The 271205-nt window shown below is 39.6% G+C and overlaps 6 protein-coding genes and 2 pseudogenes across 6 annotated transcripts; 2 read left to right on the top strand and 6 right to left on the bottom strand.

The window, feature by feature from the left end:
• Window positions 1-56565: 56565 nt before the first annotated feature.
• Window positions 56566-57507, bottom strand: LOC132352203 (olfactory receptor 10K1-like). Its single transcript, XM_059902483.1, has one exon. It carries the CDS (start codon window positions 57505-57507, stop codon window positions 56566-56568), a length of 942 nt encoding a protein of 313 aa, XP_059758466.1.
• Window positions 57508-78415: 20908 nt separating this feature from the next.
• On the bottom strand, window positions 78416-81273 carry LOC132352196 (T-cell surface glycoprotein CD1e, membrane-associated-like). The gene is made up of 6 exons (XM_059902470.1): window positions 81198-81273; window positions 80618-80899; window positions 79765-80043; window positions 79245-79523; window positions 78751-78844; window positions 78416-78620 (listed from the first exon to the last, which is right to left on the bottom strand). Exons 1-6 carry the CDS (start codon window positions 81271-81273, stop codon window positions 78488-78490), a joined length of 1143 nt encoding a protein of 380 aa, XP_059758453.1. The 3' UTR covers window positions 78416-78487.
• Window positions 81274-100074: 18801 nt separating this feature from the next.
• LOC132365867 (T-cell surface glycoprotein CD1b-1-like) lies at window positions 100075-103988 on the bottom strand. The gene is given in 7 exon segments (XM_059922809.1): window positions 100075-100197; window positions 101265-101339; window positions 101684-101832; window positions 102050-102145; window positions 102148-102327; window positions 103404-103673; window positions 103928-103988. Coding segments are annotated over 7 exon segments (954 nt in total).
• A 13315-nt stretch (window positions 103989-117303) lies between these two features.
• On the bottom strand, window positions 117304-239663 carry LOC132352193 (T-cell surface glycoprotein CD1b-2-like). The gene is made up of 5 exons (XM_059902460.1): window positions 239629-239663; window positions 233082-233295; window positions 118769-119035; window positions 117811-118089; window positions 117304-117590 (listed from the first exon to the last, which is right to left on the bottom strand). The coding sequence occupies exons 2-5, from the start codon at window positions 233287-233289 to the stop codon at window positions 117304-117306; spliced, it is 1041 nt and encodes a 346-aa protein (XP_059758443.1). The 5' UTR covers window positions 233290-233295; window positions 239629-239663.
• On the bottom strand, window positions 138878-139467 carry LOC132352182 (large ribosomal subunit protein eL19-like; annotated as a pseudogene).
• LOC132347264 (deoxycytidylate deaminase-like) lies at window positions 169669-170331 on the top strand (annotated as a pseudogene).
• CD1D (CD1d molecule) lies at window positions 183233-188422 on the bottom strand. The gene is made up of 5 exons (XM_059902449.1): window positions 187825-188422; window positions 187250-187528; window positions 186455-186733; window positions 185402-185498; window positions 183233-185300 (listed from the first exon to the last, which is right to left on the bottom strand). The coding sequence occupies exons 1-5, from the start codon at window positions 188405-188407 to the stop codon at window positions 185279-185281; spliced, it is 1260 nt and encodes a 419-aa protein (XP_059758432.1). The 5' UTR covers window positions 188408-188422; the 3' UTR covers window positions 183233-185278.
• Window positions 239664-248687: 9024 nt separating the features above from the next.
• On the top strand, window positions 248688-249253 carry SMIM42 (small integral membrane protein 42). Its single transcript, XM_059922680.1, is given in 2 exon segments — window positions 248688-248739; window positions 249024-249253. Coding segments are annotated over 2 exon segments (282 nt in total).
• The last annotated feature ends 21952 nt before the right edge of the window (window positions 249254-271205 follow it).

The following is a 271205-nucleotide window of genomic DNA, read 5'->3' as shown; positions in this document are numbered from 1 at the left end:
GAAATGAAAAAGGAGGGCTTCCCTGGTGGCACAGTGGTTGAGAATCTGCCTGCCAATGCAGAGGACACGGGTTCGAGCCCTGGTCTGGGAAGATCCCACATGCCACGGAGCAACTGGGCCCATGAGCCACAATTACTGAGCCTGCGCGTCTGGAGCCTGTGCTCCGCAACAAGAGAGGCCGCGATGGTGAGAGGCCCACGCACCGCGATGAAGAGTGGTCCCCACTTGCGGCAACTAGAGAAAGCCCTCGCACAGAAATGAAGACTCAACACAGTCATAAATAAATAAATAAATAAATAAAAGAACGTGAATTTCTTTAAAAAAAAAAAAGTAAACTGGGCTATTCATTTCAAAAAAAAAAGAAAGAAATGAAAAAGGAGAAGTAACAACTGAAACTGCAGAAATACAAAGGGTCATGAGAAATTACTACAAGCAACTATATGCCAATAAAATGGACAACCTGGAAGAAATGGAAAAATTCTTAGAAAAGCACAGCCTTCTGAGACTGAACTAGGAAGAAATAGAAAATATAAATAGACCAATCACAATCACCAGTATTGAAACTGTGATTAAAAATCTTCTGACATACAAAAGTCCAGGACCAGATGGATTCACAGGCGAATTCTATCAAACATGTAGAGAAGAGCTAACATCTATCCTCTCAAACTCTTCCAAAATATAGCAAAGGGAGGAACACTCTCAAACTCATTCTACGAGTCCACCATCACCCTGATACCAAAACTAGACAAAGATGTTACAAAAAAAAAAAACAAAACTACAGGCCAGTATCACTGATGAATATAGATGCAAAAATCCTCAACAAAATTCTAGCAAACAGAATCCAGCAGCACATTAAAAGGATCATACACCATGATCAAGTGGGGTTTATCCCAGGCATGCGAGGATTCTTCAGTATATGCAAATCAATCAATGTGATACACCATTTTAACAAACTGAAGGATAAAAACCATATGATAGTCTCAAAATGCAGAAAAAGCTTTTGACAAAATTCAACACCCATTTATGATAAAAACCCTCCAGAAAGCAGGCATAGAGGGAGGCTACCTCAACATAATAAAGGCCATATATTATACACCCACAGCCAACGCTGTTCTCAATGTTGAAAAAATGAAACCATTTCCACTAAGATCAGGAATATGGCAAGGTGGCCCACTGTCACTCAACATAGTTTTACAAGTTTTATCCACAGCAATCAGAGACGGAAAAGAAATAAAAGTAATCCAAATTGCAAAAGAAGTAAAACTGTCACTGTTTGCAGATGACATGATACTATACATAAAGAATCTTAAAGATGCTACCAGAAAACATCTACAGCTAATCAATGAATTAGGTAACGTAGCTGGATACAAGAGTAATGCACAGAAATCTTTTTAATTCCTATACACTAATGAAGAAAAATCTGAAAGAAAAATTAAGGAAACTCTCCCATTTACCACTGCAACCAAAAGAATAAAATACTTAGGAATAAACCTACCTAAGGAGACAAAAGACGTATATGCAGAAAACTATAAGACACTGATGAAAGAAATTAAAGGTGATTCAAACAGATGGAGAGATATACCATGTTTTTGTATTGGAAGAATCAACATTTTGAAAACGACTATACTACCCAAAGCTATCTACAAATTCAGTGCAATCCTTGTCAAACTACCAATGGAATTTTTCACAGAACTAGAACAAAAAATTTCACAATTTGTATGGAAGCACTGAAGACCCTGAATAGGAAAAGCAATCTTGAGAAAGAAAAACGGAGCTGAAGGAATCAGGCTCCTGGACTTTAGACTATACTACAAAGCGACAGTAATCAAGACAGTATGTTACTAGCACAAAAGCAAAAATAGAGATCAATAGAACAGGATAGAAAGCCCAGAGAAAAACCCATGCACATATAGTCACCTTAATTTTGATACAGTAGGCAAGAATATACAATGGAGAAAAGATATCCTCTTCAATAAGTGGTGCTGGGAAAACTGGACAGCTACATGTAAAAGAATGAAATTAGAACACTCCCTAATACCATACACAAAAATAAACTCAAAATGGATTAAAGGCCTAAAAGTAAGGCCAGACACTATAAAATTCTTAGAGGAAAACATAGGCAGAACACTCTATGACATACATCACAGCAAGATCCTTTTGGACCACCTCCTAGAGAAATGGAAATAAAAACAAAAATAAACAAATGGGACCTAATGAAACTTAAAAGCTTTTGCACAGCAAAGGAAACCATAAACAAGATGAAAAGACAACCCTCCGAATGGGAGGATATATTTGCAAATGAAGCAACTGACAAAGGATTAATCTCCAATATATACATGCAGCTCAGGCAGCTCAGTATCAAAAAAAAAAAAAAAAAAAAAAAAACCCAATCCTAAAATGGGCAGAAGACCTAAATAAACATTTCCAAAGAAGATATACAGATTGGCAGCAAACACATGAAAGAATGCTCAACATCACTAATTATTAGAGAAATGCAAATCAACACTACAATGCATTGTCACCTCACACCAGTCAGAATAGCCATCATTAAAATATCTACAAACAATAAATGCTGGAGAGGGTGTGGAGAAAAAGGAACCCTCTTGCACTGTTGGTGCAAATGTAAATTGATACAGCCATTAGGGAGAACAGTATGGAGGTTCCTTATAAAACTAAAAAAGAACTACCATATCACCCAGCTATCCCACTACTGGGCATATACCCTGAAAAACCATAATTCAAAGAGAGTCATGTACCACAATGTTCACAGCAGGTCTATTTACAGTAGCCAGACATGGAAGCAACCTCTGTGTCAATCAACAGATGAATGGATAAAGAAGATGTGGCACATATATACAATTACTCAGCCATAAAAAGAAACAAATTTGAGTTATTTGTAGTGAGGTGGATGAACCTAGAGTCTGTCATACAGAGTGAAGTAAGTCAGAAAGAGAAAAATAAATACCATATGCTAACACATATATATGGAATCTAAAAAAAATAATAATAATTGTTATGAAGAACCTAAGGGCAGGACAGGAATAAAGACGCAGACATAGAGAATGGACTTGAAGACACGGGAAGGGGAAGGGGAAGGGGAAGCTGAGACGAAGTGAGAGAGTGGCACAGACATATATACACTACCAAATGTGAAATAGATAGCTAGTGAGAAGTAGCTGCATAACACAGGGAGATCAGCTCGGTGCTTTGTGACAACCTAGAGGGGTGGGATAGGGAGGGTGGTAGGGAAATGCAAGAAGGAGGGGATTTGGGGATATATGTATACGTATAGCTGATTCACTTTGTTATACAGCAACAACTAACATAACAATGTAAAGCAATTATATTCCAATAAAGATGTTAATAGATAAATAAATAAATAAATAAATAATAAAATAAAATTTTTTTAAAGTGCTGGAATAAAGCAAAAGGGAATAATAAACCTAAAGACTTGATAACAAATCAAATTATGTATACAGTTTTACAGAGTTCATCAAGGGACAACTCTGTAACAAACATGCACAAGAAAATGACAAAAATAAAAACATCCTCAAACAGAAGAAAACTCTTGCAAAATTAACCACCATTAATTAAATATAATTAAATGAAATAGAGAAAGACTTTAAAAGGATTAGAGAGAAAATGATAGACATGGAAGAATGACAAAGCAGATCCAACATGCACAGTGTTGGTGTCTCTATAAAACAAGCTCAACATTTAAAACTGTTAAAGAGAATTTCTCTGATGTAGAGATACGCATCTACATATTGAAATGATTTGCCATCCTTTCACACTAGTCATATCCATGACTATCCAAACTCTCATGAACTTTGACCAAAATTGTTACGTATAAGACATATCCTGGGCAATATATTATATTTAAATATAATGAAAAATTATATGTGACTCTGAGCAAAAATACTGATCACTAACACTAAGAAAGACCATGTAGATATAATGTTTCTTGGCAACAATATACAATGAATGATGAGCGTATGGAGACTTTCAAGAAATTCAGGGTAGGAAAGTTTGATCAAAGATTTTCATACACAGACATAGAAAAGACATAGAAAAATAGTTTTAAACTTGCCAACACTCCAAGAATATTAAAACCACTAGCTTCTCTTAAAGTCACTAGATGAAGAAATCCCTTCACCAAGAGAAGTCTGGTGGATCTTTTGGCGAAAGGACTCATGGTGGACATTGAATACATATACCTAAATGTAGATCCAAGTAGTATGTAAATGATATGTACCTGACCAAGAAAAGTAACACGTTTAAAAAATAAGACTAAAATGAAGAGAGAAATGGTGAAGTAGGAAAAGCTTACTTATTGCTGCATAAATAATAGATGAGACTCAATGACTATCACTTAAAACTGATAAATGTGAATGACTGAGAAAAAGAGACTGAATATTTTTTAAAAACCAGATATACTCTCAAAACAGCACTTGGTTCTATGCATTATATAAGATATATCTATAACACAGTGATTCAGAAAGGCTAAAAAAATGAAGAGAAGAGAAATTATACCTAGCACACAGAAACCAATAAAGCAAGGGTTATGATCTTGATATTTGAAAACTTAAAATTCAGGCCAAGAACATTATGTACACAACAAGAAAAACAACAGCAAAAGATATTTTTAATGCTAACAGCTAATATTCACAATGAAATTATAATAAATATAAATTTATGTCCCCCTAAGACACAGATGCAAACTATATAAGAAGGAAACTATAAGGGGAAACAGACAGACACACAAATAATGGGTAACTTTAATAAACCACTCTGGTCTAAACAGATCAAATAGAAAAATATATCTAAGGATTTAGGAAACCTAAACAGCAAATTCAGTAAGGTATCTCTTATAAGTATATATTGAACTTTATATTCTAATAAAAAAGCATGCACTTTCTTTTCAAGACACATGAAATTTTATGAATATTGACTATTAAGTCACAACAAAATGTCAAACAATGTCACATATTGGAAAGAATACAAGCATGTTTCTTAATCCCACATAATAAACTATTAATGGATAATCAAGTAAAAAGCCTCTTCCATCTGATAATTTAGAAATACTATTAAACAATTGTTGGGTTAAAGGGGAAATATGAAGTAAAATGAAATGTTTCACAAAATAATGCCATTATATTCTACCTATTGGAAAATATGGGCCAAGTTTAAAGCAGTGATTAGAGGAAAATTAGTACCTTAATTATATAAATACATTTTAAAATAAACATTTTTATAAAACATCAGAATTTTAGAAATAGAACAATAAATTAAAGGAAACAAAAATATAAAATTATACAAATAAAATTAAAATATAGAAACGCAGAAAAATGCTAGAATACATACAAATATGCACAAATACATTGGTTCTTTGAAAAAAAATTGACAAAATATACAAACTACTACTACTTAACTTGAAAAAAATAAAAGAGGAAGCACAAATATACAGGATACAAAACAATAAGGTAACAATCATTTTAAGAAAGAAATTTTCAAATGTCATAATAGAATCCTTTGTACAAATCTTTACAAGGAAATTTGAAAGTCTAAATATATAATTTTCTGGAAAGATAATTCCCATCAAAATAAAAATTTATTATAGGTCAACTTCTTTAGAAGAAATGAAGGATATTGTCATATGGCTACTCTTCATAAAAAACACCCTGCTATGCCTACACTGTTTCAAAAGAAATTAAATAAACCTTCAAAATGAGATGATCTCAATGCCACAAAAACTGTTCCTGAAATACGATAGTAGCTCAATAAATACTTCTTTAATAAAGAGAAAAACAGTTGTTTAAGTCTCCAACACACATAATGTTCAAAAAAATTCTTGTGGATATGTTAACCAAAAGATACAAAAAAGATTAGAAAAAAAGGTATTACTTGATGGAAAAATTGAAAAAGTAAGCTTAAAACTAAGGACAGATTATCAGAGAGCAGTAAATAACCAGCAATTTGTATAAAATAAAACATATATTGTCAACAAAAGCACAATCAGAAATACCAGAAAACAAACAATAAATTAAAATTACCAAAACCAGTTTCAAAATGTTAATATGAATTAAAAAAATGTATTACATACTGATGGAGAAAATAAACTTCTAGTGTAGAAAATGGATTTAGTATATAGATCCTAACAGAGAAATAAAATGCATCAAACATATAAAAATTAGTTTCACATCATTTAAAATATAATGCCAGTTAAAATTAAATTGAGAGATTGTTTACACTCATCAAATTAGCAGTAGTGATGTGGATTATATGACTAGCAACAAAAGTATTTGCTAATATGGTTAAAAATTGTTTATAATTTTATGGAAAGAAATTCAGCAAAATGTATCAAGGCCCTTGAATATATTTATTCATTTTTTCCAGTAATTTCACTTTTGAAATATATCTTACTATAATAGATTTATGCATGAAGATGTATTTAAAGTAAGGAGAATTTGGCAGTCGTAATAGGAGCTAGTAGTACTAAGCTTAGGAAAGCAGTATTATGTAGTGGGTGAGAGTACAGAATCTGAACACAGGTAAGTTGGATTTGGTTCCTAGTTTTTCCATTTGGTAACTGTGTGACTGTGAACAAGTTACTGTGTTAAATTTTCTTCATCTGAAAAATGGTAGCTTGAGGATTAAATGTATCTGTATATGTAAGTGCTTAAAATATCATGTATACATAAGATGATGTTACTAGTGGTGTGATTTTCTTTGACTATCTTTTTTTATTTTTATTTTTTGCTGGGCTCTTTCCTCTGTAAACAAATCAGCCATTCAAAGACAGTGATTTTGCAATTTTACACTTAACCCATCACTGAGCTTATAGAATCAAGTTAATGATCAACAGCAGCAGTTTTAATATACATACAGTATAGATGAGAGAAACAAAGAATCCATTGGGGAAAGTACACAATTTATGAGTGACCCTTCTTTAAAGTGAATCTTCTGTTTCCGGCTGTGTGTATACATGTGCACCGGCATCTTAGGTGAGAATTAAAACATATTTCTTACTCTGTCTTGCAGGTAAAACTATGAACATAGAATACACAACACAATGGGCTGACAACTTTATTGGAAAACAAACTTTTTTTTTAACCTTTTCAGTCCCCTTGATTTCCATATCTGGTGTTTTTTTTTACAGGCCTGATTCTTCTCTAGAAGCAGAAGAGGAATCTGAAGAGAATCAGTGCATCTGAAAATGAAAAAATATATATACATATATCCATGACACTTTACTTTCAATATTGTTTGCCTTTCCTCTCTCATAGTAGGGCCCAAGGGGGGAAATTCGAAAAAAAATCATTCAAGGCAGGAATCTATATATTTTTGCCTCCCCTGCTTTTGACCTGAGAAGACCAACTGGAGGTGAATATCTTCAAGAGTTATTTGGGCAGCAAAGAAAACAGGGTCCTGAGAATGGGAAGCATGGCATTGCAGACACAGAGAACAGCTTGGACAGGGTGGCAGGAAATAGGAGAATAAACAGGAAAATTGAGTATCGAAACAATTCAGCTGGGAAGAAGTGGTGAATGCAGAGAAATTAACAATTTTATTGAGTACCATCTTACCCAAAACCTTATAATGATCCCTGCAAACTTTATATGTTCCAATTCCTCGGGAAAAAAGGGGGGAGGGACTATTGATAAGTTTGGTTCTCACTACACTCCAAATTCATCTCTTCCATGTCCCAGATTTTATCCCAATATTTTTAATCATATGGACATTGAGCATGCAGTGAGCCATGTCATATCACATCAATACTTTTTTTAGTGTGGGACAGATCCTCTGAACTCTCAGGAAAAAGCAAAACATTTGCTCTCAAGTTTCATTCCCATAGCACTTCTTTCAATTCAACAAATATTTATTCGATACACAGTAAGTCACAGCCACTCTATTAGATGTTTGGAATACATCAGTGAACAAAACAAAGATCCCTGTCCACATGAAACATACACTCTAGAACTTCTCACATTTTAGGTAATTCTAGATAATGACCTCTCTTGCTCAGGAAAAGTCAAGCTCTTAGAAGACTGACACCATGTTGTTGTTCATCTGACAAAAGTTTATGTGCCAGGCACCATGCATTTGCATGCATCCCTCTAACTCCATCAGTATCAGAGTTCCTAGAAAATAGCAAATATTCAACATATATGTGAGAGAAACAATGATTAAACAAATTAATACATGAATGAATCATCACAACTGATTCATATATATTTGTCATGTAGCTGGTAAAGGTATTAAATGAGCAAAGAAGCTAGAATAAGATTTATGTTGTAAAGAAAGCACTAGATATGAAGTAAAAAGGAACAAATACCATTTGTATTTCAGCATTTTCTTTGAGTAAACAAGTAAAGCTTCCTAAATCTAAGTTTTTCTTCTGAGATTTGGAATATTATGAGAATTAATGAACAGAGAAAGTAAAAGTGTAGCCCAGAATTATACATAAGAAGCCCTAATTAAATATTTCTTTCTTTCCTTCCTTCTGAAGATTGATACTATAGATACCTGCTATAAACATTCTGCAGTATCTCTAATGTTTTCCTTTTTCTCAACCTCAGCATTATCTTGTCTCCTTATCTAGGTACTTCCCCAATTACCACCACCCAATTCTTATCTATCATGTATAAATAGACCATAGTTCTAAAAATATCTCCACAATTTCTGAATTGAACATAAGATAAAAGGCGTAACTAGTTATTATCTATGATATGGCATAAATATACTGTAATATTTTATATAATTTAATGAGTCATATTCTTTAAGCTATCTATGAAATAAGGAAGCCCAAGCCATCAATGTGAAGGTTTCACATTCCCCAAAATGTGAGTCCTAGGCTACAGTGGAATGCTGTTGTCCTGTCTTTTATCATAGCCTTTAAGAAAATGTTCGAATAATTTTCTGCAAACAGCCATTTCAATATTCCCTTACAGATCTTCCTCCCATTCTCTCAAAATTATTTAAGCCAGTAGCAAGACTCACCACCACACTCCCAAAAACAGTGCTCATTGTGCCCTATCTGCATGGCCAAACCCAGCTAAATCTCTAATGAGTGTTATTAATAGGCATTTTTCTGATTATCAACATGAGTGTAAATGCCCTGCTTGGTAATTTCACACCTCAGCACCCTAGGGAGCCATTACTACATCACTCCTGAAACAGGTTCTGCCTTTCCTCAGTTGGGAACTATGATCCAAAGGGAAAATGGACCTCGAGGATCTCTTGCCAAAAAATGAGCCATGCAGTAGTCCAGGGGAGTTTGTTAGTTTCTTATCTTAGACTCCTTAGTGAGGTGGCTCATTAGAAATCTGGAGGCTGCTGGACATATCAGCAGAAAAGACCTGGTAACTCCTACCAATGGGCTTCCTTTGTAATAGTTCTTGCTTTTCATCCTTTGGTTGGAGGCCAGAATTTCCTAAGCTTTTCCATTCTGCACTCTAGCCTCTATTTCAAAGTCCAGGATTATGTTATTGACTTGTATGAGCTGTTTGTACATTCTGGAAATTAACCCCTTGTCGGTTATCATAGCCCCTTCCAACCACCTTCTTTTCTTGATAAAAGCAATTTCCCTTTCCTTGTTCTCTGGATTTGCCTATGGCCCACCATACTTTTCATATCCCAAATTGCAATTCCTCTGGCTATTCCTGAATAAACTTAATTTCACTAGTGAAATAACTGGCTATTATATTGTTAAAGTTGATAGTTCTATGTGTGTTATAAAATCTTTCATGCTGCATGGTGAAGAGGCTAGGAAAAATAAAAGATTTAACTAACTTAAAAAAAAGTAGAAAATATTTCAGTAAATCATCTGCAAATTAGTGAGTCGACCTATAAAGAAACACTATAATATGAGCCCTATGATATCAAATCTCCATTCTCAACAGATTCTATACAAGAAGTCTACAAACATAAGGAGCATGAAATAGGTTTCAGGAAGATCTGAGACCCAAATAAGACTTGGAGAATGCACACTAATGATGTTTCAGGCAGAAGAAAAAATGAGAAACTCCAGAGATGTGAAATCCTATGAAAAGTGTGAGAAAAACACAGCTTTCAGAAAGCAGAGCAACAAATACAGTCACAAAATCTAGTAAATTGCCTGAATGTGGAGGGGATGAGGGATTTCTATCCTTTCATCATAAATTCAGGATAAACAGACACCAGAAAATATGTTGTGAACAGTGGCTGTAGGAAAATGTCTAAGAAATAATCCATATTCTTAAGCATCTACATAGAAGGAAAATTCCATATTTGGACACCTCTGCAAAAAGCTTCCACTAGAAATCAGGATAATGTAAAAACAGCTTTGGCAAGAAGAGGTTTAAACTGAGCAGTTATCGATCAATTCATTCAGAAAAAGACAAGGAAGCAATGTCCACTGTGTTTCTACCACAAGTGAGAATGAATTCTGTACCTGAAAAATTCTCTAGAGAACAAAGCTGTGAATGTGGGAACAGGTTGAAAAAGATTCGAACAAGGAAACAACCCAAGATCCATCTTCTCATTCAGTGAACAGCAGAGCAAGGCTGTGACTGTGGATAACGGGAGAGTCACAACACAACAGGAAATTCAGACGCAACTGGAAACTCTGAAGAAATGGAAACTCTGGACTTGAAAGCAGCTTCAAACAGAGAAAGAAACAAAGGCACAGAAACAGTGACAGGTGATTAACAAGCTGAAGTTTTTGATAAGCATTGATTTCCCGATGAATACTTGCTCCAAAGCAAGGTCAGTGTAGAGGACTTAGTCAAGAGACTCAAGAAAGTTTCAGAAACGAACTCTTCAGAATTACTTTGCCAATGATTACAGATCCATATTTGCTGTAGAAAGACCCTATATCCAAAAACCAGACTGCAGACTATATTTTACCTTTTCTTTTCTGGTTCACCCCGTCCTCTTACATATGCCTCCAGAATAGCCCTGGTTTCCCCCTCCAGCTTCTCTGAGGTTGGCAGTAGCTATTAATCACTACCCCCCACATCTGAGTCCTAGGAGTTTTATCTATTATTCAGTTAATTATGTGATCCACCTATAAGCTCAGTAGACTAGATCAGCGTAGTTATTTCAATCTCTTTTATCCATTTGTATTAAGCACTGAAATATGACTTAACATCTCCAGGGTCTTTCTATCCTTCTTCAAGGCTAAAATGTTTGCCTTGATCTGCATCCCTCCCACAGAAAACTTCAGTTCTTTATGTCACAGTTTTATACAATAGTTATAAAATTCTATGCAATTTGAACATAAAACACCAAATTTTCCTACCACTCACTGTGCACAAAGATATGTTCCTCCTTGAATTTTATGGAAAAATAGATTCCCTTATAAGAAAAAAAAGAGACTTTTTAAATGTTGAGAGCATAAAGATTCAAGACTGTTCTAAAAACTCCAAGTAAAAATTGATATTCCTGAAAGATGCACTAAAAATTATTCTATCGTTGTGTGTATTTCCCTGAAACCTCTAGAGTAATGTAGACTGAATTTTGAGAAGGCTGTTCCTCCCTAGAAAAGAGGCAAATAATGATTTTCATGTTTTATCCTAATATTTAGGTAAATATAGGTTTTTACTAATATGGTATTTTTATAAAATTTACACTCAGTAATTAATAAATTGTCATCATTAAAATATAATAAATAGAAAAAAGCAGTGATGTCATGGCTTATATAGCGTGAAACTATAACTAGATAAATCATAAGTAAGCACCACTTATAGTGTCATAATAATACTGTTTCAAATGAACCTAAAACTCAGTTTGTGATACTTGGACAATGAACTAGCTAGGAGCCAGTGTTCTTCTTTTTTCCAGCAAAAATGACTGCATTCAAATTCTATTTCTTGTGGGATCAGTATGGGGTTTCCATATAAAATGCAGGATGCCCAGTTAATTTTAAATTCGGGAAAACAAAAATGACAGATTTACTATAAGAATGCCCTAAATATTGCATGGGACATACTTAGACTAAAAAATTATATTTGTTGTTTATCTGGAATTCAAATATAACTGGGTATCCTCTGTTCATATTTGTTAAATCTTATAACTCTAGACCACTGGTTTTCTACCAATGCAGGAAAGGGTAGAAAACTCAAATTCCCATGGGCCCATATATTGGGAAGCTGGCTTTCCTATAATTAGTTGTCACATAAACTCAGACAATCAAATAGCCTGTTTATTCTACTATTAGTAAGGATTCTGTCATTAATTTCCATTACAGTGTGAGTATATAGGTCTCAACTATGGAATCAATTAAGCACTCCATGACTATGACTCCAGTATTTAATTCTGATATGACTGTATCTACCTATTATGTTAGAGAACTTAGTAAAGTACAAATAATACCTATCAATATTTACTTTAAATGTCAATGGACTAAAAGATCCAATCAAAAGACAAGAGTGACTGATTGGATTAAAAAACAAGACCCATCTGTATGCTACTTACAAGTGATTCACTTCAGAACTAAAGACACTCAGAGACTGAAAGGGAGGGGATGGAAAATGATATTTCACGAAAATGGAAACAACAGGAAAGCGGGGGTAGCAACACTCCTATCAGACAAAACAGACCTCATACTCCTTGAAAAAGTTTAGGGCCAAATTAACCCTCAAACAGAAAAGAAAAGAAAGAGCATCTTAACTCCTGATCCGCAACCATGTATACCCTTTCTTAAAACATGTGTCTTTACGTAATTTATTACATGCATCACATTATGATGAACATACTCTTTCACTGAAACAGCACAGTCCTGATTCATACGCACAGCTATCACTCTTAGAAACATCTTTTATACTTGTGTCTACATAGTGTATTATATGCACTGTAGTGTGGTGAACACATGCATTCACTACAATAACACTACTCATGCAACAGAAAATAAGCACTTTTAGAAACACCTCTTATGCATGTGTCTTTTTTTAATTGTGATGGGAGGGAGACGCAAGAGGGAGGAGATATGGGGATATATGTATATGTAGAGCTGATTCACCTTGTTATAAAGCAGAAACTAACACACCATTGTAAAGTAATTATACTCCAATAAAGATGTTAAAAAAATTAAAAAATAAAAACCAAAAAAATAAAAAACCAAAACACATACCATGACATCTAACCTTGTGACAAATTTTTAAATGTACAGTACAGTTTTGTTAGCTATAAGCCCAATGTTGTACAGAAGATCCTTAGAAATATTTGATATTGCATAACTGAAATTTTGTACTCATTGAACAGAATCTCCCCGTTTCCCCCACCCTCCAGTCCCTGACAACCACCATCCTACTTTCTGTTTCTATGAGTTTGACTGCGTTAGATACCTCATATCAGTGGAATCATGCAGTATTTGTCCTTCTTTCACTGGCTTATTTCACTTAGCACTATGCCCTCCAAGTTCATCAGTGTTTTTGCATTCTAGATGGTCTATTTATTGTTGAAAGTGGGGTAATGAAGTCTACCATTATGGGTTGCTGTGTGATTCTGCCTTCATATGTTAATAATTGCTTGATATATTTAGGTGCTTCAATGTTGGGTACATAAATATCTACAACTGTTATATTCTTTTGATGATTTTTCCATTTTATCATTATATAAAGACATTCTTTATCTCTCCTTCCTGTTTTTCTGACTAAAAGTCTATTTTGCCTGAAATAAGAATAGCCACCCCTGCTCTTTCTTTCAAGGATTTTGTTTATTTAACCTCAACTGTCATACTTATTGGCATAAAGTTATTCATATTATTCCCTTATCCTCTTTATAAAATCTCCATGAATAATAGAAATGCCTGCTCTTTCATTCCAGATATTAGTAATTTTCATATTCTCTCTTTTTTCAGTCTGGCTGGAGGTTTATCTGCTTCATTTATCTTTTGAACTATCTTTTGATTTAATTGATTTCTATAATTCTTCACATTTGCATCCATTCATTTTCACTCTTTTCTCTAAAATTTCCTTCCTTCAACTTCACTGTATTTAATATAATCTTCTTTTTTTCTAGTTTCTTAAGGTAGCAATTTAAATCATTGAATTTAGATGTTCTTCCTTTCTAATTTAAGTATTTAAAGCTATAAATTTTCCTTTATACACTGTTAGGCTGCATCCTACAAATTTATATATGTAGCCTTTTCATTTTGTTTAATTCAAAATATTGTCCAATCTTTATTTTAACTTTTCTTTGAACCATGGATTATTCAGAAGTATTGCTTATTGCCAAATATATGGAGAGTTTCCAGAAATTTTTCATTATTTTTTTCTTGTTCAATTGCATTGTGATCACAGAATATTATTTATATGATTTTCAATCATTTTAAATATATGAAAATTTGTTTAATGGTCCAGAATTTGGTTTTTCTTGGTGAATGTTCCTTGTGCTTTTGAAAAGAATATGCTTTCTGCTGTTGTTAGATGGAATGTTCATGTCAACAAGGTCCAGTTGGTTGATAATGTGGTCAAATCTCTCAGACCTCATGAGTTTCTTCTTATTTCCTCCCTGTAATCCCTTTGCATCTTGTGAAAACATTTGGCACCCAGCCACACAAGTAACAGCTGAATTATCTGAGCTTAACCCAATATCTTTTCACTACAGATAAGTATATGGCTTCCTCACCTCCACAAAAGTACCACACGCTTATAGCTCCTAGGTATCTACTCTCAGAAAAGTGAAGGGCTTTTGATTTTTGTTTGTTTGTTGTGGTAATATAAACATAGCGTATGAGATGGCCTTACTTTTTAAATAAGTAAGTGAAGAGTATCAGAGAGTTATATTTTCTAAAACAAAAGCAAGGTGAGGACAAAGATTTTTTCTTTTATTGCAGATGTTCACCTTTAAATGGAAGGTGGAAAATCTCCCCTCCAAAATTCCATATTAAACATCCCCCCATAATGTTTTCAAAGTAGACACATCCTATATCTATGTCCACATTTCTGGCATAAATCACTTCAGACACTTAGTAATTTCAGGCAGATTAATTAAGAGAGGTAGTGATTATGTTTTCAGCTTGAAGTTGATAAGAAACTTCTCATGAACTGAAATTCATTTGGAAGAATGCTCATTTTAATTGAAAGGTTAATTCAGACACTAAAAGTCCTTCCCCTGGGACCCACTTACTGGAGGGGTTGATCATTTTTAAATTGTGGATACAGACTCTTTCTTAGAGAAAAACTAAAATTTTGTCATGTTTGACAAATGTAGACATTTACAATAATATCAATTACTGTAACCAATTCTCTTTTAATGTATATTTCCTTAATTTCTAGCTGAAATATTGATACTTAAAATATCTTTAATTTTTTTCCATTCTCCCCAGACACACTTAGTACTAACAGGCTATTTATTAAATGTTATCACTTTCGAGTGAAACTGTTCTTGCTTTCCTTAAGAATAGGGCTCATAATGTATATCATAGGCAATGCTTAAATTGAAGTAATTGCAAAATTACTTTTACCACATTCATAAACTACAATTCCCCTCTTTCTTTAATGAGAACAAAACCCCAAGTTATCTTTAACTTTCTCTTGCTTCTATTGATACTTTGAAGCCTGTTCTCGCAGGGCCCCTTAAGGCAATTTTTTTCAATAGTGCTCATCCCATAAAGATAGTCCTGAGGCACACTTTACTGTGGGCCCAAGTACAGGCTCCGAGCATCCCCTGAATTCCATCACAGAGACTGCTGGGACTATGTTGCTACTATTGACAAAACTTCTGGCAAGTTTCAAGAAAGTGTGAAGGTGAAGTCCATAGAAAGTAACTCTTCTTTGTTACTGGCTTGTTTTTGTTGTTGGTGGTGGTTTTTTGTCTGTTTATTTTTTGTTTTCCAGTGATGTGTTGTTTAACTTCTCATTTAGGTTAGATAGTGCAGCCAGGATTAATCTTCTCTCCTTGCTTTAGTTCAGTCCTTTCTCAATGTACACAGTAATCACTGAAAATGTCTCTTTATTGACCCCTTAAATCCATTCTCTGCATCAGACCCAGTTAACTTTCCAAAATGAAGACATCATATTTCATCCTTACCAAAAACTCTTCTGTGTCGATAAAAATAAAATAAAACATCCCCAGTGTAAGAAATGGGTGAACTGGGTCATCAGCTTTGTTTACAGCTTGGCAGGGGGGAAATCCCCTGGCAATGCTGAAAATCAGAACTTGTGTCCTTTCAGATCTCTGTTTGACACAGTTTTATGCTTTCATGTTAGTTGTTGGGGAGTAAAAACATGATATTTCAACTTTAGACAAAGTTGTATCTCTATTGTTTGCTGCTTTTTTTTTTTTTTTCTTTTTGATTCTGACCTAATGTCTGCACACCTGGTATCTCAGGTCATCCTTGTGCAGACGTCTTGTGTAAATAAAGACTTGGCCATGATGCTTTTATGAAACTGTGAAATGAAATTATAATCACTCACTTTATGAGTGTTCTGTTTCACAAATTCATCACTCCTCTTCTGCACCATCCCTGAAACTTTCACTTTTTAATGATTTCATCACCTTGCTGATTTACTTGCTAGTACAGTAGTAAATTCTAACACATCCTTGATACCATTTTTTCTAAGAATTTTTAACATATTTTTAAACACACAACATTTCATTTCTTATGAGATCACATTTAAATAATGCAGCATGACATGCAAAGACCTGTATGTCCCACTCCTTATTTCCAGTCTTTTATATGACCACGCCCACTTCTTCATGATCTATGTCTGTTCTTCTCAATCTTCCTGAGGTGAAAGACCAATTTTTTCCCAAATTTATTATGCACCAAAGATTTTGTAAAATATAATGAAAATGAGTGATTTCAAACACAAAACGAAAAGGGAATACAAGGCATTTTCTTGTATTATTATTAGATTAACATACATGGAATCACTCTGTTGAACTGGTATAAAAGTTTCTAAACATTTACTTTCAGTTTTTATATTTATCTTGTTATGGACAAGTAGCAAATGTTCCCTAGTCTCCTTCTGTTCTTTGGCATTGCTTTGTGCTTCAGATATTTCCAAATACGTAGAATCCCTACAACATTTAAAACTGAAATATTGTCTATCTCCATGCTTTCACTCTCTCAGGTTGGAGTCCCCCAAGAGTTGGCCTGGAATATGCCCACCTTTCAAGTCTCAGTTTAAGTGGGACATCTGAAGTCTTTCTTGTATTCCTCAGGCAGAACTGGCCACTCCTTCTCTTATGCCCTCAGCCTAATCCACAACATAAAACACTTGCTTCTGACCAGCAATCACAGCACTGTACTCCAGCTATTCCTTCATATGACTATCTCCACCACTGGAAAGAAGTTCTCACACTTTTTGTTATTGTTCTCAAATAAGTGTCTTTAGCATGGATTCATCTCAGATCTAGGACTAAACCCAATGGACTGTTTGACCTTCCATTCTGAATCTTAACAGGCATTTCAAATTAAACATCTAAAACTGAATACTCCCTTTGCCCTCCAAATCTGTTCCTTCCATAGTCTCAGAGTGACCTACAAGACCACAAATTACCTGGAGGCTCATTCCTCTGAGACCTTGTTTCTGACGATTTCCACTGGCAGAGATTTGCAAGGGGAAGAAGACAGTGGAGAGATGGCTTCATATCAGTTTCTTGCCTGGTTCCTTGGACTGAATTTGAATACGAACTTGTTGATATATATTTTTATTGCCCGGTGAGACTTTTGTGTGTGGATGGGAAAACTCACTAAAATTTTTACTGGCTTAGAGCCTTTTAAGTAATAACATGAATACATTCAAACATTAAACCCTCACGATCCTTCTATATATGTAGGCATTAAATACACAACTAATTATACAGCCTAGAGTATATGAAATTGGTAAAAATCAGTGAAACACTGGGAAGGCAAATCCTAGAGGAAAACTTAATGGGAATTTATATAAATTATATGTGTGTGTATTTGTGTATTTCTCCTTCAATAAAATGGTAGCATTTTAATTTTTTCTTTTTTTTTAATAAATTTGTTTATTTATTTATTTATTTATTTATTTATTTATTTTTGGCTGCGTTGGGACTTCATTGCTGCGTGCAGGCTTTCTCTAGTTGCAGAGAGCGGGTGCTACTCTTCATTGCGGTGAGCAGGCTTCTCATTGCAGTGGCTTCTCTTGTTGCGGAGTACGGGCTCTAGGCCTGTGGGCTTCAGTAGTTGTGGCACATGGGTTCAGTAGGTGTGGCTTGCAGGCTCTAGAGCACAGGCTCAGTAGTTGTGGCACATGGGCATAGTTGCTCCGTGGCATAAGCATTTTAAATTTTTATTTATATTTCCTTCTATAATAAAAACAGAGGTAGAAAATGACTAAGAATAAAAATATGAATAAGGGTAAGGATTAAAATAATGAAGATCCAGCTGGGAATATTTAAGAATAAAATTCTGATTATTTTACCACAGAATTTTCAGGTCCGTATCTTCCATATCTTTTAAATTTTTTAAACATCATGTTTTTTCCAGAAATTACCACATTTTTAACCTGTGACGAGCTGGCATTACCTGAGCTATTATACTATCATTGTGATGTAATTACTTAGTAGGTAAGCATTAGTAAAATTTATATACTACGGCATTTATTAGAGTTATTACGCAAAAGACCTTAGTATTTAATACAACTAGGAGAGACATCTCAAATATACGACTCAGGATATGAACATTTATTTTAGGTAGTTAGTTCTGCTCTTTAAAATATTTCACCAGAGGGAGGCAGCAGAGAGCAGCCATTGTGGCCTGGGTGACCCTGAGGAGGACCCTTCTCCCTCCTCTCTGTTGCGCCTTCTAGGGCTGCTGCTGTCAGCTAGCACCCGAGTGCAGCGCTGAGTGTTGCGATGCGGTACCAGGTCTCAAGATTCTGCGCTCCAACAAAATTTTTTTTTTTTAATATTTATTTACTTATTTATTTGTTTTTTTTTCAACATCTTTATTGGAGTATAATTGCTTTAAAACGTTGTGTTATTTTCTGCTGTGTAACAAAGTGAATCAGCTATATGTATACATATATCCACATATCTCCTCCCTCTTTCATCTCCCTCCCATCTTCCCTATCCCACCCCTCCAGTTGGACAAAAAGCAACGAGTTGATATTCCTGTGCTATGCGGCTGCTTCTCACAAGCTATATAGGTTACATTTGATGGTCTATAAATGTCCATGCCACTCTCTCACTTCGTCCCAGCTTACCCTTCCCCCTCCCGGTGTCCTCAAGTCCATTCTCTACATCTGTGCCTTATGCTCCTGTCCTGCCCCTAGGTTCTTCAGAACCTTTTTTTTTTTTTTTTTAGATTCCATATACACGTGTTAGCATACAGTATTTGGTTTTCTCCTTCTGACTTACTTCACTCTGTATGACAGACTCTAGGTCCATCCACCTCACTACAAATAACTCAATTTCATTTCTTTATATGGCTGAGTAATATTCCATTGTATACATGTGCCACATCTTCTTTATCCATTCATCTCTTGATAGACACTTAGGTTGCTTCCACATGCTGGTTATTGTAAATAGCACTGCAATGAACATTGTGGTACATGACTCTTTTTGAATTATCGTGTTCTCAGGGTATATGCCCAGTAGTGGGATTGCTGTGTCACATGGTAGTTCTATTTTCAGTTTTATAAGGAACCTCCATACTGTTCTCCATAATGGCTGTATCAATTTACATTCCCACCAACAGTGTATGAGGGTTCCCTTTTCTCCACACCCTCTCCAGCATTTACTGTTTGTAGATTTTTTTTTTTAAGTATTTGTTTATCTATTTATTTATGGCTGTGTTGGGTCTTCGTTTCTGTGCGAGGGCTTTCTCTAGTTGTGGCAAGCGGGAGCCACTCTTCATCGCGGTGCACGGGCCTCTCACTATCACGGCCTCTCTTGTTGCGGAGCACAGGCTCCAGACGCGCAGGCTCAGTAATTGTGGCTCACGGGCCCAGCTGCTCCGCGGCACGTGGGATCTTCCCAGACCAGGGCTCGAAACCGTGTCCTCTGCATTGGCAGGCAGATTCTCAATGACTGCGCCACCAGGGAAGCCCTGTAGATTTTTTTGATGATGGCCATTCTGACCGGTGTGAGATGATATCTCATTGTAGTTTTAATTTGCATTTCTCTAATGATTAATGATGTTGAGCATTCTTTCATGTGTTTGTTGGTAATCTGTATGTCTTCTTTGGAGAAATGTCTATTTAGGTCTTCTGCCCATTTTTGGATTGGGTTGTTTCTTTTTTTGATATTGAGCTGCATGAGCTGCTTGTAAATTTTGGGGATTAATCTTTTGTCAGTTGTTTCATTTGCAAATATTTTCTCCCATTCTGAGTGTTGTCTTTTCATCTTTTTTATGGTTTCCTTTGCTGTGCAAAAGCTTTGAAGTTTCATTAGGTCCCATTTGTTTATTTTTGTTTTTATTTCCATTTCTCTAGGAAGTGGGTCAAAAAGGATCTTGCTGTGATTTATGTCATAGAGTATTCTGCCTATGTTTTCCTCTAAGAGTTTGATAGTGTCTGGCCTTATATTTTAGGTCTTTAATCCATTTTGAGTTTATTTTTGTGTATGGTGTTAGGGAGTGTTCTAATTTCATTCTTTTACATGCAGCTGTGCAGTTTTCCCAGCACCACTTATTGAAGAGGCTGTCTTTTCTCTATTGTATATTCTTGCCTCCTCTATCAAAGATAAGGTGCCCATATGTGTGTGGGTTTATCTCTGGGCTTTCTATCCTGTTCCATTGATCTCTATTTCTGTTTTTGTGCCAGTACCATACTCTCTTGATTACTGTAGCTTTATAGTATAGTCTGAAGACAGGGAGCCTGATTCCTCCAGCTCTGCTTTTCTTTCACAAGATTGCTTTGGCTATTCGGGGCCTTCTGTTTCCATACAGGTTGTGAAATTTTTTGTTCTAGTTCTGTGAAAGATGCCTTGGCAGTTTCATAGGGATTGAACTGAATCTGTGGATTGCTTTTGGTCGTATAGTCATTTTCACAATGTTGATTCTTCCAATCGAAGAACATGGTATATCTCTCTATCTGTTTGTATCATCTTTAATTTCTTTCATCAGTGTCTTATATTTTTCTGCATACAGGTTTTGTCTCCTTAGGTAGGTTTACTCCTAGTATTTTATTCTTTTTGTTGCAATGGTAAATGGGAGTGTTTCCTTAATTTCTCTTTCAGATTTTTCATCATTAGTGTATAGGAATGCAAGAGACTTCTGTGCATTAATTTTGTATCCTGCTACTTTACCAAATTCATTGATTAGCTCTAGTAGTTTTCTGGTAGCATCTTTAGGATTCTCTATATATAGTGTCATGTCATCTGCAAACAGTGACAGTATTACTTATTCTTTTCCGATTTTATTCATTTTATTTATTTTTCTTCTCTGATTGCTGTGCCTAAAACATCCAAAACTATGTTGAATAATAGTGGTGAGAGTGGACAACCATGTCATGTTCCTGATCTTAGAGGAAGTTGTTTCAGTTTTTCACCTTTGAGAACGATATTGGCTGTGTGTTTGCCATATATGGCCTTTATTATGTTGAGGCAGGTTCCCTCTATAACTACATTCTGGAGGGTTTTTACCATAAATGGGTGTTGAATTTTGTCAAAAGCTTTTTCTGCATCTATTGAGATGATCAAATGGTTTTTATCCTTCAGTTTGTTAGTATGGTGTATCACATTGATTGATTTGTGTATATTGAAGAATCCTTGCATTCCTGGAATAAACCCCACTTGATCATGGTGTATGATTCTTTTAATGTGCTCTTGGATTTTGTTTGCTAGTATTTTGTTGAAGATTTTTGCATCTTTGTTCATCAGTAATATTGGCCTGTAGTTTTCTTTTCTTATGATAACTTTTTATGGTTTTGGTATCAGGGTGATGGGGACCTTGTAGAATGAGTTTGGGAATGTTCCTCCCTCTGCTATATTTTGGAAGAGTTTGAGAAGGATAGGTGTTAGCTCTTCTCTAAATGTTTGATAGAATTTGGCTGTGAAGCCATCTGGTCCTGGGCTTTTGTTTTTTGGAAGATTTTTAATCACAGTCTCAATTTCAGTGCTTGGGATTAGTCTGTTTATATTCTCTATATCTTCCTGGTTCAGTCTCGAAAGGTTGTGCTTTTCTAAGAATTTGTCCATTTCTTCCAGGTTGTCCATTTTATTCCCATATAGTTGTTTGTGGTAATCGTTCATGATACATTGTATTTCTGCAGTGTCAGTTGTTACTTCTCCTTTTTCATTTCTAATTCTATTGTTTTGAGTCTTCTCCCTTTTTATCTTGATGAGTCTGGTTATCAATTTTATTTATCCTCTCAAAGAAACAGCTTTTAGTTTTATTGATCTTTGCTATCATTTCTTTTTCTTTTATTTCTGATCTGATATTTATGATTTCTTTCCTTCTGGTAAGTTTGGGGGTTTTTGCTCTTCTTTCTCTAATTGCTTTAGGTGTAAGGTTAGGTTGTTGATTTGATATGTTTCTTGTTTCTTGAGGTAAGACTGTACTGTCATAGACTTCCCACCTAGAACTGCCTTTGCTGCATCCCGTAGGTTTTGGGTCATCGTGTTTTCATTGTCAATTGTTTCTATGGAATTTTTGAATTCCTCTTTCATTTCTTCAGTGATCTCTTGGTTATTTAGTAGTGTATTGTTTACCCACCTTGTGTTTGTATTTTTTACAGTTTTTTTTCCTGTAATTGATATCTAGTCTCATAGCATTGTGGTAGAAAAGATACTTCATATGATTTCAATTTTCCTAAATTTACCAAGGCTTGATTTGTGACCAAGATATGATCTATCCTGGAGAATGTTCCATGAGCACTTGAGAAGCAAGTGTATTTTGTTGTTTTTTGGATGGAATGTTCTATAAATATCAATTAATCCATCTTGTTTAATGTATCATTTAAAGCTTGTGTTTCCATATGTATTGTCATTTTGGATGATCTGTCCATTGGTGACAATGGGGTGTTAAAGTACCCTACTATGATTGTGTTACTGTCGATTTCCCTTATATGGCTGTTAGCATGTGCCTTATGTATTGAGATGCTCCTATGTTGGGTGCATAAATATATACAATTGTTATATCTTCCTCTTGGATCGATCCCTGGGTCATTATGTAGTGTCTTTCTTTGTCTCTTGTAACAGTCTTTATTTTAAAGTCTATTTTGTCTGGTATGAGAATTGCTACTCCAGTTTTCTTTTGAATTCCATTTGCATGGAATATATCTTTCCATCCCCTCACTTTCAGTCAGTATGAGTCCCTAGGTCAGAAGTGGGTCTCTTGTAGACAGCATATATACAGGTCTTGCTTTTGTATCCATTCAGGCAGTCTATGCCTTTTGGTTGAAGCATTTAATCCATTTACATTTAAGGTAATTATCAATATGTATGTTCCTTTTACGATTTTCTTAATTGTTTTGGGTTTGTTTGTGTAGGTCTTTTCCTTCTCTTGTGTTTCCTGCCTAGAGAATTTCCTTTAGCGTTTGTTATAAAGCTGGATTTGTAGTGCTGAATTCTCCTAGCTTTTTCTTGTCTGTAAAGCTTTTGATTTCTCTGTTGAATCTGAATGAGATCCTTGTTGGGTAGAGTAATCTTGGTTGTAGGTTTTTTCCTTTCTTCCCTTTAAATATGTTCTGTCACTCCCTTCTGGCTTGCAGAGTTTCTGCTGAAAGATCAGCTGTTAACCTTATAGGGATTCCCTTGTATGTTATTTGTTGCTTTTCCCTTGCTGTTTTTAATATTTTTTCTTTGTATTTAATTTCTGATAGTTTGATTAATATGTGTCTCGGCATGTTTCTCCTTGGATTGTCCTGTATGGGACTCTCTGCACTTCCTGGACTTAATTGACTATTTCCTTTCCCATGTTAGGGAAATTTTCAACTACAATCTCTTCAAATATTTTCTCATTCCCTTTCTTTTGCTCTTCTTCTTCTGGGAGCCCTGTAATTTGAATATTGGTGCATTTAATGTTGTCCCAGAAATCTCTGAGACTGTCTTCAATTCTTCCTATTCTTTTTTCTTTATTCTGTTCTGCAATAGTTATTTCCACTATTTTATCCTTCAGGTCACTTATCTGTTTTTCTACCTCAATTATTCTGCTATTGATTCCTTCTAGAGTATATTTAATTTCATTTATTGTGTTGTTCATCATTGTTTATTTGCTCTTTAGTTCTTCTAGGCCCTTGTCAAACGCTTCTTGTATTTTCTTCATTTTATTTCTAAGATTTTGAATCATCTTTACTATCATTACTCTCAATTCTTTTTCAGGTAGACTACCTATTTCCTCTTCACTTTTTGCTCTGGTGGGTTTTTACCTTGCTTCTTCATCTGCTGTGTGTCTCTCTACTTTCTCATTTTGCTTAACTCTCTGCATTTGAGGTCTCCTTTTCACAGGCTGCAGGTTCGTAGTTCCCTTGTTTTTGGTGTCTGCCCCCAGTGGGTTAAGTTGGTTCAGTGGGTTGTGTAGGCTTCCTGGTGGAGGGGACTGGTGCCTGTGTTCTTGTAGATGAGGCTGGATCTTGTCTTTCTGGTGGGAAGGACCACCTCTAGTGGTGTGTTTTATGGTGTCTGTGAACTTCTTATGATTTTAGGCGGCCTCTCTGCTAATGTGTGGGGTTGTGTTCCTGTCTTGCTAGTTGTTTGGCATGGAGTTTCCAGCACTGTAGCATGCTGGTCGTTGAGTCGATCTGGGTCTTAGCATTGAGATGGAGATCTCTGGGAGAGCTTTCGCCATTTGATATTACATCAGGCCGGGAGCTCTCTGGTATACCAATGTCCTGAACTCAGCTCTCCCACCTAAGAGGCTCAGGCCTGACACCGAGCTGGAACACCAAGACCCTGTCAGCCACGTGGGTCAGGGTGGCTGACCTGTGTGGCTGACAGAAGAAAAGGGAGGAAAAAAAAGAAAGGAAGAAAATAATAAAATAAAATAGGGCTTCCCTGGTGGCGCAGTGGTTGAGAATCTGCCTGCCAATGCAGGGGACACGGGTTCGAGCCCTGGTCTGGAAAGATCCCACGTGCCGTGGAGCGACTAGGTCCGTGAGCCACAATTGCTGAGACCACGCATCTGGAGCCTGTGCTCCGCAACAAGAGAGGCCGCGATAGTGAGAGGCCCGCGCACCACTATGAAGAGTGGCCCCCACTTGCCGCAACTAGAGAAAGCCCTCGCACAGAAAGGAAGACCCAACACAGCCATAAATAAATAAATAAATAAATTTTTTTAAAAAATAAAAAATAAAAAGTTATTAAAATAAAAAATAAATAAATATTATTAAAAATTAAAAAATCAAACCAATAAACAAATCCACCAATGACAACAAGCACTAAAAACTATACTAAAAAAAGACAAACAAACAAATGGAAAGACAGAACCATAAGACAAATGGTAAAAGCAAAACTATACAGACAAAATCACGCAAAGACGCGTAAACATACACACTCACAAAAAGAGAAAAAGGGAAATATATATATTAAAAACAATAGAAGAGAGCAACCAAATCAATAAAAAAAAATCTACCAATGATAATAAGCTCTAAATACTAGACTAAGGTAACCATAAAACCAGAAACAAATTAGATGCAGAAAGCAAACCCCAAGTTTACAGTTGCTCCCATAGTCCACCACTTCAATTTTGGGATGATTTGTTTTCTATTCAGGTATTCCACAGATTCAGGGTACATCAAGTTGATTGTGGAGATCTAATCCACTGCTCCTGAAGCTGCTGGGAGAAATTTTCCTTTCTCTTCTTTGTTCACACAGCTCCTGGGGTTCAGCTTTGGATTTGGCCCCATGTCTGCATGTGGGTCACCTGAAGGCATCTGCTCCCCGCCCAGACAGGGCAGGGTTAAAGTATCAGCTTATTAGTGGGCTCTGGCTCACTCAGGCCAGGGGGAGGGAGTGGTATGGATTGTGGAGTGAGCCTGTGGCAGCAGAGGCCAGCATGATGTTGCAACAGCCTGAGGCATGCCATGTTTTCTCCTGGGGAATTTGTCCCTGGATCACGGGACCCTGGCAGTGGTGGCTGCACAGCCTCCCAGGAGGGGAGGTGTGGATAGTGACCTGTGCTTGCACATAGGCTTCTTGGTGGCTGCAGCAGCAGCAGCCTTAGCGTCTCATGCCCGTCTCTGGTGTCTGCACTGATAGCCATGCCTCGCGCCCGTCTCTGGAGTTCGTTTACATGGTGCTCTGAACCCTCCCTCCTCACGCACCTTAAAACAATGGTCTCCTGCCTCTTTGGCAGCTCCAGACTTTTTCCCGGACTCCCTCCTGGCTAGCTGTGGAACACTAGGCCCCTCAGGCTGTGTTCATGCAGCCAACCCCAGTCCTCTCCCTGTGGTCTGAACTCCGAAGCTCGAGCCTCAGCTCCCAGCCCCCACCCACTCTGGTGGGTGAGCAGACAAGCCTCTCAGTCTGGTGAGTGCTGGTCAGCACTGATCCTCTGTGCAGTAATCTCTCCGCTTTGCCCTCTTCACCCCTGTTGCTGTGCTCTCTTCTGTGGTTCCAAAGCTTCCCCCCTGCCCACCCCCCATCTCCACCAGTGAAGGGGCTTCCTATTGTGTGGGAACTTTTCCTCCTTCACAGCTCCCTCCCAGAGGTGCAGGTCCTGTCCCTATTCTTTTGTCTCTGTTTTTTCTTTTTTCTTTTGCCCTACCCAGGGGTGTTTCTTGCCTTTTGGGAAGTCTGAGGTCTTCTGCCAGCGTTCAGTAGGTGTTCTGTAGGAGTTGTTCCACATGTAGATGTATTTTTGATGTATTTGTGGGGAGGAAGGTGATCTCCATGTCTTACTCATCCACCATCTTGAAGGTCACCCCCCGACCCTCCATGAAAATCTTGCCATGATTGGATTAGACCCCCATATAAATATTCTAACCTTTGACCTGTTCACTTTTACATCCCTGAAAATGAATCACCATTGGAACAAAAGCTAAGAGAATTAAGTCAAGAAACACAAGAATAGAACCAACATTTCTGGGAAAACAAGAATTTGATTTTTCATAAGGAAAAAGAAGAATTTATTCACTCAAGACTAAATGCCAAAGGCCTGGAACTGAGAGCTGAATCAGGTCAAAAAGCAACATGAATGCAGAAGAAATGGCTGAGTTATACAAGGAATTTTTAAGTAAAAATTTTCAGAAGCACATGTATTATAACTGTGACTGGTACAAGCGTTATTTTGCCATCACCTTCTTCATGGAAAAGTGGTCCTGGAGAGGATTTGGAACAAGCTTAGACTGAAACAAAAGAAGACCAGCAATTAGGAGCCCACCTTAACCTACCCATCCAGCATCTGGGCTTCCATAGAAGCAGCTGCTTATAGGAACTCATTTTACAGAGAGCTCTAAAACTTATGAGTGCAGAGCAGGCTGGGAGGACGCAGGTCCTTGTGCACTAGGCCCACGTGGCTCCCTCCTGACTGTGGATTCCAAGCTGGCTGTTGGTCAGGAAAGTGATATTAAAGCCAAGCACTGTGTGCCTGTTGTTGTTTTTTTTTTGTGTGTGTGTGTGTGTGTGTGTGTGCCTGTTTTTTGTTTTTGAATTATACCAGTTTGAAAGAGACAGAATAAAAATATTAAAATTTCACTTGAAAAGTTTGACTCCACTGATGGGAATGATTTGGAAGCTGGCTGCAGTGTTACCGAGGCCTCACCTGACCAGTGGGCCATAGTTATTGGAGGTCCCTAGGTCTAGGCCCTGAGGAAAAGCAGCTGTCCTGGGAGGTGTATGCACACAGACCTGGAAGTAGTTGCGGCTCCTCCATCAGACCCCAGGGGATGGCAGAGGCGCTTACAGGAAACTTTTCTCCATTTACCCCAGTGAGGCAGAGAGTGTTTCCAAAGTTTTCTGGAACAGCTTGCTGTGGATCATGTCCCTCTGTTTCAATTCTTGTAAAATCAGCATTGTTTCAAATAGGATTATGTAGTTGTAAAATGATGAAGCTCTCTTTGTACTGTGTCCTGGAGCCATGAGGGGGGAGAAGGGAAACCTGCCTCAGCAGCGGGAACGTGGCCTTCAGAGCCAGGTCACAAGCCTGTCCTCTGAGGACAGACATCTGGCTTTTACAGAAAGCCACTTGGCAAACAGTTTTTATTCCAAAATGAGGTGTGACAGGAGAGTCAAAAGGCTGGATTTCTTCTGTGGCTTATAAGCTGCTGCCACCGAAGATGATTTCCAACGAGAAATTCCAGAGACCAGAGGAAGCACATCAACCACATCCCCCCTCCCCCCGCCCCATCCCCACCCCAGGCTTTTAAGGGCTGTGCGGATGGACGAGGATGACTCTGAAGAGGAAAGCCGGACACCGAATGCCGCTGAGTGCCGTGGCTCCTGGCGAACACTGCGCGGTCCGTCAGTTCCGTGGGCTGTTAACCCAAGTGTCCACAGTGGTCCTCAGGGAGTGGAGTACTGCACCAAACACCATGGGACACGAGGCTTCACAGAAATAACCCCATCTCACGCATCATGCCACAGCCTCCTGCTAAACACAACCTGTCACCAGCCCATGTGACACTGTGTGCATCTGCTAAGAAACAACAGCAGAGGTAGGAGACCGGGCGGGGCCCTGGTTCCATGTGAGTGAGCCCGGAGGCATGAACTGTATCCTAGCTTTTAATTCTTTTCCCCATCCCATCAAACGCACTGGCTGACTTTAAGGTCATTTAAAGGTCTTCTTCCGGCAACTTCCAGTGCTATTGTTTCTAATTCCTTTCACTTATCAGTTCTTAGAGATTTTGAGGGCGACTTTCCATAGTAACCAATTAAAACTGTTAAAGATACCTCTTGTTATGTGTTACCATCTCTGTGAAGGCAGACGGAGAGTATGGAAAGTGGGCATGTATTTGTCACCCGTGGGACTAGTGAATGACCACGCAGACGCAGATGTGTCCTGAGTCACCCTCTGAGATGTTGAGATCCTGTTGTCCCAGAGCAGATAGCCTGGTGCTCTAGACAGCTTGTTTACGGGATCATTGAGCAAATGGATTCTGCCCTTCAGCTGGTGGTGTGGTGACCCACTACCAGTACTTATCTTGTACAGGAACTTTTACCAGCTGTAGCTCTTCCTGCATGTCTCATAATTTACCTCCTTGGGGCTCCTAGGGGTAGGTCTTTTAAGCTTTCAAGGAACAGAACCTTAGTCAAGTGAAATCAGGTCACGGGTTAGGGGCAAGTAACCGGTAGGAGCCAGAGATCTCCAGAAACAGACTACCTGGGTCCCTGCATTGAGCAAAGCCCTACAGCCAGGGACCGTTATATCCCTGGGCTACACCCGAAGGGCGACAGGGTGGCTTAGTGCTGGGCAAACACTCGAGGTTCTTATCCCCACCTGAGCCCCTCAGGTCTGAGGCCAGGAGATGCTGCCATCACAGTTCCAAGGATGCTTTAAGAGTGACTTTAAGATGAGCCAAAAGCAAACATATGTTCTATATTCAGACAAAAGAAAGCATAAGTGGTTCTTAGACTTTGTGTAAAATAAAAATTGCGAAAGGAAAGTTTCCTTGGAAAATGGCCAGAAGGAGCAGCACCCACAGTGGCAGCGTCCTGGGCTGGGAGGTGAGGAGGGAATTGCGGGTGTCTCATCGCCCCCGGCGACAGGAGGACAGCAGAGGACGGTGCGCGACGCAAAGCACCCCCAAGTCCCAATGTCCAGGGTCCCTAGTGGCTCTCCTCTGATTGTTTGCACTTGACATAAATTACGTGGTCATTAGATATTGAGGACTGGAGAAATGTTTCAGCAACTCAGGATTTAAGTATAGTTAAAATACAGTATGTTGTCTTTTTTAAATTTATTTATTTATTTATTTATTTTTGGCCGTGTTGGGTCTTCGTTTCTGCGCGAGGGCTTTCTCCAGTTGCGGCAAGCGGGGGCCACTCTTCATCGCGGTGCGCGGGCTTCCCACTATCGCGGCCTCTCCTGTTGCGGGGCACAGGCTCCAGACGCACAGGCTCAGCAGTTGTGGCTCACGGGCCCAGCCGCTGCGCGGCACGTGGGATCTTCCCGGCCTGGGGCACGAACCCGTGTCCCCTGCATTGGCAGGCGGATTCCCAACCACTGCGCCACCAGGGAAGCCTCATGTTGTCTTTTTGTAATAATTTAATTCAATGACAAAATGGTTACTTGACTCACGGTGTAAACCGTGTTGCTAGGTTCTTAAATGCTGAGTGAATTAATGAGAAATGACAGTGCTGTTTTCCTCTTTCTTGGATTCTTAAACATTCAAGATTAAATGATTGTGGTAAATGTTACTTTAGGTCACAAATAAATGCAAATAAATTTTTTTATTGAAGTATAGTTGATTTACGAAATTGTGTTAGTTTCAAGTGTACAGCGAAGTGCTTCAGTTATACATATATATTTATATATCTTTTTTAAAATTATTTTCCATTATAGTTTATTACAAGATATTGAATATAGCTCCCTGTGCTATATGGTAAATCTTTGTTGTTTATCAAATAAATTTTAATTAAACTTATTTTGACCCTAAATTTGTATGCTCATTTTTAAAAAAATTAGGTAGTTTTAAGATGATTCTCTGTCACGTCCATATTTAAATAATGTATTTTTGTAGACTTTTAAATAATTACAGAATAAAGGTTATCTCAGTGATGTATTTTATACTGCTTTTCCTAGAAAACATCTCTAATAAAATTTAATGCTTCCGTTTTCTGAATTAAAAAGTAAAATAAAATTGACTCTCTTTCCAAAAAACAAAATAATAAAATAAAATATTTGACCAATTCATCATGTTGGAAGACACTTTTGAACTTTATTTGTGGTTGGTTATTTTGTTTTATCATCTATAATGATGAACTGCAGGATCCCTTTTCTACCTGTTTATTGTATAGATGATTACTGCTGGTAAACAATTATTCCTGTATTTGATTCAATGTGTACTTTGTCTGTGATTCCTTGGCTTATTATCCCCTCTGTTTAGTCCTATCTGCTTACACAAATAGCCATGCATACAAATGAAACTATAATTAATAGAAATTATTAATTATAGTTAATCATTTTCTTAACACAAAATGAAAGCAACTACCTCTCCTAAAGGAATTTCTCTTTTTTCTTTAAATGTAGAATATGGGTTCTGGGACACACATGATACTTTAGAGGTAGGCAAAGGTGCTGCTACTAGTGTTTTTGGGACACTTTTAATAATGACAGATATTGAGAATAATTTTTAGGTCTTTTAAGATGTTGAGTTCTAATTGAGTTTATGTAAATCCTTTACAACTAATATGATTTTATTTGCTGCTATGACTTAACTATTTAATTTGACCAGTCAAATGAAACTGAAGGAAAAGTTGTTAAGAGATTTTTTATTAAATTCCAAGAGAAGTGAAAAAGCCTGAGCTGATGCTATTGTACATAAGAGGCTTTAGGAGATTAGACACAAGCAAAACATTTCCTGGAACTAGGTATCAAATGAGACATAGAACTGAAAAATAGGCCATATCTCATGCCCCTGTATGGAACATCCCTCCAAAAGGCACCTGAGCATTGTTTGAATGCTTTGGGAGAAACAGGTGAGAATATATCACCTTCTCACCATGGGTACCAGCAGCAGTGGAAGTTATAATGCTGCTCCAAGCAACCTTGTGAGCAGAAGATAGTTGGCAAGTGGAAACATGAACTGGAGAGAAAAAACAAGTCAGAAGCCAGTTGATAACTGGTGCTGAAAATCTGGTTTGTGAGCATAGGTGAGACATACTCTTAGTAAGGCTAAGTTTGTACCCAATAAGCAAATCAGGGTGACTGTAATTTGCGTATAGATACAACTGTGCCCGATTTTACAGTCATTCGATGGTGAGACCAGGTATCACTTGTGTTTTAGAACTCATATTCTTTTACCTAAGAAATGCTATACTTTAATTCAAAACTCTCCAGTGACTTTCAATGCCTGTGCAACGGCCTATAAGGCTCCTTTATGGTGCGACTCCAACTCAGTGGCCTCATCTCCTACTATGTTCCCCATCACTTACTCCAATCCAGTTATGCTGAAGTTCTTATAGATATTAGAACACATCCAGTATAATGCTACTTTATTTGTAGTTTCTTTGCTTGGAATGTTCTTCCCCCAGATACTGCATTATGTGTTTCTTGTTCTTGTTTTAGGTCTCTTCTGGGATTGTTTCTGAGTTTCCAGGACAGAAAAAAAAAATCCCAAATTTTTAGACAAAATACTGACTGCTTACAGAAGAAGAGAATGACACTGGCTTCAAATACCTCTAGTGAAATGCTGTGGAGAGAGATTTCAGAATTTTGAGATAATGACATAATCCTAAAATGTTTTATTTAGGCAAATTTTCATTCTCCAATGAGGGCAAAATTAATCCACACTTGAACGTTCAGAAACTCAAAGAATGTGCGATTTAACACCGTTTATGAAACAAGTTATCTGAGTAAAACCAAAAATTAGCTTGCATAAAGAACTCAGGAAATGTTGCAAAACATTCTGGAATAAAATTATTTTAAAAATATATTGTTAACTCTAGATAATTGTTTAAAATGAGCTTGTAAAATTTAACACATTTGTTTAATATTTTAGGAAAAATATTAATAACAACCAAATAATTAAATTCCATTTTACATCACTAAAACCTGGGAAGGGAGATGAAAAGGAAGGAAAGAAATAAGATTTATTTCAAATCATATTTTATTGATCATAAGAGCACAAAATAAAATGGAGTCAGTTAGAAAAATTGTTTAAATTATGATGTTTATAAAAAACTAGATTGAATCAAGATGACAGAGAGTACAAACATTTAGCTCATATCTGTAAAACAATTAAAATGTTTAAAATCTGTGTTTAACTACCAAATGTAAAATAGATAACTAGTGGGAAGCAGCCGCATAGCACAGGGAGATCAGCTCGGTGCTTTGTGACCACCTAGAGGGGTGGGATGGGGAGGGTGGGAGGGAGGGAGATGCAAGAGGGAAGAGAAATGGGAACATATTGTATATGTATAACTGATTCACTTTGTTATAAAGCAGAAGCTAACACACCATTGTAAGGCAATTATACTTCAATAAAGATGTTTAAAAAAAAAATCTGTGTTTAAAAAAGATGAATAAATCATCATGCTGGAAAACAAGGAAGAGATCCAACTGCTGAAGAGAAATTTTAAACAAATCCTTCAAAAATAAAAGCAGATAAAATGGCTTCAAAATTCACAGCCCAAAACATATGCAGAAGGAAAATAACACTAGTATAAGAAGATGTTTGCAAATACTATAAACATAAATAAAAACATGCAAAATATTATGAAAATTAATCAGATAATTATTTATTACAACTGGTTTTACTGAGTTTCAGGCTGCAATACATTTTGTCATATGACAGTATTCCAAGAACTTCTCTCTTAGCAGAGCGATATGTTTGCCTGGGGAGATATTCCAGCCTGAAAACAGGCACTGTACCTGCAAGGGAAGCAGATCAGGGACTAAGGCAACTAGACCGCCAACAGCACCTCCTTTGTTCTTGCTACAAACTGAAGAATCAATTGCATCATTTGCACAGAAAAGCAGAGGGAGGCAGGGGTATATTTTCCTAGTTCTATGGAAAGTTCAGGCAGATTTATTTTCAACTTTATCTGAAAAACTTAAAAGTATAAGATCCTACATCTTTTAGCTAAAGAGTAATGCAGGAAGCATTTGCCTTACCACAAAGAAAAACATACTAGAAAGTTTGTGTTAAAACAGGTGGAAAATGTACAGAAACTTGTTATAGGAAAGTGGATATTGGAGCTTAGGGACCAGAGAAAAGAAAAGAGACAAAGCAGGAGATGCTGGTATGACCTGATGTGTGAGCCATACTGAACAATTGTCTAGTTTTTCAAGCAAGCAAAGGATTTTAAACATGAGAGTTTTGTGGTTAAAATGACCTTTAGGAAAATTTCCTAAATCCCAAGGAGATTCACTGGAGATTGTAACAGAGAGTGATGAGACCACGATGGCAGATGACCTAGTGACCTGGACAAAGGTAGTAGCAGTGAGAATGGAGAGATGTGGAAATAACAAAAGATAGCTTGGAGGTCATCAGGAGTAATCAAACAAACAAGTATGACCAGGAGGAGATAAAGCGGGGCCGTTCACGAAGGTAGACAGCACAAGCTTGGGAAGGATGGCATGGAGATGCACAGTTCAGATTGGGTCATGTTAGATTAAGGCTCCAGTTGGAGGTATTCAAGTGTTTCCCAGCACATGGGTTGTCGCAAGGGGGTGTTATGGATAACACAGAACCTGCCAAGCATGTGGTACTGTAGAAAGATGTGTTAGATGGCTATAAATCTGTCCCTTTTTTTCAAATTATATTTTTAAGTTAAATTTAATAAACAGTATTAACTGTGCCATAGAAAATGGTCAAGGCTCTTGAATTTGTTCATTTATTCATTCTCTCCTTCATTCATTAAATAAATATTTACTGAGGGACTTCCCTGGCAGTCCAGTGGTTAGGACTTTGCCTTCCAATGGAGGGGGTGCAGGTTCGATCCCTGGTTGGGGAGCTAGGATCCCACATCCCTCACAGCCTAAAAACCAAAACATAGAACAGAAGCAATATTGTAACAAATTCAATAAAGAATTTAAAATTTTTCTTTTAATAAATAAATATTTATTGAGAACTTACCTATATGCCTGGCATTTTACTAAGAGCTGAGAATATAATGGTAGAGCAAGAGAAGAGTAAGAAAGAAGGGATATAGTCCTTGTCCTGGTAGAGCTTAGCATGAATACAGATGAATAGAAAAGCACAGCTGTCATAAACACTGAATTTAGAAGTACACAGTGCTATGATGACTAATAATAAGAGGAATGGACAAATTCAGGGAGATCAAAAAAGTGTTCCCAGAAAGTGATGACAGACCTGTATTCTGAGGGAAGATTAGTAGTTAGCCTGGAAAAGAGACCTCATTACATGCAAAGACCCAGTAAATAGAGGGAATATAGCCCATCTGAGAAACTAAAAAGGCCACAATTTATGTATTTCATAACACACTATTTCTCAAATATCATTAAAATCTACTTCTCTGTTTTAAGTATATCTTTTCTTGAAAAATGGACAAAAGATATTTTTCGACATGATTATGAACTGAACCCCATAGAATACACTAGTAAATGGTGTACCATGTTTACAACAAGGTAGCGTATTCAGGAGGCTGATCATCTAATAATGATGCAGTCCACTCATAATAGTCTGCAGCATCTGCAAGTCTCAAACTCAGTAATGAACATGTCAGAGCTCATTGTTCTATCAATTCATTAAAGTGCCAGGTGCCTATGTGCCGGTCAGCCAGCACTCTCAGAATAACAGCCTTTTATGTAACATCTGGGTAACATAGAGACTTCCTCCCCTACCCCACCCACCCCCCCGCCATGTAGAGCAGACGTGAGCTAAAACTTGAATAATTCACTTATGTTACACCCACCACCATTCATGAGGCCTCCAATGCCTCAGTTGAAATTTTTTGCCTCTGTGAATTACACATTAATAAGTGGGGTAATAACAGCTGTGGTTCTAAGCTGGGCTGCCCCCATCTTTTTCCTATGCCCAGTACCTTCAGTGAAGTTCTACTAGGGCAGGGAAAGCCATGAAAGTCAGAAACTTCCCTGCTAAAGGTGGCTAATGTGATTTAGAGAGAAGTAGGGAAAATAGCCAAACCCAAGGGCATCACTGAAAATAATTGCAAACTCAAAGGCAACCAAATGGAAAAGTTTAACTTCCCAGTTATCCTGAGGGTTTAACACTGGATGGAGCAACATACCTGCAGAACAACCAGAAAATTTAGAGGGAGAGTTTAGTGGGCATGGATAATCTGCCACACATCCCTGCCTGTCTGGAAGAATGCACACAGGAGCGAGGCTGCATGCACGCTCACAAGAGACCAGAAACAACCAATCTCAGATTTCTGCAGGTCCCTGGATGAAGATGTGGCTTGTGCACATGCTGCAAGGAGAAATAAGAAAGTGGACGGGAATGTAAAAGTCAGGGCTGACTTGAAACTTCCTGAACTTTGAACACTCTCCCCAACTCAAACAAAGATCCACTGGCAAAGGATAGAAGCCTTATTGGCTCAAAGTGTTTGAGCATGACCTTATTAAGCTATGCTTACACAGGAGTGATCCCTAAGAAACCAGGCTTAAAAAGAAAAATAAGAATTACCAAAAAAATAATTAGCAGAGACACCTGTGACCGAATACTGTGGGAGAGTCAGACTGACAGATTAGCCCAACCAAGTGACTAAACAAACAAACAATACAAAGAAGCAAAGAACAACAACAATAACATGGGGATATCAGAATCAACATGTCATCTATAATATCCATTTTTCAACAACAAAAAAGAAGGTATAAAAAGAAAGATGGAAGTGTGACTATGCACAGGGAGAAAGGAACTCAATACAAACTGTCTTTGATGTTGTTCAAGTGTTAGACATAACCGACATAACCAAAAAACCTCAAAGCTGGAAAGCAATGAACATTAAATATTTTCAAGGAATAGAGCACATGTTCAAGAATCAAAAATTAAAGTATGTCAATCATGATGCATCAAATAGAGAGTTATCATTAAAGAAATAGAAAATATTTTTTAAAAAACTAAGTGGAAATTCTCACATTGAAAAGTACAATAAATTCCCAACAGGACACAAGATAAATATGCCAAAACCAATTATATTTCTATATCCTAACAACAGATAATTAAAAATGAAATTAGGAAAGCAATTTCATTCACAAAAGCCTCAAAAACAATAAAATACATATCAACAGATTTAATAAAGGAAATGCAAGACATGTACACTGAAAACTAAAGAAGATTGTTGAGAGAAATTAATGATCTAAATAAATGGAGAAACATTTTATTCATTCATGGTGGCATCAAAAAATAATGAGAAAAAGGAACAAAATTAACAAAAATGTAATACCTGTATTCATTTTACATCTACATATGTCATAAACAATTATCTTGTTTTTTCCTGCCAATAGAGTGTTTTTCTGTTTATACTGTTTTATTTTGTTTTTGCTGAATATCATTTTGGATAAGTGGCATTTAATGGAAAATTTTGTTTTACTATTATATTGATTTAGCATGTTGCTATTTCGTCCAGCTAAATTGCTGAATTATTTCCTTTTAAGTTAATTTCTCTATTTTTCTGTAGAGAAAATCATATCATGTGCAAATGATGACAATCTCATCTTTCTTTGTATGTTTTTTTGGTATTTACTCACTGAATGTACCACTTTAGTACCACTTTGAATAGCAATGACAATAGCAGACACCGTTGTCTTTTTCCTAATCGTAATGGTAAATCTTAAAATTTTTGGTACTATATATACTTACTACATGTTGGTTATGGCTAAACTAAACCATACAAAGGAAGATCTCTTTTACTCAAAACTCAATAATGTTAACGTTAACGTTAACATTAACGTTAACGTTCTTTCATCAATGTATGTGTAATTTTATTGAGAGTTTTATTCAGCAAGTAGTGAGATGATCAGATGGTTCTTTTTTCCCCCTTAATCTGTTAATATAGACAACCACATTAATGGATTTTCTAATGTTAAATTATTCTTACACTCCTGGTAAAAACTCTATATGGTATATGTAAGTTTTCTTCAATACTTAAGTGCAGTTGGAAAATAGCTATTGTGTGTTTGCTTTATTTGTTTGCTCTGTTTATCTTCAAGTATTTTTGTCGGGTTGCTGAGTTTTTGTGTTGTGATATTCTAGCCTCATAAAATGACTCCACTTGTTTTCCATTATTTTATATATCTTGAAACTGATCGTCATTAAGAGCCCTGAGGCCTTTTGGATTAGTCAGCAAATTTGCCAACAGTTTCCATTTTTATGGTAACTGGTATCCTTAAGATTTTTTCTTTTGGGTCTTATTTGACTCATTTATAATTTTTAATAAAAATTTCCACCTTATTTTGATTTCAAATGACCTGAAATGAAGTTGTATATAGTTTTCTCTTATTTTCACTTTTTACTACATCCATTAACAACCACTCTTTAAATCCCAGTGTTCTTTATTTGTGTATTATCTTGTTTATTGTGCCTTCTTGAGTTTACTTTTATGTTTTTTTTTTTTTTCAAAAAACCTGTCTATGTTTCATTTAGTCGTTTCTCTTACATTTGTTTTAATTTCTATTTTAACGATACAGCCTTTATATTTACTTCCTGTGTTACTCATTTTTTGATTTTACTTTCTTCCTGAGTGAATGTCTAGGTTACTTAGTTTCAATATTTCTTCTTCTCTACAAATACATTTTAAGCTATAAAATGCTTGTAATTCTACTTCGGTTTCATAATACCATTATGGACTATGGACAAGGATAGATAGTAAAGAGAATACATACTACCCTACAAAAAACATAATATATGGTCAAAAGATTCAAATGATATATGCCAAACATACTGCAAGTAACTGTACTACTTTGAAGAATTTTATAATCATTTACAAAATAAAATAAAGCAAAAACAATTGAGAGAAGAAAATAATTTCAGTATTACACAAGAAATTGCACTGTTATGTAGATGAAAATAACCGAACACCAGTTTTCAATTTTTGAGTTTACTGAAGCCACAAGTCACAGCAATGAACTGAGCAAAGCAGAAAGAAATTTCTGATAACAACGCCACAATAATTAGCAAAATCACTGAGATTTCTTCTAAATTTAAATCATGCAGAAGATACATTCCAAGGGAAAAATTATCTAACTTTCATTTAATTTTTTGGTACATATTATGGTATGAGTACTTCCTCTTTGCTTGACAAATTTCATTAGTGCCTAACCAGTTTTGACTAAAAGTGCTTACTCTTTGTGGCCAGGTCTCTTTTAAGAAGAAATTCCCCCTCCTTTGCTTTACCCTGGGGCTGACCCACAATCACAGTCACAGATCCCCTTTTGTTAACGTTCTTGCCAAAACTGAAAAATTATCTGGAAACGTATGACAAGAGATGTGGCTTTGGACAACATAATCTTCCTAAGTATGAAAATGATAGGGGTAAATCACCTAGAATTGATTTAAAATAGTATTTTTAAATACATCTGCATAAATGTAGGGAAGTGGTTCAATTTGCTACTATTGAAAACTCTGTAATCATCAGGGTGACCTTCTTGTATTTCCTCCAAAGAAGTCTGATTTACAACTTTAATGATATTAGAATAAGCAGTGCCAACTTAATAAAATGTTAACAGAAATAATATCAACTCCTGTTATATCTACAAGCATTCAATAGCTAACCAACCAACCATTGTGTTATAAAATCTCATCTTTCAATTTGAGCGTGTCACTCTTTCTTCAAAGATGCAGGGAAAAGGAGAGAAAGTGCCCAGGCAGTCCAATATGATCACACAGTTGGGCCATTTCTAAGCTTCATTCATCTACTCAGCAATTGTTTAATCTTCCAACTCTGCCCACACAGCCAACTCCTGCCTATGGTTAATTTCCAGGAGGTTTATCTATTCCAGCTCTTTTCCTTCCAAAACTAATTCTAAAGCTCAGTGACATTTTCTCTCTGAGGTCTCATTCTTTTTCAGAGAGATTTCCATTTAGATAACAATTCCATTCGTGTGAATTTATGAAGCCAATGTTGTCCCAGATAACCACAATAACAGGGTGCAAAAAGGTCTCTTTGGCTGTTCTAATCTACATTGCTTTTATCATTGCCCTTACCTCTTATTGGATTACCTTCAGCTTCCCCAAAGTCTTAAATAATTATCTCAGATTCCCCAAAGTCTTAAATAATTATCTCTAAGAGCACCTTTGTGATACTTCCATGAACTTACTGATGAGTCCATTTAGCTCCCACTTTTTGAAAACCTGTGTACAAGTTTCTTGGCCCTGTCTTCTGTGTCATGGGCCATTACAGTCATGGCTATTGACATGAACTGGGTCCACATGCTCCAAAGTAGTACTGTATGCTCTGAGGCCCTCAAAGTGCTAATTCCAAATGGAAATCCATGTCTTTCTCCCCAATTTTAGTTACATTTTTGTTATGTATCTTAAGGAGTTTTGAGTTATGCTAACCGCATCTTAGAGTAGTGCTGTCTAACAAAACTATTTGTATGATGGAAATATTCTATTCTGTGCTTTAATGGTACAGCATTTAGTTTACATTAGTTTAAATTTGGAAAGAGCATTCCTAGTGTTTAAACTGAAAATAATAACTTTCCATTTTTATCCACATCCCTATGGCTTTTTGTGTTTTAAATGTGTCCAGCTCAGACCTCCCCCTCGTCTGAATCCTGCAGACATTGTTCAGCCCAGGCTGGAACCCCTGATGCACTTGCATGCTGACTGCAGTGCTTCATTTAGGGAGTCTGAAGGCTCCATCATGACACCCTACCCTTCTCTATCCACACTACCCAGTCCATGATAGCTTATATTCTATGGTTAAAGATCACTATTTCCTAATTCTTTGCACTATTTTGAAGTACAGCAGAAGGTGAAGTGGCCATTGCATAGGCTGGTTTCTCATTAGCCTGAGTACCTTTTCTCTGATCATCTCCAGCCAGGATAGTTCCCACTTCTTAACAGGCTCATGAAGGCTTTCAATGAAAAATATTTGAATAGAAGATTTAATACTGAATTTCAGCTTTTATATATTTTATTCCTATTAATTCAACATCTCTTCCATCTATTTCTAATTAATATTTTTCTTTCACTGCTCTTACCTCAGGGAATTTATTTTTAGTTGTTCTTAGTTTATACCATAATGTATAGGCCCACTGAGTAAGTGCTATTTCATGTGGCACACACTTGTGTAGGCCTTCTTACCAGTTCATATACTTTATTAACTCTGGCTATTTTTTTTTATAGACTTTACTAGGAATTTTAAAATTTTTTTCAATAATTTTAGGTTTAAAGAAAAGGTGCAAGATAGTATAGAAAATTCTACCCAGTTTCCCCTAAAGTTAACACCTTATTAACACCTTACATAACAGTGATAAATTTGCCAAAATTAAGAAATTAACATTGGTACTTTATCATTAAAGTACAGATTTGTTCAGATTTCACCAGTTTTTTCACTATTTTTCCACTATTCTCCGCAAGCCACTCCACACTAATACTGTAAAGACTCCTCCTGCCAATGGCTCATGCCTCCAAAAAAAAAGCCTGAGTGGAAAAAAGTATTTTAAAATCAAGATTACTGAAAATCAAGAGGCTCAAAAGGCAAGGTGCTGCCTTTATTGGTGGAAAGTAGAGTGAAAAGGTAGGAATGAAAAGGTGAAAATTTAGCTCTGATTGCCCCAAATTCCTAACAACACTAAATACAACAAATATCCTAAAATTCTACCCCAAAAGCATAGAACACACACCTTGGATCCAAAGGTAAGATTTCTGCAGACCTGAGGACAACAGAGGACCTCCCACTGAAATACAAGGCAGCCCCTCAAGTGAGCTTGTATCTAACGGTTGCCTGCGGGCTGCTACTGTGTGCAATCCTATACAGTCTGAGAGGTGGTCACAGTACCTAAAGATGCTAAACTAGGCAGAGGAAACTGAAGGAAATGAGTAGCCCATGGTATTACTCTTTTTTTTTTAGTGCTGTGATTTTAGCAAAGTAATAAACATTAAAAATAAATCTAAAAAAGACAAGTATATTTTGACTTACTTATGTGTTTAAGCATTTGTTCATTCGTTCAATAGTTATTGAGTGCCTACTGCTTGCACCTATAGAAGCTCTTCACTATCTCTTCACCAATGAAATGTCATGACCCATCCCACCTTATCCAAAACTTGGAAGTGAGTTCAGGGACCCTTTTAGCTCGGGAAACTTGACTGGCTTAAATTTGTCTAGGATCCACAGATTTTTAAGAGTTGTAAAGAACCTCAAACTTGACCTGTAAGAAATATTTTTCCTGCAAAATTTTACCTGCCTCCTCAGTCATTTGGACACAGAGAGACTTAAACTTCTGAAAAAGACTGATTGGCAAACCCACTGAATTTTCGCCTTATTGGCCCTTCAATCCACACTGCATGTTTTGGGGTTTTCCATAGTAGCTGCACAAATTTACATTCCCACCAACAGTGAATGAGGATTTCTTTTTCTCTGCAGTCTTACCAACACTTGTTTATTTTTTGCCTTCTTTCATAATAGCCATTCTAACAGGGGTGAGGTGATATCTCATTGTGGTTTTAATTTGTGTTTCCTTAATGATTAGGGATGTTGAGCACTTTTTCATGTGCCTGTTGACCAGAAATGAAAATGTCTCTTAAAGTCCTCTGCCCATTTTTCAATCAGATTGTGGGTTTTTTTATTATGTTGTATGTGTTCTTTCTATATTCTATATAGTAACCACTTATCAGATATATGATTTACAAATATCTTCTCCCATTAAGTATGTTGCCTTTTTGTTTTGTTGATAGTTTCCTTCACTGTGCAAAAGTTTTTTAGTTTGACATAGTCCCATTTAGTTATTTTTGTTTTTATTGAGGTGATAGATTTTTTAAAATACTGCTAAGATTTATCACAAAATCTGACTCCCAATGCTTTCTTCTAAGAGTTTTATGGTTTCAGGTTTTACATTCAAGTCTTTAATCCTTTGTGAGTTCATATGTGGTATAAGATAGTGGTCCAGATTCATTCTTTGCATGTAGCTGTCCAGTTTTTCCCATACATTATTGAAGAGATTGTCTTTTCTCATTCTATATTCTTGATTCCTTTTCCATAGATTAATTGACCATATATTCATAGGTTTATTCATGGGCTCTCTATTCTGTTCCTTTGATCTATCTGTCTGTTCTTGTGCAGGTACCATATTATTTGATTATGATAACTTTGTAGTATAGTTTGAAGTCAAGGTGCATGATACCTTCAGTTTTGTTGTTCTTTCTCAAGTTTGCCTTTGCTATTCAGGGTTTTTTGTGGTTTCATACAGATTCTTTAGTTCCAGTATTATTTCTTCCAGTTCTGTGGAAAATGTTATTCGTATTTTAATAGGAATCGAATTGAATCTGCAGATTCTTTGGGTATTTTGAACATTTTAACAATATTAATTCTCCCAATTCATGAGCAAGGTATATATTTCCAATCATAGGCATACATTGTTTTATTGTGCTTTGCCTTTATTGTGCTTCACGGATATTGCATTATTTGCAAGTTTAAAATCTGTGGCATCCCGGCTTTGAGCAAGGCTATCACCATCATTTTTCTAACAGCAGTTGCCTACTTTGTGTCTCTGTGTCACATTTATTAATTCTCAACTGTTTCAAACCCACCACTAGCAAAAAGATTATGACTCAGTGAAGGTTCAGATAATAGTTACCATCTTTTAGGAATAAAGTGTATTAAATTAAGAGATGTGGGCTGCCCTGGTGGTGCAGTGGTTGAGAATCTGCCTGCCAATGCAGGGGACACGGGTTCGAGCCCTGGTCTGGGAAGATCCCACATGCCGCAGAGCAACTAGGCCCGTGAGCCACAACTACTGAGCCTGTGCGTCTGGAGCCTGTGCTCCGCAACAAGAGAGGTCGCGACAGTGAGAGGCCCGTGCACCGCGATGAAGAGTGGCCCCCAATTGCCGCAACTACAGGAAGCCCTCGCACGGAAACGAAGACCCAACACAGCCAAAATAATAAATTAATAAAAGTAGCCCTCCACCCCCTATTAAAAAAAAAAAAATTAAGAGATGTACATTTTTTACACATGATGCTATTGCACACTTAATAGACTACAGTATACTGAAAACATAACTATTATATGAACTGGGAAACCAAAAAAATTATCTCACTGGCTTTATTGCTCTATTTGCTTTATTGAGGTGGTCTGGAACTGAACCTGCAGTATCTCTGAGGTATGCCTATATTTCTGTCGTCTTTACTTCCTTTCATCAATGTCTTGTAGATTTCAGAGCAAAGATATTTCACCCTTTTGCTTAAATTTATTCCTAGGTATTTTATTCTTTTTGATGCAATTGTAAATGGGATGTTTTTTTAATTTCTTTTTCTGATAGTTTGTTATTAGTGTATAGAAATGAAACACTTTTCTTTATATTAATTTTGTCACCTGAAATTTTAATTAATTTATTTGTTAGTTTTAATAGTTTCTTGGTGAGTCTTTAAGCTTTCATATATGTGTGTATATATATAGTATAACACCATCTGCAATTAATTACAATTTTATTTCTTCCTTTCCAACTTGGATGCCTTGTATCTCTTTTTCTTGTCTGATTGTTAAGGCTAGAACTGCCAATGTTATGTTAAATAAAAAAAGTGAGAGTGAACTTCCACTGATGAAAGAAATGAAAGATTACATAAACAGATGGAGAGGTATACCATGTGCTTGGATTGGAAGAATCAATATTGCGAAAATGACTATACTACCCAATGCAATCTACAGATTCAGTGCAATCCATATCAAATCACCAATGGCATTATTTACAGAACTAGAACAAAAAATCTTAAAATTTGTATGGAGACACATAAGACCCCAAATAGCCAAAACAATCTTAAGGGAAAAAAATGGAGCTAGAGGAATCACACTCCCTGACTTCATACTATAGTACAAAGCTACAGTAATCAAGACAATATGGTATTGGCACAAAAACAGAAATATAGATAAATGGAACAGGATAGAAAGCCCAGAGATAAACCCACGCACCTATGGTCAACTAATCTATGACAAAGGAGGCAAGGATATACAATGGACAAAAGACAGTCTCTTCAATAAGTGGGGCTGGGAAAACTGGACAGCTACATGTAAAAGAATGAAATTAGGACACTCCCTAACACCATACACAAAAATAAATTCAGAATTGATTACAAACCTACATGTAAAACTGGACACTCTAAAACTCTTAGAGAAAAACATAGGAAGAACACTCTTTGACATAAATCACAGCAAGATCTTTTTTGACCCACCTCCTAGAGTAATGGAAATAAAAACTAAAATAAACAAATGGGACCTAATGAAACTTAAAATCTTTTGCACAGCCAAGGAAACTATAAACAAGACGAAAAGACAACCCTCAGAATGGGAGAAAATATTAGTAAATGAAGTAATGGACAAAGGATTAACCTCCAAAATATATAAACAGCTCCTGCAGCTCAATGTTAAAGAAAAACAAACAGCCCAATCAAAGAATGGGCAGAAGACGTTAATAGACATTTCTCCAAAGAAGACATACAGATGGCCAAGAGGCCCATGAAAAGCTGCTCAACATCACTAATTATTAGAGAAATACAAATCAAACCTACAATGAGGTATCACCTCACAGTGGTCAGAATGGCCATCATCAGAAAATCTACAAACTATAAATGGTAGAGAAGGTGTGGAGAAATGGGAACCCTCTTGCACTGTAGGTGGGAATGTAAATTGATACAGCCACTAAGGAGAACAGTATGGAGGTTCCTTAAAAACTAAAAATAGAACTACCATATGACTCAGCAATCCCACTATTGGGCATATACCCAGAGAAAACCATAATTCAAAAAAGGTCATGCACCCCAATGTTCATTGCGGCACTGTTTACAATAGCCAGGTCATGGAAGCAACCTAAGTGTCCATCAACAGATGAATGGATAAAGAAGAGGTGGTACATATATACAATGGAATATTACTCAGCCATAAAAAGGAAAGAAATTGTGTCATTTGTAGAGATGTGTATGGACCCAGAGACTGTCATACAGAGTGAAGTAAGGCTGAAAGACAAAAACAAATATCTTATATGTGGAATCTAGACATCTGTACAAATGAACCAGTTTGCAAGGCAGAAATAGAGACATAGATGTAGAGGACAAATGTATGGGAACCAAGGAGAGAAAGCGGGGTGGGGGGTTGGTGGTGGTGGGATGAATTGGAAGATTGGGATTGACATATATACACTAATATGTATAAAAGAGATAACAAATAAGAACCTGCTGTATTAAAATAAAATAAAATTCAAGAAAAAGAAATCAAAACCAGATTTTTTAAAAAGCCTCTTTGTTATAACTCAGAAATATTAAAGTCTATGCCAAGTAACGTTTCTAAGTAAACTAAAGGTATACATTCTCTAAGTTAAACAATAGATATTTTTAATAATCTTAATGGAATTGTCATACATCATCCTCATAGGCAGCACATTATAAAGAAAGGAATGTAGTTTTGACTTTAATCTAATGAAATTAATTTTATAAATTGATACATAAAAGACACACAAAGTTTTTTTAAAGGAATCATATCAATTTGTGCTAAATTTGACAGAGACAATAAAAATGGAAAGAGATATTAGGACCCCCAAACTTCTTGCACAGAGTAATGAGACTGAGAAAATTTTCATCTGCAAATATTGGCTATGTCTTATGGATAAGGAAGAATGATCAGAGAATGGGAAAAAGACTCCACAGGTTAGAACTAAGAGAGGTGGAGAATCATTTCCAGGACATAGGACCAGGTCCTAATCAGGGTCAACATGTGCCCAGCTGGATTTGAGAATTCCTATGGACCAATGACTGCTATGTGCTTCATCTCCCCCTTTTTCAAAAGGGAGTGTCTATTGCAATTATCCTAAGCCTATCTCTCCATTGCATTTTGGGTGTGCCAGGAGCAGATAACCTGCATCTTTAGTTCCTTTAGAACTTCAGATAGGAAGAAACTTCACTTAAAACAACTCATATGTATGTGGATCTGATTTAGATCACAAGATCCTGGACCTTGAGAGAGCTAGCCAGATGCTGTAATTGGATGATATTTTGAGTGGCCTTGGGAAGAAGGTGAGTATACTTTGCAAATGGTAAGGATGTAAATAATTTATGATCAAAGGGAACACTATAAAATTAAAGATAATAACAAATATTTTGAGCCTTTTCCCAATGAGATGTGTGGTCTATGTACCTTCCCCTTGAATATCGCAATTATAACTGCTTGTGGTCCCAATTATGGCCACTTGACCAATAAAATACATCATAATGGTGCTACACCATAAAAGACTACCAGCTCCCACTTCCTAAATTTTAGAATATCTACTCTTTGAACCCAGTTACCATGCTGTGAGGAACTCCATGAAGAGGGCCACATGGAGAAAAATGAGGCTCCCAATCTACCATTCTAGATCAGCTCTTAGCCACCAACCAGCACCATCTTGTCAGCCATGACTGACCCAACTTAGAAGTGGGTCCTTCTACCTAGTCAAGCTGCTCAGTTGACATTGTATGGAACAGAGACAAGGTATCCTCAAACCTTCCCCAAATTGGAAATTTATGAGCAAAATAAATGATAATTGTTGTTTTAAATCACTAAGTTTTGGGGGACATAAATATTTCATTTGTACTTTTAGGTGTTCCATTTAGCTAGATAGAGCAGTCATTTATTCAAATAGAGTTGAGAGACATTTATCAGTCATCTACATGCTGCATACTGTATCACTGAAATAGATAATAATGGGAGGGGTCAATACATGAGTATGACAAAGTACTTCCCCCCATATTCTGATAATCTGGTAGAGGAGATAAGAGAAGATAAGATATGAACATAACTGCCTAAACAATTCATAACACAGTAAGAAGCATAAGAGAGGCTTAAATTGCTATGGTTTTCTGAAGAAAGGAAAGAAATATCTCATGAAATAGGTGGAAATGAAAGGATACTTTGATAGGGATGGGGTTATAGATGGAGAAAAGTAGGTATTGGCCCCTTTGACTGGGAAATTCTTTAGTTTCTAAGTTAGCACAGGCCCCATCTCCATGAGGATCCCACCTTAGAAGCACTAAATGGAGGGGACTGATGTCCAATTCAGGTTTATCTTTTATTGTACTTTTATGTAACTATGGATGTAATTAATTCATAACTAGTATGTAAGAGTGGCCAAGATGGTCATTCTTCTATCATTGCAAAGTATTTTTCTGGAAAAAATGTATACCCCTAATTATTATAGCATATTATATTATAAGGGGTTAATATCCAACATATATAAACAACTCATACAACTCAACATGAAAAAAACAAGCAACCTGGTTAAAATGTGGCAGAAGAACTTAATAGACATTTTTCCAAGGAAGACATGCAGGTGGACAACAGGTACCTGAAAAGATGCTCAACATCACTAATCATCAGGGTTATGCAAATCAAAAACACAATGAAATATCACCTCACACCTGTCAGAATGGCTATCATCAAAAAGAACACAGCTAACAAATGTTGGTGAGGATGTGGAGAAAAGGGAACCCTTGTACACTGTTGGTGGGAATGTAACTTGGTGCAGCCACTACAGAAAACAGTATGGAGGTTTCTCAAAAAACTAAAAAAAGAACTACCATATGACCCAACAATTCCACTCCTGGGTGTATAACCAAAAGAAACAAAAACACTAATTCAAAAAGACATACATACATCAATGTTGGGAGACCTTCAAGATGACAGGAGAGTAAGAGGTGGAGATCGCCTTCCTCCCCACAAATACATCAGAAAAACATCTACATGTGGAACAACTCCTACAGAACACCTACTGAATGCTGGCAGAAGACCTGCAAAGGAAGACTTCCCAAAAGATGCCCTCAGGCGACCTACACACAGAGGCAGGACAAAATACAAACCTGACCCCAGGAGCTGTGCAAACAAAGAAGAGGAAGGGAAATTTCTCCCAGCAGCCTCAGGGACAGTGGATTAAACCTCCAAAATCAACTTGATGTACACTGCATCTCTGGCATAACTGAATAGACAATGAATCGTCCCAAAATTGAGGTGGTGGACTTTGGGAGCCACTGTAGACAAGGGGTTTGCTTTCTGCATCTAATCTGTTCCTGGTTTCATGTTTATCTTAGATTAGTGTTTAGTGTTTATTATCATTAGTAGATTTGTTTATGGATTTGGTTGCTCTCTTCCTTTCTTTATATATATAGATATATATTTTTTTTCCTTTTTCTCTTTTTGTGAGTGTGTATGTGTATGCTTCCTTGTGTGATTTTGTCTGTATAGCTTTGCTTTTACCATTTGTCCTAAGGTTCTATCTTTCAGATTTGGGTTTTTCTTTTTTTTTTAGTATATTATTTAGCACATGTTATCATTGGTGGATTTGTTTATTGGTTCCATTGCTCTGTTCTTTCATTCTTTCTTTTACTATGACTTTTTAATTTTTTTTATTTTTAATAATATTTCTTTTATGTTAATAACTTTATTTTATTTTATTATGTTGTTCTTTCTTTCTTTCTTCTCCCTTTTCTTCTGAGCTGTGTGGCTGACAGGGTCTAGGTGCTCTGGTGGTGTGTCAGGCCTGTACCTCTGAGGTGAGAGAGCTGAGTTCAGGACATCAGTCCACTGGAGAACTAGTGGATCCATATAATATCAAACAGTGAAAGCTCACCCAGAATTCTCCATCTCAATGCTAAGACCCAGCTCCACTCAATGACCAGCAAGCTATAACACTGGACACCCTGTGCCAAACAACTAGGAAGGCAGGAACATAACCCCCCTATTAACAGGGAGGCTGCCTAAAATCATAATAAACTCACATACATCCAAAAACACACCACCAGATGCTGTCCTACCCAATAAAAAGACAAGATCCAGCCTCATCCACCAGAACACAGGCACCAGTCCCCTCCACCAGGAAGCCTACACAACCCACAGAACCAACCTTAGGCATTGGGGGCAGACACCAAAAACAACGGGGACTACAAACATGCAGCCTGTGAAAAGGAGACCCCAAACACAGTAAGTTAAGAAAAATGAGAAGACAGAGAAAGACACAGCAGATGAAGGAGCAAGATTAAAAACCTACCAGGCCAAACAAATGAAGAGTAAATAGGCAATCTGCTTGAAAAATAATTCAGAATAATGATAGTAAAGATGATCCAAAATCTTGGTAATAGAATGGAGAAAATACAAGAAACGTTTAACGAGGACCTAGAAGAACTAAAGAGCAAACAAACAATGATGAACAACACAATAAATGAAATTAAAATTTCCCTAGAAGGAATCAATAGCAGAATAACTGAGGCAGAAAACGGATAAGTAACCTGGAATATAAAATAGTGGAAATAACTACCACAGAGCAGAATAAAGAAAAGGAATGAAAAGAATTGAGGACAGTCTCAGAGACCTCTGGAACAATATTAAATGCACCAACATTCAAACTATTGGGGTCTGAGAGGAAGAAGAGAAAAAGAAAGGGACTGAGAAAATATTTGAAGAGATTATAGTTGAAATCTTCCCTAATATGGGGTAGGAAATAGTCAATCAGTCCAGGAAACACCAAGAGTCCCATACACGATAAATCCAAGGAGAAACACACCAAGACACATATTGATCAAACTATCAAAAATTAAGTACTAAGAAAAAATATTGAAAGCAGCAAGGGAAAAACAATAAATAATATACAAGTGAATTCCCATAAGGTTAACAGCTGATCTTTCAACAGAAACTCTGCAAGCCAGAAGGGATTTGGAGGACATAGTTAAAATGATGAAAGGGAAAAACCTACAACCAAGATTACTCTACCCAAAAAGGATCTCATTCAGATTCAACAGAGAAATCAAAAGCTTTACAGACAAGCAAAAGCTAAGAGAATTCAGCACCACCAAACCAGCATTACAACAAACGCTAAAGGAACTTCTCTAGGCAGCAAACACAAGGGAAGGAAAAGACCTACAATAACAAACCCAAAACAATTTTTAAAAGTGGTAATAGGAACATACATATCGACAACTACCTTAAATGTAAATGGATTAAATGCTCCAACCAAAAGACACAGACTGGCTGAATAGACACAAAAACAAGACCCATATATATGCAGTATACAGGAGACCCACTTCACACCTAGGGACACATACAGACTGAAAGTGAGGGGATGGAAAAAGATACTCTTTGCAAATGGAAATCAAAAGAAAACTGGAGTAGAAATTCTCATATGATACAGAATAGTCTTTAAAACAAAGACTATTACAAGACAAAGAAGGACACTACATAATGATCAAGGGATCAATCCAAGAAGAAGATATAACAATTGTAAATATTTTTGCACCGAACATAGGAGCACCTCAAAACATAAGGCAAATGCTAAGAACCATAAAAGGGGAAATCAACAGTAACACAATCATAGTAGGGGACTTTAACACCACACTTTCACCAATGGACAGATCATCCAAAATGAAAAAGAATAAGGAAACACAAGCTTTAAATGATACATTAAACAAGATGGACTTAATTGATATTTAAAAGACATTCCATCCAAAAACAGCAGAATACACTTTCTTCTCAAGTGCTCATGGAACATTCTCCAGGATAGATCATATCTTGGGTCACAAATCAAGCCTTGGTAAATTTAAGAAAATTGAAATCGTAACAAGCATCTTTTCCAACCACAACGCTATGAGACTAGATATCAATTACAGGAAAAAATCTGTAAAAAATACAAACACATGGAGGCTAAACAATACACTACTAAATAACCAAGCGATCACTGAAGTAATCAAAGAGGAAATCAAAAAATTCCTAGAAAAAAATGACAGTGAAAACATGATGACCCAAAACCTATGGGATGCAGCGAAAGCAGTTATAAGAGGGAAGTTTAGAGCAATACAATCCTACCTCAAGAAACAAGGAACATATCACAGAAACAACCTAACCTTACACCTAAAGCAATTAGAGAAAGAAGAACAAAAAAACTGCAAAGTTAGTAGAGGGAAAGAAATCATAAAGATCAGATCAGAAATAAATGAAAAAGAAATGAAGGAAACAATAGCAAAGATCAATAAAACTAAAAGCTGGTTCTTTGAGAAGATAAACAAAATTGATAAACCATTAGCCAGACTCATCAAGAAAAAAAGGGAGAAGAATCAAAACAATAGAATTAGACATGAAACAGGGGAATTAACAACTGACACTGCAGAAATACAAAGGGTCATAAGAGATTACTAAAAGTAACTATATGGAATAAAATGGACAACCTGGAAGAAATGGACAAATTCTTAGAAAAGCACAACCTTATGAGACTGGACCAGGAAGATATAGAGAATATAAACAGACTAATCACAAGCACTGAAATTGAAACTGTGATGAAAGATATTCCAAAAAACAAAAGCCCAGGACCTGTCTTGCACTGTTGGTGCGAATATAAATTGATACAGCCACTATGGAGAACAGTATGGAGGTTCCTTAAAAAACTATAAATGGAATTAACATACGACCCAGCAATCCCACTACTAGACATATACCCTGAGAAAACCATAATTCAAAATAGTCATGTACCACAATGTTCATTGCAGTTCTATTTACAATAGCCAGGACATGGAAGCAACCTAAATGCCCGTCGACAGACAAATGGATAAAGAAGATGTGGTACATATATACAGTGGAATATTACTCAGCCATTAAAAGAAATGAGATTGAGTCATTTGTAGTGAAGTGGTGGACCTAGAGTCTGTCATACAGAGTGAAGTAAGTCAGAAAGAGAAAAACAAATACCATATGCTAACACCTATATATGGAATCTATATTAAAAAAAAAAAAGTAGTTCTGAAGAGCCTAGGGGCAGGACAGGAGTAAAGACACAGATGTAGAGAATGGAATTGAGGACACGGGGAGAGGGAAGTGTAAACTGGGACGAAGTGAGAGAGTGGCATGGACGTATATACACTACCAAATGTAAAATAGATAGCTAGGGGGAAGCAGCTGCATAGCACAGGGAGATCAGCTCGGTGCTTTGTGTCCACCTATAGGGGTGGGATAGGGTGCATGGAAGGGAGACTCAAGAGGGAGGAGATATGGGGATATATGTATATGTATAACTGATTCACTTTGTTATAAAGCAGAAACTAACACACGATTATAAAGCAATTACACTCCAATAAATTTGTTTAAAAAAAAGAATAATTGGAGACCAGGGTTAATTCCAGCTAACGCGCTTCCTGCTGTTTTCAAGTTCTCAAAGTGATTCAAAGGAGACAGAATGAGACTGTGGAAATGGAGAAGGGATATGACTGAATATATCATAATCCATCGGATTTATAGGACTTCGTGGCTGAGTTAATGTGTGGCGTAGAAACAGAAAAAAAGAGTGGTGAAATCACGTTCAGGTGCGTGGCTACCGGAGTGGATGAGCTGACATTCACCAAGACAGGACATGAACATGGCTGAGCAAGCTCGGCAGCCGAAGGTGGCAGAATAGACAAGGCTATTCACAGCACAGACATCACCTTAGTTCCAGGCACTATACCAGGAACAGTGTAGACAAGGTTATGCTTAATATAAAATCTGTGCCTTCAGGAAATTCATATTCATTGTACAAAGAGACAAAAAAAAACCAAAAACCTGTTATACTAAACTTCTTTGCTTGCCTTCAACTCATCTAGCTCTTTCTTGCTTCAGGGCTTTTGTACATGTTGCCCCTTAAGTGTGAAAGGATCTCCCCAAATAATCCCCTCTACCTGGTGACTCCTACTTACCCTTCAGTTTATAGGTTATACATCAATTTCCTAGGGAGGCCATCTCCACACTATTCAATCTGAATTAGATTTATTTTAGTATTTCCTCCCCTAACACCTACAAATACTTTTCCTTTAAAAAGCACAGTTCAACATGTGGTAAATTATTTTTCCCTGATTTTGCCTCTTTACTGAGACTGTCTCAAACTTGAACATAGTTCCAGAGGGCAAAGACCACACATAGTTGTTTATCGTTGATGTCAAGCTGCTAAAAGAGTATTTTGTATATATTAAGCAAAGAATAATTATTTTTGTTGAAATAATACATGGTATAATAAAAATAGATCCTGATGACCATAAGAACACAAGGCAGAGCCTACTATCATGAGCAGGTTGCAATAAGGAGGTAAGGAAGGCTTTACAGAGAAAGTGAGAGAGTAGCTCGGGCTATCTTGAAATATGCAGTTTAAACAGAGGGGAGGAGCTATTCCACAGAGAAGAAGGAGCCCATGAGGAAACACAGTACAATACAGAATGACACTTTGAGGACTAGCAAATGGTTGATTAGCTTCAGAGGGCACAACTATGAGAAATGGATAATAATACTTTTAGAAATAATAATCTCAGAGAAGTAGGCAGAGACTAGGTGATAAATTCTTGCTAAGAGAGGATTCTTGGCTTTATTCTATAGGGCAAGGGAAGTCACTGAATATATTTCCGCAGATTTTCTAGTCATTAGGGAAGACTAGCTCTCTACCTTATTATATTGTCTCAATCCTTTTGCTTAGATTACCTGAGATAATTCAGCAATTATACAGTGTTACTAGCTTCCTGGAAGAGAAGCAATAGATATGATGTGCATGGAGTGAACGTGGAGGCGAAGACAGGAGAGTATGGGAAGGAAATGCATACATATAGGAAGGAGACTCCATAATGAGGTTCCAACCTCAAACAAAGGAAGAACAAAACAATCCCAAGGCAAGCAAAGACATTTCAATATGTAGGTCGAGGTGGGTGGATCAGGGACCAAAAAGGGTCACCAAGGATAGCTGCAGAGTGAAGGGTACCAAGATTGCCTGTTTTCTTCATGAAAATAAAATATTGCTAGGAGGAGGGGTAAGGATAGACAATCAGCTTATCTTCTACTGTTCCATGGAACTAGACAGTGTTGTTCTAAAAAATAAAGCAGCCAGTTATTTTACCAGCAGAAAGGATTTATTTGAGAATAGCAGAGAACTGCAATTTAGGACAAGCATGCTATAGCAAAAACTATAGGCAAGTCTAACAAACAAATGAGTTAAACAATACTTTGTACAGAAAAGAGTGGAAGTTGGAAGGGGTAGTTTTGAATGAAATTACATTGAAGGAAAGTAAGAGTTTAGGACAGTGCAACACTTCCCTTTGGCTGTGCTTGTTGCCAGGCTATGAGAATTCTTCCTATTGGGGTCTGCAGTTACTGCCTTTCTATAGGGGTCTGTAAGTGATGTCAAGTTGTAGTGTGTGAAGACTCTCACTTCTGGCCTCCAACCCATTTTATTTTATTTATTTTTAGATTCCATATATATGTGTTAGCATACGGTATTTGTTTTTCTCTTTCTGACTTACTTCACTCTGTATGACAGATTCTAGGTCCATCCACCTCACTACAAATAACTCAATTTCGTTTCTTTTTATGGCTGAGTAATATTCCATTGTATATACGTGCCACATCTTCTTTATCCATTCATCTGTCTACGGACACTTAGGTTGCTTCCATGTCCTGGCTATTGTAAATAGAGCTGCAGTGAACATTGTGGTACATGACTCTTTTTGAATTATGGTTTTCTTGGGGTATATGCCCAGTGGTGGGATTGCTGGGTCGTATGGTAGTTCTATTTTTAGTTTTTTAAGGAATCTCCATACTGTTCTCGATATTGGCTGTATCAATTTACATTCCCGCCAACAGTGCAAGAGGGTTCCCTTTTCTCCACACCCTCTCCAGCATTTATTGTCCAACCCATTTTAAATGAGGTTTCTCTCCTACACTATTGGTGGGAATGTAAACTGTTACAGCCTCTATGGAGAACAGTATGAAGGTTTCTTAAAAAACAAAATATAGAGCTACCATGTGATCCTGCAATTCCACCCTGTGGCATATTTCCAGAGAAAACCAAAATTTGAAAAGATACATGCACCCCCATGTTCATAGCAGCTCTATTTATAATAACCAAGACATGGAAGCAACCTAATAGTCCATCAACAGATGAATGGATAGAGAAGATGTTTTACATATATACAATGTAACACTACTCATCCATAAAAAAGAATGAAATAATGCCATTCGCAGCAAAATAGGTGGACCTAGAGATTATCATACAAAGTGAAGTAAGTCAGAGAAATACAAATATCATATGATATCACTTATATGTGGAATCTAAGAAAAATGATACAAATGAACTTACAGAGCAGAAACAGACTCACAGACACAGAAAACAAAGTTATTGTTATCAAAGGGAAAGGGGAGGGATAAATTAGGAGGTTGGGATTAACATATACACACTATTGTATATAAAAAGATAACCAACAAGGACCTAGTGTATAGCACAGAGAACTATCAATATTTTGTAATAATCTATATGGGAAAAATCTGAAATTATATAATATATATTACTTAAATATATAAATATATATATAAAACATCGTACGGGAAAACCTGCACGAACGTTTTGACCAACACAATATATAATTGAATCCCTTTGCTGTACACCTGAAAATAACACAACACTGTAAATTAACTATACTTCAGTCAAAAAATGAGATTCCTTGGGAATTCCCTGGTGGTCCAGTGGTTAGGAAACTGCAATCTCACTGCCAAGGGCCTGGGTTCAATCCCTAGTCAGGGAACAAAAATCCCACAAGCCGTGAGACGAGGCCAAAAAAAATTTTTTAAATGAGGTTTCCTTTATTCTGTTTCAAAGAACTTGGATGTATCTTTGCTCTCCTCTGTTGACATATATGTTTTTGAATAATGAACTTTACAGCAGTGAAATTTAATGAAATTTTTGTTCCATAAATGAGTAATTCTTTCCTACATTTGCATAACCTTCTAAGAGATCACTGATGGTAGAAACTCAAAATATCTTAACTTCTCTGAGCCTCATTCTCCTAATACGTAAAAGATCTTTATGGTACAGTGTGAGTTCTACACTTAAATGAGAAACTGTGTGAAAGCACACGTGTTACCTGGCACTTAAAATGCATACAGTTAACTGAATAGTGAAAAAGTGGCTTTTTAGTTAATAGGACATGAAGTCTGGACCATTGTTCTTCGAAGGGCTGATTTGAATTCTTTACTTCTCAGACTGTAAATCATTGGATTGAACAATGGAGTGAGGATGGTATAAGACACAGATATTAGGGTGTCTTGACTTGAAGAGTAATTGGATTTGGGCCTTAAGTAGATGAAAGAGGCACAACCATAATGAACAGTTACCACAATGAGATGGGAGGCACAGGTAGAGAAAGCTTTGTATCTTCCAACAGAGGATGGGATTTTTAGAATGGCAGAGATGACGCGGATATAGGAGACCAGGATAAGTAACAGTGGAATAACCAAGACAAAAACACCAAGCATGAATATGACCAACTGACTGAGGCGAGAGTGATGAGATGCCAGCTTGAGGACAGGAGAGATATCACAGAAGTAGTGATGGAGATGGTTGGAGGAGTGGAATGGCAGGTGAAATATCAGGGAGGTGATGACCACTGAGACAGTGAAGCCACAGGCACAGGCAGCCGCCACAAGTCCCAAACACCCCCCATAACCCATGAGCACTGTGTAACGCAGAGGGTTACAGATGGCTACATAACGATCATAACCCATGGCTGCCAGCAGGAAGGAGTGAGAGCAGATGAGGAAGAGGAAGGTAAACATTTGGATGGCACAGCCCAGGAAGGAGATGGTCTTCTTCTGGGCCAGCAGGTCAACCAGCATCTTGGGTATAATGACGAAGGTGTAGCAAGTCTCAGAACAGGAGAGGACACCAAGGAAGAAGTACATAGGGGTATGAAGGGCTCTGTCCAGCACAATGGTAGAAATGATGATGGCATTGGTGCCCAGCATGAACAGGTAAACAAGCAGAAAGACAACGAAGAGCAGCTGTTGCAGCCCAGCCAGAGATGAGAAGCCAAGGAAGAAAAACTCTCTCACCGCGGTTTCATTGACCCACTCCATGGCTACTGTTATATAGGAGAGCCAGAGCCAGAGCCAGAGGCCAGGGTCCAGGGAGGGAGAAATAGACAGGGAACTCAGCACAAAGCCTACAGGTGGCAGACATTTCCAGATGTTTGGTGGAACTCATTCATTTCCTCCAAAAATATCTGCCAAAATAAGAATTAAAGCTAAATATGGAACAGAATAACTGACAACCAATTAGCAGACTTTTTTCCAATACCAAGGACATGTTATCTCTCTAGCCAAGGATTAAGGCATTATCTGATCATTTTCCCTTGTATCTTACTTATGGTTTATTTTGATTTTCTTGCTCACTACAAGCCTAAGGAAACCAGCTCTCCAAAAGTGAAAAATATGGTTAATTTCAGCTACCTAAGCATGATCAGAAAGTGGAATGAAAGAATGAGTAATGTTCAGATACAGCATGTGAACTTCAGTTTATCAACCATAAAATGGGGAGGGAGAGGAAGAATTAGATGATCGCTGAACAAAAGTGTGAAGGGATCTGTATTAATTGACAACTTAGTATATGCTAACATATGTGGTAAGAATATCATATACCTTATGTCAATATTCATTACAACAATTTTATGTCAACACCCAAAATAATAAGAAAAAAGAAAAAAGATTTTAGTGTTTTTTCTAACAGAATGACCAACGATAGACCAATTAGAAACGCTTCTGGAGGATCCACAAACTAGAGCACTGAGCCAAGGATAGAACAGAAGATAACATTAGTTTAAAAAAATATTCTTTTTCAGGAAGACAAGAGTCACTAAGTTGGTTTAAAAAAAGAGAGAGACTCATTAACGTTGTGACATTTTACAACACCCTTCACTTTCCCCATTATAGATGCCTCAGAGAAACTCAGAAAAATAGTTTTGCAAAAAATGACCAACACCTTGTCACTGAAAGTGAGAGAGAAGGGGAAAACTGGGCAGTTTTCGAAATTCCTACCACTGACATAAACCATAAGCTTTATATCTTTTATATATTATTATGTCAATAAAATTCCTTTTGAATATTCTGCTGCTAAATACAGTTTTCAAACTGCTAGAAAGGATTATTTGTAAAGTCATTTTTAGGCCTTATATAAGATAATTTTTCATGCGTGTGTTTCCCACTGACCAAGCCTAAGAAGTAAGAAAGTATTCTCTGGATACAAAATCATCTAGCATGTATTGGTTGTGTCCAGTGTTTGTTTATATACTTTTCACTATATTTGTATAACTTTTACATCACTTTGTGTTGAAGAATTATTTGAATCTGTTACCACAGTTTTTGTTTTTGTTTTTTTTGCATTTTTCTAGTCAATAGCAAACCTTAGTTCTCTAGAACTTACGTTAAATGATTGGAAATTTCTGAAACACTTTGTATCTATTCCTAGAATTTAGAGATAATTTTTGTTCTTTCTTAATCACTAGAAACTGGTCCTCAACTTAGTAGTTACAATTATTCATTTATTTGAAGTTAGTATCAGGATACTCACATACACTTGTTTTAAAGCTCTTTAACACAAATAATAGGAATTTTTCACTCTGTAACTATAAAGATATTTCTGTTATATATATAAATGTAAAGAATGTGTATACCATGTATATCCCCATTATATACATATGTATATGTATACTAGTTATATGTTTTCTATATCAAGAAAGGCAGACTAATGAGACAGTTTCACTATATAACACTTTCACCTGGACATATGAATTTCCATCTATTCCAAGACACTGAGGGAAATCTCAATTTATGGTCATTGCTTATCCTTGTCTTGTCAATTTTCCAAGATTTTTCTGGATATCCTTTCAACTAACCCATGTCTAATCCCCACTATATCCTCACTCCACTGACTATGAATTGTAGAGTAGACCACAGAAGTTCGAATTACCTGATCCTGAAAGAGTGCCTGGATCTACTCAATACCAAAAAAAAAAAAAACCAAAAAACTGTTTGGAGTTTTTATCACTCAGACCCATGAGGGCAACTTTTTTCAGTTAAGTGGATTTTTACATACTGTTAATATAACCCCACAGTCTAAATGAGTGGTATGATTGATATATTTGCCCTTTTCGTGGTGTATGGAGACTCACTGGCACATTATACCTCAGAAGGCAGGCCCCATCTGCTCAAGAAGACATCGAAGACCACCACAGTGTGTTATATCAGTACTATGAATAGAAAGATACAAGAGCAGAAGAATAAAAAGATCTTCCGGCCAAATACCCACAGGCTATAAGATTAAAGTAAAATATCCCTCAATTTGGACTGAGAAGATCTATATTTTAGGTCTAGCTTTGTGTGACTTTGGGCAAAGTACTTAACTTGGATATTCCGTCTCCTTATTTTAAAATTAAAGGGGACAGGTCAATAACTGTAAAAAAAAAAACAGTTAAGATGCATGGAAAGTATTTAAGAAGAGGCTCCTTGCATGATATCCTACAGAAAGGGATCTGACTTAGGCTAACAGCTGAGTACTGACTTTCAAGAACATTTTCAACTCATGGACTCCAAAATTCTCTAGTTAGATGACCCTGAAAGTCCCCTTATAATATTCTAGAGCCTGTGAATTGAATTCTGTTATGATCCTTAGAGATGACACTTCCCAACTTATTTTTCTAACTTCTTAGATACTCCACAGGGATTTTATGTAGTTTAGATTTAAATAGTGACTCAATATTTGAGGATACTGTGTACCTCAAAAGCAGGCAAATCTATATGTTTTTCAGGTGTAATACTTGTGAGATATTCAATTTATCTTAAGAAAAGCATCAATCTATTAGCTGGGAGAAATTATGTAGGCAGCCTCAGATAGTAAAGAAGTGGAATTTTTATATTCTTAAGTACACATGAATATCCTGATTTTGCCTTATTAAAATGGAGTTTAAATACTGCATCAGTTTTCATATATAGCTAAAATCATACATCCATGAGTAGACAGTAGAAAGAGAAGTAGAGATTTGATAAGTATTATTTCCTTTGATCCATAAATCAACCAATCTTTAAAAAGAAGAAGAAAAAGAAGAAAGAAAGAAGAAAGGAAACTCTAACTGGGAGCTAAAATGACCCAGTATAATCATGAAGAAAAATTCAGAGAACAACATGGAGCATGCCAAATCACTTTTAGTACCTGGAGTTAAAAGCAGCCCCTGGTTCTCCTTCTTAACCCTGCCACTTGCCAGATTTGTAATGAGGGAAAGTGTTAACAAGCACTAGCCTTCATTCAGGTCTAGACCCCACAAAGCCCCAAACTAGATCAATATTCCCACTGCTCAGCAAGTACCTACATTGCTCTCCTCCTTTCAATTCAGACAGAAGCAGGTATTCAGTATCTGGGAACCCACTAGGAATAAGCCAAAGACCAGAACCTGAGGAAATAGCAGCAGAAGAGAGTGAATCTGCCTTGAGACGGAAGCTCTCATCTGCATCAGCAGAGGTAGCCTCCCCTATCCATCAGGACTCTCAGCTTGTCCAGCCGAAGTCACGATCTTGAGAAGTTCTGGTTCATGCAGTTCTTAGTATCACATGGGAAGTGATTATTAGAAGCATATACTGTGATTATTGGACTCCTGAGGCTTGATCTACTGCCCTAAAGACTTTGTCTTGGGGTTAATTAGAAGTCAAGTTTATTTTGGAAAAATAATGTTTCCAGTTTCTCAAGGTACCCTTAGCTGAGGAACCTGGGGAGCAGGAGCTATGAACATAATTAGTCTGAATTGGAAGTTCAGTCCATTTGTGATGGATTCTGAAAGAGAAATCACCATGATTTAGTCTGTAATACAGCAGACCAAGTGGACATTTTTCATTGAATTTTACGTTCGGATATTGGTGTATTTATGCAGGGATTCTCACCTTTAGTGTTTATAAGAGCCAAAGTAGGGCTTATTTACAAATTCATCTTATGAGATTCTTGTTCATTAAAATTCTAGTCAGGAATATTGGGGTGATCTACAAAAATCTAACTTTTAAGAAGTATTTTATGTCTAGTTGAGCGTTATCATTAAGTTACTTGTTATCTTACAAATAGAGTTTAAAGCTTAAAATAAATGAGATGTGTGAATCAAAAACTAATTGTATTAACCTTCTGGAGGTTTCACTTAAATACCATAAAATGTTCCCAATTTAAATGTACAGTTTGGTGAGTTTTACAAATGCATACATAAAAGCCACAACCACCCAATAAAGTGATAGAATATTTTTACAAATCTAAAGAGTTTCCTTCTATCCTCTGTGGTCAGTCCCACTCAGTCTTAGCACAAGAAAACTAATTATCTTCCTTTCTGTTGATATGGTTTTACCTTTGCCAGAATTTAATATAAATGGAATCAAACCATATACTCAGTTTTGTGTTTTGTTTTTTTCCACTGCCATAATGTTTTGGAGACTCATTCATATTGTTAAATTTTTAGTTTACTTTTTACTGCTTAAGAGTATTCCATTTATTAATCATCACAATTTTTTTTTAATTTATTTATTTTTGGCCGTATTGGGTCTTCGTTGCTGCGTGCCAGCTTTCTCTAGTTGCTGTGAGTGGGAGCTACTCTTCGTGTGGTGCACGGGCTTCTCATTATGGTGTCTTCTCTTGTTGCAGAACACAGGCTCTAGGCACGTGGACTTCAGTAGTTGTGGCATACAGACTCAGTAGTTGTGGCGCATGGGCTTAGTTGCTCCACGGCATGTGGGATCTTCCCGGACCAGGGCTCGAACCCGTGTTCCCTGAATTGGAAGGTGATTTTTAACCACTGCACCACCAGGGAAGTCCCTAATCATCACAATTTATTCACCTGTCGAACTGTTGAAGGACATTTACATTACTTCCAGTTTGAGACTATTAGGAATAAAACTCTTATGAATATTAATTTCTAAGTCATTGCTTAGAAGTACATGTTCATTTATCTTTGATGAGTACCTATGAATGGAATGGCTGTTTACCTATTTATAAACTGCCAGACTCTTTTTCAACGAGGTTGTATCATAAATAATTTCCATGAGCAATGTATGCATGTACCAGTGCTTGCACATCCTAGCCAACTCTTGGTGTAGTCAGTCTTTTAAATTTCTTAAATGTATAGTGATATTTCATTGCACTTTTATCATGTGTTTTCTTGAATATTAATTATGTTGATCATTTTTCATGTGCTCTGGCTGTTTGTACATCTTGTTTTGTGAAGTATGTATTCACATGTTATACTATGTTTTAACTAACTTGTTTTTTTTTTTCTTTGTAAGCGTGATTTTTGCATTTTGAATACAAGTCCTTTATCAGATATACATTTCACAAATATGTACTCCTACTATGTAGTTTATTTTTCCATTTTATTAATCATGCCGTTTTTATAACAGTTTTAATAAAACATAATTTTCATACCATAAAATATACACTTTTAAAGTGTACAGTTCAGTGGTTTTTAGTATATTCACAGAGTTGTGTAACCATCATCAGTATCTAATTTAGGATAGCAGAAGTTTTTAATTTTGATATAGTTCAATTTATCATTATTATTCTTTTTATTATTCACATGGTCTTTCTCCTCTCTAATAAATATCTGTCTACTCCAAGCTGCAGATTATCTCCTATGTTTTATTATGAAATGTGTGGTTTTGATATTTCTAAAATTTTGTATATGAGAATAGGTAAGACTCAAAGTTTATATTTTTTAATATGTACATCCAGTATTTCCATCCACAGTATGTTGACATGACTATTCTTTCCTTATTGAAATACCTTCACAACTTTGTTGAAAATTTATTGACCTTATATTCATGGTACTATGTCCATATTGTACTTTCTGTTACATGGATTCATGTGTCTACACTTCTTTTCATTTTTAATATTTATTTTCTTTCTAATTTCACAAGCAATACATGTTCATTGCTGACAACTAGAAATACATGAAAGCATAAGTTAAAAATTAACAATCACCCATGTTCCCCATTACCCCAGAGGTAACTATTATTACCATTTGGATGCATTTCCTCCCAGTGTCCACATATTTCTTTAACTGCAGTATAATTGAACTACTATGTTAGTTCCAGGTGTACAACATAGCAAGTTGGTATTTCTATACATTACAAAATAATCACCATATTATATCTAGTTTCCATCTGTCACCATACAAAGATATTACAATATAAATGACTATATTCCTTATGCTGTACATTTCATCCCCATGACTCATTTATTTTGTCAATGGAAGTTTGTACCTCTTGACCTCTGTCACTTATTTCTGTCAATTCTTATGTCAATACCACTTGGTCAACATTGTGCTACAGTATGTCTTGAAATCTGGGTCATCTGTTTCTAAATTGTGCTCATCTATTTTAAATGTTTTCATCTATTTCTAAATCGTTTTGTTTATTCTCTGTGCTTTGCATTATCATATAAAATTTAGAATCAACTTGTCAATTTCTAGAGAAAAGCATGCTGGGATGTGTATTGTACTTGTGTTTAACAATAAATCAAATTGAGGATAATTGCCATGTTAACAATTTTGAGTCTCTCAATCTATGGTCATGTTACAACTTTACATTTATTTAGGTCTACTTTGTTTTTTCTCAGTAGTTTTTCTTTTTAATTTTTACTGTACCTAAATATTTCATGGTTTTGATGGCATTTTATATTGCTATTGTAATTAATATCAGTTTCCACATTTTTTGTTGGTATTGTAAAGAAATACAGTTTTATTTTGTACATCAACTTATTACCTTGTAGTCTTTGCATATCTTACAATCTTGCTAAATTCATTTACCAGGTTTTTTTTTTTTTAACTAAAAATGTTTTACTAGCTTTTTACGTTGATTGCTTTGCAGTTTGTATGTAAATAATCACATTTTCTGTGAATAGAGTTTTACTTATTTTCCAATATGGCTGCCTTTTATTTGTTTTCCTTGCCTTGTTGCATTGGCTAGTACTCTCAATGCAACATTGAATTGAAGTGAAAAAGGTAGATATCCTTGATTTGTTCTGAGTCCAGGAATCACTTAACATATATTTAATGGCCCAGGAAGTGTTCTCCCTTTGCAAATAGGCTTGAAGAAAAATGATATCTACTTTTGTTGGATGTGGAGTTTTATAAATATCAATTAAATAAAGTTTGGTGTTACTGTTTAGGTCTTTTATACTTTATCAGTCTTTATCAATTACAAAAAGAGAAGTTTGAAATCTTTATCTACAATTTTGGAATTGCCTGCTTTTGTTTTGGCCCTTCCTGGAATTTGAATCTTTGTTGTAAAATGCATATTCATTTTTAACCATTAGAACTTTTACTCAAATTTTTAATTATTAAAAATGGTCACCTTTACTACTGTTAATATTCTTGATGTTGAAATACACTTTGTCTGATGTTACAATAGTCACTCTGGCTTTCTAATGATTAGAAGTTTTGTGCATTTTTTCTAAACTCTTACTGTTATATGCAAATTTATATTTTAAATGAGTTTCTTGCAGAAAACATGTAATTGGAATCTTATTTTTTTATCAAAGTCTGGTCATCACTGTCTTTTAGTGGATGCATTTAGATAATTTATTCTTGATATGTTTCATTTCATTGATGGTTTTTAAGTGTATCATCTTGCTTTCTGATATCTTTCTTCCATCAGAACTTTGTTCCTGTTTTCCCTTTTTCTTGACTTCCATTGGGTTAACAGAATGTTTTTAGTATTCTGTTTCATTTTTTCTATTGTTTTTTTAGCAATATCTTTGTTTTTGTTTTTTTTCCTAAAATATGCATCTTCAACTTACCACAGTCAAACTTTAAAAATAATTGTAACACTTTATAATGTGACTTTTACAACACTGTACATTCATTTATCCCTTTTGAGTTTTGTGTTATTTTTTCATATATTGTACTTCTAAATATTATAAACCTCATATTACATTTTTATGTTGTATTTGATTTTATTCTTTACGTATTTGGTTAGCTTTAAAAACTGTTATACTAAAAAATGGGAAGGAAATCCAAAAAACAGGGGAAATATGTATACATATAGCTGATTCACTTCACTGTATAGCAGAAACTAACACAACATTGTAAAGCAGCTATACTCCAATAAAAAAAAATAACTTTTATATTTACTGAAATGTTTGCCATTCCCAGAACTCTGCATTACTTCAAGGAGATCCAAGTTTTCCTTGCCAATCACTTTATTTCAATTTTAAGAACGTCCTTTGAGATTTTCTTTGGTGAGTTCTGGTTACTAAACATTCCTCAGCTTTTGTTTTTCTTTTTGTGTTTTTTAATATACTCTTTTTTATTGAAGTATAGTTGGTTTACAATGTTGTTTTAGTTTCAGGTGTACAGCAAAGTGATTCAGTTATATATATTCTTTTATATTCTTTTTCAGATTCTTTTCCATATAGGTTATTACAAGATACTGAGTATAGTTCCCTGTGCTATACAGTAGGACCTTGATGGTTATCTCTTTTATATATGGTAGTACGTGTATGTTAATTACAAACTTCCAATTTACCCTTCCCCCCTTTCCCCTTGGACAGCCATAAATATGTTTTCTATGTCTGTGAGTCTACTTCTGTTTTGTAAATAAGCTCAATTGTATTATTTTTTAGAATACATATATAAGTAATATCACATATTTGTCTTTCTTTTTTTTTAATTTTATTGGAGTATCGTTTATTTACAATGCTGTGTTAGTTTCAGTTGTACAACAAAGTGATTCAATTATACATATACATATATTCATTCTTTTTCTGATTCTTTTCCCATATAGCTTATTACAGAATATTGAGTAGAGTTCCATGTACCATACAGTATGTCCTTGTTGATTATCAATTTTGCATAGAGTAGTGTGTATATGTTAACTCCAATTTATCCCTCTCCCACACTACGTTTCCCCTTTGGTAACCATAAAATTGTTTTTAAAATCTGTGAATCTGTTTCTGTTTTGTAAATAATGTCATTTATATCACTTATTTTCAGGTAGATTTCAAAAATGAGTAATATCATATGATATTGTCTTTCTCTGTCTGACTTACTTCACTTAGAATGCTAATCTCTAAATCCATCCATGTTGCTGCAAATGGCATTACTTCCTTCATTTTTCTGGCTGAGTAGTATTCCACTGTATATATATGCCACATCTTCTATATGCATTCAACTGTCGATAGATATTTAGGTTGCTTCCATGTCTTTGTCATTGTAAATAGTGCTGCTATAAACACTGGGGTGTGTGTATCTTTTTGAATTAGAGTTTTTGTCTTTTCTAGATATATGCCCAGGAGTGGGATTGCAGGAACATATGGTAACTCTATATTAAGTTTTTTAAGAAACCTCCATGTTGAATTGACCTGGGTGGGGGACCTTCAAGATGGTGGAGGAGTAAGACATACAGATCACCTTCCTCACAGCAAATACATCAAAAAAAAATATAAAAGTGGAACAACTCCTACAAAACACCTAGTGGATGCTGGCAGAAGACCTCAGAATTCCCAAAGGCAAGAAAATCCCCACACACGTGGCAGTTCAGTTGACAGGGTCTTGGTGCTCCAGCCTGGTGTCAGGCCTGAGCCACCAAGATGGGAGAGCTGAGTTCAGGACATTGGATGCCAGAGACCTCCCAGCCCCATGTTATATCAATTGGAGAGAGCTCTCTCAGAAATCATTATCTCAACACTAAGACCCAGCTCAACCCAACAGCCAGCAAGATCAAGTGCTGGCCGCCCCATGCCAAGCAACTATCAAGACAGGAACACAGGCCCACCCATTAGCAGAGAGGTTGTCTAAAATCATACTAAGTTCACAGACACCACAAAACACACCACCAGACGTGGCTGTGTCCACCAGAAAGACAAGATCCAGCCCCACCAACCAGAACACAGGTACCAGCCCCCTCCAACAGGAGGCCTACACAACCCACTGAAACAACCTCACCCACTAAGGGCAGACACCAAAAACAATGAGAACTATGAACCTGCAGCCTGAGAAAAGGAGACCTCAAACAAAGTAATTTAAACAAATGAGAAGATTGAGAAATACACAGCAGAAGAAGGAGCAATGTAAAAACCCACAAGACCAAACAAATGAAGAGGAAATAGGCAGTCTACCTAAAAAAGATTTCAGAGTAGTGATAGTAAAGATGGTTAAAATTCTTGGAAATAGAATGGAGAAAATACAAGAAATTTTTAACAAGGACCTAGAAGAACAAAAGAGCAAACAAACAATGATGAAGAACATAATAAATGAAAGTTATTTAGACTTCTCAAGTGTTCGTGGAATATTCCCCAGGATAGATCATATCTTGGCTGACAAATCAAGCCTAGGTAAATTTAAGAAAATTGAAATCGTACCAAGAGACTTTTCCGACCACAATGCTATGAGACTAGATTTCAATTACAGGAAATAATCTGTAAGAAATATAAACACATGGAGGCTAAACAATACACTACTTAATAAACAAGAGATCACTGAAGAAATCAAAGAGGAAATCAAAAATACCTGGAAACAAATGACAATGAAAACACGAAAACCCAAAACCTATGGAATGCAGCAAAAGCATTTCTAAGAGGGAAGTTTATAGCAATATCATCCTCAGTTAAGAAACAAGAAACATCTCAAATAAACAACGTAGCATTACATCTAAAGCAATTAGAGAAAGAAGTAAAAAAAAAAAAAAAAAAAAACCCCAAAGTTAACAGAAGGAAAGAAATCATAAAGATCAGATCAGAAATAAATGAAAAAGAAAAGAAGGAAACAATAGCAAAGATCTATAAAACTAAAAGCTGGTTCTTGAGAAGATAAACAAAAATTGATAAACCATTAGCCAGCCTCATCAATAAAAAAAGAGAGAAGACTCAAATCAATAGAATTAGAAATGAAAAAAGAAAAGTAACAACAGACACTGCAGAAATACAAAGGGTTGTAAGAGATTACTGCAAGCAACTATATGCCAGTAAAATGGACAACCTGGAAGATATGGACAAATTATTAGAAAAGAACAACCTTGGGCTTCCCTGGTGGCGCAGTGGTTGAGAGTCTGCCTGCCAATGCAGGGGACGCGGGTTCGAGCCCTGGTCTGGGAAGATCCCACATGCCGCAGAGCGGCTGGGCCCGTGAGCCACAATTACTGAGCCTGCGCGTCTGGAGCCTGTGATCCGCAACAAGAGAGGCCGCGACAGTGAGAGGCCCACGCACCGCGATGAAGAGTGGACCCCGCTTGCCACAACTAGAGAAAGCCCTCGCACAGAAATGAAGACCCAACACAGCCATAAATAAATAAATAAATAAATAAATAAATAAATAAATAAATAAATAAATAAAAATTAAAAAAAAAAAAGAACAACCTTCCAAGACTGAACCAGGAAGATATATAAACTATAGACAGACCAATCACAAGCACTGAAATTGAGACTGTGATTAAAAATCTTCCAAAAAAAAAAAAAAAAAAGCACAGGACCAGATGGCTTCACAGGTGAATTCTATCAAACATTTAGAGAAGAGCTAACATCTATCCTTCTCAAACTCTTCCAAAATATAGCAGAAGGAGGAACACTCCCAAACTCATTCTACGAGGCCACCATCACCCTGATACCAAAACCAGACAAAGATGTCACAAAGAAAGAAAACTACAGGCCAATAACACTGATGAACATAGATGCAAAAATCCTCAACAAAATACTACCAAACAGAATCCAACAGCACATTAAAAGGATCATACACCATGATCAAGTGGGGTTTATCCCAGGAATGCAAGGATTCTTCAATATACGCAAATCATTCAATGTGATAAACCATATTAACAAATTAAGGGAGATAAACCATATAATCATCTCAATAGTTGCAAAAAAAGCTTTCAAAAAAATTCAACACCCATTTATAATAGAAAACCCTCCAGAAATTAGGCATAGAGGGAAATTACCTCAACATAATAAAGGCCATATAGGACAGACCCACAGCCAACATCGTTCTCAATGGTGAAAAACTGAAATCAATTCCACGAAGATCAGGAAGAAGACAAGGTTGCCCACTCTCACCACTATTATTCAACATAGTTTTGGAAGTTTTAGCCACAGTAATCAGAGAAGAAAAAGAAATAAAAGTAATTCAAATTGAAAAAGAAGAAGTAAAGCTGTCACTGTTTGCAGATGACATGATACTATACATAGAGAATCCTAACGATGCTACCAGAAAACTGCTAGAGCTAATCAATGAATTTGGTAAAGTAGCAGGATACAAAATTAATGCACAGAAATCTCTTGCATTCCTGTACACTAATGATGAAAAATCTGTGAAGTGAAATTAAGAAAACACTCCTATTTACCATTGCAACTAAAAGAATAAAATATCTAGGAATAAACCTACCTAAGGAGATAAAAGACCTGTATGCAGAAAACTATAAGACACTGATGAAAGAAATTAAAGATGATACAAACTGATAGAGAGATATACCATGTTCTTGGATTGGAAGAATCAACATAGTGAAAATGACTCTACTACCCAAAGCAATCTACAGATTCAATGCAATCCCTATCAAACAACCAATGTCATTTTTCACAGAACTAGAACAAAAAATTTCACAATTTGTATGGAAACACAAAAGACCCCAAATAGCCAAAGCAATCTTGAGAAAGAAAAATGGAGCTGGAGGATTCAGGCTCCCTGTCTTCAGACTACACTACAAAGCTACAGTAATCAAGACAGTATGGTACTGGCACAAAAACAGAAATATAGATCAATGGAACAGGATAGAAAGCCCAGAGGTAAACCCACACACATATGGTTACCTTTTTTTTGATAAAAGAGGCAAGAATATACAATGGAGAAAAGACAGCCTCTGCAATAAGTGATGCTGGGAAAACTGGACAGCTACATGTAAAAGAATGAATTTAGAACACTCCCTAACACCATATACAAAAATAAACTTAAAATGGATTAAAGACCTAAATGTAAGGCCAGATACTATAAAACTCTTAGTGGAAATTAACTAACTAACTAACTAAGTGGTCCTTTTTGACCCACCTCCTAGAGAAATGGAAATAAAAACAAAATAAACAAATGGGACCTAATGAAACAAAAGCTTTTGCATGTCAAAGGAAAACATAAACAAGACGAAAAGACAACCCTCAGAATCGGAGAAAATATTTGCAAATGAAACAACTGACAAAGGATTAATCTCCAAAATTTACAAGCAGCTCATGCAGCTCAATATGAGAAAAACAAACAACCCAATCCAAAATTGGGCAGAAGACCTAAATAGACATTTCTCCAAAGAAGACATACAGATTGCCAACAAACACATGAAAGGATGCTCAACATCACTGATCATTAGAGAACTGTAAATCAAAAGTACAATGAGGTATCACCTCACACCAGTCAGAATGGCCATCATCAAAAAATCTACAAACAATAAATGCTGGAGAGGTTGTGGAGAAAAGGGAAACCTCTTGCACTGTTGGTGGGAATGTAAATTGATAGAGCCACTATGGAGAACAGTATGGAGGTTCCTTAAAAACCTAAAAGAGAACTACCATACAACACAGCAATCCTACTACTGGGCTTATACCCTGGGAAAACCATAATTCAAAAAGAGTCATGTACCAAAATGTTCATTGCAGCTCTATTTACAATAGCCGGGACATGGAAGCAACCTAAGTGTCCATCAAAAGATGAATGGATAAAGAAGATGTGGCACATATATACAATGGAATATTACTCAGCCATAAAAGGAAATGAAATCGAGTTATTTTTACTGATGTGGATGGACCTAGAGTCTGTCATACAGAGTGAAGTAAGTCAGAAATAGAAAAACAAATACGGTATGCTATCACATATATATGCAATCTAAAAAAAAAAAAAAAATGGTTCTGAAGATCGTAGGGTCAGGACAGGAATGAAGACACAGACGTAGAGAAGGCACTTGAGGACACAGGGAGTGGGAAGGTTAAGCTGGGACGACATGAGAGAGTGGCACTGACATATATACACTACCAAAGGTAAAATAGATAGCTAGTGGGAAGCAGCCACATAGCACAGGGAGATCAGCTTGGTGCTTTGTGACCACCTAGAGGGGTGGGATAGGGAGGGTGAGAGGGAGATGCAAGAGGGAGGAAATATGGGGATATATATATACGTATAGCTGATTCACTTCATTATAAAACAGAAACTAACAACGATTGTAAAGTAATTATACTCCAATAAAGATGTTAAAAAAAAATCTTACATTGCTAGAGTCAGAAGAAAGGGCAATAAATGATTACACAAACCTATACATGTGAAAATGGCATAGAACCATACACATGTTGTACAACATCAATTTCCTGGTTTTGATATTGTACTGTAGGTATGTCAGATGTAACCATTGGGGGAAATAGGATGACCTCTCTGTGCAATGTCTTGTGAATGCATAATTATTTCAAAATAAAAAGGTTTTTTCAAATAAGTAATAAATACTAATTCTTGTGGGATCATATAGGGTTGCCAGATAAATTACTGGATGCCCCATTAATTTTAAATTCAAATAAACACAAATAATGACTTAATATGAGTGCCTGAAATATCATGTAGGATGTACTAAAAAATTTATTTGTTGTTTATCTGGAATTCAAATATAGTTTTGCATCCTGTGTTCATATCTGGTAAATCTTATAACTCTCAATCAAAACTTGGTTTTCTACCTGAGCACAAAAGGTTTGAAAATTCAAGTCCCCATGAGCCTGTGTATTGGGAAGCTGGCTTTTCTATAATTAGTTGTCATCTAAACTCAGACAGTCAAACATTCAAATAGCTTGTGCATTCTACCATCAGTGAGGATGCTGTCATTCATTTCCATTATGATGTGAGTGTATAGGTCAATTAAGGAATCAATTAAATACTCCATGACTGTGACTCCAATATTAAATTGTGATATGATTGTATCCACATTATGTTAGAGAATTGAGGAGAATACAAATAATTAACTTATGAGAGCTCAACATAAATTTCTAGTCCAGTAATAATCATTACTCTCACCTCAAATTAAAATATCCCAGCAAATTAATTGTCTACTTCAGACTCCGTTTATACATCATGCAGCCCAGTTTTAATTCCCTCGTGCTATGTTTAAGGCCCACTGGTCTCACGTTCCCAGGGTTTGTTTGTTTGTTTGTGTGTGTGTGTGTGTGTGCGACAAAATAGATTTTAGGAAGAAATGACACTTCCATGCCTTTTTTAAGGCTGCCTCATGCCTCATCCTCACAATCACAGACCCCTTTTCTAAAACTTATTTTCAGCACTCAAAAAGTGCCTGGCAAATTCCTATTAGTTGTCATCTTGGACATTCAGCCTCCCCTAATTTTAAATACACACACACACACACACACACACACACACACAGAGTCATCTTACTTAGTGATAAAATATTAAACATGCATTGTAAAACAATGTGGCCACAATAAAATATAAATTAAAATCTAAACAAAAATAATGTTTTCTCCTTATGTACACACTCCCCACATGAACTCTTCTACTCATCTGGCCATTTTGTGATTAATAGCAGAACAAAATAACACATAAAATAAAATATTAAGCATGTCTGTGAATGGTAATAAAATATTTTGTAAGTACAATTGGCTCTCATTAAAAATTAGTCTGTAGTCAAGTTTCATGCATTTTTATCAAATAAGTCTTTATACTCAAAAACCATTTAGGACCAAATTAACTCAAAAAAGAAAAGAAAAGAAAAAGCATCCCAAATCCTGCTCCAAAACCATTGGTATCCTTTCTTTAAACATGTGTTTTCACATAGTTTATTACATACATCACAATATAATGAACACATCTTCCACTGAAATAGGACAGTTCTGATTCATATGCACAGCTATGACTATTAGAAACATCTTTCATTCTTGTGTCTCTACATAGTGTATTATATGCACTGCAGTGTGGTGAACACATGCATTCACTACAATAACACTACCCTGATGCAACAAACAATATGCACTTTTATAGACACCTTCTATGCATGTGTCTGTTTTTTAAATTTTTGATTAAAAAAACACATACCATGAGATCTAACCTTGTGACAAATTTTTAAGTGTACAGTACAGTATTGCTAACTATAAGCACAATGTTGTACAGCAGATCCCTAGAAATTTTTGATCTTGTATAACTGAAACTTTGTACTCATTGAACAGAAACTCCCCACTTCCCCCACCCTCTAGTCCCTGACAATGACCATCCTACTTTCTGTTCCTGTGAGTTACATTTCTTCCATAGGTCATTTCAGACACATAATTTCAGGCAGATTAATTAATAGAGATAGATATTATGCTTTCAGCTTAGGTTAATAGGAAGCATCTCATGAACTGAAAATTCATTTAGAAGAAAACTCCATGTAACTGAAAGGTTAATTCAGACACTAAAAGTCCATGCCCTGGGACCCATTTATTGGGGGGTGATCATTTTTAAATTGTGGATACAACCTCTTTCTTGGAGAAAAACTAAAATTTTGTCATATATTTGACAAAGGTAGACATTTACAATAATATTAATTACTTTAACCAGTTCTCTTTCAATGTTTTATATTCTTTAATTTCTAGCTGAAATACTTAAAATGTCTTTAGTTCTTCTCCCATTTTCCTCAGATACATTTATTACCAACAGGTTATTTATTAAATGTTATCACTTTTCTAGTGAAACCCTTCTTACTTTCCTTAAGAATAGGGGCCACCTTCTTTATCACAAGCAACGCTTAAACTGAAGTAATTGGAAATTTTTCTATTACCCTCTCTATTTTCTTAACCAGAAAAAATCCCTAATCATCTTTAACTTTCTCTTGCTTCTATTGATACTTTCAAGCCTGTTATCCTAGGGCCCCTAAAGACAATTTTTTTTCAATAGTGCTCATCCCATAAAGATAGTCCTGAGGCACACTTTACTGTGGGCCCAATAGAGGCTCTGAGCATCCCCTGAATTCCATCACAGAGACTGCTGGGACTATGTTGCAACTATTGACAAAATTTCTGGCAAGTTTCAAGGAAGTGTGAAGGTAAAGTCCATAGAAAGTAACTCTTCTTTGTCTTGATACAGACTGGCTTCTTTTTTTTTTTTTTTTTTTTTTTTTTTCTCCAGTAATGTTGTTTAACGTCTCATTTAGGTTAGATTATGCAGCCAGGAGCCAGGATTAATCTTCTCTCCTTGCTTTAGTTCAGTCCTTTCTCAATTTACAGAGGAATCACTGAAAATATCTCTTTATTGACCTCTTAAATCCATTCTCTACATCAGACCCAGTTACCTCTCTAAAATGACAACATCATAGTTCATTCCTGCCAAAACTCTTCTCTGTGTCAAAAAATAAATCATCCCCCAAGTAAGAAATGGGTGAACTGGGTCATCAGCTTTGTTTACAGCTTGGCAAGGGGGAAATCCCCTGGCAATGTTGAAAATCAGATCTTGTGTTCTTTCAGATCTCTGTTTGACACAGTTTTATGCTTTCACGTTAGTTGTTGGGGGGTGAAAACATGTTATTTCAACTTCAGACAAAGTTGTATCTCTATCGTTTGCTTCATTTATTTATTTTTTTTTTCTTCTGACCTAATGTCTGCACACCTGGCATCTCAGAATTTGAATTTGAACCTGTTGATGTATATTTTTCAGGTCCAATGAGGCTTTTGTGTGTCAATGGGAAAACTCACTAAAATTTTTGCTGGCTTAAAGTCATTTCAGTAATAAAACTTGAATATGTTCAAACATTAAACCCTCACAATCCTTCTATACATGCAGGCATTAAATATACAACTAATTATAAAGCCTAGAATATGTGAAATTTGTAAAAATCAATGAAACACTAGGAAGGCAAAACCTAGGTGAAAACTTAATGGGAGTTTATATGAATAAGGATATGGATTAAAGTAATGAAGATTCAGCTGAGTATATTTGAGAATGTAAGCAAATAAGGTAGGGGGTCCCCAGAGAAAGAGAACCAGACATGGCTTTCTTGACGTAAGAGAAGCCATTTTTGGCCTAAGCCATTTTGTGATCTAAGCCTGGCCACAATGCTTGTCCTTGAACAGGTCTCAGTAATAATGATCTTAAGGGAACAAAAGAACAAATTGTTACCAGGTAAGAGAAGCAACAATAGCAAAGTAACACATCAGTTGTAAAGATTCCCAGTTGTGTTTCTGTTTTGCAGAATTTAAACCCCCCTCAACCACCAGATCAACTGGAACCTAAGGGAAGATGATGTTGACCTTTTCTAACCCTCTTGACTTCAATCAACTAGAGCTTGGACTCTCAATTGCCCAAGTCCGTTTACGAATGTACATGTACTCTTAGCTTAAAACTTCCCCAATTTTGCTGTTCAGTGAGACGCTGCTTTAGGAAAGATCCCTGGTGTCCTCCTTACTTCCTGCAAGTAATGAATACTTCCTTTTCCCAATCGTTGGCTTGTTTGTGTCTTTTGGCTCAACACCCACCAAGAGGCAACCCAAGTTCTCAGGCGACAAGAATAAAATTCTAAGTATTGTACCATGGACTTTTTAAGTCTATATCTTCTATATATTTTTTAAAAAATTTTTAAACATCATGTCTTTCCAGAAATTATCATTTTTTTATCTTGTGAGAAGCTGGCATTACCTGAGCGATTATACTATCATTATGTTGTGTTTACTTAGTCCATTAGATTGTATATTATGGTATCCATTACATTATTACACAATGTATTTAATATAATTAGTAGAGACATCTAAAATATACATGTCTTAGGATATGAATATTTAATTTGCATAGTTAATTCTTCTTTCTAAAATATTTGGCTAATTCATGTTGGAACACACTTTTGAACTTTGTATTTGGCTATTATGTGTAACCATCTATGATGATTAACTGTAAGACCTCTTTTCCACCTGGTTATTATTAGATGATGATTTCTGGTAAACAATCTTTCCTATATTTGATTCAATGTGTACTTTTTCTGTGATTACTTGGCTTATCTCCTCTGTTTAGTCTTGCCTGCTTACACAAATAGCCACGCATACGAATGAAAGTATAATTAATAAAATGTGTGGTATGTACGTAACACTCCTACTTAATAAAAGCAATAAAAATTAAACATATACTATAACATTCACACATCTTTTGCTTTGTAACTAAATACTTTATTTCATATTTTGAGAATCATTGCTGTTCTTCAGTTGAAAAATATTGGTAGCCTAGATATTTCTTGACAGAAAATGGAAACAACTACCTCCCCTAAAGTAATTTATACGTTGACAACTACATTTAAAGGAATTTCTTTAAATGTAGAATCTGGGTTCTGTGGCACATATAACATTTTAGTGGTAAACAAATATGCTGCCAATAGTGTTTGGGTCACTTTTAATAGTGACAGAGATTGAGAATACTTTTTAGGTCTTTTAACATGTTGAGTTCAAATTGAGTTTATGTGACTTCTTTGCAACTTATATGATTTCATTTGCTGCTAGGTCCTAACTAGCTAATTTGGCCAAACAACTGAAACTGAAGGAAAAGTTGTTAAGAGGAGCTCCAGTAGCACAATCGGTTAGCGTGCGGTACTTATATAGACTTTATTTATTGTTCCGAAAGCCCTTAAAATTCTGCCTTCCTCTCTGGACTCTGGTGGCCTGCCCCTAGATAGGCTGTCTGAACATGGCATTCAGTAGATGATGAACTCTCGATAGGGAGAGTGCTGGCCCCATTACTTTGTTCATGTGTGAGAGTACAGCCTGGATAAGTGACCGTAGAACCCCATCTGTTCACTTGAAATATCCCAAACAGAATATTAAATTCCCGCTAATAAATCTATACAATCTGCTCAATTATCTCATTTAAGGGAAGATGTCACCTGGACGTCAGTATGAACACTGCACCTTAACAGCTTCCTGCTCTCCAACAGACTCAATCAAATGGATCTCAATTAAAGCCATTAGATAATTTTTAAATCCATATTAAAAAATTAAGGAGACAACAAAGTATAAGTAATAATGATAATCATAAATCAAAATAATAAAGAACAGTAAACATATAACTAGCTGGCATCTGATCAATCTATTCCTTCATTGCTTGGCTCTGCCCATGAAAATTATCCTCAATCCCCATGTTCTCTTCCTAACTTCCCAAAATATGAATTTATCCCCTGAATATGTATATCCACAAAGACACATATAGTAACACACAATCTCAAAGAATCAGGAATGTCAGTCCAACCCCATCCTCTCTTTGACAGGAGACACTCTAATGTGTTACTATTTTCTTTAAATATCTCTGAAGGTGCACGAATCTCCCAATGGCTATGAAGTCTGAAGCACGTATCTGTCTCCTTCACCTCTGATGAGAGACAAAGGGAGAGAGAACGAGTTTTAATAAGAACACAGCCAAATGATGCAAAGATGCCAAAGAGGAAAGGGATTAAGACATTTTATTTGACAATACATTTATTTCAGTCAGCATTTATTGAGAAATATCCCTTTCAAGCCAAACAAGCTACATAATTTGTGGGACCAGTATAAAATAAAAAGGCAGTATCTCTCCTTCAAAAATGAGTAGGATTTCAAGATGGCAACAACTGCACAGGTCACCTGCCCATGAAGCTGGCCCTGGTCCAGGTAAGGCTTTTGGTCATGGACACAAATACAAACACATAAATCTTGCTTTCAAGCAAATGAGAAAAAAGCACAAAAACATAAAAATTATTGTTTGGAGTAGGAAGAGATGAGTGTATTTAGGAAGAACAGTCCAATTTGGGGCATAGAGAAGAGCCATCAACTGGGCGATCCAGGGAAGCTCTTAAGAGAGAGGCATCTGAATTAGAGTTTGAAGGATCGATAGTGATGAAGGAGTGGCCGAAGCAGAAAGATATTGCTGGAAGATGGGGGGAAAACAAACAGATTTCCAAAGGGATGAGGATTTCTACCAGAACAAGCTGCTTTAACAAAATCATGCTTTGTTTATAGCTATGAGTCATGTTTAAACAAAATCAGAAAGGGATTTTATGTGGAAGGTAAAATTAATGATGCCAGAGTTGGGTTTTCATTTCTTTAAGAGTCTGTTTTTGGTCCACCATTCCTGTGCCAAGCAGAGCTGATGTCTTGAACCCCTGGGGTCTTGGGTATCGACTCCTGTGGAAAGGCAGGGTGGGAGACATGGGCAGAGAAGAGGTTCTGATTTGAGCTGTGGGGGAAAATGGGATCTTGATCTCAAATAAGGGAAATCAGAGAGAAAGGGGAAAGGGAAAAAGAAAATAGAGGAAAGACAAATGAGTTGATAAGAAGTTGAAGAGTCAAAACAAGAAAAGACTCACCTCTGTTCTTTAGATGATGAGTCAACTATAACCAACATGACCAGGGAAACTATTACCATCAAACAGATCAATATCAGAAGGTAGGAGTATCCAACTAGTTGGGGATAAAGTAAGGAAGTCAATCTATAAAGTACTCTCTATTCTACCACAGTTAATGCTTCTCATTTCACAATAGTGGCACCTCCCCAGAGCTTTCTTCTGTCTTTTCCAGGACTCTCATTTCAATTCTTCCTGAGTCTATGTCCCTGCTCTGCCCACTCCCTCTCTCTTTCACCAAATCAATAGGTCCATCTTTCTTTTCTCTTTAGTACCTCTAATCTAATTGCATTTTCTTGAAATTTAACTGCTGTCATGCTCCATCCTTCTTTACTTGGATTCCCCCACCTGTATCCTCTTGTGCATAGCATCCTAGCCACTTCCTAAGCTCCTCACTCATTAGCCCTTGGACTATGAGAAGACTATCACCTCCCAGCTGGGCCCCAGTTCTTTCTCACCCCAATGGATGATTAGGTCCTGTCCTCCTAGACTGCTGTGCTTTACTCGGCAACTCAGACCGGCCGCCTCCCCAGCCGCCACGTCCAGGGTTACTTGGAGATACCAAGTCCCGTCAGCATTGGGCAAGACATCTCCTTGCTGAGTGCCTGGCTGCTTCTGCTCACCCCTCATCCACATCACCCACACGGGTTTTGGATGAAAGCCAGAGACGTGACACATCAGCAACAGACGACCAGGCCCAGGACTGGGGCCTTTGGACACCCAAGCCTCTGGCTTCACTAGAAAGGAGAAGATAAGGAGAAATGAAATTTAGGAGGGTACCCTAGGCCACAACTCAGTGACTTAGGGTCCCTTTGCAGTTTGAGTAATCACTTCTTTCTCTTTTCTTGGGAGCAATTCTAAACCCATACTTTTCACCCTCTAGCTTATTATGTGATTCAAAAAGTTGATAAAGGGTAGAAAACTCAAATACAAGAGTTGAAACACTAGAAATAAGAGGGGAGAGAGAGTTGGGCTCACCTTGTCGTTGCAGTTCTGACTTCCCTGCTTCAAGGAGGCCTGCCAGAAACCGAGGGCAGGTGTCACTGAGAAGGCTCTGAATGATTTCTTTAATAAATTTGTAGTGGTTGAGCACCTTACAGACATTCTGAGCTCGACTCCCTGCTCCTGGAGACGGTTTCCAGGAATTTTCTTGGAAACTCAGGAAATCTGATCCTTGATATGCCCCATTTAAGAAGCTTTCTGAGGCCTTCCCAGGATGAATTAAACAGCCAAATGATACCTGGAGCTCAAAGGGGTCTGTGGGTGGACAAGAAAGAGAGAATCAATATGGAAAGAATTACAGGGAAGGAAAACTTGCTGGGGGATCACATGGAAGACTAGAGATGTGGCAGGAAAAAAGGAGGAAATTTGTGGGAATAAAATTTTGAGATAATAAAGGTATTTTGAAATACTGAAGGGGAAGAGCTAGATGGGAAGACTGTTAGAGAATCAGAAGATGGTCTGGAAGAGCAGACTGGGGAGTGGTTAGGTACAGGTTGAATCCTGTAAACACTCAGGCCAGGAAGAAAGGAGGGCAGAATCCTGGTTAGGAAAGGCTGACCAGGAGTGCTGGGCAGAAGATCAAGAAGAGACAACTATTCAAGGTCTAGAATATGAGGGTATATTCAGGAGTGTGAGAGCTGTGTATATGGGGGTAGAGGAGGGGGATAGAGTGGGGATGGTGGTGAAGGGTGCAGCAGAGAAGAGTGACCAAAAGGGGACAAGTACAAGATCAGGAAGTTTGGAAGACGGTCAGGGTACATAAGCCATCTACCCTCTGGAAGATGGTCGGAGCCATCAGGCAAACATTAGCTTGGAACAAAGAACTCACATTGAAACTGAAACTGACTGGCAAAGGCCTGCACTTCTCGAGGGAAACTATGGATGTACAACCGCAGGAATGCCTCGATATTCTTCAGCTCCTCCTTGCTGAAGTTACCCTGGGACCAAGGCTTCAGAAAGCGGATGGTGCCCAAGACACTGTCCCAGCCATGAGTCTGCAGCTCACCCAGCCAGCCTGAGCCCTGGGTGTGTGTCCAGCTGCGATTGGCAAAGGAGGAGATCTGGAGCACGTGGAAGGAGAGGGGCTCTTCTGCGGCCGAATGACGGGGTCCTAAGACCTGTGGAGCTGAGAGAGGGAATGAAAGGACAGGAGAAGAGAGCCCCATAAAGGGGCTCTTTATGGATATGGTTAAACAGGTTGCATATAGTCCCACACCCCCTCCCCCGGGCCAGCATCCTCACCCCAAAATCAGAGAGATTAACTGAGACTACGGCCAAGGATACTTTGCATGGAACTAGCCTGGCGGGCAGACTCCAAGGGCATTCTGTAGGAGCGTTACTCCCTCTTCCCCCAGGTCCTCCCCAGAACTTCTCCATCCTGCAGTGCACAACCACAGGTATCTTTCCACCTGGGATCAGCTTACCCACTTTGCTCGCCCCATGGCAGAGAAGTCCCTTGAAGAGCAGAGGCAGGAGGAGGAGCATTGAAGCTCTGTTAGGTGAAGGATGCCACCGCAGGCAAGCTGCCCTCAGAATTCAGAGACAGTTCCCCTCTCAACCCTCTTTCCCTCTCATCTGACTTCCTTTGGCACACCAACACACAAAACCTCTCCCTCTGCCCACTTCCTTGTCGGAGAAACCCTACAGCCTCCGGCAGTCACAGGCCTCCCACACAGTCTCTCATTTCCCCTCCATTTCTCACACTGTCCGGTCCAGATTTTCTTCCTGCTCTTGCCTGCATCGTCCTGACCCTCTCGGTTGCACCCAGTCCTGGCTCATGGCAAAGGCTGCAGTCTGTGGTCTGGCTGGAAATTTTAGTGTCTTTTAGTCTTAGAGAAATCAAGTCCACACTTGGGTTCTCAATGTCCTCTTCTGTGAGAAAAAGTGATGGAAGGTGATCAGTGATGCCCAGTGGCCTTTCCAGCAGTCTCCCCACCACTTATCCCTCTGTGGTCTCCTCCTCCTGTCTGCTCCCTGGCTCCCTTTCCCCCTCTTCTTGGTCTTCCCCGTCTTTCTCTACTGACCCATTGTTTTCCCTCTGGAATCCATTCTCACTCCTCTCACTTGTCCTGCTTGTTCTCCCTGTCCCCCTTCAGTCCCCCTCTGTCCCTTCATTCTGCTCTTCTCAAAATCATTATCAGAAGACAAGAGGCATTTTGAGTGTAGTGGTACAATCCACAGGCAAATGTCATAATCCATAATGGAAAAGAAACAACAATGACAGTACAGGTTATCAGATAATCTATAGAAAATGCCCTTTTGCTCAGTTTCCCCACTCAGACCAGTTGTCACTGTTGAAGGGTCTATTACCAGGTTTAACCTGGAAGTGGTGAGCTGGCAGGCAGGTGGATTTCCATTCATGTTGTGTGAATTGGTCTGGGGTCAGTATACAGGGGCCTTGGATCCTCGCCCCTACACCAAATGAGTTGAGTGTGTCTACAAGTCAGTGGGCAAGCTTCACTCTGTGCATGAGGGGTGGGCAGGCAGCCTTCCCCTCACAGTTCATGGCCTGGGAGCATTGGTGTCCTGTTGGTGGTCACTGACTAGAGAGGAGTTCCACTGGAGGTGGGAAAGTGAATCTAGGGGACTGGAGTGTGCATGGGAGAATTAATTACTGAGTTGAGTGTTTATTTGGGTTCCTTTCATTGATGTTTGCTGTGGCAGCCTCAAGGCAGTTGAAACACCATACCTTTGTTTGTGACATTAGTTAATGCTCACTGGGTGCCAAGAAATTTGCCAGACACTAAGGTTTCAGAGAGAAAATTTCTTTAGTGAAAACAAAACAAAACCCAACATAAAGCCTCTACTTTTATTATAGAGAAAGCTCACAGAATAGTGATCAGAATTGTTGAAAAAGATCCACACTCAGTCTCATCTTGCTATTGTTTCTGAATTCTAAAGAGAAAAAAAAAAAAAAAACCTCACAAAGTTTCAGATATATATACTGGCTACTTACATAGAAGAGAACGACACAGGCTTCAGATATTTCATATGCAATGCTGTAGGGAAATATTTCAGAACTCTGAGGTAATGAGATAATTCTAAATTTCTTCATTCAGGCAAATTTTCATTCTCCCATGAGGGCAAAATTAATCCATATTTGAACTCAAAAAGTCAAACAATATGCCACATAACTCCTTTATGAAACAAATTATCTGAGTAAAACCAGAAAATTGCCTCAATAAAGAACTCAAGAAATGATACAAGAATACTGGTATAAAATGATTTATAAAATATATAGTTAACTCTAAATAAGCATTTAAAATTAACTTGTAAAATTTAACACATTTGTTTAATATTTCAGAAAAAATTAATAATAGTTGAAGAATTAAATTCCATATTAATTCATCAAAACTTGGGAAGGGAGATGAAAAGAAAGGAGAGAAATAAGGATTACTGTATTTCAAATCATATTATATAGACCATAAGAGCACAATATAAAATGGAGTCAATTAGAAAAATCATTTCAATTATGATGTTTATGTTGGTTATAGCTAAACTAAGCCATATGAAGGAAGTTCTCTTTTATTCCAAAACTGGTAACATATTTTTTCATCAGTGTATGTTTAACTTTATTGAGGGTTTTATCAGACTTGTAGTAAGATGATATAGACAACCACATTAATCGATTTTCTAATGTTCAATTATTCTTACACTCCTGGTAAAAACTCTACATGTTGTATCTAAATTTACTTAAATTCCTAAGTGAAATTGGATAATAGCTATTGGGTGTTCGGTTCCATTGTTTGCTTTGTTTTTTTGTTTGCTTTATTTATCTTCAAGTATTCTTGTCAGGTTGCTGAGTTTTTGTGTTGTGATATTCTAGCCTCATGAAATAACTTCCGTTGTTTTCCATTATTTTATATATCTTGAAACATCATTAAGAGCCTGAAGCCTTTTGGATTAGTCACAAACTTGCCATCAGTTTCAATTTTTATGGTAACTGATATACTTAGGGTTTCTTTTTCTTTTGGGTCTTATTTGAATCATTTATAACTTTCAGTAAAATTTTTCATCTCATTTTGACTTCAAATGACCTGAAATGAAGTTGTACATAGTTTCCTCTTATTAATTTTTACTCTTTACTGCATCCATTAACACCCACTTTTTAAATCCCAGTGTTCTTTATTTGTGTATTATCTTTTTTATCATTCCTTCTAGAGTTTACTTTTATATTTTATTAATTTTTTTTCAAAAAAGCTGTCTATGTCTCATTTGGTAGTTTCTATTATAATATGTTTTAATTTCTATTTTAATGATACAGCCTTTATATTTACTTCCTTTCTTCCTCACTTTTTGATTCACTTTACTTGGTCATTGAGTGAATGTCTAGATCACTTATTTTCAACATTTCTTCTTCTCTATAAATACATTTAAAGCTATATATAGCTCTGTAAATCTACCTTGGTTTCATAATATCATTATGGTCTATAGACACAGATAGATACTGAAGAGAATACATACTATCCTACAAAAAAAACATAATACATCATCAAAAGATTCAAATGGCATATGCTAAACATAGTACAAGTAACTTACTAATTTGGAGAACTGTAAAATCATTCACAAAATAAAATAAAGCAAAAATGTTGGAGAAGAAAGTAATTTTACTATTTCACAAGAAATTGCACTGTCACATGGGGGAAATAACCACACACCAGTTTTCAATTTTGAGGTTACTGAAGCCACAAGTGACAACAATGACTGAGAAAAGCAGCAAGAAATTTCTGATAACAGCCCCACAACAATTTAAAAAATCATAACATTTCTTCTAAATTAAAATCCTGAAGATAAATTCCAAAGGAAAAAATATTTAACTAACTTTAATTTTTGGTACTTAATATGGTATAATTGTTTCCTCCTTTTTGTTTACTGTTTGTGGCCAGGTCTCTTTTAAGAAGAAATTCTCCATCCTCTGCTTCGCTCAGGGGCTGGCCCACAATCACACTCACAGATCTCCTTTTGTTTACCTTCTTGCCAAAACTGAAAAATTCACTGGAAACATATGACAAGATGTCGCTTTAGACAAAGAAATCTTCCTAAGCAAGGAAATGATGGGGAGAAATTGCCTAGAAATGATTTAAAATAGTATCCTTGAACACATTTGTATAAATGTAAGGAAGTATCCAATCTGCTGCTATTGAAAACTCTGTAATCATCTAGGGACCTTCCTGTATTTCCTCCAGTGAAGTCTGGTTTACAAGTTTAATGATATTAGAATAAGCAGTACCAATTTAATAAAATGTTAACAGAAGGTATAAAGTAACATCAACTTCTATTATATATAGCTTTAAATGTATTTATAGAGAAGAAGAAACTTCAAGCATTCAATACTCAACCATATAATAAAATCTCATCTTTCAATTTGAACGTGTTGCCCGTTTTTCAAAGGTGCAGGAAAAAGGAGAGAATATTCACAGACAGTCCAATATGATCACACGGGCCATTTCTAAGCTTCATTATCTACTCAGCAATTGTTTAATCTTCCAACTCTGCCCACACAGCCAACTCCTGCCTATGGTTAATTTCCAGGAGGTTTATATATTCCAGCTCTTTTCCTTCCAAATCTAATTCTAAAGCTCAGTGACATTTTCTCTCTGAGGTCTCATTCTTTTTCAGAGAGATTTCCATTTAGATAACAATTCCATTCGTGTGAATTTATGAAGCCAATGTTGTCCCAGATAACCACAATAACAGGGTACAAAAAGGTCTCTTTGGGGGCTTCCCTGGTGGCGCAGTGGTTGAGAATCTGCCTGCCAATGCAGGGGACACGGGTTCGAGCCCTGGTCTGGGAAGATCCCACATGCCGCGGAGCAACTGGGCCCGTGAGCCACAACTACTGAGCCTGAGCGTCTGGAGCCTGTGCTCCGCAACAAGAGAGGCCGCGATAGTGAGAGGCCCGCGCACTGCGATGAAGAGTGGCCCCCACTCGCCGCAACTGGAGAAAGCCCTCACACAGAAACGAAGACCCAACACAGCCAAAACTAAAAATAATAAATAAATAATAAATAATTTTTAAAAAAGGTCTCTTTGGATTAGAACACTAATCCACATTGCTCTGATCATTGCCCTTAACCTCTTATTGGATTACCTTCAGACTCCCCAAAGTCTTAAATAATTATTTCTAAGAGCACCTTTGTGATTCTTCCATGAACTTACCAATGAGTCCATCCAGCTCCCACCTTTTGAAAACCTGTGTGCAAGTTTCTCAGCTCTGTCTTCCATGTCCTCAGTCATTGTGTGTCATGCACCACTATATTTATGGGTATTGATATGAACTGGGTCCGTATGATCTAAAGTAGTACAGTATGCTCTGAAGCCCTCAAAGTGCTAATTCCAAATGGAAATCCATGTCTTTATCCCCCCTTTTGGTTACATTTTTGTTATGTAGCTTAAGGAGTTTTGAGTTATGCTAACCACATCTTAAAGTAGTGCTGCCTAACAAAACTACCTGTATGATAGAAATGTTCTATTCTGTGATGTTTGGTATAGTAATTAATTTAATTTAATTTAGTTTAATTTTGGAAAGAGCAGTTTTAGTGTTGAAACTGAAAACAGTAACTTTCTATTTTTATCCATATCCCTATGGCTTTCTGTGATTCAAATGTGTTCAGCCCACAAATCTGCCAAACCTTCCACTCATGTCTGAATCCTAGTTCAGCCCAGGCTGGAACCCCTGACACACCTGCATGCTGACCTCAGTGCTTCATTTAGGGAGTCTGGAGGATCCATCATCACAACAACCTACCCTTCTGCATCCACACTACTGAGTTCATGATATCTTATATTCTATGGCTAAAAATCAATGTTTCTTAATTCTTTGCACTGATTAGTGAAGTACAGCAGAAGATGGAGTGGTCATTGCATAAGGCTGGTTTCTCATTAGCCTGAGGATCTTTACGCTGATCATCTCCAGCCAGGATAGTTAACCCTTCTTAATAGGTTCATGGAGGCTTTCAATGAAAAATATTTGAATAGAAGATGTAATACTGAATTTCAGCTTTTACATTTTTCATTCCTATTAAATTGACATCTTGTCCATGCATTCCTAAATTAAATTTTTCTTTCACTGCTCTCACCCAGATGAATTTCTTTTTAGTTGTTCTTAGTTTATTTCATAGAGTGTAGACCCTCAGATTAAGCACTATTTCATGTGGCACACACTTGTGTAGGCCATCTTAACAGTTTACATACTTTATGAACTCTGGCTACTTTTTTGGGTTTTTTTGTTTGTTTTTAGACTTTACTAGGACTTTTTAAGATAACTTTTTATTTGGGAATAATTTTAGATTTAGGGAAAAGATGCAAGATAGTATAGAAAGTTCTACACAGTTTCTCCTAAAGTTAACATCTTACATAACTGTGGTAAATTTGCCAAAACTAAGAAATTAATATTGGTACATCATCATTAAAGTATGGATTTGTTCAGATTTCACCAATTTTTCCACTAATTCATGTTTTCTCTTCAAAGTTCCCATCCAGGATATCACACTGCATTTTTTTTTAAGTGCTTATCATTTTTTCTCTCAGCTCTCTAAATGAAGGCAACTTGTTGGACTATGTCAATGTTGACAATAGGATGATGTGAATTTTTCTGTTGGTAAAGCAGGAAAAGGGGCCAGCTTGGGACTTGAGATGGTTAAGGAGACTCTGTCCATGACTGCTACAGGGGCCAACTTAGTTCTTTTACCAGCTTGCTGGTCAGATCATATCACACTGCATTTAATTATCGTGTCTCTAAAGAGACACGATAAGGCCTTTAGTCTTCTCTAATCTGTGACAGCTTCTCCATCTTTCCTTGTTTTCATGACCTGAACAATTTTGAAGAGCACTGGCCACATATTTTGTAGACTTTTCCTCACTTTGGGTTTGTCTGATATTTTTCTCATGATTAGTTTGGGGTTGTGAGTTTGAGGCAAGAATACTACAGATGTGACACGCCCTTCTCATCACATCATGTTAGAGGCACATGATAGCAACATGATTTATGACTGGTAATGATAATCCAGATCATTATGCTAAGCTTGTGTCTGCCAGGTTTTTCCACTAAAGTTACTACTTTACTTCTCACACTCTATGCACCAGAAGTGAGACAATTAGTCCAGCCCACGTTCAAGGGCAGGGAATCAAACTCCACATCCTGGAAGGGGAGTTCCTACATAAATAGTCTGGAATTCTTCTGTAAGGAAGATTTGTCCCTTTCCCCCATTTTTAATTTATTCATTATTTATTATACTTGTGTGGGCTTATGTTTGTTTCATTTATACTCTTGATTTTACTAAGATTTTTAGGACCTGCTATTATCTCTTCTCCTAACCATTTCAGTGACCACTCCTAACTCTGCCATTCATTTCCTTAACTTTTCCTTGTAAATAAGCTCTCCAAATTAAGGCCCACTTTCAAACTCCAAAGTCATCTGTATCCCTGTTCCAATACTATATGGAAAATATTCTAACTTCTTATTTTCCCTTAGAATCACACAAAAAAAGAAGAATTGAAACAAGAGTATTATTAGGCCATCTTGCTTTATGTGGATATTGCTTGAACAAATTGCACAATTCTGTGAGCTGTGGCAGCCACAGCTGTGAAATGAGAACAACTATATTACCTTCCTCATGTGATTATTGTGAGAATTAAATGAGAAATGCATAAAAAAGCACACAAGAAACATTTAAACATTATTAACTCCTTGTATCATTAGAACCACTACCACCACCACCATCATCATCATTACTATTATTACCACAGATGACCTCTGTAACTTGAGGAAACAATAATGTCTCCCTCATAATGGCTCCTGAATGTGCTAATGTCATGGGTTAAAGTTTCCATCTGCCTCCCTGAATTACTAATAAATCTTTGAACTTTCAAGATCATGATCTTAACCAATTTTATTGACTTTTAAAATAACACTGGAATTTCAGTTTTGCAATGGTACATTCGATCCTTTAGGAAAAACTATCCTGCTGAGATCAGCTAGATAGATTTTGAAAAACATCATCCATTTGAAGATGTCTGAGAACTGTGAAGACAGTGAGGAATTAGAGGCCATGATCCAGAAAAGGAAGGAAGTCCTGAGAGGTGGAACCCAGCATTTGGGACCACATTCCCTTCACCCACAGGCATCCATTACCTCCAAAAGTGGTGCCTGAGAAACCAAGAGGCTGAGCAGAACCTTCCAGAGTCATGGGGCTAAGGAGACAAAAATTGGAATTGGGGGCCTACATGGAAACAGAAGCCCTGGTAGACACCACAAGCTTTCAGTTAAAACTCTAAAACTTGGCATTCTAAAGCCCTGTACCTTAATAGTAAAAGTAAATCAGAAATAGAAAAGATAGAGCAGCCCTCACAGGGACTGAAATTCACACTCAAATAATTGCAATTCCTGATTTGATTAGGTCAACTGACATTGCTAACCCCCAACCCTAACTTCAAGTTAAGCAATGGAAAGGGTAAATAAATCAAAATCAATATTAGCTGTGTTAAATAAATTTAAATTTAAATTCATTTAAAATTTGCTGTATAAAATAAATTAAAATATATGAGAACTGTAGCATATAAGTCGGGAGAAGGATAAATGGAATTAAAGTGCTCTAGGATCACTGCACTAGCATAAAGTGGTAAAATACTAATTTATATTAGAATTTAATAAGCTTAGGAAGCATGTAAAACTTTCTGGGATAAACAATAAAATAGTAAAAGATCATGAAACCAACAAGTTAATAAATGGGAAAATGAAATAATTAAAAATATTTAACCCAAAAAACAGGCAGAAACTCAGGAAGGGGAAAGAATATAAAAGAGACAGGAAAAGAAGGAAGTAATAGTAAGATGATAGATGGTATATTTAAACCCAAAATATCAGTAATTATGCTGAAGATATGTAAACTAAATAATTAAAAGACAAAAGTTGCTAAACCAAATAGAAAACGACTTAACTATATTATGCTCACAAGAGAAATAGCATACATGTAAGTAAACAGAAGATATAAAAGTGAAACAATGAAAAAGATATACTATGAAAACACTAGCCAAAAGGAAACTGGTATGTATATACTAAGTTATGACAAAGTAGCCTTAGAGGTAAGGAAGCATTATAAGGTATAAAGGAGGAAATGAATCACAAAGAAGCTATAACATTGCAAACATTTATGCATCTAGGAATATATTCTCAAAATTATAAAGTGAAACCTGATTTTTTTTAAATCTTTTTTTTTAAGTTTAAGAATGGTGGAGGACTTCCCTGCTGGTGCAGTGGTTAAGAATCCGCCTGCCAATGCAGGGGACAAGAGTTAGAGCCCTGGTCCAGGAAGATCCCACATGTTGCGGAGCAACTAAGCCCGTGCACCACAACTACTGAGCCTACGTTCTAGAGCCTGTGAGCCACAGCTACTGAGCCCACACACCTAGAGCCCATGCTCCACAACTAGAGAAGTCACCACAATGAGAAGCCCATGCACCACAATGAAGAGCAGCCCCCACTGGCCACAACTAGAGAAAGCCCGCACGCAGCAACGAAGACCGAACACAGCTAAAAAAATATATATATATATAAATAAATGAATAAATTTATTTAAAAAAAAAAGAATGGTGGAGATTTCTTTTAATATTCCTCTCTGAGTGATAGAAAAGGCAAATTTACAAGTATTCATAAGATTTGAACAACATAATAAATAAGACAATTGAAGATGGCAGAAGACTAAGACGTGGAGATCACCTTCTTCCCCACAAATACATCAGAAATACATCTACATGTGGAACAACTCCTACAGAACACCTACTGAACGCTGACAGAAGACCTCAGACCTCCCAAAAGGCAAGAAACTCCCCATGTAACTGGGTAGGGCAAAAGGAAAAAGAAAAAACAGAGACGAAAGAATAAGGATGGGACCTGCCCCTCTGGGAGGGAGCTGTGAAGGAGGAAAAGTTTCCACACACTAGGAAGCCCCTTCACTGGTGGAGACTGCGGGTGGTGGAGGGGGGAATCTTCAGAGCCACGGAGGAGAGCGCAGCAACAGGGGTGCAGAGGGCAAAGTGGAGAGATTCCCGCACAGAGGATCAGCACCGACCAGCACTCACCAGTCCGAGAAGCTTGTCTGCTCACCCGCTGGGGTGGGCGGGGTCTGGGAGCTGAGACTCGGGCTTTGGAGGTCAGACCCCAGGGAGAGGACTGGGGTTGGTTGCGTGAACACAGCCTGAAGGGGGCTAGTGTGCCACAGCTAGCCGGGAGGGAGTCCAGGAAAAAGTCTGGAGCTGCCAAAGAGGCAAGAGACTTTTTCTTGCCTCTTTGTTTCCTGGTGCGCGAGGAGAGGGGATTAAGAGCGCAGCTTAAAGGATTTCCAGAGACGGGTGCGAGCGGCGTCTATCAGCACGGACCCTAGACACAGGCATGAGATGCTGAGACTGCTGCTACAGCCACCAAGAAGCCTGTGTGCAAGCACAGATCACTATCCACACCTCCCCTCCGAGGAACCTGTGCATCCCGCCACTGCCAGGGTCCCATGATCCAGGGACAACTTCCCTGGGAGAACACATGGTACACCTCAGGCTGTTGCAATGTCACGCTGGCCTCTGCTGCCACAGGCTCACCCCGCATGCTGTACCCCTCCCACCCCCTGACCAGAGTGAGCCAGAGCCCCCAAATCAGCTGCTCCTCTAACCCCATCCAGTCTGGGTGGAAACAGAGGCCCTCAGGCTACCTACACAGAGAGGCGGGGCCAAATCCAAAGCTGAACCTCAGGAGATGTGCGAACAAAGAAGAGAAAGGGAAATTTCTCCCAGCAGCCTCAAGAACAGCAGATTAAATCTCCACAATCAACTTGATGTACCCTGCATCTGTGGAATACCTGAATAGACAACGAATCATCCCAAATTTGGGAGCAATGATATATATTTTTTTCCCCTTTTTCTCTTTTTGTGAGTGTGTATGTGTATGCTTCTGTGTGTGATTTTGTCTCTATAGCTTTGCTTCTACCATTTGTCTTGGGTTCTGTCTCTCCATTTTTTTTTTTTTTAATTTTTTATTTTTAGTATAGTTCTTAGCACTTGTTATCATTGGTGGATTTGTTTTTTGGTTTGGTTGCTCTCTTCTTTCTTTCTTTTTTTTTATTACTTTAAAAACATTTTTTAATAATTATTTTCTATTTTTTAATAACTTTTTATTTTATTTTATTTTACTTTATCTTCTCTTTCTTTCTTTCTTTCTTTCTTTTTTTTTCTCCCTTTTATTCAGAGCCATGTGGATGACAGGCTCTTGGTGCTCCAGCCAGACGTCAGGGCTGTGCCTCAGAGGTGGGAGAGCCAAGTTCAGGACATTGGTCGACAAGACACCTCCCAGCTCTACATAATATCAAACTGCAAAAATCTCCCAGAGATCTCCTTCTCAACGCCAAGACCCAGCTCCACTCAATCACCAGCAAGCTACAGTGCTGGACACCCTATGCCAAACAACTAACAAGACAGGAACACAACACCATCCATTAGCAGAGAGGCTGCCTAAAATCATAATAAGGCCACAGACACTCCAAAACACACCACTAGACGTGGACCTGCCCACCAGAAAGACAAGGTCCAGCCTCATCCACCAGAACACAGGCACTAGTCCCCTCCATCAGGAAGACTACACAACCCACTAACCAACCTTAGCCACTGGGGCAGACACCAAGAATAATGGAAATTACGAACTTGCAGCTGGTGAAAAGGAGACCACAACCACAGTAAGTTAAGCAAAATAAGAAGACAGAGAAACACACAGCAGATGAAGGAGCAAGGTAAAAACCCACCAGACCTAACAAATGAAGAGGAAATAGGCAGTCTACCTGAAAAACAATTCAGAATAACGATAGTAAAGATGATCCAAAATCTTGGAAATAGAATGGAGAAAATACAAAAAAAGTTTAACAAGGACTAAGAAGAGCTAAAGAACAAACAAACAGTGATGAAAAACACAATAAATGAAATTAAAAATTCTCTAGAAGGGATCAATAGCAGAATAACTGAGTTGGAAGAACGGATAAGTGACCTGGAAGATAAAATAGTGGAAATAACTACTGCAGAGAAGAATAAAGAAAAAAGAATTAAAAGAATTGAGGACAGGCTCAGAGACTTCTGGGACAAAATTAAAGAAACCAGGATTCGAATTATAGGGGTCCCAGAAGAAGAAGAGAAAAAGAAAGGGATTGAGAAAATATTTGAAGAGATTATAGTTGAAACTTCTCTAATATGGGAAACGAAATAGTTAATCAAGTCCAGGAAGCACAGAGAGTTCCATACAAGATAAATCCAAGGAGAAACATGCCAAGACACATATTAATCAAACTATCAAAAATTAAATACAAAGAAATATATTAAAAGCAGCAAGGGAAAAACAACAAATAACACACAAGGGAATCCCCATAAAGATAAGAGCTGATCTTTCAGCACAAACTCTGCAAGCCAGAAGGGAGTGTCAGGACATACATAAAGTGATGAAGGGGAAAAGCCTACAACCAAGATTACTCTACCCAGCAAGGATCTCATTCACATTTGATGGAGAAATTAAAACCTTTACAGACAAGCAAAAGCTAAGAGAATTCAGCACCACCAAAAGAGCTTTACAACAAATGCTAAAGGATCTTCTCTAGGTAGGAAACACAAGAGAAGGTAAAGATCTACAATAACAAACCCAAAACAATTAAGAAAATGGTAATAGGAACATACATATCGATAATTATCTTAAACGTGAATGGATTAAATGCTCCAACCAAAAGACATAGACTGGCTGAATGGATACAAAAACAAGACCCATATATATGCTGTCTACAAGAGACCCACTTCAGACCTAGGGACACATACAGACTGAAAGTGAGGGGATGGAAAAAGATATTCCATGCAAATGGAAATCAAAAGAAAACTGGAGTAGTAATTCTCATATCAGACAAAATAGAATTTAAAACAAAGACTATTACAAGACAAAGAAGGACACTACATAATGAACAAGGGATCAATCAAAGAAGAAGATATAACAATTGTAAATATTTATGCACCCAACATAGGAGCACCTCAATATATAAGGCAAATACTAACAGCCATAAAAGGGAAAATCGACACTAACACAATCATAGTAGGGAACCTTAACACCCCACTTTCACCAAGGGACAGATCATCCAAAATGAAAATAAATAAGGAAACACAAGGTTTAAATGATACATTAAACATGATGGACTTAATTGATATTTATAGGACATTCCATCCAACAACAAAAGAATACACTTTTATCTCAAGTGCTCATGGAGCATTCTCCATGATAGATCATATCTTGTGTCACAAATCAAGCCTTGGTACATTTAAGAAAATTGAAATCGTATCAAGTATCTTTTCCAACCACAACGCTATGAGACTAGATATAAATTACAGGAAAAAATATGTAAAAAATACAAACACATGGAGGCTAAACAATACACTACTTAATAAACAAGAGATCACTGAAGAAATCAAAGAGGAAATCAAAAACTACCTAGAAACATATGACAATGAAAACACGATGACCCAAAACCTATGGAATGCAGCAAAAGCAGTTCTAAGAGGGAAGTTTATAGCAATACAATCCTACCTTAAGAAACAGGAAACATCTCAAATAAACAATCTAACCTTGCACCTAAAGCAATTAGAAAAGAAGAACAAAATAAACCCCAAAGTTAGCAGAAGGAAGGAAATCATAAAGATCAGATCAGAAATAAATGAAAAAGAAATGAAGGAAACGATAGCAAAGATCAATAAAACTAAAAGCTGGTTCTTTGGGAAGATAAACAAAATTGTTAAACAATTAGCCAGACTCATCAAGAAAAACAGGGAGAAGACTCAAATCAATAGAATTAGAAATGAAAAAGGAGAAGTAACAACTGACACTGCAGAAATACAAAAGATCATGAGAGATTACTACAAGCAACTCTATGCCAATAAAATGGACAACATGGAAGAAATGGACAAATTCTTAGAAATGCACAACCTGCTGAGACTGAAACAGGAAGAAATAGAAAATATCAACAGACCAATCACAAGCACTGAAATTGAAACTGTGATTAAAAATCTTCCAACAAACAAAAGCCCAGGACCAGATGGGTTCACAGGTGAATTCTATGAAACATTTAGAGAAGAGCTAACACTTATCCTTCTCAAACTCTTCCAAAATATCGCAGAGGGAGGAACACTCCCCAACTCATTCTATGAGGACACCATCAGCCTGATACCAAAACCAGACAAAGATGTCACAAAGAAAGAAAACAACAGGCCAATATCACTGATGAACATAGATGCAAAAATCCGTAACAAAATACTAGCAAACAGAACCCAACAGCACATTAAAAGGATCATACAGCATGATCAAGTGGAGTTTATTCCAGGAATGCAAGGATTCTTCAATATACGCAAATCAATCAACGTGATACACCATATTAACAAACTGAAGGAGAAAAACCATATGTTCATCTCAATAGATGCAGAGAAATCTTTTGACAAAATTGAACACCCATTTATGATAAAAGCCCTGCAGAAAGTAGGCATAGAGGGAACTTTCCTCAACATAATAAAGGCCATATATGACAAACCCACAGCCAACATTGTCCTCAATGGTGAAAAACTGAAACCATTTCCACTAAGATCAGGAACAAGACAAGGTTGCCCACTCTCACCACTATTATTCAACATAGTTTTGGAAGTGTTAGCCACAGCAATCAGAGAAGAAAAAGAAATCCAAATTGGAAAAGAAAAAGTAAAGCTGTCACTGTTTGCAGATGACATGATACTATACATAGAGAATCCTAAAGATGCTACCAGAAAACTACTAGAGCTAATCAATGAATTTGGTAAAGTAGAAGGATACAAAATTAATGCACAGAAATCTCTTGCATTCCTATACACTAATGATGAAAAATCTGAAAGTGAAATTAAGAAAACACTCCCGTTTACCATTGCAACAAAAAGAATAAAATATCTAGGAATAAACCTACCTAGAGAGACAAAGACCTGTATGCAGAAAATTATAAGACACTGATGAAAGAAATTAAAGATGATACAAAGAGATGGAGAGATATACCATGTTCTTGCATTGGAAGAATCAACGTTGTGAAAATGACTATACAACCCAATGCAATCTACAGATTCAGTGCAATCCCTATCAAACTACCACTGGCATTTTTCACAGAACTAGAACAAAAAATTTCACAATTTGTATGGAAACACAAAAGACCCCAAAGAGCCAAAGCAATCTTGAAAAAGAAAAACGGAGCTGGAGGAATCAGTCTCCCTGACATTAGACTATACTACAAAGCTACGGTAATCAAGACAGTATGGTACTGGCCCAAAAACAGAAATACAGATCAATGGAACAGGATAGAAAGCTCAGAGATAAACCCACGTACATACGGTCATCTTATCTTTGATACAGGAGGCAAGACTATACAGTGAAGAAAAGACAGTCTCTTCAATAAGTGGTGCTGGGAAAACTGGACATCTACATGTAAAATAATGAAATTAGAACACTCCCTAACACCATACACAAAAATAAACTCAAAATGGATTAAAGACCTAAACATAAGGCCGGACACTCTCAAACTCTTAGAGGAAAACATAGGCAGAACACGCTATGACATAGTTCACAGCAAGATCCTTTTTGACCCAGCTCCTTGTGAAATGGAAATAAAAACAAAAATAAACAAATGGGACCTAATGAAACTTCAAAGCTTTTGCACAGCAAAGGAAACCATAAACAAGATGAAAAGACAACCCTCAGAATGAGAGAAAATATTTGCCAATGAAGCAACTGACAAAGGATTAATCTCCAAAATTTACATGCAGCTCAGTATCAAAAAACAAACGACCCTATCCAAAAATGGGCAGAAGACCTAAATAGACATTTCTCCAAAGAAGATATACAGATTGCCAACAAACACGTGAAAGAAATCTCAACATCATTAATCATTAGAGAAATGCAAATCAAAACTCCAATGAGATATCCTCTCACACTGGTCAGAATAGCCATGATCAAAAAATCTACAATAAATGCTGGAGGGGGTGTGGAGAAAAGCAAACCCTCTTGCACTGTTGGTGGGAATGTACTTTGATACAGCAACTATGGAGAACAGTATGGAGGTTCCTTAAAAAGCTAAAAATAGGACTACCGTACAACCCAGCAATCCCACTACTGGGCATATACCCTGAGAAAACCATAATTCAAAAAGAGTCACGTACCACAATGTTTATTGCAGCTCTGTTTACAGTAGCCAGGACATGGGAGCAACTTAAGTGCCCATCAACAGATGAATGGATAAATAAGATGTGGCATATATATACAATGGAATATTACTCAGCCATAAAAAGAAATGAAATTGAGTCATTTGTAGTGAGGTGGATGGACCTAGAGTCTGTCATACAGAGTGAAGTAAGTCAGAAAGAGAAAAACAAATACTATGTGCTAACACATATATATGGAATCTAAAAAAACAAAACCAAAAATGGTCATGAAGAACATAGGGGCAAGTCGGGAATAAAGACGCAGACCTACTAGAGAATGGACTTGAGGACACAGGGAGGGGGAAGTGTAAGCTGGGACAAAGTGAGAGAGTGGCATGGACATATATACATTACCCAATGTAAAATAGATAGCTAGTGGGAAGCAGCCGCATAGCACAGGGAGATCAGCTCAGTGCTTTGTGACCACCTAGAGGGGTGGTATAGGGAGGGTGAGAGGGAGATGCAAGAGGGAGGAAATATGGGGATATATATATATACACGTATAGCTGAGTCACTTCATTATAAAACAGAAACTAACACACCACTGTAAAGCAATTATACTCCAATAAAGATGTTAAAATAAATGAATAAATGAAAATTAATAAATAAGACAATTGACATACTCACATTTTTTTAATTTACCAACAGAAAAATATGTATAATTTTTAAGTACACATGAAACATTTATTCAGATGAATGCATAAAGAAATGCGGTATATCCATACAATGGAATATTATTCAGTCTTTACAGAGAAGGAAATCCTGCAATTTGCAACAACATGAATAAATCCTGGAAGACATTATGCTTAGTGAGAGAAGCTAATTACAGAAGGACAAATGTTGCATGATTCCACTTATATGAAGTATCTAAAATAGTCAAATCCATAGAAGCAGAGAATCAGATGGTAGTTGCCAGGGACAGAAGAAGGGAGAAATGGGAAATTGTCTTCTAATGGATATATAAATTTTCTGTTAGCAAGATGAATAAGTTTTAGGGATCTGCTGTATAATATAGTACCTATGGATAACAGTATGGTATTGTGCACTTTATGCTAAGAGGATAGATCTCATGTTAAGTGTTCTTACCAAACAAAAACACACACATAGCAACACAGGAACTATTTGGAGGTGAAGGATATATTTAGTACCCTGGTTGTGGTGGTGGTATCATGGATGCATGTCCAAACTCATCAAGATGTCTACTTTAAATTTGTGCAGTTTTTTGTACATCAGTTATACCTCAATAATGCTAAAAAGATGACATGTCCCTTAGAGGACAGTTGGAAATGTCTGAAGATATTGATATATTGGTTATTACAACTGGGGGAGGTGTTACTGGCATCTAGTGAGTAGAGGTCAGTGATGCTGCTAAAAATCCTACAATGCAGTGGACAACACTCCATAACAAAGATTTATCCAGCCCAAATTGTCAATACTGCAAAACTTGAGAAATTTTTAGATGAGGGGTTCTTAAAATTAAATGTGCATCCAAATAACTTAAAAGGCTTATTAAAACACAGCATTCTAGTTCCCATTCCAGGATTTCCTGATTCAATAGGTCTAGAGTGGGGCCTGAAAATGTCTTTGTGTAACAAGCTCACAGGTACTACTGCTGCTGCTGATTCATAGTCCACACTCCAAGAAACATATTAATCAGGGCCCTGGCCTGTAGCTGAGGGTGCAGTGAAGCATAGAAAAGCATGCCTACCCTATAAGATGAGTTGGAGTTTAATGCATCCTGGAGAAATAACCAGCTGTGCCAATGCAGAGGAGAAAAAACTATGTTTTCAGTCATTTCCTACCCTGTTCAAATCCTAAAGTCAATATTGTCCTAAAATGTCCAGGTGGCAGAATGGCTTCCAGTACCACTGGCTTCTCCAAAACTTCCGCTTACTCTGACTTCCCTTTCTAAGTCCAACAAAAAATATACTCAAATTCTCACCCTCTGATGTTTTAACTAAAATGAGTTTGGATTTTTTAAAACGGAGTTTCTATAAAACTATGGAATAAGCAAAAGAATGAATAAGTGTAAATGAAAGTCAAAGATATAATTGAATTGATAAAGCACAGATATCAAAGATTCTGAGAGCAAGAACAGCCCTCTTGACTCATTTGCTTGAATATTTAACAACCCACCTGCACTATTACCCCTCACCCATCCTGCCTTTCATTCATTCTCACTGAAATATGAGGAACAAGATCCTTTATGGATGAGTTTTTATTGGTAAAGTATAGTTACAGTATGGGCACAAGTGGTTTTCTCCAGAGGAGTTCAGGGCAGAAACAAGGAGAGCATGATATGTTTTTCTATGTGAGAATATTTTAGTAAGAGGAAAATCTAGAATATTGAAAGAGGAAAAAAGAAGGAAGGAGATGATTTTGGAAAAAAGACCACTAATGTGGCAGTTATATCAACTCACATTATTTTACTAAACAACTACATATGCAAGTAAGAGATCTTGCCTGGGATCCACCTAGAGCTAGCCCTTCTCTCAAGGAACTTATAAGTAGAAGGAAACGAAAAACAAAAAGAACTGCAATGTTGTGGGTACAGAATAAAGTGGACCTCAGCATAACACCAGTCGATGGAGGGTTACTTCCACTGCAGCACTATGGAAGGCTTCCTGGAGAAAGAAGCTGCTCAGCTGATGCTCACGGTTAGAAAATCATCCCAGCAGAGACAGAGAAATTATGTTAAAAATACTCAGCATCTCTGCAAATACAATTACCTCAACATAATTATAGTTAGCTCACTTTGACAAATGATATTTCAGTAGAAGGAGAAAAAAAAGTTTTAAAGTAAGAAGCCAAAATGATGTCACTGTTAAGTCATGTACATCATTTCATTTATTCCGAGGTACATTCTTTCTCACGTCTCACATCCAAGAAATCTGAGTGGATCCTACTACTGATATTGTCTCATAATAAACGTATGATTTTTATTTATTTTTCCGCTGGTATATAAATTATGATTTATCTTACAACCTATAGGAACTCTGATTTGATCAAATCTGATGATTATTTGATGGAAGATGATGAAATTGACTCCTGGGCTGACAGCTTGAGCTTCTGGGCTCCTGGATACTTATTCCAAATGGAAAAGGAGACATGGTGAGGGCTCACAAGATAGTCTGATATGACCTGTTAAGAACACAAGCAGTCAGACAGAGAAGGACAAATATCGTATGATATCACTTATGTGTGGAATCTAAATAAATGGTACAAGTAAACTTATTTACAAAACAGAAATAGAGTTACAGATGTAGACAACAATCTTATGGTTACTAGGGGGAAAGGGAGGGAGGGATAAATTGGGAGACTGAGATTGACATATACACATTATTATATATAAAATAAGGACTTACTATATACAACAGAGAATTCTACACAATATTCTGTAATGACCTACATGGGAAAAGGATCAAAAAAAGAGTGGAGATATATATATATATATATATATATATATATATATGACAGATTCACTTTGCTGTACAGCAGAAAGTAAAACAACATTGTAAATCAACTATACTCCAATAAAAATTTTAAAAATAAAATAAAATTTTAAAAAAGAACAGGAGCAACAAAACATCGTTCTACATAAGAGATATTTGCACACCCATGTCCGTAGCAGCATTATTCACAATAGCCAAAACGTGGAATCAATCCAAGTTCCCATTGGCAGATGAATGGATAAACAAAATGTGTTATACAGTCTTAAAAAGGAGAGAAATTCTAATACATACCACCACATGAATGAATTATAAGGACATTATGCTAAGTGGAATAACCAGTCACAAAAAGACAAATAGTGATGATTCCACTTATATGAGGTAACTAGACTAGTGAGATTCATATAGACAGAAAGTAGCATGGTGGTTGCCAGGACCTGGGGGAACAAGGAATGGGGAATGTGGTCTAACAAGTATACAGTTTTAGTTTTTCAAGATGAAAAGAGTTCTAGAGATTGGTTCACAAAATGTGAATGTACGTACTACTACTAAACTGTACGTTTAAAAATGGCTAACATGGTTAAGTTTTATGTCATGCATATATTACAATTTTTAAAAAATAGATTTACATAAAGATGTGAGTTGGGAAGAAAGGGGAAAGGTTCTGGTGGAAACATTGAGGCTAAAGGGATGTAATATAAAATTAACGGAAAGAGTGAGAGGATGGACAAAAAAGAAAGATTAAAAAGGAAAACTCACCAGTGCCTCAAAAACCATAATGCAAGACATAACAAAAGGACCAAGGAGGGCACTGATATTGCCAAAAATATCAAGCTGAGGGAGGGGAGGTGTTCTGACAATTGAGAGAAGACACAGGGATGTCATTTCAAACACATTCTCTAGTTCTCCTGGCTTTGTTACCCACCTGAGTGTCAGCACCACCATTACCTGCTTCTGATGCATGGGCATCTGTGATTCTCTCTCTCATATTCCCGGGCATGATCTATTCACAGCCACCCTTTGTCTCTCCCTCTTGCCCCATCCCACCCAGTCTATAGGTCGTTCATTCTTACCTCTTCTATACCTTAGATCATCTATTTTCATTCCTCTTGGAACTGTAGTCCCAAGGAATAAATCTCAATCTTCCCCTCTCCTTTCCTCCCTCCCTCCCTCAAGACATCTCCTTGCCGAGTGCCAGACTGCTCCCGCTCGCCCCTCATCCACGTCACCCACACGGGTTTTGGGTAGAATCCAGAGACATGGCACACCAGCAACAGACGGCCAGGCCCAGGACTGGGGTCACTGGACAGCCAGGCCTCAGGCTTCACTGGGGCAGGAAGGGGTAAGAAGTGTGTCAGGTTATGACTCTAATCTAGAGGATAGGAACTCAGAAACTCACAAGTTTGGACAGTGACCTCTTCCACTCCTTTGGAAACCAAATAATTTATTGATTAAGCCCCTCCCTTAGATACCTCCTACTCTTGAATTTAAAGAAAGTGGTGGGAAGTGAAATAGAAAAGTTCTGGGGAGAGAATAGGACTAACCTTGCCTCTGCAGTTCCACCTTCCCTGCATCGAGGACACCCAGGAGATATCGAGGGCAGGTTTCTGAGAGGAGCATCACTATGGTACCCCAGATCAATGGTACTGAGTAATGAGTGTGCAAAACCACTGCGCCTTGCTGCTGCCCACTGGTGCAGGCACACATGAATGATTCTTTATTTTCATGAAATTCAGTCCTCCTAAAGCTCCCCTCAAGAAGCTTCTTATGGACTTCCCAGAATGCAGCTCACAGCCTACTATGCCCTGGATCACAAAGGGGTCTAGATACAACAAAAACAGAGACAAAGTTATTAAAAAGCAAGCAAGAAAGAAAGGGATGAGGGGGCTTCCCTGGTGGCACAGTGGTTAAGAATCTGCCTGCCAATGCAGGGGACACGGGTTCGAGCCCTGGTCCGGGAAGATCCCACATGCCGCAGAGCAGCTGATCCAGTTCGCCAAAACTACTGAGCCTGCACTCTAGAGCCCGTGAGCCACAACTACTGAGCCCATGTGTCACAACTACTGAAACCTGCATGCCTAAAGCCCATGCTCCACAACAAGAGAAGCCACCACAGTGAGAAACCCAGGCACCAGCAGCGAAGAGTAGCGCCCACTCTCTGCAACTAGAGAAAGCCAGCGCTCAGCAACGAAGACCCAACACAGCCAAAAATAAAAATATATAAATACATAAATAAATAAATTTATATTTTAAAATATTGTTTAAAAAGAAAAGGATGAAGAAAGGACGTGGGGCTTTGGATTTGGGGGATGGGAGAAAGGTCTGAGATGTGAGATGACTCAAAAACCAATTGCAGTATTCAGAACCTTTTCAGAAAGAAGAGCATTGGGGAGAGGTATGCATGTCATAAATGGTGGAGATGGTCTGTTGTAAGGCTGTAGGGTGGGCATGAGGAGAGAAGGAGAGCAGCATGTGATGGAATCAGGAGTGCAGCATTCCAGGGTGAAGGGGAGAGTTACATTGAGAGAAGGGATCAGGCAGGAGATGCTTGAGGAGACGGATTGGAGGAGGAGGAAGTCACACTTCAGTTCACTCAGGCACAGAGTGGAGAAGTGAGGGCTTTGTCCTTGGGGTTAGAGAGAAGCCAGTTATGCACAAACAAACCAGGAGATGGTTACAAAGGGGGACCTTCATTTATCACACTGGAGTGCAAGAAACAGGAAGAATCTGGGATACTTAGTGGAGGTGTGGAGTCAGAGTTGGAGACTACTCTGGAGAAGTGTATGCATGCAGTTGGGTAAAGTGGGAGGACGGGACCAAGATCCAAGAGAGTAATAGCCTTAACCAGGAGAGAGAAAAACCTTTGAGAATCTCCCCGGAGCAGAGGACTGTACTCACATTCAATCTGGAATTTACTAGCATAGTCCTGCACTTCCTGAGTGAATCCAATGAAGTAGGCTCGGAATAGGTCCTCCAGCTCAATCAACTCCGCATCACTGAAGTTGCCCTTGGACCAGGGCTTCAGGCAAATGGCAAAAGTGCCCCAGTCACTATCCCAGCCATGAATCTGAAAATCATCCAACCAGCCTGAGCCTTGATTTTGTGCCCAGGTGCTATTGGCAAAGGTCGAAATCTGGATAACATGGTAAGAGGTTGGCCCCTGGAAGGCTATGGGTGGTGGAAGCATATGAAGAGTGAGGAGAAAGAGAGAATCAGGATGAAATGATAAAGAACCCAGAGTCTGAACAACAACACAGAGCCTAAGACATTTGCCTGCCCCAAGGCTTCTAGCTCCATCCCCAACCTCCAGAACTGGGGGAGAGGGCTGGAGACAGGAGGGCCCTGACCCTTAGTGATAGGTGCAGCATGCTTTCATCCAGACCCCCTGCACCTGTTCTGGGAACTGCCAGAGTTACTCTTACCGTCTTCATTGTCACCACCTGGGACGACAACTGCTAGCAATAGAAGTGGCAGAAGCAGCATTTCATTGGGAAGTAGAACTTCTGACCCTCAGAGCTGGTGTTTGATCTCTAATTTCAGCAAACCTTTTTCTCAGTACTCTATAATGATTTCCTCTCTCTTCCAACTGACAAATCTCTTCCTCACCCACACCCACACCCGCACGTCACAGAAATACTGTGTCTTCCACAGCTCTGTGCTCCCACTCTGCCTCTCATTTCCACTCCAGCCCTTGACTTGTAGATTTTTTTTAATGTCTCTGGCTTCCAGCTGTTCTCCTTGACCTCAGCTTCCTTCATATTTATTACCTTGGAAAAGCTCCCGTGTGATATTAAAAGGTTATTTCACCTCCCCAATCCTTTATTTCCACATCTGTTAAATAAGAGGGTAATATTAAACAATTGCTCTGCTTCCAGTCTCTTTTAATCTAGAAGAATTCCTTTGGTTTATACATCCAGCTCGACCTCCCTCTTCACTGCCCCTTTCCTCTGGCACTTTGTCATGACCTCTTCCCAACGTTCTCAATGGCCCTTCTTTCTTATCTCATCCCTCTTAACTTTTCTCTCTAACCCACATTAATGGTTGCTGAGTGTGGTTGTGTGTTGACAATCATTTACATGCATGCAAAGCATTTAAATCACTGCTTTAGTGTATTTGGTTCTGGAAACCAAATGCCAGAATTAAATATGACAAATACTGCAGTTTATATTCCGAGAAAAGTTCTCTCATACCATAGCTATTTTTGAGGTTGAAAATTACATTCTACTGAAACTGAGCAGGACACTGTGATACCCTCCTGAGCACAAAATCCTTTTCGTCCCATGTTTCTTGTTTGTAGAAAATAGGCTTCATTCAGCCTCCTTTACCTTCCCAGAGTTCCAAAAGGCAGATTCAAATCGTTGCTAATCAGGGAAGGGAGGGAATGCAGAAAAAGGAGGAGCAGCCAAGAAACAATAGAGCAGCCCTGGGGAAGTGTCCTGGTTCCACCTCAAAGAATATACATAACAATATCTTTGACTTCTTCTGCAGGAAATAAGGCCACCACCCCAGGTGGAGGATGGCAACTTCAGGCTGAGTACAAGATTCTTGGAACACCGCCCTGCTACCTCACAACCAAACAGAAGAAAGTCACACACCCTGCATCCCTCCCCCCAGATTTTGCCTATAAAACTTTTGCTCAACCAAAGTTTGCCCATTTTTGGCAGGCCAGTCAACCCTTAATGCTTCAGGGCTCTGATCAGAAACCTAGGTCCAGACCAGAGAAATGATGGCAAGTAGGCATGGTTTGCTATAGAAAGACAGCATGGATGTTCAGAAACAAGGAAGGGATCTTCTTGTTGATGTAAAAAACAGGGTAAATGGTATGAAGAGAGGAAGGAATCTTACTGTTTGGGTTGCTTCTGGACCCACATTGAGTTTAAATGATGGAAGTTTATTGAATAGCTAGATCACTTCCAAATAAAATAAGATACTGAAACATTAATAACAAACATTGGTTTCCCTTTGCAGAGAAAATAAGGGACAATTGATGAATATGTTTGGTGCCACCCTGAGATATTCTCTATAAGAAAGCACATTTTGAGAAATTATTGTTGGTATTTATGTTTAGCAATCTACAGAATGCTAATATGAAAGACAGTTCATAATTGCTTACTTGTTAGTTTTCACTAGAAATTAAGGTTTTTAGAGTTGAGGATTCTAATTTAAACATGTAATTAAAGCTACTAAATAAGGGAAATATTTCAGTGTGCCAGGAAAGGAAGATTCATGTTTTCAATAAAAGAAGGTATGCGGAATGGAACTGCATTTTGTTAAAGGGAAAAAGGGCAATTTTCTCCTACAGCTGGTGGTTTCTGAATGGAAAAGAAAATAAGGGACAAGGTGATATGGATACAGAAATTTGTAGAATGTTTGTGAAAGGGAATACTGAGAAGAGCTGTGAATCTCAGGTTTCTCTAAGATTGGATTAAATTTAGTTGGGTAAATGGATTTTGTTGTAAGTGGGCTATTTGGATTTGGTTTGGATTTGGTTTCTCTGTTAAGAGAACAAAGTTTTCTTGGAATGCTGCTTTTGATAACAAATTGTGTGAATTTCTTTGCCTTTAAGTGATCTGTATTTGCTTTTGAAATCTTTTCACTTTGGTTAAGTGAATAAGTATTGTCTGCCAGCTTCTAAAAGTTTGACCTCCAGCTACTTTTGAGATACTTCAAAGTAGCCCTGAGGCATCTCAGAGAAATATTAAATTAACTATGATTACCTGGTATGTTAAATTACAGGGAAAGCATTGTCAAATGAATGATAAGCCTTCTCAGGTTATACTGTATGGATAAATGTTATTAATACAGATATTCTAAAAATTACATGAAATTCCTAAAAATCTGGTATGTCCTGATAAAATGTTACCAGTCATAATTCTGGTTATTGTAACCAAGTTTCTTTACTGATTACATCATAATCAGGTGTTTAACCATGACTTTTAAATCTTTCTGTCATTTAAAGACAGTTATTGTTGTACTCTGATGCTTTTGCCAAAGTGCTTTATCTTCAAGAAGATTCATAGGAAGGAAATTTTGACAAGTACAAGTCTCTGATAAATTTCAGATTATACCACTGAACTGGGTAAGAAATTAAAGAATCCTGATGGAAAACCTGGTGGCTTCATAAAAAGTTAACAGAAGGATTAGTTACTGAGTGAACTGGTGAATATAGTTATAATGTTTATGGGTTTTTGTCTGGAATATTACTGGTTTTGATCTATGTTTTCCAGATATAGGGAAGCCCTTCCCTTCAAGCTACTATGACTTAACAGCAATTGGGTAAATTACACCTCTATGGATAGAATTGAAATGCTATTCTTTTCTCTCTGCCTGGTCTCTCCAGAAATAGGAGAGTCTTGGGTTCTGAGGAGGCTTATCAAGTGAATGGGAAAAACTATCTCCTGGCATGTGCAAGAATTTTGATATTTTGGAGACCTCTAGAAAAGAGAAGTCCACTGAGGCAGAATCTGATGGCAGGCCTTTGGCATGGATTTCCTGGCCTTGAGAGGCCTTTGTGGGAATTCAGTCTGAGACTCCTGAGGAGTTCCACCAAAGCCAGTGTGGAGGAGCCTATGTGGTCAATAGACTGGACTTATTTTGGAAACAAATTAGTCTTGATTTGGCTGTGTTTGTTGGAGATGAGGGTAATTAGGGAGAAAAATAATATGTTTCAATAGATATTAAATTCTAGTTCTCTTAAAGCTATTGTGTTAAGCACACTTTTGCCTTAATATTCAGGAGGACAAGAAAATTTCCTAGTAGAGTTATCACAGAATATAACTACTCATGATGTATGACACTGCTTGCTTTAAGTCTATTGCTAAAAGCACATGTACAAATGCTTGTGTGACAAATGGGTGTAATAGATAAAATATATATATATACGTGTATATATATATATATATATATACATATATATATATATATATATATATATATGTATATATATATATATAGGGCCTCTAAAATGTTTCCCTATTAACATACCTCTGAGATTGTTCACAATATCTGATCAGTTTTCCCCCAATGTGGATAACTAGGCAAATATAAAGGAGGCCTAGGACCCCAGCTGCTGGCTGGGGCAAGCAGCTGACTCACCCCAGCATTGAGGAATGGATATTTTGATCATCAAAGTTTTCTACTGAAAGACTTACAATCAAAAGTTAAAATGATGGAAGAATCTGCACACATTGAAGTATGGGGAAGTCATTCTGGCTTATATATGGTTTAACTTAAACTTTACTGACCAAAGTGGCCTGTTTTGTGACCTTTCAGACATGCATTGTACACCTACTTTGGCCATTGAGGATAAAAGTGCATTTGAAAGTCAAAATAGAGTAACCATGGTTCAGACATCCAAGGTAATACTAGGTGGCCATTGTGGATGTGACCTCAGATATGTTCCTGGGTTGCTGAATTTTCTGAGCTGTGTCAGACTAGGGGACACCACTAGCCATTCTCAAAGCAGTTTCTGCTGGCAGCTAGTAGCTGCAACTTTACATTTTCAAGGTTTCCTCTTGTAACAATTAAATTTTTAGACAATAAGATTCTGTAGATCAGATGTTGGCAGAAAAAAAGGAGACTGTGTAGTGGCCAATAGCTCCTATTGTGTATATGTTAATACAACATCAGAAGTTAAAACCTACTTAGATAAAAGACTGGCTATCTGGCTACAAGTCTCCCCAAGGTGCTGGGTCCAGACTAGGTTTCAGGTTTATTCTCCTGATTTCCTCAGGGAATGAGATCTGTTTTCTCTCTTAAAGTTAGTTTGAATTGGGTCTGTTGCACCAAACTGGCGGGCCAAGGGATTGAGGTCTTAATCATACCAAACTCAAATCCAGGACTTGGAACTCAGGGATATTTATAATTTGGTGTCCCTTCCCCAAACTGAGGCAGGACCACGCCCCATTTCAGCAGGAAGTACCCAGAGTGGTTGTCCTCATGTTCTCTGAAAGATTTGGGGAAGGTTGAAAGACAAGGTGGGATTGAAACCAAGTCCCCCTACACCTGAGTTCCTCTGCTGAGTTTATGATTAACCTCTATACCCAATATGTTATTCCCTTTCTTACCCAACACCTGTTCTCTTCAAGATTGAGAAGTATCAAAGAAAAGGGGGATTGAAACTGAGCAGGACCCTGGGCCTCCTGGGCATGAAAGCCTTTCTGGCCCCCATTTCTTGTTTGTAGAAATTACGTTTCATTCAGCTCCTTGACCCTCGACGAATTCCAGAAAGCAGATTCAAACAGTTGTTAATCAGGGAAAGGATAGAATTCAGAAACAAAGGAGGAGCAAGCAAGAAACAATAGGGCAGCCTTGGGAAAGTGTCCTGGTTCTGCCTCAAGTAATATACATAAAAATATCTTTAAGTTCTTCTGCAAGGCCCCCACCCCAGGTGGAGGATGGCAACTTCAGAATGAGCACAAGATTCCTGGAACACTGCCCTGTTACCTCACCACTGAACAGAAGAAAGTCACACACCCTGCACCCCAAATTTTGCCTATAAAAACTTTTCCCCAAAAACCAGCAGGTAGTTTGGGGTTTTTCAGCATGAGCCACCCATTCTCCTTGCTTGGCCCTGCATAAATCTTTCTCTGCTCCGAACTCTGACGTTTCAGTTTGTTCGGCCTCACTGTGCATCAGGCACACAAACTTGTGCTCTGTAACACTACTGGTATATGACCTTCTTTTCAGTAGTTCTTGACCTTTGGAGCTGCCACTACTGGCAGAGAGTTCTTAAAACATTTGGAATTTCCTAACTTTTGAAAGCAATCAAGATATCTTTTGTTAGTTAATGAAGTGACTTTGGAAAACCCCTATATAACCTAAGGGTGGGTGCTGGCTGTCAGTGGAGACAATCATGTGATTGGAGGGTTGGAACTTCCAGTCCCACCCTCTGACAACCAGGGAGGTAAGAGGGACTAGCAGTTGAATTTAACCCTATAGCCAATGATTTGATCAATTTACCTATGTAATGAAGTCTCCAAAAATAACCCAAAAGAATGGTGCTTTAAGAGCTTTCAGTTTGGTGAACACATTGAGGTCAGGAGAACAGCAGGCTTAGAGTGGCATGGAAGCGCCACCACCTTACCCCATTTCTTGCCCTTTGCATCTCATCCATCTAGCTCTTAACTATCCTTTTATAATAGGTGATCTAATAAGTAAATGTTTCTCTAAATTCTGTAAGCCAGTCTAGAAAATTAATCAAATCTAAGAAGGAGGTCATGGGAACTTCCAATCTATTTGTGACTGGCAAACCTGATTGCCCCCCACAGTCTTGTAGGTCTGAACCCTTAAACTGTGGAATCTGATGCTATATCCAGGTAGATAGTGTGAGAATTGAATTGAATTATAAGACACCCAAGCTGGTCCAAAGTGTTGCTTCTTGGATGTGTGGGGAAACCCCCTCCCTCACACATTGGAACTGGGTGATCAGAGTCCTTATATCACAACAGAATAAATGCAAAGAGAGTAGAAGGAAGGAGATAATAAAGAAAATGATATGATCATAGAAATAATCAACGACTCAAAACATAGTTTTTGAAAAAATTATAAAATTGATAATCTCCTGTCAAGATCAGAGAGAGAAAACAAAGAAGAGAGAGAGAACCGATTTCTAAGATCTGGTTAAAAAAGGCAGGGTACATAATTATGAACCCTATAGACAGTAACATGATAAAAAGAAGATATTATGCACAAGCCAACAGTAAATTAGAAATCTGAACAACTTGGACAAATCCTTTAAAAACATAACTTATCAAAGAGGACACAAAGAAATAGACAATTTGAAAAGAGTTATTTTTATTTATTTATTTTTTATAAATTTATTTATTTTATTTTATTTACTTTTTTTTTGGCTACATTGGGTCTTCGCTGCTGCACGTGGACTTTTCTCTGGTTGCCGCGAGCAGGGGCTACTCTTCATTGTGGTGCACAGGCTTCTCATTGTGGTGGCTTCTCTTCTTGGGAGCACGGGCTCTAGGCATGCGGACTTCAGTAGCTGTGGCACACGGGCTCAGTAGTTGTGGCTCGTGGGCTCTAGAGAGCAGGCTCAGTAGTTGTGGCGTACGGGCTTAGTTGCTCCGCGGCATGTGGGATCTTCCTGGACCAGGGCTTTTATCTGTATCTCCTGCATTGGCAGGCAGATTCGTAACCACTGTGTCACCAGGGAAGCCCCATTATTTTTATTTTTAAAAATTAACCGTGAAATTTAAAACTCCCTCCCCCCCAAAAAACTCCCAACACATAAGTCTTCACTACTGAATTTTACCAAATATTTATTTTAAAAATAAATATATAACAGAAACTCTCCCAGAGAATAAAAACAGAGGAAAGATTTCTTGACTTGTTTTAGGAGGTTAAAAACCCTCAAAATACCAAAGAAATTATAAGAACTAAAAAACATTATAAACAAAATATTAGCAAACTGAATCCACATAATACTTTATGAACAAGACAGATAAATGGCAGAAACACAATTTTGTTTTACCATTTGAGAGTCAATAAGTGTGACTCACAACATTAAAAGGAAAAAAAAATATGTAAAAGATTTTGTCATTTCATTATAAGCCCTAATGAAATTCAGTAGCCATCCATAATAATAATGATAATAAAAAACATTTAGCAACTTTGAAAGTGTTCTTAATCTAATAAAAAGTATACATGAAACACTTGCAGCAATTATCATAGCTAATATTAACTCTTGAATAATTCTTATCCAATACAAGTAAAAAGATAAGAATGCCAGATGTCAATTCTATTCAACAGTGTACTGCTGTTCATAACAAGTGCCATTGGGCAAGAAAATGCAATAAAAGAGATCATGAGGAGTGAAAAGAAACAACTGGAATTTTCATACCTAGAGCTGTCATGATAGTATGCATAGAAAATCCAAAAGGACCTACAGATAAAATATTAAACTTAATAAGTTAATTTAACACAGATACTGGAAACAAGGACAAAATATTTTTTAACATATTCCTATAGATTAGCAAAAACCACACAAACACATACACATGCACACAAACTCTCATATAAAAAGAGTTGAAAAGCCCTTATATTCTGAGACTGAAGATCTGTTTTTGAAAGTCAATCATCCAGAGGTCATAGTTAAAGTCATGGGTAAATTAAGGTTTTCCAAGGTAAGGACACAGAGGAAAATCACAAGTCCAAGAAACCACCTTTGAGGGATGATGACTTGGGGGAGGAAAGAGAATAAGAAGAGTAAAGAAAACAAGGAAAGATAATAACAATGTGGAAAAGCTGTTACAAGACATCAGAAAGCATAGTAATATCAGAATTTTTAAGCAACTAAATATTCTAACTCAGTTCTTTTAAAAGGAAGAATGAAATCTGTTGTGCTCATATAACTAAAATATCCAGAGGTAGGTCAGTCTCCACATGTGGTCTTTGGCTCTGTCATCATTCTGTTCTATTTGTGAACTTCATTCCTGGGCCAGCTTTACCTGTGGAACAAAATTCTATAGCAACTTGGAGTTTTGAAGGCATCATACCCCTGAGACAGAGTCCCTCCTTCCTCAACCACCAATTATAAACTATTGCTTTATTTAAGTGGGATCACCAATTATTCCAACTAAGTGCTGAGGTGGGAGGTGAAATTCTGTTCATTATCTTAGACCTTGGTTCTCATCTGGGGTCAATTTTGCCCCTGAGGGACATTTGGAAATGTCTGAAGATATATTTGGTTATTGTAACTGGGGAGGTACTACTGGCATCCAGTGAGTAGTGGCCAGGGACGCTGCTAAAAATCCTGCAGTGCATTGAACAACCTTCCATAACAAAGAATTATGCATCCCAAAGTGTCAACAGTCCAAAGCCTGAGAAATCTTTACACAAGAGTTTCTTAAAATTAAATGTTCATCTGAATAACCTAAAAGGCTAATTAAAGCACAGCATTCTAGCTCCCATTCCAGGATTTTCTGATTCAGTAAGTCTAGAGTGGGGCCTGAAAATGTCTTCATCTAACAAGCTCACAGGTACTACTCCTGCTGGTGGTCCATAGTCAACACTCCAAGAAACATTCTAATCAGAGTCCTGGCCTGTAGCTGAGGGAGCAGTGAAGCATAGGACAGCATGTCGGCTCTATAAGATGAGTTGGAGTTTAATGCATCCTGGAGAAATAACCAGCTGTGTTAATGCAGAGAGAAAAAAACTATGTCTTCAGTCATTTCCTACCCTGCCCAAATCCTAAAGTCCATGTTGTTCTAAAATGTCCAGGTGGGAGAACCGCTTCTAGTACTCCTGGCTTCTGAAAAATTCCACTTGCTCTGACCTCCCTTCCTAAATCCTTCAAAAAATATACCCAGACCTTGCCTGCGCCCGCCTGGAGCCAGCGGTCCTCCACGCACCCCGCATCCAGTGAGATGCGCTGCGCACCGGCAGAGTGGACATGGGCAGAGAGATGGTGGCCAGGCTCAGACTGGGGCTGCTGCTTCTGACACTGCTCTTACCTACGCAGATTTATTCAAATCAAACAACTGTTGTAACACCTTCAAGTAACTCCTCCCAGCATACCTCAGCTGCCCCCAATCCAGCGAACGCCACCACCAAAGCAAATGACTGTGCTCTGCAGTCAACAGCCAGTCTCTTGGAGATCTCAGTCTCCCTTCTACATCTCTACTGTTAAGAGACTCAGGCCCCATCCTCTAAACCCAATTCAGATGGCATCCAGACATCCAGTGTGACAAGGGGAAAAAAAAAAAAAACAGGTCTTCATTGAATTAATCTGCTAGTTCCACACCTTACTTTATTGACAGAAACTGTTGAGGATCCCAAATTTGATTGGTTTGAAGAGCATGTGAAGCGTTTGACTAGATGATGAATGCTAATATTAAATCTGCTGGAGTTTCCTGTACAAGATGAAGAGAGACAACATCCAAAATTAGTTAAGAGATGTTTTCCTTAAATGTGGCTTAAGAAGTATGGACACATAAAACTCTACCTTGAAAGTGAGAATAGATTTTATCTTACTTAGAGATAAAGAATGGGATGTAGAACAGAGATTCAGTTTTCATTTGGCTCATTAAATTTAAAAGGCCATAAAACAATGAGGTAAAACAGAAACCTTCTGTGATTCTATTTATATGTACATTAGAAGGAACTTCCAGGTGCTACTGTAAATCCTCAATGTGTTGTTTCAGCAGTACTAATTTAATGCTGGTGTACCCTAGAGAAAATTTTATGTTAAGCTATCACTGTTCTCTTGGGAACTGAAATCTTTCCCTTGCGGTTTGGGTTTGACATTGCCTTTGAATTTTTATATAGTCATTGATATGTACCAGGGCAATGATGGATTGGAATCTACCCCAAATCCAAGCATAATGAGTACATTTTGCTTCTATACTTATCAACTATTCTTATTCAAAAAGAGCACTAGATTCATTTAGCTAAACAGATAACAAAGAGTAGAATTACATGGATCTCAACTAATTTCAAAATGCTTTTTATTTCTGCATATGCCGAATACTTTTTACAGTTTAAAAAATGATCTGTTTTGCAGGTAAGATTGACAAATCTTGAAATTAAAAAAGCAAATATGTGAAGGAGCTAAACTATAAATCAAATATATTTGGCAAGGGAAGACTGGAAGCTTGCTTACATTAAATTCAGAAAAACTTTTATACTCTTTTCTGTAAATACTTTTTTTTAAACTGAATCAGAATAGCCACATATGGAACACTTTCTGTTATCAATCAATATTTTTAGATAGTTAGAATCTGGTCCTAAGCCTAAAGTGGGTTTGATTTTGGAAAGTAAATCTTTTCACAACTGCCTTGATGCACGGAAACCTTTTTAAAAATAGACACTCTCTACGTCTTTTGTTCGCATGATCACACACTGATTCTTAGATGTTCCAAATCTAATATGGCCACAATAGTCTTGATAACCAAAGTCATTTTTTTTCCATCTTTAGAAATCTACACTGGAACAACCATATCCAACAGATCTCAAGCTACTATGTGTGTGAACGAACCTTCTCTTTTGTTTCATACCTGAATGCTGTACATCCATTTTGGATTGTATATTGTGTTTGTGTATTTATGCTTTGGTTCATAGTAACTTCTCATGTTATGGAATTGATGTGTATTAAACACAAACAGTAAATTAAAAAAATATATATATATATATTTTTTTTTTTAATTAAATGAGTTTGGATTTTTTTAATGAGGTTTCTAGAAAACTGTGGAATAAGCAAAAGAATCAATAAATGTAAACAAGAGTCAACAATATAACTGACTTGATAAACCACAGATATCAAAGTCCCTGAGAGCAAGAAAAGCCCTCTTGACTCTTTGCTTGAATATTTAACAACCCATCTGCACTATTATCCCTCACCCATCCTGCCTCTCATGCATTCTCACTGGAAAATGAGAAACAGGATCCTTTTCTGATTAATCTTTATATGTAAACTATAGTTATAATATGGGCAGAAGTGGTTTTCTCCAGAGGAGTTCAGGGCAGAAACAAGGAGAGTATGATATTTTTTGCTATGTGAGAATATCTCAATAAGAGGAAAATCTAGAATATCAACTAAAGAGGAAAAAAAGGAAGGAGATAATTTTGAAAAAGGAAAAAAAAAGACCATTAATGTGGCAGTTATAGCAACTTAGATTATTTTACTAAACAAATACATATGCGAGTGAGAGATCTTGCCTGGGATCCACCTAGAGCAAGCCTTTCTCTCAAGGAACTTATACGTAGAAAGAAAAGAAAAACAAAAAGGCCTGCAATGTTGTGGGTACAGAGTAATGTGGATCTCAGCATGACACCACACAAGGGAGGGTTACTTCCACTGTAGCACTAAAGAAGGCTTCCTGGAGAAAGAAGCTGCTCAGCTGGCCCTCATGGTTAGAAAATCATCCAAGCAGAGACAGAGATATTATGTTAAAATTGTTCAGCATCCCTGCAAATACAATTATCTCGGCATAATTATAGCTAGCTCACTTTAACAAATGATATTTCAGCAGAATCACAAAAAAAGAGTTCAAATAAGAAGCCAAAGGGATGTCACTGTTAAGTCATGGACATCATTTCACTTATTCTGAGGTACATTCTTTCTCACCTCACATCTATGAAATCTGAGTGGATCCTACTATTGATATTGTCTCATAATAACAATTTTTAATTATTTTTCTGCTAGTGTATAAATTATGATTTATCTTACAAACTATGGGCACTCTGATTTGTCCAAATCTGATGATTATTTGATGAAATAAGATGAGATTGACTCCTGGGCTGACAAATTGAGTTTCTGGACTCCTGGTTACTGATCCCAAATGGAAATGGAGACATGATGAGGGCTCATGAGATATTCTGATAGGACCTGTTAAGATCACAAGCAAAAAATTGTTCTACATAAGAGATATTTGTACACCATGTTCATAGCAGCATTATTCACAATAGCCAAAAGGTAGAATCAACCCAAATGTCCCTTGACAGATGAACGGATAAACAAAACAGCCTTAAAAAGGAAAGAAATTCTAATACGTGCCATCACATGATGAATTATGAGGGCATTATGCTAAGTGGAATGAGCCAGTCACAAAAAGACAAATAGTGATGATTCCACTTATATGAGGTACCTAGAGTAATCAGATTCATATAGACAGAAAGTAGCATGGTGGTTGCCAGGGACTAGGGGAGCAAGGAATGGGGAATGTGGTTTAATGGGCAGAGTTTTAGTTTACAAGATAAAAAAGTTCTAGAGATGGGTTGCACAAAAAGTGAATGTACTTAATACTACTAAACTGTACGTTTAAAAATGGCTAATGCAGTAAGTTTTTACGTCATGTATATTTTACCACGACTTTTTAAAAATAGATTTATCAGGACTTCCCTGGAGGCGCAGTGGATAAGACTCTGTGCTCCCAATGCAGCAGGCCTGGGTTCGATCCCTGGTCAGGGAACTGGATCCCACACGCATGCCGCAACTAAGAGTTTGTATGTCACAACTAAGGAGCCCATGAGCCGCAATTGGGGAGCCCACCTGCATCAATTAAGGAATCCACATGCTGCAACTAAGGAGCCCGCCTGCTGCAACTAAGACCCAGCACAACCAAATAAATAAATAAGTATTTTTTAAAAATAGATTTACCTAAAGATGGGAGTGGGGAAGAAAGGGGAAAGGGTCTGTTGGAAATACGGAGGCTAAAGTATGTAATAGATAAAATGGAGGGAAAGAGTGAGAGGATGAACAAAAAAGAAAGATTAAAAAGGAAAACTCACCAGCGCCTCAAAAACCATAACGCAAGACATATCAAAAGGACCAAGGAGGGCACTAATATTGCCAAAAATATCAAGCTGACGGAGGTGCGGTGACCTGGCAATTGGGAGAGGACACAGGGATGTCACTTCAAACCCATTCTCTAGTTCTCCTGGCTTTGTTACCCACCTGAGTGTCAGCACCACCATTACCTGCTTCTGATGCATAGGCATCTGTGATTCTCTCTCTCATATTCCTGGATATCATATATTCACAGCCACCCTTTGTCTCTCCCTCTTACCCCATCCTACCCAGTCTATAAGTCCTTCATTCTTATCTCTTCTATACCTTAGATCATCTATTTTCATTCCTCTTGGAACTGTAGTCCCAAGGAATAAATCTCAACCTCTGTCTCTCTGTCTCTTTTTCTCTCTCTGACTCTCTGTCTCTCTCTCCTTCCCTCTCTCCATTCCTTTCTCCCCCTGTCCCTCCCTATCTCATCCATCAAATCCCTCCTTTTTCCCAGTCCCTCCCTCTGTGCTTGAGGACCATCTCCTCCCATTCCCAGCTGGGACCCATGCCTTACTCACCCCAGTAGAGGATGATGTCCTGGTCTCCTAGACTGCTGTGCTTCACTCGGCAACTCAGGCCAGTCTCCTCCCCAGCCGTCACATTCAGGGTTACTTGGAGATACCAAGTCCAGTCAACATTGGGCAAGACATCTCCTTGCTGAGTGCCAGACTGCTCCCGCTCGCCCCTCATCCACATCACCCACACGGGTTTTGGGTAGAATCCTGAGACATGGCACACCAGCAGCAGACGGCCAGGCCCAGGACTGGGGCCACTGGACAGCCAGGCCTCAGGCTTCACTGGGGCAGGAAGAGGCAGGGAGACTGTCAGATTATGACTCTAACCTAGAGCATAGGCATTCAGAAACCCACAAGTTTGGACGGTGACCTCCTCTACTCCTATGGGAACCAAATCATTTATTGATTAAGCCCCTCTCTCCTTAGGTACCTCCTACTCTTGAATTCAAAGAAGGTGGCAGGACGTGAAATAGAAAAGTCTTGTGGAGAGAAAAGAACAAACCTTGCCTCTGTAGTTCAGTCTTCCCTGCATCAAGGACACCAAGGAGATACCGAGGGCAGGTTTCTGAGAGGAGCGTCTCTATGATACCCATGATGTCTTGGTACTGAGTGATGAGTGCACAGAACTGCTGCGCCCTGCTGCTGCCCTCTGGGGCAGGTGCACATGAATGATTCTTAATGCTCACGAAATCCAGTCCTCCTAAAGCTCCCCTCAAAAAGCTTCTTATGGACTTCCCAGAATGCAGCTCACAACCTGCTATACCCTGGATCACAAAGGGGTCTGGATACAAGGAAAACAGGGACAAAGTTACTAAAAAGCAAACAAGAAAGAAAAGTATGGGGAGAGGATGTGGGGCTTTGGATTTGGGGGGTGGGAGAAAGGTCTGAGATGTGAGATGACTCAAAAACCAATTGCAGTATTCAGAACCTTTTCAGAAAGAAGAGCATTGGGGAGAGGTATGCATGTCATAACTGGTGGAGATGGTCTGTTGTAAGGCTGTAGGGTGGGCATGAGGAGAGAAGGAGAGCAGCATGTGATGGAATCAGGAGTGCAGCATTCCAGGGTGAAGGGGAGAGTTACACTGAGAGAAGGGATCAGGCAGGAGATGCTTGAGGAGACGGATTGGAGGAGGAGGAAGTCACACTTCAGTTCACTCAGGCACAGAGTGGAGAAGTGAGGGCTTTGTCCTTGGGGTTAGAGAGAAGCCAGTTATGCACAAACAAACCAGGAGATGGTTACAAAGGGGGACCTTCATTTATCACACTGGAGTGCAAGAAACAGGAAGAATCTGGGATACTTAGTGGAGGTGTGGAGTCAGAGTTGGAGACTACTCTGGAGAAGTGTGTGCATGCAGTTGGGTAAAGTGGGAGGACGGGACCAAGATCCAAGAAAGTAATAGCCTTAACCAGGAGAGAGAAAAACCGTTGAGAATCTCCCCGGAGCAGAGGACTGTACTCACATTCAATCTGGAATTTACTGGCATAGTCCTGCACTTCCTGAGTGAATCCAATGTAGTAGGCTCGGAATAGGTCCTCCAGCTCAATCAACTCCGCATCACTGAAGTTGCCCTTGGACCAGGGCTTCAGGAAAATGGCAGTGCCCGAGTCACTATCCCAGCCATGAATCTGAAAATCATCCAACCAGCCTGAGCCTTGATTTTGTGCCCAGGTGCTGTTGGCAAAGGTCGAAATCTGGATAACATGGTAAGAGGTTGGCCCCTGAAAGGCTGTGGGTGGTGGAAGCATAAGAAGAGTGAGGAGGAAGAGAGAATCAGGATGAAATGATAAAGAACCCAGAGTCTGAACAACAACACAGAGCCTAAGACATTTGCCTGCCCCAAGGCTTCTAGCTCCATCCCCAACCTCCAGAACTGGGGGAGAGGGCTGGAGACAGGAGGGCCCTGACCCTTAGTGATAGGTGCAGCATGCTTTCATCCAGACCCCCTGCACCTGTTCTGGGAACTGCCAGAGTTACTCTTACCGTCTTCATTGTCACCACCTGGGACGACAACTGCTAGCAATAGAAGTGGCAGAAGCAGCATTTCATTGGGAAGTAGAACTTCTGACCCTCAGAGCTGGTGTTTGATCTCTAATTTCAGCAAACCTTTTTCTCAATACTCTATAGTGACTTCCTCTCTCTTTCAACCGACAAATCTTTTCCTCACCCACACCCACACCCACACGTCACAGAAATACTGTGTTTTCTACAGCTCTGTGCTCCCACTCTGCCTCTCATTTCCGCTCCAGCCCTTGACTTGTAGATTTTTTTTAATGTCTCTGGCTTCCGGCTGTTCTCCTTGACCTCAGCTTCCTTCATTTTTATTACTTCGGAAAAGCTCCCGTGTGATGTTAAAAGGTTATTTCCCCTCCCTAATCCTTTATTTCCACATCTGTTAAATAAGAGGGTAATATTAAACAATTGCTCTGCTTCCAGTCTCTTTTAATCTAGAAGAATTCCTTTGGTTTATACACCTAACTGGACCTCCCTCCTCACTGCCCTTTTCCTCTGGCACTTTGTCATTACCTCTTCCCAACGTTCTCAATGGCCCCTCTTTCTTATCTCATCCCTCTTACCTGGTCTCTCTAACCCACATTATGGTTTCTGAGTGTGGGTGTGTGTTGACAATCATTTACATGCAGGCAAAGCATTTCAATCACTGCTTTATCGTATTTGATTCTGGGACCCAAATGCCAGAATTAAATATGATAAATACTGCAGTTTATATTCTGAGCAAAATTCTCTTAAACCATAGCAATTTTTGAAGATGAAAATTACATTTGCTACTGGTATATGAACTTCTTTTCAGTAGTTCTTGACCTTTGGGTCTTTCAGTAACAAATCTTCATGAGACAAGTAAAACTTCGGGAGTTATGTGTGGCTCCAGCCCAAGTCAAAGATAATTTTTGTAGTAGGCGGTAGGACCTCCTTCTTCTTTTGTATTATTTTATAATCTCGATCTACATTTTGGTCTTTCCTATCACCAAATAAAGCATTGCTAGGTGAGCAAGTAGCCTGGCATTTTTTCACCAAAAGTTCAGAGATGTTTGTCCTAAGATGTTATCTCTTATCTTCTCTTTGTATGCCCTTTGCATGTTTTAGCAATATATTTAGCATTCACTGAGTGAAACAATTGGACTCTAAGCAATATGTTAGCGTTAAGGAAAATTCTTGGATTTCTCCACTCAGGAAAAGAATTCCAAATTTGCAGATATGTATCATCTAGCAGAAATGTGATAGTAAAACATCTTAAGTGTAAGAGGTTTTCACTAATTGATCCTATTTACATAGATAAGAAAATGCAAAATGAGTAATGTAACATTCTTTATTCCTAGAAACAAATCAGAATAGACTTCATTTAAGATTATCACTGACTAATTGTAAGCTCCAGAATAACTCTCCAAATTCCAAAGTATTCAAGTTTGAACAATATTCCCAGAATCCAGTACATAGTATAATCTAAACCACTTCTTGTGTAACGGCCACAGACAACAGCAGAGACATAATATTGACTGCCTGTACATCATGACATTGTATCAATTTTTTTAACTTGGTAAGCTTTGAGTTTGGGGTAGGGCACCCAAGATTCAGTTTATACGATATACTGTACATTCACTGGCAAGAACAAATTTTAAGAACTTGGCGATGTGCAGCCATAATGAGTAGATTAATTCTCTCACACAGCAAATATAGCACTGACAGTGTGTGGCAGCAAAAGAGAGGTTGTGCAGGTAGTCTTGGAAAGAATACCAAATGGATCAGTGTGAGTGCCCACACTATTTTGGTGTACGTTCACAGAGAGACATGATCTGAGAATTGAAAAGCACAAGAGAAAGGGAGATTCTGAGAACTCCAGCCCCCATTTCAGGGAGTCCGACAATGAAAAAGTGCACTTGTGCTCTTCATACCATTGTTGCCATCACCATTATTATCCCCTGCTTGGCTGAAACTTGACTAAAGGTACTGAAACACTCACTGGGACATGAAGATGATAGCCAGGAAAAGGGGCACTCAGAACTTAATTTTTTCACAAGCCACTCCACACTAATACTATAAAGACTCCTCTCTCAATGGCCCACGCTGCCAAAACAAAAGCCTGGGTGGAAACAAATATTTCAAAATCCCGATTATTCCAATGAAGAGGCTCAGAAGAAAAGGTCCTGCCTTTATTGGTGAAAAGTAGAGTGAGAGGATAGGGTTGAAAATGTGAAAATTTACCTCTGATTTCCCTAAGTTCCCTACAAAAATAAATACAACAAATATCCTAAGTCTACTCCAAAAGCAAGGAAGACACACATCAGGCCCAGAAGTAAGATTTCTGCAGGACGACAGAGGACCTTCCACTGAAGTACAAGGCAGCTGCCCAAGTGAGCTGGTATCTAACAGTTGCCTGAGAGCTGCTACTCTGTGCAATCCTATACAGTCTGAGTGGTGGTCACAGTACCTAAGATTATTAAAATTAAATACAAATGGAGCCTGGATTTAAGAATTTCCTGAACAGACAAAAACATTTAAGCCATGTAAGAAAAACTAAATCCAGCTTACTTCATGAATGTAAATGAAAGTATTTCATTTCATGAAGCTCAACCTAGTTTATTTTTTGTAAATGGCTCTGACAATCATAAAAGAAACATAAGTCATCTTCCTAAAAATGGCATGAGGTTATCACTTTTAACCAATCCCCTGCCATCTGGAAACCTCCACTGTAATAACCAATCATTGTAAAAATTAATAACTTCCTTATTTTTACTCTGTAAGTCATTCTATAACTTCACGCTCCCGAGCTTTGAATTTGAAAGCTCCCAGTTTGTGAACTGTTTTTATATGTACAGTAAACTCTTACTAAATATTACTTATTGATTTGGTGGGTTTAATTTTGCTATTTCTGGATTTTTGACAAGATGTTAAACTAAAGAGAGAAAACTGAAGCACATGAGTAGCCTGTGGTATTACTTTTTGTTTTTAATTTTGTGATTTTAACCAAGTGCTAATAGTTAACAATAGACCCAAAACTGACAAGTATATTTTGACCTACTTATTTATTTATACACGCATTCATTTTTTAACAAGTATTTATTGAGTGCCTACTGTTTGCACCTGCAGTAGCTCTGAACTACCTCTTCACCATTCAAATTGTCATCACCCATCCTACCTTGTTCCAAAGTTGGAAGTGAGTTCACAGACTTCCTTTTAGCTCAGGAACCTTGCTTGGCTTAGTCTTGTCCAGGATCCATAGATTCTTTTTTCTTTTAATAAATTTATTTATTTTATTTATTTATTTTTGGCTGCACTGGGTCTTCATTGCTGCTTGTGGGCTTTCTCTAGTTGCAGCAAGTGGGGGCTACTCTTCGTTGTGGTGCGTGGGCTTCTCATTGCAGTGGCTTCTCTTGTTGCAGAGCACGGGCTCTAGGCATGTGGGCTTCCGTAGCTGTGGCACGTGGGCTCAGTAGTTGTGGCTCGCAGGCTCCAGAGCGCAGGCTCAGCAGCTGTGGCCCACGGGCCCAGCTGCTCTGTGGCATGTGGGATCTTCCCGGACCAGGGCTCGAACCCACGTCCCCTGCATTGGCAGGCGGGTTCTCAATCACTGCGACACGAGCGAAGCCCTAGGATCCATAGATTCTTAAATGTTGGGAAAACCTCAAAGTTGATATGTAAGGGACATCTTTTCAGTGAAAATTTACCTGCTTTCCCAGTTACTTGGACACAGAGAGATTTAAACTTCTGACACAGACTGATTGGCAAACCCACTGCATTTTTGCCTTATTGACCATTCAATCCAAACTGGATGATTTTGGGTTTCAGTTTTTTGGTTTTTTTTAATATGACATTGTTCCTGTGCATTTACTTTTCTTCTTGCTGTTCTCTATCTTTTAAGAGTGCATAGAGTGAGGTCCATATGATCCTTATAGCTGAATAATAGATACACATTCAGGTAAATCTGGATTTCAAGTTCTAGTATCAAATTCTATTTTATTGTTTGCTTGTATCTGCTATTGATGAGGAAACTTCTGCCAGTCTATTTGTTACTACTTTGCAGGCAATTTTTTCTCTCTAAAGGTTTTCCATCTTTTCTTCCATTCTTTTATAATGGAACATCTTAGACTCTGGAGTTTCATATTATAGTGTGAGTATCTCATAATTGCTTATCCATTTTTTTTACTGAGGTGAAACATAACAAAAAATTAACCATTTTAAAGTGTGCAATTCAGTGGCATGTAGTACATTACTATGTTGTGCAACCACCAGCTCTAACAACTTCCACAACATTTTTATCACCCCAAAAATATCCCATACCCATTAAGTAGTCATCACCTTCCATTTCTCCTTCACCTAAGACCCCTACTAGCCAATAATCTTCTTTCTGGATTTACCTATTTAGAATACTTTATATAAATGGAATCATGCATTGTGTGTCCTTTAGTGTCTGGTTTCTTTCACTTAGCATATGGTTTTGTGGGTACGTCAAGGTTGCATTATGTATTACTCCTTTGTTCCTTTTTTGGCTGAATAATAGTCCATTGTAAGTATATGCCACCTTTTGTTTATTCATTCATTAATGAAAGGACATTTGTGTGTTTCCTCTTATTTACTATTCACTATTCACTATTGTGAATAGGGCTTCTATGTATATCCATGTACAAATATTTGTTTGAACATCTATATTCAACCGTCATGGGTGTTATACCTAGAAGTGGAATTGCTGAGTCAAATGGTTACCTCAGTGTTTAAATTTGAGTAACATCCAAACAGATTTCCATAGCACCTGTACAGTTGTACATTCCCACAAGCAATATGTGAGGGATGGAATTCTAGATAGATAGATAGATAGATAGAGAGATAGGCACATGCTATATTAGAAGTAGAAACTAGTATTTTTAAATACGTATTATTAACTACTTAAAAATAAACTAATAATAGAGAATGTTTTAAATATTTTTGCATTTCTCCTTAACATTTGACTTAGTAGAAGAAAGCTATATTTTCATATCTGCTTCCAAATACAATCTCATGCAACTTTACATGTCATATAGTCTCTGGAAAACACTGTACACTAAAATATAACATCTTGATATTGTTATAAGAATAGCTTTGAACTCATTGACCCTCAGAAAGGGTTCTAGAAATCCACAGGTATCCCTGAAAACACCCTGAGAACAACTGGCCTAGATCTGGTACTTCTTTAGGGGATATGTAAAGGTATCACATCTTCTTTCTAAGTTAGAATATTTCTAAAAAAGATACATTCTCCTAAATAACTATCTCATTACCCTGAGATAACCAAAGACAGAATAAGTACTTGATTATTACCATATATTTACCAGTTTTTGAGAGAATGAATTGTTTATACAGCTTCCAATGAGTTAGTTTTTGCATTATTGCATACTCATGAATTTCAGCATATTAGAAACGCTTGAATCTATCCTAACCATTGTTTTTCTTGAGGCTGAAATTGTCCCATCTGTGACATGGGATCCTTTCAAGCCAGTTGCTTATGAATTCTTTCAACATGCCTTTATCGTTGAGCTTTCCTTTACCTTCTGACATGGCAAAGTTGTTCCAGACTCTTGTAGAAACTTCCTGCCCCGAACTAGAAATTAGCCATTTCTCCAAGGTGCTTTGCTTCCTTTTAGTGGGAAAATACTATGTGGAAGCCATAATCTGAGTCCGAAGTCTTGGTTTCTGGGCTTTTTAAGTAATCAGGACCTTTTTTTTTTTTAAGGCTAAATATCATGATTTGATATTTATACTTTTAATTCTAGTTTAAAACTACAGAGTTTTACTCATCTGTCTCACATCAACTTCTCTTCTCCCACACAGAAAATCCTGGTTCCCAATGAATCAACAAAATTATGTATTCACCTAACCTACTGTACAGTATACTCTATACTATCCACCTATCCCACTATACACTGTATCTCACTGGACTATACACACATAATAGTCTTAGAATAACAATAAAAACACTACCAGTAACAATATAATTTTTGGTAATTTAAGATTTGTTTTCTTACCCTACAGTATATCCCCTGGAGACAAGCAAATTTCTAAGCTTTACAGTCACTTGAAACCGTCCCTGACTTCTGGTGTGTTACAAACTTTATAAGTGGTTAAGCTCCTTGCTGCATTTTGCTTTAATTTTTAGGAATTGAAACTCTTGTTTGTTTGCTTTATAATGTTATGAAATGTCTACATGCAGCAGGACATCCTGAATGTCAGAGTAATGATCTCAGCAAATCCTTTCTCCAAATATCAATGATAATACTGGACAAAATTTTCAAAATAATCAATTTCAGAATTCTGGAAAAATGACCAAAGGCATACAACAGATTGAGAAGTGCTTATTCAAGAAGAACTACTTGAACTTCAGCAAGAACTATGGGGACAAATTAACATGGGGCTATTTCCATACTTCCCTTGACTTGGTGATGCCATAGGCTGAGGACCAGTAGTCTTGCTGTCACCAGAAGGGTACACCTGATTTAGAACTCCATAGAGAGACCCATGCCCAGGTACGATGTAGAAAACAGCAGTTGGTGGCAAAAATCAAAAGTCAACAGTACAGCTGCCTGAGGCTGCAGTGATGGTTGAGGCAAAGAAGAGACCAAACAAAATTTAACAAAGACACTTGGGAAGTGAGACAGCCATAGTGGACTTTGATAAGTTCCCACTTATTCCCAGAGGTTTGGAAGCTGCACACAAACTAAGGAGAGACCAAAAAGGACCACAGTTAACTACTTCTCCCCCACCAAACATGACACCTTGCGCAAAGAAAAAGTAGAAGCCAGGGTAGATTTGTAAACTGATTGAATGGTAAATGTGTGCTCCAGTCGACACACATCCCCTCAGTAAAATGTGGAAGCCTTACTGATTAAAATGTAAAGGCACTACCTCTGATTAATCATTGGCTACCACTAAGCTGTTTTGACTTAAGAATGACTCCTAGCCTCCAAAGAAGACATACAGATGGCCAAGAAGCACATGAGAAGCTGCTCAACATCACTAATTATTAGAGAAATGCAAATCAAAACTACAATGAGGTATCACCTCACACCAGTTAGAATGGGCATCATCAGAAAATCTACAAAGAACAAATGCTGGAGAGGGTGTGGAGAAAAGGCAACCCTCTTGCACTGTTGGTGGGAATGTAAATTGATACAGCCACTATCGAGAACATTATGGAGGTTCCTTAAAAAACTAAAAATATAAAAAACAAAAAACAAAAAAAAACTAAAAATAGAATTACCGTATGACCCAGCAATCCCACTACTGGGCATATACCCAGAGAAAACCATAATTCAAAAAGACACGTGCACCCCAATGTTCATTGCAGCACTATTTACAATAGCCAGGTCATGGAAGCAACCTAAATGCCCATCGACAGATGAGTGGATAAAGAAGATGTGGTACATATATACAATGGAATATTACTCAGCCATAAAAAGGAATGAAATTGAGTCATTTGTTGAAACGTGGATGGATCTAGAGACTGTCATACAGAGTGAAGTAAGTCAGAAAGAGAAAAACAAATATCGTATATTAATGCATGTATGTGGAACCTAGAAAAATGGTACAGATGAACCAGTTTGCAGGGCAGAAGTTGAGACACAGATGTAGAGAACAAACGTATGGACACCAAGGGGGGAAAACCGTGGTGGGGTGGGGATGGTGGTGTGCTGAATTGGGCGATTGGGATTGACATGTATACACTGACGTGTATAAAATTGATGACTGATAAGAACCTGCAGTACAAACAAACAAACAAACAAAAAAACAACTAATCCTAAACTTTCTTTGGGTTATTTGTATGGAAATATGTTAATATAAATGTTTCAGACATTACATGAAATTTCTGAAAATCTTACATGTTCTGGTATAATGTTATAAGTAATAATTCTAGTTATTACTTTAAAATGTATATCTCACAGATAACTAAAAAAAAGACAAAAACAAAAAAAGAATGACTCCTAGAAGACTAGGAAGGAGAAAGAAAGGGGAGACAGGAAGGGTGACAGAAAGATACATAGAAGGAGAGAGGGAGAGGAGGAGGAGGAGGAGGAGAAAAGAAGGAAGAAAGGAAAGAAAAGATATCTTTTAAAAATGAGCAGAGACATCAGCATTCTGGATGCAGAGCAGCCAGAATCTACAGAATTAGTCCAGGCAGGTAACTAAACAAAATAAACAAACAAAACAACACAAAAAGTAAAACAAACAAAACAACACAAAAAGTAAAACAAACAAAACAATGATGGCTGGATTTGAAGAGCCTCAAACAAGAAACAAACCATATGACTAGCAAAGAGTGGATGGATAAAAAAAACAAAATACAGTACATACATACATGGAATTCTGTTCAGTAATAAAAAGGAATAGACTGCTGATACACTGATAAACAACATGGGTGACTTATAACCATATGCTGGAGCAGGGAAAGGGCAAATACAAAGAGTACATACAGGGGAGGAGATCAAGGTGGCAGAGTAGGAGAACGCTGAGCTCACCTCCCCCCCAAGAACACATTGAAAATACATCTACATGTGGAGCAGTTCTCACTGAAAACAAATTGGAGATGGGCGGAAAGACTCTTCTACAACCAAGGCTGTAAAACAAAATCCACACAAAATCAGGTAGAAAGGGAAGAGAAGTGATCAGGTCAGGACCTAAGCCCCTAAGAGGGCACACACGAAAGGAGGGTGATTGCACAGGCTCAGAGATCTTCCCTGGGAGGGAGAGGTTGGAACCACATACTGGGCGCCCCAGCCCTGGGGTCTGACACCAGGAACACCAGTGCTCTTAAATGATGTGAAAGCCACTGGGACTTAGAGGAGGGCTGTGAGAAACCTAGGCTCTGCTCATGAAGAGCTCAAGCATGCTTGCTTACTCTCAGGAACAAGGTGGCGGAAGCAGATTGAAACACCTAGGGCTCTGGCCAGTTTCCTGCAACTGCCCCATCGTGCACCCCAGCCCCTCTAGCTCCAGCACAGCTCCCCACTAGGATGAAGGCTGTCAGTGCCTTTGCTGGGGAGAGTATGCAGATGAGGGGAACAGAGCCGGCTCTGACCGCCACTGCATCTGCACAGACAGTCATTGCTGGCACTCACAGAGGTGGTGGATCAAGAGCTGTCTCGAGCTCTGACTGGCGTGCCAGGACCATCCTGGCACACACCCAAGCCCCCACTGTGTGCACACTTGTTCTAGCTCCACTCCCCTCTGAGGCAAAGTTAACCTTGCTGGAAGGGGAGAAGTGCACATTTAGAGGGAAGAGAACCAGCTGGGACCCTAAACTTAAAACTTCTGCTCCAGCACCTTGGAACCTAACCCCACTCCCCATAGGGAGGTAACAGCCACTGAACATAAGAAAAGCCACAGCCCACACCTGGCTTTGGCTCTAGCCCCTCCATCTCCAGCCCAACCTCCTAAAAATGTGACAGCTGCCAGCACACCCTCGGGGGAGATGTGACCCATGCTCACTTCAGATCAAGCTCTCCCACCAAAGCCACTGGGCACATTCAAACTGCACAGGGATGTTCCCATATAAGGACACCCCTTCAAGACCAGAATAGGTAACTGGTTCACTTAATTTCATAAGGACAGAGAAAGCTAAACAAAATGAGAAGACAGAGGAATTTGTTTCATTTGAAAGAATAAGAAAAAAAAAACCTGAAAAAACAACTAATGAAACAGAGATAAATAATTTACCAGATAGAAATTTCAAGGCCTTAGTAATAAAAATGCTGACTGAACTTGGGGAAAGAATAGATGAACACAGTGAGAATTTTAACAAGGACTAAAAATTATTAAAAAGAACCTGTCAGAGCTGAAAAATGCAATAACTGAAATGAAAAACATGCTAGAAGGGATTAACAGCAGACTAGGTGAGAGAGAATGCATATGTGATCTGGAAGATAGAATAATAAAATTACCAAATCAGAATAGCAAAAAGAAAAACAAATAAAAAATGAGAATAGTTTAAGTGACCTCTGAGACATCAAGTGTACCAACATTTGCATTGTAGGTGTCCCAGAAGGAGAAGAGAAAGTGAAAGGGGTCAAAAATGTATTTGGTGAACGTACTAGTCTTTCAAATTTGTCAACATTAATAATGAAATTCAAAGTTACGCTCAATGAGCTCTTTCTGTTATGGCCACAGATATTTGGCAATTTCTATGAGCTACAAACTCATCCAAGAACCATACACAGTTTAAGCCCCATCCAAATCACTCACAGGCACCAGATCTCATCTTTACTGAATCTTCTTGCCAATGGCAAACACTTAGTTTGTGGTTTTAGGAAGCTATGGCTGATATAATGCTACATGTTTATCACATTTTTTTGCCCATGGGCCTATTTTAAAAATGCTATAGTCTTTCTCCCTTGTAATTGGGTCAGGGCCATGTGACTAAGTTCTGGACAATGGAATGTGTTGTGCTGGAGACGTAAGCCTCCTCCAGGCCTAATCATGTAAACTATTGCAACTGATCATCTTGCCATGCAGTGCCACCCTGGAGGTCACCTGTTCCAGATGGCAGATACAGGCAGAGAAGGGCTGCCTGGCCTACATGAAGTTTGCCTACATGAGAAATATACTGTGTTGTATTTAGCCTCTAAGATTCTCAAGTTTATTTATAACTGCAACACAACTAGCTATACTGGTTAATATTGTTACCAGATCGAACTTGGGTCCACTTGCCCAACTCGCAGTAAAGCCAATCTACCAGCAGCAGGTTGTGGTGAAGGAAAGTACAGTGTTTATTGTAAGGTGCCCAACATGGGGCTGAGCAAGGAGAATGGGCAAGTCATGTTCAAAAGACCTGAACTCCCTGACGGCATTCAGGGAAGGGTTTTTAAAGACAAGGTGAGGGAGAGGGTCTCCAGGTGCATCATCAGCTTGTGCACATCCTTCTGATGGGTTGGCAGTGAAATAACTGGGTGGTATTTCAGGAGTTAAAAATCATCAACCATCTGGTTCCAACCAGTCTGGGGTTAACGTGCTGGTGGTCAGCATGCAGTTAACTTATTCCACCTGACAGAGGTTTTAGTATCTGCAAAACAGCACAAGGATATGGCTCAGGATATTATCTGTGTCCCTTGAGGAGGAATTAAAGGTCCTTGACTTCATTTTATGGCTAAACTATTATTATCTTGTCTTGCTTGACTACTTTCCTTTGTTTCTGCATTTTCTCACTTTTCTGATTAAATTTGTCCCTTGGAATTTGGGGGAGACCTAGAAGGCTAAAGTTTTTCTACAAACAAGAGGCAGAGAACACTGGGGGTTTGTCCCCAGAAAGGCCCTGCAGAGTCCTGCTCAGTTCCAACCTCCTGAATTCAGAACCAGATGAGATAAAGATATAGAGCATAAGACGTATGGATCAAATTTTCAACTTTATTTCTGATAAAGTTTCTAGAGAATTTCCCTTCAGTGTGTAATCCAAGTAATCTTGCTGGTATGGAATATCGAAGTGGTCTTACTCACTGTTATAAATTGATTTTTTTGTGCGAGCCCCAAAGTACATATGTTAAAGCCCTAAATCCCAGTGGGGTTATATTCGGAGATGAAGCCTCTAAGAAAGTAACTGAGGTTAAATGATGTCCTAAGTGTGGGAATTTATAAGGAGACACCAGAGAACTCTCTCCCTCTCTCCCTCTTTCTCTCTCTCCACATGCACTGAGGAAAGGTCATATGAGGACACATAAAGAGGTGGCTGTCTGCAAGCCAGCCTTCGCCAGAAATCAAATTGTCTTGGACTTCTAAGTCTCAAAAACTGTGAGACAACGTGTCTGTGGTTTACGCCACCCAGGCTGTGTATTTTGCTATGCAGCCCAGGCAGACTAATACACTCACCTAGTCCGGGCAGTACTAGAAAACTTCTAAGCACCCCACCGGAGGGCCTGTTTCTGGTTGAGTCAGGGGATGGAGGAGGAGATCAGAACTGACACTTCTGAGACCAGCTTGGCTCCAGAGGCCAAGGGCAGGAAGAAACTGTTGAGACATATCACAAACCCAGTTTCTCTCCTGGACTCACCAGTGAGCTAATTCACTCTATTTTCAGGGGAGAGAATAAGACTGAGAAAAGAAACAAAAAATATGGAGGGAAAATTCTCCTTCAGGGGAACTAGAAGGTATCAGCCCCATCCCCTGACAGAGTAATACCCATCCAATCATCCAAGCAGAAACCTAGAAACCTGCATTCTTTGCAAACTTAAATTTCCTTTACTCCTCATAGTCACCACAGCATTTCTCTCCATAATTTATAAAATCCTCCTCTTCCTCTCTAACCTCACTATCATTTAGTTCTGCTTTCATCATATGTGACCCAGGTCACAGCCACAATCCCTTATCTGTGCAACGCAATCCAAACCCTCTCCCTATCTGTTCAGCACTCCGGTTCAGAATTGCTATAAAAATGTACACCTGATCATGTCAAGCTCATGCTTAAAATATTTCAATTACTTTCATGAAAAATAATCCAAACTCCTACTATGTATGTCAATTTTATATAAAAAGGCTCATATATATATATATATATATATATATATATATATATATATATACATATATATATATATATATATATACATACATCATTCCACAAGAAAAAGGGTGGGGGAGGTGAAAGGAGTGGATCTGTGAAAAACGGAAACTGACAAGACTATTTGTACCAGTGAACACTTATGAACATAAATGCAAGAGTCTGAAATCTGTATGAAATGCAATAGAGAGAGAAGGAGATGGCCCTTATATAGGCCCTCTAGAGACACACGACCCCCAAAGAATAATCTGAGATGGGTGGGACATTCTCTGATTAGAATCCAGCCTGGCTGAGGGTCCTGGCTGTCCTGGGGAAGCCCAGTGCTCTTCCTCTGTCACCAGTCTTCCCCAAGTTCCCTCTTCTCACCCCATTGGTGCTCAGGCCACAGGCATCCTCATGCTTGCCTTTCCCTGGGCTCTTAACTGGCCCTCCCTCAAGGTCACCTCAGTGGGTGGTTTTCCTGCTAGAGAGCGCTGTCCTCAGCACTCCAGTGTCCTGTCCCTGCCCCAGTGTCACACTCTACCCCCTCATCCCCTCTCTGCCAGCAGAAACCTCACCCTCTGCACACTTCCCTATTCCAGAAACCCCACTGCCTTCCACAACCACATGCCTTTTACTGGGGCTTTCATTTCCCCATTAGCACGTCTTCAAGCTATTCTCTCCACTTTCTGGCTCCCAGCAGCAGTCCCTGCCTCTGTTCTGTGTCCTCCCCCATCTCACACCTACAGCAGTAGGAAGGGTCCCACCCTGAGATCTAGGGTAAATCACTTACTAGAATGCATTGATCACTGCCCTGGGTCTCAATTTCTCCCACTGTAAAATGACTGGACTAAAAGAACTTGACATTCTCCAATTCTGCTTCAACTTTAACATTCTTTGACTCGGTCTGTGTTCACATTCATTTTTATTTACATAGTCTTTTCTTTCGGTGCCTCCTGGGCCTCATTTCTTACTTTTCTATGGCTCCATAATGTTCTCTATTTACCCTTAATCTGAGTCCCCAAGGTCTCATCTCTATTTTGTCACCACTGCTCCCTAATTTATCCATTCATTCTAAGTGCTGCTCACCACCTTGGCTAAATTTTGAAACATAAAGCATTGCCTTATCATTAGACCATTAGATTTCTTTGCATAAATATATTAACAACAGGCAAGATGCTTTTTTTTTTTTTGCAAAATAGAAGCCAAGAAATGAACAAGAAAAAACTACCACAAAACAGAGATATACCAGGTAAGCTATAGTTTTATAAATTATTTATACATGCATATGCTGACCTTACAAGATGATAAGAAAGTCTTCAAGAAGCAAATCAAATAAGACATTGAAAACAAGAGTGGGAAATAGAAGCTTCCCAGGGCATTGTCGAGGGTTGGTTCCCAAGGCTTTTGTCTACAGTAGCAACATGGGTGAAGAGGTAATGTCTTGAGATCACCCCCCCACACCAAAAAAAAAAAAAATGCAGTTGTCATGAGACTTTCTACTACACCCTCAGTGAAACTGGACCAGAAGAAATAAAAAAAAAATCCATCCAACTGAACAGGGAAATAACAAGGAAACTTATGGTTGCCTTATGCTCTGCCTAGGAATTTTTTAAATTATTCTTATGAAATTTCTTAATCACGGGTTTGCCTCACATGAGTTTGGCATTGAAAATACTCTAATTAATTTGGAATGCCCAATCCAAGAAATTAATATCAAAAAAGTGGTTCCAGGAGAGGAGGCATGAATAGGTAGGGCACAGAGGATTTTTAGGATGGTGAAAATACTCTAAATGATATTATAATGATGGATATATTTGCCCACTCTATATTTGCCCACTCTATATTTGCCCACACCCATAGAATATATAAAATTTTTTTCTAAGCAATCAGTAAAAAAGAAAAACAATTCTGATCAACTTATGCTAGACAACAGACTGGATTATCTTTCCATGTTCTCTAAATAAAATGATCATTTTTAAATTATTTCTCTGGATGATGTGTTATTTCTAGAATTTTGTCAGCTTTTTTAAATTGAAGTATAGTTGATGTATAATTTTATATAAATTACAGGTATACAGCATAGTGATTCACAATTTTTATAGGTTACACTCCATTTATAGTTATTATAAAATATTGGCTATATTCCCTGTGTTGTACAATATATCCTTGTTTGTCAGCTTTTTAAAAAGTGAAATTTATTGTCATTCCTGTTGTGTCTTTTAAATACTAAGTATCTTACAACTGAAAAAGAAAATTGGTTTCAAACTGGTTACTTGGCAGAAGCAAACACAAACCTGAATTCTAGGGATCCAAGACCAATACAATCTTCTTTTTTCTAATATAGGCAGTCTTTGCTTTGCACAATTTCAGTATACACAAATTTCAGTTACCATGGTTTATTTAAATAATGCCAATCCCCCAACAACATGGCTCAATTTCAGTTGCCACAGTATACTAAAGATTAGTAATTGAACAAAGCACAAACTTTACTAGTAACTCTTCATTCTATGAATGACTATGGAAATAATAAAAGTGCAATCAGTAATCAATGACATCAGTGACCAATCACAACACTTCTTTCACAGTTTGTCAGTGGCTGTTAATTCTGTTCCACACGTGGACAGCAAAATGTGTACAGCTGACCCTTGAACAATATGGTTTGAACTGCATGAGTCCACTTATACGTGAATTTTTTTTTTTTTTCAGTAAATACAGTCACAGTACTACACGATCAGAGGTTGGTTGAATCTGCACATGCAGAACTGTGGGTTCAGAGGGCTAACTGTAAAGTTACATGTGGATTTTCAATTGCACAAAGAGTTGGCCCCCCTAACCCCACGTTGTTCCAGGGTCAACTGTACTTGCGTTATCTCCTTGTATTCCAATAATAAATCCATGTGACATTTAAATGAAGAATAATAGAAAGAGGGGATTGGCCAAGAAAGATGAAAATGAAAATGCTGGAAGTGAGATTTGAATTGAATGTAAATGAAGTCATAGAAGAAATAGCAGACCTGGGAAATGTTGATGCTGCCACTGGTTGAGAAATTATGGATATGAACCTAGAGGAACTTAGTGAAGGCAAACTTATCAATATAAATTAGGAAAATAATTGGATGAGAAGGATGAAGGTGTCCCAGATGAAGTGACGCCTACAGAAAACTTCACATTTAAAGAACTCTCAATGTATCAAAAACTCAAAGTGTAAATTGGAAGCTGGCCCAATCTTAGAAAGAATTATGAAAATTCACCAAGGCATAGAAAAGATACTCCATATCTATAAGTTATAGAATGAGAATAAGGCAAGCACGGTTCAAACCGCTCTTGGTAAATATTTACAGGAAGATAAAACATTTAAAGTCTGGACATTTTTATCGTTTTCAGTGACAACATGTTAAATTAATACTAGTGTTACTATTTTTTTCAATATCCCTATACAGTTGACCCCTGAACAACATAGGTTTAAACTACGTGAGTCCACTTTTACATGGATTTTTTTCAATAAATACAGTACTACACAATCCACAGTTGGTTAAATCCATAGATATGGAACCACAGACACAGAGGGCCAGCTGTACAGTTATACACAAATTTTATGACTGCGACCCTCACATTGCTCAAGGGTCAACTGTGTATTTATAACCAACAGTAAGAGGGTTTTTTAATGTTTTGACAAAAAATTTTAAAGGTGATGGAATGATCATAATTTTCCCATTGATTATTTAGGTCTTTTGCTTGGTTTCACCTTGCATGATCATTTTTTAGAGTCCCACACTACTATGCAAAGCAAAGACTGACCTTATATTGTAAGATTTGGAGTCAAATTTTAAAAATTATAATTTGTTAACAGCCATAATATCTTCTTATTGACATATCACTTCATTTTTCTTTAAAGAATGCCTTAATCCTTTGAAGCTTGGAAGGAATTAAGTACATTGGATTGGGATTCTAATATCATTCTGCTTATGGTATTAATTTTACTAAAATACCATGCCAAACTAGTACTAAGTCCATCAACTTAAAGGATATTTTTGGAAGTATACATTTGGCTTGTTTTCTGGAACCCATAATTTTATTAATATCTTCAAATTTTCCAAAGAAGTATTGAAGATTACCACAAATTGAATTCCTAATCCCATGAAGGCATTAGCACTTCTTCTCTTATATTTAACAATGGTTTTAATTTCATATTTATATTTTCAATACACTCCAATGTTTTGTTGGAGACTGAAAAGTAATAGTACCATTCTTGTATGATATTTTAAAACTATTTATAGATAGGCTTTTACTATATATTTTACTACCAAAATTTTAAAAAGAATGTGCACAGATCAAAGTATATAGAATGCAAAGTTGCTGTCCTTCTGCTTCACACTTACTTCAGATGCAGCCCTTTACGATGATAACATAAAGTTCAGGCTCCAGTGATATCTTTGAAGATTTGCAAGTCTGGTGAAAGCTTTGCTGAGCTTCTCAGTGTTTTTATCTGCCTCTCATGGAATCAGCAGATGCTCTTACTGGAAAAGCAGCCCCAACTACAGGGCTCATTCTATGAATTTCTGTCTTCTCCTAGATATTGACCCAGTAATTTATTTCTCCTTTGTTTGTTCTTCAACGTCTTCAGGCGGATTTTATTTTACATTTTCTCGCGTTTTCTACTTGTCCTTGACAAGAGAGTTGGTTCAAATTAGATAGTCCACCATTTCTAGAAGCAGAAGGCCTCTACTTTTTTTTTTAATTGTTCATTAATAAACCCTACCATCCGTTCATGTGTGGAGCCTCAATTTATGTCTCAGAAATCTAGGCAACAACAAAGCTGGTATAGGCAAGTTGAGACTCTATAGTGGGAAGTGACCCCTGAGCATGTGTATAAAACATGTGAATTCAAAGTGAATTTCTTCACAAGTCTCCTTGACCATGAAGACAGTTCAAAATAATATAGGAGGGGAACCAAATTTGAGGCATCTTATCTAAGCTGCACACCTAGTCCAGACTGAAAACCAAGGCAAAAACTGGCACTAATTGTTTTGTTGCCTAATGCTTTAAAATAATCTATATCTAAGAGTCTCTGATTCCTTTAACAGATCATTTGTCTCAGCCATTCCTCCTGAGGCAGCCTAGGTGAAGGTCATTGCTCATAGAATCTCATGCACATTTCCTAAGATTTGCTTTGCGGCCTGTGTTTTCAACACTAACTTTGTTTGTGAGGCCTGTGTGTTTACTTAAGTCTTGGCAAGTAAATCTCTACTTCCATAGAAACACGCTTTTGCTCTAGTAGATGCTGTGGAGCCACCAGTGTACCCCCTTCAGGACAAACATGAGTGTTTCCCTCCGCCTGAGGGAGCGTTGGCTGCTGACTGCTCACAGACATGTCCCTCTCCAGGCATTACCTTCAGCGGGAGAGTTGCTTTGTCCAAGGGGACATCCCTTCCCTGAGAGCACATACCAAATGTGTGAGTAAAAAGTTAAGTCCCATTACCTAGTTTTAGGAAGTCTCTGAAGGGTCATCCTTGCTCCAGAACTCTCTGTGAGTTTGACTAAATCCTCTACTGAAATTACATCACAGCTCAACCTCCCCCTCTCCTCAGTCCTGCTGTTCCTGAAAGCACCCCCAGCAAGCTTTCTGCATGCAGACATCTACCTGAGTATGTTTCCTTAGAAACTGACCTATGACACTCATCTGTATAAAAATAGCCACTTGACTTGGACAAAGTATCCATCCTAAGTAGCAGCAAATTGCCACAGTAAACCCTCAAATGGACATGAGAAGCAAAGTCCTACAACAACCTGCCCAGGCCACAACAATAAAAAGGCAACTACATGGCATACAAAAAGCTCCATGTAGAGAATGGATAAAGAAGATGTGGTACATATATACAATGAAATATTACTCAGCCATAAAAAGGAACGGAATAATGTCATTTGCAGCAACATGGATGGACTTAGAGACTGTCATACTGAGTGAAGTAAGTCAGACAGAGAAAGACAAATATCATATGATATCGCTTATATGTGGAACCTAAAAAAAATGGTACAAATGAACTTAATTACAGGATGGAAATAGAGTCACAAATGTAGAAAACAAACTTATGGTCACCAGGCAGTAAGGGTGAGGGGGGATAAATTGGGAGATTGAGATTGACATATACACACTACTATATATAAAATACATAACTAATAAGGACCTATTGTATAGCACAGGGAACTATATTCAATACTCTGTAATGACCTATATGGCAAAAGAATCTAAAAAAGAGTGGAGATATATATATATGTATAACAGAGTCACCTTGCTGTACACCTGAAACTAACACAACATTGTAAATCAACTATACTCCAATAAAAATTTTTTAAAAATTAAAAATTTAAAAAAAGCTCCATGTTGAACCATATGGTCACTACACACTAACGAGGCCAGAGACTCACATGGGCATTCCCTAATTTCTAAAGCCAAAGGTTTCTCACAGATTAATTTGTTCTCCATTTCCATAACAATTTTTCCCTCTGTACTTGTCCTCTAACAAAGACCCCAGCAGCCCTTATTAATTCTCTTATTAATTCAACTTATTATCCTAAACTACAGACATCCACCGACCTTCCATTTCATTTAAAATGAGTGAAAGTGTATGCTAAAAATTTATTCCAACCTTGTTTATAAGTTATAGACTTTCCTTGGTTTTGTTTTAAGTTACAGTTCTTCTCTAGGTTCAGTACAGAGGAAGTTCCTTTTTCTATTTTGGATTTATTTCAGTGAGATGAATTATGAAATATTTCTCTCTACTATTTTCCCAGAAGTTCACTCTGGTTTTTAACATGTTTCTTTTTGTATAAATTTTGGAATGACTTGTTGCATTTTCTCCTTTGCCTTAGAAAATATACAGATAAAAATAAAACTAGATACAGATAACATGGGTGTTACTGTGAAAATTTTGATTTAGCCTTAGCAAAAAATAAATAAACCAAAGCTATCAACACTTTTTTAGGCAGATAAAGTCTCATTTTATTGAATGAGTGATCTATGTAATTGCTGAGGCCACTATGTACAGACAAGAGGGGGAGAACCTATTTCTTGGTCTCTTCCTCCTTGGACAGAGCCTTGATGATTTCCCCCTTCTTGGCCTGGAACCCGTCTTCACGTTGCTCTCGTGCTTCCCTGGTCTTAGACCTGTGGGCCTCAGCCTAGTCAGCCTGAAGCTTCTTGCAAGCTTTGTCTAACTTCAGCTTGTGGATATGTTCCGTGAGAACCCGCTTGTTTTTGAACACATTACCCTTCACTTTCAGGTACAGGCTGTGATACATGTGGAGGTCAATCTTCTTAGATTCATGGTATCTTCTGAGCAACCGGCGTGGAATTCTTATCCTTCTCCTCATCTAGGTTACCTTCTTGGGCATTCGAGCATTGGCAGTACACTTTCACTTACCTAGGACCATAAGCCTGCCCTCTGGCAGGCCGAGGTATTTTTCCAGCTTCAAGCCTGGGAATGGACAGTCACAGGCTTCTGGATGATCAGCCTGTCTTTGATCAGCTTCCAGATCTGCTGACGGGAGTTAGCACTGAAGATTTCTCTAGTCTCAACGGGGTCCAAGCAGACCTTCTTTTTGCTGCTGCAAAGGACACTGGAAGCAAGCCTCTTCTGAAGCCTGAGCATACTCACGGCCACAGTGGCAAAAGGAAAGCCAAAGTTATCAATTGATATTCAGCTAACATCCTGGATTAGTTAGGATCAAATGTGGCTGCAAGTGACAGAAAATTCAAATGAACAATATCTTTAAAAACATGTAGTTATATTTCTCTCTCTTGTGAAAAGACTAGAAGAAGGCAATTCAGGGTTGTTATGGCATCTCATTGTGTCCGGGATTTGGTTCCAGTTTCCTCTTTTGTTTAGGGGATTTTGTCTTTGCTTTTTTTGTTTTCTTTTGGTCTTTGCCGTGCTTGGTCCTCATTCCAAAGGTCATCCTGTTCTCTGAGTTGGTTGCAAGAGGTCCTTCCATCAAATCCACCTTTTAGCCGACAGTAAGGAAAAAGGAATAAGCCAAGCACACTCACCCCCCCACCACCACTGCTCAGATCCACTTTGCAGGAGCTGTACATTGCATTGATCAGACCTCAGTCACATAACCACAGCCAGCTAAGAGGGTCCCTAAGAGATGTAGTTTTATTCTGCCCAGCTAATAATTGGTTGCTAATTTATTCTAGAGGAAGTGCAAAATAGATTCTGGGAGACAACCAGTTGTCTGTGCTATATAACCCCATTTGGTAATTCATCTGTCTATTTAGGTACATAAATGTATAGTTGGTAACTTGAATAGGTCACCTGGAAGTAACATTGTTCAAAGCCCATGAGTGTTTCTCTTAGGACACTTTATACCCAAATTAGGGCTCATACTCATTTTAAATATTTCCCTTCTAAAGTTGTATCTGGCATTCTCTCTGAAGTAGAATAGGTTGTGCATTGAGGATGGATGGAGTTGTAGGTAGGCCAACAAGTGCCTCTGTATTAGAGCAGAACTAAATTATATCTCAGGAAGAATCTTGGTCCTCACTGCAGATATTATCAGCCTCCCGGGAGCAAACCTAAGATTCAAACAACGGTCCATGAGTAGATCTCCAAAAGCCACAAGAAATTTGCAATTGCAAATTCCACCTACAACTCCACTGATTATTAAAGTTATTGCTCTGCATTTAACAGATAATATAAAACTGTCATATATACGGTGTATGTTAGAGTACATAATCTGAAAGTCTCTGCTGCTAAAAAAAAACTCAAATTAGTTCAACATAAACAATATTTATGGGAGACTTAGAGTCTACTCATTCCTATAGATTATATAAGATCTGCCATCGAGTTTGCCAGAACATCAGAGAGCTGCACAGGTGGACCAGATCCTGCGTGTTGTGTAGAGTTACTTTCCCCACTTTTTGTTTTAGGCTGGCATGATCACCTTACTTTAAGGGACTTAAAACGGGCCTGTGAACCCCATAAAATTTACTGAAAGAATACTCCTTGAGAACATTTTTCACTGCACCAAATAGTTTATTCTCTATAAGAACTGATGGGAGAATTTTCCTTGTGGCCTCAGGACCAGGAAGAGTGATACCTTCCCTGAACAACTTGTTTGTCTGTTTCTTCTAGACACTGTGAATGTGTAATTGATCCTGCCTTAATAATTTTATAGTCCTCCAATAATTCATGACCCACATGTATAGGGTGTATAGGGTGTCATGACACTTTCTTTTTTAATTTACTCCATTCTTGATTTCATCTTACTTACTGGCCATATCTTCCTTTGGATTCAATTCCTATATTTTCATTGATATGTCTTTAATATTATGTGCATGTTTTTGTAAGTGGTTTTCAATTAGTTTTAGAGATAACATGTTATTGTGAATTTAAGCATGGATTTGTAAGCTGTTTGATGATTTCGGGGCCTTAACACTTCTAATTTTTGAATAATAATGAGGATGCTGAAACTGTTTTAGTCTCTACTGCCACCCAGCGGTAAAGTATAGAAACTTATCCCAATCCTGTAGCCTTTGATGATTACAAAAACTCATGTTTTCAGTGTTTTAATGTTGCAGATATTTTGATTCTGTTCTTAGACAAACAAGTATTTTATAGGATATTACATTTTTTATGTTTTTTCCCTGAGAAGGAACTACTTACGGTGCAACCCATCATCCCAATTCACTCATTAAACATTTTCCAATATTTATTTTGTTATGTTGTGTTCTGCCTTTGGAATCTTAAGTGCAGATTGTTGACTTAATCATTCTCCTCCATTATGGCTCGTGGACACCATTTGTTCAAGCAGACTTCCTTTGTGAAATATTTATTTATTTATCCCCATATCCTTCTCTTCCCCACATTCTAATGTATAAATATGTTATCCTGCTAGGTGTTCTTATAAAATGTGGTATTGTTTGATGTCTATAACTTTAATTTCTACAGATGGTATTATACTGTATATGCTTCACCTATTAATATTATTTCATTCAGCACTCTTTTAAAGACCTTCCCCTATTATTCTGTGTCAAGTTTTTGTTTCTATCAATACCTGTTGCATAAAATCTCGTAGTGTGCATATACTGCATTTTACTTAGGTGTTTCCACTGAGATGAACAGCTAGCATGCTTCCAACCCCTCACTACCATAAAAACTCTGTGATAACCATCTCTACATATGTTCTCTCTTAGAGCTGGGTAAACATTTCCCATTACACATATTCAGAAGTGGGATTGCAGGGTCAATATGTATGTCATTAGACAAGTTGCTACTGCAAACTCTTCAGAATTACGTCATCACCATCAATGTATGGAGATTTCCATCTATTTCACAACCCTGCAAACACCGGGCTGCTGCAGCTTTTTAATTTTATAAATTTAGTGGTATAAAATGAGATCTTGTTTTAATTTGCATTTCTCTATCAATGAGTTTAAGTGTAACTTTAATTTCAACAAATAGTATTATATGTGTTCTTTATTTGTTAATGTAGTTCACTCAGCACTCTTTTAAAGAGCTTCCCATATTACTCTTTTTATATATGTACAAAATACATATACACATTTTGTTTTAAAAATTTCAAATACTTCCTTCAGTTTTTCACCCATTAATTTTGTTAGGTGTATACTTTATTGAAGAGAAAGCCTTAATTTTAGAAAGTAAAATTCAACAATTTTTACGTTTAAATTCATCTTTTTTTTTTTCAAAAAAACATTAATTTTATACAGCTTGTGATACAGAAGTAACAATAGGCAAAACAGTGGAACATCTATGCTCTCCCCACCCACCCTGGGCATGCCCATTCCTGTCCCCCAAGAGGTGGAGAACACAGGACCCCTGCCCAGCAAGACCTAACTTAGTTACAGGCTCTGGGAGGGACTAAGCCCTTAGGGGTCAAGGCTGGGAGGGAAAGACACCAGCACTTAGGCCCCCTCGAGGGCCCACTGGTTAACTGGAACTGTGCATGTATACATGGGATGGGGAACGGGGTGGGACAACTCACCATAGGCCAATTCTCCCAAGGCTCTAGATTTTCCAGTTTGGAAATTTAATTTAAGAAATAATTATCTGCACTAATAGATCATAACAATATTCTGCCATATTATATGCTGCTGGCTTTCTAGTATTGCCTTTTGCATTTAAGACTTTATTCCATTGTGAATAAGCCTTTACTATTCTCTTTCAAAAATAATTTGGATCTATGTAGTCATTTATTCTTCCATACAATATAAAAAAATAAGTTTACTAAGTACCTAGAAAAATTCAGCTAGAAGTTTAACTAGGAATTTACTGAAGTTATAGAATAAAGAGAACTGTAATTTCCTATAATAATAATTTCTTCCATACAACTCCTATTAATCAGAAATATTTTCATAATCTTAATAGTTTTTAAAATCTCTCTGCAGAATACTTGTATATTCTCTCTTTTGCTAATTTTTAGCTATTTTATAGTTTTTGATGCTATTATAAATGGTATCGTATTTTATTTGTTTGTTACTTATATTTTTTAAAAGTTTGTTGATTTTTTAATATTTATTTTGTGTCTACATTCGTTGCTAAACTTTCATGTTAGCGCTAATGGTTTCCTTTTTATTCTATTAGTTTTATAGGTAGAAATCATACCATCTGAAAGAATACCTATTCTCTTGAAATCCTTTCAGTTTTTATTTATGTTAATTTTTATCTAGATAATTCCTGAGCTCTCTTTTTATTCCCAACATTTTACTTATTTTTTTATTTTCTTATATACAATCACATGATCTTCAAATAATATCTTTTCTTTAATTTCTCTTTTAATCCCTCCTTATTTTTCTTGCCTTATTGGATTAACTAGGACTCAGTATTCTATTGAATGGTGAAGATTATAGTAGGCAGACAACTTGTATTTGATTTTCACTGGAATGCTTTTAAACATTCACAATTAAATTTACCTCAAGCAGGCTGTGTGTAGCTACATTTGACCATACAGTGGAAGTTTCCTTTTGTTCTGAGTTAGTAATGTTTTATCAGAATGGATATTTAAATATATCAAATGCTTTTTCTATAACTCTAGAGATGATTTCATGGTTTTATTTCCTTAATCTTTTAAAGTAAGGGATTCTATCAAGGGACTTTTATTGGTAAACAAACCTTGCATTCTCTGGATAAATCCCACTTTATGTGGTGCTTGTTTCTGTTTGTAAGTATTTTATTTGAGTCAGTTATAGATATTTCTGAGTAAATATACATAAATGAAATTTGCTAATGGCTACTATTTTAATATTTGGTTTGGTTTTTTCCTGGAAAAATTCTTGCTGGCTTTGGTGTAATGAAAATAGTGCCTCCTAAAATTAGTTGGGATTGCCAACAAACACATGAAAGGATGCTCAACATCACTAATCATTAGAGAAATGCAAATCAAAACTACAATGAGGTATCACCTCACACCAATCAGAATGGCCATCATCAAAAAATCTACAAACAATAAACGCTGGAGAAGGTGTGGAGAAAAGGGAACCCTCTTGCCCTGTTGGTGGGAATGTAAATTGATACAGCCACTATAGAGAACAGTATGGAGCTTCCTTAAAAAACTAAAAAAAGAACTACCATGTGACCCAGCAATCCCACTACTGGGCATATACCCTGAGAAAACAATAATCCAAAAATAGTCATGTACCACAATCTTATTGCAGCTCTATTTACAATAGCCAGGACATGGAAGTAACCTAAGTGTCCATCAACAGATGAATGGATAAAGAAGATGTGGCACATATATACAATGGAATATTACTCAGACATAAAAAGAAATGAAATTGAGTTATTTGTAGTGAGGTGGATGGACCTAGAGTCTGTCATACAGAGTGAAAAGTCAGAAAGAGAAAAACAAATACCGTATGCTAACACATATATATGGAATCTAAAAAAAAAAAAAAAAGGTCATGAAGAACCTAGGGGCAAGACAGGAATAAAGACGCAGACCTACTAGAGAATGGACTTGAGGACACGGAGGGGGGAAGTGTAAGCTGGGACAAAGTGAGAGAGTGGCATGCACATATATACACTACCAAATGTAAAACCGATAGCTTGTGGGAAGCAGCTGCATAGTACAGGGAGATCAGCTCAGTGCTTTGTGACCACCTAGAGGGGTGGGATAGGGAGGGAGGGAGGGAGATGCAAGAAGGAAGAGATATGGGGACATATGTATATGTATAACTGATTCACTTTGTTATAAAGCAGAAACTAACACACCATTGTAACACAATTATACTCCAATAAAGATGATTAAAAAAATCAGAAAGCATTACTTGTAACCCGATTTGATGAAATGAGAAACTTTAGAGTTTTACTTAGAATTAAAATATATGCTAATAAGCATGAAGTTTACAAAGGGTCCTGCTGTAAATGTCCTATTACTAATGTAAAAAATTAATAAATAAAAACCTCAATTGAATAGTGTCAGAGGTCCCAAGTGGGGGCTCTCAAGCTTTTATGTGGCTCGCCATTATTGCAGATGCCGGACTGCAATTCTCTGCTCATCCTGAATAAACCCAATTTTGCTGGAGAAATATCTGGTCATCTATTTGTTTTAGGTCAACATTTATAGTAAGAAACCAGTGAGAATATGTGGGAAGTGAAGTTAATAGAATATTCTGAGGTTATTTATCCAAGATTCTCTTCTTATTGGTCCTGCTTGAATGTTCCATGCCTGCCTTATCGTACACTGGTCTCTGCTGGACATGATGACCTTCCTCTTTCATGGTGTTTATAACTGTTTAAAGTGTCTTAAATATTTTTTTATTCTATTTATCACCCGGATAAATGTATTTAGGCTACTTATTTTGTTATTTATTGGTGTATAAGTAAACAGAAATTATCTCAGGCTAATTCAAGGGGGAAAAATTGGGGGGAAGTTAAAATTAGAACATAGAAAGCTGGAAAGAGCTTCACTTGAATACTTGTAATTTTAAAAGCTGGATAACCAAAATCACAACTTTTCTTGAAACCATCACAGTACTGAAGTATCAGGGCAACCAATTAACCCAAAATTTAAGGAAAGACAGATTCCTCCAAGGAAATAGGATTTGCAAACCCTTGCTTACTTGGGACAGATGCCAGATGCTATATAAGCCAGCAAGAATAATTCAGCTAAAATTGTTAATAAATTCCTAAAGGCTAGCATAAGTATATAGAACCCCTACGAGTCACAGACAAGGGAAATTCACTTATATCTCTAGGATTTTTCCATGGACCTCACCAGGGGCTCCTGAAAGATTGGAAACAAGGATATAGGCCAGAGAAATCCTTCCTCGTGGTACAGGCCTGAGATCTGAGAAAGGGAGGAAGTCCCAACCAGATCTTTCTCCACTATCTCCCACACAGAAAAAAACCTTAACCTGGTGAGGGAGGGGAGGACAGTGGGGGAGGGCAAAAAGCTCTATTGTCTTCAGGACACAGGTGAAGACACACAGCAATTAGAGGAAGAGGAAAAAGTGGGGAAGGGACACTGAAACATCCTGTCTTCAACTATTAGAGGTTCCATACTGCTGAGAGGAAGGCAGGAACACTTAGGAGGCCCAGGCCCTAAAACTGAAAGACAATGCCTAATAATGAGACTGAGTGAGAATAAAGATAATGCTCCCACTTCCCATCCCAAGCAGGTGAGCAAGCATAGAGTAATAGGAGCATTCTACTGCTGCAAGAGAAGCAGCAGTATGACCATAAATCTTCTTGAGGCACCTCACAAAGGAAATATCAAAGCCCGAGAGTGAAGCAGACATTAAGAAAAACTCTTTAGCAAGTAACGCTGCTATACAAACAAGGTAATGCCAGAGGAATTTGAAGACTGTTGAAACAACAACAAAACACACAAACCCAGTTAACTCCTAACTCATTGACTGAAATCGACACACTCGATGCTTAGCAAAAAAAAAAAAAAAAAAAAGACAGGTTCATTTTGAGGCCAAGAAAATAAAGATAAAAACACTCTTTACCTCAGTGTCTATTGTTGCACACAAGATGTCTGCATTTGGATGAAAAGTTATTAAAAACACACAAAAAAAGCAAGGAGAGGGAAGCCCCCAGGTGCCTCAGAGGGTCTGCACTTGCCCTATGAATTCTTTTGCCCAAGAGACAGTGACACTAGCCAATTAAAACAAACAAATGAAAAAAAGTACACTAAGATAGGTTGAAAAAGAGAGAGAGAGAGAGAGAGAAGGGAGCTGACTTCAAAAGAAAGGAAATAGGTTTATATTTTAGAACCATTGAAAGCACTTTTTCTTGCTTTTTAAATATGAGGCCCCACATTTACATTTTGTACAGGTCCCCAAAATTATGTAGCCACCAGTGCTTATACCCTTCACCATGACTGGGGAAAAGTGAGGAGAAGGCAGTTTGAGTTTGAGTGGGAAGAAGAGAAAAGAGAGTTAACTAACTGAGGAATGGAGTCTGGGACCAAGAGGTTGGGAGCTGGGCAGAGACACCAAGGGACATAACAGACGGAGGAGGAGAGGAGGAATCACGGGAGAGGAAGAGGAGGAAGGGAAGAGGCTGGGAGGGGAGGGGGAGGAGGACTGGACAGAGGAGTGGAGCAGAGCCACAAGCTGTTCAGCTCAGCTCCTGTGGGCAGAGTTGATCCTCATCAGGGAGCAGGAAGTAGCTGGTACTTGAGTCGTGACCCCACTGTGGATTTGCAGCGTCCCAGGCAGCTCCACTCCTGAATGTACACTCAGCTATGTAGGAAAAGGACAGATCTGAAGGAGGGGAAGACAGGACCTTCTCAGGAGCTGGCTGAGGAATACTGAGAACACGGGGAGCTGAGAAAGAGCAGAACTGGATGCCAACATCAAGGGATAAAATGTGGGCAGGGGGAAGGTGACCATGACAAGGGAAAAAAAAAGAAAAGAATTGGGAGAGAAGGAAGTTGTTATACAGGTCACTGATAATTATGTGCTCCCTGTATCAGGAAACCCCAGAGGGGAAAACTGGGATGGGTTGTATATTAATGCGTATGTGTAGAATCTAGAAGAGTGGTACAGATGATCTTATTTGCAAAGCAGAAATAGAGAAACAGACGTAGAGAACAAACATATGGATACCAAGGGGGAGGGGAGGTGGGATGGACTGGGAGATTGAGATTGACCTATATACACTGTTAATACTATGTATAAGATAGATAACTAACGAGAACATACTGTATAGCACAGAGAACTCTGCTCTGTGGTGACCTAAATGGGAAGGAAATCCAAAAAAGAGGGGATATATGTATACGTATAGCTGATTCACTTTGCTGTACAGCAGAAACTAACACAACATTGTAAAGCAACTATATTCCAATAAAAACTAAAAAAAAAAAAAAAAAAAGAACTCAAGATGGCAGGATACCCTAGCTATCCTAGGGGAGTCCAGCATTCTTCCCTGGGTCACCAGACAGCCTGGGGATCCTTCTTGACTCATTGGTCAAGACTTGACTCATTGGTGCTTAGGCCACCAGCATTCTCATGTTCTTTCTAACAGCTCTTACTTGGTGCTCCTCCAAATACCATCACAGCTCTTGAATTCCTGCCTCCCCAGGACACAGATGTGAGCTCCCCTCCCCACATGGTCTCACACAGTCATCTTGCATTCCCCTCCCCACCAAGAGAAACTTCAACTTCCCTGCTAGAGAAATCCACTGCCTCTTATAACCATTTGCCTTTTACTGGCCTCATTTTCTCTCCCTCTCTGCTTCAAGTTTTTCGCTTGCCTTTCTGGCTTCATGAATCTGGTCTGTGTGCTTCTCGCCCCTCACAGCAAATCTTTTCCACTAAAAGGAGCTTTGGTCTGAAAGTCAAAATGAACTCCTGGATGGACAACTGCTGGATACAGTGAATTGGAGAAATCATATCAGCATTCTGGCCTTAGTTTCCTTATCTGTAAAATGACTGAGTGGAAAGAACTGAGTATTTTCTAATATGAATTAGAAATTCATATTAGAATTTCTAAACGTTGGAAATGGCTCTAACATTTTTGTGCCTTACTGTGCTCCTGCTCCTTCCCACCTGTGTGTTCTCCTCCTTCCCCGCTCTGCTTCTCCCTCCTTCTTTCTCACTCTTCCCTGTCTTCCCAGCCATTCTCCACTAAGCCTTTATCTCAGCTCCCAGGATCTCCTCTCCATCTTCTCATAGTCCCTACCTATTCAATCTAATCTCAGTCCTTTCTTTCTGCCTCACTTGCAAATCTAAAGCCTTGTTTTACCATATGATTCTTGAATTCCTGTGTATAAATACATAATACACAGTTATGGATTCTATTTTTGGCAAAATGTCACATTACAACTTGAAAAGAGCCAGAAATTCAAGATAAAAAATGCCTTTTAATTCTTTTTTGAATACATAGCTGCATTCACGATGAAATAAGGGAACAAAAAATAGAAAAAATGGAAACCCAGAGATGCAAACAGGAAACGATACTTGGGCATACAAGACATCGTGTGGGTTCCATAGGGGTTTGGTTATTGTGGTTACTTGGATCAGGAGACAAGGCCTTGAGACCAGGCAAACAAAATGAAATTTGCAGCTGAGTTTCCTGCTGTACTCTCATCTCAGTGAAAAGATTTACACCTAAATATACAGGGAAGAAAGCTTACCTGTGTATTTACTGAATATTGGCTTGTTTGTTTGTTTCTCATTCTGAGAATTACTGATCACAAATCTGAGATAGGAACTCAAAAATATTCTGCTTGTGTGGTCCTGGAATACAAAATCCAACAAATTAAAATAAAAGGTGATTTCAAGTTTGTAATATTCTGTGATACTTGGTGAAATTTAAAGAAAAGATGATCTCAAGAGAAGCACCTTCAACACAAGCTGCAAAGGATTCCCACACATAAAGCCTTTCCTAACATGAGGCCACAATCCAAAATTACAGAACACAGAAAGAAATATTCCATCATGAAGGATGGTAGGCAAACAAACAAAGAACAGTTTAAATCCCTCAAGAAATCACACATAGAGGAAATTCTATTTTAAAAGCTTAAAGATATAAAAGGAATCATACCAGAAGAGAAAGAGACATTACCAAAAACTACCAAGCAGATTAAGCCTCCAGAAATAAATATTCTGAACACTTTAATTAAAAACTCAATGCATGGATTAAGCAACAAAAAGAGAAAGCAATTTTGGATTTCCCATGTTGCACAGTGGTTAAGAATCTGCCTACCAATGCAGAGGATTCAGGTCCAATCCCTGGTCTGGGAAGATCCCATATGCTGCAGAGCAACTAAGCCCATGCACCACAACTACTGAGCTTGCGCTCTAGAGCCCGTGAGCCACAACTGCTGAAGCCCCCACGCCTAGAGCCCGGGCTCTGCAACAAGAGAAGCCACCGCATGAGAAGCCCACGCACCGCAATGAAGAGTAGCCCCTGCTTGCCGCAACTAGAGAAAGCCCATGCACAGCAACAAAGACCCAACACAGCCAAAAAAAAAAGAAAGAGAGAGAAAGCAATTTTAAAATATATCTAGATTGGGATATCTGAAGAATTTCCCACAATGCAATACAGAACTAAAGACTTGAATATGAAAAAAAGAAGTTAAGAGATATGAAGACTAACATGAAATCCAATATAAGCCCAATAGAAATTTCATTAGGAGACAAAACACATAATGAGAAGAGGAAATATTTGAAGAAGTAATGGCTGGGAATTTTCCAGAATTAATAAAAGGCATAAATCTTTAGATTCATTAAAAACAAAAGCTCCAAATTAATGATTTGAAAAATAATCTTAATTTTTTATAGTGAAGAAAGCAGCTCAAAGATGTAAGTAACTTAGAATATAAATCAATTTAAAGCAAAGTTCCTTTCTCTTAGATTTCAGTTTTTTCTTAATAATTTAATCAATATTTGATAAATACCAAGGGACATGCTGAACACTAAGATGAGAAAGAGTAGAAGACAGAAGCTCACACTCTAGAAAAAGAAACACGTGAACCAACCATAAATGTAGAGTGTTGTGAACCAACCATAAATGTAGAGGTTGATGATTCTACTGTGAGAGAAAGTACAGGGGTGGAATGAGCCTCATTAAACCCACTTTATCTATATTTGTACTGCTTACATGGCCTTGCTCACTCAGACCTCCAAATATTGGCTTCAATAATCACGTAGGACTGAGGCATTGAGACTATATATCCATGAGAATATTTCAAGTGGTTTTTAATTCAGCAATTGATGAAGATATCAAGAAGGTTGAACCTACATAATGAGCACCCATATAACACCTTGTGTGTTAGATATCAACTTTAACTCTTCCATAAGAAGCCGATGAGAATCTTGGACAGTCAGAGAACATTTTCTTGGCCATGCTGCTTAATGGTTCTTACCTGTTTCAGAATCACTACATAAGAAGGATAATAGTCAACACATCTATTAGGTGCCTCTTCTCATGCCAATTACATTTAATATCGTTTTTTCCCAGTTTATTTTGTAGGGACACATAATCAGATAGAAAGTAGGTGAAACCATTCTTTGCTATATGTTTACTCAAGATTTCTCCTTAAGAGCATCCTCTACGAAAACTATTTTAAGAAGACTTTGATTTTCCCTCATATGTTCTGAAAATGCTGCCTAAAAGTTTAATTATTATCCTGCTATGGTCGTTATATGCTTGTTTACTTGTCTACCTTGCTTAATGGCTAATCACCTAAAAGAAACTTTGCCAACATGGGATGTATTAGTTGGCTAGTGTTGCCGTAACAACTACCACAGACTGAGTGACTCAAACAATAAAAATTTATTTCTCAGTGTTCTAGAGGCCAGAAGTCCAAGATCAAAGTGTCAGCAGGTTTGGTTTCTCCTGAGGTCTCTCTCTTCAGCTTGTAGATGGCCATCTTCTCACATCAATGTCCTCAGACCATCTTTCCTCTGTGCATGCACATCCTCTTGATTCTTTGTGTGTATGAATTTCCTCTTCTTATAAGGATACCACTCAGATTAGATTAGGGGCCATCCTAGCAGCCCCATCTTAACTTAATTACCTTTCCAAAGGTCCTCTCTCCAAATACAGCTGCGTTCTGAGATGCTGGGCATTAAGGCTCCAACATATGAATTTTAGGGAGACACAATTCAGCCCATAACACAGGATATATTCACTTTCAAAATCTTCTTCACTTTACCTCTTTCACTTTTCAAAGTCTTACTGATTTTCAATTTTTTTTTTTAAATAGTTTTTTTTTTTTTTTTTTTTTTTTTTTTTAATGGCTGTGTTGGGTCTTCGTTTCTGTGCGAGGGCTTTCTCTAGTTGCGGCAAGCGGGGGCCACTCTTCATCACGGTGCGCAGGCCTCTCACTATCGCGGCCCCTCTTGTTGCGGAGCATGGGCTCCAGACGCACAGGCTCAGCAATTGTGGCTCACGGGCCTAGTCGCTCCACAGCATGTGGGATCTTCCCAGACCAGGGCTCGAACCCGTGTCCCCTGCATTGGCAGGCAGATTCTCAACCACTGCACCACCAGGGAAGCCCTCAAATTTGTTTTTTAACAGATGTGTCCTATAGATATCTAGACTTCAGAGACTGTTGCTATGGCTTATGAAAGTAACCTCTAACTTCCAAAAAGTCTATAATTCTGTATTGTTTTATTATTAATAATTGTCGCCCCAGTATTTACACTTAAATAGACATCTCTGTTTTTTAACATGTAGAAATAAGTCTAACTTTTCTTTATTAAGCCCAAAAATCAACATTATATTTTTCCTCTCCTTTCACAAGATACACTTAAAGAAGAAGAGAAAAGTAGGAAGAGTCACTCTAGTGGTTATCAATATTTAGTATAAACCTAGAGTAAATAAGATTACTTTACTACATTGCATTAGTGCAAGGAAAGACTTATAGAAGAAAGGATCAGAATAAGGAGTCCAGAAACAGACCCATATACTTACATATGGACACTGAAATTACAACACAATTGGTACTGCATATCAGTGTTATTAATCAATTAGCTAACATTGAAAAAATACAATTTTACCCCTATTTCATACTGTACACAAAAATCAAATCCAGGTATATTATAGATATAAATGTAAGAAGTAAAGTAGTTAAGCTTCTCAAAGATAAAATTGTACAGAGGCTTGCAAAGTGGGATCCTCAGACCAGAAGAATCAGCATCATTTGGAAGTCAGAAGAAATGGAAATTCTTCGGCCTCTTCCCTCACCTAAAGAATTAGAAACTCTGGAGGTGGGTCCCAACAAGATACACTTTAAAAAGCCTTCCAGATGATTCTGATGTCCACTCAAGTTTGAGAACCATAGATTAAGGAGAATATCTCATGACCTTGGGGTAGGGGTAAATAAATTACAAGAGTAGAATAAAAGAGTCATAAAGAAAAATGTCAATAAACTGTATCCCATTAACAAGAAATCCTTTTCATCAAAATACAACTTTAAGAGAGTGAATAGTAAACCAAGACTTGTAGAAAATATCACAATGCATATCCAACAAAGGATTTGTATACAGAAATTATAAAGAACTTCAATTCAACAATTAAAAGACTGAATCCTCTCCCCACCATAGACACACACACACACACACACACACACACACACATACACACACACACACACCACACACACACAAATAGCTAAAACCTTAAACTGGTACTTCATAAAAGAGTGTATATAAATAGCTCAAAGGCATATGAAAATATGTTAAGTACAATTAGTCAACAGGGAAACATGAACCAAAATAACAATTGGATGCTCTACACCCACGCCAGAAGGGTTAAAATTTAAAGGGTTAATATATCAAATATGAATTAGGATGTGGATAAGCTGGAAGATAGATTGGTATAAACACTGAAAACCTGTTTGTCAGTATTTATTGAATGTAAAAATTATACATAACCTGTGACCCAGGATTTCATTTACATGTATATTCCAAGAGAAATGAGTGTTTATGTTCACAAAAAACATGTACAAAAATGTTCAAAACAGCATTGTCCAACACACCTAAAATCTGGAAATAATTTGAATGTCTATCCACAGTAGAATGAATAAATTTTGGTATATTCACACAATGGTATACTACACAGCAATGAAAAATAATAAATTACTGCTGCATGTCACAACATGAATAAAATCACAAAAATAATGTTGAGTGAGAGAAGGCCGACACAAAATAAGTCTTACTGTATGATTCTAGTAACATGAAATTCAAAAACAGAATCAAAACTAAACTCTGGACATGGAGATCAGAGTATTTGTTGTCCTTAAAAGATGTTAACTGGGAAGTGGAACCAAGAGGGAGATTTCTGGCAGCTGAAAATATTCTTTATCAGGGTAGTGGATTGTGCTTATGTCCCTTCAGGAAAGCAGATCTAAAATAGGAAAGGAGAGAAAGTCAAAGTACACTGCAATGACAAAGGGAGCTTTATAGGTAAGACTTTATTTAGGGGCATGATGCCAGGTATTAGGAGTGGGACACTCAGTAAAACAGGAAAGGATAGAAAACCAGTAAAATGGTGTGTTATCAGATTGGCCACCACTATGGAAAACTAGGATCTGATCCCACTGGAACCCTCTGATGAATCCCGCCGATTGTGGCTCTGTGTTATCAGCCTGAGGCAGATAAGGGGAGCACATATCCATGACCCCTGTCCCCTAATCGTCAAGGATTGCCCCGAGGAGTGTTAATTCTCACACACTTGCAGTTTTGAGCATCCAAACGTGATAAGCAGCTGCTCACAGGTGTCCCAACCACATCATGAGAAAAGCCATAGTGCAAAAATGCAAGATACCCAGTGCAGATCAAGTTAGGCTCTCTAACCAGTTGCCTTAGCAATGGCTGGGGAAAAAATAGAGGGCTAGAAGATGTGACGCAGGACATAAGAGGTGTCTGATACTACCAGGTTTTTATGAGCAAACAAACAAAAAATATATTCACAAAATCGATCAATTTTTTCATAAGAAAACTTCCAATAAGCTACAGTCTGATCAGTAACTGCTTATCTCCCGGTGACATCTAGTGGTGAAATATAGACATTCACAAGCATCAAGTTACAGCTTCTCAGTTGTCTAAAATGAAATTCTTCTGAAAATTCTATGTAGCTAAGCTTCCCTCCATTCTGAATCAAAAACCCAGTGCCTGATGTGGACAGTCACCTGCAGTAAGAGCTGTTCACCTGTTGGGACACATCTTAACCCACCACTTTAAGAAGAGTAGACAAACTCAATTTGGTACCTTGTAAGTAAACTACATTAATGTGGGGAACGTTGTAATAAGACTTTGCTGTAAGTGTAGGATTTTATCTGACTCTGAGTTACTTCCTCCATATTTTTTCCCATAGTTACAGTCAGCCTTAAATGAGATCTCTACGTTGCATTTGTAGTCTAAAAATCCTATTTCCTCCAGCTTTTGGGAGTTGCTCTACTTAAATCTTCCAATTAAAATATCTATGAGAAAGTATACCAAGTAAATTCCATTAAGCCAATTTAATTTCATTATTCTAAGACCACAATTAAATAAATTATTATTTCCCAACTTTATATTTTTATTAAAAGTATACTCATTGGGATCAATTCTTTTTCATATGAAAAAATTATATATGGTAAAAACTAATTGACAAGTCAGTTGTTAAAATTTACCTGTAAAGGGGGCTCCCCTTGTGGTGCAGTGGTTAAGAATCCGCCTGCCAGTGCAGGGGACATGGGTTCAAGCCCTCGTTTGGGAAGATCCCACATGCTGTGGAGCAACTAAGTACGTGAGCCACAACTACTGAGCCTGAGCTGTAGAGCCCACGAGTCACAACTACTAAGCCTGCATGCCACAACTACTGAAGCCTGCATGCCTAGAGCCAGTGCTCCACAACCAGAGAAGCCACCGCAATGAGAAGCCCGCACACCACAATGAAGGGTAGCCCCCACTCGCCGCAACTAGAGAAAGCTTGCGCACAACAACGAAGACCCAATGCAGCCAAAAATAAAAAAATAAATAAAATAAAATAAAAATTTACCTGTAAAGGTTTTGCTTTTGTGAGGTTTTTTTTTTTTTGTTTTTTGTTTTTTGTTTTTTTTGGTAGCCATTATTTCTACCAAAATGCATTAATGACCAAGGAGAGGGGGTTGTTACTGGAACCTGGAATGAGAAAGAGCCATACAGAGTCAGTCAATTTGAGAGGAGCAGTGATCTTTACCTGAGGGACACAGCTAGCCCAAGCCAGGGTCACAAGCCAAATATACTTATGATACTAGTTTTAAGCTTTTTTTCTGCTAATTCCAGTATCTGCATTTCTGTGGATATGTTTCTTTGGTTTGTTTTTATGTGTTCCATTTTCATCACATATTTCACAGTGCTTTATGATATATTGGACATTGTTTATAGATAGCAGTGGAAATTTAATTATACAACTCTTTTGCTTTATATTTATTTCCAAGAATGTGCAATCTCATTCCAATATGTGGCTACTAAAGTGAAAACGTGTTTATTCAGATATCACTATGTATCAAGTTAGTCTTGGCCTAAGGCAACAATTTTTAATATTGACTTCATCTCTGGTTAGCCTTCCTCCCAATGCCACAGCTGTTCCTGCCTAAGTCCAATTTCTTTGATCTTATCAATGTTTAATCCTGGGATCTGATGGGAGTTGGAACTCAGTTTCATCTTTTGAACCCATGGTAGAAGAGCCCTTTTTTCTAGGCACCTTGTGAATACATGAGACTAGAGTATATCATCTAGTCTCATGTATTCTCTAGACTAGGTCCACAATCACTGCCCTTTACTCAGCAAAACAGGAGTGGTAAGCCAGGGAAAATTGTTATTCCAAGTAAATATTGCTGCATTTGAGAGTCTTCTAGACTCCAGTCTCTCCAACCTGTTCCCACCATTGTTAATCTTTCATCTATCTCAGTCTTGGCAGGCTTTCTTCTCCAACGTTGCCTCCAGACACTGCCATTTTTGATAGTCATGTATAAAGAGGTCTTCTCTCTGAAAATCAGTCCATCTGGGATTTTCTTACATCCACTTCTCTTCAATAGTTTCATACATAAGTACAAGTTTTATAGTATCTAAACTTTTGGTGTTACCATGGGAACAAAGATTTTCTACATCCTTTCATATTCTAGCCAGAAAATTGCTTACTGTGTTTAAACTGTAGCCAAATTGCAAAGGAAATTAGAGTTTCTTTATTTTGTCTATAACTGATCTGGTTCTTCCCACAGTTATCTCCTGCTGGGTAAAAGGAAAAGAAATAAGAGAAGGATGTAGTTATGTTAAAACTCAATGTGGGCTCTAAGACTGCATTTTTCTATCATGAGCCTAGGAGCTCCTACTGTAAAAACAGAACACAGATGGGACATATTCTCTGGGGTTACAATTCACAAAAACTAAGATATATCTAACTCCACTAGGTTCAAGATGACGGAGTAGAAGGATGTGCACTCACTCCCTCTTGCGAGAGCACTGGATTCACAACTAACTGCTGAACAATCATTGACAGGAAGACACTGGAATTCACAAAAAAAGATACCCCACATCCAAAGACAAAGGAGAATCCGCAATGAGACGGTAGGAGGGGTGCAATCACAATAAAATCAAATCCCATAACTGCTGGGTGGGTGACTCATACACTGGAGAACACTTATACCACAGAAGCCCACCCACTGGAGTGAAGGTTCTGAGCCCCATGTCAGGCTTCCCAACCTGGGGTTCCGGCAAAAGGAGGAGGAATTCCCAGAGAATCAGACGTTGAAGGCTAGCAGGATTTGAATGCAGGACTTTGACAGGACTGGGGGAAACAGAGACTCGACTCTTAGAGGGCACAAGAAAAGTAGTGTGCACATTAGGACCTGGGGGAAGGAGCAGTGACCCCATAGGAGACTGAACCAGACCTACCTGCTAGTGTTGGAGGGTCTCCTGTGTGGGGGGGTTGGGGGGGTGGCTGTGGCTCACTGTGGGGACAAGGACACTGGAAGCAGAAGTTCTGGGAAGTACTCCTTGGCATGAGCCCTCCCAGAGTCTGCCATTAGCCCAACCAAAGAGCCAGGTAGGCTCCAGTGCTGGGTTGCCTCAGGCCAAACAACCAACAGGGAGGGAACCCAGCTTGACCCATTAGCAGACAAGCAGATTAAAGTTTTACTGAGCTCTGCCCACCAGAGCAACACCCAGCTCTACCCATCACCAGTCCTTCCCATCAGGAAGTTTGCACAAGCCTCTTAGATAGCCTCAGCCACCAGAGAGCAGAGAGCAGAAGCATGAAGTACTACAATTCTGCAGCCTGTGGAACAAAATCCACATTCACAGAAAGATAGACAAGACGAAAAGGCAGAGGGCTATGTACCAGATTAAGGAACAAGAGAAAATCCCAGAAAAACAATTAAATGAAGTGGAGATAGGAAACCTTCCAAAAAAAATTCAGAATAATGATAGTAAAGATGATCCAGGACTTCAGAAAAAGAATGGAGGCAAAGATTCAGAAGATACAAGAAATGTTTAACAAAGACCTAGAATAATTAAAGAACAAACATTTAGAAGAATTAAAGAACAAACAGAGATGAACATTACAATAACTGAAATGAAAAATACACTAGAAGGAATCAATAGCAGAATAACTGAGGCAGAAGGATGGATAAGTGACCTGGAAGACAGAATGGTGGAATTCACTGCCACAGAACACATTAAGAAAAAAGAATGAAAAGAAATGAAGACAGTCTAAGAGGCCTCAATATTAACTGCAACAAGATTTGCATTATAGGGATCCCAGAAGGAGAAGAGAGAGAGAAAGGACCCGAGAAAATATTTAGAGAGATTATAGTCAAAAATTTCCCTAATATGGGAAAGGAAATAGCCACCCAAGTCCAGGAAGCACAGAGAGTCCCAGGCAGGATAAACACAAGGAGAAACACGCTGAGGCACATAGTAATCAAACTGAAAAAAATTAAAGACAAAGAAAAATTATTGAAAGCAACAAGGGAAAAACAACAAATAACATACAAGGGAATTCCCATAAGGTTAACAGCTGATTTCTCAGCAGAAATTTTACAAGCAAGAAGGGAGTGGCATGATACATTTAAAGAGATGAAAGGGGAGAACTTACAACCAAGATTACTCTACCCGGCAAGGATCTCATTCAGATTCGACAGAGAAATCAAAACCTTTACAGACAAGCAAAAGCTAAGATAATTCAGTACCACCAAACAAGCTCTACAACAAATACTAAAGGAACTTCTCTAAGTGGGAAACACAAGAGAAGAAAAGGACCTACAAAAACCAATAACAATTAAGAAAATGGTAATATGAACATACATATCGAAAATTACCTTAAACGTGAATGGATTAAGTGCTCCAACCAAAAGACAAAGGCTTGCTGAATGGATATGAAAACAAGACCAATATATATGCTGTCTACAAGAGACCCACTTCAGACATAGGGACACATACAGACTGAAAGTGAGGGGATGGAAAAAGATATTCCATGCAAATGGAAATCAAAAGAAAGCTGGGGTAGTAATACTCATATCAGGTAAAGTAGACTTTAAAATAAAGAATTTTACAAGAGACAAGGAAGGACACTACATAATGATCAAGGGATCAATCCAAGAAGAAGATATAACAATTATAAATATATATGCACCCAACATAGGAGCACCTCAGTACATAAGGCAACTGCTAACAGCTATAAAAGAGGAAATCAACAGTAACACAATAATAGTGGGGGACTTTAACACCTCACTTACACCAGTGGACAGATCATCCAGACAGAAAATTAATAAGGAAACACAAGCTTTAAATGACACAATAGATGGGATAGATTTAATTGATACTTATAGGACATTCCATCCAAAAACAGCAGATTACATTTTCTTCTCAAGGGCACACGGAACATTCTCCAGGATAGATCACATCTTGGGTCACAAATCAAGCCTCGGTAATTTTAAGAAAATTGAAATCATATCAAGCATCTTTTCCGACCACAACACTATGAGATTAGAAATCAATTACAGGGGGAAAAATGTAAAAAAACACAAACACATGGAGGCTAAACAATATGTTACTAAATAACCAAGAGATCACTGAAGAAATCAAAGAGGAAATCAAAAAATACATAGAGACAAATGACAACAAAAACACAACGATCCAAAGCCTATGGGATGCAGCAAAATCAGTGCTAAGAGGGAAGCTGATAGCAATACAATTCTACCTCAAGAAACAAGAAAAATCTCAAATAAACAATCTAACCTTACACCTAAAAGAAATAGAGAAAGAAGAACAAATAATACCCAAAGTTAGTAGAAGGAAAGAAATCATAAAGATCAAAGAAGAAATAAATGAAATAGAACCAAGGAAAACAATAACAAAGATCAATAAAACTAAAAGGTGGTTCTTTGAGAAGATAAACAAAATTGATAAACCTTTAGCCAGACTCATCAAGGAAAAGAGGGAGAGGATTCATATCAATAAAATTAGAAATGAAAAAGGAGAAGTCACAACATACACTGCAGAAATACAAAGCATCCTAAGAGACTACTACAAGCAACTATACGCTAATAAAATGGGCAACCTGGAAAAAATGGACAAATTCTTACAAAGGTATAACCTTCCAAGACTGAACCAGGAAGAAATAGAAAATATGAACAGACCAATCACAAGTAATGAAATTGAAACTGTGATTAAAAATCTTCCAACAAACAAAAGTCCAGGATCAGATGGCTTCACAGGTGAATTCTATCAAACATTTAGAGAAGAGCTAACACCCATACTTCTCAAACTCTTCCAAAAAACTGCATAGGAAGGAACACTCCCAAGCTCATTCTATGAGGCCACCATCACCCTGATACCAAAACCAGACAAAGATACTACAAAAAAGGAAAATTACAGACCAATATCACTGATGAATATAGATGCAAAAATCCTCAACAAAATACTAGCAAACAGAATCCAACAACACATTAAAAGTATCATACACCATTGTCAAATGGGATTTATCCCAGGGATGCAGGGATTCTTCAATATATGCAAATCAATCAATCTGATACACCATATTAACAAATTGAAGAATAAAAACCATATGATCATCTCAATAGAAAAATCTTTTGACAAAATTCAACACCCATTTATGGTAAAAACTCTCCAGAAAGTGGGCATAGATGGAACCTACCTCAACATAATAAAGGCCACATATGACAAACCCACAGCAAACATCATTCTCAATGATGAAAAACTGAAACCATTTCCTCTAAGATCAGGAACAAGACAAGAATGTCCACTCTCACCACTATTATTCAACATAGTTTTGGAAGTCCTAGCCACGGCAATCAGAGAAGAAAAAGAAAGAAAGGAATACAAATTGGAAAAGAAGAAGTAAAACTGTCACTGTTTGCAGATGACCTGATACTATACATAGAGAATCCTAAAGATGGCACCAGAAAACTACTAGAGCTAATCAATGAATTTGGTAAAGTTGTAGGATACAAAATTAATGCACAGAAATCTCTTGCATTCCTATACACTAACAATGAAATATCAGAAAGAGAAATTAAGGAAACAATCCCAATCACCACTGCAACAAAAAGAACAAAATACCTAGGAATAAACCTACCTAAGGTGGTAAAAGACCTGTACTCAGAAAACTATAAGACACTGATGAAAGTAATTAAAGATGACACAAACAGATGGAGAGATATACCATGTTCTTGGATTGAAAAATCAATATTGTGAAAATGACTATACTACCCAAAGCAATCTACAGATTCAATGCAATCCCTATCAAATTAGCAATGGCATTTTTTACAGAACTAGAACAAAAAATGTTAAAATTTGTATGGAGAAACAAAAGACCCCGAATAGCCAAAGCAACCTTGAGGGAAAAAAACAGAGATGGAGGAATCAGACTCGCTGACATCAGACTATACTGCAAGCTTACAGTAATCAAGACACTATAGTACTGGCACAAAAACCAAAATATAGATCAATGGAACAGGATAGAAAGCCTAGAGATAAACCCACGCACCTATGGTCAACTAATCTCTGACAAAGGAGGCAAGGATAGACAATGGAGAAAAGACACCCTCTTCAATAAGTGGGGCTGGGAAAACTGGACAGCTACATGTAAAAGAATGAAATTAGAACACTTCCTAACACCATACACAAAAATAAACTCAACATGGATTAGAGACCTAAATGTAAGACTGGACACTATAAAACTCAGAGGAAAACATAGGAAGAACACTCTATGACATAAATAACAGTAAGATCTTTTTTGATGCACCTCCTAGAGTAATGGAAATAACAAAAATAAACAAATGGGACCTAATGAAACTTAAAAGCTTTTGCAAAGCAAAGGAAACTACAAACAAGGCGAAAATTCAACCCTCAGAATGGGAGAAAATATTTGCAAATGAATCAACGGACAAAGGATTAATCTCCAAAATATATAAACAGCTCATGCAGTTTAATATTAAGAAAACAACAAACCCAGTCAAAAAATGGGCAGAAGACCTAAGTAGACATTTCTCCAAAGAAGACATATAAATGGCCAAGAAGCATATGAAAAGCTGCTCAACATCACTAATTATTAGAGAAATGCAAATCAAAACTACAATGCGGTATCACCTCACACCAGTTAGAATGGGCATCATCAGAAAATCTACAAACAACAAATGCTGGAGAGGGTGTGGAGAAAAGGGAACCCTCTTGCACTGTTGGTGGGAATGTAAATTGATATAGCCACTATGGAGAATAGTATGGAGGTTCCTTAAAAAACTAACGATAGAATTACCGTATTACCCAGCAATCCCACTACTGGGCATATACTGGAGAAAACCATAATTCATGCATCCCAATGTTCATTGCAGCACTATTTACAATAGCCAGGTCACGGAAGCAACCTAAATGCCCATCCACAGATGAATGGATAAAGACCATGTGGTACCTATATACAATGGAATATTATTCAGCCATTAAACGGAATGAAATTGGGTCATTTGTAGAGACGTGGATGGATCTAGAGCCTGTCATACAGAGTGCAGTAAGTCAGAAAGAGAAAAACAAATATCATATATTAACGCATATATGTGGAACCTAGAAAAATGGTACAGATAAACTGGTTTGCTGGGCAGAAATAGAGACACAGATGTAGAGAACAAACATATGGACACCAAGGTTGGAAAGTGGCAGGGGCAGGAGTGGTGGTGGTGGGATGAATTGGGAGATTGGGATTGACATGTATACACTAATATGTATAAAAGAGATAACTAATAAGAACCTGCTGTATAAAAAATAAATAAAATAAAATTCAAAAAAATATATACCTAACTCCACTTCTTCAAAAGAAAACAAACAAAATGTGTAGAAAATGAAAAAAAAAAATAAGCCAAGGACCACCTAAATTATTCAAAACAAATATTAACAGGTCTGAAGGGAAAATAGCCAGCAATACAATAGTAGTAGGGGATTTTAATACCTCACTTTTAACAATGGATAGATCATCCAGACATAAAATTAATAAGTAAACATTGGACTTAAACTACATGTCAGAACAGATGGACCTAATAGGCATATACCAAACATTTTATCCAATAACAGCAGAATACACATTCTTCTCAAGCACAGATGGAACAGTCCCAGGATAGATCATACATTAGGCCACAAAACAAGCCTTAATAAACTTAAGAAGATTGAAACAATATCAAGCATCTTTTATGATCACAATGGTAGGAAACCAGAAATAAATTATAAGAAGAAAACTAGAAAATCCATAAATATGTGGAGATTAAACAACATGTTTCTGAACACCCATGGGTCAAAGAAGAAATCAAAATGGAAATCAAATAATATATTGAAACAAATGAATATGGAATCACAACACAGCAAAACTTATGGGATGCAGCAAAAGTGTTCTAAGAGGAAAGTTTATAGCAATAAACGCCTACATTAAGAAATAAATCTCAAATAAACAATCTAACTTTACACCTAATGTAACTAGAAAAAAAAGAAAAAACTAAGTCCAAAGTTAATAGAGGAAGGCAATGGCAAAGATTAGAGCAGAAATAAATATAATAGAGACTAGAAATACAACAGAAGAGATCAATAAAACTTAGAGCTGCTTTTTTTGAAAAAGTAAATAAAATTGACAAATTATTAGATAGACTAAGAAAAAAAGAGAGGAGACTCAAATAAAATGAGAAATGAAAGAGAAGACATTTCAACTGATAAGACAGAAATGCTAAGGATCATAAGAAACTACTATGAACAACAATATGCCAACAAATTAGATAACCTGGAAGAAATAAATAAATTCATAGAAACATCCAACTTACTAAGACTAAATCATAAAAAATAGAAAATCTGAACAGACCAATAACAACTAAGGAGATTGAATCAGTAATCAAGAACCTCCCAACAAAGAAACAGATGGCTTCTCTGGTAAATTCTAACAAAGATTTATAAGAGAATTAACACTAATTTTTCTCCAACTCTTGTCAAAAATTGAAGAGAGAGCCCTTCCAAACTCATTTTACGAGGCCAGCATTACCCTGACACAAAAGACAGACAAGGACACTACAAGAAAAGAAAACTGCAGGCCAATATGTCTTATGAACATAGATACAAAAATCCTCAACAAAAAAGAGCAAACAGGACTTCCCTGGTGGCGCAGTGGTTAAAAATCCGCCTGCCAATGCAAGGGACACAGGTTCGAGCCCTGGTCTGGGAAGATACACATGCTGTGGAGCAACTAAGCCCGTGCGCCACAACTTTTGAGCCTGCACTCTAGATCCCACAAGCCACAACTACTTAGCCTACGTGCTGCAACTACTGAAGCCTGCGAGCCTAGAGCCCGTGTTCCACAACAAGAGAAGCCACCACAGTGAGAAGCCCACATACCACAACGAAGAGTAGCCCCCACTCACCGCAAGCAGAGAAAGCTCGCACGCAGCAACAAAGACCCAATGCAGCCAAAAATAAAATAAATAAATAAATAAATAAATTTATAAAAAAGAAAAAGAGCAAATGAATTCAGTAGTACATGAAAAGAATATTACACCATGATCAAGTGGGATTTACTCCTGGAATGCAAGAATGGTTCAACATACACAAATCAATAAATGTGATACACAACATTAACAACAACATTAACAAAATAAAGATTAAAAACTGGGGACTTCCCTGGTGGCACAGTGGTTAAGAATCTGCTTGCCAATGCAGGGGACACGGGTTTGAGCCCTGGTCTGGGAAGATCCCACATGCCACAGAGCAATTAAACCTGTGTGCCACAACCACTGAGCCTGTGCTCTAGAGCCCATGCTCCACAACAAGAGAAGCCACCGCAATGAGAAGCTCACGCACAGCAATGAACAGTAGCCCCAGTTCTCTGCAACTAGAGAAAGCCCACCACGCGCAGCAATGAAGACTGAACACAGCCAAAAATAAATAAAATTTTAAACAAAAAGATTAAAAACTGTATGATCATCTCAATAGATGCAGAGAATACATTTGACAAAATTCAACATCCTTTCATGATAAGGAAAAAACTCTCAATAAATTAGGTATAGATGGAATATACCTCGCCATAGTAAAGGCTATAATATGACAAGCCCACAGCTAATATCATACTCAATGTTGAAAAGCTAAAAGCTTTTCCTCTATGATTAGGTAAAAGACAAAGATATACACTATTGCTACTTTGATTCAGCATAGTACCAGAAGTTCTGGCCAGAGCAATTAGGCAAGAAAAAAATTAAAGGCATCTAAATTAGAAAGCAAGAAGTAAAACTGTCTCTATTTGCAGATGACATGATCTTATATATAGAAAACCCTAAAAACTCAACCAAAAAACTGTTAGAACTAATAAACAAATTTAGTAAAGTTGAAGGGTACAAAATCAATATACAAAAAACCATTGCATTTCCAAATACTAACAATGAACCTTTGGAAAAAGAAATAATGGCTGGTTTTCAAAAAGGGTCATATGTGCTTTTAAAAAATCACATATCAAAGACTGGATAAAAGTAGCATATTGTATTCTACTGACAGCTATTGGCCTCTTCATATCTCTTTACACAGTTCAGGTAAATGTAGGGTAGCATCTCGAAGAATGGCCAATTTAGCCTTTTTATTTGGACAGTTGCTTCTTGCCTGATCCTCCTTAGTAGTTTAATAGTGGGTGATATAATTTTGATCACTGCCAAACTTCTAATTAAAGGGGCAGCAGTACTATGTGCTTGGAAACTTATGCAGTCACCTGCTGCACATAAAAAGCATTCAGAATCTCAAGTCTCTGAAGCTAAAAGAAAGGAACCCACTCTTTGTTTAATCATAGCAATGAACAGAAACCAGTTAATTTTTTCTTGCTGTTAAATGTAACAACTGGTTCAATCAACCTGTTGGTAAATGCATTATACAACAGTACATTGTGGGCCTTATTTGTACTCAATCTCTGTATGTTTGCCAACTGCTTAATTATATATGTGCTACACTTGCAAGACAAGACTATAAAATCTTGCTGATCAATAGGGATAGGATATACTTTGAGCAATATTATTTTGTACTTTAATTTTCTTTTGGCCATGCTGCGTGTCATGCAGGGTCTTAGTTCCCTGACCAGGGATCAAACTGAGCAATATTATTTTAGTAAGGAAGAATAAATATAAAATGTGAAGAAAATGGGGCTTTTAACAACCCAGTGTTAACTATATTTTATTATGAAATTAAGTTTCATTCCTACTCTAACAGTAGTGATGATTAATATTTTAAATGTATCTCAACACTCTCTTAAACAAACCAATACAGAAGGAACAAAGCCTTGGGACTTGTTAGAATACTTATAAATTTCAGCATTTTAAAGAAACTGTTGTGTTTACAGTTGTGACATTAGAAGATTGGAGTAGTGAGGAGGATTTTTCCCTTCTATCTTATATCACCTATTACCAGTCTGCATTTTTTTTGTTGTATGTATTATTTTTATAGTATTTATATTAAAATATCCCAGTTGTGGAACTGTCCAAAAAACAAAAACAAAACAAAAACAAAAACAAAAAATCTATAAGACGTTGGTGAAAGAAATTGAAGACAAAAATAAATGGGAAGATAGTCCATATTCATAGATTGGAAGAATTAATAATGTTAAAATGTCCATGTTACCCAAAGCAATCTACAGATTCTATGAAATCCCTATCAAAATTTCATTGGAATTTGCACAGAAATACAATGAACAATCCTAAAATTTATATGGAGCCATGGAATATTTTGAGTAGTCAAAGCAATCCTGAAAAAGAAGAACAAAGCTGAAGTCATCACACTTCCTGATTTCAAACTACATTACAAAGATTTATTAATCAAAACAGTATGGTATTGGCATAAAAACCGACACATAGATCAATGGAACAAAATAGAAAGCCCAGTAATTACTCCATGCATATATGGTCAATTAATTTTTGACAAAAGCACCAAGAATATACAGTGGGAAAAGGATAGTCTCTTCAATAAATGGTCCTGGGAAAAGTGGATATCCACTTGCAAAAGAAGGAAGCTGGACCTCTATTTTACACCACACCTGAAAATCAACTCAAAATGGATTAAAGACTTGGACATAAGACCTGGAACTGTAAAACTCCCAGAATAAAATATAGGGGTAAGCTCCTTGACATTGATATTGGCAATGATTTTTTTAATATGGCACCAAAAGCAAAGGCAATAAAAGCAAAAATAAACAAGTGGGACTACATCAAACTAAAAAGCTACTAAACAGCAAATGAAACCATCAACAAAATGAAAATACATCCTATGGATGGGGAGAAAATATTTGCAAACTACATATTTAATAAGGATTTAATACCCAAATATACAAAGAACTCGTACAACTCAATAGCAAAAATAATAATAATAATAATTAAAAAATAGGCAAAGAACCTGAATATACATTTTTCCAAAGAAGACATACAAATGGTCAACAGGTACATTAAAAGTTGCTCAACATGACTAATCATCAGGAAAATGCAAATCAAACCACAATGAGATAACACCTCACACCTGTTTAGATGCCTATTATCAAAAAGGCAAGAGATAACAAATGCTGGTAAGAATGTGAAGGAAAGGGAACCCTTGAACACTATTGGTGGGAATGCAAACTGGTATAGCCACTATGGAAAACGGTATGGAGGTTCCAATGGAAAAAAAATCACTATCTCAAAGAGATATCTTAACACCCATGTTTATTGCAGCATTATTCACAATAGCCAAGGTATGGAAACAACCTAAGTGTCTGTCCACAGATGAATGGACTTTTTTAAATGGGGTATATTGTGGAGAGTTTAGCTAAGTTGATCCATGGTGTTGCTGCCTCAGCATCCATTTTGTTTAGTCAAGGGGCCTGCAGTAACCTTAAACCCATGGAAGCACATGTCCTGATTTGTGGCCCACAGAGTCACAAGTAAATGTTAAGTTCCTGATATGACTTCCCCAGCAGCCCTTGTGATCAGCAGTCCTCCTGGCTTGTTTCCCAGTGCCTTCCTCTCATGTGCTCCTTAGTAAGACCCTGGTGGGGCTTACCAAAACCTCACTCTTTTGGCTCTAATTGGCCAATCCAGCCTTAGCCCGGGAATCCCAAAGCATTCTACCCAAAGACCCTAACAAAGGCATGCACCCCACATTCTGTCTTTCTGTCTTCACTCCGCCTTTATCTCTCCATATGGTTCCTCTAGGCTAGCCATGTACCTCCTCCAGGACCTATGAGTAATAAAATTCTCCATTTCAATTTCTCTCCTGGTCTATTGTTAAACTTCAGCTCACAATCCGACACCCTGTGCTCCACTTAACATAAACAATCTGTTAACGACAAAATCATAACAAAATACAAAACAATATACACTGTTCCATATAATGGAACAATAGTCAGCCTTTAAATAGAAGGAAATCCTCCCATTTGTGACAACATAGGTGAACATGGAGGGCATTATGCTAAATAAGCCAGACAAAAACAAAACAAATACTGAATGGTATCGCTTATATGTGGGATGTTAAAAAAAAAAAAAAGTCAAGTTCATGGAAACAGAGCATAAAATGATGGTTGCCAGTAGCTATGGGATGGGGGAAATGAGAAGTTGGTAAAAGGGTACAAACTTTGCGTTATAAGATAAATAAGTTCTGAGGATCTAAGGCAGAATATAGTTGATAATATTGTACTGTATAATTGAAATTTGCTAAGAGAGTAGAACTTGAGTTCTCACACAAAAAAAGGTAAATAAATATGTGAGGTAATGGATGTGTTAATTAACTCAGTTGTAGGAATCCTTTCACAATGTGTATGTACGTCAAGTCATCACATTTTACACTTTAAATATAATTTTATTTGTCAAGTAAAGCTCAATGAAGCTGAAAAAATTATTCTGGCCTGTATAAAATTCTACATCTAAAAATTGGGGTGTACGTGGGCTTCTCAAGCATATATGAGTCAAATATATAAATGGCTATATTCTAAGCCATAAAGAAAGTCTCAACACATTTCAAAAAACAGGTAGCTATGGACCCTATTCACATTCTCTGACCATAATATCACTAATCTAAAAATTAATAACAAAAAGGTAAATGTTTAAATTTCCATATAACTGGTTTGAAAACATACTTCTAGGGAATTCATTAATCAAAAGAGAAATTACTTAAGACTGAATAACAATAAAAACATTACTCATCAAAATCTGTGAGATGTACAGTTTTACTGTCCAGTTTTTGAATGCAGATTCTATATAGGTCAACTAGATGAATATTTTTATTTTGCTCCTCAAATCTTTTACATCTATGCTGATTTTTCTGGCTACCGTACTTACTAATAATTGTGAGAATTGTATTGAAATCTCCCTTGAAGGTCCATCAATTTTTGAGCAAAGTGGAATTTCAAGAGAAATTTGTGGACGTTAAAATGCTTACATTGGAACAAAGAAACAGTGAAAATCAGTGAGCTAACTGGCTTATTTAAGATATTGCCAATGGCCTGGGCATGCTTTGGCTGTGGCAAAAGGAACTTGCAGGTTTGCAAATCCCGGACAGGAGGATGGGCAAGTACCAGCCATGAGAACCCAGCTTCAGTGAAGTTTCCTGCAAAAAGGGGGTGACTATTTGGAATGGCCTGAGTATTTCCTGGCAGTGGCCTTCTTATCATCAGCACAGAGAAGCAAAGATCCGAATTCCCAAGTCAGAGCCTGAATCCTAAAGGCAGAAAAAAGATCGTAGGGATTGGGTACAATAGCAATGACCTGCTACCTTGGAGAGTAAGCTGGGTACCAAATACCTTTACATGTGCCATAACGAGCTGAATGCCGCACAAACAAAAATTTGGCTGGTGTGAAAGTCTATAGTATGTGTTGCCTTGTTCCCATGTAAATGTGCTAAGCTTGTCATCCAGGCCAGTATAAAAGAAGTTATTCCCATGTCTGATAAATACCATGATAGTGATGAGACAACATCTGTGAGGCTCATATTTAATATGGCTGGGTTCACATCCAGAAAATTCACACCAAAGTACAGGAAGACTTTTACTGACTTTGATTCAATTAACAGCAGACGGAGCCAGAAGATTCTGTGAGCTACATCTCGTTAAATCTCCAGAAGATTGGGATTACCCTCTGCTAAGAAGCTTCTAGTGCCTTTCTTCTTGAAGTTACACATAACTTTTTAACAGTCAGTACAGCAAAAGTAGACATCTGAAGAATATAAAGCCTCATATCTTCCTGTCTCTCCTGTCACATGAAATCTACATCTGTTTAAGCTATTCATTTAGGGTTTAAAATTAAGGAGCCTGTAGACGGTCTGTCACATAGGGATTGAATGAGGGTACCACCCCCTTTTGTATCCTGGTTTGCTGGGATGCTGGTGGTTTTGCAGAAGGGCATCAGCTATCTGTCATTCGCTGCATGTCAGCAGCTGCTCTTCTCTGCTACGTGTGCTGGAAGGACAAATAAATAATTGTTGTGTTCTTAGCGAAGACGAACAGATACACTGATTTGAACATCTGGCCCAAATGAAGCATAACATGAAGTGTCCTTGGGGAAAAAAAATAGGGCCCAAATGACAGTAGCACTGAAGTATTTGCTTTAGAGGGTTTAGGGAAACACACCCACCGACCCAAAAACCTAGATAAAATGGCACATCTGTCCTGATAGATGATGATCATAGCTGAGCCAGGGATACTTCCTCTGCTCCTGTTATCCTGCTACACACAAAATAGTGGCATGCTGTCCCTTTTGGAGGCTTCCAATTTCTGGTTGCTGGTCACATGGAGCACTTACAGTGAGTTAATCTGAATAAGGAGTTATTCTTGGGGGAGACAGCCTGTCTAACCTTGTTGTCCCCAAGACAACGTTCTGCTGTGGTGGCAGCTGAGGTTGTATAAGTGGGAAGGATGGGGCATGCCCACTTCTTCCCCCATGTGGAAACATGTCGCTGATCTTCCATGTGACAACACAGCTCATTTCCAAGTCTGCTCTACAAGAGGAGAGTAAATTAATTCCTATCTAGTAAGTGAAATGTGAGAAATTTAGTCCACCTTGAGGCTCTTTATTCCAGATCTGGTGATGGAAGCTCCTTCACACTCCTGGTGCCACGGCTTCACTGACACAGATCTCAGTTACTAATCACTGTTGAATTGGGGGATGCTTGGCTATGTCCCTTGCCTTTAATCTCATTTAATTTTTAATAAACATGCTCAGTACCTTTGTTGAGAAAATGTTTCTTTGTCTTAAAGATTATTACCTTTTTAAAGTGCTCTTATATGTTTATGTCCATAAAAGAACAAGTATGAGGATCTTCATTGTGGAGTATCAGAGGTAACTTGGGTCCCTCAATAGGAAAACTGATACTATGTTGTAGACACACACCTTATTATGCAGCAATTAGAAACAACAAATTAGATGTACATATAGCAATAGAGAGGAATCTTAAAACAGTGTTTAGGGGAGGAAAGGTAAGAAAGAGTAAGAGATAGAAAGATAGGTAGTAGATAGATAGAGATGATAGATATATCAAACACCATTTGTGAAAACAAAATGCATGCACACAAAACAATTTTTAAGGACATATATAAACAAAAAGTTACCCATGAAACACTTTAAAATAGTTGCCTATGTATGAAAGTGGGAATGGAATTGGATAATGAGAATAAAGATAATAAATAAATAAGTTAAACAAAAAAAAATGTCCTTGCCCAGACCAAAGATGCTAATATGCCATGAGCTGAGGAGTATAACTAATTCATCACTCTGTAACTGAGGTCCAACAGATAAATAAATAAACCCACAATAGAAGAACAGTAAAGAACTTCCCTGGTGGCACAGTGGTTGAGAATCTGCCTGCCAATGCAGGGGACATGGGTTCCAGCCCTGGTCCAGGAAGATCCCACATGCCGCAGAGCAACTAAGCCCGTGAGCCATAACTACTGAGCCCGCGTGCCACAGCTACTGAAGCCCGTGTGCCTAGAGCCTGTGCTCCACAACAAAGAGAAGCCACCGCAATGAGAAGCCTGTGCACTGCAACAAAGAGTAGCCCCCATTCGCCACAACTAGAGAAAGCCCGCGTGCAAACAACAAAGACCCAGAGCAACCAAAAATAAATTAATTAATTAATTTAAATAAATAAATAAATGACAATTTTAAAAATATATTACTATGGGTTATAGCTTTGAACAACATGAACATTTTTCTTATAGAGTCTCCTTTGTGTAGCTGCATGATTAAGTCAGTGATGAATGAGAAAACATAAGTATTTTATGCAATAATGGATTTAATACAAACAATGGGGTGTTACAAAATTGTTGAAAGGTAAAGAGAACAGTCTAGGCTGAGAATTGCAGAAATGACTCCCAGGATGTTTTAACTTGGACCAGGATTGCATTTAATCAGGTATGGTAATGTGACAGACACAGAGACAACTGCCTTTGATAGAAGAGCTTATTACTTACAATTCCCAAGAGAAAGGGGCACACCATGCCATGCAGGGCCACATGGGATAGTACCAAGAGCAGTCAGGAGAGAGAAGGAATAAGGGGAAAGCATGGGCATAAGCCTCTATCGTGATTTCCACAGGGAAGGCAAGGCAGGGCAAAGTAAACAGTGTAAGATTGGGTAATTTGAATAATTTCAGTGGGCTATGAGTTATAAGGGTGGTCTCCAGTTGTTTGGTACCTGGTCCTGGCGTGATTAAGGGTAGGGAAAATATTGGCTTGGTATGTGAGAATTAGTAATGGAGGTGGTTGGGGAATATGGGATTTGGATTGGTTGGTTTGCATATGAAAGACTTGTTCACAGGAGAGTTGTTTGCTATCTCAAGGAATTAGCTATCCCTGGGAGGAGCAGTCCCTCCCTGGCAGGTAAGGTCCTCAAGATGTCAGAGCATCATAAAATATAGAAAATAAAAAAACATGATTAACACACAGGACACTTTACAACTGAGTCACAGTGGTGCTTAGGGGAGGGTGAGTCCTTAATCTATTAAACAAAGCCAAATTCAATACAGTGGCTGTAATCCAGGGAAGCTGGAGTTGGAGAGATTCTTCTACCACTGCTAACCACGACTACCGTCTATGAACACAGAGATCTGGAGAATGGAAACTGGAATACAACCACAACTCTATTTTCCAGTGAAGAAAAATAGAGTAGGAAAAGTTCTTCATTTATTCCTGACTTCTAAAGGTCACATATGTGGAATCCTCTTCCAGACAAGATAGAAAAACAAAAACCACATTTACCTTCTGGCCTGACACAACTAAAAAAAGTGGACGATCTATATGAAACAACAATGTTCGGACATTGACCATCAGGCAGTACAGGACAGTGATGTCTGAGAGAGGGTAAATAAACAAGGTGAGTCAATTCACTGCTTAAAGAGAGATTCTAAGATGCAGCCCAGGGAAAGGGATATATGTAGAGCCTAGCAGTCTCTCTGAGTTGAGGATACAGAGTTAGAAGTTCAGAAAGACAAAGGTGGTTATAGTTCACAGGGCAGAGTTGCAGAGAGGAAAAAGCTGCACAGAGAAGTCCACAGATCTGCAGTTGGCACCCCTCTAGTACTTCAGTGAAGTACTCAAGAGGGTATTACTTAAAGTAGTGGGTCAGAATTAACCCTAAAGTCTGCTCTGATCCTACCTAACAACACTTAAAATCAAGGCTCTAAAGGATCAGAAAGTTTTCCAAGTAACTTAATTTTAACCCAAAACAAAGTTCAAACAAAGTAAACAGAAAAAGTATATCAATGAACAGATCAATAAAATTGGTAAAACTCTAGCCTGACTAGTCAGTAAAAAAAAGAGGGAAGACATAAATTAACAATAACAGAAAGGAAAGAGGTAAAATAAACACAGATCCCACATATGTTAAAAGATTAATAAGGGAATATTATAAGTGACTTTATGCCATAAATTTAACAACTTTGAAGAAAAGAATAAACTCCTTGAAAAACATGGACTACCAAAGTTCACTTAAAATGAAAGAGATCACCTGAATAAGTTTACTTCTATCAAAGAAATTGAATTTGTAGTTAAAAACCTTTCCACAAATGGCACATGGGTGCATCTAACTGGTGAAATCTAATTTACAAACTCCAGCTGCAAAGAAGTTTGAAAAATGTGGTTTTTACCTTTCCAGACTCTGCCATAAAAGAAGGTACCAAAGGAGGATTTAGCAAGCCAATCGGTAGTATCCACCATTCTGCATTTTGGATAAAGTGGTTTTTTCCTAGATTCCAGTAATTTGGAAAAGCAAAGAGAAAATAGTCTATGTACCGCCCCCACCAAATATATATATATTCTCCTCCACTCTGAAAAACTCTTGAGTGAATTGCAATTGATCATTAGATTTTGGAGCAAGGGAGCCAACACACACACACATCAGGGAAGCAGGCAATGGATCAATGGGTCCCAGGAGGCTGAGGAATGGAGCTACCCAAATAGTCCAAAGAGTTAGATACCAGGAGTGAGAAAGTTGGCAAAGGAAGGTCATGTATTAAGATTTCAGTTGTTTGGGGTAATGACCAAGAGTAAAAATTATGCAAAATTTTGGGTAAGTATGTAGAGTTATTATCAGATTTATATGCTATCTGTTGTCTTATTTTATACTAATTCATATTAATTTAAATTATTGTTATCATAGTTCATCATACTGTGTTACAAAAGATGTCATCGATTGTAAGTACACCAATATTTTAGGTAGCACTGGGAAAGGAAAAACACTGCCAAATGAATACAATATTTTTTTTTATCATTTCACGTTTTAACTTTAATTTTTTATATCTTTTAAACTTCTCTACACATAGATATTATTCATTCTTGTGAATAAACAAAAGAAAAATTTAAGATAAATTAAGGATTCTTAAAACCTCCTAAAGTTGTTGTTCCTCCAAGTCAACTTTAATAGACCTAACTCATTTTATTCAATGACTCCCCATTGTTCTATGTTTTGCCCATAACAGAGACTTCTAGTTGCCTCCCCAAATTCATTAGTAACAAAACCTAATATTTAGCTAGGCACATTATCACCAAACTAAATACTACATCTCCCAGCTTCACTTGCACATTGGTTGGTGTGCTTCTGTGACTACTTACCAAGAAGCAGCAGAAGGGTTGTTGGTGTGTCTTACTTCTGAGAATTCTCCTTAAAGGGGGAAGAAAGGAGATGTCCTTCCCTTCCTCCAGCCTGCTACCCAGAATCCATCATGATGAAACATTAGCATTTCTTGTTGAAGCATGACAGTAAGTAACCAAGCAATGAGGTGTAAGAAGCCTGAGTCTCTGTTAACTTAATGGAGCTACCTTTGAGTGCCTATCTCTGGATTTCTTCTATTATGTGAGAGAGAAATAAACTTTTATTTTGTTTCAGCCCCTGTTATTTGAGCTGTTTATGCTTTAAGCAACTACATCTAATCCTAATTAATGCTTGCTTCTATTTTTTGCCACTACAAAATATATACATATACGCCTACATACATATGTAAACATACATACGCTGCAACAATCATTCTTGGACATACATCCTCACATTCTGGTGCTTTTATTTTAATAAAATACAGTCCCAAGAGTAGAATTTCTGAGTTGAGAAGTCTGTGAATTTTTCATGTGAAGAGATTTTTGCCAAATAGCTTCCCACAAGGCTGTTTTTAAAAATCATATATGTATTATTCTCCTTCATTGTTGTCAATTTGTTAGGATAGAATGGATATTTCATTTTTACTTTAATTTGCATTTCCATGACTACTAATGAGGATGATTATCTTTTCTTATGTTTATTAGCCATTTTGGATTTGTTTTATGATTTATCTGTTCAGTCTTTGCCAATTTATTGTTTGAGTATTGAACTTTTTCTCATAAAGTTATGAGACTCTTCTCATTATTAATGTTAGCTAACACTATCTGTACTTTGCAATATAGATATTTCCCCCAATCCACAATTGATTTATGTCATCTATTGCCATACAAAATTTTTATTTTTTTAATATGTGTATATTTTATAGTTTCTGAATTCCTATTTTGGTTAAAAAAAATCTTCAAAACCTCACTCGTTAATACATCTGGGGCTTCCCTGGTGGCACAGTGGTTAAGAATCCACCTGCCAATGCAGGGGACACAGGTTCGAGCCCTGGTCCAGGAAAAGCCCACATGCCACGGAGCAACTAAGCCCGTGCACCACAACTACTGAGTCTGTGCTCTATAACCCACAAGCCACAACTACCGAAGCCCACATGCCACAACTACTGAAGCCCACGCACCTAGAACCCGTGCTCTGCAACAAAAGAAGCCACCACAAGAAGCCCATGCACCGCAGCGAAGAGAGATCCCTGCTCGCCGCAACTAGAGAAAGCCCACACACAGCACTGAAGACCCAACACAGCCAAAAATAAATAAATAAAATAATAAATTTATTAAAATATATAGATGGAATTTATTTATATTTATGCTATGAGATAGAGTTCCAATATTATTTTTTTCTAGATGGATAGCCAGCCCACTCATTAATTATTCTTTTGCAGTGATATAAAATAACATATCATATATTCCCATATATACTGAGATCTATTTCTTACCTATCCTACTCCTCTATTCAACTGTTTGTTGATTTTATCACCATAGTATTTTCCTGATGGTGCCTCTGAGTTTTAATATCCAGAAGGGCAAATCCCATACCCCCACCATATTTTTTTCATATTTTTAGCCATTTTAATAGTACTTAGAATCTCATTTAATTCACACATCATGGGAATTTGATATTTAATTAAGTTAAATCTTCTAAAACAAGAATAGAGTATATCTTTTCATTAACTCAGAACATGTCTTTTGTCATTCAGAGGACTCTACATATAGGGTTTTCTTCATATGGGGGTCTATACCATTCTTGTGAAATTTATTCCTAAGTATTTTATATTTTTGTCACTTTTTTGAATGAACTGTTTATTTCCGTTTCCAGTTCCTAGTACAGAGAAGTATTGCTAATAGACAGAACACCTTTGATTTTCATATATTTACCTTTTCTACATGACAAAATTCCCTTATAAATTCTAGTACTTATTTGATTTTTTTAAATAGGGCTCCTTGGGTTTTCTCAGTATATGTCTTATCATCAGTGAAAAGACGTGAGTTTATTTTTCTTTTCACATGTGTAGGGGGCATAAGGGTCCCTTTGCCTTATCTGCTGGCTTTCAGACCCAACAGAAGGATGCTTTAGCTTAGCTTTTCAAACACTGCAAAGTCAGTAGGCTATCTCAACTGTTCCATCTCTTTATAACTCACCCTGTCTAGTCTTGTGCCACTGATTAAGTTATTTGTGTCAGGTTCCCCTTGATCATGATGGTGAGAAATTAACTCTACTTCCTGCCTCTCCTTTACCATCGTCAGTACTTTGAAAGTCTAAAATACATAACAGAAGATACAGTTTTGCACCTACTAAAAACTGTTCACCATAAGTCACATTCACATTTTTAAGTTGAAATTTCTCAAGGTCAGTATCCTTCTCTCACCAAAAAGATGTCAAGCTGACATTGCTGTGATGGAACTGCTATTGTTGAATTTTAGAATCTGAAGTACAGGCCATATATGCAACTTTCCACTTTCTTCCATTTCTAGTTATTCTGTTTAGAACTAACAGAAATTAATCTCAGATTAATTTTTTACCCTGCTTTTACAATGGGTCTCTTCCATCTGCCAACAACTGTATGTTGACTTATGGACTATAAGTCATTCTGTAGTTGTCTTTCCAACTGAACTCATTATAGTCCACAGTAATATCAGAGGTCAGGATTAAATTCTAAGTCCATCTCAACACTTTAATTTTCCAATATAGTCACAGCAAGTGTATCAAAGTGCATTAGCTCCAGTGCTAGGGGTTATAATTTATGCAGGATGCAGACATGGAATGCAAGACAATTCTGAGCAATCCTTTTCATTTGCAACTTGCATTGTTTTCACCTCTGCAGAAGAGATTTTTGGTAATGTTACCTGGTTCTTTTTCTGTTTTGATTGACTGCCCTTTTTTAATAGCCCTTTACTACTGCTCTACATGTATCAGTAACACCGAGTTGTTTAATTGTTCATCTCTGTGTTCTACTCCTGCCACAGCCCTCAGCCCTCCAACTCCTAAAATAGCTTTTCACAAACAAGGCCTCTAGTTGATTTTCATTTCTACCAAGCGGAACAAGGAAGTTGTAAATGTTTCCCTTAAGTTCTGAAAACAAGCCACTTAAAGACAAAAGGTACAGCACTAAATCTGGCTTGATAAAGGAAATATATTATTACAATTAAATCTACAATTGTCCCCTGTCTTTCCACCTGGAGGCAATTTTCAAATCATAGCATAGCAAGGGAAAACCCAAGAAGAGCATGGAAATCTCAGTAAGTTGAGGAGACAGAGATGGAAGTTCAGTCTCTGTGACCCATTTAAAAAGGTCAAGTGGTCTTGGGACTTCCCTGGCAGTCCAGTGGTTAAGACTCTGTGCTTCCATTTCAGGTGACACAGGGTTTGATCCCTGGCCTGAGAACTAAGATCCTACATGCTGCGTGGTGTGGCCAAAAAAAAAGAAATAAAAAGGACAAGTAGTATAACACCTGAGATGGAGTCCCAAGTTCAAGAAACTCAGTGACACACACACACACACACACACACACACATACACGCACATGCTGGGGCACACTGAAATCAAATGTTCTAAACAAGAGAGAGAAAGAAAAAAAATTTAAAGCAACTGGGGGAAAGCATACTTTACATATGTGGGGGAAAATAAGAATAAACACAGACTTGGGTCAATAACAATGCAAAGCAGGAGGCAGTGGAACAACACCTTTATGGTGCTTGAAAAATCTTCAAATCAGAATTCTATATCCTGCAAATATCTTTCCAAAATGAAAAAAAAAAAAAAGCCTATTTCAGAAAATAAAAGCTGAGTGAATTTGTTGCCAATAGATCTGAACTATAAGAAATATGAAAGGAATTTCTTCTGGTTGAAGAAAAAAGACAATAGATGAAACCTTGGATCTGTAGAAAAGAATGAAGAGTACTAGAAATGGTAAATACATCAGTAAATATTCAAGAATATTTCTTCTTTTTTTGAAATATTTTAACGATAACTTTAAAGCAAAAACAATGAATTGTGGAGTTAAATTCATATATAAAATTCATATATAAAAGTAAACTTCCTGACAACAATACACAAAGGACAGGAGGGGGGAAATGGAAATACATTCTGCATGGTTCTCACAATATATGTAAAGTAATATAATATTATTTAAAGGTAGCCAGTGATATATTAAAAAATATATATTGTAAATCCTAGAGCAATGCCTTTAAAAAGGTTTAAAAAGAGGCATACCAGTAAGCCACTATTGGAGAAAAAATAGAATCCTAAAAAGGAAAACGTACAGATGGGACAAATAGAAAACTAATGGCAAGAAAGTAGACTTAACCCATGTCAAAAATTGCATTAAAGTTAAATTTAATCATTACATTTAAGTGGTCAAAACACTCTAGTTAAAAGGCAGAAATTGTCATAATGGATAAAAAAGCAAAACCCAACTATTTTCTATCTACAGAAAACACACTTTAACAATAAAGACACATATAGGTTAAAAATAGAAGATGGAAGAAGATACACTAAGTAAACCTTAATAATAAGAAAGCACGAGTAGCTATTTTAATGTCAGACAAAGTAGAATTCAGGACAAGGAATATCAGAAATAAAAGAGGGGGGACTTCCCTGGTTAAGACTTCACCTTTGGGCTTCCCTGGTGGTGCAGTGGTTAAGAATCTGTTGGCCAATGCAGGGGGCACAGGTTCAAGCCCTGGTCCGGGAAGATCCCACATGCTGCGGAGCAACTAAGCCTGTGCGCCACAACTACAGAGCCTGCGCTCTAGAGCCCGCGTGCCAAGAAGTCGGCGTGCCTAGAGCCCATGCTCAGCAACAAGAGAAGCCACCGCAATGAGAAGCCCACGCACCGCAACGAAGAGTAGCCCCTGCTCACCGCAACTAGAGAAAGCCCGCGTGCAGCAACAAAGACCCACCACAGCCAAAAATAGATAAATAAAATAAATAAATTAAAAAAAAAAAAAAGACTTCACCTTCCAATGCAGGGGGTGTGGGTTCCCTCCTTGGTCAGGGAGCTAAGATCCCTCATGCATGCCGCAACTAAGACCCGGTGAGCCTAAATAAATAAATAAATTATATATATATATATGATTACAAGGGAACTTTTTTTTTCTTTTTTTTGGGCTGTGTTGGGTCTTCGTTTCTGTGCGAGGGCTTTCTCTAGTTGCAGTGAGCGGGAGCCACTCTTCATCACGGTGCGCAGGCCTCTCACTATCGCGGCCTCTCTTGTTGCGGAGCACAGGCTCCAGATACGCAGGCTCAGCAGTTTTGGCTCACGGGCCTAGTTGCTCTGCGGCATGTGGGATTTTCCCAGACCAGGGCTCGAACCCGTGTCCCCTGTATTAGCAGGCAGATTCCCAACCACTGCACCACCAGGGAAGCCCCTAAATAAAGAAAGAAAAGATCCTGCATGCCGCAATCAAGATCCCGCATGCGGCAAAGAAGATCCCACATGCCACAACTAAAGACCTGGTGCAGGGACTTCCCTGGTGGCGCAGTGGTTAAGAATCCGCCTGCCAATGCAGGGGACATGGGTTCGATCCATGGTCCGGGAAGATCCCACACACAGCGGAGCAACTAAGCCCTTGAGCCACAAAGCCTGGGTGCCTATAGCCCGTGCTCCACAACAAGAGAAGCCACTGCAATGAGAAGCCCACGCACAGCAACGAAGAGTAGCCCCTGCTCACCACAACTAGAGAAAGCCCGTGCACAGCAATGAAGACCCAATGCAGCCAAAAATAAATAAATTTAAATGTGGCATGTTTAAGAAGAAAAAAGAGTACATAACTGGAGAGATTATATTTGCAGAACAGAAAGTAAATATTATAAAAAAAAAAAACTGGCACAGCCAAATAAATAAAAATTAAAAAAAAAAAAAAGGTAATGTATACACTCATGTATAAACCAGGGAGGAAAGATGAGGAACTCATTATTGGATAATCCTGATTTTCACAAGAAAACAGGAAAGATGGTTCTGCAGGGTGAAAAGCAGGGACAAACATGTGGAAACACCCCCATAGAGATGGTTCAATAAAATCAGTAAAAGAATACAAGTTTTGCGAAGACCCAGCCGGAGTAAGTAAAAGAAGTTGAAGAGAATAAAGCCTTTCCCATCACCATAGCTCAGAGAAGGAACTCAGCTGAAAATAAGGGATGATAATGAACACAGAAGACAAAGAAAGATCAGAGGGACAAGAGAATCTGGGGAGTGGGCCATGGGAGTGGGAAGATTTATGTGACCTGAGAATAGAGGCCTGTCCCAGGAGGAAGATCAGAAGAGCCAGGGTTGAGCCACTGCGCAGCACAAATAGAAAACAATAAATCAACAGAAAATTTGTCTGAGCCAGTCCCAGTTTACACCTGTCCTGGCCTAACAGTTAACCATACCCCTCTCAACTACACCCTGGACAAAGGCCCCTGTGAATGAGAAGAGCAGATGCACTAAAAGTGGAGCAGGTAATGACTCCTGAGGATGGTTTTGGCAAAGAAGAACATGAAATCTAAGTTCTTGGAGGAAGAGCTAAACCACAAAGCAAAGTGGGTCAATTCCATGTCATAGACTTATGAGCAAAAGCAAATTCAAGAAATAGCTTTGGAAAGTTCAGATTTCCTATGTATGGTCAAGAGTAGGCACATGTATCCACCTGAGTCCAATCAGGAAATAGAAACCACACAGTGAGCTAAACCGAGGAAGTTTAATAGAATTATTAAACTATAATGGGAAAATAACTATAAGACATAAGAAAACTCTCCATGGAACTCTAGGGCCGAAGGAGAATATTTAAGGCAGAATAAAGTTGGAAGGGTAACCCCTCCCCAAGCCTGGAGCACAGACTTCCTTGGAGAAGGTGTCATTTAGCCCTTTGGGAAGCAGAGAAGTTTGCTGGTTTGTCCAGGGCAGAGCTGGTCTTCAGTCACTGGACAAGCTGGAAGCAACCCTCCAGACCTCAGGTGGGGGCTTGCAAAGAGAGTGAGACTCAGCGGAAACCTCTGGGCAGCAGGTGGACTTAGCAGAGGCCATATGACCATCTGAAGAGAGGATGGGGCACTGGGAGGGGCAGAAAGCCTTCAGAGGTCTGGTTTCCATGTGAAGGTTATTGCCAGGCTGAAGCTACAAGGTTACTGAGTGTCCATGAGCTCTGGGCACATGGCTGAGGCAGCACCCCATAGGATGCCTTCACACCCACTCTGCTGACCCGCCCTGCGGTAGCTGGAAACTACAGGAGAGTGCCTATCTCCTGCAGGACCTCTCCAGGGCCCTCTACTGGAAAAGCTTATCATTGTGCTCGCTTTGAAGAAGAAATGATTAGAGGAATTTCATCCATTATCACTGAGCATATAATGAAGGGTGAATTTGGAGTTCAAGGGCAATAAATTGACACCCAGCACAGCACTCAGTAAGGAACCCGATATCCATAAAGAGAATATTAGCACACTCTAAAATGAATTCTAAGGACTTCCTGAGATATTTTGAACTGAGTATTTGAAGGAAGAAGACAGAATTTCCTAGAGAAATAGACATTTACCTCCAAAATAAACCAAAGTTGCTTAAAAACGAACCAGAGCTAAGGTAAATTCATGCTGAAGCATTCCCAAAAAGATTGCAGAAAGCACTTTAACACACATGCCCTAAGACTGCAGAAGGCCAATGGGACTGGGTCAGAAGCTTGACACTGCTTGAGGAAGCGAAGCTGAAGCGCATCACCTGAGGGAAGTGTGGTACCCAAAACTGTTAACAGGCCCTACATTTTTAAAGGCATTGCAGATTGCCAAACATTTGTAAACATTTGCTCCCCACAGCATTTGTGAGATAAACTATCTCAGTCCATTTGGGCTGCTATAACAAAATACCATAAACTGGGTGGCTTAAAAACAATAGAAATTTATTTCTCATAGTTCTGGAGGCTGGGAACTCCCAGATTAAGTGAGGGTCCACTTTCTGGTTCATAGACGGCAACTTCTTGCTGTGTCTTCACATGGTGGAGGGGATAAGGACCTTTTTTTATTATTTATTTTACATTTTTATTATTATACATTGGAGTATAGTTGATTTACAATGTTGTGTTAGTTTCAGGTGTATAGCAAAGTGATTTAGTTATACCTATACATATATCTATTCTTTCTTAGATTCTTTCCCATATAGGTTATAACAGAATATTGAGTAGAGTTCCCTGTGCTATAGATAAGGACCATTTTTATAAGGGCACTAATCCCATTCGCAAGAGCTCAGACCTCATGATTTAATCTCCTCCCAAAGACCTCACCTTCTAATACCATCACCTTGGGTATTTGGTTTTCAACATATGAATTAGCGGGGGTTGGGGGGCGGGGGACACAGGACATAGACGTTCAATCTGTAGCATGATCAGGACAAACATTATTATCTCCATTTGGCACAGGAATAAAGTGAGTCAGAGGAGACTATGGTCTCCTGATCCAGTGCACTTGCTTGTTCACCTCACTGTATCTCTACTTCCGGCTTCAATTTCCCCTCCCTCTAGGAAGCCTTCCCTAACTAATCTCAGGCCAACATTTTCACTTAGCATTCTGAGGAATCCATTGCTTAGCACTGTACAATACCTGCAAACAGCAGTTCTCTAACTGAACATCAGAATCATCCGAGGGCTTGTTAAAACACAGGTTACTGGTCCCCACTCCCAAGATTTCTCATTTCAGTAGGTCTCATCTTTTGGGGGGGTGGCCCAAAATAATTTGCAAGTTTCCAGCTGATAATGAGGCTACAGGTCAGGAAACCACAGTTTCGGAACCATTGATTTAGAAACTAGCTGGATTTCCACCCACATCCTAGGTTCAACCTGAAAGTGCAACATAGAAAATGCCAAGTCTTAATTTTCTCAAGCAAAGACTTCAAAAGTTTAGTCTCAATTTTTCTGGATGTTCGAGGGCCTTGAGTGCCAAGAGACGACTTCCCTGATAGCTAACAGATGATTTTTAACTTGGCCTTCTCATTTTTTTGGCATCCGGAAGGGCTGCTGTTCCTCTACATTTCCTGCTTCTTTTCTCTAGGCTAAGAATAGAGCAGACAGTGGGGCCATCATCACTAGCGCTCACGTCTACCCAAATGGGTTCAGCCCAGCCCACATATTGTCTCATTCAATAGCTGTAAGTAGGACCACTTGAGAAAAATATCCCTACCAAAAGTAGCTTTTTCTACATAATATAAATACACCATGATTTCTCCTCTTTTAATCAAGTTACGCCAAGTAAAAAGCTTGAGACACCTCTGTTTCTTACAGCCTAATTTTCTTTTAAAGAGAAAATGTCCCTCTTTATAAACCCAAATTCACAATAGAAACTAGGTCCTGAAACTGCCGATATGTCATTCAGGACAAACTTTTTACATTAGAGACACAAACTGGGAGCCCCAGGGTTGTCATCAGCCAGCAGAGGTGTATTTGGGGTATCCCACACCCCAAATATTGTAAAAGTTTGAGTCAACACATTAATATCGGGGGTGTTCACATATAAACCTAGACTTCCACTTTTCTTGAAAAAAATGTGGGTTACAGCCAAGCCAGGGTCTTACTTTATACTTGATAGCAAACAGCTGGACCCGTTTCCTTTGGACAGGAAAAGTGCTTTCCAGTTCACTGCAGATTCCATCATTCAAATAATGACCACACACACACACACACTTACACCCCAGCCTTTATCTGCTTGTCCCTGAGAGGTATCTGAGTTTGCACTTCTGTTTTTACAGAACCACGTGGGCTTATACACTTGTAATATACTGAAAAAGAACTTAAATCCTCTTAGATAAAGTGTTCAAAGGACGTGACAAAAGCTGCCTTATGATTGTCCTCTGCTTCTTCAAGGTAGCTGTCTTTCACCCTCAGATTCTGAGCACTAAAGCCCTGAAATCCTGAGGTCCAGACAGACAGGTGTGGTGAGGACAGTCACAGGATGTCTTGATAGAGGCTGTGAGAGAAAACAAAGAGAGAGACCATAAGGAAAGGGGGAGAGGAGAAGATATGGGGAGAGAAGTTGAGGGAAGGAGGAGATGGAAAGGAGAGACTTACCGGTGCTTCTTAAACCAGAATGCAAAGCCTCCACCAATCAGAAGGAGGGACAGCAGTATTGCCATGGCAATCAAGCCCACAGAGGCATGGCTCCGGTCTGTTTGAGGGAACACAGGATGTGCCTCATCCCAGAATCCCACCCTATTTCAAGTCCCCTGGTATAAGCACATGTGAGGGTGCCAGGTGTTTCTTATTTCCTCCCCCACTTAATGTGCCCACTTGTATTCCTCTGAAGTTTAGGTGCCCCGTCTTTTCTCAGGGTCTGGGCATCCATAATTCGGTTCACTTCAGCATATGCTAGTGCAATATATAGGGGAAGGCACCAGTTTTGTTGCTAGGCAGACCTGAGTCTAAATCCAGCTCTTCTAGTTTCTAATGATGAGACTCAGGGCAGTTTACTTGACCTAGCTTAGCCTCAATTTCTCATCTATAAAATGAAAATAATAGTACCTGCTTCAAAGCATAGTTGGGATGATTAGTTGAAATGCTGTATGCAGAGTGTGCAGCTCACACAGAAGAAGCACTCAATAAACCACAGCTATCTCTGTTACCCTGCCTTTCAAAGTCCCCGGTTCTCTCTTCTGGGGAACAAATCCTCCTGGGATTCTGTACTTGCTGCCTATTCACTCTTCATCGCGGTGCGCGGGCCTCTCACTATCGTGACCTCTCTTGTTGCGGAGCACAGGCTCCAGATGCGCAGGCTCAGTAGTTGTGGCTCACGGGCCCAGTTGCTCCGCGGCATGTGGGATCTTCCCAGACCAGGGCTCGAACCCGTGTCCCCTGCATCGGCAGGCAGATTCTCAACCACTGCGCCACCAGGGAAGCCCAGTCTGGTTTTTTTTTTTTTTTGTATATGGAACACCTTGTCTCAGTCCTTTTTGAGTTCAGATTTTTATTCCTCTCCTTTCAGAATCCTCTCCTTCTATCCCTCCTGGTATGGGGCTTCATTTCCTCCATCTTGGGTGTGTCCACTCCCTCCCCTTCCCCAGTCCCTCCCTCTATGCTTGAGGAGCATCTCCTCCCATTCCCAGCTGGGCCCCGGTTCTATCTCACCCCAGTAGAGGATGATGTCCTGGTCTCCTAAACTGCTGTGCTTCACTCGGCAACTCAGACCAGTCGCCTCCCCAGCCGTCACATCCAGGGTTACTCGGAGATACCAAGTCTCATCAGCGTTGGGCACAATATCTCCTTGCTGAGTGCCAGACTGCTCCTGCTCGCCCCTCATCCACGTCACCCACACGGGTTTCGGGTAGAATCCTGAGACATGGCACACCAGCAGCAGACGGCCAGGCCCAGGACTGGGGCCACTGGACAGCCAAGCCTCGGGCTTCACTGTATCCAACAAGGGAATGAGGGATCTTAAAGTGAAGACTCTGCATTAGAGGCTCTGGGCCTCATAGCAGGCTCATTCGTCCTACATTTCCACCTCTGGAGATGAACTCCCACAACTTCAATCCTTTTATACTAGCTTCTCCAGGAAAGGCTTCCCTGATCCCCATTCCCTTTCCTGATCCGGTCTACTGTAAATGCCCCTTCTCTGTACTCCCAGGGCACCCTGTGTTCAGCTGCAACATATGTAGCATGTTTCAAACACTGCTTGAACTGTTCATCTGTCTTATCATCTTCCCCCTCAAGCAGAGATCCTGCTTGACCCCCAGTGCTTATTTAATTCAATTCATGGAACCCAAAGGGCGCTCAGTTAATGTCTGTGGAATGAATAAATACCCTCACACCTTATCCATCCCCTTCTCTTCCCATGATGCTCAAAGGGATGTGAACCCTGGAATGAAAACCCCAGATGGAGCCCAGAGTGGAGTGGAGGGCAGGAGGTGACAGAGGCAGGCTGACCTTGCTTCTCCAGCTCGGACTTCCCTGTCTCCAGGATGCCTCTGAGAAATCGGGGGCAGATGTCGTGGAGGAGCCACTGCGCTGTTTCCCTGGTCCCTTGGTCCTGGTTGAGCACCGTGCAGGCCATCTGGCCCCAAGGTGGGGCATCTGGAGCTGACACCCAAGACGTTCCCTGGAAACTCAGGACATCTCTTCCTTGAAATGCTACACGGATGAAGCTTTCTGAGGTGTTCCCCGGGAGCACCTCACATCCAGCAGATACCTGGATCTCAAAGGGGTCTGAGGAGAGGAATGGAGAGAGAGCTATGAAGGGCTTAAAAGATTGGAAAGGGTGGAAGAAATTGGCGTGAGGTTTACACTGGGGACCCAGAGTTCATGTAAATGAGAGTGGGTGACCTGTAGCAGGAGGAACAAGGGGTATTTTGACAAGTCAAGCTGAGACCTCTCAGGCAGCAGTGGAAATCAGAAGGGAGAGAGGAGAGAATCTTATCAGGTGGGGCCAGAACCTCCCGGCTGGGCTCCTGCGTCCACTGTCTCCCCCGGGCAACTCTGCACGATCCCATCCCTCAGCTCACAGTCGATGTGCAGCATTTTGACGAATTCCCGTATGTCCCTGGTGAAGCTTCTGCGATAAACCTGAAATGTTTGTTGCAGCTGCTCCCACTGCTGGTCGCTGAATGTGCCCTGGGACCAGGGCTTCAGGAAGCAGATGGTGCCCGAGTCATTGCGCCAAGTGTAGGCCTGCAGGTCCCTCAGCCACGCCAGGCCATCCGTACGCATCCAGCTGCTGTTGGCGAAGGACGAGATCTGGAGGCAGCGGAGGGGGAAATGCCTTTGCGGGGCTGGAGAGAATGCAGGTCGGAGGGGCCGAGGGAGCGGTTGGCAGAGCAAAGAAGGGAGAAGGAAGAAAAAAAGAAACAAACAAACAGATGGGCTTGGTAAGGGGGGGTGACGTCTACTAGCTCTGAGCCAAGCTCCCTCTCCCGGGGCCGGGGCCGAGGAGCAGGAGGCGGGGAGCATCAGGTTCTCGGGCGGGTGGATCAAGCTCCCGACTTTCCAAGGTGCATCTGTCTCCACCCTCCCGCAGCGAGTGTCGGCCCCTTTCCCAGCCCGGCTCCTTCTCGAAGCCCTCCACCCGGGCGCCCCTGTTCCACTCATCCTCAGAACTTCCCTAAATCTGGGGGAGCCTCCAGAACAACAGAAACAGCGGGCACCCCACGTCGCTGGGCGTGGGAACCTCGCGGAGCTGCTAGCTCTGCTCTCAGACCACGGACCTCAGGCTCCTCCCCCGGCCCCTCCCTCCTCCCCGCCCCCCACGCCCTCCCACCAGCCCCTGGTTTCCGCAGGCCCCGAACAGCCTGAACTTGACCAGGTTGCTGGCCAATTCCCAAGCCTGGACGCAGGCAGGACTCCCATTCTGGCTTGCCCGGGGTTTGCTTCCAACCCAGTCCAGTCCAGGGGTCCCTTTTTCATCTGCCAGATGGTCTGTCCCCTCGTTAGGTGTTTGAGCTGCAAAGAGCCCTGGTCGGTGTCCTAGGAATCCTGACACAGTCACTCAAGTGTTTCTCACAACCGGCTTGTCTAAATCTCCTTTTTCATCGTAGAGTTAAGGATAGCATGTGGAAACCTTTACAACCACTCTGTAAGTTTTAAAAACAGGACATAAAGTTGTATCTATCGTATAACTTCTACCATGTTAAAAATGCAAAAAAAAAAAAAAAAAGTTTTTAAGTGAGAGGGAAGTCCATGGCTTAGCAGTGGTTGTCCCTAGGCGGAGAGACTATGGATGATTTCAATCTGCTTTACATTTTTTATGTCTTCCAAAATTTCTACAAGTGCAAACATCACATTAATAATAAAATAATAATATTAACCCTAATTTTCTCAGTTCTACGTTGAGCGGATTGGACTGGGTTGGCTAAGATTTTTCAGGCTTTAATATCCCAAGATGCTTCCACCTCAGTGTCCCCATCCCCAGCCCCTCTTTCCTCCTGTCATGGTCCCTGCATCCACCCCTCCATTTTCTCTGTCTTGCCTGACTCCTTTTGGAGGACTATCCCTAGACTCTCCTCTTCCTCCCCTCCCATCTCCCACCTGGTCTCTGCCTGCTCACTTTCTCCTCTGGCTCCTCACTCATTCACTCTCCAAATATGAACTTCTGTTTGAAAGAACAGAGACAAGATTATGATGCATACCTAGACAGCCAGCTTCCTACTTCTCACACTGAAAATAAAAGCAACAAGACCTAGTGGTTCAGAACTTCAGATCACGGTGAGAAAAGAAGGCCCCTCTTTGGTGAGTCTGAACCTGGACAGCACCCTGGCACCTCCCCCACCACTTCTTTTATCCAATCCATCGGCAACTCTCCTCTATTTTACCTCTTTTGAAATATCTCTTGTGTGTGCTCACTTGTCTACATTTCCACCTCCACCACCACCCTATCCTTTTGCCCCACCTCCTGAAACAGCTTTCTCAGGATATGGCCTACAAGACTGTGTGCCGTCTGACCTTGGTCTACTTTGCAGCACCATCTCTCACCTTAGTCTCACTTGTACTGGACCATAATAGCTGATATGCTTTCAGTTCCTCTAATATGCAAAGCTTCTTCCTGTCTGAGGTCTTTGCACAAATAATTCCTTCTGTTTAAAGCTCTTGGCCTCCTCCTCCCCTCACTCCCTTACAATCCACAGTTATCTCCTTCCTTCTCAGATCTCAGCTCAAAAGTCATTTTCTCAGGGGAGTCGTCTCAGACCTCCCAGACTGTGTGAACAAAGGCAGAAGAACTAGGTCAGCCCCATCTCCACTCCTTGTACACCAGCTAGCTTTGTAAACCTTTCCTCCCGGCACGTATCAGAGCTTGTAATTATAGACATGTTCACAAGTCTGTCTCTCTGTGTCTTCTCCTCAATCCACTAAAGAGGGGCCAGAATTCAAGGATCATGTTTTCTTCCCATTCTGCCAACATTAACGCTTCCATTCTCCCTCACTCTGCTGTAGTGAGAGCCCTGAAGAGAATAGGCTTCTGCTGCTGCTTCTGCTTCTAGGCTGGCATCTTGGAGATAGCCCTTACCCAGCCTATCTTCTGATGCTTAATGTTGCCCCAAAGCTGTTTGCGATAACATGGAAAAATTATTTCTATTATTTCAAGTAAGGGGTTAAGTGATTAAATCAGGATACAAAATTGCCCGAATAGTGGATAGAAGCCTGGAAGGGAGGGAAGCTATGAAGACGGAAATAAAAAGAAAAATAGTTATATGAATCATGGAACAATATCTAACTTTGCATTCTTGAAATTTCCAACCTCCCTTTAAAAACTTGCACAGTTCTGTTTAGTTTATCTGTATCTTTAAATTTTCAAGTACTATCATCTTTTCAGACATAAAGACAAGAACTATTTTTTATCAAGAACAAAAAAACAGACAGTTGGGGCTTCCCTGGTGGCGCAGTGGTTGAGAATCTGCCTGCCAATGCAGGGGACACGGGTTCGAGCCCTGGTCTGGGACGATCCCACATGCCGCGGAGCAACTGGGCCCGTGAGCCACAACTACTGAGCCTGAGCGTCTGGAGCCTGTGCTCCGCAACAAGAGAGGCCGCGATAGTGAGAGGCCCGCACACCACTATGAAGAGTGGCCCCCACTTGCCGCAACTAGAGAAAGCCCTCGCACAGAAACGAAGACCCAACACAGCCAAAACTTAAAAAAAAAAAAAAAAAAAAAGTAAAAAACAGACAGTATAGCCTTCAAAAATTAGGATTACCTGGAGATAAATATATTTTTCCAAAGGTCGGTTGAGTCAGTCAATTTTTAGCTATTCCAAGATTCACTGCTTTCTTCTGGGAAGGGACTCATGGAATCATGGAAGAACCTTTTGGGGCAAGACTCACCCTCACATACTGGGGGTCAGAAAACCAGAGCACAGAGAGGTGGTGATTTACCCAAGTCCTCAAAATCAGCCCATGGCAGGGAGAAGTCAGCCATAGTAACTTCCACTTTGCCCAGGAAATGGCTACGATCCACGCCCCCAGATTAATCATGTCTTTGACTTCTAGAGTGTTTCTGGTTTCCAAAGAGCTTTCACATATGGCATTTTGTTTAATCCCCATAACAACTGTGAGAGATAGGGATTGTTATTCTTACTTTGTAAATGAGGAAAACAAATCAAAGAGAGTACAATGCAACACACAGTAATATCTCGGAGTCCACACTAGAACTTGATCTTCTAACTCCTGGTCCAGCATATTTCCTTTTCTCTCACAGCTGCATTCTGAGGTTGTACCTCCTACTCGAAGGAGGTGGTTAAATGATATGACTAGCATAGTTTCTTTTAACCTTGGGAGTCTGTAATCCTAGGTCATCACAGCTAGAGAACAGAGTAGGGATTTCTTGGATGGGAGTGAGGTTGGACTAGAATCCAAGAATCACAGATGACTTGACTAAAAATAGCCACAAATATAATTGGTTATGGACTAAGTAATCAGAAGCCCAAGTATCATGAAGGCTTTGTGAGTATTCCTCCCACCTCCCCACCCCCTACCCCTCTTCCCAGAGAGAGGAATAATGGAAACTTCCTGCTTTCTGCTGATTTTACCAAGCTGGCTTCAAAGTCATCTGTCTCTCTCTATTGTATTCTGATTGGTTCTGATCACCATATGTTGATTTGCATAGTTCTCTTTTTACTCCTGGCAGTACTTTCTGATTCTCTTTTTACTCCTAGCATTACTGTTCAGTAGGCTGGTTTGGTTTAAATTTCTGAATAAATTTCCCCACTGATCTCCATAGTACTTTCATTTGCTCTTACTGATTTATATGAATCATACACACATATCACTATCTGAAACTAACCGACTCACTTATTTTGCTTGTTTATTTTCTGATCTGTTTCCCTGGTCTTACTCAATACTATATCCCCAGTAAGTACAACATGGACTAGAAGATTGTAGATGATCAATAAATATCTGTTAAGCAAAAAACTTGCCAAGCACATTTTCTAGGTCTACAGCTATTCTAAGTGCTTTACAGCCATGGTCTTCTTTAATCCTGGTAAATATCCACAAGGTATCTTATTGATTTTGTTCACTGCTGTCTTCAGCACCTAGAATAGTCCCTGGGACAGTTTAGGCACTCAAATATTTTTCCCAAAAAACTGAAGATAAGTAGTATTAATCCATATTTTATTTATGGGGAAAAAATTGAAGTACAGAGATTTTAAATAACTTTTCACCAGCTTATAAATATCTACCGTAGGAGTGTAACTTAAGTGTCTTCTTCGCAAATGTCATGTTCTTTTCACTGTACTATGTATCTTCCTTCATACTACCCCCAGAGAACACCTGAGTATGCTGGGATGTGGGAGGGCTGTTAAGGTGGAAAAAGTAGGTTAGAGTGAGGGAGAGCCAGGAGTTTCAGAACTGAAGATACTTGGGAAACCTTCTCTCAAGAGAGAGTCAACCTAAAACATTTATAGATAGAGTATTGTCGACTGAAGAAAAAGGCACAACCTAAAAGTTGTATGTTTTAGGGACCTTACTGAGGACTAGAGCCTAGGAGACAGTCTCTCAAATAGCTCTGAGGAACTGCTCTGAAGAGGTAAGAAGCCAGGTTATATAGGAGATTTTGCTAAAAAAAAAAAAGTAATCAAACATCAAAAGATTACTGCTAATCACAAAAAACAGACATCTAGAGTTAGTGATTTTAGTGCTTTCCTATGTATGGGAAGATGCTAGAGTCTGGGCACATTTAAATTATTCCTTAGATATGCATCTTAACCCCCGGGCCGTGGACCTATACCGGTCCACAGCCTGCTAGGAGCCAGGCAGCACAGCAGGAGGTGAACAGAGAGTGAGCGATCGAAGCTCCGTCTGCCACTCCCCATCGCTCGCATTACTGCCTGAACCATCCCCGCCCCCCGACCCCGCCACCCGGGTCCACGGGAAACTTTTCTTCCACGAAACCGGTCCCTACTGCCAAAAACGTTAGGGACCGCTGATCTAGGGCCAGTATTCTATTTTTCTCCATCCTGAATTCCCCTCAGGGCGCACCACTGGGGGGCTAGCTACAGTAGCTGATGGCTTGATGGCAGGCAATACTGTCATTTACTGGAATGGCAGATGGAATGTGAATGTGCTCTGTGCGTGTGTGTGAAAGAGAGACAGAGACACAGATAGAGAATGTTGTGAGGGAGAACGGAAGGGAAAATGAGAATGAAACTGCATCGTCCATTACATAGTATTCAAGCTAACATAGCAGCAGTGTAACCAGCAAGCATTGTTGGAGTAGATAGAAGCCTCGGGAGTTGTAGACACTGCGGATATACTCTATATGTTCTATAGCTCAACAAAGAAAAATTGTGCACTATATGTTGTGGTCATATAGCAGAGTCAGAGAATCTAAAATTTAGATTCAAAGATTTCCATACCAAGTCTGTAAACGCACAGTGCGTGGATACTATGCACAGTACCGTACTGTGCACAGTAAACTGAAATAGGCATCATGTATATCAAACAGCAATCCAGATCTAGATCTAGCAATTCCACTCCTGAGTGCATACCTAAATGCATGCCTGTGATCTCGGAGAGGCAGCAGTGAGTGGTGGCTTGAAGCAAGATCTTAGTTCCCTGCCCAGGAATTGGACCTGGGCAGCCGGGGTGAAAATCAGGAATCCTAGCCACTAGGTCCACCAGGGGCTAGAGGCTAGAAGCAGAGTTCCCCTGGCTCATGCCCCCACTGAAAAATGCATTTCTCAAAGAGGCAAAAACTGTAAAAATAGGTGCAAAGTTTATTATTAGAGGCACAGCACAACAAGTGGGAGAGCACACAGAGAAACACTTTGTTTATTGAAGACAGAAGCAAGGCAGAGATATACAGCTGGAGAGAAAGGGTGTGGGCATCCTCCCTAATGAGGAGGAGTGCAGTAAAGAGGCAGTTAAATCATTTATATAGGAAGATGTGGTACATATATACAATGGAATATTACTCAGCCATAAAGAGGAACGAAATAGTGCTTTTTGCAGAGATGGCGATGGACCTAGAGATTGTCATACAGAGTGAAGTAAGTCAGAAAGAGAAAAACAAATATCGTATAATATCGCTTATATGTGGAATCTAGAAAAATGGTACAGAGGAACTTATTTGCAAAGCAGAAACAGAGTCACAGATGTAGAGAACAAACTTATGGTTACCAAGAGGGGGGAAGGGGGTGAATTGGGAGATTGGGACTGACGTATATACACTACTATGTATAAAGTGAATAGCTAATGAGAACTTACTGCATAGCACAGGGAACTCTACTCAATGCTCTATGGTGACCTAAATGGGAAGGGAATCTAAAAATGAGTGGATATATGTATACGTATGACTGATTCACTTTGCTGTACAGCAAGAAACTAACACAACATTCCTCCAATATACTCCAATAAAAATTAAAATACAATATAAACTATACTCCAATAAAAATTAATTTTTTTTTCACACACACACACTGTATTTTATTTTTACAAGAGGTAAATAGACTGACACCAAGCATTGTACATGGATGACCACAACAAAAGCAACAATGATTGCAATTACCAAATATGAAACACACTCATACTATGTCATAGTATTGACATTCAGTCCATTAATCCTCCACTGTAACAGCTCCTTTACTTTGCAGTGAAAATTGATTTGTATATTCTTTGCCTCTGAGTCCTTGTGGGATTTTTTTTTTTAATTCAGACAGAAAGTCACAAAAATTATACTCATCCTCATCAGTTCACTCAGTCCCATGTAATTATTTTTTTTTTCATCTTGATCTTTTGTTAGCACTTTTATGAGTTCATCAGTTTTTCATTAGAGTTCTGAAAATGCTTATTCATTCAGTTCAGCAGTACAGTCAGTTACCAGAAATCTGTACTTGTCAGAGTCTTTTCCATGAATTTCTTGAAGATGAAAGCCTTTTATAGGAACATATTTGCAAAAGCATCAGAGTACACCCAGAACTGTCTGTAAATGACAAAAGACTTAAAAATGACCACAGTTAAAGATTTGATGAAAGTTCATAATAATGCAGTTGACAAGAAAATTAGTTATTTCTGAGATATAAATTTTAAAGTAATAACTAGGATTATGACTTATAACATTATACCAGAACATATAAGATTTTTAGAAATTTCATGTAATGTCTGAAACATTTATATTAACATATTTCCATACAAATACAAATATAAGATTTTTAGAAATTTCATGTAATGTCTGAAACAGTTATATTAACATATTTCCATACAAATAACCCAATGAAAGTTTAGTATTAGTTGTTTTGTTTGTTTTTTTATACTGCAGGTTCTTATTAGGCATCAGTTTTATACACATCAGTGTATACATGTCAATCCCAATCGCCCAATTCAGCACACCACCATCCCCACCCCACCGCAGTTTTCCCCCCTTGGTGTCCATATGTCCATTCTCTACATCTGTGTCTCAACTTCTGCCCTGCAAACTGGCTCATCTGTACCATTTTTCTAGGTTCTGCATACATGCATTAATATACGATATTTGTTTTTCTCTTTCTGACTTACTTCACTCTGTATGACAGTCTCTAGATCCATCCACGTCTCAACAAATGACTCAATTTCGTTCCTTTTTATGGCTAAGTAATATTCCATTGTATATATGTACCACAACTTCTTTATCCATTCGTCTGTTGATGGGCATTTACGTTGCTTCCATGACCTGGCTATTGTAAATAGTGCTGCAATGAACATTCGGGTGCATGTGTCTTTTTGAATTACGGTTTTCTCTGGGTATATGCCCAGTAGTGGGATTGCTGGGGCATATGGTAATTCTATTTTTAGTTTTTTAAGGAACCTCCATATTGTTGTCCATAGTGGCTGTATCAATTTACATTCCCACCAACAGTGCAAGAGGGTTCCCTTTTCACCACACCCTCTCCAGCATTTGTTGTTTGTAGATTTTCTGATGATGCCCATTCTAACAGGAGTGAGGTGATACGTCATTGTAGTTTTGATTTGCATTTCTCTAATAATTAGTGATGTTGAGCATCTTTTCATGTGCTTCGTGGCCGTCTGTATGTCTTCTTTGGAGAAATGTCTATTTAGGTCTTCTGCCCATTTTTGGATTGGGGTGTTTGTTTCTTTGATATTGAGCTGAATGAGCTGTTTATATATTTTGGAGATTAATCCTTTGTCCGTTGATTCATTTGCAAATATTTTCTCCCATTCTGAGGGTTGTCTTTTCGTTTTGTTTATGGTTTCCTTTGCTGTGCAAAAGCTTTGAAGTTTCATTAGGTCCCACTTGTTTATTTTTGTTTTTATTTCCATTACTCTAGGAGGTGGATCAAAAAAGATCTTGCTGTGATTTATGTCAAAGAGTGTTCTTCCTATGTTTTCCTCTAAGAGTTTTATAGTGTCCAGTCTTATATTTAGATCTCTAATCCATTTTGAGTTTATTTTTGTGTATGGTGTTAGGGAGTATTCTAATTTCATTCTTTTACATGTAGCTGTCCAGTTTTCCCAGCACCACTTATTGAAGAGACTGTCTTTTCTCCATTGTATCTCTTTGCCTCCTTTGTCATAGATTAGTTGACCATAGGTGCGTGGGTTAATCTCTGGGCTTTCTATCTTGTTCCATTGATCTATGTTTCTGTTTTTGTGCCAGTACCATATTGTCTTGATTACTGTAGCTCTGTAGTATAGTCTGAAGTCAGGGAGTCTGATTCCTCCAGCTCCATTTTTTTGCCTCAAGACTGCTTTGCCTATTCGGGGTCTTTTGTGTCTCCATACAAATTTTAAGATGATTTGTTCTAGCTCCGTAAAAAATGCCATTGGTAATTTGATAGGGATTGCATTGAATCTGTAGATTGCTTTGGGTAGTATACTCATTTTCACAATGTTGATTCTTCCAATCCAAGAACATGGTATATCTCTCCATCTGTTGGTATCATCTTTAATTTCTTTCATCAGTGTCTTATAGTTTTCTGCATACAGGTCTTTTGTCTCCCTAGGTAGGTTTATTCCTAGGTATTTTATTCTTTTTGTTGCAATGGTAAATGGGAGTGTTTCCATAATTTCTCTTTCAGATTTTTCATCATTAGTGTATAGGAATGCAAGAGATTTCTGTGCATTAATTTTGTATCCTGCAACTTTACCATATTCATTAATTAGCTCTAGCAGTTTTCTGGTGGCAGTTTTAGGATTCTCTATGTATAGTATCATGTCATCCGCAAACAGTGACAGTTTTACTTCTTCTTTTCCAATTTGTATTCCTTTTATTTCTTTTTCTTCTCTGATTGCCGTGGCTAGGACTTCCAAAACTATGCTGAATAATAGTGGTGAGAGTGGACATCCTTGTCTCGTTCCTGATCTTAGAGGAAATGCTTTCAGTTTTTCACCATTGAGAATGATGTTTGCTGTGGGTTTGTCATATATGGCCTTTATTATGTTGAGGTAGGTTCCCTCTATGCCCACTTTCTGGAGAGTTTTTGTCAGAAATGGGTGTTGAATTTTGTCAGAAGCTTTTTCTGCATCTATTGAGATGATCATATGGTTTTTATTCTTCAATTTGTTAATATGGTGTATCACATTGATTGATTTGCGTATATTGAAGAATCCTTGCATCCCTGGGATAAATCCCACTTGATCGTGGTGTATGATCCTTTTAATGTGTTGTTGGATTCTGTTTGCTAGTATTTTGTTGAGGATTTTTGCATCTATATTCATCAGTGATATTGGTCTGTAATTTTCTTTTTTTGTAGTGTCTTTGTCTGGTTTTGGTATCAGGGTGATGGTGGCCTCATAGAATGAGTTTGGGAGTGTTCCTTCCTCTGCAATTTTTTGGAAGAGTTTGAGAAGGATGGGTGTTAGCGCTTCTCTAAATGTTTGATAGAATTCACCTGTGAAGCCATCTGGTCCTGGACTTTTGTTTGTTGGAAGATTTTTAATCACAGTTTCAATTTCATTACTTGTGATTGGTCTGTTCATATTTTCTATTTCTTCCTGGTTCAGTCTTGGAAGGTTATACCTTTCTAAGAATTTGTCCATTTCTTCCAGGTTGTCCATTTTATTGGCATAAAGTTGCTTGTAGTAGTCTCTTAGGATGCTTTGTATTTCTGCGGTGTCTGTTGTAACTTCTCCTTTTTCATTTCTGATTTTATTGATTTGAGTCCTCGCCCTCTTTTTCTTGATGAGTCTGGCTAATGGCTTATCAATTTTGTTTATCTTCTCAAAGAACCAACTTTTAGTTTTATTGATCTTTGCTATTGTTTTCTTTGTTTCTATTTCATTTATTTCTGCTCTGATCTTTATGATTTCTTTCCTTCTGCTAACTTTGGGTTTTGTTTGTTCTTCTTTCTCTAGTTTCTTTAGGTGTAAGGTTAGATTGTTTACTTGAGATCTTTCTTGTTTCTTTAGGTAGGCTTGTATAGCTATAAACTTCCCTCTTAGAACTGCTTTTGCTGCATCCCATAGGTTTTGGGTCGTCGTGTTTTCATTGTCATTTGTCTCTAGGTATTTTTTGATTTCCTCTTTGATTTCTTCAGTGATCTCTTGGTTATTTAGTAACGTATTGTTTAGCCTCCATGTGTTTGTCCTTTTAACGTTTTTTTCCCTGTAATTCATTTCTAATCTCATAGCGTTGTGGTCAGAAAAGATGCTTGATATGATTTCAATTTTCTTAAATTTACTGAGGCTTGATTTGTGACCCAAGATGTGATCTATCCTGGAGAATGTTCCGTGCGCACTTGAGAAGAACGTGTAATCTGCTGTTTTTGGATGGAATGTCCTATATATATCAATTAAATCTATCTGGTCTATTGTGTCATTTAAAGCTTCTGTTTATTTATTTTCATTTTGGATGATCTGTCCATTGGTGTAAGTGAGGTGTTAAAGTCCCCCACTATGATTGTGTTACTGTCGATTTCCTCTTTTATAGCTGTTAGCAGTTGCCTTATGTATTGAGGTGCTCCTATGTTGGGTGCATATATATTTATAATTGTTATATCTTCTTCTTGGATTGATCCCTGGATCATTATGTAGTGTCCTTCCTTGTCTCTTGTAACATTCTTTATTTTAAAGTCTATTTTATCTGATATGAGTATAGCTACTCCAGCTTTCTTTTGATTTCCATTTGCATGGAATATCTTTTTCCATCCCCTCACTTTCAGTCTGTATGTGTCCCTAGGTCTAAAGTGGGTCTCTTGTAGACAGCATATATATGGGTCTTGTTTTTGTATCCATTCAGCCAGTCTATGTCTTTTGGTTGGGGCATTTAATCCATTCACGTTTAAGGTAATTATCGATATGTATGTTCCTATGACCATTTTCTTAATTGTTTGGGGTTTGTTTTTGTAGGTCCTTTTCTTCTCTTGTGTTTCCCACTTAGAGAAGTTCCTTTAGCATTTGTTGTAGAGCTGGTTTGGTGGTGCTGAATTCTCTTAGCTTTTGCTTGTCTGTAAAGCTTTTGATTTCTCCATCAAATCTGAATGAGATCCTTGCTGGATAGAGTAATCTTGGTTGTAGGTTCTTCCCTTTCATCACTTTAAGTATATCATGCCACTCCCTTCTGGCTTGCAGAGTTTCTGCTGAGAAATCAGCTGTTAACCTTATGGGAGTTCCCTTGTATGTTATTTGTCGTTTTTCCCTTGTTGCTTTCAGTGATTTTTCTTTGTCTTTAATTTTTGCCACTTTGATTACTATGTGTCTCAGTGTGTTTCTCCTTGGGTTTATCCTGTATGGGACTCACTGCGCTTCCTGGACTTGGGTGGCTATTTCCTTTCCCATGTTAGGGAAGTTTTCGACTATAATCTCTTCAAATATTTTCTCAGGTCCTTTCTCTCTCTCTTCACCTTCTGGGACCCCTATAATGCGAATGTTGTTGCGTTTAATGTTGTCCCAGAGGTCTCTTAGGCTGTCTTCATTTCTTTTCATTCTTTTTTCTTTAGTCTGTTCTGCAGCACTGAATTCCACCATTCTGTCTTCCAGGTCACTTATCCATTCTTCTGCCTCAGTTATTCTGCTATTGATTCTTTCTAGTGTAGTTTTCATTTCAGTTATTGTATTGGTCATCTCTGTTTGTTTGTTCTTTAATTCTTCTAGGTCTTTGTTAATCATTTCTTGCATCTTCTCAATCTTTGCCTCCATTCTTATTCCGAGGTCCTGGATCATCTTCACTATCATTATTCTGAATTCTTTTTCTGGAAGGTTGCCTATCTCCACTTCATTTAGTTGTTTTTCTGGGGTTTTTTCTTGTTCCTTCATCTGGTACATAGCCCTCTGCCTTTTCATCTTGTCTATCTTTCTGTAACTGTGGTTTTTGGTCCACAGGCTGCAGGATTGTAGTTTTTCTTGCTTCTGCTGTCTGCCCTCTGGTGGTTGAGGCTATCTAAGAGGCTTGATGGGAGGCTCTGGTGGTGGGTAGAGCTGACTGTTGCTGTGGCGGTCAGAGCTCAGTAAAACTTTAATCCACTTGACTGTTGATGGGTGGGGCTGGGTTCCCTCCCTGTTGGTTGTTTTGCCTGAGGCAACCCAACACTGGAGCCTACCTGGGCTCTTTGGTGGGGTTAATGGCAGACTCTGGGAGGGCTCACGCCAAGGAGCACTTCCCAGAACCTCCGCTGCCAGAGTCCTTGTCCCCACAGTGAAACAGAGCCACCCCCCGCCTCTGCAGGAGACCCCCCAACACCAGCAGGTAGGTCTGGTTCAGTCTCCCCCAGGGTCACTGCTCCTTCCCCTGGGTCTCGATGCGCACACTACTTTGTGTGTGCCCTCCAAGAGTGGGGTCTCTGTTTCCCCCAGTCCTGTCGAAGTCCTGCAATCAATTCCCACTAGGCTTCAAAGTCTGATTCTCTAGGAATTCCTCCTCCCGTTGCCGGACCCCCAGGTTGGGAAGCCTGACGTGGGGCTCAGAACCTTCACTCCAGTGGGTGGACTTCTGTGGTATAAGTGTTCGCCAGTCTGTGAGTCACCCACCCAGCAGTTATGGGATTTGATTTTACTCTGATTGCGCCCCTCCTACCGTCTCACTGTGGCTTCTCCTCTGTCCTTGGACGTGTGGTATCCTCCTTGGTGAAGTCCAGGGTCTTCCTGTCAATGATTGTCCAGCAGACAGTTGTGATTCTGGTCCTCTCGCAAGAGGGAGAGCACGTCCTTCTACTCCGCCATCTTGGTTAATCCCCTCCAAATGACATATTGAAGCTTTACAACATTCCTGTTTGTGCAGCCCATGCCGTAGGAGGTCAATTTATTATGGAGTTTCATTGGCTCTTCAACAGCTAAGTCTTTGAATGGTCTCACTGGATCTTCACCAGCTAAGCCTCTGTCAAAAAGCTTTTAAGAGTTTGTGCCATTACCATCAAGGAAACTTCAGTAACATTCTCTTAGTTCTGTAGGTCAGAAGTCCAGGTGGGCTCAACAGGATTCTCTCCGGAGAATCTCACAAGGCTGAAATCAAGCCATCAGTTTGACTGGGCTCTTATCTAGAGAGTCTGGGGAAGGATCTACTTCCAAGTTCATTCGTGGTTGACAGAATCTAGTTCCTTGTGGTTGTAGGAATGAGGTCCCTGTGTTCTTTCTGGTTGCTGGCCCGAGGTTGCTCTCACTTCCCAGAAGTTGCTCTCCAAGTCCTTGTACCTTAAGCTCTCAACAGCACATCAAATCCTTCTCTTGCTTGGAATCTCTCTAACCATCCCTTTTGCTCTAAAAATTAATTTTAAAAAATCATTTATATAGGGCAGTTCTTCCAGGTCTTTGTTCTTTGTTTACCTTTGGCCAATTATCTGGTTTCTTTTTCCATGCCTGACCTGCCCTAGGACCCTCCCCAACCTGTGTGCACAACTGTTTGTCCAAGATGGATTCCAGCCCAGAGGCCTATGGGGGTGGGGGGGTGTGGCACCACCTATTATGGGGTGGCACCCCCTCCTTTTTGACCCCCAAGGAGCCTCTGTGTGCATGTGCCATGTCTCCCTTGCCCCAAGAAGGGGAAATATGTGACCTCTTGATCCTTTACTCAAACAGGGTTTAGCCCCTCTCTGTCCCTACCATGACTGTTACCTTAAGGTGTCCACAGGAGACAAAGCCTGGCTATTTACCCTGTTCCTGTTGTTATTTTCATCTCGAAGTGCAAACAGGAGGCTGGTTGTAAATATCTACCCTAGATCCCACCTGCCTCCTTCTTCAAGAAATGTAAACAGGAGGCTAGTTGCAAATGCCTAGCCTGGAGCCCATCTATCTCCTGCCTCACCTGCGTATACCAAGAGACATGATCATAGCAGCATTGTTTGTAATGACCCCAAACTGAAAATGTGTTCATTTATCAACTCAGGAGTAGTTGTATTTCTTTAAGTGGAACCCTTACCTCTTTCTTCAGTTTGGAATATTCTCATTTCATTATCTTTTGATGGGTCCTTCTGCATTACCCTTGCTATTTTCTTCTAGACTTTCGATTGGCTATATACTGAAGTTTCTTCTCTCCTCTACATCTCTTTAGCTCATTTTTATACTTTCCTTCTTTTTAATTTCTCTTAGTGCATTTTGGGTAATTTCTTTAGAGCTATCTTCTACTTCACTAACTTTACCTTCAATCATCTCTGTTCTGCTATTTAACTTGTACATTGACTTGTTAATATTGACTAATTTCTCAGTTCTCAGAGATTTATTTGATTTGTTTAATCCTTTTTGTCATGCTGTCCTATTTTTTATTGTGGCTTCTATTCCTTTTTTTAGCTCATTAAACATTTTGAGCATACTTATTATCTTTTTCACATTATTTTATCTTTAATTCATGGGATGTGAGTTTTCTTATTGTGTCTACTGATTCTTTTACCAATATAATTTGTACTTCTTATTGTGTCATCTCCACAGAGATTTTTTTTTTTTTTTGGCTGTGTTGGGTCTTCGTTGCTGCGTGCAGGCTTTCTCTAGTTGTGGCGAGCGGGGGCTACTCTTTGTTGCGGTGTGCGGGCTTCTCATTGCAGTGGCTTCTCTTGTTGTGGAGCACGGGCTCTAGGCACACAGGCTTCAGTAGTTGCAGCACACAGGCCCTAGAGCACACAGGCTTCAGTAGTTGCGGTGCAAGAGCTCAGTAGTTGTAGTGCATGGGCTCTATGGCATGAGGGCTTCAGTAGTTGTGGTGCACGAGCTCAGTAGTTGCAGCACATGAGCTCTAGAGCGCAGGCTCAGTAGATGTGGTGCACAGGCTTAGTTGCTCTGCAGCATGTGGGATCTTCCTGGACCAGGGATCAAACCCATGTCCCCTGCATTGGCAGGAGGATTCTTAACCACTGAGCCACCAGGGAAGTCCTCCACAGAGATTTTTTATTATGTTTTATATTTTTTTTCTCTGTGGGAGTCTCATCTGACCTAGATTATGGGAAAAATCCATATAGAACAGTTTTGCATTTGTTTTTGTCAAGGCCCCAGGAATGTCAATGGCCCCAGATCAGTTCTTGTGTTAATTTCTTATCATGTAGTTCACACTCTATGCAGACAACAAAATATCAAGGCCTCACACCAGTGCGTATCACAAGCCTGGGGTTTTAATTTCCCCAGGATATTTTTTAAAATTTTACCCAAGGACCTAGCAAGTTTTTTCATCACTTCCCAGGGCCAGTGGGCAGGGTTTTCTTGTCCCTCAGTCATAGACTTTTCATCTGTTAGAGGATCCAGCTTTATGCAGGGGACCTCTTTTGCAGAGCCCCATCTCCCATGATCCCAAGGCAAAGTGTCTGGTCCCCACATGGGCAAGAGAAACCCAGCCCCCAGCACCTAGGCATAACCAGGACAAGAACACAAATGAGCTGCCACTCTGTCACCTCACTCTTGCTATTATGGGTTTAATGCTTCTCTTTGTTACAGGCAGGCTTGAACTTGACTGTGTTGTTTATAATCTTTATGTTACATTTCACTCAGCATTTACAAGTCTTTGAAGTATGTAAGTATGTGTTGAGATGGGTGAGCAGTCTCTATTACCTTACTCTGCCTTGGTTACCAGAAATGGTCCACTATGATGTTTGATATTGCCCTGAGCACCCTGACGGGAGAGGAGCATTTACAATTGCATCTTGTCCAGAAGAGGTCATTCAAAATGGGGAAGGGTCTGAAATTATCAAAATGAAGAACAGTCTAAAGGGACTGTGGATGTCTAGTCAGTGTCTAAAGGTCTGTCATAAAGAAATGGGAATTCACTCACTTCTCAGTTGCTTTGGCTGGTGGCATTAGGTTCAGTGTGTGAAAGTTACCAAAGACAAAATTTAGCTCAACACAAAAATGAGCATAGTTTATAGCTGTTAAAGGTATCCGATAGGACTTCCCTGGTGGCGCAGTGGTTAAGAATCTGCCTACCAATGCAGGGGACATGGGTTCGAGCCCTGGTCTGGGAAGATCCCACATGCCGCAGAGCAATTAACCCCGTGCGCCACAACTACTGAAGCCCACGTACCTAGTGCCTGCACTCTGCAACAAGAGAAGCCACCGCAGTGAGAAGCCTGAGCATCACCACGAAGAGGAGCCCCCACTTGCTGCAACTAGAGAAAGCCCATGTGCAGCAACAAAGACCCAATGCAGCCAAAAATAAATAAATAAATAAATGTATATTTTAAAAAAAGGTATCCAATAAAGATAGTCTGATTTTGAATTTGTTTTTGCCATAAATTTACAGTCTAGATTTTATTTTGGCCAGGGGACTGAAAAATTGTATATTAATGTATCTAAAATATAATTTTTTTTAAAAAGGATAGTCTGATTTTTTTTATGAACTCCGCCAATAAAGATGTCCGTACTGGACCTGGTTGGCCATCTGCCAAATGTACTGAATATGTTGAAGAGATTACTGCATGGATTCTTGTAATTCTAAGATTCTCTGGTTTTGTGACAAAATTCTAACCCTGTGGGCTCATCTTTCATTGTCTGTGACTCAAGTAGCCTGGACACCTAAGCTTATAGCTTAGATATATCTGGGAGCATTAACTACCTGTGAAATGGAACAAGATTCATAGAGTACCAAAGATGGAGGAAAAAAACATCTTAATGGCTGCTTTCTCACAATCCCCAGCTTTGACTTCAAAGAGAGGAAAGGAGTACCTACCCTTTTGTAATGGTTCCTCCATGACTCACAGTTCACAAAGCAGATGCCTTTGAAGAGAAAACATTATATAACTACACCTGCCATATGTTATTTCTTTTACCATATGTTGCCATATCTCTTAATCTTTCATTATTCTTCTTGTTTCCTTCTCCCCCATCTCTCTTCCTCCCTCTCTCCCTCCACCCATCTTTCCCCCTCTTCTCTCTTTCTGGCTGCTCTATATCTTCATCTACATCCAGCCAAATCATCTCCTTCCTCCTTCCCTTTCCTACTTCCTTCTCCCCTCCTCTTCCTTACTCCATTATTTCATCCCTCCCTTCCACTTCAGCTCCTGAGTGCGGTATGCTCCCACATTCCAAATGTCAATGTGCCTGTAGTGTTCCAGGGATTCAAAGCACTGTCCAGGAGCATAAAAATTGGGTTTCTACCGTGACTGCTCCAGCCATGACCCCTTTGGTCAGTTTCTATTTCACTCACAGTGTGAGCTTTAGGGAAGTTGACATGTCAACCAAACTTGAGTTTATGGAAGTGAAGTTGCCTCTCCTGGGTATAATGCTTTAATTGCAAATATTTCTTGAGCGGTTTCTACATGCCAGCACTACAGTAAGCACTTTACATTTATTTTTCTCTTTTGAATTTCACAACAGCCTGATAAATTAGGTACCTTTATTAACCACACTGTACAGTTAAAAGTGCAAAGTAACTTGCTAAAGGTTATACAGTTTGAGGGTGGCAGAGATGTGATTTGAGCCCAGAGCCATGTTCTTAACTACTCAAGAATTCAGTCTCCCACCAGAGGAGGGGAAGGTAGGGGAGGGTCTTAGCTCCTTTGTCCTATCCAGTGCTATGCTTGGAGCAGGTTTGGAGAATTCAGAGTAAGGCCAGATATCCCTGCATAAAATAAAGCACTTTTCAGCCCAGAGTTTTTTCATAGTGACACTAAGAGAAATTGAGCAAGAAGATCTGATTAACTTTCCCTATATCACTTTTAAAAGCAGAAGCACAGAGGACAAAGAAAGTCTAAGAAGAGGAGTTAAAATCCAGCTTCCCCATTTTTATGGGCAAGTCATTTAACATCTCCGAGTGTCCAGTTCCTCATTTATGAAGTGAGAATCTCATATGAGGCTTACATAGGAGATTAGATAAAGTGTTTAAATTATCTGGTACATAACAGACACTTGGTATCTTTTAGTTGAATCTTAATCCAATTTCTTTTAGTAACACAATCCCTTCCCCAATTTATGCAGACCCATCTCCAGGCTAATTCCAACTCATCCATCGATTCTGATGTTTAATCCAGAAACACTTCTCACCACCACCTCTCATCACCCAATCTCAGCTAAGTGACAGTTCTGTTTTTCCATTAGACCCTGTGCATGCCCTTTTCATAGCTCTCACCACACAAACACTGTCTACCTAGCAGTCTCCCCAACTGATCTGTGAATTCCTGAAGGAGGGGGATCTTTCCATTTATCTCAATATTCCCAGTGCCAACAACAGGGTCAGACACATCACAGGTGCTCAGTAAACTTTTTTTTTTTTAATTAAAGTCCTATTTTTAAACTATGCCAACTGTGAACTTAACACACTTTTTGTTTTTTTGGTTTTGTTTTTGTGTTTTAATACTTTAGTCTTTTAGAGTAGTTTAAGGTTCACAGCAAAGTTGAGAGAAAGGTACAGAGATTTCTCATACATCCACTACCCCTACATATGCATAGCCATTATCAACATCTCCCACCAGAGTGGTACATTTCTTACAACTGATGAGCTACATTGACACATCATTATTACTCAAAGTCCATAGTTTACCTTAGGGATCACTCTATGGGTTTGGACAAATGTATAATGACATGCATCCATCATTATATTATCATACAGAGTATTTTCACTGCCCTAAAAATCTTCTGGGCTCTGCTTATTCATCCCTCCCCCCACTTCCCACCCCTAGTAACCATTGATCTTTTTACCATCTCCTTAGTTTTGCCTTTTCTAGAATGTTACATAGTTGGAATCACACAGCATGTAACCTTTTCAAATTGGCTTCTTTCACTTAGTAATGTGCATTTAAGCCAAGTTTTTTCATGGCTTGATAGTTCATTTCTTTTTAGTGCTATATAATATTCCACTGTCTGGATGTACCACAGTTTATATATCCATTCACCCACTGAAGGACATCTTTATCGTTTTCAAGTTTTGGCAATTACAAATAAAGCTGCCATAATAATCCATGTGCAGGGTTTTGTGTGAACGTAAGTTTGTAGCTCCTCTGGGTAAATTCCAAGGAGCACAACTGCTGGATCATAGCTTAAGAGTATGTTTAACTTTGAAAGCAACTGCCAAACTGTCCTCCAAAGTAGCTATACCATTTTGCAGTCCCACCAGCAATGAACGAGAGTATCTGCTGCTCCGTATCCTCACCAGCATTTGGCACTACCAGTAGTCCAGATTTTGGCCATACTTCTAGGTATGTAGACATATTTTGTTTTCAAAGGTAATATGAAAGGAGTTGCTCAGATGAGTCGATTGCTATCTGGTCACATGGTTCTCACCCAGCCTGCAAGTCTTCAGAAGGCAAACATTTGTTTGTTCTGCCCAGACTCCCTCTAAAACAGTGTTTTGCAAACTAGAATGATAGGTTCATTAAAAGATGAGAAATTAATTTAATTGGATCACTACAAGTATTTCTTTTTTAATGAAATAGACTAGACTGGGATAGGACAGAAACTATCAGAGTGAATCACAAATAGCAAGGGTAAATCTTGTCTTGTGAAATAATTGTATGTATTAGATTAAGATAGAAAACATGTTTTTTAGTGTGAATCCCAGGCAGAAGTTTGAAAGTCATCTGCAATAAAAGCCCAGGTGTTGAGAAAAGGGGTCACAATGGACTAATAGTCTTATCATTAAGGGTGTGTGTTTTGGGTGAGAAACTGGTGAAAACAGTGAGACAGATAATTTGGGGAAGTAAACTGGTCTCTTCTTATATATAAACTGCAATTGTTCATATTTATTGGGCAGTGTCTACATGCCACGATTATATTAAGTCCTTTACATGCACTTTTCATATGGATCCTTACAACAGTCCTATAAATTAGGTACTGTCCCTGTTGCTTATACCAGTTTGCCGCATACCTATACTTTGTTATGAGAATTAAATACCACAGCATAAAGCCATGACTGTAAGATCTTTGTAAGATTCTGGAGTCTTTCCCATATATCCTTGTAGTGAATAGGAATAAACTCATAGGAATAAAAAAAATAGCTCACTGTTCTTGCCTTTGGGAGTAGAAAGAAAAGGAGAAATTGCATTAATCTTACTCATTTGGGTAGCCAGGCTTCCTGGGGGAAACGGTCAAGGGATGTAGCAATCGAAGACAACTCCTAAGCACAAGAAAAGTAGGCTGGTGTCTGCCCCTTGGGGCAATTAAAGGAAGGGGTACATCAGCCTATGTACCTATGTACATCAGCCTATCCCCCCATCCTGAGAAAAAACCCTGAGGATTCTAGAAAGTCTCTTGTGGCTCTCTGTTCCTATACTGACTCTCCTCTATTTAAAGTAGCACTTCCTCCTTCTGTATCCTTTTCCTTCCTCAAGTTCCTTTAAAAATATTCCAGGCTTGGCCCATATTCTTCTTAGTTTTATATTTTAATCACTTGAGTCCCAATTTTTCTTAGTATTCCTCTTCAGAGACTGAAAATTTATAATCTTTTTTTTTTTTTTTTTTTTTTTTTTAGTAACCTTTTATTTATTTATTTTTTATATATTTACTTTTGGCTGGTGTTGGGTCTTCGTTTCTGTGCGAGGGCTTTCTCTAGTTGCGGCAAGCGGGGGCCACTCTTCATCGCAGTGCGCGGGCCTCTTCACCATCGCGGCCTCTCTTGTTGCAGAGCACAGGCTCCAGACGCGCAGGCTCAGCAGCCGTGGCCCACGGGCCCAGTTGCTCCGTGGCATGTGGGATCTTCCCAGACCAGGGCTCGAACCCATGTCCCCTGCATTAGCAGGCAGACTCTCAACCACTGCGCCACCAGGGAAGCCCTGAAAATTTATAATCTTATATGCAGATCCTGCTTCCCCTCTCTCCATGGCTCTGCCATCCCCTGATCTGTTTAAGCAGGGTTTGCCCAAGAATAGAACTATGTTTATTGCTTGGCTTTCAAGATGTGGTATTCCTAATGGTGTCTGGCAGTGTTTCAGCTACAGCAGCATAAATCAAGCATCTTCAGAAAATCAGCAGTAATGAATCCGAGATCTATTCCTTTCCCTGTTATGTGACTGGTCATTTTGAATAGGGTAAGCAGTGAACCTCTGCATCCCTCCCAACTCTAAAATTTTATGATTTTATAGATTATAGCTATAATCAATCTTGTCTGTGTATAATTAGCTTTGGGAGGGTTTTTTTTTTTAATGTAGAGTTTTCTGTTCTTCAAACTTTATTAGTAGAATATCAAGTGTCATTTTGGGGATGTCTGGTATTAACAATAGTTTGCATTATTTTCTTCCTAATTATTCCACCTTTATACTTCTCCACTTAAAGCCTTATTTTCCACTTTGTAACCTTGAAACTTTTGTGAGATTTTCCTTCTGTTTGGAACCCCTTATTTTACTTTCGATAAACAGCTGACATGACACCAACGCCTTCTGTGTCATGACTTCCCCAACTCACCCTTTGCTAGCTCCATCAGAGGAGATCATAGTCTGAAAATCTTGTGTTCTTCTGACCACTAGGAGAACCCAAAATCTATTCTTCTCCATTCAAAAAAGTGTGCATTTACCCCCACCCTATATTTGGAGTCTCTAAATAGCTCCCTCACTGTGACATAACTAGCCTTCAATATTTCTAATTCAATCTTTCAGCAGCCTTTGATAGACAATTCTGTTTAAGTCCTTAATAAAACAAAAACCCATATAAAACAAGTTATCTAGACATGGAGAATCAGATAAATATTTTTCAATTCAATAAATATTTAATGATCAGTGAGTAGACCTTTAGTTCTATTTCCCACCAAATAAGTTCTAAGTTCTTCTTCTCCCCACTCCTAGAGGCTGGCTCCCCTCCACCTTGACATCCCATCTCACCTCCAGAACTCTCATTTTAACTCCCTCCCTGTTCCTCACCATTTCTTTAAACTCTCCACCCCAGAATCCCAAAAGCAGTCAGACAAGTCCTCACCTATCCTAGATAGGCCTTGCCTACTCTGGGCTGACCACATTTTTCACTGAACACATCTCTCCTCATTAGAAATTAAGCTCCATGAAGGCAGAGGTTTTTTTTTTATACATGTAAGTTTTTTCACTGCTATACATCCCAGCACCCAAAACAGTGTCTGGCATTTTTGATTTGATTAAAAAAATTAGTTGAGGGACTTCCCTGGTGGCGTAGTGGTTAAGACTCTGTGCTCCCAGTGCAGGGGGCCTGGGTTCAATCCCTGGTCAGTGAACTAGATCTCACATGCGTGCCTAAACTGAGAGTGTGCATGCCACAACTAATGAGCTGGCGAGTCACAACTAAGGAGCCCGCCTGCTGCAACTAAGATACAGCACAACCAAATAAATAAATTAATAAATAATTTTTTTAAAAAACTTAGCTGAGGGAATTCCCTGGAAGTCCAGTGGTTAGGACTCGGCGTTTCCACTGCAGGGGGCACAGGTTCGATCTGTGGTCAGGGAACTAAGAGCTCCATGACACATGGCGCAGCCAAAAAAAAAATTAGTTGAACAGACTTACTATTTGGTATTTAAAAACAAGTGCACCGGGCTTCCCTGGTGGTGCAGTGGTTGAGAATCTGCCTGCTAATGCAGGGGAAACGGGTTCGAGCCCTGGTCTGGGAAGATCCCACATGCCACGGAGTGGCTGGGCCCGTGAGCCACAACTACTGAGCCTGCGCGTCTGGAGCCTGTGCCCCGCAACGGGAGGGGCCGCAATAGTGAAAGGCCCGCGCACCACGATGAAGAGCGGTCCCCGCACCGCGATGAAGAGTGGCCCCCGCTTGCCGCAACTGGAGAAAGCCCTCGCACGAACCGAAGACCCAACACAGCCAAAAATAAATAAATAAATAAATAAATAAAGTAGCTATAAAACGCAGCTTTCTTTAAAAAAAAAAACAAAAAACAAAAAACAAAACAAGTGCACCTCATTGACCAAAAAGTCCATTCCCAGAAAGCTTACTAAAAATTGACTTAAGGAATATCAAATGTTAGTTTCACATTGTCTCATGTTGCTATTGTGACTTTCAGATTCATCTTGAATTGCAAAGTTTCATTTTCTCTTTAGGTTATGCTGCCTTATAGTTTCTCTACCGAGTCGCTAATGATCCAGAAGCAAACACTCATATTTAGAGAAAAAAAAATGTATAAAAGAACCTAGTGATTCATCCACTTTAGGAAAAGTGAAGCATAACTGTTTGGTAACTACCTGATATTTTAAGCTTTCTAATGTCTGGTTAAGCTTATGAGAAGTTAAAATGATCATAACAAAGGAAGTCAACACTCCTATCCAAAGCACAAACCCAGCAAAATGGATATATGGCTAAAACATGTATAAAAACTAACCTTTTTTGCTTTTTCCAAAGCTACATATAAATATTAAACACTCAGATTTGCATTATACATGCAGATTGTAAAAATGGAGACACATATTCCATATTAAAAAGAGCATTAAGCCTGTGTTCTAAAATTTCCAGTTACCAACCAAAAAGCTGTGCTGGATTCAAAAGAAACACTGTCTATAAGAAGCTGTGACAAGGTGAAAAATTATTATCTGATTCAGGTCATGAGCAACAGGAGACATTATTGGCCTGTCTGTTGTCTGCAAACTGTGAGGAGCTGAGGCAAACATGACAGCTTAAGAGAACATAGCAGACCACACAGGAAATCCTTGTCTCAACACCAAATCTAACTTGTACCAGCTGTGTCAACTTGGACAAGACTCTTCACTTCCCTGAATCCCAATTTCCTCATCTGGAAAGTGGGGGACAATTAATGTCTCCTCACAAAGTTGTGATGCTTGGATTGATCATGATGGTGCATGTATTTTGTTCATTATCATCAGCTGGACAAAAATACCTAACATGCCCACAGCCAAGTTCCTGGTTCTTGCCCCTCCCCAGACCAATCCTATACCAGTTTTCTCATCTTAATCAATGTCACTTTGGTTCTTAAAGTTGTCTAGGCAAAAAACCTTGCAGTCATCCTTTTGTTTCTTTCTTTTTTCCAGGCCATCGGGAAATCTATCAATTCCACCTTTAAAATATATCCAACATCCTACCACTTCTCACCGCCTCCACTACAACTACTCTGGTCCATATCACCATTTTTTTTTTCACTAGGACTACTGCAATAGTCTCTTCACTGGTCTCTCTGCCTCACTTTTGCAACCTATGGTTCTTAACTTAGCCAGAAAGAGCCTTATAAAGTATGTCAGATCACAGTACTCATCTGCTCAGAACTGTCCAATGGCTCTGATTTCACACAGAGTAAAATCCAGTACCTGTACCATGCCCTACAAGGGCCTGAAGGATCTGGTTCCCTGCCACACCTCTCTGGATCAATTTCCTACCCCTTTTCTCCTCACTCACTTGACAATAGCCGCAGCTGGGCCTCTTTGTTGTTACTTAAAACCACCAATCAAATTCTCACTTTGGGCCTTTGCACTGTGTTTCCCTCTGCCTGGAATGCTAATCCCCTGTTAAAAAACAAAATACAGGGACTTCCCTGGTGGTCCAGTGGTTAAGAATCTGTCTTACAATGCAGGGGACACGGGTTTGATCCCTGGTTAGGGAACTAAGATCCCACATGCCGCAGGGCAACAAAGCCCACATGCCACAACTAGAGAGAAGCCTGTGCACCACAATGAAGAGCCTGTGTGCCACAATGAAAGATCCCGCGTGATCCCGTGTGCCACAACTAAGACCCGACACAGCCAATAAATAAATAAATAAATAAATATAAAATAAAAAATACAGCCAAGTAAATATGAAGATCTAATTGGCTTTATTCAATGGTTCATGAATCATGAAGCAGCCTATTTAGTAAATAGAAAGGTACTCCAAGGACTTGTACAAAGTGGAAGGTTTCTATAGGGAGAAGAAAAAGGGGGACAAGGAAATTGTTGGGAAAAGAAAAGACTGTTTCAGGCCAGGTCATCCTCTTTTGGGGGGAAGGGAAGGTCAGTGGTCTTATTATGCAGATTACTTCAGGCTAACTCAAGGAAAAATATACAACATGAGAACTGTGAGTTTCAGTTTTATTCAGGGTTTTACTGAGGAATACAGCCAGGGAGACAGCCTCTCAGTAGCTCTAATGAAACTGCTCCATAAAGGTAGGAAAGGAGACAGTTTATATAAGTATATATGAGTTTTGACTAGAGAATATATGCAGTCAATCATACATCTTGGTAACAGATCACTGCTAGTGACAAAGATCAGCTATCTAAAGTTAACAATTTTAATGTTTTTCTATGTATGTGTCGATGAAAATTCAATTAAGAATCAAGTTAAGAAGAAAAGAGGGAATTTTATTCAAGCCAAACTGAGGATTGTAACCTGGGAGACATTCTCAGAAGCTCTGAGAACTGTTCTGCCTGTTAGAAGTCAAAGGCACAGTCATATACACTTTTTGAGACAAAGGGTTGTACATCAAAATGACATATGGATATTTTACATGAAGTTCACCAAAGATATATAGACCAGGTAAGTGCATACAAAGCAGGCAGCAAGTCACCACAACCCCCTACAGAGTTGGGAAAGAATGTTATTCTTTTAAGAACTTCATTGCAGAGACACCTTCAAGATGGAGGAGGAGCAAGACGTGGAGATCACCTTCCTCCCCACAAATACATCAGAAATACATCTACATGTGCAACTGCTCCTATAGAACACCTACTGAATGCTGGCAGAAGACCTCAGACTTCCCTAAAGCCAAGAAACTCCCCACGTACCTGGGTAGGGCAAAAGTAAAAAAGAAAAACAGAGACAAAAGAATAGGGATGAGACCTGCACCTCTGGGAGGGAGCTGTGAAGGAGGAAAAGTTTCCACATGCTAGGAAGCCCCTTCACTGGCAGAGACGAGGGGTGACGGGGGGAAAGCTTCAGAGCCACGGAGGAGAGCACAGCAACAGGGGTGCAGAGGGCAAAGCGGAAAGATTCCCGCACAGAGGATTGGTGCCGGCCAGCACTCACCAGACTGAGAGGCTTGTCTGCTCACCCGCCAGGACGGGTCGGGGCTGGGAGCTGAGGCTCAGGCTTTGGAGGTCAGACCACAGGGAGAGGACTGGGGTTGGCTGCGAGAACACAGCCTGAAGGGGGCTAGTGAGCCACAGCTAGCCAGGAGGGAGTCCGGGAGAAAGTCTGGAACTGCCTAGGAGGCAAGACACCATTGTTTCCGGGTGCGCAAGGAGAGGGGATTCAGAGTACTGCCTAAACGAGCTCCAGAGATGGGGACAATCCGCGGTTATCAGCACAGACATCAGAGACAGGCATGAAATGCTAAGGCTACTGCTGCAGCCACCAAGAAGCCTGTGTGCAAGCCCAGGTCACTATCGGCACCTCCCATCCCGGAAGCCTGTGCAGGGTCCTGTGCCACTGCCAGGGTCCTGTGATTCAGGGACAACTTCCCTGGGAGAACACATGGCACACCTCAGGCTGTTGCAACATCATGCCAGCCTCTGCCGCCACAGGCTCACCCCGCATTCCGTACCCCTCCGTCCCCCTGGCCTGAGTGAGCCAGAGCCCCCTAATCAGCTGCTACTTTAACCCTGTCCTGTCTGACTGAAGAACAGACACCGTCAGGCGAAATACATGCAGAGGCAGGGCCAAATCCAAAGCTGAACCCCAGGAGCTGTGCAAACAAAGAAGAGAAAGGGAAATTTCTCCCAGCAGCCTCAGGAGCAGTGGATTAAACCTCCACAATCAACTTGCTGTACCCTGCATCTCTGGAATACCTGAATAGACAACGAATCATCCCAAAATTGAGGTGGTGGACTTTGGCAGCAACTGTAGACATGGGGTTTGCTGTCTGCACCTAATTTGTTTTTGGTTTTATGTTTATCTTGGTTTAGTATTTAGAGCTTATTATCATTGGTAGATTTGTTTATTGATTTGGTTGCTCTCTTCCTTTTTTTATATATATTGATTTTTTTTTTCCTTTTTCTCTTTTTGTGAGTGTGTATGTATATGCTTCTTTGTGTGATTTTGTCTGTATAGTTTTGATTTTACCATTTGTCATAGGATGCTGTCTGTCCGTATTTTGTTTTTTTTTTATTTTTTTACTTTTTAGTATAGTTTTTATCACTTGTTATCATTGGTGGATTTGTTCTTTGGTTGTTTGCTCTCTTCTTTCTTTCTTTCATTTTTCTTCTTTTCTTTTTATTACTTTTTAATTTTTTTATTTTTAATAATTCTTATTTTTTATTTTAATAACTTTCTTTTCCTTCCTTCCTTCCTTCCTTTTTCTTTTTCTTTCTTTCTTTCTTTTCTTTTCTTTTCTCTTTTTCTCCCTTTTCTTCTGAGCCACGTGGCTGACAGGGTCTTGATGCTCCGGCCAGGTATCAGGCCTGAGCCTCTGAGGAGGGAGAACTGAGCTCAGGACATTGGTCCACCAAAGACCTCCCAGCTCCACGAAACATCAAATGGTGAAAGCTCTCCCACAGATCTCCATCACAATGCTAAGACTCAGCTCCACTCAACGACCAGCAAGGTACAGTGCTGGAAACCCCATGACAAACAACTAGCAAGACAGGAACACAACAGCACCCATTAGCAGAGAGGCTGCCTAAAATCATAATAAACTCACAGACACCCCAAAACATACCACCGGACACGGTCCTGCCCACCAGAAAGAAAAGATGCAGCCTCATCCACCAGAACACAGGCACCAGTCCACTCCACGAGGAAGCCTACACAACCCACTGAACCAACCTTACCCACTGGGGGCAGACAACAAAAACAACAGGAACTATGAGCCAGCAGCCTGAAAAAAGGAGACCCCAAAAACAGCAAGTTAAGCAAAATGAAAAGACAGAGAAATACACAGCAGATGAAGGAGCAAGGTAAAAACCCACCAGACCAAACAAATGAAGAGGAAATAGGCAGTCTACCTGAGAAAGAATTCAGAGTAATGATAGTAAAGATGATACAAAATCTTGGAAATAGAATGGAGAAAATACAAGAAACGTTTAACAAGGACCTAGAAGAACTAAAGAGCAAACATGATGAACAACACAATAATTGAAAATTAAAATTCTCTAAAAGGAATCAATAGCAGAATAACTGAGGCAGAAGAACAGAAAAGTGACCTGGAAGATAAAATAGTGGAAATAACTACCACAGAGCAGAAAAAAAAAAAAAAAAAATGAAAAGAATTGAGGACAGTCTCAGAGACCTCTGGGACAACATTAAACACACCAACAGTCGAATTATATGGGTCCCAGAAGAAGAAGAGAAAAAAAAAGGGGTCCGAGAAAATATGTGAAGAGATTATAGTTGAAAACTTCCCTAATATGGGAAAAGAAATAGTCAATAAAGTCCAGGGAGAGAGCAGAAGCAAGAAGAACTACAATCATGCAGCCTGTGGAACAAAAACCACATCAACAGAAAGATAGACAAGATGAAAAGGCAGAGGGCTATGTACCAGATGAAGGAACAAGATAAAACCCCAGAAAAACAACTAAATGAAGTGGAGATAGGCAACCTTCCAGAAAAAGAATTCAGAATAATGATAGTGAAGATGATGGAGGACTTCGGAAAAACAATGGAGGCAAAGATCGAGAAGATGCAAGAAATGTTTAACAAAGACCTGGAAGAACTAAAGAACAAACAAACAGAGATGAACAATGCAATAATTGAAATGAAAACTACACTAAAAGGAATCAATAGCACAATAACCGAGGCAGAAGAATGGATAAGTGACCTGGAAGACGGAATGGTGGAATTCACTGCTGCAGAACAGAATAAAGAAAAAAGAATGAAAATAAATGAAGACAGCCTAAGATACCGCCGGGACAATATTAAACACAACAACATACACATTATAGGGGTCCCAGAAGGAGAAGAGAGAGAGAAAGGACCCGAGAAACTATTTGACGAGATTATAGTCAAAAACTTCCCTAACGTGGGAAAGGATAGCCACCCACTGCAGCGAGTCCCATACAGGATAAACCCAAGGAGAAACATGCTGAGACACACAGTAATCAAATTGGCAAAAATCAAAGACAAAGAAAAATTATTGAAAGCAGCAAGGGAAAAACGACAAATAACATACAAGGGAACTCCCATAAGGTTAACAGCTGATTTCTCAGCAGAAACTCTACAAGTCAGAAGGGAGTGGCATGATATACTTAAAGTGATGAAAGGGAAGAACCTACAACCAAGATTATTCTACCCAGCAAGGATCTCATTCAGATTCGACAGAGAAATCAAAATCTTTACAGACAAGCAAAAGCTAAGAGAATTCAGCACCACCAAACCAGCTCTACAACAAATGTTAAAGGAACTTCTCTAAGTGGGAAACACAAGAGAAGAAAAGGACCTACAAAAACAAACCCAAAACAATTAAGAAAATGGTCATAGGAGCATTTATATATGGATAATTACCTTAAACGTGAATGGATTAAATGCTCCAACCAAAAGACACAGGCTTGCTGAGTGGATACAAAAACAAGACCCATATATATGCTGTCTACAAGAGACCCACTTCAGACCTAGGGACACATACAGACTGAAAGTGAGGGGATGGAAAAAGATATTCCATGCAAATGGAAATCAAAAGAAAGCTGGAGTAGCAATACTCATATCAGATAAAATAGACTTTAAAATAAAGAATGTTACAGGAGACAAGGAAGAACACTACATAATGATCCAGGGATCAATCCAAGAAGAAGATATAACAATTATAAATATATATGCACCCAACATAGGAGCACCTCAATACATAAGGCAACTGCTAACAGCTATAAAAGAGGAAATCGACAGTAACACAATAATAGTGGGGGACTTTAACATCTCACTTAGACCAATGGACAGATCATCCAAAATGAAAATAAATAAGGAAACAGAAGCTTTAAATGACACAATAGACGGGATAGATTTGATATTTATAGGACATTCCATCCAAAAACAGCAGATTACACTTTCTTCTCAAGTGTGCACGGAACATTCTCCAGGATAGATCATATCTTGGGTCACAAATCAAGCCTCATTAAATTTAAGAAAATTGAAATCATATCAAGCATCTTTTCTGAATACAATGCTATGAGATTAGAAATGAATTATAGGGGAAAAAACATAAAAAACACAAACACATGGAGGCTAAACACTGCATGACTAAATAACCAAGAGATCACTGAAGAAATCAAAGAGGAAACTAAAAAATACCTAGAGACAAATGACAATGAAAACATGACAAACCAAAACCTATGGGAGGCAGCAAATGCTGTTCTAAGAGGGAAGTGTATAGCTATACAAGCTTACCTCAAGAAACAAGAAAAATCTCAAATAAATAATCTAACCTTACATGGAAAGGAACTAGAGAAAGAAGAACAAACAAAACCCAAAGTTAGCAGAAGGAAAGAAATCATAAAGATCAGAGAAGAAATAAATGAAATAGAAACAAAGAAAACAATAGCAAAGATCAATAAAACTAAAATCTGGTTCGTTGAGAAGATAAAAAAAATTGATAAACCATTAGCCAGACTCATCAAGAAAAAGAGGGAGAGGACTCAAATCAATAAAATTAGAAGCGAAAAAGAAGTTACAACAGACACCGCAGAAATACAAAGCATCCTAAGAGACTACTACAAGCAACTCTATATCAATAAAATGGACAACTTGGAAGAAATGGACAAATTCTTAGAAAGGTTTAACCTTCCAAGACTGAACCAGGAAGAAATAGAAAATATGAACAGACCAATCACAATTAATGAAATTGAAACTGTGATTAAAAATCTTCCAACAAACAAAAGTCCAGGATCAGATGGCTTCACAGGTGAATTCTATCAAAGATTTAGAGAAAAGCTAACACCCATCCTTCTCAAACCCTTCCAAAAAGTTGCAGAGGAAGGAACACTCCCAAGCTCATTCTATGACGCAACTGTCACCCTGTTACCAAAACCAGACAAGGACACTACAAAAAAAAAAATTACAGACCAATATCACTGATGAATATAGATGCAAAAATCCTCAACAAAATACTAGCAAACAGAATCCAACAACACATGAAAAGGATCATACACCATGATCAAGCGCGATTTCTCCCAGGGATGCAAGGATTCTTCAATATACGCAAATCAATCAATGTGATACACCATATTAACAAATTGAAGAATAAAAACCATATGATCATCTCAATAGATGCAGAAAAAGCTTTTGGGGGCTTCCCTGGTGGCGCGGTGGTTAAGAATCCGCCTGCCAATGCAGGGGACCACGGGTTCAAGCCCTGGTCTGTGAAGATCCCACATGCCGCGGAGCAACTAAGCCTGTTTGCCACAACTACTGAGCCTGTGCTCTAGAGCCCGTGAGCCACAACTACTCAAGCCCCTGTGTCTCAACTGCTGAAGCCTGCACGCCTAGAGCCTGTGCTCCGCAACAAGAGAAGCCACCACAATGGAAAGCCCTCACACCACAACAAAGAGTAGCCCCCGCTTGCCACAACTAGAGAAAGCCTGCGCACAGCAACAGAAGACTCAACGCAGCCAATAAATAAATAAATAAATAAATAAAATCTATTAAAAAAAAGTTTTTGACAAAATTCAACACCCATTTATGATAAAAACTCTCCAGAAAGTGGGCATAGAGGGAACCTACCTCAACATAATAAAGGCCATATATGACAAACCGACAGCAAACATCATTCTCAAAGGTGAAAAACTGAAAGCATTTCCTCTAAGATCAGAAACAAGACAAGGACGTTCACTCTCACCGCTTTATTCAACATAGGTTTGGAAGTCCTAGCCTCGGCAATCAGAGAAGAAAAAGAAATGAAAGGAATACAAATTGGAAAAGAAGAAGTAAAACAGTCACTGTTTGCAGCTGACATGATACTATACATAGAGACTCCTAAAGATGCCACCAGAAAATTAATAATTAAAAAAGAAGCACATGAAAAGCTGCTCAACATCACTAATTATTAGAGAAATGCAAATCAAAACTACAATGACGTATCACCTCACACCAGTTAGAATGGGCTTCATAAGAAATTCTACAAACAACAAATGCTGGAGAGGGTGTGGAGCAAAGGGAACCCTCTTGCACTGTTGGTGGGAATGTAAATTGATACAGCCACTATGGAGAACAGTATGGAGGTTCCTTAAAAAACTAAAAATAGAACTAACATATGATCCAGCAATCCCACTGCTGGGCATATACCCAGAGAAAACCGCAATTCAAAAAGACACATGCACCCCAATGTTCACTGCAGCCGTATTTACAATAGCCAGGTCATGGAAGCAACCTAAATGCCCATCAACAGATGAATGGATAAAGAAGATGTGGTACATATGTACAATGGAATATTACTCAGCCATAAAAAGGAACGAAATTGGGTCATTTGTTGAGACGTGGATGGATCTAGAGACTGTCATACAGAGTGAAGTAAGTCAGAAAGAGAAAAACAAATATCGTATATTAAGGCATATATGTGGAACCTAGAAAAATGGTACAGATGAACCGGTTTGCAGGGCAGAAGTTGAGACACAGATGTGGAGAACAAACGTATGGACACCAAAGGGGGAAAGCCGCAGGTGGGGTGGGGGGTGGTGGTGTGATGAATTGGGTGATTGGGATTGACACCTATACACTGATGTGTATAAAATTGATGACTAATAAAAACCAGCTGTATAAAAAAATTAAAAAAAAAAAAAGTCCAGGAAGCACAGAGAGTCCCATACAGGATAAATCCAAGGAGAAACATGCCAAGACACATATTAATTAAACTATCAAAAATTAAATACAAAGAAAAAATATTAAAAAGCATCAAGGGAAAATCAATAAATAACATACAAGGGAATCCCCATAAGGTTAACAGCTGATCTTTCAGCAGAAACTCTGCAAGCCACAAGAGGTTGGCAGGACATATTTAAAGTGATGAAAGGGAAAAATCTACAACCAAGATTACTCTACCCAACACGGATCTCATTCAGATTCGACAGAGAAATTAAAACCTTTACAGACAAGCAAAAGCTAAGAGAATTCAGCACCACTAAACCAGCTTTACAACAAATGCTAAAGGAACTTCTCTAGACAGGAAACACAAGAGAAGGAAAAGACCTAAAATCACAAACCCAAAACAGTTAAGAAAATAGTAATGGGAACGTACATATCGATAATTCCCTTAAATGTAAATGGATTAAATGCTCAAACCAAAAGACAAAGACTGGCTGAATGGATACAAAAACAAGACCCATATATATGCTGTCTACAAGAAACACAGTTTAGACTTGGGACACATATAGACTGAAAGTGAAGGGATGGAAAAAGATATTGCATGTAAATGGAAATCAAAAGAAAGCTGGAGTAGCAATTCTCATATCAGACAAAATGGACTTTAAAATAAAGAGTGTTACAAGAGACAAAGAAGGACACTACATAATGATCAAGGGATCAATCCAAGAAGAAGATATAACAATTGTAAATATATATGCACCCAACATAGGGGCGCCTCAATACATAAGGCAAATGCTAACAGCCATAAAAGGGGAAATCGACAATAACACAATCATAGTACGGGACCTTAACACCTCACTTTCACCAATGGACAGATCATCCAAAATGAAAAAAAAAAGGAAACACAAACTTTAAATGACACATTAAACAAGATGGACTTAATTGATATTTATAGGACATTCCATCCAAAAACAACAGATAATTGATATTTATAGGACATTCCATCCAAAAACAACAGAATACACTTTCTTCTCAAGTGCTCACGGAACATTCTCCAGGACAGATCATATCCCGGGTCACAAGTCAAGCCTTGGTAAATTTAAGAAAATTGAAATCGTATCAAGTATCTTTTCCAACCACAACACTATGAGACTAGATATCAATTACAGGAAAAAATTGGTAAAAAACACAAACACATGGAGGTTAAAAAATACACTACTAAATAACCAAGAGACCACTAAAGAAATTAAAGAGGAAATCAAAAAATACCTAGACAAATGACAATGAAAACCCAACGACCAAAAACCTATGGGATGCAGAGAAAGCATTTCTAAGAGAGAAGTTTGTAGCAATACAATCCTACCTCAAGAAACAAGAAACATCTCAAATAAACAACCTATCCTTACACCTAAAGCAATTAGAGAAAGAAGAACAACAACAACAACAAAAAAAACCCAAAGTTAGCAGAAGGAAAGAAATCATAAAGATCAGATCAGAAATAAATGAAAAAGAAATGAAGGAAACAATAGCAAAGATCAACAAAACTAAAAGCTGGTTCTTTGAGAAGATAAACAAAATTGATAAACCATTAGCCAGACTCATCAAGAGAAAAAGGGAGAAGATGCAAATCAATAGAATTAGAAATTAAAATGGAGAAGTAACAACTGACATTGCAGAAATACAAAGGATTGTGAGAGATTACTACAAGCAACTATATGCCAATAAAATGGACAACCTGGAAGAAATGGACAAATTCTTAGAAAAGCACAACCTTCTGACTCTGAACCAGGAAGAAGAAATAGAAAATATAAACAGACCAATCACAGGCACTGAAATTGAAACTGTGATTAAAAAGCTTCCAACAAACAAAAGCCCAGGACCAGATGGCTTCACAGGAGAATTCTATCAAACATTTAGAGAAAAGCTAACACCTATCCTTCTCAAACTCTTCCAAAATACAGCAGAGAGAGGAACACATCCAAACTTATTCTACAAGGCCACCATTACACTGATACCAAAACCAGACAAAGATGTCACAAAGAAAGAAAACCACAGGCCAATAGCACTGATGAAAATAGATGCAAAAATCCTCAACAAAATACTAGCAAACAGAATCCAACAGCACATTAAAAGGATCATACACCATGATCAAGTGGGGTTTATACCAGGAATGCAAGGATTCTTTAATATATGCAAATCAATCAATGTGATACACCATATTAACAAATTGAAGGAGAAAAACCATATAATCATCTCAGTAGATGGAGAAAAAGCTTTTGACAAAATTTAACACCCATTTATGATAAAAACCCTCCAGAAAGTGGGCATAGAGGGAACTTACCTCAACATAATAAAGGCCATATATGACAAACCCACAGCCAACATCGTCCTCAATGGTGAAAAACTGAAAGTATTTCCAGTAAGATCAGGAACAAGACAAGGTTGTCCACTCTCACCACTATTATTCAACATAGTTTTGGAAGTTTTAGCCACAGCAATCAGAGAAGAAAAAAAAAAAGTAAAAGGAATCTAAATTGGAAAAGAAGAAATAAAGATGTCACTGTTTGCAGATGACATGATACTATATATAGAGAATCCTAAAGATGCTACCAGAAAACTACTAGAGATAATCAACGAATTTGGTAAAGTAGCAGGATACAAAATTAATGCGCAGAAATCTCTTGCATTCCTATACACTAATGATGAAAAATATGAAAGAGAAATTAAGGAAACACTCCCATTTACCACTGCAACAAACAAAATAAAATAACTAGGAATAAACCTACATAGAGAGACAAAAGACCTGTATGCAGAAAAGTATAAGACACTGATGAAAGAAATTAAAGATGATACAAACAGATGGAGAGATATACCGTGTTCTTGGATTGGAAGAATCAACATTGTGAAAATGACTCTACTACCCAAAGCAATCTACAGATTCAATGCAATCCCTATCAAACTACCACTGGCATTTTTCACAGAACTAGAACAAAAAATTTCACAATTTGTATGGAAACACAAAAGACCCCGAATAGCCAAAGCAATCTTGAGAACGAAAAATGGAGCTGGGGGAATCAGGCTCCCTGACTTCAGACTATATTACAAAGCTACAGTAATCAAGACAGTTTGGTACTGGCACAAAAACAGAAATATTGATCAATGGAACAGGATAGAAAGCCCAGAGATAAACACACGCACATATGGTCACCTTATCTTTGATAAAGGAGGCAAGTATATACAGTGGAGAAAAGACAGCCTCTTCAATAAGTGGTGCTGGGAAAATTGGACAGATACATGTAAAAGTATGAAATTAGAACACTCCCTGACACCATGCACAAAAATAAACTCAAAATGGATTAAAGACCTAAGTGTAAGACCAGACACTATCAAACTCTTAGAGGAAAACATAGGCAGAACACTCTATGACATACATCACAGCAAGATTCTTTTTGACCCAGCTCCCAGAGAAATGGAAATAAGAACACAAATAAACAAATGGGACCTAATGAAACTTAAAAGCTTTTGCACAGCAAAGGAAACCATAAACAAGACCAAAAGACAACCATCAGAATGGGAGAAAATATTTGCAAATGAAGCAACTGACAAAGGATTAATCTCCAAGATTTACAAGCAGCTCATGCAGCTCAATAACAAAAAAACGAACAACCCAATCCAAAAATGGGCAGAAGACCTAAATAGACATTTCTCCAAAGAAGATATACAGATTGCCAACAAACAAATTGAAAGGATGCTCAACATCATTAATCATCAGAGAAATGCAAATCAAAACTACAATGAGATATCATCTCACACCGGTCAGAATGGCCATCATCAAAAAATCTAGAAACAATAAATGCTGGAGAGGGTGTGGAGGAAAGGGAACTCTCTTGCACTGTTGGTGGGAATGTAAATTGATACAGCCACTATGGAGAACAGTATGGAGGTTCCTTAAAAAACTACAAATAGAACTACCATACGATCCAGCAATCCCACTACTGGGCATATACCCTGAGAAAACCATAGTTCAAAAAGAGTCATGTACCAAAATGTTCATTGCAGCTCTATTTACAATAGCCAGGACATGGAAGCAACCTAAATGTCCATCGACAGATGAATGGATAAAGAAGATGTGGCACATATATACAATGGAATATTACTCAGCCATAAAAAGAAATGAAATGGAGGTATTTGTAATGAGGTGGATGGAGTTAGAGTCTGTCATACAGAGTGAAGTAAGTCAGAAAGAGAAAAACAAATACAGTATGCTAACACATATATACGGAATCTAAGGGAAAAAAAAGCCACGAAGAACCTAGTGGCAAGACGGGAATAAAGACACAGACCTACTAGAGAATGGACTTGAGGATATGGGGAGGGGGTGGGGTGAGATGTGACAGGGTGAGAGAGTGTCATGGACATATATACACTACCAAATGTAAAATAGATAGCTAGTGGGAAGCAGCCGCATAGCACAGGGAGATCAGCTCAGTGCTTTGTGACCACCTAGAGGGCTGGGATGGGGAGGGTGGGAGGGAGGGAGATGCAAGAGGGAAGAGATATGGGAACATATTGTATATGTATAACTGATTAACTTTGTTATAAAGCAGAAGCTAACACACCATTGTAAGGCAATTATACTTCAATAAAGATGTTTAAAAAAAAAAAAACCTACATAGAGAGACAAAAGACCTGTATGCAGAAAAGTATAAGACACTGATGAAAGAAATTAAAGATGATACAAACAGATGGAGAGATATACCGTGTTCTTGGATTGGAAGAATCAACATTGTGAAAATGACTATACTACCCAAAGCAATCTACAGATTCAATGCAATCCCTATCAAACTACCAATGGCATTTTTCACAGAACTAGAACAAAAAATTTCACAATTCGTATGGAAACATAACACACTCCGAATAGCCAAAGCAATCTTGAGAAAGAAAAACGGAGCTGGAGGAATCAGGCTCCCAGACTTCAGACTATACTACAAAGCTACAGTAATCAAGACAGTATGGTACTGGCACAAAATCAGAAATATAGATCAATGGAACAGTATAGAAAGCCCAGAGATAAACCCACGCACCTATGGTCAACTTATCTATGAAAAAGGAGGCAAGAATATACAGTGGAGAAAAGACAACCCCTTCAATAAGTGGTGCTGGGAAAACTGGACAGCTACATGTAAAAGAATGAAATTAGAACACTCCCTAACAACATACACAAAAACAAACTCAAAATGGATTAAATACCTAAATGTAAGGCCAGACACTATAAAAGTCTTAGAGGAAAATACAGGCAGAACACTCTATGACATAAATCACAGCAAGATCCTTTTTGACCCACCTCCTAGAGAAATGGAAATAAACACAAAAATAAACAAATGGGACCTAATGAAACTTAAAAGCTCTTGCACAGCAAAGGAAACCATAAACAAGAAGAAAAGACAACCCTCAGAATAGGGGAAAATATTTGCAAATGAAGCAACTGACCAAGGATTAATCTCCAAAATATACCAGCAGCTCATGCAGCTCAATATCAAAAAAACAAACAACCCAATCAAAAAATGGGCAGAAGACCTAAATAGACATTTCTCCAAAGAAGATATACAGATTGCCAACAAACAAATTGAAAGGATGCTCAACATCACTAATCATTTGAGAAATGCAAATCAAAACTACAATGTGAAATAAATAAAATTAAAAAAAAAAAAAAAACTACAATGTGGCATCACCTCACACCAGTCAGAATGGCCATCACCAAAAAATCTACAAACAATAAATGCTGGAGAAGGTATGGAGAAAAGGGAACCCTCTTGCACTTTTGATGGGAATGTAAATTGATACAGCCACTATGGAGAACAGTATGGAAGTTCTTTCAAAAGTAAAAATAGAACTACCATACGATCCAGCAATCCCACTACTGGGCATATACCCTGAGAAAACCATAATCCAAAAAGAGTCATGTACCACAATGTTCATTGTAGTTCTATTTACAATAGCCAGGACATGGAAGCAACCTGAGTGTCCATCGACAGATGAATGGATAAAGAAGATGTGGCACATATATACAATGGAATATTACTCAGCCATAAAAAGAAACGAAATTGAGTTATTTGTAGTGAGGTGGATGGACCTAGAGCCCGTCATACAGAGTGAACTAAGTCAGAAAAGAGAAAATTAAATACTGTATGCTAACATATATATGTGGAATCTTAAAAAAAAAATGGTTCTGAAGAACCTAGGGGCAGGACAGGAATAAAGACACAGACGTAGAGAATGGACTTGAGGACACGGGGAAGGGGAAGGGTAAGCTGGGACAAAGTGAGAGAGTGGCATGGACATATATACACTACCGAATGTAAAACAGATAGCTAGTGTGAAGCAGCCACATAGCCCAGGGAGATCAGCTCAGTGCTCTGTGACCACCTAGAGGGGTGGGATAGGGAGGGTGGGAGGGAGACACAAGAGGAAGGAGATATGGGGATATATGTGTATATATAGCTGATTCACTTTGTTATGAAGCAGAAACTAACACACCATTGTAAAGCAATTATACTCCAATAACGATGAAAAAAAATAAAAAAGAACTTACATTGCTAGCATCAGAAGAAAGTGAAAAAAATGATCTTTACAGTTGAGCAGGCATTCCCATCTTGGAAGAGGTCTGGTTAACGTGTAATGCAGACGCACACTACACATTAGGGAGGAAGGGAGGAGCCCCAAACAGATACAGAGAGAGAATTTTATGTTTAAATTTTCTTGTCCTGCCTTAAAGTATAAATTTTATCATATGGGAAGATGCAAGAATCTGGGTTCATTAAAATTCTTCCTGGGGTATACATCTAACTATCTAAGAAGGCTTCTTGTCCTAAATCCCAAGAATTTGTGATTATGTTAGGTTACATGGCAAAGAGGAATTAAGGTTGCAGATAAAATTAAGGTTGCTAATCACCTGACCTTAAAATAAGGAGATTATCCTGGATTATCCAGATGGGCCCAATGTAATCACAAGGACGCTTAAAAGTAAGAGGAAGAGGCTTCCCTGGTGGCGCAGTGGTTGAGAATCTGCCTGCCAATGCAGGGGACGCGGGTTCGAGCCCTGGTCTGGGAAGATCCCACATGCCGCGGAGCAACTGGGCCCGTGAGCCACAGCTACTGAGCCTGCGCGTCTGGAGCCTGTGCTCCGCAACAAGAGAGGCCGCGACAGGGAGAGGCCCACGCACAGCAATGAAGAGGGGCCCCCGCTCGCCGCAACTAGAGAAAGCCCTCGCACGAAACGAAGACCCAACACAGCTAAAAATAAAAAAAAATTTTAAAAAGTAAGAGGAAGGCAGGAAAAAGTCAGACAGATGGCAGCACAAGGATTCAGCCCGTCATTGCTGCCTTTGGAGCTGGAGGGAGAGTAGTCATGAGCCAAGGCATGGAGACAGCCTCTAGACGCTGAAAAGGCAATTCTCCCCTAGAGTCTGGTTCTTTTCACATTTTTAACATGACTATTAGAAAATGTTCAATTATGTGTGTGGCTTCCATTACATTTTTACTAGACAGTGCTGTTCTGGACCCATTCTAATGTGTAAATCTGGAATTAATCATACTTTGTACAGCCTCACTCATCCTCAGGCCTGATGCAATAATGCATTTCTTCCTTCCTTGACTGCTGTTGTCTATCCTGTGCCTGATTTTTAGGCTAGGTTGGCCCTCCCATAAACCATGCAATGACAGGCCCAGAAAACCTAAACATGGGCAATAATACTGCTTCAAGGCAATTGTGCCCAGCTTACTCAGATTCTCTTACTCTACCTATAGTGCCGTCTCACAACTCTGGCAACTCTGTTTTATCAGTTTCACTTGGTATTATTCTCTAAGAATCCATAAAAGAAAAAAAAAAAAAAAAAGCACTAAAAAAAGATATGCTCATTTGCCAGTTAAATTATTACACTTCGGTTCCTCTTCCAGAGCTTTGTTTAAACTTTTTAGTTTACAATCAAAAAATATTATTAAAAATAGGTGTGCATATTCTTTTAAAGTTTTTATGCACGAGCAGATAAAACTATTGGAAGCGAAATCTCTAAAACGTTAACAGTGTTTTCCCTGAGTAAACACATAAACAAGTGATTTTCTTTTTTTTTTTACAGTTTTATGATTTTTCTGAAATGTATACAATATACATATATTGCTTTTATAATCAAAGGGAGGGGGGAAAAATACTTCAATTTATAATCAAACAGCCAAGACTGATAAGACACATGAAGCAGAGTCTGTTTCCTGTATTAATGAACAGAGAGAAAGAGTGGACTTCCTGAGTTTTGCTCTCCCAAGAACCAAATGAAACAAGCCAAGCTGTTGTCTGATTCTCTTTAAGCATCTTTAGGAGATCCATCTGCAAAGACTCCTAGTGGGACGAGAAGGAGACAGCCCAGGATTTCTGATGATGGAAATACAGATTCAATAAACAGAGAAGGTGAGAGAGAATTTCCTGAGTAAGTCTGGCTGCATCAAGAAGCAGATGAAGTCACAGACCTCAGAACACCATGTGCCTTCCCCTTTAAGCACCAGTCAACCCACCCCTGACACACATGACAAGACCCCCGAAAAATGGGGTATTTGAGAAAAAATAGCAGAGTCCCCAAAGACACCTAAGGACCAAGATGGTTCCTTACTCTGTCCCAAACCTCCCTTGTTTTGGTGTCTCTCCATTCTGGCAAGGTGCTGCAGTGAGTCTATCACCACTGGGTGTGTCTGAGCGATCAAAGCGTTAAGTGGAAGACAGGAGACAGCAGCATATGGTGTCCTCGCTGAGCAGGTGCCTCCCCCATGTCCATGTTCACAACTGCATCCCAAAAGCCCTTCCCTATTAATGAGAAATTCAGGGAAGGTAACAGAAATGCCAATGACTCTACGCCAGCCCCATCACCAGCCACCCTCAAATTTCATTAGCCGACAGAGGGTAAGGGAAACAGTAATAGTTTTTTAGTCACACAGACCTTGGTTCTTCAATCTGCTCTATCTCTTACAGAAGTGAGACTTTGGGCATGTTATTTGTTTCAGAATCTGTAAAGTTGTGGTCAAAGTACCTAAAGTGGGAGGGAGACCAGACAGGACCACTCTCCTAAGAGGTAGCTTTGCACATTCCAGAATGCTTCCTAGTTACAGGAAGTACATCTACTAGGTGAGCGGGACCTCCTCGGGGTCCGTTTGACCTCTCCCTCACTTTCCCTCAGGGGGGTTCTCTATGGAATCCAGTAATGGATTAAAATTCCCCCTAATATTCCATTTCATCAGGAAAAAGAAGGGGGCCTCAATTTACGGTAGTCACTCTCCTGATCTTCTGCATCTCTCTCCAAAACACGCATACATACACACACACACACACACACACATACACACACACACACACACACCTCCCTCTGCCAAGCCTTGCTCATGAAAATCCTTTTCATATCCTTGCATCTTACTTAGCAGAGTTCTCTTATGTTTGAAAAACACAGGTCACCCAAGGAAAATTTTCAGGGGACCTAGAAAGAATCCTGGGGTCTAAAAGAAGAGCGGATAAAATAAATCCATTTGCAGAAGGAAAAGTTAGGTTAGACTTTGTAAGACCTATTTAAAATAAAACTAATTCAAGAAGTACCATCTCCCTTTTTAAGTAAAATTGTTCTTCCTTTCTTGCTTTCCATTCTACTATATAGTGCCCTTTCCCAACAAATTTTTCCCCAAATAGGTTTATGACTCACCTGGGAAGATAGTGTGTAACTCCAGGGAATTCCCAGTAAGAGGCAGGCAGCAAGGCTTAACCCCAGTTAAAAAATAGCTAGGGGTGACTTCAGCTTTAATCCAATTCTTTCATTTTTCAAGAGAAGATGAAATACATAGAGGGGAACAATTTCATGATAAAGAATCTAAATTCCAGCTCCTGAATCCAAGACAAGAGAACAAAGGAGCTGATCAAGAGACAGGTAAAAGAACCAGAGGTCAAAGCAAGCAGAGATCATGATACTATAATCACAAATATCTATATATAAGTCCATGCAGATATGAGAACACAGAAGGGAGAGCTTAACTCTGAGGAAGTGACAGGGGTGATGTTTGGGCCAAGTAGTGGAAGCTGAGTGAATAACAGTGGTAAGGGGATGTGGGGAGGAGATATTGACAGAGGGAGATCCATGGCTGACCAATTTCTTAGCTCAAACAAACTGCCACCTAGAATCTGTGGTTCAAATGGGCCCCCCCACTTTTTTTCACCTGGTAAACTATCCAACATCTGCAAAGCATTTGCAATTATCCTTCTCAATGGCCTAAGAAAGTATTTTCTCTCTTCAGAACTTTCTTTGATGTTTCTGTCAGGTTTCCTTCTCCCTGAAAGATGGCAGAAAATAGGTGTTCTCAGTATGGAGGTTCCTTAAAAAACTAAAAATAGAACTACCATATGACCCAGCAATCCCACTACTGGGCATATACCCTGAGAAAACCATAATTCAAAAAGAATCATGGGTGGGAACATATGTATATGTATAACTGATTCACTTTGTTATAAAGCAGAAACTAACACACCATTGTAAAGCAATTATACTTCAATAAAGATGTTTAAAAAAAAAAAAAAAAAGAATCATGGGGCTTCCCTAGTGGCACAGTGGTTAAGAATCCACGTGCCAATGCAGGGGACATGGGTTCAAGCCCTGGCCCAGAAAGATCCCACATGCTGCGGAGCAACTAAGCCAGCATGCCACAACTACTGAGCCTGTGCTCTAGAGCCCGTGAGCCACAACTACTGAGCCCACATGCCACAACTACTGAAGCCCGCACGCCTAGAGCCTGTGCTCTGCAACAAAAGAAGCCACTGCAATGAGAAGTCTGCGCCCCGGAATGAAGAGTTACCCCCATTCACCACAACCAGAGAAAGCCCGCGCACAGCAACAAAGACCCAACGCAGCCAAAAATAAAAATAAATTAATTGATTTAAAAAAAAAAGAGTCATGTATCACAATGTTCATTGCAGCACTATTTACAATAGCCAGGACATGGAAGCAACCTAAGTGTCCACTGACAGATGAATGGATAAAGAAGTTGTGGCACATATATACAATGGAATATTACTCAGCCATAAAAAGAAACGAAATTGAGTTATTTGTAGTGAGGTGGATGGACCTAGAGTCTGTCATACAGAGTGAAGTAAGTCAGAAAGAGAAAAATAAATACACATATATATGGAATCTAAAAAAAAGAAAAGTGGTTCTGAAGAACCTAGGGGCAGGACAGGAATAAAGACACAGGCGTAGAGAATGGACTTGAGGACACGGGGAGGGGGAAGGGTAAGCTGGGACGAAGTGAGAGAGTGGCATGGACATATGTACACTACCAAATGTAAAATGGATGGCTAGTGGGAAGCAGCCGCATAGCACAGGGAGGTCAGCTCAGTGCTTTGTGACCACCTAGAGGGGTGGGATAGGGAGGGTGGGAGGGAGGGAGATGCAAGAGGGAGGAGATATGGGGATGTATGTATATGTATAGCTGATTCATTTTGTTATACAATAGCAGCTAACACAACAATGTAAAGCAACTATACTCCAACAAAGATGTTAAAAAAAAAAAAATAGGTGTTCTCTGACACACAATGAGATCTGAGACTCAAATGAAAACAGTCCCTGTTATTACACGTAGAGGTTTCTCCAGTGCTCAATGAGGGTGGAATGTAGCCAAACTTTTTCTCAAACTCAGTATATTTATAGGCTTTTTCACTAAAGAGAACTCTCGTGCTGTATGAAATGAAAGCTCTAAAGGAAGCTTTGCCACACTGGACACATATATATATATATATATATATACACACAGGATTTCTCCTCAAGTATATTCTGTAAGGATGGCATGCCAACTGAAGCTTTTCCCAAACTCACTTGTATACAAATCCGTTCCCCTGGGACTGCTTCTTTGGGACAAGAACATCTTAGGGGAAATCACTGACACAGTTTTCTTGGTGGTACCTTCTTTATCTTTCACTGCCTTCCTGTTGCTGAACTTTTTCCAGTTCGGATGCTGTGCAGCACTTATTGACCTTTCTTGTAATGTTTCAGTATGCTCGGATACCCTGGAAATATTCTGCATCTAGACCTGAGAAAAAAATAAAGAATAACATGCCTTATATTAGTTATTAGGAGAATCCAACATTTTTCTTCTGAAGAATTCAAAACAAAGGAAGAAAACCAAAATGATGTTTGGTCCACTTTCAACTGTTAAGTTCCAACTCTTTTTCTCTTTTTTTCTTTGTTTTTTAAAAAGAATTTATTCAGGTAGGAAGAAAGATCAACTGAGGTGGGCCTTTTAGAGTGGTTAATTGTTTTAAGTGAGCAGTTTTCTTCTGAGGAAATTAGGCACCATTTTAAACTGCACTGATTTATCTTTAAGAAGAATATGGGGTTTCCCTGGTGGCCCCGTGGTTAAGAATCCGCCTGCCAATGCAGGGGACGCAGGTTCGATCCCTGGTTCGGGAAGATCCCGCATGCCGCAGAGCAACTAAGCCCGTGCAACACAACTAATGAGCCTATGCTCTGGAGCCCACGAGCCATAACTACTGAGCCCAAGCGCCACAACTACTGAAGCCCGCATGCCTAGAGCCCGTGCTGCACAACAAGAGAAGCCACTGCAGTGAGAAGCCCGTGCACCGCAACAGAGAGTAGACTCTGCTCACCGCAACTAGAGAAAGCCCACATGCAGCAACTAAGATCCAACTCAGCCAAAAATAAATAAATAAATAAAATAAATTTATTAAAAAAAAAAGAAGAATATGTACAGTAAGTTTTCCAGCATCATAAGGGAGTAGAACAGTGATGTAATGTGTTTGCATTATCTTGGAGGAATAGTTGAGGTCGTGAGACCCAACTCCCTTCATTGTCAACTCTTATTAACCACATTCTTTTAAGAGAAGCACAATACTTGCTTTATTGCATATGTCATGCTTTGAAGGACATAATAAGAAGATTCTGGAAGTTCTACAACCAAAAGTTTTTTAAAAGCTAGGCTGAAATGGGACTTTAATATGAGATATTAACCCATTCTCTAAAGTGGATCTACCAGAGCATCAACCAAATGACAACTTTTAGACCTGAAATCTCTTTCTCTCATGGTTTTCTGAAACAAAGTAATGACTAAGTTAAAGTTTCCATACCATGAATCAAAATAAAAACTACCTTAAAGTTTAAGATGTCAATTTAATTAACCATATTCAAATTTGGTTGTTTTTGTGGGTTTTAAACTGGAAGTGTATAAAAGCAAGTAAATGGTTTGAAAGTTTAATCTTTCCCAGTCTTATTTTGCTTGACAAAACCTACACATCATTCCTATTGCCACCACCTGACCCTAATTAGACACATACTATCCACTTTTAACTCTCAAATGGAGCAAGATTTAGTGCAATATAACCTACTGACACATTAATATTCTCTCTCTCTCTCTCTCTCTTTCAGATACACACAATCACCCATCACTCACTCAGGTCAGGCCTACTGCTCTTATAACCAAGAGTCAGCATCTTGAACCTGTATGAACAAGAGAGGGAGAGAGAACATAAAGAAATCTACAGGGGGGCTTCCCTGGTGGCACAGTGGTTAAGAATATGCCTGCCAATGCAGGGGACACGGGTTTGAGCCCTGGTCCGGGAAGATTCCACATGCCATGTAGCAACTAAGCCCGTGCGTCACAACGACTGAGCCTGCACTCTAGAGCCCACGAGCCATAATTACTGAGCCTGCGTGCTACAACTACTGAAGCCCCTGTACCTAGAGCCCGTGCTCTGCAACAAGAGAAGCCACCACAATGAGAAGCCCACGCACTGCAACGAAGAGTAGCTCCCACTCACCACAACTAGAGAAAGCCCACGCACAGCAATGAAGACCCAACACAGCCAAAAATAAAAATAAATAAAATAAATAAATTTATTAAAAAAAAAAAAGAAAGAAATCTACAGGGATTTCCCTGGTGGTCCAGTGGTAAAGAATCCGCCTTACAATGCAGGGGACACGGGTTCGATCCCTGGTCAGGGAACTAAGATCCCACATGCCATGGGGCAACTAAGCCCACGTGCCACAACTACTGAACTCACGCGCCTCAACCAGAGAGCCTGCATGCTGCAAACTACACAGCCCATGTGCTCTGGAACCTGCACGCCACAACTACAGAGCCCGGTGCCCTGGAGCTTGCGCGCCACAACTAGAGAAAGAAAACCGACCGCCACAATTAGCAAGAAGCTTGCATGCTGCAATGAAAGATCCTGCGTGCTGCAACTAAGACCCGACACAGCCAAAAATAAATTAAATAAATAAATAAATAATTTAAATAAATAAATAAATAAATAAATAGCTATTGGATAAAAGATAAATTAAAAAAAAAAAAGAAAAGAAATCTACAGAGAGACAACCAAGTTGAATTCATTGAGCATGGTACCAGAAGCTGGGGATACAAAGGTGAGTACAATTAGATCATTGTACTGAAGAGGAAACAGGCTCAAAGAGTCATGTGACTGGCCCAAAGACATACGGCCAACAAGGAGCAGAGCTGGAATTCAAACCTGGGTCTGACTGACTCCAAGGCCCGCACTCTTAAACACCATGCAGACAGCCCTTCACATGACCACCTTCAAAGGACCTACAATCTAGTAGGTAGAAAGAGATTAATGAGTACTGCCATGTGTTTTGTTTTGAGAAAAGGAGTGGGACATAGGGAAGGAAACTCATCCATCCTGGGCAGGAGAGGAGAACTGTTAAAGCTTCTTGGAAGATGTGTTCCTCTAGCTGAGTTGTGAAAGACCACTGTAGTAAGGCAAGGATTAAGGGAAAGGGCATTCGAGGCAAAGAGAACAACACAGAGAAAAACAAAAATAGTAATATAGTCAGGGAACTGCAAATTTCGTATTTCTGAATCATCAAGTCAGGAAGACCACAAAGGAAGATAAAGCTGTTGAGGTAAACAGGAGTCAGATTAGGGGAGGGGAGAAGGGGGTGCCTGGAATGCCAAGTAAGGAGTTGCCAATTGAAGGGCTTAAAATGGGAGACGTGGTAAGATCTGGGGTTGGTGACAGCCACTCTGGTGGTGGTGAACTGGATGCCCTAGAAGGGGAGTGAGATTGGCAGCCAGGATGCCAGACAGAAGTAAAGCAATAACAACTTTTGTGTGCTCTTTGACTAGGCGGGCTCATCCTTCTACACAAGGACATGGTGGGAAGTGGTCCCAGAAATAACAGAGCAGCACAGAGGCCAGTTCAGAAGTATGCCAAATGGGACAAATGATACTACATCCCAAATACACCACAGTTGACCTTGGCTCTTCAGACTTATGACCTTTGGCTTAGCTACAATTTAAGGAAAGATCCTAAGATAATTCTATAGTTCTTCTAGACTGCAGATTGTTCAAAGTTAAGGACTATTATCTTATTCGTCTCTGTAGATCCCACACTATTCACTATACACACAGTGGCTTACACATAATAAGTGCTCTGTAAATGTTTTTTTAAAAATCCTTTCATCCTACAATTGAGTGCTTTCTATACACCATGTTCTAGGGACTAAGGAAACAGATTAGGACCATACTCTCATGGAGCTTATTTTCTAGTTTGGGAAATAGACAATAAGCAAGTAAACAAATATATAATATTTTCAAGAAGTGATACTACTTAACACAGGGATAGAGTAATAAAGGCTCTATTTTATTGTAGATAAGGTAATCAGAGAAGGCCTCTCTGATGAAATGAATATCTGAGTAAAGCCCTGAACAAGTTACCTGAAAAAGAGTATTCCAGGCAGAGGGAGTGTGCATGGCATGTTTATGAAACAGCAATAAAGCCAGGGTAGCTAGAGTAGAGTGACCATAAGGAAGAGGGTAGGAGGTGAGATTAGAGAGGTAACTGGGGATCAGATCATGCAGGGACTTGGAGGGGAATTATTTTAAGCATAATAGAAGATGAAATTTCACTTCTTTATGGTGCGTCCCATTCTCAAGGAACGCAAATGAAGTAGTATTAGTCATAAACAATCCTAGAGGTAAATCTACTGTCCAAAGGCATTGCAAAGCATTCTTCTTTTTTTTTTTTCTTTTTGTGGCTGCATCGGGTCTTCGTTGCTGCGCGCGGGCTTTCTTTAGTTGCAACGAACAGGGGCTACTCTTCTTTTTTTTTTTTTTTAATAAATATTTATTTATTTATTTATGGCTGTGTTGGGTCTTCGTTTCTGTGCGAGGGCTTTCTTCCAGTTGTGGCGAGCGGGGGCCACTCTTCATCACGGTGCGCAGACCTCTCACCATCGCGGCCTCTCCCGCTGCGGAGCACAGGCTCCAGATGCGCAGGCTCAGTAATTGTGGCTCACGGGCCCAGTTGCTCCGCGGCATGTGGGATCGTCCCAGACCAGGGCTCGAACCCGTGTCCCCCACATTGGCAGGCAGATTCTCAACCACTGCGCCACCAGGGAAGCCCAGGGGCTACTCTTCTTTGCAGTGCACAGGCTTCTCATGGCTGTGGCTTCTCCTGTTGCAGAGCATGGGCTCTAGGCGTGCAGGCTCATAGCTGCTGTACACGAGCTCAGTAGTTGCGGCATGAGAGCCCTGTAGTTGCGGCACACAGGCCCTAGAGCACACGGGCTTCAGTAGTTGCAGTGCATGGGCTCAGTAGTTGTGGCACACGGGCTCTAGGGTGCACAGGCTTCAGTAGTTGTGGCGAGCATTCTTTAAATAAGCTTGGTTATTAGATTATCTATTATTTGGAAATCTATCCACCACCACCCCCTATTGCATTGCCTCCAATAAGACAATTTAGAATAGACTAGGGGAATAAAAAAAGATTTCTGAATTTACGGTTCAAAAATATCTTTTGAAAGGTAATATTTCTGTTCTAGCCGAGTCAATCCATTAAGGCATGCTTAAAAAAAAAAAAAATTCTAAGGCTTTTCTTCCCCAGTCATGCAGGGTTCTACTTCTTATCACACATCAATGGGTCCCTCCTGACCACTGTCTCCATGAGATTAACTTTTCAAACCTCAGATTCCTCCCATCGCTCAATAGGCAGCAGAATTAAGTCAATTTGGGTTGCATGACATTCCATGATTCTGGAGCATTCGGTATAAAAGATCTGCAAGTGATTCTAGTCCAAGCAGTGTGTATAAATGCTGAGAGATTGCCCTGGAATGAGATGACGATTAATAGACATTTCTCACACAAGGATGAAGGCCAAGCATGGAGCAGTCCGTGTTACTAAATCCCCTATGAGCATGGCTTTCCCTGCAACACCTTCTGGTGTCAAAGTGACAAAACAGCAAGATACAAAAGAAATGGCTTGGGTCAGAACAAGGGGAGAGGGAGCTTGGGAGTGGAAAGAAAAACATGGAACAGAGGGAGATATGAAGAGGCAAAGTACTTTGGAATGAGCTGAGGGAAGGATGAGAATGAGCAGAGGAACACACAGGAAGGGAGGACAGAGATTGATGCCATCCTGCACTGTTGCTTACCTGCATGTCTGTGTCCTCCTGGACTGGACCCCCAGAATCTAGGGGGTTTCCGGCTAGTGCGTCCCCAGCACGGAGCCCCCAGAGCCCTGCTCACAGCCAGCACTAAACTGTTTGTGGAGATACAAGAAGAAAAGGATTGCTCTCTTCCCCCACTTTCACCATATATTTTTCTGACTTCTATAAAACCTAGTTCTGCGAATTCTTTTTTTTTCTACCTAGTTTCTTTCATTTCCCCCTCTCTGTCCTATAAGTTAGCTCAGGTGTGCACCCTCTGTTCTATAACCAAAATGTGAGGCCAGAGACAAACTGACAGGACCAAAGAGGGACCATCTACGACAAAGGTTGCCCAACAGACTTAAGAAGAGAGACTACACAGAGGTGGAATCAGAAAAGAGGCAATTGCAATATCAGAAGAGAAACAAAAAAGAAGTGAGCTGCAAGGCTGCTGAAGTGGAAAGCTCAGATCTCCTTGTGCCTACAAACATTTGCTGTGACAGCCTTTTCTTAAGGCCGTTGGCATGCCTCATGGGCTAAGGGCAGTGTTAAGATGGGCTCTGTCTAGGACAGAGACAAGAAAAGGTACTCACGGGAGAAAGAAGGATGGAGGAGGATTCCAGGGCCTGGGTGTGAGGAAGATAGCCGAGACAAGGAACTTAAGACCAGTCGGAGCCAGCTTGGAATTGTAAAAGGGATCTGCATGTGATGGGAGCTTATAAAGGGGGAAGCCTCAAGTATGGGACAAACTGAAGGCCCCTGAAGGCAGACAGAAAGAGCGAGGTCTCACCCAAAAGAAATAGCAGAACAAAGCCACACCCACGCAGCTACTCCAAACCCGCTTCCCCTGTGCAAGCAGCTTCCCTGCACCCACTGGACTCCAAGATTTCTCTCTAGAAGACTGGACTCTGGTGCCCGGAACTACAACACCCATAGTGCCCCACGCGCAGGCCGAGTGACTCACCCTCTTCTGATCCCCACTAGCCAATGGGCTTCGCCAATTTCCCCTGCCCCCGGAAAAGCCGCGGGAGAAGAGGGCGCTTCTGGACCCGTGTTCTCTTTGGCCCTCGGGGAATCCAAAGGTGCAGTGCTTACGGCCAGACCGTAAGGCAGCGGTCCTAGGTGTAAGGAAGGGGTCGTCCATGGCATGGGTTCTGCTAACCGAACGTGGGCTGCTTAGGCTGACGGATAGCGCCAACCCTCTCCTTTTAGGTTCCTTCCCCACCTCTTCCGGGGCTGGCCTAGGACCTGCAGCACATGCGCACTGTCCCACCGGTTCCGGGGCTGGCCTCGTTCCGGAAGCACGTACTCACTTCTTTACCTTCGCCGCGGCGGGCCTCGGACTTGCAGCACGTGCACACCTAGAGGAAGACCCGACACTCAATCTGGTTGTTTCCGTTGCTGTGCTCAGGGCATTGTAGTTTGGGTAATGCTGTCCTTTTTTTCATTTTCTTTCTCTTGTTTAACATCGGGAAGCAGCAATGAAGTGTTATTAAAAGATCCCTAAAAAAAAAAAAAAAAAAAGATCCCTAAAGCTGGAGTTGAAATTTGCACTTTGTAACAAATCAGCTCTGGGGTATTGGGCAAGTCATTTAATCTTCCGTTAGGATCTAGTGGCCTGTGAAACCTGGATGACACTTGAGACTCAGCCCGCCTCTTCGCGCTGCTGGGAGGGCTGTTTGCAAACTGTTGGTGCCCACAGCCCTCCAGGTCCCCGTAGGACAGCCAAGCTGCCTCCTAAGCGCAGTGCCCCAGAGAACCAAATGATCGAGCTGAGCATTGGTCCAGCATCGTCGAATGAAGTGAAAGAAAGAAAGTGGAAATGGGACAGCATTTTGGGGGTCAGCTGGAAGGAGAAGTGGGGAAAGAGAAGTTTTGTTGGGTTTTCCCCTCTACCAGCAATTCCTGATAATTCTCTACCTGAATATCCTCCCATCTGACCCCTTTTCTCCATCCCTACTGTCATTCACAGATCAAGATCATCTCTTGCTTAAATGATTTCTCCATCTCCAGTTCCCACCCCACCATTTGTTGGTTTATTCTAAAGTGCAAATGTGGTCATTAAAATGTGTCATGACTTCCCTGTGCCCCTAAAATAAAGTACCAACACCTTAACAAGGGTTTTATTGCCTGGTCTCTTCCTACTCCTCCAGCCTTCTTTCACTCTGTGTTCCAATCACTTTCAAATACTACGTTCTTTTTTTTTTTTTTTAATCTTTAAAATGTTTTTCTTTTATTGTGATGAAATATACATAACATAAAATTTACGATTTTAAACATTTTTAAGTGTACACTTCAGTGGCATTAGTTACATGCACATTGTTGTGCAACCATCACCACGGTCTGTCTCCAGAACTTTTTCATCTTTCCAAACTGAAACTCTGAACTCTTTGAACAATAACTCCCCATCCCTCCATTGCTTCCAGCCCTTGGCAACCACCATTCTACTTTCTGTCTCTATTAACTTGACTACTATAGGTACCTCATGTAAGTGGAATCACACAGTAATTGTCCTTTGTCACTGGCTTGTTTCAGTTAGCATAACATACCCAAGGTTGTACTTTAACGCAAGAGGCTGCTTCTTACCTCAAGGCCTTTTTGCCTGTGGAAACAATGTAATAAGCATTCTGAACTCTGCTGAACACAGCCCTGGCTTGCTTTTAAGCAATGCCGTCCACCATACTCTGTCAGTTCTCCCTTTTCGGCTCTGAAAGATTCTGTAGCTTTCTGTTAGTTTAGTTATTAGAAGTCCAGCCTAGTGTAGTTAGCCCACTTTAAAACTTCAGTCTCATATCAAGTTTACATTCCTTCCTTCCCCTCAGCACCAGCCAGTCTTCAGCGTGGGACTCAGTTTGGGGAACTGGTGCATTCTGTCCTTTAATAGAACTCTCTTTTTTGCTAATTTAAGCTACTTGTTGTGTTGGGGCCTAGAGCAGGGTCTGGGATGAAGGGCAAAACATCCTTTTACCTAACTGGGCATGTCATGGCAATCATCTGTTGGTTGTTTGCCTCTCAGGCTAAAGCTGACTGATTGTGGATACCTTCCATTTGGAAGGTGCCCAAATGCTAACTCTTACGGGCACATGGATTAGTTTCCTGGGAGCTCTCTCCATCGCACAGTCCCCTGATGGGACATCTGCTCCAGCCTAACTGCTTCCCACAAGGCCTCAGGTCCTGCCTTTGGCTGTATAACTAAGCTCGCCTGGCTAATGGTTTTCTTGGGAGGAGGACCAGCAAGATGGCTCAAGCTGTGTTGATTTTCACACTGTTCCTCTGACTTACAGGAAACTCACATGTCCCTGCTAAACCACATTGTAGGAGTGACAGCCCTTTCCCTGTCAACCCTCACTCCTTATTCCAGTGATCACAGAGAACAGATCGGCAAGCTCATCAGCAGGTATCCAACCACGGACTGAGATGCAGTCTCTCCTTGCCAACCCATCGATTTCTATGAGTGGTTCTCTCGGAGACCCCTCACTCGGGGAAGGTGAGGACAAAACGCACAGCACTCGATCCCTTGGCTGGTGACAGACACATGATTCCATCAGTCCCTTTTTCCTTTCCACCTCCACACCATCTTCTATTTATTTCCTGGGGAGGTAGAGGATGGGGTGCTGGGCTATGGTTTGGGATAGCAGAACTGACTTGCCACCTCTTCATGGTACCTCTCGGTTTGGCAGAATAACTGACAATTCCAGGGTACCTAATGAGTCCTACTTAACGTCCTGCAACAAAAACGCCATCTCCTTTGCCGAGGACACTTGTCAAACACCTCAACACCTTCTCTTTTCTTCCCTTTGTCTGTGACTAGTTCCTTCTCATATTTTATGTAACAACGTAGATATCATCACCGCTGGGAAAAAATCCTAACAACACTGCCAAGCCTTAGGCAGGAGGCTGATCTATCACTTCCAAAGGTCCCCTTGCCTCCCTCTTAACACTTACCATGTTATGTTCTAAATGACTCTTGATAGTATATCTTCCCCATGAGACCAAGCCCTACAGGGGCTGGGACAGTGTCAGTTTTGCTCATCTTGGTCTCATAATGCCTCACACACAGATAGCACTAAATACATGAATGAAGGATTCCTAGGCTTTGGGGAAGAGTCTGTGCGATTTGAAAGAGCCTAGGGTCCTGCTGAAATGCCATTGTTCCTGCTACCTCTACGTCCCTGAGAACTGTTGTGCTCTACTCCTACTTTACATATCAGGTTATGTTGTTAGAACATCTCTGAAACATCTGAAGTGCTGTATTAGAATCTGCACTTTTATAAATTAGTTTTATTCGATCAACCTGCCCTGTAAGCATTTGCAAAGTTTGCAAGAGAGGAAATTGTGAGACAGCCAAGGATGGGGGATTACCCTAAACTTTGGCTCCATTCCTCACAAGCCCAGAATCCCTTTCCCAGTTGTTTGGAAGTTTGACTCCATCCAGTAGGAGCTCCCTTCCCACTATTTCTCTGTGATGGAATGGAAAGGATGGCTTCTCCTATGACTGCTCTGCAGCCTCTGGATGTAACATTCCTTCATTCATTTGTTCAACAAAATATTTTTAACTGACCTAGAAGGGCGGAGGGAGCTTTAATGTATGTTTGACCAGGGCCCTTCAGGCTACTGGCAACAGGATGAAGGATGAACAGCTTTCCAAAATAAGCATATTCCTATGCTTGGACACGAGGTAGAGTTCTCAGGAGCTGGAGCCACTCCTTCCTCCTCCCCTTTTCCTTCCTGTCCACGCCCCCACAATGGAGCAGAAAGGAAAAGCTGTGCCACAGGCCTATGGAAAAATGCCCCTTGGCTCTCAGAGCCCCGGCATGAAATAAGATACCGTTCTTAGGAAGCAGTTCCAGACAAAAGATCCTCCTAATGTCCCCTGTCCTGAATTGTCTACTCTCTGTTTTGAAATGGGGGCAGCATTTTGTCTGAAGAGCCAAATTCCTGGATTAACTAAAACATGAATTTATCCAGAATATCACATTTACCCATTTATCCAACAAATATATGTGGAGCAGCCTTTATATGCTAGTTGCTGGGGACACTAGAGTAAAGACACAATTCCTGCTCTCAAGGTACAATCTAGTGAGGGAAAAAAACAATTTCAGCACCAGGAACTATGACAGAGCTTTGCATCTAAGGCCTGGAGATGGTGGAGGTTAGGGAAAGCATCCCAGGGGAAATAACACTGGCTTAGCCTTAAAGTAGAAATTGACCAAGCAGGAAGGGGGAGGGGAGAGATGCAGGATTGTGGGCAGAAAAAACACCAAGTACAGAGGCCAGGAAATAACAGAAGCAAACCCTTGCTGAGCACTGTCGGACGCCACTCTAAGAGCTCAACAAGTGTTACCTCATTTGATTCTCACAACAACTGTTTGAAATACATAGTATGCCTATATGATAGATGAAGAGGTTAAGGTATAAGGTACAGATAAGGCAGGGAGAGGTGAAGTAAATGTATTGAACAAGATCACAGTTTACTTTTTCTTTTAAACAATTACTTTTATTTTTTATTTATTTATTTTTTGTTTTATCCTTTTTTTTTTTTTTTTTTTGGTTGCTCTGGGTCTTAGTTGCAGCTCATGGGCTCCTTAGTTGCGGCTCGCAGGCTCCTTAGTTGTGGTATGCGAACTCTTAGTTGTGGCCTGCATGTGGGATCTAGTACCCTGACCAGGGATCAAACCTGGGCCCCCTCTATTAGGAGCTCAGAGTCTTAACCACTGCACCACCAGGGAAGTCCCAATCACAGTTTACTTAATAAGTGATGAAGCCAAGACTCAAACCAGGAAGGAACCTGGAGGAATCAAACCCAGGCCCCCTGCATTGGGACCGCTAAGTCTTAGCCACCGGACCACCAGGGAAGTCCCAATACCATGTTCTACTTTTTTTTTTTCCTTAGGCTTCCAGACATCACCATCCAGGTCATCAGATGGTGGCCCAGCCAGTGGTAAACTCTTCCTCAACACTGTGGTGGGTGACGCAGTGGAGTTTCCCCTGGAGATACTGGAAGGAGCTCAAACTGCCTGGCCCTTTGTGACTTGTTTCTGGGCCCTGCCTCGCAAGGAACAAATGAAGGACAATTCAACCTGATGTCTTTGGCAGTTGGTTCAGAGGATGATGAGTTGCTTGGCCATTTCCTGCAAGTCAGCAACATAACTGGGGAACATAAAGGAAACCACCAGGTCCAGAGCTTTATCAATACAGTGAGTTAGTGTAACCAATCCAACCACAGCCCCAGGTGAAGCATCAGACTAGAGAAGGAGAAAAGAGTAGAAAAGATAAGAGATTGAGAAGCCCAGTCTGATTCAGGAGATAAGACCAATATGCCTGAAACAAGGAATTATAAAAGACACAGAAAAGAATGCTAATGGATGTGGGATTTCTTTTGGGAGGGATGAAAATATTCTCAAATTATATTGTGATGATGTTTGAAGAACCCTGTGAATTTACAAGAAAAAGAACAAAACAAAACACTGAACTGTACATTTTGTTTTGGTTTTTTTTGGCCACGCCACACAACTCGTGGGATCTCTGTTCCCTGACCAGCGATTGAACCCGGGCCATGGCAGTGAAAGTCCAGAATCCTAACCACTAGGCCACCAGGGAACTCCCCTGAACTATATACTTTAAATGGGTAAATTGTACAGCATGTGAATTATACCTCAATAAAAGATGTTTAATTTTTTTTAAAAAAAGACACAGTTGTAGTGGACTAGGAGAGGAGAAACCAGAATCCCAGTCCTTTACTTATTGTGCCAATAACTATGTGACCTTGGTCACTTTCCTTCTTCAAGCCTCAGCTTCCTCACCTGTTAGATGAAGGAGTTGGACTAGATGACCTGTGAGGTTCCTGTATTAGTTTCCTGGAGCTGTTGTATCAAATTACCACAAACTGAAAACAACAGAAAGGGGACTTCCCTGGTGGCGCAGTGGTTGAGAATCTGCCTGCCAATGCAGGGGACACGGGTTCGAGCCCTGGTCTGGGAAGATCCCACATGCTGCGGAGCAACTAAGCCTGTGCACCACAACTACTGAACCTGTGCTCTAGAGCCCATGAGCCACAACTACTGAGCCCGCACGCCACAACTACTGAAGCCCGCGTGCCTAGAGCCCGTGCTCCACAGCAAGAGAAGCCGCTGCAGTGAGAAGCCCGTGTACCCCAACGAAGAATAGCCCCTGCTCGCCGCAACTAGAGGAAGACTGCCCGCAGCAAGGAAGACCCAATGCAGCCAATAAATAAATAATTTTTAAAAAATAAATAAATTAAAATAAAACAACAGAAAGTTATTCTCTCACAGTTCTGGAAGCCATAAGGCTGAAATCAAGGTATTGTCAATATCACACTCCCTCCAGAGACTCTAGGGGAGAATCCATTCCCTGTCTTTTCCAGGTTTGTTCTTAGGCTTGTGGCTTCATCTCTGTCTGCTCTGTCTTTCCACATGGATAATCTAGGATAAACCCCTCCTCTCAAGATCCTTAATTAAATCACATCTTTTGCCATATAATGTAGCATCCACATGTTTCAGGGAATTGACATAGATATCTTGGGGGGAGGGCAGTAATTCATATACAGATCTTTGCAAGTTTATAGAAGAGTTGAGAGAACCAACTTGAGAAAATTTGAACTGCCTTATAGTCTCTAGACACCCCCGCCTTCTTCACTTCACTTCCATCCTAGTTCACATTTAAAATAACTTCCATTTGTATGGAATTTTATGGTTTGAAAAGTTATTATGCATTTATCAGCTCATTGCAGTCGCATAAAAACCTGTAAATTTGTTATTATCACTATAATTTCATTTCCAATGAGAAAATGGAGGCTGAGAGAGATTAAGTGACCTAACCAAGGTCACACATGCCGGAAAGTACCAGTGCTAGACTCTAGTCTTAGTCCTTGCCCTCCAAATCCTTTGGTACCCATTCTGCCGTCACCTGCCTGAATCATGGTATAGCATCAGGAGTTTCCAGACCAGGATGGGGTAGAGGCACCTGGAGTAAATTCAGTTCTCCCTATTCCTCCTGCTAAGCACAGCTGAAAACCCTGGACAGTTTATATAAAACCAACATAAGAAGATCTGAAAGGTGGGAAGAAAAAGGCAGACTGACTAGGGTTCTTGGAACCCAAAGCTCGACATAACAGTGAGTTCCCTGGGTTTTCATTTTGCCTCATATATATCATGGACTGGGTGCTGGAGAAGCAACCCAGAAATGCCAGTGGGCACAGACAAAATGAAGTCCCAAGGGCTTCCCTGGTGGCGCAGTGGTTGAGAATCTGCCTGCCAATGCAGGAGACACGGGTTCGAGCCCTGGTCTGGGAAGATCCCACATGCCGCGGAGCAGTTGGGCCCGTGAGCCACAACTACTGAGCCTGCGCGTCTGGAGCCTGTGCTCCGCAACAAGAGAGGCCACGATAGTGAGAGGCCCGCGCACCGCGATGAAGAGTGGCCCCCGCTTGCCGCAACTAGAGAAAGCCCTCGCACAGAAACGAAGACCCAACACAGCCAAAAATAAAAACTAATTAATTAATTAAAAAAAAAAATGAAGTCCCAAGAAAAGCCTGCTTGCTTTCTCTAGCCAAAGGACTAGGAAAAAGGCAATCCAGCAAGACTGAAAACCTTTGGATGATAGCTGCCTGACTCCAGCCGAACACCATGGAAAAAAATCATGGTCCTACCTCCAACCCTACAGGGAGGTGGAGACCCTAGACTTCCACCTTTGTCCAGTTGTAATGAGGTACCATTCCCCATTCCCCATTGCCCTCACCAGGGTAATATCAGAGAAGATAGAGTGGGGAGCCAACCTTTCATTCCTGCCCAGAGGTAGTGAGTTCCCCATTCCGAGGTAATGACACCCCTCCCCCTCCCCCTCCCTACCAGAGTGTCAGAGGAGGCCACCTAGGGAGTCTGAAATCCTATATGCACCCCGAAATGAGGAGTTACCTCTCCCCTCTACTCTGGGTGGACAAAGGAGGCTGAGTGGAGAACCTGGACCTTCACTCCTGCCTGACATTCGTGAGGTGATGCCCCTTACCCACAACTGGCATGATGTCAGAGGAATCCTGCTAAAACAGAAGATTTAAATAAGATCCAGAGTCTCATAACAACCAAAATGTCCAGCAGGCAATCAAGATCGTAAATCATACCAAGAAGCAGGAAAACCTCATCTCAAATTTAAAAAGACAATCGGCATATGCCCATACCAAGATGATACAGATATTGGAATTATCTGACAAGGATTTTGAAGAATCATAAAAACGTCTCAACAAACAATTATGAATACACTTGAAACAAATTAAAAAATAGAAAATCTCAGTGAAATAACGGAAGATAGAAAGAAGAACTAAATGGAAATTTTAGAACTGAAAAATATAATTACCAAAATTAAAAACTCAATGGATAAGCTCAACAGCAGAATGGAAGGGATGGAGGAAAAGAATCAGTGAACTTGAAGATCAAACAATATAAATGACCCAAGTTGAAAAACAGTAATTTGGGTAAATACAATAGACTTTCCTTCTCCTCTTGTTTTCTAAATTATGTTTGAAAATTAAAGCAAAAAGCATAATATTGTCTAAATGGTAATTTCAATGTATGTAGAAGGAATATTTAATAAAATTATATTATAAATGGAGGAGGTAAAGGGACTTAAAGGGAGGTGAGTTTCTACAAGTGTCTCCCACTGACAGAATGTGAACAATAGTTCTTCATGATGATGGAATCATTCAGTGTCTCGATTTCAGCATGGTTACCAGAATTTACTTGTATGATAAAATGCCGTATAACTATATGCACACATTTGTTTCAGTGTCCATCTACTGGTTTTGATTTTGTACTGTAGTTACACAAGATTAGCCACTGGGGGACACTGGGTGAAGGATACATGGAACTTCTCTGTATTATCTTTGTAGCTTCCTATATATGTAAAATAACTTCAAAATGAAAATAAATTTTTAATAAATAAATAAAAGAGGATTGAAGGGACAACTTCTCAGGCAATTAGGGAACTCTCTTTTCAATCTGGAGGCCAGACATGAAGGGAGGTGGTGCCCAGAAGATGGAAGTTTCTGGACTGGAACCTTCAGGTCAGACCCTAACCTTATCCTCAAGTGACATCACAAAGCCTCAGAAGCCCCGCCTACCACTCAGAGGTTTTGCCAATTGAACTATCATCTCAGGACTGTATTTGCATTGGAAGCAGTTGAGCAAACTACTCTGCCTGCTAAGTTACATTGGAAGGAAAATGACCCCATGTGAGCAAGAAGATCAATAGTTTGATGCTCATTCCTAGGCTATTACAAAGAGCAAGACCAATTCTCTTGGTGTTTTCTTGGTTGTGTGGGCAGTCTGCTTCTACCATATATCTCAGCTCTCTTTGAGAAATCTATTTCTTCCCCGCAACTTCCAGCCTTCTTATGGGACAAGGGTACACTCACCACTGCCATATCTGATCCTGCTTACCTAGTAAAAGTTCTCTTCTTCATTTCTCTCCTGATGACTCTGGCCACTCTACTCATCCTGGTCTGGAAAGTAACCTAAGACAAAGGCAACAAGAACAGAGAACCAGACCAAAGAAAGGAGGCAACACTGCTGGCATGAAGGTCTGTGGTTCTTGGTGGAGACTCCATTGAGGTGAAGACCTGGAGGCCCCAAAGGCAAGAGGTAGAGCCTGGGAAGGAAGAGCTGCTTTAGCCACCCTACCCCGCAATGCCAGAAGCTCCCCCCAGGCCTCATTTCCCTCCTCCACCACCACCTCCGTTATAATTCACACTCATCCTGTTGCTCTTTGGCTTCTCCAGCCTCCTGAATTTAAATGTCTTCCCTCTGTGGAATCTTCCAGACTGAAACTATAAATGGCTCTTGATTTCTGCATGAACAGAGGAAAGGACCAAACTCACGGAGAACTGAAAATTGATTACCAAGTTCAAATTTTCCTTTTTATATTAGGTATGTGTTGACTCCTGGATATTGAAATTATTGGGAGCTCACAGCATCTCCAACTCAACAATAAAACCATACTGGAAGCTCAGTTCCAGAAGATCCTCTAAAGGGAAACAGCTCACCTACTCTGAATTCTAAGTAAAATTCTCCCTCTTCCTCACCTAATTCTGGAAACAAAGAGTATTTCCTCTTAAAAAAAGATTTGAAGCACCAAGTACTTTTCTCTCTTCTTCTCCATCCTCCAACTTTGTGGGTTGGTAAATTTTAAAGACAGCATATTCTAAAACCATAATTTTGTTTGATTTTTAAGATCTTTTCTGAGTTTGGAACACATTAACTTCTTTTTCAAATGAAATCCAAACTAAAGCCACAGTGTTTTGAAAATCCATGCCCTCATCCAATTAGCCTTGGGTTACCCTGTGAAGCATTTGACATTTGCCTAGAAGGAATTTGTATTTTTCTAGGAGAAGAACCTCTATGTCCAACCCTACTGTTAACCCTTCCTCTTGGAAGCATCCTATCAGGTGGCCCCTTGTCTCTTCCCTCACATGCATTTGACTCTGGAGTCTTGAGCCAAGAGCCCCTCCTTCAGAAGCTTTACTCATTGCTTAGAATCATGGGACTGTGTCTGTCCATGCCTCTCTAAAGATAAGTCCCCCCCACCCCCGCTTTCTGGGCTGTGTACTCTGAATCTCAAGCCATGGGTCATTCATTCCCTTCCACTTTAACCCATAGAAATTAAGGAGCTTCATCATTTGGTGCTAAGGAAAGGTTAGTATTGCTACCAGACCCAAGGGGAGCCCACCTGCCCCTCCAGTACCTGGTGGTGGTGGTGTTTGTTTTGGTGGTTGACCAGCTTTAGCAGAGACTGATTACAAGTGGCCTGCAATGGGACCCAAAGCCTCGTGGCCAAGGAAGACGTATCCCTCTCCCCTCTGGTAGAGTGGACTCCTTTATCAGAGAGACTAGCCTTCCCTTCAAGTTGACTGTCACACTTTTTCTCAGTCCAGCATGCCTGCTTGGGAAGTAGGCAGGGGTGGGGTGTGGTGGAGTGGAGTGGAGTGGAAAATGAGTGTGTGGGGTTCCCATGCATCTTCTTTTGAGGAGGGGGCAGCCCAGAAAAGATCTGTCATGCCTCAGAGTTGGCAGAAAGATCCTCACCACTCCTAACACTCTCCAGATCTTTCTTTCCTATCCTGCAAATGCCTCTGTTCATCCATCAAATGGTTATTGAGGCTTTGCTTTGTATCAGGCTCTGTCCCGGGTGCTAGGGATACGACAGAAAGGGGCCGCATCTCCTACAGCCCACACAGCACAGTGAGAGATATATGCTAACGAACTAATCACATGGATGAATGCTTCATTATCAACTGAGAACAGTACTCTGAAAAGAATTAGGCTTCATGAGAGCGTGTACCAAGGGAAGCTGACTGGGGAAGGCTTACCTGAGGAAGTCACGCCTGGGCTGAGAGCTGAGAAGTGAGTGGAAGTTAGACACGGGGATGGTGGGGGTGGAGGGGTGTGGTCTTCTAGACTAGCGGCCCCCAACCTTTTTGGCACCAGGGACTGGTTTCACAGAAGACAATTTTTCCACGGACCAGGGGTGGGGGTGCCAGGGGAGAGATGGTTTCGGGATGATTCAAGCATATTACATTTATTGTGCACTTTATTTCTATTATTATTACGTTGTAATATATAATGAAGTAATTATACAACTCACCATAATGCAGAATCAGTGGGAGCCCTGAGCTTGTTTTCACTTGTCACTCACTGATAGGGTTTTGATATGAGTCAGCAAGCAATTGATTTATTATGGTCTCTGTGCAGTCAAACCTCTCTGCTAATGATAATCTGTATTTGCAGCTGTTCCCCTGTGCTAGCATCACCGCCTCAGCTCCACCTCAGATCATCAGGCATTAGATTCTCATAAGGAGCACGCAGCCTAGATCCCTAGATCCACCGCATGCACAGTTCACAGTAGGGTTTGCGCTCCTATGAGAATCTAATGCCACCGCTGATCTGATGGGAAGCGGAGCTCAGGAGGTAATGCGAGCGATGGGGAGCGGCTGTAAATACAGATGAAGCTTCACTCGCTCACCCGCCACTCACCTCCTGCTGTGCAGCCTGGTTCCTAACAGACCACAGACTGGTACTGGTCCATGGCCCAGGGGTTGGGGACCCCTGTTCAAGAGAGCAGCATGTGCAAAGCCCTGTAAGGGGAGGATTCTGTTGTATTAGTGGGCTAGAAAGATGGTGGTTCTGGAGTGCGAGAATGGAACCATATAGAGCTGGAGATGTCTGTGGGACTGGATCTCACAACACCCCAGTGGGCAATACCAATTGGGATGACTGTGGAGTGGGTGGGGATGGTGGAGTGGGGGCAGTCCTCTACGGTTCCTTAATTTAACAGCCTTGTGCCTGATTACCAGACTCCTGGGCCAGTCACTCCATGCTACCCAGGGACTCTAAGTTACCCTCCTCTCCTTTTCTTCTGTCCTCCAGGATCTCCTCGCTCCTCCAACTCCTCACGCACACAAATCTCCTCAGTTTTATCCTTACTGGGAACTTACTAACAAATCAGCCAGACTGCATTGTAAGGTATGGCCACCTGATGGCAGCAGAGGGTCAGCAAACCTGGTCCCTGCAGCAACCACCAGACAGGGGGATCCTCTCTCCTTCACACTCTTAGAGTTGGGGAGTTTGTCCCCAGCAGACGACAATCAGGTTATCCACGATAATGGGAAGCTCTTATCCAGAAGATCTCCAGAGCTGCAAATTTCATCATTATTGATCATCAATCATACGCTGGTTCTTAACATTATCTCTGTTCTGCTTAACTACCCTATGAAAAGGGCATTATGCACGCAGGTGGGAAGTTGAGTGAGGCTCAGAGACTCAGAGAGGCTGACTCTCTGTTCAAGTCTCACAGAAAAGACAGCTTATTTTTCCTCTGCCTTGCTGCCTCCTGTGTTCACGGAGGAGTAAGACATCTCTTGCTTTGAGGCAGCTCTTCTTTCCCTATCAGAAGTCTCTTTGCTCTAAAATGCCATTAGCCCGAGTTAGTATTGTGCCCTGCATTCTCCTGTGTTGCCTCCTCCTCTGTTTTCTCCCCAGAACCTTCAGAGAGGTCTGTCTGCAGCTCCATGTCCTGCACTTGTAGGGATGAAACCAACAAGTACCAACCACCATAACACATCCAGTGGGTAATGGGGACCAAAGGGAAAAGGCAGTGGAAAAGGATAAGATGCTGCTCCCTTTTTCAAGAAGCTTCTGGGCCAGATGTGGCTGAGGGCTTCCCCAATCTCAGTGCCAGGTGGTTTCTGAGAAAGGCCAAGGGTGGATACTAATGGAATGCTCTATGCATTCTGACACCTGGGGAGCCCCTGTGGGCTAGCTCGATGGGGTGGGGGGGTGCTTCCTGAAACAGGGGAAATATTAGGAGAATGTATGGCTTGGATTTAGGAGTGGGAGGGAGCATGTGACAGACATAAGTGGCAGTGAGCCAGACACACGATGCATGTAGGGAAACAATGGGAAATCAGGTCAAGAAAAGAGTACTAGCCAATGGGAAAGGGCCTTGAATGCCAGATGAGGGTGATAGATTTCAACTAAGAGGGACCCAGGGAAGGTTTCTGACGAGGGGAGTGACAAGTGAAATAAACATTAAACAAGATTAATCGGGTATAGTCAATGTGTAAGACAAATGGGAGAAGGGAGAGACTGAGTCAGAAGACCAGTTAAAATGCCAGTTGAATAACAAACTTACCAAAGTTCCTGATAATTTACTGTTTCCGTGACTTTGCCCATTCTTTTCCTTCCACTTGAAATGTCCATTCGTAAACCTTTCTCTGCTCAATCATTTTTTAAGGCGGGGTATGAAGAAGGAGGGTGAGTGGAATTCAGAGGAGTGCATCCTCAAAACTTTTGTCTAAAAACAGGCCAAAGGGATGGGGACCTCTGCCCATACCCATTCTCCTGGCCCTGAGGGCTGAGTGACTGTGTCAGGGGCTGAAACGGATGATGCCACAAGCTGGGGGTGGGGTGAGACATCTGTATCCTCGGAAAAGTTTAGACTCACAGAGCTGTCTTCTCAAGAGGATGTGAGGAGACCCCCACTGGTCTTTCTCGGTTCCTTTAGATGCTCTAACTGTTCCAGTCCACTGAATCTCAAACACTGTGGATTCCCTAAGCTGGCAGCAGCCTGCGAATCAGAGCTGCCCAGAGCTGCCACGGTCCAGACAGAATCATGAAGCGTCAGCCCCAGAAGGGCCTTAGGCCATCCAGAATCCCACTTTCTTTTACAGAGGAGGCCCCTGGTGCCCAAAGGTAAATGAGGGAGGCAGTGAGTGTGAAAGATTGGCCAGAGGATGTACTGTGAGAGCAGACAAGCCCGGTGTGAAATCCTAGCTGCGCCACTTCACACTAGCTATGCACCCGCAGGCAAATTATTTAAGCCAGTGGCTCTTAAAGTATGGTCCTGGGATCCCTGGGGGTCCCCCAAGACCCTTTCTGGGCATCCGCGAGATTGAAACTATTTTCATAAAAACAGTAAATTATTACTTTCCTTTTTCACTCTCATTCCCTCATGAATTTTTGAGAGGTTACATGACATGTCTCCTAATAAGTCAAGTGTTAAAGAGATTTGCAAAAATATGAAACAATGCTATTCTTCCTTCTTTCAAAAATAAGTTTATTATTGTTATTTTTATGAATTAATAGGTTCTTTTTAAAGTTCAGTGTTAATTTCTAATATGGTAAACATGGATAATATAACCCACATAAAGAAAAGCTCCTTCAAGTTCTCCAAACTTTTTTTCTTTTTTAAATATTTGGTTGCACCAGGTCTTAGTTGTAGTAGGCGGACTCCTTAGTTGTGGCTCCAGGGTTCCTTAGTTGTAGCTCACCAGCTCCTTAGTTGCAGCACACGGGCTCCTTAGTTGCAGCAAGCTGGCTCCTTAGTTGTGGCATGCGAACTCTTAGTTGCGGCATGCACGTGGGATCTAGTTCCCTGACCAGGGATCAAACCCAGGCCCCCTGCATTGGGAGAGCAGAGTCCTAGCCAATGCGCCACCAAGGAAGTCCCCTCCATACTTCTTAAGAGTGTAACAGGATAATGAAACTAAAAAGTTTGAGAAACAGTGATTTAAGCTCTCTAGGTCTCCATTTCCTTATCTGCAAAATGGGCATATAACATCTCACAGGATAGTTTGAGACTTAAAAAAAAAGGTACTTCAGATAAAATGCAAAATGCCTGCTCAAGATTTCACGGTATTGTGTTTCTTGAACAATGGCCTCTCCAGCCTCACCTCAGGGCTGTTCTTGGCTTTCTCTAGGGGTTCAGAGAGCCAAAAGTCTGGGGTCTGGGGGATGAAGCATTGTGTAGTATGAGGATGCTTTGCTGCTGGAAGCCAATGTCTGCATGCACAAAGTCCCCATCTGTGCCTGAGGCAGATCCCCGCATCAAGGTCACCAACCAGAGTGACAATTCTACTACATTGCCTTGTGCCACTGTGAGGGCGCAGAAACGTTTGTGCACTTGTAGTTCACCACTGTCACCACTTGAGGGGAGCATGCCCCCACAAGTAGAACAGCACTGCCAGCTCAAGACAAAAAATAAGCTTGGCGCTTCAAGAACAGAAAAAGTCACTTCAGAGAGTGTCTCACTGAAGCCTCCGTGACATTCCCCATCAACGAGTAAGTAAGGGCAGCCGACCGACCTGGCAACAAGAATGATAAACCAAGAATAGGAGAAACAACCGTGAAGAGTGCCAGTTACCAGTTTTCCTTTGAGTAAGGATTTCAACGTTGTATTACCTCCCCAGGTCCTTTTTATCACTGCTGTCTCCACCCTCCAATGAGTTTGTCTCAATGACAATGAAAGCAAATGCTGGAAGGAGTTATAAGATGGATTCCTGGACGCACTCAGCCACTAAATCCTTGTATAAGTAAACCTCAGTTTCCTCATCAGTAAAGTTGAAAAAAATATACCCATCTCATAAGATTATGAGGCTCTAAGGAGAAAGATGTAAAGAATCGTTGTGAAGTCTGAGGTGCTGTAAGCCCTTTAATAATGTATCTTAGACAGGAAAAGCCAAATAGGTAAATCCTGTGATATATACAAATAGAGATATGTAAATCTTTTTAAATGTGTGCCCCAAAAATATATATTCCTGGTTTGGGTCAGAAAGGCCCAGTGACTGAGCAAGATCAAGTTCCTTAGAGTTTTCTGGGGCTGCTGATTTAATTAAAGCTCCATCCAAATAAGATGGCTCTAGAAGACAACCATACAAATATGACCTGGGAAGAAGAGTACTTTCCCGTTAATAATAATTAACACCGATAAAACACTTTAGAGATTACAAAGCAGTTTTGCCTTACATTCTCCCCCCACCGCCCCACCTCCTCCTGAGAACGGAGAGGAAGACGCTCTCATTAGTCTTCGTTCACAGTTGAGAAAACAGGCACAAAGAAGTGAAGTAATTTGCTCAAGGTCTCATGGCAAATCAGGGGTACAGCCAGACGCTCTGAATCCAAGGTTTGCATTCTTTCCATGGTGCAGCCCCAGGAGACTGGGGCAGTGAAGGAATCCCCTCCGTTTCAAATCCCAAGGATGTTATGTGGGCAGCTTCATCGCCAAAGGCCTTGCATGGCCCCATTTATCCAGCCTGAGGGCTCCCAGCCCCCACTTCCTCACCCTCCAGTAAATGCCAGCTGCTTTTTCTGGTCCCACCTGAATGGCAAAGTGGCCTTTTCCTTCAGCTTGAAGGAGCTGGCACCACTGCTCTGAGCCCAGCTCCCTCCTGCCACCCAGCCCAGACCCTCCCGTTTCCTGACAGCTGTGCAGCAGTGAGCCACGTGGTAGCTGAGGGTACAGTGCAGGGCCGAGGGGTGAGGGGAGCAGAGCCCAACAGAGGGGAGCTGTGTTTACCTCAACGGCAGAGGGCAGAGGAAAAAGGGGCCATGGTGAGGTGGAGACCGCCTAGGAGCAGAGTCAGGGGCACTGAAGAGTTTGAGCTAACTTCCGTGGCTCACTCCTTAGGGCTCTCAGGCAGGTCCCTGAAACACGCTGGTCCTTGGTTGCTTCATTCATAGACACACCTTGAATATTCCAGAAAGTCCTGGGTGACCCAAGCCAAAGGAAGGCCCAAGTACTGTCAAACCTCTCTGTCTGAAGGAAGGTTTTATTTGATCTCCCTAGTTGTCTACCCCTAAATTGCACTTTTAATCCATACTAACATGTATGTCAGCCAATTGCTACCACTCTTAACTTGGAATCCATGGTTAGATTTATGGGGGGGTCTGGGAACTTGAATTGGGGAAAAAGATACATTGTCACGAACCGCTAAGTGAATTTAGTATTCCTCTACAAGCCCCAGTAAGATTAGCAATACCTGTGTTTCTGTCACTAATAGAAATCAAGATGCTTTCATATTCTATCAGTTGCCGCAGATCTGGTTTTTGTTTTTTATTTTATTTTATTTATTTTTGGCTGTGTTGGGTCTTCTTTTTCTACGTGAGGGCTTCTCCTAGTTGCGGCGAGCAGGGGCCACTCTTCATTGTGGTGTGCGGGCCTCTCACTGTCGCGGCCTCTCTTGTGGCGGAGCACAGGCTCCAGACGCGCAGGCTCAGTAGTTGTGGCTCACGGGCCTAGTTGCTCCGTGGCATGTGGGATCTTCCCAGACCAGGGCTCAAACCTGTGTCCCCTGCATTGGCAGGCAGACTCTCAACCACTGCACCACCAGGGAAGCCCCCGCAGATCTCTTGAAATATCATTTACACTCATCACCACCTGGAAATTATGGTAGTTATTAGATCTGCTGCTAGATCTGGTTATTGAATGCATTGTTAAAGTAGGTGGTAGATTACTATGTCACAAATTTAGTTTTTTTGACTCTTTCAATAACAGTATTTCAGTATAATTGGCTTCCTTTGTAATCCTACATATTTCAGCATATGCATTTGGGAACATTGTGAGGAGGGGCCCAAAGACTTCACCAAACTGCCAGAGGGGTCCTGCGCACAGAAAGGATCAGGACCCCTGACCCAAAATGTTCCTCTGAGTCCTCAAGGATGTCTGTGTCCAACCAGGCTCACAGCACTGAGCTCCCTGCGTATGGAGGGACACTGAAGAGAGGGCAGAGGGTGAGGTACCTCGTTTCTCCAGCCCCTACAAATACCAAGACTTGCTATCTTTAACTGTCACAGGGATTCAGAGAAGATGATCATATTATGCATATTTTAAAGAGGAAGTAACAAGAGCCCACCCCCTGCTCCTCTGCCTTCAAGAGCTAGAGCTCCACAGAGCCCCACCCCATAACAGTGAAGAGCCGGGCCTCAAGTCAGGCACAACCAGCTGTGTGACTGAGGGCAGATCGCTCGACTTCTCTGAGTCTCCGAGTCCTCATCTCCACAGTGCGGATAAAAACCCCTGTTCCACGGGGTTTCCTTGTGGAGTTCCATGAAACAACGTGTGTAAAGAGCTTAGCATGGTGCCTGGGTCCAATGGCCCTACGTACAGTGGCTGCCATCACTGTTACAGAGAAGAGACTCAGTCACTGCACTGTGCTTGCCTTACAGTCCATTTTAGAAATTACAGGCAACCTTAAGGCCTCTCTCCCACCTCCAACTCCTCTCATCAGAAATGGCCAAAAATGTGTTTTTCTTTCTTTCTCGGCAACCACGACTTCTTAGAGGCCAAATGGATCTCCCCCTTCTCGCCAGCAAGGAACTCAGGCTGAAAGATGAAAGCTAACGTGTCAGGGCCGGGAGGAGGGAGGATGGGCGTCCGGCCGGCCGGGGCAGCAGTGCGGGTATCAGCAGTCCTGGACTTGCCTGAGCAGAGCTTTTCTCCCAGAGCTGAGCCCACTGGGGGCGGAGGGCAAGATCGTGCCATCCGTGTCTCCGTGTGTATGTAATTTATTTTATTGCACGGTTGGGGGAAGGTGGCTGACGCTTCACAAGCTGTACCTGACAGATAATTACAGAAAGACAAATTGTGCCCTGCCTTACCCTTCTCCCGGTAAGGGTCTCCAGACTCTGCGTATGGTGGAGGGGAGGAGGGTGCAGGGGTGCATGGAGGAGTGGGAGGGGGTGATGCTGAGCCCGGCTGCCCCATTACTCATCCACAGCTGGGAGGACAGTGGAGCCAGGAGGGACTGCGGTGGGCTCTGGCTGAAGCGCAAAGGCTTTTCTGGACTGTGTTGTGGCTCTCTTAGACGATGGCAGACGAAGGGAGAGTCAGTGCCCTCCCGGTGCCTGGTCCAAAGCTAGTTGCTCTATGGGAAGCCACAGGCCAGACCCCCAGGGGCCGTGCGGACCAGACACAGGGTGCTCTGCTGCGCCCCCTGGAGGAGAAGACGCCCACAGCCTGGAGGGGCCTCATCTGGCTCCCCTGGTTCCGTTCTGGGAGCTGATGAGAATTCCAGTTTCTCACGGGGGTGTCTCCGCATCTCCCAGGTTCCTGCCCGCATTCTCCCCACTCCCACTCCCACTATCTTCCCCTTTTTCCTTCCCCTTCCAATTAAAACCGTTTCTATTGCATGACAGGATTTTTTTTTTTAATTTATTTATTTATGGCTGTGTTGGTATTGAGGTGCGCGGGCTTCTCACTGCGGTGACTTCCCTTCTTGCGGTGCACGGGCTTCAGTAGTTGTGGCTCGCGGGCTCTAGAGCGTAGGCTCAGTAGTTGTGGCACACGGGCTTAGTTGCTCCGCGGCATGTGGGATCTTCCCAGACCAGGGATCGAACCTGTGTCTCCTGCATTGGCAGGCGGACTCTTAACCACTGCGCCACCAAGGAGGTCCCGGATTTTTTTTTTTTAACATTCACAGGAGAAAACGTGGAAGACAATGTATATAGCCTACGAACTTCCTACACTTTTTTCAAAAAATTAACATGGTAGTGATTTTCACTGTAATCTTGAATTTATAATTATTTTATGTTGACCAGGATGGAAGCTCATAAATCAAACCTATGATGATGTTAAGCTTTTCTTTCCTTTCTTTTTTTTTTAAAGAAAGAAAAACAGACTGCTCAAGCCCAGGGAAACTACGAATTTAGTTTTAAATTCTCTTCCCAAAGCTGAGAGAGAGCCTTGACTCCCTCGTCAATAAAATTGAAAAAAATATTGTCTTCCTTGGAGGGGTCTTGCTTGGTGCAAGGCACGCTGCTTGGTTCAGTTATTTATTCATGGAGCATCTGCTGAGCACCAATGGAAGGTGTGGCACTGGGTGTGACATAGTTTGGTCTGTATCACCAAAGAGCAGAGCAGAATATGTGAGCGTCCTCCGGGCGGCCCACCAAGGCAGAGTGATTGACTTCCTCCGCTGAGGGGCAGGGAGAGCCCTAGTGAGGAGGCTTCCGTGACCAATAATTCTCTCCTGGGCCACGTTCTTTAGCACTGAGCTCGGCCTCGGCCCCTCAAAACAGATTGCTACCTGCCACACTCCTCCTCTCACTGTATCTATATAGTATATCTCAGTCTCTTGCTCATTCTTTCCTGTAGCCTCTTCTGAAACCCCAGGTGAGAATAGCAGCTTCCCCTCCCCTCCCCCCCCATCTCAGGAATTACCTGTGGTTGCATCTGCTTCCCTCCCCTAAAGGCCAGAACTGCCTCTTTCTTCCCCACAGTGCCCAGAGCAAGTACACAAGTATTACTGAGCTGAACGGGCCTCTCCTTCCTGGATCAGTCTCCACTGGGCTCTGTCATTCTCCTACTTGCCCTCCCTCTTCCGTCCTCCTCCTCCATTTGGCGTCTCTCTCCCTCCGTGCTGTGCCTCCCCCCTGCTCCTTTGTTCTCCTTCATAAGATCTGTAACTGAGGAAAGGTTCCTCATCCTGGTCAGGCCCATTCATTCTCCTCTCGCCACGCCACTGCAGCCTGGGCGGGCTCTTCTCCCTGGTTCTCAGCCCTCCCTTGACTCCTCCCTCTTTCCCCAGAGCTGTGGCTGGACGCTGGCAGGTGCTCCCAAGTCCCACGCAGCCCCAGCAGCAGCCCCACTCCTGCGCAGTCCCCTCCCCCAGTCCCGGCACACCCCAGTCCACACGCACATCCCCATCCCCAACACAGGCTCCCCTGTGCACACACGGGCCCCCCACACAAACACACATGCCCAGGGTCTTCCTGCCTTTCAGTTACAAGCCACTTATCCTTTCCTGGGAAGGCGGATGTGATGCCTTGAGCATAAACCCTCAAGTTCTTTGGAGGAGGTGCCCCTGCACTGTTGGGAAGTCCAGCAAACCTCAGGGGACAGGGTCCTCAGATGACAACAGGCTTGGAGGAGATTCAGCAGGAAGGTCCAGGTCCTCCACCACACAGCTCCCCCTCACTCTCCAAGCCACATGTCCTTCAGGCTCCTGGACCACTGTCCCTGCTCAGTTCCTGGCCTGGGCACCTCTTTGGTTTCTTCTTCCCAGCCTGCTGGGGCCCTTCTGTCCCCTCCTGCCACTCCCTCCTTGTTCCCCAGGAGCCTTTCGACTTCCTCCACACTGAGAACATCACCTGAGGTGTCCTCAAGCTCTGGGCTTCAACCCTCCACCCCTTTACTTTCCAACCATCCCAGTCCCCACACTCTCTCCCTGTGGCTACACTTGTAACCCAGCTCAGCCCCTCTTCCCCTGCTTCTTTCAGACACACGTCTGCCCCAGATCACTCCTGCTCCTCCTTCCGTGCCCCAGCCTACCCCGCCACTCCCTTCCACTCGTTCAGATGACTCAGGGACTCCCCTTGCACAGGGAAACTTTCTGAATCCATGAGCACAGAGGACATTCCCCTGCCTGGGATATTCTGAGATAGTCTCTACCCCTAACATAGAGTCATGGATTAGCACAGTTTGTAGATCTCTGACTCCATCCAATGCAACCTCCTTATTTTACAGATGAGAGAACTGAGATTCAGAGGGGAGGTAAGCCATTAGGAGCACACAGCTCGTCCACCTGAATGTAAATAGCATGCACTCACTGTTCGCTCAGTGTTCACATCCTGCTATGCAGATGTCTGCATGGACACAAGTTCCACTGCCTGACCTGGTGGTGTTGATGGCTCAGGTAAGGGGTTGGAGGTGATGAAATCGGGGAATAATTCCTCATGGGGACCCCTGGGACAGACAGCTTCCAGCTGCTTCCTGAGCCTTGTGGAAGAAACTTACAGCTGAGAAGATGGTCACCTGGCTGATTTAGTCACCCCTCACCGGGAAGAGATCATCCCAGGAGGTGCCAGCCTGCCAGTCACTGGATTTCAATCTCTCTCTCCCTCTCCCTCTCCCTCTCTCTCTCTCTCTCTCTCTCTCCTGGGAGACTTTAGGCTTCAGGAAGGAAACACCTCTGGTGAATGCGGAGGCAATGGGCAACACCTCAGGAGAAATGGGTGCTCATTCTTGGGGTCAGTCTTGATTTTCACCACCTGGATATGATGGGCAGGGTGCTGGGGGTGTCTTCCCGTGGGCATAGGGACAGAGGTTAGGGTTGGCTAAGAAACTGATAAGGAGTATGCTAAAGGGAAAAAGAGAGGCAGAGATGGCCTCGAATGGGAAGGGAGTGAGACAAACTTCCTGGCGAGGCTGCGTTCCATGCTGGGAGAGATGGCTGTTTTAATCATCCCTGTATCCCTCCTGCCCCTCTCACCCCCGGTCTCCGCACAAAGAAGAGCGTGATGGGGAGGAAACGAGGGAGGGGGAAGGAAACACTAAGTAAGGCTCAAGGAATATGAAGCCGAAAGACAGGGGGAAATGGGAGAAACAAAGGAAACCGCTTAAGAAGCAAAGAGGGCAGCAGAAAGAAGGGTAGAGAAAAGGAGTCAGCCTCCTGTGCGCCGGCTTCGGGCTCCAGACGGCCGCTGGGGGGCGCTCCGCGCATCGCGCTCCCCACTCCCCGCTCCCCGCCCGCCCTGCTCCGGCTCCCCGCTCGCGCCTCGGCCCCGCCACACTCCAGCAGAAGCCATTACAGAGAACAAACTACCTTCTTGTCTCCGAGATGGGTCCCCGGGGCGGAAGGCAAATTGCCTGCCTCGTGCATAATAAACCAGGCGTGGAGAGGCGCGCGGAGGAGGCCGCGGCTGCCGGTGGGCAGAGGCAGGGCCGCTGCGGCCACCGGGTCCGCAGTGCCGCCGGCGCCAGGCGCCCCCGGAACCTGGAGACCCTGCCCGGGCGTGGGTGGCTGCACCGGGTGCCCGAGGGGTCAAGGGCGCGGGGGGATAGGTCCGGGAGAATCTCAAAACTCTTTAAATACCGGGTTGCCCCCCGTATGCCCATCCTGCATCCAGTCCACAGACAAGTTTGTGACTGTTGGCTGATCCCAGGAAAACCATACCTAGAGCTCCGCGTCTTTGTTGGGCCACTTGCTTCTGCCTGGAATGCCTTTCTTCCTGTGAAAAACTAGCCTGTCTTTCTCATCCTTCAAGTCCCTGCTCAGAGGGCAGCAGTTCTCGCTCGGAACCCCCAACAGTTACAAGCAATGGCTTTCTCTTTCTGCTAAGGTGGCACTGTGTTCAGATTCCTAGTATTTAGCAGTTACATCACATATTACATTTATTTGCATACAGGTAGGTCTCTGTTATTGGACTGCGCATTTCTTTTTTTTTCTTTTTATAAATTTATTTATTTTATTTATTTATTATTTTTGGCTCCGTTGGGTGTTCGTTGCCGCGCGAGGGCTTTCTCTAGTTGCTGCGAGCTGGGGCTGCTCTTCCTTGCAGTGCACGGGCTTCTGATTGCAGTGGCTTCTCTTGTTGCAGAGCACTAGCTCTAGGCGTTCTGGATTCAGTAGTTGTGGCTCGGGGGCTCTAGAGCACAGGCTCAATAGTTGTGGCGCACGGGCTTAGTTGCTTCGCGGCATGTGGGATCTTCCCAGACCAGGGATCAAACCTGTGTCCCCTGCATCGGCAGGTGCATTCTTAACCACTGTGCCACCAGGGAAGCCCCAAGGACTGCACATTTCTGAAGGACAGAAAGCATTATTTACTTATCTCCGTACCGCAGAGACTTAGCACAGTGTCCAGTACTGAGTCATTGAATGAAAGAATGAATGAGTGTAAAAAACAAAACTAGAGGTCCAGATCAATTAATCACAGGTTCTTCTCTTCCCCTTACTATTGGCTTCCTGCGATTCCTGTTCTGCCCTATCTGAGATTCTATATAGGGCAGAGGGGCTATATATAGATGTTATATATTAGGTGAAGCTGAAACAGGAGGGAAGGGGGCAGGGTACAACCTTTGGGAAAACTGCATAGCCATAGGACATGACAAAAACTGGTTGGAACCAACTAGGTCCAAGATGATGGAAAATTTGACTTGCAGTGGACCTGGAGCCTCATTATATGCTCATTAATGTATTAATGTAATACATTAGCATGCTAAGTGACACACCCACCAGCACCATGACAGTTCTGAGGAGGACCATCAAAGATCAAAAAGTGGGCAGTGGCCCAATTCCTGGAAGTCTCCACCACTTCCTCGAAATAGTTGGAATAATCCTCCCACTCATTAGCCTAGGAAATTACCCAGCCCATAAAAACTAACCATGCCATATTTCAGGGCTTCTCGCCTTCTGAGATGACCCACACTCTGTCTATGGAGTGAGTTTCTCCCAAGCCCTCTCACCTTCTGAGATGGCCCACACTCTGTCTGTGGAGTGTGCTTCTCTCTAAATAAATCCACTTCTTACCTATCACTTTGTCTCACTGAGTTCTTTCTTCGATGAGACATCAAGAACCGGAGCTTCATTAAGTCCTGAGACCAGGTGTGTGATCTCAGTTAAAAGACTGGGGGTTCAAGTCCCAATCTGAGTTACATGGTTTCAAAACCTCCCCAGGGGAGATAAGCCATCGTCAGGAACTGTGTAGGAAGAAGACATTGAGGACGGAAAAGGGTGCATGTGGAGCCCAGTCCCTGACTCATGAGGAAGCCATGCAGATAAACAGTGACGACCCTGTGTGCTAAGTACATAGAAAGAGAAAAGCAGGGGAGCCAGAGTTTTTCCTGAGTTAGGTCAACAATCACAAACTTGTCTGTGACCCTGGGTCCAGGGATGGGGACACAGGAAAGGAGCACCTAGGAGGAGCCCATAATCCAGACATGGGCAGGAGGTAAGAAAATCTCCAGGCAGGAGGCAAAGCTCAGGAGTTAGCTAGGAAAAGGTGAAAGGGGATGGACAAGTATTTCAAGGAGAGAACCCATTCCAAGGAGGCAGGAAATGGCATGGCCCACATGATGGGGAACTGTAAGTAGACTCACAAGTGGTCTCCTTAAACCCTAGGAAGGGACTCAACAAGACACAAGGCTGGACAGAGGGGGTCAGCTCATGGAAGCCCTCGACTGACTTGTTAATGGGCTTAATTTTGTCCTGACCTTGACAGGGAGCCATGGAATGATTGCAGGGATGAGAGTATCACATCAGATTTGCATTTTAGAAGGATTATTTCAGCAGCCGAGTCAAGTATGGATTAGATAGGGTCAGGCTGGAGACAGAAAGATTGGATAGGAGGCTCTTATATTCATCTGGACAAGAAGTGAAGAAAATCTGAACTAAGGCAGGCATAATGGAAATGGGGAAGAGCGGCAAGGCTGGAGCATGAGCAAGGAAGCAGACTCAGCAGGTCTTGGTGACTGATTGGATATGAGGCGTGAGGAAGGGGCAAAAGACAAGCCTGGCTCCCAAGGTTTTAGATTAAGCAGCTGGGTAAAAGGTGACCCCATTCAAGGAAGAAAAGGTGGGTTTCATAGGTAGATCATGTTGTATTTGAGGTGCTGGGGGGATATTAAGAAAATGTAGGGTCTGCAACTCTGAAGGAAGCTATGCTGGAGATAGAGGTTTGAGAGTCATCAGCGTAGCCTTGGTGGCTTAAAGACAAAAGAATAGATAACATTACCTTCAAAAGTGTGGGTAGAGGGGGAAGGGAGAAGAAGATCCAGGACAAAACACTGGATACTACCTGCATTTAAGGGACCGATAGAGGAAGAGGAGCCCACTTCAGCAGAGAAGGGGTAGTCAGAGAGGTGGGGGGAAATTCGAGGTGACACCACAGAGCAAAACGGAGAGTCTTAGGCATGGCCATTAGTGCGAAATGCTACAGACAGGACAAGGAAGTATCAGGAAAGACTTTAAAAGGGACAAAAAAAGGTTATTGGATGTCCTGTCTAACTTCCCCATCAAGGTTATCTCTGCTTTTCATTGTCTATCAGCTATTTTACAACCCTCTAATTTGTAGAAAACTGGTAATGCAAATGTTTCTTGTCCACAGAAATGCAAATCAGTTGTGTATGGTAGAGTGCAACTGATTAGTGCCTCGTGGACAAAAACTCATTTCAGTGGGTTTCCCTGGTGGTGCAGTGGTTAAGAATCCGCCTGCCAATGCAGGGGACACAGGTTCGATCCCTGGTCTGGGAAGATCCCACATGCCGCGGAGCAACTAAGCCCATGCACCACAACTACTGAGCCTGTGCTCTAGAGCCCACGAGCCACAACTACTGAGCCCACGTGCCACAACTACTGAAGCTCCCACACCTAGAGCCCATGCTCTGCAAGAAGAGAAGCCACCACAATGAGAAACCTGCTCACCGCAATGAAGAGTAGCCCCCACTCGCCACAACTAGAGAAAACCCGCGCGCAGCAACGAAGACCCCACACAGCCAAAAATAAATAAATTAAAAAAAAAATTCATTTCAGAATTCCTGGTTTACCTATCTGAGTGTGGTACTTTGAATTATCCTTTGAATCAGTTAAAACATTTTACTGGATCTCTCGTTAATTAATGGATTAAATACACTTTTTGACACATTCATTTTATATTTGTATGCAAATCATGATTTAACCTTTGTTTAAAAATGATCCTATAACAGAAGAAAATAACTGAAAAGCGACCATTGGATTTGATGACTAGAGCAAGATCTGTTTGGAAGGTTTGGCAGGATCAGAAGATAGACTGTAGTGTGTTCAGGTGGGGAAGTGATAAAAACGAGGAAGCACAGACAATGGATTTCCAGAAACTTGGCTGGGAATGGAAGGAGAGAGATTGGGTATTAGCTGGAGGGCACCATATTGTGGAAAGAAAGAAGTATTTCTTTTACGGCTGGCACCACAATTCCTTTTTAAAGTGTCAATACCTTGGTAAGCTGTGCTGGGTATAAAAACATGGCAGAAGCACAAATGAGGGGGGGCTAGAATAGGGTGCTATGGGATGACAAAAAAGGGTCACTTAATTTGACATGGGGGTGTAAGTCTTCCCTGAAAAGATAACTCCTGGTTTGAGTCTTTAAATAGGAGTGAGTTGAGTCTTTTTTTTTCTTTCTTTCTTTTCTTTGCTGTGATTATGGAGTCCCGGAAGGAGTCAGAGATGTTGCACTGAGTCCATGCCAAGTATGAAGGAAACAAGCTGTGGTGGGAAAGCCTTAGGGTCAAAAACTTCAATCCTTCCTCTTGCCACTGGTTTGCCATAAATATTATACAGAAGCCAAGGGTTCTGAATGGAAAATTGGTGAGGAGCATTTGTAAATGTACTGCTCTGAAAATCTGAGTTGCTTCATTGCCACCAGGTTGGTATCCATCCATAGAAGACACCAAAATCATGGAATCCTGGTTGTTAGTGCTTAGAAGGAAACTCAGAGATCAGTGGTGCAATTCCCTGCCTTGTAAAAATGCCATTCTGGTTGCGTAAGTTCCCTGATTTTTGACAGATAAAAAGTGTGACAGATAAAAAGTGTGAAGGTGTTTCCCTGCCCTCAGGGAGTTCATCGTCACTGACAGAGTCCAGCTCCCTGAATCAGAGCTGCACAGCTAGCCCACAGGCCTGAACTCAAATATTAGGCTTTTTGCCCTCAATCGACCAGAATTCCCAATGTTTCTACATTTGCCCTGAGGTTTTTTCTTCCCCCAATGGAGTTTTTAAATCCAAGAGAAACCTATGTCCAGTGCTGGAGGTGCTGTGTCCTCCCATAAGGAAGGGGCAATTCTTGAACAATGAGGTTTGTCTCTCTTTTCCTACCCTAGTGAGGGTCTGCCCTTTCAAAGGAGGATCTGAGATTCCAGCTCCTTTCTCTGACATGCAGAGAGACCAAAGGGACAGGCATCCAAAAAAATTATTTTAATAAGTGAAGATACTGTTAATAACCCTTTGGTTTAATTAGAAGGAGAGAGCTGGAGGCCTGGGGGCTCTGAGGCCAGAAGTTTCTTGGGTTTATTTGCTGAGCTCTTCTGAGCTGTCCCACTGGGTATTGAGATGGAAGATAGGGGAATTCCCTTTAAGGCCTAGCTTCAGAGGCCCATTCTTCTGAACGTTGTACATAATCACATTTATGAAAGTGCTTGGCACATTTACTTAATAAATGCTAGCTTCTTCCCTATCCTAAGCACCCCCCAAACTTCAGGTAGTTTCATTGAAGAAAGGGGTCCAGGGAGCAAGAGAGCAAGGTCAGTGGAACTAGAGTGGTAAGTGACAAAGTGAGGAGGGAGGTGGGCAGGGGCCAGCTACGGTAGGGCCTGTTGGAAATGAAAGGAGTGTGGATTTTATTCTAAGTGGAATAGGAAGCCCTAAGGCCCGGAGCAAAGGAGTGAAGTGATGTGATTTACATTTTAAAAGGATTACTCAGGTTGTGTTATTTTAGTTAAAGTCTAATTTTACAGTATTTATGGTGAAACTAAGAAGAGATTCTTTTTTTTCCCCAAGTAGGGTAACAATTCCTTAGGGAATCACTATCAATGCCCCGCTGTGGAGAACAGACTCTAGGGGCACAGAGAATGGAGGCAGAGAGACCACTTAGCCACTGCAAGAGTCTGGGCAGTGCCGAAGGACCATTGGGCTAGAGGATAGCAGTGGAGGCCATGTGTTGTGATGGGTTTGGGGAAACATGCTCATTTAATATCCAATTTTGCCAGCTCTTCCCTCGGCTGATGAAGTAGCATTATTATGTCCATTTTATGGATTAGAAAACTGAGACTCAGAAAGTTTCAGTAACTTGTCCAAGGTCACATGGTTAATAAATGGAGCGTGGACTAGAATCCATATCTCCTGATTCTCAAACTGTACAGTTGACAGATCTAGATCCTGCAAGCCAGGTCTGGGACATTGTGATGCCAGCCATTAAACAATTCCAAGTAGGCCCACCACACAGAGCACTCCAAGTCTTGGGACACCAAAGAACCTAGGTTGAGGTGCCAGATATGGCGATGGCTGAGCTGCTGGACGTGGGAACCCCTCTTATTCCATCTCCTAGGGATTTTTGTCTGAGAATCTGGCACTATCTCTCATGGCAGTGGAGGGAATGGTTCTCAGGGCCATTGGAAGATCAAGGGACCCCCACTCCCTCTTGAAGAAGAGCCAGAAGACAGTGTCTGTACTTATTGATGGTTAGGAGGTGAAGGAACGCAGAGAACCCTACTGGGTTGAGGTGGAGAACGCTCCCTCAGACTAGTGGGGTGCAATGGGGAAGGTTGTTTCCTACCCGTTGTTCAGAACTCACTCAGGAGGCAAGATGTGGAAGAGACAGGAAACCATATCAAAAGAGAAATGGTCTGAAGAATCAAGTATTTAACTCAGAAAAGAGGCATCTCAGAAGAGACATGACATCATGATAACTACGTTTCAATATCAAAAGAGTCGTTTGGGAAAAGGGGGTGGCGACTACAGACAACATTGCCGTGAAGGCAGAATTATAGCCATTGGGAGAAAATTGCAAGGAGGCAGATTCATGCTCAGTAGAAGGAAGAAATGTCTTCCAATTAATCTTGCCAAAATAATAGAAAATCCTGTTTTTTTTTTTTAAAGTAGTAATAATAAATTAACAATACTTCATGTTTACATCTACTAGGTTGAACCATATAACATTGCTAATGTTCGACCATTTCTGATCTACAAAAACAGCAATTTCATATGGCTTGACTTACTACATTTTCCCATCTCAGAATAATTTCCAAAGTCCTTTTAATGGCCTACAAGTCCTCACAGGATCTGTTCGACCCCACCTTTCTTTCTAATAGGATTTCCTACCACCTTTCTCTACTCCCCCTGGACAGACCCCTTGCTGGGGGCTTTGAACCCTCTAAACTCATTTCTTGCCTCAGGGCTTTGCAGCTGCTGTTCCCTGTGCCTAGAATATTCTTTTTCCAAGTTTACCTTTCCTTTTTTTTTTTTTTTTTTTAAGATTTATTGATTGATTGATGGATTGATTGCTGTGTTGGGTCTTCGTTTCTGTGTTAGGGCTTTCTCTAGTTGCGGCAAGCGAGGGCCACTCTTCATGGCGGTGCACGGGCCTCTCACTATCGCGGCCTCTCTTGTTGCGGAGCACAGGCTCCAGACGCGCAGGCTCAGTAGTTGTGGCTCACAGGCCTAGTTGTTCCGCGGCATGTGGGATCTTCCCAGACCAGGGCTCGAACCCGTGTCCCCTGCATTAGCAGGCAGATTCTCAACCACTGTGATTCTCAACACACTGTGTGTGTAGGGAAGCCCCTACCTTTCCTTTTATCTTAGAGGCTTTCTCTGACCACCCAACATAAAGTCCATCCCCCACTGTCCCCTATATTCCGCTCTGCTCTCTTCAGAGTACTTACCCTTATCTGACATACACCTATTTGTTTATTGTCCATCTCCCATCATTATAATATAAATGCTACGAGAGCAGGGACTTTGCATTGTTCCCTGCTGTACCCCAGGGTTTGGAACAGTGCCAGACATATGGTGAATGTTCAATAAATATTTTTTGCATGAATGAAGGAACGATTTTTATCAACGAGGAAACTGAGGCCCGAAGAGGTCAAATGATTTTCCCAAAGGCATAGAGCTGGTGCCTGGAAAAGCTGGAGGGGGAAGCCCAAACATTCAGATTCCAAAGCTCATACTCCATAAAAAGCCACCCTGCTTTTCAGTCCCCTGATGGCCTTGATGCAGAACCCACTTGTCTCTGAGGCCAAATAGTGGCTCCTCCTTTGGGTCCATAGTTGGACCAGATGGCCCCAGAGATGCCTTCAATTTTTGAGATTCTCTTCTCCACAGGTAAGCATCTATTTTAGTGAGGGCTCTGAGAAGAGCAAGATTGTGGTCACCCCTCAGGCTATAGCATCACTGAGGATCCAGACTAGGAGGGTTGGCACGATACTGTTTGCAAAGAAATCCTAACCTGTGTCTCTTCTGGGGAGTTGGAACATTTATCTGAACCTCAAAATATGAAATATTCCCCAGTTTGCAAATGAATGCGGGATGTGTTTGCATAGCGACCGCCAAGAGAGCAGTATTATGTGGAGAGGAACAGAAAGACAAAACTCCCCGGTTCAGTTCTGGAAGCTGACGGCTCTGCTCTCCCCGGGAGGTTGCCTCTGTGTGGCTAATTACAATGAATAAAGGAAGTGGGAAAGTGAGTGCCGATGAAGTGATCTTTCTCCTGCCCCAGGTTCCTGCTTTGCAAAGAGCTGGTCTTTTGGTTTCAGAACCCTGGGGACCATAAAGATGTTCTCTATTGTCCCAGATGGATGGGCACATTCTCCCAATAGCAGGTCACTGTTAAAGCTGCCAGTATCTTGTGTGCATGTGTAGGGGTGGGGGGTACGGTTGTAGGAGCAATGTGTGTGGCATGGGATGCTGCAGAGTGGCGATGGCATGGGGTGGGGATGGGATGCTAGCGTGTTAAGAG

Source organism: Balaenoptera ricei, chromosome 1 (assembly GCF_028023285.1).
Source record: "Balaenoptera ricei isolate mBalRic1 chromosome 1, mBalRic1.hap2, whole genome shotgun sequence".
Classification (NCBI taxonomy): Eukaryota; Metazoa; Chordata; class Mammalia; order Artiodactyla; family Balaenopteridae; genus Balaenoptera; species Balaenoptera ricei.
Note: the sequence above shows the minus strand (reverse complement) of the source record. Positions and strands in the feature narration are given on the sequence as shown.

Coding starts and splice junctions, on each gene's coding strand:
- LOC132352203 (XM_059902483.1), bottom strand. CDS start 57,507: ATGGAGTGGGTCAATGAAACCGCGGTGAGAGAGTTTTTCTTCCTTGGC.
- CD1D (XM_059902449.1), bottom strand. CDS start 188,407: ATGAGTGGAACAGGGGCGCCCGGGTGGAGGGCTTCGAGAAGGAGCCGG. Junction 187,529..187,824: donor CAAAATGCTGCACATCGACT/GTGAGCTGAGGG, acceptor TCCTCTCCTCAG/ACCCCTTTGAGATCCAGGTA. Junction 186,734..187,249: donor GTCCGAGCTGGAGAAGCAAG/GTCAGCCTGCCT, acceptor TGTTGGATACAG/TGAAGCCCGAGGCTTGGCTG.
- LOC132352193 (XM_059902460.1), bottom strand. CDS start 233,289: ATGCAGAATATTTCCAGGGTATCCGAGCATACTGAAACATTACAAGAA. Junction 118,090..118,768: donor CAGTAAATTCCAGATTGAAT/GTGAGTACAGTC, acceptor CCTTGTATCCAG/ACCCCTTTGTGATCCAGGGT. Junction 117,591..117,810: donor GACTGAACTACAGAGGCAAG/GTTTGTTCTTTT, acceptor TTCCTGCCCCAG/TGAAGCCTGAGGCCTGGCTG.
- LOC132352196 (XM_059902470.1), bottom strand. CDS start 81,273: ATGCTCCTCCTCCTGCCTCTGCTCTTCAAGGGACTTCTCTGCCATGGG. Junction 80,044..80,617: donor CAGTCAGTTTCAGTTTCAAT/GTGAGTTCTTTG, acceptor GTCCACCCACAG/ACCCCTTTGAGCTCCAGGTA. Junction 78,621..78,750: donor TCATCATCTAAAGAACAGAG/GTGAGTCTTTTC, acceptor TTTCCCCCACAG/CTCAAATCAGAACCTCTTCT.